Source organism: Falco rusticolus, chromosome 2 (assembly GCF_015220075.1).
Source record: "Falco rusticolus isolate bFalRus1 chromosome 2, bFalRus1.pri, whole genome shotgun sequence".
NCBI classification, from domain to species: domain Eukaryota; kingdom Metazoa; phylum Chordata; class Aves; order Falconiformes; family Falconidae; genus Falco; species Falco rusticolus.
In genome coordinates, this window is record NC_051188.1 from 42,192,662 (window position 1) to 42,481,019 (window position 288,358).

A 288,358-nucleotide genomic window follows, 5' to 3' on the forward strand; every position below is an offset into this window, starting at 1 on the left:
AAATCAAAGTTTTGCTGATAGAAGGATTTTGCACAGTGCCTCTGCCTCTAAAGTGTACCTAATCCCCATGTACTATGAAGCAGAGGTATTACGAGGGAATTTGCAATGAAATGTAAGGTTATACCAATCTGACCAGCTTTACACTGGATTTAGAATAAGGCTGAAGAATCATTATTCTGTTGAATATTTTATACATTCTCATTTAAGTTAGAACAGATACATTGCACGGAAAAACTGTTTTTCAACATGAAGTATTTCTGAAGTTACTTTTACATATTCAGATTCTCCTCTGAGGTGGTAGAGAGCCTGTAATACCTAGTATATCTGCTTGGTGCAGTAGATGCAAAAGACTCCAAGAACCTGATATTCACAGAATTTAAAGTATGTAGCTAGTTACTGACTTCTAAGATATACCTGAGCTACTGTTTTTCAATATTGAGGTTTTAAGGATTACTTTGGGATAAATAACATTTTTTCTGTTGTGGTGAATGTACAAAGTCAAGCCCCTATTTTACATGCAGCAATATGACTGCTTTCAAATAGTATTTCAATTTATGAGCCAGTAGATTGGTTGCAAAGTTATTTCCCTAAAATCAAACCACTTCTGTTGGCAATAAAATCCAGTACCCCTGGGGAATGTCTTCTTGCAAGAAACACATCTGTTTCCCTAATATTCCTTTTACATTTCTGAGATACAGTTATTCTACTGTATTATCCTTCACACGATATTTCTATTCTGGTATTTTGATAAATATTATACTAATTACACTGGATGTTCTATTTGGTAGGAAAGCTAACTTTGAATCAAACTTCTACCAAGGTTGGAAACATGCTCTCTGAGCAGGCTGGGATCCTGATTTCTGATTTGTGCATACCACACAGAAGATTCACATGTGAGTTCCAAATATTGCATTTGATACTTTATTCACTCAACTCGAGATGTCCTTTGGAATAGAAAAAATCTGGAGACAATGACACACATTCACAAACCTGAACATCTACAAGAGATCTGGATGCCAGCACTGGGATCATGATAAATATTGCATGACTAAACACACAGTTTTGTAAAGTTGGAGTAATTTGTAAATAGTTGGAAGCTCCATATTAAAAATATTTACATTTTTAGAAAGTTTACATTTTTTTTTCAATGTGTAGATATTTAAAAGACTGAAGACCTATCAAAGAAATTTTACTTTGGAAAAGAAAAATAAACCTTTTATTTTTATGACATGCACACCCACTTTGCATATAGAGTTGTAAGTAATTTGTTACTGGTATAGTGTATTATTATACTTCTTGCTTTCATCAGAAATCTGTGAGAAAATACGTCTAATGGCAGAAAGCCTCTGCAATATAAACAGAAACTGGGAGTGGGGAAGGGAGAAAGGTAGCAAAGCAGTGTTTTACAAGAGCCAATGTGCAGCTGGATTGTGAGGACATAAAACTAAACACAAGTATATGTATGGGAGATTTAATGTCAAAAAAGTGCACTAGGTCCTGTTCCAGGCTGTGGACTTTATATAAGTAAACAGTTTCATACTTGGTGTTGTGTCACCAGATTCCATACATGCACATAGTCATTGTCTAAGTTTCCCACAATATTACAGAATTATTGTAATTTATTATTGCTATTTGATAACAGTTACAGGAACTTTTTTTAAGCCTTTGCAGAATTGCCTTCTCTATTCATTCCTTGTGAAATAACTACTTCAAAGTCATATGTAACAGGGTACATTCTGTTATATCCAGTCCACTGTGAGCACAGTAATAAGGAAAGACTTCTAGAGTGTGAATTCTGTTACAGAAAATTTGTATTTTGTTCATAATCATGATGCACGTTTCTGGTGTTTGTTCAGAGACATCAAGGACTGAGCCATTAAAACTTGCATAACTTCAAATTCATTTGTGAGTTATTTTTATTGATGTAATTGAAAAGTGTTTAAGTCACTGGCAAATATATTAATGGGAATTTATTTGGACCTGCTAAACATATAAAACAATCTGAATAATATAGAGAGCCTTTTAGATACATTTTAACATGAGTGCTTTTTAAATAATGGTTAATTAATGGCAGTTCATTGTAGAAGAGAATGATATTCAAGGAAATAATTCTTTGTCTTTGCCAAAATGGTTCCCTTAAGTCAATTAATGTTAGCTTAAGAGAGTAATGTTATGAGACAGGAAACTTCCTGAAAGCATCCTTAAATTGCCTTCATAATTTGCCCAGTTTCATATGATTAGAAGTCTGTTCTATATGCAAAATGATTTTTTAACATTTACTTTTACTTTTAAACAATATTAGTATTTTCATTGCAAAAACACATGTACAAATATGTATTGAATAATTATATTTAAGGACAAAGTAACAACATTCTTACCTTCAAATGTTTTTATTGCCTTGTTTGTGGCTTTGATTTCAATGAAAAAATATCAATAACATTGGACCACAAAATGGCAATAATAAAGAGCTCTACTACATAATGACTATTAAATTACGTTTTTCTACATAGATCTTCACTAATACTGATTATATTTCTAGCATCCCTCACTGTCAATAATAAAAAATGTAAATGTAAAAAATAACTAAAAGGAAAGGCTCAAAACTACAAGGTAATCAACAGTTCCATAAACAACAGAGGATCACACGATAGTCTTTCTTTTCCAAAATGGATTTTTTAACACTACTGTATTGGTAAAAACAACTTGAAAATGGCACCCTCAGAGTAATAGAAAAATATTTACCTATTTTGCTTGATCAGTTTTTCTATTGAGTTCAATTTGAATTATTCCATATTTATAAAGCCTCAAATGTTGTCTAGAAACAACATTTAGAGATGTTAAGAGATGTGCACACACCTGCAGGCCTATGATCTTACTGTCATCACAGAGACATTGGAATGGAAGGATACAGGCTCTTTAGGAAGAACAGACAGTGGAGATGAGGAAGGGGGTGTTGCCCTGTATGTCAACAATCAGCCAGAGTGCATGGAGCTCCTGGGGACAGAGGAGGAGCTGGCCAAGAGTTTATGGGTCAGGATGAAAGGAAGGGCAGGGACAGTTGACATTATAGTGGGGGTCTGCTATAGGCCACCCAACCAGGAAGACCAAGCAGATGAGGTCCTCTATAGACAGATAGGAGCAGTCTTACATTCACAAACCCTGGTTCTCATAGGAGATTTCAACCACAGCCTGGGAAGAGTACAGAGAAATTGTCTGAGCAGCTAGGGATCAGGTTAAGAAATCTGAAACCTTGATAGAATTAAATCTGGCCAGGGACATCAAGGGCAACAAGAAAAGCTTCTACAGATACATCAGTGATAAAAGGAAGAGCAGGGAAAATGTGGGCCCTCTCCACAGGGAAACAGGAGACCTGGTTACCTGGGATATCAAGAAGGCTGAGGTACTCAACGACTTGTTTCCCTCAGTCTTTACCAGCACGTACTCCAGCCATATTGCCCAAGTCACAAAATGCAAAGGCAGGAACTGGGAGAATGAAGAACGACCCACAACTGGAGAAGATCAGGTTCAGGACCGTCTAAGGAACCTGAAGGTACACAAGACCATGGGACCTGATGAGATGCATCTGTTTGTCCTGAGGGAACTGGTGGATGAAGTTGTTAAGCCACTATCCATCATATTTGAGAAGTCATGGCAGTGCAGTGAAGTTTCTCCTCACTGCAAAAGCGGAAAATTAAGTCCCTTTTTTACAAAGGGAAAAAAGGAAGACCCAGGAAACTATAGGCCAGTCAGTCTCACCTCTGACCATGGAGCAGATCCTCCTGGAAACTATGCTAAGTCACATGGAAACTAAGGAGGAGGTTGGTGACAGTCAGCATGGCTTCCCTAAAAGCACATTGGGCCTGAAAAATTTGGTGGCCTTCTACGATGGGGTTACAGCATTGAAGGATGAGGGAATAGTGACTGATGTCATCCACCATGACAATTGACACTGTCCTGCATGATATCCTTGTCTATAAAGTAAAGAGACACAGATTTGATTGATGGACCACTGAGTGGATAAGGAATTAGCTGGATGGGTGCACTCAAAGATGTGTGGTCAACAGTTCAATATCCAAGTGGAGACCAGTGGTAAGTGGCACTCCTCAGGGGCTGGTATTGGGACTGACATTTTTAACATCTTTATTGGCAATATGGACACTGGGATTTACTGCACCCTCAGTAAGTTTGCCAACAACACCAAGCTGTGTGGTGCGATCTACATGCTGGAAGGAAAGGATGCCATCAAGTGGGACCTTGACAGGCTTGAAAGATGGGCCCATGAGAACCTCATGGAGTTCCACAAGGCCAAGTGCAAGGTCCTGAATGTGGGTCAGAGCAATCCCAAGCAATACAGGCTGGATGATAAGTGGATTGAGAGCAGCCTTGAGAGAATGACGTAGTGTTGGTGGACAAAAAGTTCAATATAGCCTGCCAATGTATGCTTGCATCCCAGAAATCGAACCATATCCTGGGCTGCATCAAAAGAATCATGAGCAGCAGGTTGAGGGAGGTGATTCTCCCCCTCTACTCCACTCTCATGAGACCCCACCTGGAGTACTCTGTTCATCTCTGGGGGCTGCCAACATAAGAAGGGCACGGATTTGTTGGAGTAATTCCAGAGGAGAGAGATGGAGATGATCAGAGGGCTGGAGCACCTCTTCTGTGAAGACAGGCTGAGAAGGTTGGGGTTGTTGAGCCTGGAGAAGAAAAGGTTCCAGGGAGACCTTATAGCAGCCTTCCAGTACCTCAAGGAAGCTAGAGAGGGACTTTATACAAGGGCAAGTAGTGACAGGAAAAGGGGGAATGGCTTTAAGCTGAAAGATGGTAGATTTAGATTAGGTATTAGAAGGAAATTCTTTACTGTGAGGGTGGTGAGGCACTGGAACAGGTTGCCCAGAGAAGCTGTGGATGCCCCATCCCTGGCAGTGTTCAAGGCCAGGATGGATGGGGCTTGGAGCAGCCTGGTCTAGTGGAAGGTGTCTAGTAGAAGGGGCTGGACCTAGGTGATCTCTAAGGTTCCTTCCAACCCACACCATTCTATGATTCTGATTTCCTTATGTCTATGCCAGTTTTTGAATACAAGTCTTCAGGCACAAGAATGACTACTTCCTGCCAGTATTGTTTTCCCTGTCTTCACATAAAAATCTGTATAGACTTGTCCATTTATAAATAAATTTTCTAGCATTATGTCCTTCACATTCCTCCTATTTCAAAACCAGAAGCAGCAAGAATGAAAGAAATAAAATCTCTAATAAAGAAATAAAATCTCTAATAAATAAATAAAAAAGAGGAGGTTTTGACCCATAGAACAGAGAAATGCAAGGCTTTGCAGTAGTCCCAGAGGACCTTAATTTGAGTTACCCCTGAGGACCTTAATTTTTATTAGTTTTACTTATGTTAGATTAATACAAAAGGTGTTCTTATATAAGATTGGGCAACAGGAAGAAAATAGGTATAAGGCCTATGTATACGCACAGGCTAGTGTGAAACAGACTTTCTAGTAAAACTAGTTAACATTCTGGAAAAAAAGCATGCTAAAATGAATAAAAGAATGGAAGAGTGAAGAGAAAATGCTAATATTTCAGAAATATTCAGGATAATAAGCTACAACATTTACAAGCAGAATTTTGAGGATTTTAATTATTGATTTCACTGAAATTAATATTTGTTGCAGATCTGATTCCACGGTGATTTTCATACTGTGAAATCAAAGGGATCATATGAAAGAAAAGGTACCATGATACATTAACAATGATGAGATAAATTTCTATAATGTAATATTGTTTAGTACAAGTCTGCCTATCAGAAGCAATTTTAAGTCTTAGACATAAAAAAGGGTTCTCAATGGATCACAGAAACCAAGACTAAGATTATATATATATTTTTTAATCCAATCCCTTGAAATAAAAGGTGAAACTATTATTTTTTTAATAACAGCAGAGTTAACAAAACAGTAAGAAAAACTTAAAATTTTATCAAAAAATTATCCCTAAATTCTGTTTAGAAGAAACTGCAGAATATATTGATGTAGGTGTGTAAAAGGAATCTGGAAGTCAGATTTGGTTTTTATTGTGGCTAGATTTTACATAATCTAAATAAAAAAATAAATAATTTTATTCTTTCAGCATAAGAGAGGTGGAATAAATGAAAAAAATCACGGGAATAATGTTTCTTTTTGGATAAATAAAGGCAATTTGAAAATGTGTAAAAGGAAATTGAGAATAAAAAAATAAATTGAGGATAAATTGAAGATAACAATGATCAAGGTACACAAACAAAATCTGCCATGGGCTGCAATTAATAGAAGTAATCCTTTCTTGAAGGTCAGTATATAGGTAGAGTAATCATATTTCTATTGTGTATGAATATAATGTAATCAAAAGGAAGTTCAGGGAATAAAGTTAAAATTAAATTCCTAAATTCATTAGGTATCTGTAGGTGAACTAAATGCTAATTTCTATATTTAATTGTAATTATAATTCTAGAATCTTCTTGGTTTAGTCTCAGAAGCTTATGATTTTGTGAAGCAAAATTTGTAGAGCTGTAACATCTTTTATTCAATAAGTTGTTATAGTTGTGTAAAAATGGACATGCTTCTCTGTGGAAGACTAATTGCAATTCATAAACCAACTCACTGGGGAAAACTAATATTGAAGATTTTGCAGCTGATTTCTAATTAGAACAGAGAAGCATTTAAAAGATTTAAACCAATACACTTAGGCTTCACAACTGAAGTTCAATTTGTGTCAGGGAACAAAGATCTCCATCCATGCTGATGCTGTTAGAAGGAAAGACAGATTGTCAAATCAAATGTCCCAAGTAGGTGGCTGTATGTATTTTTTAAACTCAAATGGTTTCAAAGGGTTTTGCTAAGAAAACTCTTTTAACTACAACCAGAATTGCTTCTCAAAATTGCTAGACAGAGGATTGTGAGGTTTCTGCTTCTGGACCATGAAATGTTTCCTTAAAGATCAGCTAGGCTTTAAGGAAGAGGTATACTTAGTAGTTCTTCTCCCAGAGCCTATGCCTCTCTGAATAGCAGAATTTCATATTCCATTAGTGGCCTTAGGATTTGAATTGATTTAGCTGAGCAGATAGAAAGCATCAGTGTCAAATCTACTGCCACGGCAAAAGCTCAAAGCATCCTTACTGCCAGAAATGGTCAACCCTAAAGGGAAGCACAGATGACACTAGTATATTTACCATATGAACTTTATTAGATCAAATGGTCTAATTTTCCTTATCCGACTTGCATTTATTTTCAATTCCCTCCTTGCAGTTATTCTCAGTCATAAGTGGAAAGTCATAAATTGGCAGCTTTAATCAGGAAAAGTTGTGTATGTACAAGCATTAGAAATAAATAAAATGTAGTGTTTTTACCCCTCCTGAAATGTTAGAAGAGGCTCTATGAACTGTTCTGGTCATGGTTCATTGGTTACATGATGCAGTGAAGGAACAGTATTAATTTTCCAGCTTTTCATGAGCTTCCAACATGCAGAAGATGCATTAAACAACGAGATCAGAACCCACATGCTTAATTTGAATATAAGATTAAGAATTAGGAAACTGTTATTTTGCCTCCCATATTTGTAACAAAGCCCTAGTGAAGCCAAAGGATTGCTTTGTGTACAATTAGGTTAAACACACAGGCTTCCCTTTCAATACGCTCCCTTACACGATATATTAACACAGGCATGGAGGTAAAATCTGAAGTTACCAAAAAAGAGTCACCTTGGAGGTTTACTTTTATTCTTTTTTTTCTTCCTACTGTAGAGCAACAGGTCAGTCATTATGAATGAAACCTGAATATCCAGACTTTGCAACCTCTTCCCTTCAGTAAGAACCAAACTGTCTGTTTAAATGAAAAGGCCATAACCCATTTGAAGACGAGACCTAAACAGATGATTTTATATTACTATCTACTTTTGTCTTTTAAAAAAACACAGTTTAAAAGTGATTAAATGTACTTTAATGTTTCTGCAGTTAAAAGTCTTGTGGACATTAAAACCATTCTTGTATTCCCTCCTGCTCCTTCTGCAGAGCTGTCCCTTGATTATCCAGTTCTCCAGAACAAATTCATGAGAACAGTACCTGAACTTACTACTCCATGTTCACATATTTATGCCTACAACAGCTTGATTTTTTTTTTCATGATCATGAACACTGATCATGAACAGGTTTTATGATTTTATAGGGCATAAATAATTAAATCTTTCTCACTTCCAAACTTCTTCAAGTTTGTGATCAACACCATATTCACTGTTTAAATCCTTGTTCTCATTAAGTTATCATTCTTATTGTCTGATAGAAAAATAATAATTTCACAGTCAGTAAAATTCTAATCAGTGCTGACAGTCATGGTTGTTTGATGACTACAACACAGGCACCAGCTCTTCCAATATTTAGGGAAGCCATCTGCAGAAAAAAAGATACAAATTAGCTAAACAGGAACAAAGCCATGCAAGAGATTGCAAAAGTGCTGTGTCAACTTTATTCTAAAATGGTCAAAACTAATGGGAGTATAAACTGCTAAAAATAAATACAACCCACAATATCCCAGTACTGTAGTTTTTAAGTTACTTACATAGGACATCTTTCATTTAAAAGTGTGAGAACAGAAAAAAGAAGTGATTTTAGAGCTGTCATCAATTTTGTGTACTGTTGACATGCGAGGGTTTTCAATAATCTGTAGGCTGTAGCTGTTACACATTTCCTAACTATCTGTCCAAATGTGGTTATTCATGGATTTTTTACATGGACTGGTGGATTTGGGAAAAGAAACCTTCCAAAAATTCCTTATTTCGTACAGAATGTCATAAAAATGTTCTCTTCTAATTTAATTAATAGTAGGTAAAAAAGATGGGTTTCTGCATTAACTTTACACCATGTATGTCTATATTTAAAGTTGACAACAGAAGCCCCCCTTCACAATCGTAAAAAGAAATAGGCATTTTTTTATTACAATACATCTGGCCTATTTTAAACATTTATTTTAGGATAAGATCATGCTTTTGAAGTATATATTTTTCTTTATTAACTTTAAAGGGAACTTAGGGGGATTAATTCAGATGTAGACATCTACACTGGTGGAACAAATTACTTTTTCAGAAAGTCTAAAAAGAGAGTTAATAACAGAAAGTGTTGAAATAATCTTTTGTTTCTTTTTAAGTCTGCTATGAATCCAAATTTTTCCAAGCACTACTGTGATGTGATAAAATACATTCTTTCTACAACCAAATCACTAATCCCCAGATTCTTGCATTATACCACTGTTTCTATTATACCTATTAATTTGTATATGGTTCAAAATTAGGAACATGCATGCACACATTTCAAAATATCCAACAAAACCAAGAAAAAGTGAATTGAAAAATGAAATGAAAACTTGGCTCTCTACAAAAACTAAACAAATTTTCATATGAGGATCCGCAGGACATACTGGTTACCAATTAAAATTTCAGATCCATTTTGACACTTTTTATGACATTTCTTCTGCATGAAGAAAAAAAAATGATATAAAAATTGATCAGAACAGGAATTTTGTCTGAAAAGTAACAAGATAATACTAATGACTGCTTATTCTGTCTTTTTCCAGTTTCTTAGAATCTAATTCTCTCTTCTTTATCTTCAGAGGAAACTCCTGACATAATATTTGATAAACTACTAAGACTAGTTTTAGAGCTATGGCAACCTCAGATACTACTTTTTTTTTTTCTTTTTTTCTTCAGAAAAGTAATGTTTTTATGTACAACTATCAAAATATGTTACAAACAAACAAACACTTTCTGATTACCTGTGTCCATTCATTAGTTTGAGGGTCATAAGCTTCCATAGTGTTCAGGTATGTTTGACCATCGTAGCCACCTACTGCATATAATTTGTCACCAAGGAGACAGACACCAACAGCATCTCGAGGCATACTCAGTGGAGCCACCATTGTCCATGTATCAGTTTTTGGGTCATACCTGAGGAAAGAGAAAGGAAACTGAATGTCCAGGGAGAAGATAAGTGTTGTTTCATGCTGATCTTCACTTTCCAGTGGGGGGTGGGGTGGGGTGGGTGGAATCCTTTAGCATCCTATTTAGCACACATTTATTGTGTTCCCAATTCAAACCTCTAAATGTTGATTATGAACTTTTGCTCAGCTAACCTTTTGGAATAAACCAGGGTATTTGTGGGATAAGGTGTCATAAAAAGCAGTTTGAGAAGGATATAAAAGCAATATCTGGATGTATGTATACTTTAATGTAAATATTTTAAATTGGATATTTCTTGTAGCACATTAAAAATGTTTTTTTCTAAAATTCTATTACACCATATTTTAATTTCTACAATTATCCTACACAATGTTCATAGCCAGAAAACCTTCCTAAGTATTCAGGGCATATGCTTAACTGCATTAGAGTTAGATTCTCGTGACATTTGCTCAAGTGAGGAGAGTAGTACAAGCAGTAACCACCACGGAATTGTTAAAACTGAGGCCAAAATTCCTTTTGTATAATGAGAGTCACTTTAAAATTAAACATTTAGCCTAAGCCATTAATTCAGATATTCATTAACAAGAAAAATCAATTAAATTCAGAAGCACTTCCATTATATCTATTTTAGACATCTGTAAAACAGAAATTAATCACCTCTTGATAGTGCCTCTCACTTTGTTACTAGGACTGTCTGGAGTAGTAGGTTAAACTAGATACCTCATTTTTAGATGACAGATATTACTAAAATAGAATACTGTTTCACATTATAAAAGAATTAATGTTATTTGTCCTTAAGCATCCCTACTATGTAGCAGAATCACTTGACAAACAGTTTAAAGACACAAATCCTTTGACTGACTTTAGACATTTGCTTAAGTGTAAGGTAGATCACATTTTGGGCATGATAATTTCTCTAAAATAATTATAAAGGAACTCTATATTGGCTAAAAATCTTTTTTATTTACAAGTCCCCTAGCTACTATATTGTTATGAGACTACAAACCACTATCTCCTACACCTTTAAGAGACAGTATTAGCTCTAGATTAATTTTTTTAGAGATAGTAAAGTTCTTTCAACATATTTACTTGTACTCTAAACCTTATTAACTAGAAGTTGATAATCCTACAGAAAGCTGTATATACATATACTTTACAAAAAAGGAAAATTTCAGGCTTTCAATACAAAGGCTGATTGTAAGGGTTCTTGTAGCTATTTCAGTCATTCATATTTTCAGTAAGGAACTAGTAGGAATAGTGTTTGAAGTCCCATGTTACACGTGAATACTGGGAAATGTTTAACTTTTTAATATAAATGTTGCAACAACATTATACTACTTTGCTTATAAATGCCTTGTTGTTCATAAATATGGCCTTCAAATTAGACAGTAAAAGAATTGTCTTTAACCCTGATGAAACTGTTCTTGACAGCCGAATAAATTTTGAAAAAAAAAAATCTGCTCATGTACTGACTACTAATCCTTCTGGCTTTATCGGAATGCCTCACGAAATAAGATGTTAAAATTTTGTGTTTGATTTTTTACATCTAAAATACCATTAAATTGATTGTGTTGTTCATTTTATTTTATTATTTTACAATTTATTTTATTTATTCACATTCTTTCATTTTTCTATTCTATCCTTCCTTAAGAATTTTTGAGTTAAATATCTAAATATTGATAAATGTATTTTAAAACTTGAGAGGAAAATACTTTAAAGCAATGCTTGAATATGTGGAAGGGAAATGTATGTGTAATAAGCCAAAAAAAGAAAAAAATAGGTTTTGAATGGATTTTTTCAAAGACTGTGTGACTTTTTCAAAGACTGTGTGACTTTTTCAAAGACTGTGTGACTTTTTCAACAACAGCATTGTCTGTTTCTAGCTGAGTTTCCCAGCCAGTGAAATGCACCAGTGTGCATTGTATCTTCACCTGCCTAAAGACTCTTTAATAGACTCTTTGATATACTACACTTGAATTATAAGGACCAAGGTGAGGAGGTGTAAAAGCAGGGAAACTAAAAACAATTTATATTTTTTTTACTTTTTTTTTTTTTTTAATTAACAGGTATAAAAGTTAAACAGAATTCTTGTAACTCAATTCTGACAACAAAATAGAACTGCACAAGAACTAGGTTTTTGTAATTGCCAGGAAAATGTCTGAGATTTTTTATATCCTTTCTTCTGCTAAAAACAACTGTACATTTCATCTTTATAATAACCAGGTAAGCCCTAGGGTGAGAAGGGTTATGGTAAAAGTTCCTGAATGTAGAAAGAAATCAATTTGAAATCAAGGTGAGATGAAGGGGAAAAACTATAGATCACTTGCTTATGTTTTTAATAGCTGTAAAGTTTTGACTAACATTTGGAAAATAAAGCTGCTTCACAAAATCTGCCAAAATATCTCCAAAATTTTGTAATTCCTAAAAAGGAACTAGATATTTTAACTTTAAATAAGAATACAGCATTGTATTTGCCCAGCTTGTGAAGAGCTGACAAGCATAACTATTATTTTCTTTTAGAATGCTTGAATCCATAGGAAAACCTTTACAATTGCATCAACCTTCAAAGAGATCAAACTAGGACTCCTAGTAACTACTGAGCAGAATTTAAGCAGTAGCATTTAAAAAACACATATCTGCTCTCACTAGATCTACGTAATCTCAAAAATAGTTTTAAAAACATTATGTCTGGTTCAACAGTTCAAGAGGAGCAAACTGGCATTTGAATAAAGCACATCTTATTAGGCTGTATCAGAATGACAAAAGGACTGAAGAGGAGGGAGTTAAAAAAGTGATATTTACAGAAAGTAAAACTTTCAGAGACATAAAATAATTTACTATAATAGACCTTACCACTTACTAGTCATTGGTTTCCTAAATTATTGAGCAGGTTTTATTTTTTGAAGATGATGCATTATTTTTTAATGTAAAAATAGACACATTAAATCACATCCTAGCTACCTTATAAACTTATCAATCACTGTGAGGGCCATGACAGTTTTTTCACGTTTTATTGGAGTTCACTGGATAATTCACATCCACTTTATGCAAGCTAATAGCCTCACAAGTTCTGATTTGTTAGTCACAACTTTGACTCTGGAAGCTAACTGCCCATAAAGTATACTATTCACATTTTTTGCTATCATTGCAAAAATACTTAAGACAAGCAACACTGTATAATGTCATTCAGATACAAGCACATAAAATAGCTTAAGTATATGTGGTTTAGTTTGTTGTCACAATATCCCCTTGAGAAAGACAAATGCGATGGGAGGTGGTTTGTCTTCAGCTCCAGAAAGGTCTTCTTTCAGAGACTGCAAAATGAAAGTAAAGCTCCCTTACAATAAGCAGAAGTAGTTGGAAAGATTTCATATGTATTAATATTGTCAGTAATAGTCTTAATATAAATTTATTTCACTGAAAATTCTTGTTATTGTTCCTTATAAATAGAGGTCCATGAAGATAGGCCCTGTAAGCACAGGCATCATGGTATTTTTCTGATGAACTCCCATCTGTTGGAGGCAAGAATTATTGTATTTGGCAGTCTGTGACCTTTGCTTATATGCAGTGGAGATGGAAAAGAGTCTAAGACTGAGCAAAAACATATGGATAACATAAGGAGTAAATTTTAACTTATAATCTTTGGATTACATATTGGGTAACTTAAATGCCAAGCCACATTCAGCAGAAGAAATAACTGACATTCAATTAAAGTTTAACCCCATCAGAAAATAAATAGATAAATCTCTCCCAGCACCTATCTTTACTTCTATGTTAAGATAAACCAGCTGCTCAAACATACTTACTTTAACCTTTGCAACCCGTACATATTTTGAGAGTGTATTTTCCTTATTTTATTTTAAAGCATACAGAAAAGGAAAAGTCAAACCATTGAAACATTTGAAGAGTACCTCGAAATTGAATGCTATAATCACTCCAATTGTGCCTTACTGCCCTACTAGATCTTCTTGAATTTGCAGAATACCCACTTGCAAAAATCAGTGTACTGTAAATAGAATGTATACAGCTTGTATCGACACATCAGAAAGTGGTGATGTTGCTAAAGGAAGCAATACTATGTACTGTAAATATCTATCACTTAAACAGTTCTATATTTCTTCTTTGCTCGGCTACATTTTAGTTACAAAATGCTTCTAACAATTTGGTGTTACAAAACTATTTCAAGGCTGAATTTTTGTCTCTGCAAAGTTTATTTTATTACTCTTCAATGTGTAGTATTGTGCCTTAAAACCCAGGATTTCTTAAATGAGAGGTGAAGAGTGGATTTTTGTGTCCATGATATTACATAATAGTACTGTGGGGAAAAAAAAGGGAAAGAAAATAACCTTCAAAAAAATTGAATTCTATAAACTTCTGTGGAATTTTCTAGTAAGTAATTATTTGACATTTCTTGGTGTAAAAACATCAGTTTAACTTTACCATCATGTACCTAAGAAAATTATGCTACTGGACATTATAATGTATTCAAACAATGCATGTGTAATTGGGTACCTTTCTACATAGTCCAGCAGTCTGGAACAGTGGTTAGAAGCAGGAGCATCATGGCCTCCAACTGCATATAGAAATCCATCACATGTAGCCACTCCTACACCTCCTCTTCTCTTACACATAGGAGCACACATATTCCATTTATTTGTGTGAGGATCGTAATATTCCATTGAACTCAAACACGAACTTCCATCCCGACCTCCAATTGAATATAACCTAAGAAAGTCCACACAAATAAAAATTTTAATAAACCAAGAGCTCAGAACTGTAGAACTAAACCCAAGGATCGTCTGTTTTGGTTTTTTGTTTTTTTATATCTGACATTAGTAAACAGGAAAAAAAAAAAAAATCTCCCAAAATCATATGAATTTCATATGGTCAGCAAACACAGATAATTTTGATATTATTACCAAATGCACATTCTACTTAGTGCTTTGCCCAACTGAATGGAAAGGAAGATATTTTCTTTCTGGTAATGGACATTTTCATTCTTCGATTATAGCATATACTGCCAAGAGTGCCACAAGTGCCATGCAGACATGTCTCTACAGATTTATAAATCATGTAAGCAGGGTTGCTGCCTAACTGCTCATCATCAGTGAGGTAGAAGTGGAAGTGCTAACTTACAATTGATAATTTAGACAAAGATATATGCAATCCATTTATTACAGTTTCTCTGTGGTTTTATTGTGCACCAAAGTTGTGGAAATTAGTCTGACAACTGCTGTCACGTATTTTAATATTTAATATGTGAATAGATTCACAAGCTTCTAGTTCTCCTTTTTTGGGAGAAAAAAAAAAAAAAAAGGACCTCATAAGCTCTGTATGCTAAAGTATAAACCATACAGAAAACTGTAGCCAGACTCTCATCTAGTATTCAACCTACTCCACATGAAAAACTATCAATGAGATGGTTGTGTCCAGACAGAATTTTACACTTATGATATGGTATAGATCAAATATGCAGTGCGTTGCAGAAAAGAATATCACCTTATGTTTTAAACATGGATTTTTAAAAAGTACTACATTGGTTTTGAGGATCTTGGTTAGATTGAAGAAAAGTTCTGACCACACTAACATTAACATGTCTACTCAGCAAGTAAGAAAATGATACCCCCAGGCACAGTATGTTGATTTCCTTCATCAGAATATATTGCAAAGATTTTGTTCTGTAGGGAAGTCATAGAAAACTGAAAATATTTTAAATTCAAAATGGCAAAAATGTAGTTTGAGAAAAAAATATGTTGTGTTCATAACCATCTGCAGGCAAGAAACTTGTTTCGTTGCCCCTTTTATAAGCGTTCCCAGGAGGAAACAGTTCTGATTATTTTTTTCCCACTATTACCATGCTGCATTCATTTCTTATATGAATCCTTTCGCAGTCTGTTGCCTTTTCTATAGTGCTTAAAGATTAACTAATAGAAACACAGGCTATTTTAAAGTCCAACCACTGAGCAATTTAGGATGCAAAAGCTGTCTGTGTGAAGCAATTATTCATTTGGAAGCTTTTACTGTCTTAAGCGCTCCATGAATTCAGAGCTATTTAAATGTGCATTTACCATTACATTGTGTTGGCATAGATGCTGATGAACAAGCAAGTACTGTACTACTGCTAAATATGTCACTGAAGCCATAGAACATTCTGGTACTGCCTGACAGACATACTTATGCTCTGTCTGACACAGCCAGGAAAATCCATACTCCTGTATGAGAGATGTTAAAGCAAATACATTCTTTTGCAACTATTTCTGTGGATCCAGCCCTAAGGCTTTTACTTTTCTATATGATTATCAGGTATCTACCGGTGGGATCCAATTCAAGATTAAGACACCTACACGTATGTGTTAATATGTGTGTCTACAATGTCTAAATTGCTGTTATGCTCAGGGTACTCAGCCGACCCTAAAGAACAATTTGATTCACCAGCCACATCCATACTTTTTTTTTCTCATCAGAGAATAAGAACTGCAGAACAGCACTAAAAAAATCAAACATGCAATCTGAATGCATTTATATTAATATGAATGTAAATACAATCATTTACATATAGGTGTCTGCAAGAATGTCATCTTTATTTTCAAAGATAAGATGTGGTTCCACTGCCCGCAGACAGTGATCAAACATTATTTGTGACATCTAGGGTACAGTGAAATCCCCTGCAGGCTGGCAGTTATGACAGACTACACAGGAGAAACCTGCATGATCGCGGGATGCCAAGGAGGCCATCCTGAGGCAACTCAAATGGCAGTAAGCAACTACATATAGAGAAGATAACTGATCTCTAAAAACGAAGACTATGGTTAACAAGCCTGAGATTTCCAAATGATTTCTAAGTAGATATTTGGACACCTAAACACTTCACACAATTGTAAAAAATGCAAAGTACCAACACTTCTGCAGAGTCCAATGTGAATAACCGTGTTTTCCCCTGGTCTAAATACCCACCACTTTGTTCTTTTATGTCATGAAAAGTTATCATCTATTCCGTTGTCTTTCAACTGAAATAAATCTATAAGCTGATATTTTCACACTGAAAGCGAAGCACACTTTTTCATTCTTCTGTTTCAGACAGCTAGTAAAATATAGCTAAAGGCATTCCAGAGTTGCTGGCAAAGAGACAGCAAATGCTGTTCATAAGTAACTAATAAAAGTTTCAGCCAGTGGTTGGGACCACTGAGTTTTTGTTAAAACCCTCCATGCTATTCAGATCAAAACAAAATTAATTTCCAAAATCAGATTTTTTAATGCTCTGGTTGCTACTGAGCATGAACACCTCAGACAGGAATTGCTTCCCCTCCTTAGCCAAGTTTCCTAATCACACAGAGGCCCAAAATGACTGCTGAACAACTCTAACCATTCAGGAAATTCAGGATACTGTAGAGCTAACTGAATGAAACTTTTGAAATACTTAAATCCAAAGTTATTTAGTAGTCTTACTTCCTTCTTAGTGCTCAGGGTCCTGTTTTATTAGATGACTTAGAAGTAATCCATTTTTGCAGCTTTGCCTTTCTTGGTAACAGTTTATAGTAAAATTTTCTATAAGGAAAGTATAATGTATTTCTATAAAAAAGCCTGAAAATGTGTCATTACTAAGATCAGATATCAGTCCTGCAATTGCAAGGGCTACTTTTATGCCTCCTAACTATATTAGATTCTATTACTTCACTTACCAGGTACCACCTCTGCTCTGGATGATTTCTTGAAAATACTTTTAAGTAGACTTTCATTATCATCTTTCAGAATTCAGAGATGAAAGATAATCCAGTGAATCTGAATTTTGTAAAATGAAGTTCCTCAAGTTTTGTTTTGTTTGTTAAATTCACGTTGTTATTTACAATATTATTGTAGTAATTTCACCTTTCCTTATACACTACTTCAATTAGAATCAAACATATAAGTATTTTTTTTCTATTTCTCCCACATTACCGGTGTCTGTAGACTTCTTGTAGATGTCATATCTCTTAATAGCTTTTTAGTACCTACAGTATTGTTAAGACTTTATTTTAAACATTACTCAATTAAAAAGAAAGCTTGAGAAATAATCACAATCAACATTATATAACAGTCACATCTTCATTCTTTTTTGAGCTGGGAATACTCTGTTGACTGAATTGCACCTTACTGTGCATCCCATCAAATCTGTTGGGATTCCCATCATAATTATCACCGTTTAGAGGGGAAGATCAACGAGAAAATGAAAGCATCCAGTACCGAGTACTTTTATCTCCACAGATCACAGTGAAGTTTTGCCTGTGGAGACGTTATAGATTTCTATTCCCCAGTGCTCTATATTTCACCTTCTTCAGACACTGCACGTAGATATGAATTGAGAACAAACTCAGTCTCCTCCGAGCTGGAAATCTGTCTTTTTAGGGTTTGGTTGCTTCTTTTTGTATTAAGATGGATAGAGATTCCTAAACATTTCTCTGTGAGTGTGTGGGTGTGGGGGGGTGTGTGTGGGGGTGTGGGTGTGTGTGGGTGTGTGGGGGTGTGTGTGGGGGTGTGTGTGTGGGTGTGTGTGGGGGTGTGGGTGTGTGTGTGGGGGTGTGTGTGGGGGTGTGGGGGTGTGTGTGTCTGTGTGTGGGTGTGTGGGTGTGGGTGTGTGGGTGTGTGTGGGTGTGTGGGTGTGGGTGTGGGTGTGGGGGTGTGTGGGTGTGTGTGGGTGTGGGTGTGTGGGTGTGGGTGTGTGGGTGTGGGTGTGTGTGGGGGTGTGTGGGGGTGTGGGGGTGTGGGTGTGTGGGTGTGGGTGTGTGTGTGCGTGCGTGCGTGCGTGCGTGTGTGTGTGTACACACACGCACACGTATAAAATGGCTAGAAAATGCAGCAGAGGTTTCCAACTCGGAGACATTAGGTGAAATCATGATTGGATGGATCAAAAGCATTTACCTCAGTTCTATCATTACCAACCTTTGATAACTAATCAGAAAAGCCATTTTAAAATTCAGTTTGACAAGCCAGCCTCAAAAGACCAGACTGCCTTTGATGTGAAGTAGCATGGTTTGTGAAAACAGTCGAATCATGCCTTTACTGCATTTCTTAATGAGGTTTTGCCTTTCAAAATTCTTTCACTGTGAATATCAAAGACCATATACAGTCTTTTGCTTAGACCCCTTTATACCCTTCTCTGTCCTTTCAGTGTGCCTGAAAGAGCAACACAGAATTACTCTGGCATGAAGGATATCTGCCCAGTAGAAGCGAGGGGAAGGTAATAATTTTCCTCAGTGCTGGACTTCCATATTGCTCAATCAGTCCATACCTGATCCAGGAATTGGACTGTAGGAGAGGAAAGATATCTATCTGTGCTGCCTTGGTTATGCTAATGAACAGCTGTTCACTGCCAAAAGTTGAAAAAAATGGTAATTTTCTGAATTGAAAGTTTTAAGGAAGTCTTATATCTGTGTGTGAATTTGGAATGGTATTTCATGTGTTTGGTGCAGCAATGCAGTAGTGGAGTAAATTAAGAATACCTACAATTTGACCAAAAAAAAAAAAAAAGTGAAGAAAAAAAAAGTAATAAAGTGCCTGCACTTAAAGAAATATTAACTACTGATAGAAAAATTTGAGAGAAAAACACCCTTTGCATAGATAATATAATTATGGCAAAGTTTAACTTCCTACATTAGAAAGTATAGCTACCTAATAGAAAGAACCTGTTTCAAGTAAATTTAATTCTAATCAAAATTATATGGGCTACATTATCTCTGCAAGACCAGTGACTGAATGCAGATTCCACCAGTTTAAAATGTTCATGCCCATATCAGGCTATAAGAAAGTTAAGGCTAAATAGTCTTTGTAAATTAATCATTTCCTATAGCATAAGCTTAAGGCCTTTTATTTGCTCTGTTATTTATTAAAGACACAGTGGATCTGTTATTGAATTCACAGAATTACTTTGTGCTGGACTGAGCTAATGTGCTTGCAATATGAATCTCCTTTGAGAGTTTAATAACTTTAGACCATACAGCTGTTACACTTTGTTCTGTCTCAGTAACCATTTACTGCATGGTTTTGATTAAAATATTTTTTTAAAATCTACACCTTTTTGTAGTTTCCACAGTTAAGGAAGAATATGTTAAAATATGTTAAAAAAACATTAGCTTGACATGAAATTTTGAAGTGCTACTTCAGCTTTAAAAATCACTATTGCAGCATATTAATACTTAATTGATTTAATATTGAACCAGTTCCCTAGTTTTTACTTAAGTATGAAAATTATCAGTGCATTGCAATTATATGGATGACTTGAAAAAAAGTCTTAGATCATTTAGTCTGTGACCTTCACAATGAACAAATCCTTCTCAATTCAATGAATTCAACCAATAATGAAAGATTCAGCTGAGGCTGGTCTATCGAGTAAAAAGACATTTCATTTTACCCCAATATTAGTTATTAATAAGTTAAGTTTCAAATTAGAAAAATAGAAATATCAGTTAACAGTGGAAATGGCACGATATTCTGCTGTGGTGACTATAGTAGATATCCGAGAGTTGCTGTAAGGGCTGTTGCCCATAAAGATATTTAGTGTAGTATCAAACTAGATATTTACTTTTCTTTAAATTCACTAAGTTTCAGATGTTTAAATAAACTCCACAGATTTCCACATATCAATAAGTTTTAGATGTTTAAATAACCTCCACAGATTTCCACACCCATGTGGAAATAAGAAAGTATGTGTATACACATGTATATACACACAAATACATCTGTGTATAGATGTGTGTGTATAATTCCAGTAAATGCCTGTGTTTGGTCAGGGGAGTATCTCTAGACTTCTCTGACTGCCGTGAACAAGGGCTTCCTTCAGGTCCCAGCACACAGGCACCAGGTACTGTTTGAGACAGACTGGGAGTCTCATAATTCATCTCCCACTAAAAATAATAATTAAAAGCCAGACTTTCAGAATATTCCAGAATGTGGGATGCTAATACCTTTTGCAGTTTTGACCATGTGAGATATGACAGTGATTGGTGAATGCCTTCTAAAAGTCTGTACTTAACTGCGGAAGCTGCATCATTAAAAGATTGGCTGTGTGTCTTCTAGGCCTTATCTATACTGCCTTATCTATACCGTCCAGATTGGTATCTATGTGACACTTTCAGCTTAAATTAGGTGGAGAGACCCTATTGCCTTTTCCTGTCACGCATCAGGACTCAGGAAGTTAATTTACCATGTCTGCTTGGTCTGAAGTACATTTACATTCCTAAATTAATGCATACCATATTACAGTATGTTACTATGTAAAATCTGTTGTTCATTACAAAATATAAAGAAAAAAAGAACTATATAATAATAGACAAAATATGAATGGCAGGCCTTTCAGCCAATAACAGTCACACAGCCGTATGCCATTCAGCAGTCAGCCAGTCCAAAAATCTTGTTTGTGTGGGTGAGGGATGAAGAGAAGTGCACGGTGGGTGTACACGCCAAAAGATGTAGATGTGTAGTAAACATGCTGTCCTGGCTTCAGCTAGGACAGAGTTAATTTTCTTCTCAGTAGCTGGTACAGCGCTGTGGTTTGGATTTGGTGTGAGAACAATGCTGATAGCACACTGACGGGTTTGGTTGTTGCTGGGTAATGTCTATACTATGTCAAAGACTTCTCAGTTTCTCAGGCCTTGCTAGTGGGAGGGTTGAAGGGGCACAGGAAATCGGGAGGGGGCACAGACCAGACAGCTGACCCCAACAGACCAAAGGGATATTCCATACCATATGACATCATGCTGAGTATATATAAGCTAAGGAAAGAAGAAGGAAGGTGGGACATCCAGCATTATGGCATTTGTCTTCCCAAGTAAACATTACGCATGATGGAGCCCTGCTTTCCTGGGGATGGCTGAACACCTGCCTGCCCATGGGAAGTGGTGAATGAATTCCTTGGTTTGCTTTGCTTGCATGCACGACTTTTGCTTTACCTATTAAACTGTCTTTATCTCAACCCATGAGTTTTCTCACTTTTACTCTTCTCATCCTCTCCCCCACCTCACTGTGGGGTGAGTGAGCGAGCCGCTGCATGACGCTTAGTCGCCCACTGGGGTAAAACAACAACACATACAAGACAGAAACGTTGCCTAAGCATCTGAGAACCTGAACATAGTCTTTCAGGAGAAAACAGGCTCATCAAGTTCCCACCCTGCAACCAAGATGTCTTTAGCATCTGCCATGTTTCCTAGCATGGTTCTGAAACGCAATACATCCTAGCTTCATATGCATCTGCTTTGGACTGTGGGAAAAATACTGGTTTTACTGTAAAGTTTCATAATTTTTCATTGTCGTCTTCTAAGAGTCACATAAACTTACCTAGCTTGTATCTGTTCCAGCCCTTTTTAAGGCTAGCCTAGCCATATAAAAAGAAGTAAGCCTGTGCAAAGGCTCCTATTTTACAAGCTAGATGTAAAATACCAAGTTAAATCTTGCTTGAAAAAGAAAGAATATGATGGATTTTGAATTGAATTGCACATTCACTGAGCTGCATGGGACCCCTACTTAGGAAATATGAATTTGTGTGCAAACGTACAAAAGACAGACCAGGATACTGAATTAGTAATAAGCTTTAATGATTCTGCTAAGAGAAAATGTCACAGATAGTTTATTATATGATACATGAAAGGTAAAGAAGCAGAACTGAAGGAGGTTGTAATCAGCCATGCAATCAAGTTTTGTAGGTGGTTATATGAATGTAATACATTACTAATTCTCTTGTGCCAAACACTGAATGGCTATTAAGGACCTTGTGGAATTATTAACTTATGCCTCTCTGAGGTCAGTACACAGCAAATATATTCCTGTGAGCGACTAACTACAAGACAATTTTGAGAACCTTTCTCGTGCACACACTGATTGGGTCTGAATTTTGCTGTTTTCTTGAGAATGAAAGTTCAGTAAGCTAAATTTTCTGATGTTCACTTTGTAATAATGCATAATAGTCATAAGGGACATATTAAACTACAGCAACTGCTGTTTACCACAGGCACATTATTGATCTAAATAACACAAATTTCATTCCAGCTTTGCCTCATTAAATGACCTGAAAACAAAACATTTGCCTGCACATATGCCAAAGCCTGTATGGGCCAGCTCTCTGTTGCCCATTCAGAATAAAAAAGAGAATAGCTGGAAAATTACTGCTAGGACAATAATCCAGTTTATGGGAATGCATTACTAAATGAATCCAACTATTGCAAAACCGGTGAAACTGAATGAATGTAACTAAATATAAATAAATAAAAAACAATTTTTAGAAACAAAGCTAAATGTTATTAAAGCAAATGAAGTTGAAAGCATAACAAATGAATTTGCATGGGTGTGAAGGGACATGACAGTAAATATTTACATATATATGCATTTAAAAAATATATTGGTAGACTCTATTTCTATGGATGCTTAAGCAGAACTACTAGAATGTTGAAGCCATTCTAAATTGTATCCACTACTGTCAAGCAACAAACAAAATCTAACATTACCAACTGATAATAAGTAATTTCATAAAGGACACAACCACAAATTCATATTTTTATGTTGGACTATCTTACAATAAAAATATGAAAAGGAAACATATTCAAATATTGGAAACTAGGCTAAACAGGAAAAAGGAAGGAAACACAGCTGATGGAGAAAGATGAGGCTGTCCAAACAACTCCAATACTAAAGTTGTTGCACTGTATTAAGAGGATCTAAGTTTAGGATTTTGTTCCCATAAAATAAAACATCTCTGGGTCAGTTTAAGCATCTTACTATTAGCATTTATATTGTATTTTCCTGCCTAAAAAAAATTAGCAGTCATAATTTTGACATCTTTCTTGAGGTTATAAATTGTGATGCATGCCCTCGAGAGTGTTTCAGCATTTGGTTACTTTCTTCGGTACCAAACTTAGGAAAAAAGAACCACAGATAGAACTTGGGTACCAACCTCCTCAAAGCTCAGCTGTTTTAAAAATGTTCAACTTAGCGTTTTTCAAAAATGCTATAAAAATGGTGAACTCTGGCCAAAGCTGGTCATTTGCCCCTGGATAGACCTGCTGGTTGGGTACTTGAAGCCCATCCACATTCTTCATTTTTCACCTTTGCCTAATTTAAATGGCTTCCTTACTGGTTTCTAATAAACTTTGCTTTTCCAAACTCCATTTAGACATTTGACAGGAAATCTGATCTCCTAACTTAATACAAAAACGTCCTGTATGTGGTAATTAATTAATAAAGTGTGCAAAAAATTAGTATTTCAATTGTATTGTCTGTAAGTTCCCACACACTGGCAGTGGGGGGCTGCAAGGGGTTCTGTGAGGAGAGGCCAGGGCTTCCCCGTGCCAGAAACAGCCAAGGTGATGGTGTCTTGGAGAAAAATGTAACAAGAAAGGGCAAAAAAAGCCACACATGCAGAGTGAAAAGGGATAAAAGGAAGTGCAAAGTCAAAGAAGGAGGAAGAGATGCTCCATGGCACTGAAGCATTTATCTGCACTGCAGCCTGTGGAGGACATCATGCTGGAGCAGCAGGACACTTCCTGAAGGACTGAAGCCTATGGGGAGCCCATGATAGAGCAAGGCAAATGCGTGAGGAGGAAGGAGCCACAGACAGAAGTAGTTATGGACTGACCACAACCCCCATTCCCCATCCCCCTGCACTGGTCAGGGATGGGGGTAGAGGAATTGGGAATGAAAGACGTAAGCGAAGCCAGGGAAAGTGGGGAAGAAAGGTGGTGTTTTAAACTCTGTCTTTGTTTCTCACTACCCAGAATCTATGTTTATCAGTGATAAACAGTACTGCAACCTCAAAATGTAATAATGCAACCTGATTATACAAAGAAACCCTGTCAACTGGACTCAGTACATCAGATAATTACTTTTATGGATTTCTGACAAATTTAGCAGGATTTTATGGCTTCAGCAAATAAGAAGGTTTTTTCAAACTGGATTATAATGCATATGTTAGCACACTGTTTTTCACATTTTTGGAAAGATTTGGATATAATATAGCACTCTCAGTTTAAATTTAAAAATGTATTTCGGTGAAGTAACATTCATTTCTGTGTACCCTGTTTTGTCAAATTCAGATACTATTGCTTTCCATTTATTTGAGAAGCAAAATAATTGATAATCTAATTGCACAGACTGTACAAGTAAGCTTCAAAAGCATAAAAAGGTTCAATAAGACCTAATATGAAGTTAGTTACAAATCAATCATCTTATACTGTAAGGAGATCAGTATCTAAAAGTTTTTCTTTTTATATTTATTTCCACAAGTTTATGGAAAAATATAATTTACATGCAATTTTATGGTAAAATGTATCATTTTTTTCCTGCTTAAAATGGCTTTAACCTGAAAACCAATGAAGCAAAGCACAGGGGTATGAAAAATCACAAATGGAATAGTTTCCAACATTAAAAGACAAAAGAAGAGACTATTTTTTTTTTTTTTTTCAAGTACTTAAGAAGCTCACAGTTGAGCTATTTAGCATACAATATCCCTTTTAAGTAAAACGCCCAAACACTCTGGGACATACACACATAGAATAGTTTCTAACTCTCTCACTTCAAAGATAGTCTAACCTTGCTGCTCTTTATTTATGTACTTATACAATTCAGTGCAGAAGAAAACAAACATAAAGAAGAACCAGGAAGAGACTCCTGAGAACTTCCATATTAAACTAGTTTCTCCCTTCTTGAATGTTAAAGCCAACATCGTGTTTCTCATTGAGACATCATTAGAATTTATTTTTAAAAAAATAATAATCCATAATGGTTTGACTATTTCAAAGCAAAAGGCTAAAATAAGGAACGCAGCATATGTCAGTTGTGTCAAACAGCAGTGCAGTAAGAATGGCACCAGCCAGTTGAAAGGTTTGGTTCTTACATGTTTTCAAGCTTCAGTTCATGGCATGTGGGGTATTTTTTAAAGGTGGTATTCAGATTAAAAAAAAAAAAAGATAAATAGCAGTAGTATATTTGCTATTTGTTTCAAAGAGACCAGTGCTTTTCAGTTTTCAGTGGTGTCATTCTGGCTTTCTGGGACACAGATAACATCTTGTTTATTTTTAAAGCGTTCTATGTAAATTCTGCAAAATTCAGTTGAGCTTTTATTAACTGAGAAGTATTGAATACATGCTCAGCTGTGCAAAAGAAACATACCTTGAATATATATACATAATCATATGCAGCTTTTCATATTTTTTTATTTATATTTGCAGGGTTATTTGTCTAGATCTTGTATCTGTTAGTTTGCTGCATGGCTCATACACTACTGAAACCACACTCCTTTAGAGTAACAGGGTGATTCAAGCAGCTTTGTCCATTTGATCTACTCTGGAACATTTAGTGCCACTGTGACTTAGTAAGGGAAAGCAATGACATTTAAGCTTCGGTGATATAAAATAGACTCCTAATGTCATAGATGAAAGGCGTATCACCTGAGCATATGATAACATGAATTAAATACAATCTTAATAATGAAAGCATCCAATAAAACCTATTTAATCCAGAGTTACTCTGCAAGTAAGACACAACTGTAATATGACAAACTCATGAAGTTAGATAACACTTTTAAAGCCTGTAGTTTTAATTAATTTGAGATTCAATTTAAACATATATATTTATATACATATTGTCATAAAGATGGTATTATGGGATGTCAGGCTTCCTACTGCTCCTGCAGAAGGGTACACAGTCTCCTATAGGTCTTGTGACAGTTGTTTGTGGGCTAAATTAAGCTCCTTGTCTGACTCGTATTTAGTGACTCTCAAAGTCAGTGGAAAGAGTCTGACAATCCCAGAAATCAATTCAGCCTACTTATCGCAAGCCTGTATCTTCGGTATGATAAGCACAACCTAATACGGAAGATTTTTGAGAGATTTTCCAACTGTATAATCAAAACTGAATGATTCGCAAGTGAAAGAAATGCACTGGGCAAAATTTAGTAGGTTGTTGAATTATGCAATAGCATAGTCTACCATGAAACCAAATAGCCTTAATAAGTCCTTTTTTCTCCTATATACTTTTTATCCTAAAATTTATTAACTATTTTTTAATGTCCCCAACATTTACTCTCTCATTCCATTCCACATCTGCAGCTGTTTCTCATCCTTTCTTCCCTACTGTTCAGTAGCAATAAAGTATGAGGAAAATAGTATCCCAGAATCTGCCATACTCCATTGTTCCCACCATACCCAAGGGATTCTTTATGGACTGCACTTTATTTATGTTCAGTTGTCTACAGTGGGATTCTTCTTCCCCACTTAAATATCAAAACCAAAAAGGTCAGATTTTAAGAGAGTCCTCGGGATTCCTATATAGTTAGTAGAGAAAAATGGGCATTTACAGAGCACAATTCATCCTGACCTGACAATAAATGCTTAAATTAAGTAAGACAAATGATATCCTAAAATATATATTTCTTCCACTGACTATAAGGTGAGCTTAGGATGATTGGCTCAGATGCAGATGTCTGTAGAAAAATACTTGAAGTCAGATGTGATTAATTCCTCCCTCACCTCTAAATTATTGTTGTTCAGACCATTTTCTTTTTATCCACATAGCTAAAAGCAAGTACTTTAAAAGTGAAAAGCAACAAGAAATACATAATATTGCGTTACTATAAAATGAGTTTTAATAAGTGTCACATTAAAATTCTGAAAAGTGAAAGTTATAAAAGAGAAACAGAATCTGAAAATTATTAGAATTACAGGTTTAATGACTGATTTGACAAAAATCAAGTTTCTGTTTACTTGCGGTGTGAATGTAGTTGCCTTCAGAGAAAGAAGGTTTTATGGTTCAATGATTGGCTGAAGCATGGTACGAAATGCATATACAATATATCTTATCACTAGGTACATTAGTATATTAGATGCATAAACTCAGCTGGTTAACTAGAACTGACATATATGAGTTAGATAAATCAACGGACAGTTTGTCCTGAACTGGTTTACACCATAGACACTGAAATTTCACATGTATTTTCTTAAGCATTTGTTTTAAATATTAAACAAAAATAATATAGAAAATATATGCAAATTAGTTATTTCAAATAAATGTAAAAGCCATGAGATGTAAGAGGGTATGTAGAATTTATTTTAAAAGACACCCTCTAATACAATATACTAAAAGTTATTTACTTCTATATGTTACAGTTACCCTTCCAGAAATGTCTTTTGACCATGTAAGAATACCCTACTCACTTGCCATTTAATGCTGCTACTCCAACAGTGCTTCTGGCAATTGACATACTTGCCACAAACGTCCACTGCTGACTCTGAGGGTCCCACCTCTCAACTGTATTCAAATAACTCCAACCATCATGTCCTCCCACTGCATAAATAGGCCCTTCAAGCACTGTAACTCCTAAAATGGAGAGAGTGAGAGAAGATATAAGTATGCTTTCTCCATCAATAGTAAAAAAAAAAAAAAAAAGTTTTCCAAAACATAGCTAAGAAATGAACTTGCATATTCAAAGTGAAAAATGGAAACACCAGTTTGAGAGTTGATTAATGAAGGATTAACAAACAGGAATAAAATTAATGCCACTCCACATGAAAAATGGGCTTTATGAAAAATAGGTCTTGTCATACCAACCTAATTTCATTCCTTGAGAAGATTCATTACTTCATAGAATAACCTGTCAATGATGTGATAGTCTTGGATATCTGTTTACTGTTTAACTCAAGACCTCATAACATTCTGATCATGAATTAGCTCTTCAGGATATCAGTAAAGCACATGATAAATAAATTACGGACTAGATGCCTGATAGATCTCAAATTATTGTCAACCTAAGGGGGATTTCACTGAATGGAATTGCTTCCACCTGGGTTCCACAGGGGACAGAAAGATTAAGTCTGATGTTTTCAGCATTTTTATCAATTACATAGAAGAAAATATACAATTTTTCATTAGCCGGAAGCTTGGTGGACTGGCACAGAATCAAAAAAAAACCCCAAACCAAACCACAAACCACCCACATTTTCAAAGGCTACAGCAAGTGATTTACAGTGAGAAACTTAAGCTGCTTCATCAATTTACATTATTGAGAAAAGAAATAACAAGAGAATGGGTACCTTCACAAGACAATAATGTTGGATATATAAGGATTCTTTTATCTAGTGAAGAAAAGTAAAACAAAATATAAAGCATGGAAGTTGAAGTGAGAAAAATTTAAAGAATTAAAAAAAACCCAACAAACAGACTATGAGGGGGTTTAACCACACATTCAAAAGAACTGAAGAATTCTCTGTCTCACAATATCTTCAGTTAAGTTTAGAAGGCTCTGGAAGATGTTACAGCTAAGCACCATTTGTCACAGTACAGTGAGCTCAGTAATTCCGTTCTATGAATCCATGATCCCAAATGAGCATTTTACGAAAAATCTCAGGCTAAATCCAATCATATTCCTAAGTCTGTGTCTTTTTTTTCCCCCACTCCATTTCACATTATGAACTCATCAAAAAGTCAGAAAACAGTAGATCATTACAGTTTCAGAGAATGGGTTTATTTTTCATTGCAGAAAAATATATTTTTTTCATTTATAACAATGTAAACTTTCCACTTCCTACGTAGAACTCTGTTTTGTTCTATTTCAGAAAAGTAATTCTTTCAATGTTTAATTTGACTTTAAAACCATATTTAACAGTAAGCTTGAACAAGTCTTGTCTCAGTGTTCACAGAAAGTGTTCCTCTGCTTTGGGTGCTGGCTTTGGTTTGTGGGTTTTTTTTAAAACTTTTAAAAAATTAAAATAAACTAAAAACCCTATTAACCCTTACTGAAATCTCCCTTGTTATAGTCTGAGCCTCGTCTTTTTCTGCAGAATCATCTTTGAACAAATTCTCCAATTTCTTCTGGTATGAAGTCTTGCTTATAAATGCTTTTTATTCAATCACATGTATCATCTATATTTTTTCAAGAATATTAAAGTAGATATTAAATTGAAGTCATGATCTCTATAGCTCAATATCTTATCTCAGAACACAACCAGCAGCAAACATGTGGGAAGATGTGTCAGTGTTCACATAGAAAATCAGGGGATAACATGCTGTAGTTGTGGGAGTTTTTTGGTCGATTTTGTTGTGGTGGTGGTTTTTTTACTTTAATATCTAATAGTTGTAAAAAACCTTAAATCCTGAAGAAACAGGTTTACATTGTCAAAAAAGTATTTGCTTTTTTTTTTTTTTATATATAACAGCACTGTACTCCAGCTTTTCATGTATATACTCTTAATGCAAAGTTGAATAATAAAATTCTTCTTGGGATAAAAAAATAATCATATGCAAAGAAAGATTAGGTGCAAGAATGTTTCTATACACACACATGCATATATAATTGGTGTCTAGATAAACACACAAACATCTCACCTTCACACATAAGCAGAGTTGTAATATGCAGTGAATTTCACAGTGAAACTATGATGCACATCAAAATATATCTTATCAGTTTTGAAATTTCCACCTTTTACTTCCTTGAATATCTTCTTTGCACTTTCATTAGAACATAGCTGTCCTCAATTTAGTCTTTTTATCTCACCCACTGTTTCAAAATTTTTGTTATGTCCTTTCATATTTTCATATTTGAATTTTATTCTCGTATTTTTTCCTTTTGTAAATGAAGCCATCCCAAATATTTCAGTCACTTTTTATAGAAAATTTGCTTTCCTCTTAACCAAAATAGTGGTTTTCTGCATTTTATAGATTTTAGCACTTTTTTTTTTTTTTTTTTTTTTTTTTTATGACAATGGAAGCTGATAAGCTCATTGCATTGTTGTAACGGATTTTCTCTCTGCATCTCTTGTTGTGCTCTTTAACCGGGCTTTGTACAGAACATAGTCTTCATTGCCTTCTCCATGAGAACTTTACTAGGTTTATACAATGCATGTGGAGTCCTGTGAGATGCATGATTCCTTCAGATTTTTTCCTCAATGCCTTTTACTTTGCATTTACCACTTGCTGTTGTGTTGTGAATTCAATGGGATTTTAAAGTTCATGGTGTTCTCTGAACTTGTCTGACCTTACTGAATATGTCCTACATACTTTACTACCATGATGTTCAATTCCATTTCCACATAAATTAATCTTACATTGACACAAGGAAATGTTGCAGTTAGAAAACTGCCAAAATAAAAATGTTGGTTTGGTGTGAGATTCATGTCATCATGCTTCTCTGACTCTCCTCATGCGTGAGATGTTCCAGTCCCTTAATCATCTTTGTGGCCCTTTGCTGCACTCACTTCAATACGACAATGTCTCTTTTGTGGTGGAGAGCCCAGAACTGGATGCAGTACTCCAGGTGTGTTTCACTAGGGCTGAGTAGCGGGGAAAGACTATCTCCCTCATCCTGCTGACAACACTCGTCCTAATGCAACACAGGATACTGTTGACCTTCTTTGCTGCAAGCAGGCATTACTGGCTCTTGTCCAACTTCTTGTCCACCAGGACCCCCAGGACCTTTTCTGCTGACTGCTTTCCTGCCAATCAGCCCCCAGCCTGCACTGGAACATGGGGTTGTTCCTCTCCAACTGCAGGACATGGCATTTGCCTTTGTTGAAACTTGTAAGACTTCTGTCAGCTCATTTTCCACCCTGTTGTCATCTCACTGATGGCAGCATAGCCAACTCTCCTCACTGTTTTTGTTACTAACTTCCTGAGAGTGTTTTTTTTCCCATCATATAGGTCTTTAATGAAGATGACGAACACGCTGGCCCCTTGGAAACATCACAATTATAGCTTCTTCCAGCTGGACTTGGTGCTGCTGGTTACTGCTCTTTGATCCTGGCAGTTATTCAGCTACTCAGGTTGGTCAGGAATTATTTATATTTTTTTTTAAGTTCATGTTGACTATTCCCAGTCAACTTCTAACCCTTACATGGACTGAAAGAGTTCCAGTATTATTTTCTCCATCACCTTCTCATGGTTCATTGTGAGGGTGACTGGTTTGTATCTTTCCACATCCTTCATCCCCTTTTTGAAGACACAAGTGGCATTTGGTTTCTTGCAGTCCTTGGGAACCTTTCCTGATAACCATGACCTTTCAAAGATAATTGAGAGTGGCCTCACAATGGCATCGGCCAGCTCCCTTAGTTCTTGTGGGTGCATGTTTTCAGGTTCCATGCATTTGGATGTGTCCAGCTTGCTTAAATGTTCCTTAATTTGATCCTCCCCAACAAAGGGTAAGTCTTCCTTGTTTCAGACTTCCCTCTCTGGTTTAAGGGACCTAGAACTCCTGAAGCCAGTCTTACAAGACTGAGGCAAAGAAAGTATTGAGTATTTCAGCCTTTTTGGTGGTCTTTCTCACCAGGTCCCCTGCCCAGTCAGCAGTGAGCTCACATTTTCCCTAGTCTTCATTTTGCCGTTGAAGGACCTGTGGAAGCCTTTCTTGTTTCTCTTCAAGTCATTCATAAGATTCAACTCAAAATGACCTTTGGCTTTCCTAACCTAATCCCTACGAGCTCAGACAGCACTTGTGTACTTCTCCTGGGTCACTTGTCCAGTTTTCACCTCTTGCATGCTTCCTTTTTTAGTTTAAATTTCATCAGGAGTTCTCCATCCATCCACTCAGGCCTCCTACTGCCTGTGCTTGATCTCCTGCACACCAAGATGGAAATTCTTTGAGCTTAAAGGAGGTGATCCTTGAAAAAACTATCAGCTTTCCTGGGCCCCTCTTGTCTCCAGAGCCGTATTCCTTGGAGCCACCATTGCAGTGCCCTCAGTAGAGTTTCTGGCCACCTTTTGTGGAACGTGCTGCAAAAACTGTTGCATTTGTTGGCTGTCCCTATTACCTGTGATTGGACGCACCTATCTATTAAACCCCACTGTCTGATTCTTGCATTATGTTTCCTAAGAAGCCAAGTTTAGAAAAGTTCTAAGCAATCAGAAATATTTATTTTCACCATTAGGCCGTGCTTGCACCATATGTTTCAAAAAATTATAATGAGTAGTAGTGATATGGTAACACACCACCACCACACCCCCACACATCTCCAACCCTAAGCAAATAAATAAATAAATACAGCCTTTACGTTACAGCAGACTGTGTCATAATGAAGAATTCCAGAGCAGATGGTGTCATATATAAGAAAAATCAATATTCAAGCATTACTGGTTCTTATGGTTTGCTCTTGGAGCTTAGATGCCAGAACTGCTATGGGATTTTCATATCACATATATGAATTAAAGGATAGCCCCAAAGGTGTTACCTTTAGCCTCCCCATCACACAGAACGGAGTGCAGTACATCTTATCTTTGTATCAAAACCTGTACTGAAGTTACTGAACAGTCCATGATAACCACAAATGGCAATACTGCAATTGAAATCATAGAATCATAGAATGGTTTGGGTTGGAAGGAGCCTTAAAGATCACCTAGTTCTGACCCCCCTGCCATAGGCAGGACCACTTTCCACTAGACCAGGTTGCTCAAAAGCCCCATCCAGCCTGGCCTTGAACACTTCCAGGGATGGGGCATCCAAAGCTTCTCTGGACAACCTGTCCCAGGGTCTCACCACCCTCATAGTGAAGAATTTCTTCCTAATATCTAATCAAAATCTACTCTCAGTTTAAAGCCATTCCTCTTGTCCTATCACTACCTGCCCCTGTAAAAAGTCCCTCTCCAGCTTTCTGGTATGCCCACTTGAGGTACTGGAAGGCTGCCATAAGGTGCCCCCAGTGGTCTTAAAGGATACATTCTACCAAGACCACAAAGCAAAATATTTTCCAGTAAAACTGATGAAACAAACTGTTTTCTGAATGTTTCAGGTCATTTGTTTTAATAGAAAAAAAAAATAAAATTAAGTAGTCTGTGTTGAAATGTCAGAATTCCAATCCTATTAGCACGCTGCAGAATTCCTCCTCCATAAAGAGCAAAGGTACTAACTCTATATAAATTTCATTTTTTCTAATTGGTACAGCCAATTTCTGCATGGTCCCTTGACATAAGATTTTTCATCTTTTTGTAGTCAAGATACTGAACAGTGTGTTAGAAGATCAGAGTTCATCTTGAATCATGAAGATTTTCATTTTCACTGTAAGTGTCCTACACTAGAGTGGCATCATAGTACATAATTGCGTTTTGTTGGTTTCTGTGTTCTATGCCCACTAGATAATAAACATCCATCTATAGTTACACTCCGAATGTAGATAATGGTTTTATTAAAACATATTATATAGACTGGGCTTTTCCTGTTCCTAAATGAGAAAAATCTAATATCCAGCTGACATTTCAAGTCTTATTGTCATTAAGCAAAATGCACACAAGAATAATATTGTTAGCTCTTTCAGGACTGTTTGTTAAGGTAAGAGAAAGGTCAGAAGTTACTCACAACTTTTCTTCCTGCACCTCAACTTCAACAATTTGACAAAACCAGTTTAAGGCACATAAAAAAGAAGAAAACCTCTTGGACTTCACAATCCACATGATAATAGTGCTCTGTTGTTGTTTGCTGAGAAAAGCAATCATATATCCAGAAAGGGAGGCTTTTATTGTAAGAGAATTACATAAAAATGAATCAAGGTTACTATTTATCTGGATAAGGAAACCGGAAATTAAGGGAATCAGATCTTATGCTTTTTTAATTTGTAGAAATCCTGACATTATGGGACTAATTTATCCTATCCATCTTTTGATTAATTACTTTCATTTTCATGACATTCTGAACAGTTTGGCTTTGCTAGTTCTCGTACAGTTGCTGGACAGCTGAGACTGGAAACCCAACTGTGAGTATTTCTTCTAGGAAAGGAAACAACTTTTTCTTCAGAGGAGATATTTTCTAGTAGTATATTGAGTAACTAGATACAGTCACTACAGTACAAAGAAATCTCAATGTTTCCTTGAAAATCATGAAAAGCTTATTAACTCAATGTTTGCTATTTATTCAGTCATACAAAAGTCAGCACCTATTGAACTGTTTCCTGTAATAAAGATGCTTTTTTGGGAATATATATAGTCTTGATTAAAAAGTGCCCTAGGTAAATTGTGTCCCAACATATTGCTTTTCATTAGTACAGTCTGAAACTGGCAGATTCCTGAACTAAAAAAAAAAAAAAATAATAATAAAAAAATTAAAACAGTAACATAAACTTTGGAGTCAAATTTACACGGACACCAAAAAAAAAAAAAACCCAGTCCAAGAAAGAAGGATAGTAAGTTGTAGTACCATGTTACTATACACTGGGAAGGCAAATTTTTTCTGTCTAGAAAACAGTTCTCCTAAGCATTTAGACTTGGGGAGTTATGACAGCCAACAGTGTTATTGTGTTATTTTTTAGCTAAATGAGAACTAAAAATGAATATTGTCCAGTGTGCAATGGCAGGCATATTCCTTTTGATTGCCTTCACAAAGCTATGCAGCAAAAATCCTATTATGTCTAATTAGGTTCTGAGATCTGTACAGTTTCAATATTATTTATGCTTGGAGATTGGAATGGGATTTTTAAGTTGCTTTACTGTGATGTTACAAAATAAGGGAACACTGCCTATCATATTTTTAACTCTGCATTTCCTTATCTGCATGATAGACCTGATTTCATACAGTGAAATTTTAAAAAGCATCAGTTTTTACAAAATAACAGGAAATATTCATACTGACACTTTTGGATACGAAATGGAAGAAAAAAAAAACCCCTGGCTGTGTTGTTAGCTTTACTGTAGTCTCTGCATTTAGGTATTTGTAGAGACACAGAATTTTAACTGGGAAGGATAAACCTGTATCCAACAACTAATTTCTTAAATAGGGAAGTTACCTTTTAAGAAGAGGGCAGATATATATGGTATCACAACACTGAATGTGAGGAGACAAATCAATCAGTGAATGGTTATCCAAGTATTAAACATGATTAAGTAACACCTAGGCTTTATTCCACCATTTTAGGTTCTGCATTTATTTAGTTTCCAGGTAGCTGTAAATTTCTACCACATTCTCACCCATATCCACAGCAGCATACTTAGACAATTCTGTATTAATTGTAACTAATACTGCTGCTTTTCCTTACTCTGTTCTATTCAAGTCTTAAACCACTTTTCTTCCATACTACTGGTGTCAACATAAAGAAAAGTAATGATGGTAAAGTCCAATTTGTTTTAAATTATACATCAATTATTTAAACCTGCTATTTAATTTTCACAACCATAATCTTCATTGGGTGTGGAATACAAGTATCATTTTCTGGATGCTGCATATAGGACTGCCGTAGGCCAAGCTGGGAATTTTGTATGTGATAATTTAGACCTGACCTACCTTCCTTAGTGAATAATCAATGACACATTGTTGAAAATATCTCTTCTAATGTTTATTCACAGACAGGTTATAAAGGCTGATTAAAAGAATTTTAAAAACATCCCTGCCCTCTTGGGCCAGAAGATAGGATACTGACATGTTAATATAATGGAAATTTACAGAAATAAAGACCTGCCTGCCACCTCTTTATTTACATTCAGTTTTGTAGATGAGACACCATATTCTCAACTCTGCCATACTATTATCCTGAGAACATGATTCAAAAATTATTATAAGTGCTTCCATTATGATTTGTAGCTCTTTAGTGAAGTGGGTCATGATCTACTACTTAATAAGGGTGCAAAGTACAATGAGAAGGTACTTAATAATTCAGAAAAAAATATCCCTGTAATGTTCCCAATGATTAGGAGAAAAATCCAAAGCAAAGATCTAATATACAAGCAAATCAATATTGCAGAGAAAATACTTTAAAAGGCTCAGGTCTTCTGTCAACAAACAGTGAAAGCAGATAGAATGACATATTTCCCCTGAGATTTCAACATTCAAAAAATAACAACAATTTAACATAGAGGTACTAGTCTATATAGCATAAAAGAAAGATTCTCAGACTAATCTCTCAACAGCTGCTTCTGAAAGAGTAAACAATATAGCTATGTCAGAGTATTCCTGTGCTCTGGTAAGCTAGTCTGTTGATGAACTATTCCACTCAATGCTTAGGTGGTTATAGGTTTGGGGTTTTTTTTTGCTTGTTTGGTTTCTTTCTTTCTTTCTTTTTTTTTTTTCTGTGCACAGAAATCACCACATAGAGAGGGAGAACGCACACCTCCAGCATAGCACTGCCTTGTGAGGTGCTGATGTACCCGGAAAGATTTACCATTGCAGAAAAGCAAGGTATTTCCAACAGGATCTTGACTCACAGAACCTTTTTGGGACATGAGTCTTTCTCCTTGACCTGTTCTCTTTCCCATTGCATTCATACTGTTAACTTAATGCTAGTGGGTAATGTTTTGTACAAGATTGTAAATGAAGAAGGGGTAGATTAAAGGTGGAAACTCCATGTTGCACAAATACCAAAGTGACGGACATTTTTCTCTGTACTCATGAAGCACATATATGATACATGAATGCATTCTTCATGACTGAGAGTATTGTTTATGACTGTCCATATGTCAAAGTCCAAAAGCATCTCAGACGTCCTGTATGAGCAGAATATACTGCAGATTTTACATGTATAGAATGCATCAAACTCAGAGCTCTGTTGATTTAAGCTTGATTTGAACAGATATCATGGCCATTTGCTCAGAGTATTTATCCAACAATGAAGCTGCATACATCTGGAAATGTGGAATGACATTGCCTAATGCAGTAGAATTTGGTCAGTATTATACATGTGCAGAAGTATGAAGGGCTATATTGTTCTGAGCTGTCAGTATACTCTAACAAGCTAGTATCTGGAAAATTTTCCTTTATCCAGTGTTCTATCTCTTGGCATTGTAGTAAACATTCTGCAAAAAAATATGCTTATATCTTTCAAGAATTCTTAAAAGTGCTTAGAGCATTTTTGGTTAAATTAATTAACCATAAATAATTACAGCTTTAGCGTACCAATAGGGTATGAGGTACTACAAGATCAGCCTGTTGGTTTCAATTCTTCTCATTTTACTTACATTTCTTTCTTCCTAGCTCTCATCTCCAGCCTCCTGTGCATGAGTACACTGCAGGTTTGTATCTGCCCTGATGTCTAAAATGGAATCTCAGATTCTCATGCATCTGTGTATGACCTCTCTACTTTTTTCTCTCCCCATAGTGGTTTCTTTTACATCCATGCAGCATACATAGAATTAGGAATTACTTTGCTGTAAAACTTTTAAAACCAACCAACCCCCCCCCCCCAAAAAAAAAAAAAAAAACAACCCCAAAAAAACAAACCCAACCCTATTGATTTTTGTTTATCTTTTAATGGAAAATGTGAATTTGCCATTTTTGCCTCCTTTGTAGCCCAGCAATACATAAAAAGATGCTATCCCGCAAGCTAGTGAAGAAAGAAAAAAAAAAAATCTCCTTTATTCTCTACATTTTCGGAGTTTGTTTTACAGTTACCATGGATGTAAATGTTAGGGCTGTATCAAATTTTTATTTATATTTCTAATCTACTTTAATGGTTTCTACTGTACCTTGAAGGCTTTTCTGATAGATTGTAACTCCATAGACAAACATGTATTTATTGGGACTTCAGCATTATCTAAAATAACATCATCGCTTAAATGCCATGGCAATTTTTTTTAAAATAGAAGTTGAAAGTTAAACTTTCACTGAAATATCCTTCAATCTGGGACTAAGGAGTGGTATCATTCATTTATCATTAGATTTTCAGTGTTGAACAAGCAATAATCTGTATTTTATAATGTTTTATGAAAAACTCAGGTAAAACTCAGCCAACCTGTACAATAACTGGTTTTGCTACATTGCTGTGTATCTGATCTACTCTGCTCATGAATCCTCTAGCTTGTGTTTTCCTGGTCAAAGCTTTTAAAAATGTTATTAACACTCAGTCTTTAAAGGCTTTGTCTCCAAACAGTTTATTTGGCATTAAATGAAGCAAGGCGATCACTCTCCATATTGTCCTCATAAACTGTATCTTTAATCTGCATAATTCTTATTGTAATGACCTGTTCATTATAAATTTGTGTTATCAGCCTATGCGTTACCTATGGTTTCTCCTTCACTTGTTTCAATATGATCAGATACTGCTTTGCTATTATGGAACTATAATGGTCTCCAGTATCTGAAACTTTTTCTGATATTTGCACTAAAGACATATTTTTAAAATCTGCTGAAATTTTAGAAATTTTTTGTTAAAAATATGACTTTTTCTTTATTTCATCACGTGAAAGCAAAGGAATTAAAAATATTTGCTTCATGACTATTTTATTTGTTGAACTTTTATTATGTAGAATAAATTTATTTTAATAGTTATTTGTGTTGGCAGGTTTTTTTTCCACCCATTTTATTATATATTAAGAAATAATTCCACCAGAAAGTACTAAACTGGTAAGTGGTCCCATTGATACTACCTATGTTACCTCTAGCTTTAAGGTATCACTTACTTCATTATTTTGTTAGTTTTATTTAAATAGTTTTCCTACAAATTTCCTATTTCATTTTGTTTTACAATTTTGTACCTTAAACAGTTTTTCAAGAATATCTCTATATTGGACATCTCTAAAATCATCCATGCACACATGCATGAATACCCAATACGACACCTTTGGGTTTCTTTTTAAAAGTTCTAGTGCAACTCATTAGTGGAATCTAAGTTAGCTTTGCTATACCAAATATTTAAAATTATTTAGTATGGCTTTTTTATTATTATTTTCAATAGAAAATTCTAGGTTAACTCACTTCTGAATTTAACAAGTCCAAAGTATAATCTAACTGATCTATCTACACTGTAAAATATTTTTATTCATGCTTAATTATAATTTTTCAAGTTTTCTTATACATGGCTAGCACAGCAAGCAACATAAAATATTCCTATAAAAAGACAACCCAGACTTTTTTTTTTTAAATGACACTTCTTTTTTTCATAGGCCAACACTGAAGCTTTTATTCTAGTCATATTTGATAGAAAACTCTTGTATTGACCTGAAGCTTAATTTTAGTATGTTGCTATTAAGAAAAATGTTATGCAGCGAGTCCAAATCCTCACTGCAGGACTAATGCAATGGCTGAATCTACCAATGAAGTATTACCCAGGGAGCGTTTTGGTCCAGGACCAAATGCAATGATTTCTCTGTGAGATTTTTGGCTATACTCTGTTATGTCAAGCACTTAAAAGCGACATAAGGCTAGGAACAGGCTGATTCTATATGTTCTCATATAAATGCAATTGCCAAATACTACCTTTATTTAGAAAAATGTTCAGTCTTGTTTCTTAGAAGTGGATTACTTTTTGGAAAGCAACATTTGTTAATTTTTGCAATATTTTTTTTTTCTTTAGGCTATACCTAAACAATTGCAACTACATAGGACTATATTGGAATAGCAGAGAATATTCTGTCACATTTGGCTAAGAAGGAGTTACTTATGAGTCTTTTCTTCTGTGTTTTAAAGGAAAATGAAAACGTTGTCAAGATTCTGCAACTACGCTTGGTGCATTTACTCTGTTCATCCACATTGTTATAGGCAAAAATCAAATCTAAAGCCAGAAGTGTAAAATGACATTTCAAAGTCAATGGCCATGATAAAAAAATTTGAGCTATAGGGAACTGTTATTGCTTTGAGTCTGTTTCTGTACAAATCCAGATTCTTAGTTTCTGTATAACTGAATAAAGTTAGCCCAATCTATTAGTTTTAATTTTTCACTGAAATGAAAAAAAGACCTGCCTATTGTCAAGTACAGCTTATAAGGTAATTCAAGCTGTGGTACTCAAATCATCTCTCAGGCTGTAGACTGAAATGCCCTTACAAAGAAAGGATTTAGAGTCTTCTGTCTCTAAAGACTAGGAAGACTGTCCAAGTATGATCTCTTATATGATGCTTTGATTCTGGGAATTTCTTGGTAGATTAAAAGATTTATATTGGTACTAACATTTGGCTTCACAAAAATTCTAAACCAAAAGATTTATAGCTTTATTTTAAGACTTTAACTTGACTTCAGTGGAATATAACCAATGTAATACAATATTTTGCTGAATGATGGTAGCCAGCCTTGCAAGTGGGCAGTCTTCTGCTGTGCAAAGGTTATCTGCATCTGAAGTGTCAATATGACTTGTGTGGGTCCTTGTTTATGCTCATTCTTTCATTTTTAACCTTTTACCCTAGGATCTATTAAATTAAGATGACATCCATCTTTGAGTCATTTATTTTTCTCTGTTACTATAAAGGGAGTTTACTAAGATGCAGATATCTATATTTGGTTAAATTAATACCACCCAAGTAGCTTTTTAAGATTTTTGAAGATGTAAATAACTTACAGATTATTTATCTTTTGTTTGTTTGTTTGCTTTTTAATTATTTTCAGGAGTCATTTTTAGATTTTTTAAAAATAAATAAATTAGAAGTTAAAGGATTAAAGTCCTGGAAAACATCCCAGTTCCAGGTTAAACTTCCTAACATTTAATTCTTCTTTAATATCAGTTGAATTCCTGCCGTTTTGTGAGTGAGCTGTGGTTCCTAGCAATAATGTTATCTAGTATTCAGTCAAAAAGTAGAGAACAAACAGCAAGAGATTCACTCTAACAACTTCATGAATAAACTGTAAATTGAAAGGAGATCTTTCAAGCAAACAGCAGCAGTGTAATCACACTCATACGGCAATCATGACAGACCATTGCTGAAATGGTTGTAAGAATGAACTGTACAGCCCAGCCAAGATGTTCTTTGTTAATTACACAAGAAGTACCTTCCAATTTGAAAGGTTTTTTATATATTAATTCAATCATACATATAAAATAGAATATAAAAAAATAAAGTTAGCTTTTTTTTTTTTCTTTCAGTAGTACAAAACTTGGTAATAGGTTGACAATCAACTTCCAATATGGATAAAATTGATGTAGGCTTTTTTATTACAAATAAAAGGCAGATTCAGTAAGCAGATTTCCAGCTTACAGTCTTCCCAATAATCTTTTTTCTACTTTGAGAGGCAGGAACTGCTCCAGGTGTTTAATCCTAAATATGATATTTTTTTTTTTTTTTAATGGGACTATGCCAGTTCAGTTGTTCTATTATTTTATATATATTCCTACCTAGGGGGATGAATCCTACCATAAATTCTTAATTCTTTAAAGCTGTAGAGTTTGTAAATATGCCTTAAGCTATCACACACTTTAAAAATATTTGATAAACAGTAATTACTTTTTGAAAATTTAAAAATTCTTTGGAAAGCATCTCATTAATTTTAAAACATGACAGCTATGAAATACTTCTTTTAAAAGTAGTTAAAAATAAACCATCATTTAATTATTTTTAAAATGTATAGGCTTAAATTGATTAATGTCTTTATATTTACATCTACGTGTATTTTCCTTCTGAGATTTGCCATGTAGTTAGAATAAAATCAAAGCCAAGACAGATTCATTATGCAGGACATAAATTTTTGTGACATTTTGCATCAATGAAAGCATAAAGCTAAATTTACATCAATCTGCACTTCAGTACTAATTTTCATTATTAATACTCAGGATCTTATGTTGACTCATCAGTATAGGGTCATGAATCATTGGTAATAAGGATCATGCATTTCTCATGATGAATAATTTCTTTAAGTAGTTTCTGATAAAGAAATTATTACACTATGTTCCCATGACATGTTGATTTAACACACTTTCTCCAGACAGCTATCGATAGTGATTAAAATAAAGATAGAAAATGTAAGAATATTCTGAACAGTTAACAAGGATTTGAATTACTATATAATAAGCATTACTTTAATGGAAATGAAAGATTCAGTAAAATTATCTAGTCCCAAGTAATATTTTTTCTTTTAACCAAAGGTTTTCATCTTAAGAACTTTAAATGACACAAATAATCAAAAGATCTTAAGAATTTTCACTATCATTCCATTGAGAGTGATTTCATGACATAACTCTATCATGTGCAAGTCTGCACATAAATCTTAAGAGTTATATCTGTGGGGTATAGAAGATCACTAGAAATAATCATCTGAGTGAAATGATGAAAACTGAGCCTAGTATTTCTAGAAATTTTTCAGAGTTAATAGAAAATTATTTTTTTTAAAATACAAGCAAGTTTCATAATTTGTCTTTGAATAGGCAGGATTTAATTATCATTATTAGATAATTCATAGCGGTTAGTTCTCTATGTTAAGACACAGCAAAATAACCTCCCTTTCCCCTAAATAAACCAACCAAAAATATCTTGCTGGGTAAGCAGTTCACTTTATTAAACTTTATGTAGCATATATTATTCTTAAAACTTGTAACACATTTAACTGCATTTCTATTCTCTGTAAATTTTCGTATGTATAGTCCTGTTAAAGAATCACAACAATAGTTTCGGAAATCTATATCTGCATGCCTCTATTGCAAATTTCCACCTTGAGTGGTGTCAGTGTTTTGGTTTATCATTTTTGTCATTAGTGTTTAATGCAAATTTACATCCATATGAAATTAATTGTGCCTCATGATTTAGGAAATATTACTGTATTCAATTTTGTACTTGACGTGCAGAGGAGAAAATTTAAATGAATAGAAGCATCAACTTTAAATGTATTATTTCAAAAACAGTCCTCTATGAGAAGTAAAATTACTAAGAAATGAAGTATTTAATAAACATTCAAACCTCCTTAATATTATCAGTTTCAGCAATGTCTTAAGTACACAGATGCATTTGGAATTCAGCTATCAGTTAAACTTCTTCACACTTGGACATTTCATACTCTATAATTGGTGACAATGCAAGGAAAGGACCTACAGCTTTTCCACAGGCACACAGATTGGGAAATAAATGCATACTTCTAATGCAGGTAAACTGATTTCATTTACTTTGTGATGAAGTGGAAGGTAGTTTATAACTTGTAAGCTGTAAAATGCTACTAGTTCTGTATTATGGACTGAAATATATATAGCACTGAAAGTGCTATGAATCACAATGTCCACAGGAAAAAAAGATGCAATAAGTTTAGACTAATCAGATACGTGTGTGTGTGTGTATATGTACATACACACAGGTGCATCATAATATATATTAATTATATGGACATGTATACATATATATACACACGTATCATGTATATTGGAATTGGTATACATATATATGTATTTAGGTACCATTATTATTTATGGATCAAAAAGAGGGTAATCATGTCCTTGATTCTGGCCAAAATAAATAGAAAGTCCTATCTTTTTTTTTTATTTGTTAGCTCTAATTTTACCTATTCCCTTTGTGAGGTAACTTACCAGCTTTTCGACCGATACTGCAGTTTCTCCACAATCTTTTCATCTGTTAACATTTCTCATTACTCTTTCATATTCCATACTGTTCTATAGCCTACTTGACAGGGATATTAGAATCACTGTTGAAATGCTAGTTTTGGATCCCACAGCCCACCCTTTCTTTTTTGCAGTTTAGCATCACTTATTCCAAGCACCACCCCTACCACAGCTTCCAGTCATCTTCCACTGACAGCGATGAGACTAACATACAACACCCTACACTGTGTACTTTCACTACAAGACCTGTCAGTTCTCATTTTCTCATTTCTCATTCCTACATACATCCACTTCTACACACACAGTTCTACTGAAGATTAAATGAAGATGGAATAAAGCGAATTGTATTGCTCCATTGTGACTTTAGTTACAATGAATTACATCTGATTTTTTTTTGCTGATGTCAACAAAAAAAAATCACTCTAAAGGATGGGTGCATATTTCTATTCTTGTATACAAAATCCAATATGAACAGCTCTAGCATTATCACTACATGAATATAACATAACACATATTTTAGAAAACAAATGAAAAAAGATTTCTTACTGCAGATTAACTTCTTATTACAAAGGGCATTTACTCAAAACAATAACTTTATGGGATTCCTGGAAAAATACTCAAATATTTATAATTTAAAAAGCAATTTAATTCTATTAACTAAACTTCTCAGGGAATAATATATCATGACACTCAGGCAAATCCAAATAAAGAAAAAGACAACATCTCTATTGCTTCCCAAACAACTGCATTTAATCATTTTCATCATCACAAATAAAATCCCAGGCTACAATTCTTTCCTCATTTTATGCATTGTTTACAAAAAGCCCCAATTTCTGCAATATAAAAATTCAGAAGTGATTCCACACAAAACCAAAAAACCCTCAAGTGGTCAAATTCTTTGTGTGTTCCCTTTTTTCTCCTATAGAAAATAAACCGTTTTTTTCTCCAGTCATAACATCAACATTCCTGAACAGCTTTACTTAAAGTATAAAGGTATTTTTAAAATCCATTGACCAAAAACATCTGTAGAATTATCAGCCCAAAATAATACATATTTTTTGAAGTGATCACAAAGGGGTTTCAAACATGGTTCCATACCTCTTATCAGTGGGAAAAATTTTCTCTCTATCAAGCATTCCCTAATGGTTTTTTAATACTTTCCTGTGTTATAGCTGAAGCTGTTGCATTTTTCCCATCCTTGGGAACACCATTGAAAGTAATAACAGATTCTGTAAAATTCTGGAACACTGGTAAAAAAAGAAATTGCATGTCTTTCTACAGCACTATAATTAAACTTCGGAAACAATTCTAAATCACAGACCTATTTAGTCTTACGATGCCATTTGACATAGATTCCCATCACTACTTTTTATTGCAGGACATGTTTAATAGCAAAAATGCATTATGCCAGCCACTGTACAAATGCATATTAGAAGTGTCAAATAGCAGGGGGGAAATAGAAAAGCATCTTCACTTTGTGAGATATTGACACAGTAGTACACTAAAGGACTTGCTGCTGATTGTAACTGAAGGGAATGGGCTTGATAACCTAGCATGTCTTTTCTGTTTTTATTTCTCACGATGTTGTAATGATTCTATCACACCAAGCAATTTTAGCAGAATAGATAATGAACAGTTCATTTTTATACACCTTATAAAAATTATATCCTGGTAGGTATGTCCTATAGATTCCAAACTCCTTTCCTTAAGCAAAAAAATCTCATCCCTCTATAATTCAAAATAAAAAAGGATATTTTTGAAATGTCAAAAACTATTTATGTAATTGAATAAATTTGAGGTTTTTTCTACGTATATATATGATACACAGAATTACTACCTTTTTGTTCAAGAAAACACTATCTCTGTCTTTTGCTTAATTTAAAAAATAATAAAAATACCCTACCAAATGTATATTTTTTTAGTAGAGAACAAGAATACAATGTGGCTTGATTAATGCTGACAGTAGTATGGATAATACTGTTAAAAAAACAATCCAAAACAAAAAAGAATTTATCTGAAAAAGGCTATGGGAAAATATGCTGTCAGTCATGACAAAACTATTGCTACAAGTACTTTTTAAAGTACATCAGCCCATCACTGACACAGTGTTTATAGCCTTCATTTTCTATCATACTGGATAAATGAAAACACATAATGCTTTGATTAAAAATAAATACCTTGATTATTTGATAAATATTTTACTTTTCAAAATCAGTGCATACGAACCTTAATTTTATCAATAACTTACATAAGTTTCAGGATTTCTTTCCCAGTTCCTCTGCCTTTCATTTGTTGGGTTTTTTTGTCCTCCAGTATTATTTTGCTAAATTATGAAAATGTACTTTAACCTTTTATATATTCTTAGTGATCTAACAAGAACAGTGTAATCAGTTATTGCTACTGTTCAGAGTGCTATGATAGCTTAAAAGTACTGTTTTCCATTACAAATTACATATCCAAAAAATGTGGTATGTTTTTAAAACATTTTTTTTTCTTACCTAAGCCATGTCTATGTGTTGACATTGGTGGTAACACAGTCCATGCCTTGGTCTTTGGATTGTAACATTCAACAGTATTTAATGTCTTTAAACCATCCCGGCCTCCAATGACAAACAGCTTGTCATCGATGACAGCAACACCAAACTGAAGCCTCCTGCCATTCATCACTCCAGCCTGTATCCATATATTCGTTCTGAGATCATACTTTTCAATAGTTGTAGCACCTGGTGAGACATAATAATAGAATAATACATACAAAATATGTACAAACATGGCATTGGCTTACTTTTATTTTTTCCTAGAAGTGTCAAAATTTTAATATTATTTTTCTGATTAGTTCCAACATCTTTACTTTTTTTTTTTTTCTTTCTGTAGATAATGTAGTCTCTGCAGTGTGTGTATGTGTGTGTACACATATACATTACTTCTTTCCATCCCCATGGAAACTCAACACACACACACCCCCCACCACCACCTAAATGGCCCCTATAAAATCAAAGTATTCCAAGTCTGAATAACAGTATGCTCTAACTTTACAATATCTTTTTACAGTTCAGTGGCACAACTAGCTAACATATATTGTTGCAGTGATTCCAATATTATATAAAGCATTAAAAAAGCCTGTGAAATATTTTCATCAAAGATTAGAAGTAGTATTTTAGTTTGAGTTCATATTTTCTTTCTTATTTTAGGTACTCGTATAGTTTTTTTCAGACATGTTTGTGCTGGAAGGACAGAATGTTGTACTTAAATCTCAGGCGAAATTTTTAAAGAACATTTCCATATACCATCAAATTAATTTTCTTCTGAGCTTAGTAATTTGAATTACTTTCACAGATGAACTTAAAAGCTAAAAAGAACATTATGTATAAAATAACTTACCAGTTAATTATGAAAAAAGTCATTAAGAAGTCTCTGCTGTTAAAAATAAGTTGGATGTATTATACAAAGATGAGATATAAAATTAAGTGTTTATTAACAAAAACAGAGGGATAAAGGAAGTATAATTAATAACTAGATTCCAGAAAGTGAGAGTAATGCATACTATTAATTGTAACATGAATGTAGGAAAAGTAAACGTACAGCAAAAGCACAAATATTTAAATGACAGATGGATTTAAGCTGATCCTTAAGAGAAAGCATTGATAATTCATTTGAAATGTAACCCATGTTTTATTTTTGCATACACACAGTGCTTCATTTCCAGAATTTAAATATTCCTACAGAAAAGATCAACGTAATTATTAAGCTTTACCAACTAACTATGTGGATTATAATAAAAGGTTAGAATTCCATGGGAAATAATTCCTTTAGGATTCATTCATTCTTTGTAACATAAAAGCAATGAACCAAGTGCAAACAAACATCATGAAAGCAATACTTCTGTTAATTGAACTAAAAAAGTTATAATTTAAATTCAATTTGTATCTAAGTGGAGCAGAGCAGCAATAATGTACAATTCAACTGGATGTGTTAAACCCCCTGCTATTTTCATGAAGGCATAAGATAGATGAAGCAATTTTTGTGTTCTTTTGAGAGAGAGATATTTATTTATTTTCTTGCCCCTAATTTAAAATTGAGAATTGTGTAAACGTATTAATCTTCAGGTTAGAAAGAAAAAAAATACAGATTATTTGATACTGTTGTTTGGTGGTGCTGCAGGGAGTATAATAATGATGCGTATTAATGAAGTTATAACTCTTGATTTTTTTACATCTGAAATCTATTAATGTTAAAATCTAGAACTGTAGCATGTGAGTTATATAATGCCGTCTACTTCAATGTTAAAAAGTACAGTTTACAAGCTTTGTCATTCCAATTTCAGAAAATCTTACTAACATAACAAATACAGTCTTTGAATTATACTCAACTATATATTTTCTAATATTGGTTAAGTCTAAGTTTGCCACAATGTTTTATTAATTTACATATTGAGCATCTAATCCAGCAGTTCCTGGAGTGCCTGAATTCTGTTTATCTGGTAAGGTGCCTTGCTAATCTATACTAATAATACCAGTAATACTAGTAATATTACTAACGATAGTAATAACAACAGCAACAATATGAATAATATTAATAATAATAATGTTTTTTTAAAAAAGTAGAAAAGGTACCAGTCCTATGAAATGGTCTTTAGTATTGAGAACATGAATATAATACATTCCAAACTGCAATGCAGGCAGAAACAGACCTCTTAAGTTACCATGGTTCTTGATGAAGAAGAGATCATGGAATAAACCAAACATTATAGATATCTTGCCAATGTGCATAAAAGCATATTTTTAGTCTTTTTTGGCTGAATTCTATTTAATTCACACCAGTCAGTTCAGTTCCCAACCGTGGAATGCCCACAGACTTTCCATGGAGCTAAGATCACATGAACAAGAACATGGAAGTGACATCTTTTTAACTTTGATAACAGTCTTCCTACAGGAAGAGCTTTAGACTTAGATTTTTTATCAGAAATCACTAGTCACTATAGGGTTTTTTTAGTACATGCCATCACTGCACTCAGGCCAGCTGCATCACATCATACCAGTCTTGTATTCTCTAGACTTTTTTCAAAAAACACTGAGCCAAGGAAAGAATGTCATTCCTTGACTTTAGTGACTCTCAGCATGGACGATAAGCCTGCAACTTTTAAAGTGAGTAAAACTTAATAGACCATCTCAACCACCAGCTAAAGCTGTACACAACAAAGCCTAAACAGAAAACAGCTGTGTAGGAAACACCTATAGTATCTCCCCTGTTCCTACAGTAAATAGTGAAGCAGCTGTGACCTCTGTTTATAGCCCCAACCACAAAATGAAGTAACGTCACCTGTTCTGTTAACACATCAGTCCTGTCATGGAGAAGTCTTAGTATACAGCTGGATATAAGCTTGTCTAAACAAACAAACAAAAAACCAATTAATTTTTTAAAAATGGTGCCATGTCCTCACCATGAAGACAGTCAAGCAAACTGAGCATTTTCAAGAGGAAAATGGATATTGTCTGATCTCATAGCTTTGAGAAGAAGGTTGGACTTGAGATCTCCTGAGGTCACTTCCAACCGAATTATCCTATGAGTCTGTGATTGCACGATTTGGGATGGAGGCTGTGGCCATCAGTTTCTTTTCCTAGGCATGAATTACTTCTAACAAGGTAAAACCTCATATATGATACAATTTTATTTAAGATTGTGAAATTAAATACTGTGTGAATAAAGGACCATTGCAATCCTCTTCACCTTCCAGTATGTCATATATTTCTTTGAATTTCTTGTTATTTATTTGCTATTTACATAAAAAACTATCAATGAAAAAAATACATAGTCATGAAATAAAAGCTTAACATTTCCTTACAGACTGTCACTCTCAACATAACTACTTAAACAGAAGTCTTCTGTTTAACTTAAAGAGAGGAAAATTTACCCCACACATCAGACATTAATACTGTTTTAAATGTGCTTTTTCAAATTGGATGGGTTATAAGAACACACACAAAACAGTTAAGCATTAAGCCATTCATAATTAAAGTCATGGAATTACATTTGGTTTAACGACATATAGATCACTGTTTCTGGTTAGGTACTTGTCATGGGAAACAAAACACCAAAGAACTGTAATTAAAAAAAAAAAAAAACCAAAACCACCAAAAACAACAACAAAAAACCACCCTGTCTTGCCCTAGTGCTGTTCTGTTCTAAACTGTTTTGATTGCAATGGCTCTGCAAGATTAATATTTAAACTGGAAAAAAAAATAATAAAAAGCTGGCAGAACCACTGAAAGTTATCAGCATAGCTTTTAGGATATCTTTAACTGGAGATTATTGAGAACAAACGCATTTCAACCATACTAAACTGAATCCTACAAAACAGGGGATCCAAACACATGACACGAGATTTCTCATCTAGCTCTAGAGCCCATGATTCCGTAAATTTACCCTAGATGGAGTCAATAAGAATTATACTAAGGTGGTTTGCATTTTAAGCCTACTTTTTTTTTTTTTTTTAGTAATGTTTAGACTATTCTTTGTACCCATACAAATGGAGTTGTACTGGGAGAATTTAGATTGAAAAAAGAGAACAATCATCCACCTTTCCTAGGAATAAAACTGGGTTATTTTTTTTGACAAAGTAATAGATTCTTTAGTTCAACTGATTTGATTTTGAATGTAAAAGGATTTTCTGGACCTAGGAGAGGAGAAGAGGCAAAACCTTGATTATGTCAAACAGAATTTCACTAGATAAACCGGTTTAGCTACTTAAAATAGTGTTGGCTCCTCTGGATCTATAAACTTAGTAACACATTGAAATATTGATTTTTCATCCATCATGTATTTTATGATTTACGTATACTTCAGAAAGAAAGTATTACATTGTCAAATGCTGACATCACAGAAATGCTATGAATTAATTAACTTGCTCTGAAAATGAATAAAAGCAGAAGCTCTAAACTATCTTGGGGTGCATCACAGTATAACCAACAGGTCACAGCAGGTGATTAACCTGCTGTATTCAGTGTTGGTGCAGCCTCACCTTCACTATTGTGTGCAGTTCTGGGACCCACAATTTAAGAAGGATGTTAAGGTACTCAAATGCATCCAGAGGAGAGCAACAAAACTGGTAAAAGGGCTGGAAGGACTGTCCTATAAGGAATGGTTAAGGACCTGGTGTTTGTCTGGTTTGGGGAAAAGAAGGGTGGAGAGCAACCTCATTGCTCTCTACAGCTTCCTGAGGAGGGGAAGTAAAGAAGGAGGTGCTGAGCTCTTCTCCCTGCTATCCAGTGATAGGACATGCGGGAATGGCTCGAAGCTGCACCAGGGGAGGTTTAGACTGGACATTAGAAAGCATTTCCATCCCTGGAAGTGTTTAAGGCCAGGCTGGGTGTGGCTTTGAACAAACTGGTCTAGTGGAAGGTTGAAGCTAGATGATCTTTAAGGTCCCTTCCAACTCAAACTATTCCACGATTCTATGACTGAACACTGCCAAGTCCACCACTAAACCATGTCCCTAAGTGCCACATCTATACATCTTTTAAATATCTGCAGGAATGGGAACTCAACCACTTCCCTGGGCAGACTATTCCAATGCTTGACCACTCTTTCACTGAAGAAATTTTTCCCAACATCCAATGTAAACTTTGCCTCATGCAACTTAAGGGCACTTCCTCTTGTCCTATCACTTGTTACTCGAGAGAAGAGACCGAGACCCACCATGCTTCAGCCTCCTGTCAGGTATTTGTAGAGGGCAATAAAGTCTCCTCTGTGCCTCTTTTTCTCAAGTCTAAACAAGTTACCTCAACTGCTCCTCCTAAGACTTGTGCTCCAGACCCTTCCCCAGCTTCGTTGCTATTCTTGGGACACACTCCAGCACCTCTACGTCCCTCCTGCAGTGAGGGGCCCAAAACTGAATGCAGTATTTGAGGTGTGGCCTCACCAGTGCCCTGTACAGAGGGATGATCGCTGCCCTAGTCCTGCTGGCCACACTGTTTCTGATACAAGCCAGGATGCTGTTGGCCTTGTTGGCCACCTGGGCACACTGCTGGCTCATGTTCAGTCAGCTGTCAACCAGCACCCCCAGGTCCTTTTCTGTCAGGCAGCTTTCCAGCCACTCTTCCGCAAGCCTATAGTATTGTATAGGTTTGTTGTGACCCAAGTGCAAGACCCAGCACTTCTCCTTGTTGACTCTCATAGAAGTGGCCTTGGCCCATCAGTCCAGCCTATCCAAACCCCTCTGCAGAGCCTTCCTACTCTCAAGCAGATCAACACTCTCACCCAACTTGGTATCATTTGCAACCTTACTGAAGGTGCACTCAATCCCCTTGTCCAGATCATCAACAAAGATATTAAAGAGAAACAGGCCAAATACCAAGCCCTGGGGAACACCACTTGTGGTGACCAGCCACCAACTGGATTTAACTCCATTCGCCAGCACTCTTTGGACTTGGACATCCAGCCACTTTTTACCCAGTGTACAGTATACCCATTCAAGCTGTGAGCAGCCAGTTTCTCCAGGAGAATGCTGTGGGAATCAGTGTCAAAGGCTTTACTAAAGTCCAGGTAGACAGCATCCACAGCCTTTCCCTCATCCACTGAGTCACCTTGTCACAGAAGGAGATCAGGTTAGTCAAGCAGGACCTGCTTTTCATAAAGCCATGCTGGCTGGGCATGATCTCCTAGTTGTCCTGTATATGCAATGTGATGGCACTCAAGCTGATCTGCTCATGGAGATGAGCCTTCCCTGGTACCAAGGTCAGAGTGACAGGCCTGTAGTTCCCTGGATACTCCTTCTGGCCCTTCTTGTAGATGGGCATCACATTTACTAAGTTCCAGACAACTGGGACCTCCTCAGTTAGCCAAGACTGCTGATGAATGAATAAGACTGGCTTGGTGAGCTCCTCCACCAGCTCCCTCAGTACTCTTGGGTGATTCCCATCCAGCCCCATAGATTTGTGTATGTCTAAGTGGTGTAGCAGGTCACTGACCATTTTTCCTTGGATTATGGGGGCTTCATTCATTCTGCTCCCCATCTCTGTCTTCCAGCTCAGGGGCCTGGTTACCTGGAGAACAACCTTTCTAACTATTATAGACTGAGGCAAAGAAGTCATTAAGGATCTCAGCCTCTTCCTTATCCTTTGTCACTATGTTTCTCCCCACATTCAATAAAGGATGGAGATTCTCCTTAGCTACCCTTTTGTTACTAATATATTAATAGAAATACTTGTTATTGTCTTCCATGGCATTAGGCAGATTAAGTTCTAGTTGGGCTCTGGCCCTTCTAATTTTCTCCCTGCAACATCCTTATAGTTCTGAGTTACTTTTCCCTTCTAAAGGTCATAAACCCTCCTTTTTTTTTCCTGCCATAGCTCTGTGTTCAGCCAGGCCAGTCTTCTTCCCTGCCAGCTCATCTTTTGGCACATGGGGACAGCCTGATCCTGCACCTTTAAGATTTCCTTCTTGAAGAATGTCCAGCCTTCCTGGGCTCCTTTGGCCTTCAGGACTTTCATTCCATATCCTCTCTTGTGGCTGTTCCTAGACTTTACAATATGGAGGACTAAGCTCCCTATAATGGAGAAACCTCTCCAAAGTTTATTTTACTTTGTGGAAAGTTATTATCTTTTAGAAACAAGGCTTGCAGAAAAGGATGAAGCTGATCAGGTGTCAAAAAATACATGCAATAGGAATTTGACAAGTAAGCGGTGCTTGACCAGCAAAACCCCAGAGAAACTGCAGTGGGAGTGAAAGGGTATGTCAGCAAACATTTTTTGATTTCACAATACCCAGCACTCTGGCAGTCTTTTGGATACTGAACTCAATTTTGTATCTTCTTCTGCATGCCAGTCTCAGCAGTTTGGACCCACACCACATGGTCCCCTGGAAGGTAGCAAATAAGAGGCATGATTTGTGTAGAGATGGCTGGAGTTTTATGCAGAGGTTGTTGTCCTTTTTTCAAAATATACATATAAAAATATTCACTGCATTTTGGTTCCTGACACAGGCGTGCCTGACTGCAGAGGATAACTTAAGATGCAAAAAGGCTCCAGGAGCTCACTGCCAGATTCACTCTCTAAGCAGGTTATACATTAGGCTGGTTCAGTGAGAAAAGCTGTGGGGCTTGCTGTAGTGCACTGTGACAGTCAGAGCTCTTCCAGAGGCTTGTACTTCAGGGACCTCTTGAAAATCCTTTTACAGAGGTTTTTGCCTCATTGCCGTAGAAGACCACACTTCTCTTTAGAATAGGTTATTCTCATTGTCATCTTGTTCTCGTATTAGCTGGCCTTTTTGTTAACAAAGATGTTAGGCAACTGCCAGGCAGCAGCATTCATTTTCTGCATAAACCTGAACTCTGTCCTGAAAATCTTCTTCCTGATGCTGATTAACCAGACTGTTTCTTTGGTCATATCCATATTGATAAATCTCTCAGCTCTCTTGATTTCCGGTCCCCTACTTGGACAGTAACTGGATAAGCACCAGGATTCTTCCTTATCTGCAATCATTTCTACAAACCTTTCTTTCTAAAGGGAATAAATCTAGGTTACAGACTGGAATAAATCCATTAGATTGTCCAGCTAAACCTCTAATACCAGCTCGATTGGACTGTGGCCACAGCACCCAACAGCTGCTGTAAAGACAGCCCTCTTGTGCCCAGCAAGCCCCTGCAGCAGTCCTGCCATACTGTCAGAAAAAGATTTCAAAGAAATGAGAACTGCTTTGTTAATTGCAGCACGCACTCCACTGTGGTAGGACACTGGACATTTGTCATGGTAGAGCCTGAGAGTAAACCAGCAATGGTGAGGTGAAATGCAATATCAAAATAGAGGTATACAATTTCAGTCCATCACTGATAGCGTCACAACATTTTCTTATCAGGTGTAGACGTGCAGGCAGGTGAGAACCTGAACTGAATGCAAGCATGAGTTCAAGTTAATATTCTACATATATACATATGTTTATATATAATGCATACATTTTATACTGAGATACATGCATATATTTTTAAATATACATGTCAATTTTGAATCTGTAAATAAAATGGGGAAAGGAGAATAGAGTATTTGTCTATCTTTAAGTCTCTATTTTTGAGATAAAGAAATTAAAATACTATAATAACAGGAGTATAAGAGTTCCTTAAAAAGTATGTAATAAGAGCAATTCCTGATCGCAATTTTTTCTTTCAATATTGACAGAGGGTGTTGGTTTCTAGCCCCTGAGACAGTGGAATGACTAGAGCTATCAAAACAAGATGAATAGACAGAGACAACTCAACAATCCAACCGACTCTCAAAACACAGCAGAAAACTGCAAAAGCTCACTGCACAAAGCTCTAGGAAACTATGCTAGTCACAAATACATCCTTAAAACATAAAATAAAATGCCAAGTTATAGCCTTTGTCATCATGCATGAAAGTGTGTAACTTGTTTCCCTAAAAAAATTGGGATAATAAGAAACTAATGGATGTTTATAAAAGACTGTTTTTTCACTTAAAAGAGTAGTGGGGCAGTAACCACAGATTGCAAGCATACTTATGTGAGTAAAAACGATGTAAAAACTTCAGACAAATATGAAATATGGCAGGTATTGCATCATTTTACTGTGAGAGATATTTTTCCAAATATATTCTCTACAAGAGACACCCGTTGACTTTAGGCAGTCAGTGGTATTATAAGTATCTTGGGGATTAAGCAGGTCAGAGTGATTATGATGGACACCTGTCTTTACAGCAAGTAATCAGTAAGTCATTAAGAGTAAATTATGAGTCACATTAAACTTAACCTTTGTATGTACTTCAATTTTTTATTGACGTTCCATCTCTCTACTTCTCAGCAGAAGTTGATGTAATTTTAGTCCATAACACATCTTTAAATATGTTGCTTTTTTTGTTTTAGCAGAAATCTTGCTTTTTTCATGCTTTTCATGAAAACATTCATTTCTGTTGTCATATCAACTTCCATACTTGTTCTCTACAAACTGTTAAAACATTTACATGACTGTAAAAAGAAGAAATATGCAAGTCCCTTATTAAACTAGTATGATATCAGAAAAAAAAACAGGAAACCGGAAACGTGATTGAAACAGAGAGACCGTATATGCTCCAACTTGTCTACAGGTTGTAAAGGGTGTATAACTGTCTAGCAAACTTTATAACAGTTTTTTTTTTCTCTGTAGGCTTTTCACAGTAACATAGATACTGACATATATATATATATATACACATATAAAACCTTATAGGAGTCTTCTCATGGTACAGCTAAATAACAGGCACGTGTAACAGTGATCTTTCTGTCGGAGACCCCGTGGTGTTAGATTAAACCTCCGTTTCACAGGTTCAAGAAGTAACGATTTTATCAGATGCCACAGAAAACTGTCAGAAGTATAGGGAAAAAATGAACAGAAAGGAGAAGAAACATAAATAAATAAATTCAACACTACATGTAAAGAAAAGAGTGATGCTAAACTGTGTTGAAGCTGTAGGAAACTGAAATCATCAATGAAAAGCTTATTGTTGAATTTACTGTTAACGTTGATGTGACTTTATTGTGTTAATAACAATGTGGTGGTGCACTTAAAACTGCAAATAGTTGTAAATTTATTACTTTTGATTTAAATAAATGAAAACAAATAAATGCAGTATTTAAACAGGCTCTATATTTCAGGGCCAGAAAAATATACATTATTAATCATGTTTAATGTGGTAGTATGTATAGAAGCACTCACAAATATGTCCTGTTGTGCTAGGCACTGCAAAAATCAATTGAAAAATCAACTCTCTCTATATATATTACAGACTGAAAACCAGACACAGGCAGAAGTAGTAAGGCATACAAAAATAAATAATATGATAGCTGGAAATATTGGTTAATTCTATGGCCATATGTTTATTTGCTAGATTTAACTAGGTAGAGGTAAATAAATGGGGGGGGGGAGGGGGAAATGAAAGGAAAAGGATAAAAGCAGATAGTAACATGAAGGTGAGATGATGTGATGTTTCCACAAACAGACAAATATTTTTGCAGTGCAGGAATGCAGGCACATACAGATAGGTAGGAGGTTAATTTAAACAGTACAAATAGAGTAGTGATACTCCACTACAGCCACAGTGCTATAATATTCTCATAACAGACACAGTTTCTTCCTTTGTTCAATTTCCTGGTTGTTTTCGATAGCTAGGATGCATTCAGTTCATCCTATCAAGAGCGGGGAAGGATACACCTTCAAACATGAAAATGTAGGTATCTGCAGTTTGGTTTGTTTGTGTTGCCAATAGATTCTGCGCAGCTGCAGAGGTCTAGCAAATGTCGGTCTTACGAGACCAACTGTACTATCTCCATCCATATTGACTATAGTGAGCATTAAGTGTATAGTTTAGCTGTACAGAACTATAGTGTAAACACTAAAATTTAGGTGAACCACATTCTAGTTCTAGTGTCTGTTGTTAGTACCTTCCTACATTAGAATGAAAGGGGAAAGACCACACAGGTTTTGATGATGCAGGCTATGGCAGTTAAAGACAAGGAAATAGACCCTTGGCAATTATTTCTATTGCATTTGTTTGTTTTTTTATGAGAATTTAGATAAAACACCACTGACATTTTAAAATAACTTCAATTAATAGATAATTTCAAAACAAAAGTTTTAGGAGGCAACAACTATTTTCAGGCTTCATTTTTCAAGCATAACCTGGTTCACATACATAACATACTTCATTAACTGTAGTCCAAATGTTTTTGTTTTTCTAGAGTTCTGGTGTGAAGAATTAAATGTTCACAAATTCTAATTATTAGATAACATTTTTATGTAGTACCACCGCTGCATGTTTCCTAAAGTAACCAAGTTAACATTTTTTTCAGCATTTGTAACTCATTATAGTTTTATTACTACTTCTTGCAGATTTTAATTTTCTTGTTCGAAACAGATACAGTGACAATAAAATGCTTTTTTGTCAAGCCCCTTAACTGCCTGCTATTGTACCCTGTTCCCTTTCCTGTGCTACTATAGTTGAGAACTTTGAAGATGTATCTTCAAAACACATAATTTTTAAGGAGGGATACTTACTCAGTTCAGAGAACTGAAATGTTCCAGGATACTTACTCAATTTAGGGAACTGAAATGTTCCAAACTACTTTGTATAGATGGATTGTAGCATTCTCTCAACATTCATTCACCAAGCTATCCAGGAGCCGAGGGGCTGTTCATTCCCAGTACTTCACTGAGCATTTGGAAGGTGCTTTATAAAGGACTCGAAGATAAAATTTCTGTCCTGAAAAGCTGTTACTCTTGAAAGAGTAACCCTGCCCTCTGAGTGGTGACTAAAATAACTCCTTAATTGTAAACCAAGTATAGAATTTGCAAAGTGTGACTCATAACATTTTAAAATAAAATTAAAACTTTGTTAATATTTCATAGTTCTTTTACTTTCAACTCATTGATGGTTCTACTCCTGCTGTTAAGTAATTATAACCTTGAATTTAATATTGGTTCAAATATTACTTAATATGATTCTCCAATAAAATTATCACGGCTTGCATATAGAGATTTTTCATAAGTTACTGACCCACAGCTGTATGGTAGTTTTTAAATTATGCAAATCCCTGTGATTTGGACAATTACTGGCCCCAAACCGACATATCCATACAGTATACATGGCTACATCACCACTTTTCCCATCTGTTTTTTTACATGCTCTGCCCTATGTATTTTGCCGTTTCATAGAAGGCTCCTTTTACAGCATCCTTTGCAATTTCCCCAAACTCCTGGGAGTGAGGGTGGGGTGGGGGGGATGGGGGAGGGACTTTGCAGATAATTATTTCTTCTCTGAAGGCCACTATCTACACCCTTTAAAATAACAGCACCACTTCACACTACTCATACATTACTTGTAATATTTTAGAATCATTTGGAGGGAAAAATAGAAGTCAGAAGAGAGAAACATGCAAAGAAATGGAGCCAAGGATGTAACTGAGGGACAAAAGATGTGGGATAACACACAGGAGATTAAGAGACAGAGGGTTGAGAGGAAAGATTGTAGGTAGTCCATGAAGAAAACATTACATTTTAAAGTGATGTCTAAGATTGACAAAATTTAAAGAGATAATAAGGAATTTTGTGCTGACATAAAACCAGGATGTTGCAGGGAATAGAGTAAGACAATCAACTGTGTTCTTAGCCTTATCCTAACTTGTCTTTCTCTTGTCTGCTCCTGAATCGGAAAGTTTGAATCCCATCATGTCTGTGAAGAGTTGACCTTACAGGACCTATTCTAGAAACTTCACTTTTATATCTTTTATTTGTTTCTTTATTATACAAAGGAATTTAAGATCTTCTGGAGCAGGAGTTTGAGGAGAATGTTTATCCTAAAGTTCCTATATGAATGCTTTTTACAATCTTTTCTGCAGAAGAGCTGTGTGTTTTCTTGTTTTCTTTTCAGTTTTAGCAGTCAGGAAAAGAAGGTGAGGGATAGGAATCATGAGCAAAATCCAGAAGTTGCATAGTGCATATGACTTAGGACACCTCTGACTTCTGCATTTCCCTTTTGATTAGCTGTAGACAACATCTTGATAGATGCACTTAAGTTCACAGTTCCCATCCACTGAGCTTACTCTCCTGTGTCTTGTAAATCAAAGCAAAGCACTTCACATAGGAATCCATTCTAGGAAGTAGCCACTTAATGATAAATTATATCCACACTTAATATTTTGGTACCTAAATCCAATATGGGGATTTTTTTTTTCTCCTCTCTGTGCTTGAGTTTCCCTATAAATAAAAAGAGATAACAATGTTTTCATACCAAAAAAGGCAAAGATGTTAAAGACTGAGTATCTTGGGAGCATTGTGATAGGTAATGTATTACTACCTTTTACAACATAAATTATTTGTTTAAAGCTGTGTACTTGACCTGTACATAAGTCCTGGACTTTGGGCTGGTAAAACTACTGCATTGTCCTTGTGTCTACATCCAGCCAGTTTTCAGTTGGGAGCAAAGAGTAACTAGATGAACAGAATGCATCTATACTGCCAAACAGCATGGCCTCCAGCTCACTCCCTGGTCCTGAAAGCTTATATTTCATTCATCTGTTCTTTACTATGTTCTGGTGGGAGCAGTGACACAAAAAAAGGAAGGAAAACCTGGGTGCAACATTCACTTCTCATTGGTAGACCGGATAAGAATGCAGCATGTTTGATTCGTTCCATCCTGCACTAACTTTGAAAAGCATCTTAGCAGTCTTTCTAAGCTCAAGAACTACACAATATTAAGCATCCAAACCCTGATATAAACCCACCATTCTAGTTGTCTGTGACACAGGCCTCACATTATTTCATTAACTCTGAACAAGTGCATGCATAAACAATAATTACATTGCAGGACCACGAGTCACTCTTTGCCACCTGATCTGGAGGGACTATAGAGTATCCCCTGGACATATGCATCTAGTAGAAAGAGGGAAGGGTCTCTCTCCCCATTCACGTTCACTGCTTCTAAGGTGAGATTCATATCTTGAGTCAAACAACATATTTTAAACCTTGCTTCAATTAGGAGTTGGCTCTAGTAATGGCAGTCAGCAAAGCCAACTCCTAACTGAAGCATTCTGCAAACTGCAGACTCAAAAAAATTAGCAATGTTGGTTAGTACTGCCTACCCCAGTCTACACAGGCTGTGACAGGATGTCTTACCAATGTTAGACATCTGTAGACAACTACTTCTTTCTGATCCCCATGGAAAAGCCAAAGTAATTCTGATTAAATGTTTCAGAAAACTGGAAAATCCAATTTCCTAAGAATAGCAGTATGGAAAGAAGCATCTGGGAAGACATTGTGGTATATTTTCTTCCAAAAATGTGAAGATATGAATAAACCAAACAAAGCAAAAAATCAATATTTATTTTTGGCTGCAGCACATGTGCTGATTATGCAGAGAGAGACGTATTTTCCTATAAAACAAAACAGATGTATAACACAGTGGTTTAATTTATAAATGTAATTTAGAAATTAAAATACTGCTACATATATAAAATTACATGAAATTACATTAAAAATGTATTCTATTATAGTTGATTTCACTTGTGTATCACTCCAGTGGTTTTTTAGTCATCTAATGGTAAAAAGGAAAAACATGACATTAGACTGCTTTTAAGATATTGGATATGAAAGATTAAAGAAAAGCAAGTACATGGAATATTGAGGCTTTTATAATAAACATACTACACACTTAATCAATTAATATACACATACACATGCACAAACACCTGTTTCTCAGAGGTATAGATCTCTAAAAAATCCTGAGGTATTTCAGTGAGTAATACTGAAGTACTGGAAAGTATGAAAAAAAAACAGAGAGGTGAAACAGAATCCATTTAATAGCTATTTGCATAATAAACAACAGTGTGTGGCAAATGTAAAACCTATACCATGACTGTGGCAGCACAAACCACTTCTGATAAGTTAAGTATTTTTCTTGATGTCCCTGATATATTTCAATCTTTTTTTTTTTTTTTTTAAGTTATATTCTACTTAAGGTCCAACTGAGTATTGGATGAGATTAGCTCTGTGTATTGTGCACACTTTCAAGGGCATTATAAGCCCTGATTAATAAAGGTTTATGAAGTAATGACAGATCTACAGAGAAAAAATGTTTTAAATGAAAGTACTGTAAATGATCAGGGTAGTTTTTCATGATGGTCCAACTGCTGCTGACAGCTCCTCTGTGTACACAGCATGGGTGTATGTGATTCTACCATTTAACGTTTCTGATGAAATAATACAAGTACTAGATCTCATTATTTTACCTTCATCTAAAAGTCAGTACAGCATCGCACAATACAAATCTCTATTTTTTTTGTTTTCATTATCATTTGTAAGCTTGTGAAATTGTGAAATTTTTTGGTGAAACCTTTTCAAGTGAAACCTTTTTAAGTGATCTTTTAATTATCTTCCTATTACACTTCCTCTTTTTCTGAAGCCAGGCATATTACATTTCCTTGATAATGACTGTAAATCAAGAATTTTTTATAAAGCCAATTGTCATTCTCATATTTTTTACATAATTGATGATTGAAGACAAATAGCAAGGTCATTGCATGAAAAAGAAGAAATTTATTGCAATATTGTTTGTAACACAATGTTTTAAGTCAAATGAAGAAATATTTAGAGCCTGTCTTTCAAAGACGTTATCAAGTATTTTTGAACAACCTGATGTAGGCTGCATGAAATCAGATAAACTTCAAGAAGACTGTCTGAGACTACGAGAGCAATGTATTCACTTCAGCTATGTATAACTGCAGAAATTTTGGTATACACAAAGTGAAAATTACTTCAGAAGCAGGTACAAATACCTAACATCTCCCCTTGCCCCAGACCCCACCTTCGATTCAAGGCAGACATTTCCACCATAAAGGTACGTTTTTTCCTCATAGCTAGAATGATTCAGTATTTAAACCCATGAAGTACGGCAGGAGTTCTAAATTTATAATCACAAAATTTCTATTTCTTTTTTCCCTGTGAGACTTTCTGCTGATTTTTCTATTACTAAAGCTGTTGCTGACGTGTACTCTGACGATTTTGTTCAAGATTTAAAGATGCTGCTGTGAGTAGGTGCAAAATTATGACCTTGATCTAGTGATCTCCAACATTACATTTTGAACTGAAAAGGCAGTTACTCAAGTGGAACAAATGTAAATAGGTTACAGACACAGATATCGAGGAGAATCTCTTGGTAAAGAAAGAAGTATACAGAAAACAGGGCAGCAGTTCACCACTCTAGTTAGACTGTAAGAAGTTCCTTTAAGCACTCCAAAAATCTGTATCTTGTACACAAAAATATCTTACATTTTTGAGTAAAAAAAATATTTAAAATTAAAATGTTATAAGGATTTGCCATAAAGTAACATGAATAAATGTCAGAACACTTTCGGGAATGTTCAGTTATTCAATATGATCAGAATTTTCTAAAACTAATACCAGCTTTTTCCACTAACGTTTATATTTTAAAGAGATCAAAAATGACAGCTTTTTGACAGTCATTTTAGGTAAAGCCTTTAGTGTTGGGTGTTTTGTTTTGTAATACAGTATTATGTTTTACAATATAAAACATTCATGGTTTATTTTATGTTTTTATCTGGTCTAAAACTTACAAAAGCCCCTTGTATTAATGACTTATATCATGCAGTATACTAGTCTACCTTTGCTCATCAGCAAAACACATGCCTCTTTTAAAAGCAGTCCTGCTCCCACTGGAACTTATGCAAATAAGGTGTTAAAAGTAAAAATAAAAGTTCTACATGTGGACAGCAGCAAATGCTGGGACAGCTGCATGTCCTGTAGGAGGGGGATGCAGCCAGTGGAGCACCCACTGCTGGGGGTGGTGGTGGTGACCTGCACCAGCTGTGAGAAAGGGAGTGCATGTATCTGTTTTTGTGCATGTGTATGTGTATACATGTGTGTACGTGTGTGTCCATGACTAGAACCTTCAGGGATTTGCTCAAGAAGGTGTTCAGACATTTGAAGAAATTAATTCGTATTTTGTAAGTGTTTCGTATTGCAGTTTATCTACTGCATGACTGATATTGATCCTTAACACATAGTTCATCTAATTGCATGTTAATTATGTATCATAAGAAATAAATAAGGTCTTTTGATCATGATTTCATTTAAATGATGTGAATTGAGCAGTGTGGCACTGCAACATCACCAATTTCCCATTACCTCCAGCCTTCTTTTATTATTTATCATTATAGCTGTACAGATGCTCATCCACACTGCTTAGCTGTTGGCTCAGTTCCTGGGAGATTCTGTTTTACTGCAATTACTTCCCTCTAAGGTAAATGTGTTGTAAATAGTGCTATCCCTGACTCACATGGATAGGAGCCAGCTAATACCCAGTACCCAATGGGCTCTATATGGTGCCTTCTGTAGTCCAAAGAGATAAATATGTTGTTCATTTGATTTTCCAGTTGAGAGTGTTGAAAATAAGATGAGAGCTGTACTGAAGCATACTTGGATGTTCTTATGCCTGAGACTACAGCCTTTTGGAGCATTTCCTAGAATTTGGCATGAAGATTTATGAGACGCAAAATAGAGCTGGGGGACTGCACAGGACAGGAGGTACCAACATTTTTGAAGTCTTATCCACACTGGCTGTTGGGGGTGGTTTCAGCAGAGAATTGCCTCCAGAACAACATCCAGGATTTGTGCTGGATGAAATGATTTGCCTTACTCCAAAGCCAATCCCAGTAGTAACAACCATTAATAAAACTTGGGTGACCAGAGAACACTGGTTAGTGTATGGGAAAAGCTACGGTTTCTCTAAATTTAGAGAAAATCAGAGGTTCTCTAAATTGCCCAAATGCCTGTATGTCTCTTCTCTAGATCATATACAAGGTTTCCTTTTTTTTTTTTTTTTTTTTTTTTCTCTGTGTACTTTACTCAGACATAAAATTTCTGCACTGGTAATGTCAGAAAATATAGCAAGCAGCAAGGAAGTAATGAGGATGGACACAGAGGTGTTCTTGGGAGAATAATCCTTCAAATATACCTATGAAGGCAGCCACCCCTTGTGCTGTCTGCTTGACCCCATAGGTTGTACCAACAGGCGTTAATAAGAACCAGAGGAACAGATGGGCAAGGTGGGGAGTTTGTGGGGTGACGACATTTTTCTTCTGCATGATAACTGGCTCTTCCCTAATATTTGAAGCTGTGGAGGCTTCAGAACAGATCACTTCAGGTTCTTTTTTTTTTTTAAACCAGAACTTAATGAGCAATTTCAGAAGTTAACTACACTGAAAAATGCCAGAAACTAAATGATGCAAGATTAGTACTGAAAAACTACCAGATGGTGTTACAATCTGGATTTTTTTCTACTTAGAAATGCACAGGTAAATCACAGTACTGTAACTGTAAATTGGCCTGTGAGTCTAAATGTTCTGAAACACACTGAATTCACAGGAGTGAAAAGAAGCAAGTAATAACGTTAACACTTGTAAGAACTGGCTGAGAAGAGAATTTTAGTGTGATTTATGCATGTAATTATCTCATTAGTCATTAGCCAGTGTATTTCATATTCCTCTGGTGAAGTAATTAGCCAAGCTCCACCTTTACTCTGCAATTACACTATCATGTTACAGAATCACAGAACAGTTGAGGTTGGGAAGGACCTCTGGAGGTCATCTGGTTCAACACCCCTGCTCAGACAGGGACACCTACAGCCACTTGCCCAGGATCTTGTCTATACAATTTTTAATATCTTCAAAGACAGAGATTCCACAGCTTCTCTGGGCATGCTCACAGGCTCAGACACCCTGACAGTACAAGAGTGTTTCTTGATGTTCATAGGGAAATCCTTGTCTTTCAGTTTGTGCCCATTGCTTCTGGGCCTGTCACTGGGCATCTCTGAGAACTTTTTTCTGTCCTCTATGCACCTTCCCTTCAAGCATTTATAAATATTGATGAGATCCCCTCCAGAGCCTTCTCTTCTCTGGGCCAAACAGTCCCAGCTCCATTAACCTCGTAGAGTTATAAGTTAACATGGTAGAGATGCTTCAGTCCCTTCATCACCTTTGTGGCTCTTTATTGGAGTCTCTGGTAGCTCCCTCTCTATCTTATACCGGGGAGCCTGGAACTGCACACAGCACTCCAGGTGTGTCTTTACCGATGCTGAACAGAGGGGAAGGATCACCTCCCTCGACCTGCTGGCAATACTCTGTAGTGAGTATTGAGGCAAACCTTTCCCAGTGCCTTCAAGAAAAACAAAAATCAAATGAAGACAGGGAAGAATAATTCCCTCACATCTCCCCCTCTGTAGGCAGCAGAAATGCATCAGGTAAGGTCTGCCATGTAGCAGACAGTGGGGCGGAGAGCATGGCTGCTCTGTACGGCTTCCTCTGTTCCTAGGCCTGTTATGAGGGATCACATCTGCATGTATAATTTTGGCATATCCATATATCTGAATAATTGTTACGCAGATCTTTGGTGCAGGAGGAAAAAGGACCCTAGGTCCTTTCCACCAAGCTGCTTTCCGGCTGGGTGCCCCTCAGCATATACTGGGGTTGTTCCTCCAGATGAAGTGCAGGACTTTATACTTCCTGGTGTTGAACTTCATGAGGTTACTTAACGTTATCTAATTAATTATGATTTTGCTCCCCAGAATGTTGTGTTGCCAGCTAAATATAACATATACATATTTCTTCAGAATGGAAACAGTTCATTTCACTTTCAGTTTATTATTGTGTGAATGAAACTAAAAATCAAACTCTCTGCAGTTTATCAAACATTTATCCAATGATGAACTCTTGGAATATATTAGAATGACTGAAAATATGAATTTCTGCAATAGATAAACTAATGCTCCTAAAATCAGTTGTCTTGTTTTCTGTTTTATAAAGTAGTGGATTTAAATATTTTTTTTTCAAACAGCTAACTTTTGCCTGTTCCATTTAAGCAATCTAAAATGAAAATTAAGTTCTGATAAACATTGCCAAAACAGATACTGAAAAATTCAGTTATTCATTCTTCACTGTGTCTTATTTTGGTATTCTAATCTCGAGAAAACCCACCATGATAACCTCATTACTAGGCTAGGTTAATGACTCTGATGAGAGATACTTCTTTTTGCTGATAATGCTGTTTATATATTCCATTATTCTTTTTCTGTTGAATCTTCTAAAAAGAATGAAAAAAGGATAACAGAGATGGTCATTGGTACACAGTGTTGACCTAACAAAGCTAATGTAGTACTACTTGTTTATCAGTGCATTTTACAATTAAGGTAAATTATGCTATAATTTTTTCCCACTGCTACCTAAAGAATGACTGGGAACACACTGGATTTCTGTTTTTTATGTTTTTACATTTATGTTCAAAGTGTTTTAAAACATGTTTTTGTGTTAAAAAACCAATCAAACAAACAACCTAAATGTGTTAATATTTTGGAAAAAAATGGACTCCCAAAAGTATAAGAATATTAACATGTATTACATGTAACTGAGTAAACATCCCATTAAAATCATCTATCCCAGTAAATCACTCATGATATTTGAAAACACTGGAATTGTGTAGCTGAGACAGAACTGCTACTTAAATAGAGCAGGCAAGATTTCAGAGGACAGCTGCAGATATCTGAATAAAAGTGGTAGGCAGACAGCTGCTTGGAATGTCAGAGGCATTGAGGTATTTTAAGGCTATGACTAAATGATTCTTTAACTTAACAAATGTCCTTATGGAAAACATACAGGTGAAAACGAACTAGCACTAAAGGCAGAAGAAACTCATACAGAGGACTGGTGGGGACAGGTATATGATATCATCAATAAAAAGAGCAGGATTACAAAAGGGACATTCCATTTCTCACTTCTCGGTTCATCTTTTGTGAACACTTAGTTATTTCACAAGTAATAACAGCATGTTTCTGTTGCTGCTTCATGCGGGCTGCTCCTGGAGTCAGACCAGAGCTCTGTATGTCCCTGGTCTGTGGTGTCAGCTACTGGAACCAGTGGGGTCTTCAACCTTCAGCTACTGCATCCTGAAAAACCAGCTACTGGGGGGGACCAGGACAAGTGAGGAGGACAGACAGGTTGTGTCGGTGTTTGAAGGATCTGCAAATGTGCATGTGTTTGTGAACCTGGAGAGTGTGGTGTGTGTGCTGCACCGGTGACCTTCTGCCTCTGCCAGCCCCAGAGGAGGAGGGGACGTGGCTGCCTGTGCCTGTGTCTGGTGTGAGACCTGAACGTGGGGGCTGCTGGGGGCAGCGCCTTGTCTGTGGCCGTCTGTGTGGATGGCTACGTCCATGTCCTGTGTGTATCTGCGTGTGTCTGTGCCTGTCTGCAACACATACTTAATTTTGCTACTGATTGAAACTGCTGATAAGAAAACAGCAGAAGCATCCCTCAGCCCAAGCAGAGACCCCGGGTCCCTGGGAACATCGTGCTGGTGCTAGAGCTCCAGCAACTGGGCAGGAGGGTCCTGAGCCAGGGCAGCTGGAGCCAGTGGCTGTTTGAACTTTCCCTAACAGTTTGTAAGCATGACACTATTTACTTGTATTCTAATACCTGAAAAGAAATAAGAAAACATACCAAGTTCTTACTAAAAAAAAAAAGAAATCTTAACAAAAATATATTATAAAGACGATGTATTATTACATGCAGGAAGCCTAGCTATGAATTAATTTGCATACTGGATTAAGAAATGGCTTAAATACAACAGATATGGTGGGGTATTTTACCATGCTGCAGCCTTAAACTTGTAAGAGAACACCGCAATAATTCATATTACTTATATATATGAGTATATATATATACACACATCTACGTATACTTAGAAAGTACGCATAATTATAAAAAAACTTTTCAAAAAGCACAACAGGGAGAAATGTTCTGTAATACACATATTGGACATTTTTTTTTCTTTTATAAAAAAAGAAAGCTATACCTTGTTTAGTAGGTTTTGCTGTTTGTGTATTACACTAATACAAGGACTACAGGCACTCACACTCTGACAATTTAACTTAGTTATTGTACATTTTGAATGGAAATTCAAGTAAAATGAAGATGTTTTCTCATGACAGTTATGTACAGCAAACAAATAGATAATAAATTCTGTCAAATGTTTTATGTATGTGAAGACAAAGTCATTTGTAGTGATTTCCACAACTTGCAAAATGCCATGAAACAGTCTTAATCGATCTTACTTTTTTCTTTTTTTAAAAAATTCCCAATAAACTGAAGATAAAGGAGGTAGGTAGACTTTCCAGTTACAAACTTCTCAGATACATATCTTTAAAAGCAAGAAGTATTACCTGAGGAAAAAGAGGATCTTTCCCTATTTTTGCCTTTATTTACAGTATTTACAATAGCTTGTCCAATATTTCTTCAACTATTTAAAAAGTATGCCTATATGAGAATGAAATACATAAAATTAAATAAGGTTTAAGTGAAGTATGCTGTGAGAAATGTCTTGGTAGAAACTAAAAAAGAAAAAAAAGCCCAGAAAAACAGGACAACTTCAAAGTTCACCAGAGCAAAAGAATAACTTCATGTAGATGATAGATGACATTCATGTGACATAATGATACATAAGTAATAAAACACATATGATAAACAGTATTTGTAAAGAAAAAAAGATTACAAATGATAAAAACCATTAAAGAAAAGGCAAAATATGCTACATGGGAGTTTAAGTGTTTTACTGGTATCACATATTGGTGTATGTCCACTTCTTGCATTCCGTTATTTATTTCCGTCTAACATTCTCCTTTATATGTGCGCTTAGCTTTTGTATACTACTAGATGATTAAATCCTGCTAATCCAAGTTACAAAAGTCAGTGTGACAATATGAATGGGTAAGCTGAATGGAACATTGTAGAGAAGCATATACCTCTAATCTATTAATACAATGCATATTATTAATGTAAACATAAAAACATAATGTAAACATATACTGTAAACATAAAAGCTGTTTTTTATAAGTGCCTTTCAAATTAAATCAATAAATAACAAAGGCATGTGGACACAGAGATTTAAATGAGACTTTGTACATTTAGGAAATTAAAATGAAAATTAAAAAATGATCTAACTTTGTTCTTTTTTATTCTATGCAGTTAGTACTATGCTCTGTTAACTTTTCATGTCAGTCATAATTCCAGTCACTGGCTGCTGGAATTTAATTATCAACTCTTTTTTATGAAAAGGAAGATAGCTATAGAACAGGTTTCAAACCAAACTTGATATAGCATGCGAGGCTACTTTTTATGTGATGGGCCACATAACCTTCAAATATTTTCATAATACTAGCACTTACTGACTATTTTATATGCTAACTAATAAACCGCTAATTTACTTAGCTCATCTAATTCTTATATGTAACTGTTTTATATTTGGTAGCAAACACCAGGAGGCATTAAAAATACATCATTGTGAATTGCAATCATCCATGTCAGCATTTCAGTGGAGAAAGTTGTCAAAAAAAAAAAAAAATTGAGGAGAGATAACACAGTATCAGCATCACCTTACAGCCCAAATATTGTAGCATGCTTTATGAACCCAGTGACTTTTCAAAACATGCAACCAGCACTCAGGCCTCCTGAACTGACATGTGGAAGCAAGACTCGCTGGGCATAAAAGCTGGTCAAGGACACAGCAGCATCACAAGAGGGATGATTGAGCAAATTCAAGTCAAGGCTGCACAGCTGCAGGTTCTGGCTTATTGGGAATACATATTACACCAGCTGTAACACAGGCTCCTACTACACAGATGCTGCTCTGACATACCAGGTACCCTCTCAAAGCAGTTTTTATCTGCTATAAATGTATGTAAGCCCTGGTACTTTTGTTTTCAGTCAGAGTCTGCATTGAGAGACGGCTTAACCTCTGTTGCCCTGTGTTCTCTCCTGCTGCTACAGAAATAAACCAATTCTGCGTAACCTGAACCTCCAAAATAGGCTGCATGTTGATGCTGCAACAGTGCTATACTCTGTGCCTTTTTCCTAAATATTTCTGTATTTTGATTTGCTATACAAACAAGGAATAGATTTGTATAGTAAGCTAGAACAAATACAGCTGCACCCAAATCAGGTTTATGGTCATTTCCACTACCTGAATACTTAAAGTGTTTGTTGTCATTTGCCCTAAGTAAGAGGAAATTTGTATTTCAGGTTTTTTATGATCCAAAAGCAATGTTCTGTGCAATAACATGCCTAACATTTAGCTACACAAACATTTACAAATGTTAAAAGGACAAAAATAATCCACAACTATAATACTAAGATATATGCATTGGTTTCTTTCCTCAACATTTTCCTATTCTCGCAATATTTCTTTTCCAGACAAGTACCAATATCATACATCTTTATCATTGGTGTAATTTTATGAGAAAAACATGCAATGTCTTTTTGCAGATGATATTGCCACAGCTATTTGGTGAAACAAGTACAATAGGTACATCCAAAAACAGAGTTGTGAAATACTGAAGTTCTAATTTTATATTTTACTTTTTTTTAAGTACAGTTTATTTTACATTAGAATTAATGTTTCTGAAGACATTCTTCGATCTAAATATGGACATGAAAATGTAAGATACTGTGGAATTTTTAGGGAATTTCAAGAAAAAATAATAAAAGCCTTTCTGAGTGTATAGGTTTATAACACAGCTACCTTTTAGTTCAAACATTTTATTTCATTCCATACAAGAAATCATTGGATTAGACTCCTTACCAGAAATAAAACCACATCATCATAATTCTTATTCCCAACAAATAACAACAATATACTTCCATAAAATTTCCAGTGCTTCCTACTTTTCTTCACAGTAGGACAGGGATAATTTCACCTTCCTTTAGCTGTTGACAAAGTGGTAATCTAGTTTAAGCTAGTTGTCTAGATTTATTTCATAGAATATTGACACATTTCTGCATTGGAAGTCCCTGAATCATCCATAATATTTCAGATAACTACTTAAGCATGGAATACTCTGCATATCAAACTGCCATTATTCATTGATTAGAAAAGGTGCATAAACATTTGACTTAATTATAAATAAAAAAAAAATTCTAGAAAGCTGAAGCTCAGGTAAATTAGCGTTACTCTGGATTTTTTTGTTAAAATTATTTCTGGAAATTGTAATAAATTTGAACAAAGGACGCACTCAAAACTGTTTATTTTCTTTAACAGTATTATACTTTTCTGTAAATATCAGTAGATTTTCATTGGACCAAAAGTCTTGGCAGCATTTCTTGACTTAGACACCCTGACCCCAATCTTGGAATATAAAGTTATTTCACTATTTTTTAATTAAAAAAATGTGATATGACTTTTATAAAGTAACAAATATCCTCTAATACCTTTGTTGTTATCCATTCCTCCAACAGCATAAAGTGTCCCAACTGTAGATTTTCTAGGTTTAGTTCTTGGACTTTGCATGAGAGTTCTTCTTTCTGGTAAAAGATGGTATTTCATGGCTTCCAGAATAAGCTTCTGGCATTCTAGGTCATCCTTAAAAAGTGCATGGTTTTCTAGGTCAGCCAATATCTGTAAATGACATGATCATGAATCAAAAATGCTGGAAATTCCTAGAAAAGCAATACCATACAATGACAGAAGATCATAAAATGGATGCTGTTAAATATATCACTTCCTTGCAGAATACAGGAGTTTGCAGGGATAGTTTTCTTGGAGGATGGACAGGAAAATAAGTATTTAGTTGATTTTTTAAAGACTCTGGGCAACTTTTAGACACTGTTTCACCATCCCTTAAGACTACAGTCTTAACTACTTTCTTACTGAAGACCTTGAAAAAAATTAAGTATTCTCTTGTAGGCTACAGCCTGACTTATTCTTAATGGTTTCCAACATAACACTGAAAAGATACAGAAGACATCTCTTTGAAAGCCTCTTGAATGAACAGTCATATAACATAACAATATTCTACAATAGTTTCTATAATACTTTACAGGAACATCCCTTATTTCCGAAACCGGACCAAACCAAAAAACCCTAACAAACAAACAAATGGACAAACAAAACACAACAAACAAACAAAAGAACTTTCTTGTACAGGTTTTGAATCTATTGTATTGCTGCATTATTGGCAACAATAAGGATTAAAAATCCAGATAATTTAGCTACCATTACAATTGGCATAAAAGCTATAATCAGTAGTCACCAAAAGAGAGGCTCAGTGCATACAGCTGAAAGAATATTCCATTCTGTTTCCAAGGAAGAAGCCTCTAGGTTGTAAATTTTAAGTGTTTGATTCACTTGCCTGTGTATATATATTTACTGGCTTTTGAGATGCTGTAAATCACCCTGTAAGTTTTCAAGATCCCACTGGACTAAGCAATCTGATCTAACCTCATAGCTGACCCAGCTTTGAGCAGGAGGTTAGACCAGAGACTTCTTGAGGTCTACTCCCACCTGAATGACTCCGTGATTCTATCATCTCACTGATGTCAGGCCAGAAGAGTGCAACACTTAGGCAGATTTTGTGCCATATCTGCCAGACCCATGTTGATATCTCAGATACCCTAAGGCATCAGAATTCAATCAACTCTCAATGTTTATGTTTAGGCAATTGAGTATTACCTCTAGATGCTGATCCCTATATTCTGCTGACTATAATATTAGAGCAGGTTTAAATTGCAAATGGCAGCATATCTTTACAATCTGGTAGATTTCTAGATCTCAGAGAACAACTATCTGAGAGACCCAATTATTTTCAGAGAAGCAGCTGAAGGCCAGGAAGCAGAGAATTTAGTTCCCAGAGTCTATGAGGAGGTACCTCCCTCACAGACATGTATATGCATATGTATGCATTCTGGCAGTTGGATTTCTTTCAAGGACTCATCTATTTCATCTGGACTTCAACGGCTGCTGAAGAATGCATGAATGTCCTTTGTTAATCTGTCAGCCTTTTGCAGATAACACATCATGCTAGGTTCTACCCAACTTCCTGGACATCTGGTACCATAAAATATCCATATATCGATATTGTGAAAGAGAACAACAGGTCGGGAATAAACAACAATGAAAAAAAAGGGGGGGAGAAGCAAAGAAAAAGTAGAAGGAGATACAGAAAGGTACAAAAAGTCCTCCCCACAAAGTAATTGAGCTAGTTTCAGGGAAAAGGAGTACGACTAAAAGTCTGAGAATTTAGCATAGGAAAGCTAGATATACACAAAAAGCCCCTAGGTTCATAGCTAAGAGCAGACTACATTAGGAAGCATTTCTTTACAGAGAGGTTAGCTAACCACTGGAACAGGTTTCCTAGAGGAGTGGTTGATGTCCCATGCCTGCCAGTGTTTAAGAAGCATTTGGACAATGCCCTTAATAATATGCTTTAACTTTCAGTCAGCCCTGAAGTGCTTAGGTAGTTGGACTATTTGATCACTGTAGGTCCCTTCCAACTGAATCCTATTCTATTCTATTCTATTCTATTCTGTTCTATTCTATTCTATTCTATTCCATTCCATTCCATTCCATTCCATTCCATTCCATTCCATTCTTGCAGAGGGAACAGGTAATATGAAGGAAAACACAGGATTTATTAGTTTGCACAATGACTGCACAAATAATAAACTTAAAATATCTTAATTGTGGTAATCCTAATATTCATATGCTCTTAGGATGTAAAAGAAAATACTATAATAAATATATGCTATATCAAAAATGTACAATTAAGAAGGCTAAACCAAATATAACTTTTTTTTTTTTTTTGTCACTAAACCTATGGACTAAACACAACACTGTTGTTTTATCACCTAAGAGACAAGAAAGTTAAAAGAATAAAAATGTGAAAGCAAAAAGACAGCTGTGTTCTTTGATTATAATATTATCAGAAAACGTCACTGAACATGGTACAGGTTACTAGTTTTATGTAAATATTCGCAAATAGATTATGCATCAACCACAAATGATCCCACAATCATGAAAGCAAAAATAAATGTATGAAAGGAAAAGACAGGTAAGACACAAAGGGGCTGAAAATTTATGTATCGATATATTTTGGGGACTTGAAATATCTTTCAGTATCTCTGAATAAATAGCTGTCAATGTGCCAAATCTGGATTAATGTAATAATAAATGAAGAGATGAGGTCTGAAGTTTCCTCCCAATCAATAATGAACAGCTCATATGCTTTCCGTCATTTAGGTAGATTAGGTTTTTGAAAATTGTCATATCAACTTTCTATGCCTGGTGGGACAAACAGTTTTTTCATCTTACATGGAAAATGAGGTATAGAAGCCTCCGCCCCATATATTTGTTTTCTAAAACTATATTTGCTATTATTTTCTAATAAAACAAAAGTACCTATCATATCCATTTTTGTAAATGTGCAGGGTTATTGTATTAGGAAACTACTAAAACATCCTTGAAAGAGCACCAGCAGAATAATAACTGACTGACTGCAAAACCAAGAAAAATACTGAGATTGGCTAATATAAATTGTCTCAGAGAAATGTTACAAAAAGGATTTGAAATTAAATCTTTTGAATTTGTTACAAACTCTCATTCTGGCACCTTTCTAGCACATATATATCTTTTAAACTAATTATTTTCTACTGATCTATATACTCCAAGGTCATATTCCTTTGACCACAGAAATTCAGTAAAGGGAAGCCAATACCATATACATAATTATCTCATATTGAAGGCTTAGTCATCAGAAACACTTGCCTGTGTCTAGATTTCAGATAATTTTAACAAGAAAAAAGCCTATTTTGGAAAAACAAGCTCACTAAACAGGCATTAATACTATGGTCAGCTTAAAACAATGTGTGCATACATCTATAACATAAACGCTTTGTGGCTGAAGGCTCAAGACACTGGGTTGTCAAGAATCTTATTAAAACAGTATATGAGGCACAGGCAGAACAGAAACAGACACATGCAAAAACCAGCAGAGGTATTTGTGTTCCTTGATGGCAGTATTTTTAAAAGGGGTCACCATACATGGTTGAGGTGAAATCATATTTGAAAATATCCTTAAACTTTGACATTAACATCTTCCTTTCAGAAAATGGCCAACTCCTGAAGTCTGCTATTTTCAGTCCAAATGGCAGCCCTTTCAAATTTTATCAGAAGGTGCATTAAAATGTATACTACTCTGACACACTTGTTGAACTGTATTATGATCTAACATATAGAACCTTCATGTCTAACCTTATGATTGTAATCAAGATTCTATTCTCTCCCCTCATGGCTGGTGAGTGTTTTCACACTTGACTGTAATGGTATTACATAAAATATAGCATTTCTGTATGTTTTTACATTTAATATTAATAAGCTAGGGTCAGTACAAGAACAGTAGAATAATTACTGGATTTTTTACTCTATTTCTAAATATAAGTTGAGCACCACCAAAACTGAATTTATGGTTAGAGTCCAATTAATTTTCAAATGTATTTACTTTACCTAGTGTGTAGAGGAAAACACAATTCTCAGGAAGTTATTTAAGCTACTATTTTCAATAACTTTCCAAAGAGTGTATTCTTATAATCTTGGCACCCATGATATCAATGGAAGGGCTCAGAAACTTAAGAGAATCAATAAATTAAAAGCAATTTGTTTCCTAGATATGATGAGAATTTTTGTGTACATGCAATTTCTGGCGTTGGTTATTATGCAATTAGTATTATTAAGTATGAATACTAAAGTGTGCTAATAAGCAGCGGTATTAAGTATATTTCATAACACTATTCGTAATACTGAGATTTTTAATATAACTTTTTTTTTTCCCTTTGAAATTATCTGCACACTACTCAATAAATTAAAAATCATCTGAAGACAAATCATGTTCACATTTTAGACAAGATGGTATCTTCTCTTGCAAAATGATTTAATGTATATTTAGAACTACTGAACCAAACAGTATATTCTGTCAACTATTAATTTAACTGAATACAGGCACAAGACAGCTGAGAAATCAAATTATCAGGTAATGTATTAAGTTACCTATACTTCCTAATGGTTAACGGAATTAACGGAATTGATGACAAGGTTTTTTATGGCAAGCTTATCATATTGGTAAGGATCAAAGTCCAACAATCATATCTGGTGACTTCCTATCAGACAGCTACTTCTTTATTTTGATGTTCCAATCTGTGCCTAAGCTTCTAAAGCAAGTATTTAACTCTATAAGATTGTTCAACTGAGATGCCAGATGTTTCAAATAAAGAAGTAATTAATCAGTGAACACTGTCCTGTCCCAAAATTCTGAGATTTTATGCACAAATTTCAACCACAAATAAAGGCTGAATCTATTGTTCTTGCCAATCAGAAATTCATCCTAGAGATGGGAAATGAACCACAAACCACAAACCAAAAACCTTGTATAAATAAAACTTTAAAAGCAGACAGAAATCTGTGTTCATTTCCCTCAAGAAAAAAATAAAAACAAAAACAAAACCAAAAAAAAACCAAACAAAAAACAACTGCAAACAAAAGATCCCCACCTCAATGGCCAAATCATAAAAAAAATTTTGTTCAAAAACCCCTAACTAAAAAGTAATGGTAAAAGGAAAAGAAAAATAATCTTACGGTGTAAAACATACTTATTCCAAGGCCTCATCCCAACTGCGAGGATATGGGAAAATACTTTTGAGAAAAATATTCATACCTCTCTCCTACCCATTCATTTTAACATATGGACTGACTTGTGATAAACACTGTATTTCTGAATGTCCTAATGGCTAAACCCCGTGAGTGAGGAAAAAGAAACAAGGTTGAAATTAAAGCTACTGTTTAGAAACTAAATGTCATATAAAGCTGGTTTATATCGTCTAAATTTTAATAATCTGCTTCAATGTCTTTCTACTCCATAGTTATCTTTCCTTATTAACTGAAAGTAATCAATATAATTTTTATTAAATCAGGATGCACTCGATCAGGAAATTCAGTTAATAGGGATGTTTCCCTGGAAACCATATTATGTTCTGCTTGCTCATCCATGGCTATGACATCATTAAAAGAGAATTGTATCTAATATTTATTGCAGATTTCTGGATTTTTTAACATGTGGAAATTCAGAGAGCTGTTGCTTCTCAGATGACCCATGTCAGTGCTACTTCAACACAGCTACCTCTAGCAATGCTAGAATTTCTTAGAATAGCAATATCCTGATAATTTTTCAGAACTTTGTGCCACAACGCTTCTCATTTTTCCCAGCTAAACTCCCCACCAAGTTCTTTCCAAGCTGTATTTCTAAATTACTTTCAACAGAATGCTGCAGACAGCATGTGTGCTCCAACTCTGAAGAGCATTCAGTTTGAGATCTGGAGTGAAAAGTACTCAAGTACTGTCAAAAGGAACGTCAAGAAGACCATAAAAGGAGGAGTTTGGTACTGGTACAGTGACTGACACTGGGTGCACCACAGGACTGTGCCCTTATTCCTGCCTGCCTTGCTGTCACCCTCAGCTCCCACCTTCCTTCCATGAGGAGCATCTCTACTTTTACAGCTCCCTGACAGATCTCCCCCAGCCCCTCTTTTATCCCAATGATTTGCAGCTATGACCCAGGTGAGAGTATTAGTGATTTGATTAGTTGATTTGAATGATATTAAGCTAAATCCCACATATTATACATAAATGATCATCTGAGCAATGGGACGGGTCCTGTTCTTCCCCATTGAATGTGTGGCATCTAGGATGATATTCCGTGACTACTGTGAAAATGGCAGGATATCACATGCCTGGAACTGAAATAATCATCCTCCCCTCTCCTGCACCCCACTCTTGGAAGACACTACAAGACAATGGAAGAGCCAGATAACTGCCTCACCAAAACTTTCATGGCACCTCCATCCTTTTGAAGAGGCACAGAACATGCCCTGGTTATTTAGGTAGAGTTTCCTACCTTGTGAAATGTGTGAAATGTGACAATATTTGCTCAGTCAGGGTGAACTAAATCTCAAATTCCACCACCTTGGTACGTGCATCAGACATAGCAACCACCCAAAAGGGAAGACGAGGAAACACCATAGGATTCCTATCACTAAAAAGAAGCAATTGGATATTTCCTTCAGGATGTGTCAGGGCTTTGAAACTGAACAAAGTGAGAAAGTGTTCCCTGCAGGCCAAAGTAAGATACCAAGAACATGCAAAATTTTTCATCCTCTTTTTTCCAAGTGATAGTTGCTTCCAAATGGGGCACAGGCTCATTCAAAATTATGCTTTATATGGTCTTTATCTGCCCATGTCTATTTACTGTGCTTTCATAGAATCACAAAATCATAGAATGGTTTGGGTTCCAAGGGACCATAAAGCTCATCTAGTTCCAGGCTCCCTGACACGGGCAGGGACACCTTCCACTAGAGCAGGTTGCTCAAAAGCCCCATCCAGCCTGGCCTTGAACACTGCCAGGGATGGGACATCCACAGCTTCTCTGGACAACTTCTCCCAGTGCCTCACCACCCTCACAGTAAAGAATTTCTTTCTAATACCTCATCTGAATCTACCCTCTTTCAGTTTAAAGCCATTCCCCCTTGTCCTATCACTACAGGACCCTGTAAAAAGTCCCTCTCCAGATTCCTTGTAGGCCCCCCTTTATGTACTGAAAGGCTGCTATAAGGTCTCCCTGTAGACTTCTCTTCCCCAGGCTGAACAACCCCGACCCTCTCAGCCTGTCTTCATAGAAGAGGTGCTCCAGCTCTCTGAGCATCTCCATGTCCCTCCTCTGGACTTGTTCCAACAGGTCCATGTCCCTCTTATGTTGAGGGGCCCCAGAGCTGAACATAGTACTCCAGGTGGAGTCGCATGAGAGCTAAGTAGAGGGGGGAGAATCACCTCCCTCGACCTGCTGGCCACGCTTCCTTTGATGCAGCTCAGAATACACTTGGCTTTCTGGCCTGCATTGCCAGACCATGTTGAGCTTCTTGTCCACCAACACCCCTAAATCTTTCTCCTCAGGACTGCTTCTCATTCCACTTATCACCCAGCCTGCATTTGTGCTTGGCATTGCCCCAGCCAATGTGCGGGACCTTGCACTTGGCCTTGTTGAACTTCATGAGGTTTGCAGGGGCCCACCTCTCAAGGCCTGTCAAGGTCGTGCATGTAGACCATACCACTGAGGGTGCACTCAATCCCAGCGTCCATGTTGCCAACAAAGATGTTAAACAGCACCGGTCCCTATACCAGCCACTGAGGAACGCTGATTTAGGATTTTGATTTAGAATCTTGAACAGTCCTTATCAACACATAATTATTTTATACCTCAAATAGTATTTAATTTCATACCCAAATACATTAATTTTATTGTAGACAGAAAGCAACTTCCAATTCTTTCATAATTACTCCAGTATCTAGATATATTCTTCCTTTAAAAAACCCTGAAGAGTTCTGTACCCTCAGAAACTTACATGCCAATGTTATGCGGAATACAGGATTAGCCTTATCTTAATAGTATTAATGATCAAAACAGAAGAACAGAAAGCTTAAAATCCTTTAAATGAACTGTGAGTAAATGTGGATTTTTACGGTACATTTTGTTTACCAAAGCCCATGAGTCTCTTTCTTGATCCAAAATATATCTGAAGTTACTTGACAACCTTGAGTCAGAAAGCACATTACCATATGAAACAAAAATCTGAAGAAGAAATGACCTAAAGTTTGCATATTGAATGGTTTTTAAGAGAGATATTTGATTAGCCATTATTATTCCTTTATGTGTCTTCTTGCATGTACAGATGTGTTACAGTTGGTTATTGAGGATCACAGTAATGCAGCTACCAGGAAAGCATAAAGGCTTATGAAATGAAAGGTCGTGATTGTTCTTTGGCCAGATTAAAATGAAAACCAAATCAAGGACTTGTATGAATTCCTGGAAAGTATAAAAAACTGTTTTAAAACTTTCTTTTAAAAAAAATGAGTCCACTTTCAAAGTCTTCTCATACTTATGCTGCTCTAGCTGTTAGGAAACGCTGTGCATTTTTGGAAAAAATGATGATTTTTTATCTGGTAGAAGAAGAAGTAATTATTCCTACATCACTGTACAGGTATAAGAATGGAAGCATTTTAGTTACCTATAACGGTAAATTGAATAAATTGTTTGACACTGTAATTTCTGTCTATAAGAGAACTGCAAAAAATGCCTGTAAATACTATCATAATTGCTGATTGTAACTTAATTCATTGTTAATCTGATTAAAACTACATATCTACACATTTTAAGAAATATCAGTTAGGATATTTATGCTCCACTGCAAACATGAAGGGAACAAAATAAAAACATGTGCTCCCCAAAGTGTTACTTCTTTTTTACAGAATGAATAGTCTGAGCTACTTCTCTTGGATGCAAACCCTCTTGTTATAAAGAGTCTGTGTATAATAATGTTTAAATTTCATTAAATTATTTTAAAACTTTTCAACCTACATGATAAAAGAAAATAATAGTGAGTTAATTGTGTTCATTTTTTGTTTCACCTTAAAAATATATTGAAATGGTCCATTTTTAAAAATAATTCTGCAGACTTCCTGGAGAGAGCTGAACATAGGTTCTGCAACTGGCAACTGATCAGCAAGTTGGGTTTTTTACATTTTATTTACATTTTTCATAGGTAAACTGATCTTGGAGACAGTATAGTTTTCAGGACATTTCTTCAGTGTTTGTAAATAGTTTCATTATTTATTTTTCCAAGAACAGCTTGATGTCAAACTTTATTGTTTTCATTTAAACTAGACCTTCTAGGTGGAAACAACAGTATGCTGAGCTAATGTTATTAACAGCATACCCAATGGATCTACTTCTGTATGTATACATTCTGTCACGCATTAATTAATTCAGGATTCTGCCTGAACAAATATATCCATGTCTTCTCTGGGATTAAAATGACGGGTGATATGAACAAGATCTTTGGTTTAGTCTACAGTTATTGAATAGACATCAGCCATTGTTAAAAACTTAAATAAAATTTATGGCATATAATTGAAATGTTAATCTCACTAAGGAGGTTTAAATCAGGAATAATAGGGTTTCACTTGTGATTTTATATTATTATAAATCTTGCTTTTCATGATCTAGGTAATAAAGGACTTCAACTTTCTATTCTAGAAGTGACAGAAGTTTAGGTTTTGTTTTTTTCATAAGGTTGAGAAATGAAACAGCATACCAAAGGTACTGCCTTTTTTCTGGAACACATGATAGGCTTTGCTCATATCAATTTGATATTCTGATGCAGAGGTGTAATTTTTAATCTAGATTAATACATTCCAGGTGACTACCAAACCTCACCACATTAAGTTTTATGCTAAATCATTTTATCTACTTAGTGTCACAAAGTACAGCAAGAAAAACATACTGAAAATTCTGGAAATTAATATAATATGGACAGAGAAAACTCAGACTTAGCAATCACTGCTGGGAAGTATGATGTTACAAGTAATTTTGAGTTTACCAATTACAAATTATCCTTCACAAACAGGCATTTCTTTAAGAGGGCATGCATGTTTTTCACATTTATGGTGATTATCTACCAGGCATTGCAAGCAGATTCAATCTAATTGAGGGCCTGACATACCCTAGAATGGAACTATGCATGCAAACACGCTTTGTGGGGCTCGAAAAGTTGCATGAGTAGGATTTCAATGACAAGAGACACAACATCACAAATTATCAAACTCTTCCTGTCTAGTTTCCCTTGTATGTCAAAACAAAACATGTTACTTGCCTTTTTCTGTGATCTCTTTCACAAAGCCACATAGCCCTGAAAACACATACATAATACTCCATATACCACAAAAAAGAAAGAGACCTTACAGTGATTTTTTTTCTTCTCCAAGACAGAAAACATTTTCCATAAATACCAGAACTTTCAAATTAAGAGGTTTTGAGTTTTGGACTGGTATCAGAATTAAAACCTTTTTACAATATGTGGGTATTTTTTCCTGCAGAAAATATGTCCCGGTTCTTTATATTTTTTTCCTACATCTCCCATTTCAGTTGAAAATTTACAGCCCATTTTCTGAACCGCCGTGCTGGTTTTGGCTGCAGTAGAGTTAATTTTCCTCCTAGCAGCTGGTATGGGGCTGTTTTGGATTTGTGCTGGAAACAGTGTTGCTAATAGAGGGATGGTTTGGTTACTGCTGAGCAGGGCTGACACAGAGCCCGGGCCTTTGCTGCTCCTCAACCCACAACACCCGCAGGGAGGCTGGGGGTGCATAAGAATCTGGGACAGCTGACCCCAACTGACCAAAGGGATATTTCATACCATATGATGTCATGGGCAGCATATAAAGCTGGGGGAAGAAGAAAGAAAGGGGGGGGAGGTACAAACTGATAGCATTTGCCTTCCTAAGTACCCATTATGTGTGCTGGAGCCCGGCTTTCCTGGGGATGGCTGAACACCCGCCTGCCCATGGAAAGTGGTGAATGAATTCCTTGGTTTTCTTTCCTTGCATGCATGGCTTTTGCTTTATTTATTAAACTGTCTTTATCTCAACCCACAGGTTTTCTCACTGTTACCCTCCCAGTTCTCTCCCCCAACCCACGGGTGGGGTGGGGTTGTGGGGCAGAATGCAGGAGCAGCTGTGTGGGGCTTAGTTGCCAGCTGGGCTTAAATCCTGACACCAGCTTCTCCAATCCTGAACATCCTTACTGCATAGTTTCTGTATGAAGGTGCTTACATGCTTGAAAAAAATAGATGAAAGCATTTCAGAATCAAGAATCCTCCAATACTATAGGTTAGTTCCAAAATAATTTTCTTTTGTCTGAGGTAAAAATGAAATATAATTATGAAATTAATTACAGAAAGGTACTGGGGAATGGAATTAAAGTATGGCTTCTTTCTTTCAATTTCACTTTAACTTTTCCTCTTGCAACATTAAGTGAATTTCTTGCTAAACATCTATAGAGGGAATTATGGCTCTCTTGACCAGGCAAGATATAAATTTAAAAGCTTGCATTAGAATTTAAATAGTTTCCACTAATAATATTATTAACCATTCTCAAGTAAAATGAGCAAGATATCTCAGTCATCAGTAATGTCCTCTAATAAGGAAGAATACACAACAATTTTTATTTTTATACATACCAAATTGTTTATTAATGAAAAAAATACTAAGACAACAGGAATGAGAACAGTAGCACATTTGCACTATTTATGTGAAGAAGTGGAGTTTTGGGGGGCTATTAAGCATGAATTATTATCATGTTTAAGAATAATATTCAGAGAAAAATAATATAGTAAAAAAACCCTTTAAAATTTAGATTAAAATTTAGACTATTGCTTAGAAAACCACATTGAAAATGGCATATAAATTTGAAAGTTGGATCAGTTGTGTACATAAACAAGTCACCCAATTTTGCATAATGAGAGGTACAACTTCGGGAAAAGTATAATTGTAAATTTGTAACAAATACATTATATCACTTCTTTTAAGTCTTACTTTTAAATTACTATGTTTTGAAAGCAAAATAAAATTGCATTGCAGTCATAAAATTACCTTCCACCATTTTTTTCACTTTGTGGATATGTTCAGGTATTAACAACTGCCATACTTTATCCTGATACTGATTTGCAAAGAGATTTTTAATGAAGCAGATTAAAATACTTAAAAATTCCCTGACTCCCTCAGGTCTTTTAAAAAATACAAAATTTGTTACCTTTTCTTGCCTCCTAAATGTAGAGATCACACGGTCAGAAACTGATCATGTATGGAGCTGAAGTTTAAACTCCATTTCTAAATCCCATTTAATCCAGCTGAACCTTAGCAATATCACTGAAAGACCTTTTTGTTTCACTAGAAATTGGATGAACTGAGCTAAATCCAATGTAACCATCAGCTTTACTCACTTGACTGTTTTGTAATTAGGGGCTTCAAACTGAATTATTTTTTTTAAAAGGCTTACACCTAAAGTTTATCTTTTTTAATTTTTACTTGTTTCTAGAATAACTGTTTCAATATATTAACTTAGAAATAAAATAATGAAATATATTTGGAATTAATAAATTCTCTAATTTAGCATGTTTATTTTGTTTTGTTTCCTACCATTTCCTTTCAGCTCACTGAACATTCTCGATGTTTGGAATTTTCTTTCTTATTCATGTTTAATTAATTATTTCAGTAAACCTGTTTGAGCTCAGAGACATTTCCAGGCATTTTTCTGTAGTAACACAAACATTCAGTACATGAAATTCATTATTTGTGTTGCTCATGAACTAAATTATTCATAATGTGTAAATTAGTCAAGCCAGCTGCTCAACCACCTAAAAAAGGAGAATATACTAAATTCCTCAGATTCCTGTATTTTCAGAGAGATGTTATTTTTTCTCAGCAATAAGATGCAGCAGACTTAAGGATCTTTAAGAAACTCTAGTTCTTTCTTGAAGCATACAGCTAATAATTTCTATTACAAATAATCTACATTAAGAATTACTGCTTAGTAAATCTTCCATTAGTCTGTGGAAAGTCTGTGACCTGTGTATGCATGGAGGTGATAACATACTGCAAAGAGAAAAGTTACATAGCGGAAATAGTGAATGGTCTTGGACCAGAATTTTGGAAAGAAATCTAATTGTGTTTTCCATCTAACAGTTGAACACTGACATCCACTAAGCTGGTATTTTTGTGATCAAAGTCATTTGCAGAGGAAATGTGTTCAGTGTTTAATTGATTTGAAATTCCAACTTTTTCACCACAAATTAAAAATAATTTAATATTGAGAAGTTTTAAACTGGTTTTCTACCCTGCAGTTATAAATCTGAGTCTTCCCTATTCTCCCCTCCCCCCCCGCCCCCCCCCATCAGGGTACAAAACCCAACCCAACCCAAAACAAATATAGCATATGTGAAGTTTGTTTTCCTTAACCTATCATTAAGTTACCAAAATTAATATGTTAGATAAACAAACAATCACACACACATTCTCTGAGGCTTTACATTTGATATAAAAATCAAGAAGTTGATTTTTCCCCCCACACTGTTCAATAAACTAAGTATTGGGATTGGAATATTCATTGGTAGCATCTGTGGTAAGTAATTAAACTGTGATGTTGAAACCACTTTCACAAAATTAACACTTCCCCAAAGCTTATGATTTAATGAGCCCATTTATTAAAATCTTCAATATTATTTTCTATAAGTGGTCTTTTTTTATCTTTTATTGCACTGCTCAACTTTAATTTTATCTTAATTTGTAAATATGTCCTCGCTTTTTTGGCATACATACTGACTTTTGTTCTAGTACTTTTGGGTCTATCTTTGAAACTGATATTAATTTGATCAATTTACTTATCATCCTGATGTGTTGCTCAGTCAAATGTTATTCAGTTTAGGAGAATAGTAATAGTTTTACTCCCCCCTAGCTTCTGCCTCTAGTGAGGTCTTTTCACAATGATTTTATTGTTCTGTGTATTTTACATCGTGGCTGAAAAAAAAGAGTGCAAAATCCAAGATGCAAGCTTTCTACAGTCTTAGTTATACTGATGCAGAGATCTACGTTTAACATCATCATACCATGCTCTCTCTCCAGCAAAAGAAGAAAAAAAATAATTTCAAGACAAATCCCTTCTTAAAGTGAATAACTATTTCATATGTTAGATATTCACTTTCCAGGTATCTAGTTAGGTGAGATTAATCTCATAGTACTTTGTAGTTTTTCTTCTCTAATCCTTGAGGAAAAAAGCAATATAATTCTGAGACTCGTGCATATTTTGCAATAGTATTAAAATACTACATAAGAAGTAAGTTCTAGAGGTCAAATTGCATTCATAATGAAGATGAACCAAAAAATCACATTAAAAAAACCAAGATAAACTAAAAAAAAAAATTAAATTACCCCAACACTAGAAGAAACAAAAAGGTTGGGCTGTGACAAAATGTTCTTGTCTGGTCTCCTTTGGTTCAAAGGAAAAAGTTTTTATTTCAAACTCTTCTGAATCATTTTTTTTTTCTTTTGAAAGTGATAAATTGAATAGAAGATTAGGTAAAAGTATGAGAAATGCCAACAAATGGAACAGAAATGTTATTCAGTCAATAACAGGAATAGTGTACTTTTGAAAATTACTGGGGGTTTTATTTTTAACTGAAGTTAACTGTGGTTAATGGTAGCCTACCAAAATTGATGTAATTTTCACAAAACTCCTATAAGAGAAAAAGTACAAAGAAATGGAATACAAAAGAAACATCTTTTCCTTAAATAAAATTCTCCCATTTCAAATATGATCTTGGGGTCTTTGAAACAGGCAAAAAAGATGGGTAAGAAAACCTCATGCAGAAGGGGAACTGTCTATCTGAACACCTTTTCCATATAGTATATTTCAAGGATAAGTGTTACAAATGTCTAATATGAAGAATTCTTCTAGTACATACATAATCTCCAAAATGTTGATGGCTCAACTAGAACTAGAGAGGAAAATGTTTCTGATTATGTGTTTTTATATTATGCAGAATCAATTTAAGGGAGAATGAATGATGCAGAAAACTGCAAAAATAAGGACTTAACATTTGGGAAGGGAAGTCCAACCCACTCTTAGACCTCTCATTACCCTTTCTCCAGGAAGACCATTCAATATACTCCATTGTACCAGTCCAAGCATCTGCAATCCCTTTGTTCTTCCCACTTTTATATTTAAAAGTGGCAGATTTCAAATGATGTCAAAAGCAATAAAGGTTTCTGCTTTTAAAACTACCTGTTGTTAATAGTTGCTGAAAGTAGTGATTAATCTTTGCCTTCACTACTTTCAGTGAGTTATGTTTGCATGGCACCTGGAGGCATGATCTATGAAACACCAACAACCAGCAGCAAAACTTGCCATATAGGATAGTTTAATCTTGATTAGGGTCAACTCTCACCCTGTTACATTCCTGATAAGCTCGTTACTCTAAACCTATCTAAGATACCTCTACTAAATTACAGAAATCATTACTGATCTGGATGATGGGGCAGGGTATACTGTCAGCAAGTTTGCTGATGACACCACACTGGGAGGAGTGGCTGACAGTGACTAGAAGAGTTGGGCTGCCATCCAGAGGAATCTCAACAGGCTGGAGAAAGGGGCTGACAGGAACCTCATGAAGTTCAACCAGGATAAGCATGAAGTCTTGCACCTAGGGAGGAACAGCTAACACCAGTACATGCTGGGGGGGCCCCAGCTGGAAAGTAGCTTGGCAGAAAAGGACCTGGGGTCCTGGTGGACGCTACACTGAACAGGTGCCAGCAGTATGCCCTTGCCACAAAGAAGGCAAAAAGGTGTCGTGGGCTGCTGTATTGCCAGCAGGTCAAAGTGGGTGATCCTTCCCCTCTACTCAGCACTGGTGGGGCCACATCTAGAGTGCTGTGTCCAGTCCTGGGCTCCCCAGTATAAGAGAAAGAGAAGTAAGGGAGACTACAGAGTCCAGAGAAGGGCTGTTTAGATTAACAGATTGGAACATTTAACACCTATGAGGAAAGGCTGAGAGAGCTGGGACAGTTCAGCATAGAGGAAAGAGTGATGTTATCAGTCTGGCTCTTCTCAGTGGTGCCCAGTGACAGGACCAGAGGCAACTGGCACAAACTGAAACAACAATGTTTCATCTGAACATCAAGGAACATTTTTTTACTGACCACAGGGGTCACTGAACACTGGCACAGGTTCAGGGATGTTGTGGAGTCTCCCTCCTTGGAGATATTCAAAAGCTGTCTGGACATGGTCCTGGGCAACCATCTCTGGGCAGCCCTGCTTAAGAGCAGGAGTTGGACCCAATGATCTCCAGAGGTCCACTCCTAGCTCAACAATTCTGATTCTGTGATTATAAGTAGAAAATAAGTACAGGTTGCATTAAACACATATAGAAGTGCTATATGTTATAACAAGGTACGCTTATCTGAGTTTGACCCAGACAGTCAGTTTCCAGGTAATTAGGTGTGCAATTTAAGCTGTGCCTTCCAGGGACTGTACAGCATGCGGTTCCCCAGATAGCTACAACATAGCTCCTGAGCACACAGGCTAAATCTACTCCATTGACAGATTTTAATGTCTTTCTGGTTTGGGGGTATTTGTGACCCACATAGAAAGTCTTGTTACCTTGTTTAGATCCCAACAGAACTGTGAAGTCTGCAGAAAGCTTGTTTTTCTCCTGTGAGAAAAACTCTCCAATTTCTGTTGCCCTCATCAACCACAATAGAGTCCATTACAAGATAAATTCCACAAAATAATTTAAAAATTCATTAGCACTGCTTTTTTGTTATTATTGCTACTCATAAGCAAAATATATTACTGGAGTGTGAAACTACAGTGTTCATTATATACAGTGCAGTTTGAATCTGATGGTATGCTCATAGATGAAACCACAGCCAGGACAGGTCTAAGGGAAAAAGATATCTGAAAAGGTATTCAAAACAAGATTTCTAATAGTGGTCAGCAACTTGCAGCTCTGTTTAGAAGCATAAACTACACTGGCAGACTTAAAAGTGTTTAGCACCTATCCATTTTCCTTAAAATTGCTATGAACAGCTGCATGTTAGGCACACTGGCAAGTCTCAGCATATCAAGTAGATGCCTAAATGACAGTGGAGCTTTGCTTAGTTATTAGTTATTAGTAAAATTAGTTATACTAATTTTCATTGCTGAGATCCATGTGAGCCATTATGATGCTGTTTATTTTTAAGATTAAATAATGCGTGTAAACCAGAGTTTGAAATAGAAAATGGCATGGGGTACACTACTGTTGCTTGACCCACTCCCATTGCCTTTATTTTAATAGTTTCATTGAACATACAGGATTTTCAGATGTCAGTTACAATATCCTGGCAACCTAAACAGTTGTAAATCTTATTGAAAGAACTTAAAAATAGTTTGCCAAAGAGGATGAGTCAACATACACACACACACACATTGTGCAATTTCTGCAACGTTCTGATATAATATACAATCTGACAGTCACTAAGACAGAAAGACAGAAAAGTGCCAAATAATGACTATAGATAATACGACCTTGTAAAAACAACACGCAAAACATCTTCTCAAAACTAAAAACTTTACTTTATGCAAATAAAATTGTATTACACGTAACTATGCAATGAAAATGGTGCTGGTCAGAAAATATATGGTCTTATATATGATCAGAGCCTATAATTGATTTGGACAGTTAATATAATCTAAATTATCAACAAATATGTGTTTTCACATGGACACACGATACAGTCTAATGGAGACATTTATGAGAATAAATGTTTCACACAGAATGAATTGCACAGAAAGAGCAACAGAAGTAGAATATTTTATTGTTCTGAACATTTGGCAATGCAGAATTAATATAGAGAGGCAAGGTTTGTATTTTCTATTCATCACTATCACTCGCCAATAGTTTTATGACCATCTACAAAAGTGATTTACCCGGTGAAGATCCACTCTTCCACTAAATAAATTTATCCCAAAATATTTAGTAGAAAACCATATGCTCAGTATAAAATAAGACACAATAAAAAGTTAGGTAAGTTGCCTGTGTGCTGGATAAAGAAATAGTATTATAGCAGTATGTTGCCACAACTTTTCATTTGAACAGCATCTCATGACAGCTTCAAAACATTTACTGATACTTTAATGACACTTACTGGTTAGAAAACTGTATTTGGAAATGAATGTCACACCTAACTGTGTTGAATGGTTATAATTTTAATATTTTACAAATGTTCACACTATCACTTATCTACGTAAGAAAAACCAGCCCTATTGACAGCACTTCTGGACAATTTTAGAATTACCTAAAAGACAAAAAAGATCCCTTTGGATCATATCTGCATTGAACTATCAATTATTACTTCAGATAAAATATCAGCTACCAAGATACCTCCAAAGCCAGAGAAGTTGCTATTAAAATAGAAAAAAAGTTACCTTGACCTATATAAGAAAGCAGAGAAATGACAGCATGTTGCAGAATCACAAAACAGACAGTGTTGGAAAGGACCTCTGGAGATCATGTATTCCAACGCCCTGTTAAAGCAGGTTCTCCTAGGTCAGGTTGCACAGATCCATGTCCAGGAGGGTTTTGAATGTCTCCAGAGCAGCAGTCTCCACAACCTCTCTGGGCAGCCTGTTCCAGTGCTCTGTCACCCTCCAAGTGAGGAAGTCTTTCCTCATATTCAGATGGTCCCCCTTCTCCTGTTGCTGGGCACTACTGGAAAGAGTCTGGCTCCATCCTCCTGACACTTGCCCTTAAGATATTTGTAGACATCGGTAAGTTCCCTTCTCAGTCTTCTCCAGGCTAAACAGGCCCAGCTCTCTCAGCCTCTCCTCATAAGGGAGATGCTCCAGTCCTCCCATCAAATCCAGAGCCCTCTGCCAGATACTCTCCAGTAGTTCCCTGTCTCTCTGGAAGTGGGGAGCCCAGAACTGAACATACTACTCCAGACATGGCCTCACCAGGGCAGAGTAGAGGCAGAGGATAACCTGTTGGCAATGCTCCTCCTAATGCACCCCAGGCCTCATGGTCAACTTGCTGTCCACTAGAACTTCCAGGTCCTTCAATCCCCAGCCTGCACTGGTGCGTGGGGTTATTCCTCCTACACTTGCCTTTGTTGAACTTCATGAGGTTCCTCTCCACCCAACTCTCCAGCCTGTCCAGGTCTCACTGAATGGCAGCACAGCCTCCTGGTGTATTGGCCACTCCTCCCAGTTTTGTTTCATCAGCAAACTGGCTGAGCGTGCGCTCTGTCCCTTCAGCCAGGACATTGATGAATGAGTCTAAGACGATGACCCGGTACTGACCCTTGGGGAACCCCGCTACCTGTAGGCCTCCAGCTAGACTCTGCACCATCAATCACAACCCTCTGAGCTCTGCCCTTCAGCCAGTTCTCAGGCCACCTCACTGTCCACTCATTTAACTCGCACGGCCTGAGCTTACCTGTGAGGGTGTTACGGGACAGCGTGTCAAAAGCCTTGCTGAGGCCAAGGTAGACAACACCCACCGCTCTCCCCTCACCTATCCAGCCAATCACTCCACCATAGAAGGCTATCAGGATGGTCAGGCACGATTTCCCCTTGATGAATCCATTTTGACTGCTCCTCATAACCTTCTTTCCCGCCACGTGCTTACAGATGACCTCCAGGATGAGCTGTTCTCTCACCTTTCCAAGAATGGAGGTGAGGCTGGTCGGCCTGTAGTTTCCTGGGCCTTCCTTCTTGCCCTTTTTGAAGACTGGAGTGACACTGGCTTTCCTCCAGTCCCCAGGCACCTCTCTTGCTCTCCATGACCTTTCAAAGATGATGGAGAGTGGTTTGGCAATAACATCTGCCAGCTCTCTCAGTACTCAGGGGTGCACCCCATCGAGACCCATGCATCTGTGGGTGTCAGGTTTGCCTAAGTGTTCTCTAATGTGATCTTCCTCAACCCAGGGAGAGTCTGCCTTTCCCCAGACATCCTCTCATGCCTCCAGAGTCTGTTTGTGTTGTTCAGTCTTCTGCTTGTACTGACAATAATCAACGAATTGCCATTTGACAGGCAAGTGAAGTTTCAGTCCCAAATTTCTCCTACATTAATAAGCTAATAGAGGAATATGTAGATCTTCTTAGAAGCATGCCTGAAACCTACTTTTTTTATGGAATGAGATGTTATTACTTCTTAATGTAACCAATTTATTTTTATTTGCTTGAGTTTAACATATAAATTACATTAAAAATATTATCAAACTTCCTCGCATTTCCAAATTTATACTATTCTGATAAAGGTCAACATTCAAATTGAGTGACTGCTTAAATCAGTTTCATAAACCCAAGCATTTAACACCAATTGAGATGCCACATGGTGCCTAAGAATCTACACAGGGCCAGTAAATATGGCATGATATTTATGAGGGAATGCTTTCAGAAAATCTGCTGGGAATCAAGCAGCAGGATAATCCATGGCACCTCTCAAATCAGCACATAGTTTTGTTCCTACGTGATGGGAACTGCATTAAATCTGCATTGGCTACAGGAATCTAGCTGATGTGAAGTCTATATGTAGAGGTGAACAAGAAACTGAATCACACCTTCAGTCCTTTCAGATGAAAATTATTATCTCCTGGCATCCAATTAATTTAGAAATGATTGAAAGAATTCACAAAACATTGTAGAGGATGACTGAGTATACACAGCATTTACACCAGATCAGTAGGTGAGAACCACTCTAAAATCCTGGAATTTTAGTCAAGTGTGAATTCACAGCAGCACTTCTTTAGTGAACTAGAGATGGCTAGAGAATTGAAAAACTTTATCAATTCGTATTAATAAAACGGCTTTGAGGGAGAAAGGTGGAGATTGACTAACACTGAGCGATATCCTCAATTTTTGCTAAGCAAAGGATCGTTCAATTATTTCATCTAGCCCAATATATATTGAAAAGTTCAGAACTCAATGAACTTCAGTCTGACAGCTGCCTGGTTAATTGTTTTTTTTAGCAGTACAGACAAATACTTCTTTGTCAAATTCTAGCTGAGCTGTGGAATTTACATGTTTGCCTCAGAACATCAATTATCCAAACCAGGATTTAAAGGTTTTCCACTTGATTATTAGATGCAAATTAATATACACTCTTAAAATCATATATGACCAGACGTAACGTGTGCATTCTGAGAGTATTTAGAGGCTTTAGCATTTCCTACAGGTTCCCTACAACATCTCTGTATAAATAAGAACAGGACCCGGGTGGATCAGTTCACTTTCTCTCCAGTGATTTACAGGGTATTTAAGTACTTCACTTTATAAGGACTGGATTGTTTCTTCCCCTGGGCAAGTAACTTAATTTAGATGCCTGTATTATTTTCACTGGATCTAAGCCACAGTGTATTTAATACTCAAAGACTATGCATTATCCTACTGATGTGCTTTGCAAGCCTCTGAAAGTGGTATTATTAAAAGTGTTGCAGACAAAAAGGCAATAATATCCATGTTTTTACCCTGTGCTATTTCCTAGATTTCATAGTTAACTAATGATCTAAAAAGAGTTGCAAAACATATCCATTAGAAACTTAGCACACTGGTGCAGTACAAGTTATATTTAACTTAATCATTTCTTCAAGTAAATATTTGTACTTTTTAAATCATAGATATCTTTGCTGAGAAACACTAAAACATAACATCCTCTTTCCTTACTCTTGCTATTCTAGGCACTCGCTATCATCCATTAACTCCTGTTGCTTGTAAATTTCTTTAGCAGCCCAATTGTCATTTGCAACTTCTCAGACTTTTAAGAAACACCATAAAAATAATGTTTTGCCCAATAGAAGCTGCACACATTCTTGGCTCATGCTGTAGCCTCAACATTAACAGATACATTACACTGTGTACAGACAATCAGCAAAACCAAGCTTTTAATCTTCAGTAAATGTGTTTACATCACTAGTAAACAAAACAGATCTAGGCAAGGGCTCAAACATGTTAATGAATTGCACTGAATGTTTCCAGGTACAGCCTGCGTCAGGGAATAGGAGATACAAGCACAGGAGAAAGAAACCACTCTGTTTTGGAAAAGGAGGAGAGAAAGATAAGGAGAATTCAGTGATACAGAAATAAACTTTTCTATACTGTTTGCCTTCAGGGCCAGAAGTTAATGTTTTAGAAACGCAGACAAGGTTAGACTTTTGTCTATATAGAATTAGTGAAGATTCAAATGAACCATTTTGCTCCTTGAGCTGTGGGGATGGTAAACACTACATCATGCATCATGAGGAATGTAGTCATTAGATATTGGGTCAGGACAGCCGTCAGGGAACTAGGTGAGAAAACCTTTAGCTATTCTAGCCAGATCTTAACGGGCATTTCTTTTCTTAACAACAGATTTTCACATCTAACTAAAAGATTCACAAGAACATTCCACTATAAAGGAATGAACTAAATGTATACGTATATGCATATGTGTATGTGTATATATCCAATGATCAATATACACTGGGGTCCACCCAGCTGGAAAACATCTTGGCAGAACAGGAGCCAGCAGTGTGCCCCTGCTGCAAAGAAGGCTAACAGTGTTCTGGGCTGCATTACACAAAGTATTGTCACTAGGTCAAGGGAGGTGATCCTTCCCCTCTACTCAGCAGTGGTGAGGCCATACCTGGAGTGCTGTGTCCAGTTCTACGTTCCTCAGTACAAGAGAGACATGGAGATATTACAGAGAATTCAATGAAGGGTCACAAAAATGCTGAAGGGACTGGAGCATCTCTCCTATGGGGAAAGGCTGAGAGAGCTGGGGCAGTCCAGCCTGGAGAAGAGAAAGCTCAGGGGGATCTTACCGATGTGCATAAATACCTGACGGGAGGGTGCTCAGAGGACGAAGCCAGGCTCTTTTCAGTGGTACCCAGTGAGAGGACCAGAGGCAGTGGGCACAAACTGAAACACAGGAGGCTCTGTCTGAACATCAGTAAATATTTTTCTACCGTGAGGGTGACTGGGCCCTGGCACAGTCTTTGGAGGTATTCAAAAGCCATTTGGATGCAGTCCTGGGCAACTGGCTCTATGTGTCCCTGCTTGAGCAGAGGTGTTGGATCAGATGACCTCCAGAGGTCCCTTTCAACCTCACCATTCTGTGATTCTGTGATTATGCGATTATGCATGCGTTTATTATATCATGTCAAAAAAGGATATATCCACAAACTGTCTTTAGTGGTTTTGCTTTGTTTTACATGTACTAATTTTGTTTCACTTTTAAAAATATTAAAAAAGGTTTTATTCACATTTCATTTTAAAATACTGCTGAAAATTGAGGGCAACTGTAGTAGCTTTTAGGCACACTTTTTAAGCTACTAAGAAAGTAGCTCAGAGTTTTTGAGTAACTGACATAATGTCAGATTAATTGTATTTGTTGTTTGTTTCTTAACTTGTTTGTTAATTACTCTCAGTGAAGAATTCCATTAAAAACCACCAGAAAAAATATTTATGATAAGCTTGTAAATGAACAATTCAAATAAATAATCTAAAATACTTCAGCATTAACAAGATTTAAGGTTCCCACCCAATCTTTACTCTCTCCTAATCCTTTAAGAGTGAAAAAGAACATAAATTAAAAGATATTTTCTGTAAACATCAATGTAAATAATTTAAAACACCTCTTGAAAGGAAGTAACTACCTTACCTATTATAACATGAAATAATTTCTTATATTGGTCACACCACCAATCTTTCTAGTCTGACTTGAATGAAGAAATACAAACTACTTTAATTTAGCAGATGGTTTCAGGCAAATCAAAGGAGCAAAATTAAACTCAGGTTCTATGGCAACATTGCATGTTTTATTATTTCATTTTCAGCTTCATTATACTCTTCTTTCAATATGTTAATACTGATTGGCTTCTCCTTAATTCCTCTATTGAATTTTGAATTATATTCTCTGATACTCTATTACTCAAGTCTGACTACATTGCCAATATAATTACTGCACCTTGACAGTGAAATGAGGTATCATAAAAACTCAGGCTATAAATTTAAGCCTTCATTTTACGCGAATCTCAGTACAATCTTTCCAATCTGTTAATAATCGTTGTCTACAACTTCATCTTTCTTAGTGAATTTAAAAGTAAGGAACCAAATTTTTTTTTTTTTTTTTTTCCTCATGGGTCCAGTGATTAGCTTTAATTTTGACCTGGCTTTCCTCCAGGGAGGTCTTCAGTTAATTTTCAGTGCAATGGCAATGATTGTTTTATTTGTTTTAGACTTAAGTATAAAACACAGTAGGAAAAATTTCACCTTTTGGTAACAAAAAGTAAATTTTCACCTTCCAGCTCACAATAATTTTATGTTATTTGTTTTCTGTTTATAGGATGCAGTACTCAATTATAAACAAACACCAGTGCATAATTTAATTTTCACATTAAATTGAACAAAAAAGGGCTGCCATTATTTTTTTATGATTCTGAACAGCTTTGCTTTTAAACATCCAGAGTATTCAGCAGTTGCAGATTATAAACCAATGACAGTTTTCACAATAACAGTGATATTATTATTATAATTATTCTTAATAGTATTACTATGATTATTAAAATAAAATAATAATAATTTTATAAAATACCTGAGGTGGAAGCAGCGGTAATCTGATATAAGCAAGTAGCATACTTAGGTCATTGCATCGCCTCTGCGTATCATACTTGACCCACATCATTAAGGCATGGAAAATGGTCTCTTCATCAGGAACATTCACATCATCACTAGCAAGGAGTTTATGGAGTTCTTCAGCCGGTAGAAGTAAGAATTCTTGATTTCTTATAACTTCCATTATATTCTCCTGAGAAAAAGAATTTCAAATTCAGTAATACTGTAAGAAAATAAAAACAGCTGTTAAAACTAATAAACCCATAGGAATAGTCAATACCTGCCATACCCAGCCCTCTACAGCTCACGAGAAAAACAAACCAAAGAATATTAGACAGCTATAGTTGCAATTCATGTATGAATATACTCAGAAATCCATATGAAGATTATGTGGTAATATTGTAACTAAAAAAATTCACTATTAGTAAGTAAAGGCTAGGGCAGATCTGCATATTGTTTGAATTTTTTATAAACTCAGTTGTAATTGAGCACATTCAGTACGCTGTAAATATTCACATGCACATGGTACATTTTCCTGTATTTTTTTCACTATGTTCTGTTTCTTAAAAAACTTGTCAGTCATATACAGTTATATTATCAATGTCCAAGTGATGGCTGTTTATACATATGATGAGACTGAGAGGAAGATCAACAGCATGAACTTAGCATTATTTCTTGAACTTGTTTAGAACAGATTGTTAACATCCAGCTAACACGTAAAATGTAAACAATTAAAGCCTCACAGTATTGACATTTATAATACATAGAGGAATAACTATAAAATAACTAAACAAAAGCTATATAAACTGTATAAAAACATATAGATATAAAATATATAAACTAAAGAAAAATGTGTCTTTTAGTTGACTAAATCCTTAGGACTGAATTAAGTGTGCTCTGAACTACCTACCCTACATTAACAGGACACAACAGAAGCACAGTTCTGCACCGTGCCTTTCTCCAAATATTATTTCTTTTTAGGGTGCTTGATCTCTATGGAGAAATTGTAAATGTGTTCTCATAATCCTGATTCACAGAAAATTACCAGAAGAAAATGAAGTAGGTATAGATTGAAGGCATAAGACCCTCTCCTGAAAAAGGATCTAATTTTTGACATACACCAAAAATGTAAGAAGTGTTGGAGGGAGAAGTAAGCTACAATATCTGATAGATAAAATATAATAATTAATTTCATAATTCTATTTTGGATAGACTTCATGAAAGTAAGATGAGAAGCAGGGAAGGAATGACAGAACTAGTAAGGACTTAAGTGTAAGAACATCAGAATTGAGGGAAGTGGATAATTGCACCGCTACGCCCACTAAATTCAGTCCTTAGCATATCAAAATTCAAATTAATGCTGTCTGTAATTGCTTGTTTGGGTCTGAGCCAGGGGAAGACTTGACTGTTCATCAGGAACTGAAATAGAATAACACAGTATTACTGAGATAATATAATTAATATGGGTGGGATAGGGGGTGGGAAATGGTGCAAGATGTAAAACATCAGAATTATACTCTTGCCTTAGTAAGTCATGTTGTCCTCCCCCCTGTCCCATGCAATAGAAGGAAATTATTATTTTAATTCTCCAACTTCATATTTTTTGAAAGTTACTGCTTGAAAGAATCTATTAAAAATTATCAGCATATTATTTTATATAAGGCATCAGAGTTTAATAACACATAGATGTGACAATATAATGACACAGATCATTGAAATGTGTAATGTAATTACACATCCAATATATATGTGTAAATATAATTAATTAGCTAAAGCTGAAAGTGATGCTTATTATTATGAATGTGAACACTTTTACATGTAAAACTCAACTTTCAATGGGTAACACATACATCCAAAACATGATGTTGACACAACAGACAATCAAAGATATATATATGGTCATTGTCTACATTAATGGTGCTGTTATGTTATCTTTAAATAACTTATAATTAGATCAAAACATGACTCAGTTCTTTTTTAAAACTGCTTGATTAAATGTCAACAGGTACATAAAACCTAGATTTTTATGGCTGAAGGTTTTAATCTATTGACTCCTGATAAAGTTTAAATTGTGTGACTAGAACATTGTACAATAACTTGGAAATGTAAGGGAACTAGTTTGCAGGCACTTAAACACAAGTTGGCTTAATTCATTTTAATTAAAAAGCCATAAAACTCAGAAAATTTCATTGCACTTATCCATAAATTGATTTATAAGCCAAAGTTTCATTAAGGCTGGTTAAACTGACATTAAATCCCATTATGAAAAAAATATAACTCTACTTCTTAATAGGAACCAACATCAAACTTTGCAATAGCATATTAATCCGAAGACCTAATAATACTGAGAAACACTGCGATGGTAGAATACAATTTATGAACTCACAGAACTTAATTAATTTTGAATAACATTTAGAGCAGGGGTTCTAAATTCAGACTAGTAATTTTAGGTTTGATTGAGATTTTTTGTAATTTTTATTTTCATTTGCATATACGCTTAAGAAGAATTTATGCCAGCCTTTGTCATGATTTACCATTGACTGAAAGTAAAATATAAGAAAGCTTTCAGACAAAACATATGAGCTCAGATCTGTTCTTCTAAACATGTGGACTTACACTAGTTTAATGTTATTATATATATCTCCTTTCATATGCTATGCTTATATTTATTTTATACATACAAAACAGCAATAAAATCCAGGTTCTTGATCTTCAGACTAAAAACTTTCTCCTTCAAATATGTAGCATTTCCTAAATTGACTATTGAATGTTTAGAACTTCCTAGATCACATTTTAATTTCTAGAGTTTCAAGTCATTTGGAGCTGCAAAGCACATTTCAATGGCTTGCTGTTTTAACATAACATAAATAATTTATTATATGCTCATTTTTTAAAAAATATATGCCTTTTTTAAAATATAACTGGTCACCATTTTTGCAATTTAGGGAACAGGATTCAAAAGATATCTGTGATCTACTGGTTATGATTTTCAGGATAAATAAAATAAATTTTAAATTCTCCTGAAATTAAGGTGCAAGATAGGAATTCAGCTACTCAGTCCTGCTCTAGTGAAATGCTTTCAGGAGTGCTTTGGTCCTTACAGGCTGAGAAATCTTAACTTTGAGAATAAAGGTACTCTGTGTTTAAGCATGTCCAGAGTTATGTGACAGAGATGTATGAGTTTTCAGAACCTGTGACTTTTGACTCTGATGCTTAAGCTTAGTAGATCTGGTCTTCACTGTCTCCTAAGTCTCATAATGTCAACTGGGCTGTGACTAATGCCTCTCCAGCATGGGTCATTCATGTAAGCCTTTCTCTTCAGCAAGAATTGTAATGTTTTAATTAAGCAGAGAAGGGAATTTTTTACTTTTAAATTAGAAAAGGTAACTTACAGTAGGAAGTATTAAAGTCTCTGAACCCACCTGGAGAAAGTTGTGTCACTTAGTTTCCCTTCCACTTTCTCTAAAATGATCATGCAATAACCACTGCTGTGCAGTCATAGTATTTCCATGGCAAAGCTGTTTCACTTTTAAATGTTATCACCAGCACACAGGGTTTGAAATACATGACCATAAAGTTTTAGCACAGTAGAGTCACATACCAAAACATATCTGCATTTAAGTGTAGATAAGCAAGCACCTGAGTATCTGAGTCTAACAGACTGGGCATCATAGGAACACAAATGCTTAAATGAAATTATATTATCACCAAATGGAATTTAAAAAAATAAATTCTACTGCATGTATCTTTATAATGGTGTTATCAATACAATTATTTTTTTTTAATCATGACCTGCAATGATCATTATTTCACATGGAATCAAATTATCATGGAAAAGCTAGTTCTCATTGATGTTTATGCCATTGATTTCACTAATCAGCGTGCATCAGTTGTAAGGAAAAACCTGAGAATAATTTCTTCAGTATTATAAAACATATGAAATTATTCCATACCCTGAAAAAGAATGTCATGTTCCAAGAGTGCTATTTAGAACCTGCTACACTGGAGTTACTGTGCTAGTAAAATGCTTAGCAGGTTTTTTAGTTTTGGATGTAAGGGTATTATTTAAGAAGTTTTACATTGTAATGATTTTGATGCTGTGGCCCTTCAAATACAAAAATGAGAAACAAAATAATGCTGAAAAAAAATGTATCTGTACGCTGGCCTTTCACTAAAATAGTACATCACTAGTCTCAACGAGTATTTTAAGCCTGCACTGCTTCTAGTTTAGAACCTGTTTTATGAGAACATTTAAATACATGAACAAATAGTGCATCTGATTTCCATATTAAATCATTACATTCTGAAGTGCTAAAGACCTGAAAGCCAATTTTGATTTTGATAAAGCTTGAAACTAATACAGTATAGAGCAACTGCTGTTGTGCTACACTGAATTCAGCTCACACAGCATACTGAGACTTCTAGATGACTACCACAATCTAAACATTTTCCTTTTTTACTGCAACTTTTAATTTTATTTTCTTTCCAAAATTCTTAGCTTTTAGGATATGCCTTTGCAGAGTTAAGACAGAATATAGTCTAATTCATCATCAATACCATGAGGCATTCTGGGATTTCACAATCTACATGTAGTTCACAACCAGCTGGAAATACACATTTCCTGAAATGCCATTTCATCACAATAAACTGGCTAAAACTTTCAAGACAGAGCACCTTAATCTTGCATGTTTCCTTTTCCTTAATTAGACAATCTCCTCTGGAGATCATGTATTCCAACGCCCTGTTAAAGCAGGTTCTCCTAGGTCAGGTTGCACAGATCCATGTCCAGGAGGGTTTTGAATGTCTCCAGAGCAGCAGTCTCCACAACCTCTCTGGGCAGCCTGTTCCAGTGCTCTGTCACCCTCCAAGTGAGGAAGTCTTTCCTCATATTCAGATGGTCCCCCTTCTCCTGTTGCTGGGCACTACTGGAAAGAGTCTGGCTCCATCCTCCTGACACTTGCCCTTAAGATATTTGTAGACATCGGTAAGTTCCCTTCTCAGTCTTCTCCAGGCTAAACAGGCCCAGCTCTCTCAGCCTCTCCTCATAAGGGAGATGCTCCAGTCCTCCCATCAAATCCAGAGCCCTCTGCCAGATACTCTCCAGTAGTTCCCTGTCTCTCTGGAAGTGGGGAGCCCAGAACTGAACATACTACTCCAGACATGGCCTCACCAGGGCAGAGTAGAGGCAGAGGATAACCTGTTGGCAATGCTCCTCCTAATGCACCCCAGGCCTCATGGTCAACTTGCTGTCCACTAGAACTTCCAGGTCCTTCAATCCCCAGCCTGCACTGGTGCGTGGGGTTATTCCTCCTACACTTGCCTTTGTTGAACTTCATGAGGTTCCTCTCCACCCAACTCTCCAGCCTGTCCAGGTCTCACTGAATGGCAGCACAGCCTCCTGGTGTATTGGCCACTCCTCCCAGTTTTGTTTCATCAGCAAACTGGCTGAGCGTGCGCTCTGTCCCTTCAGCCAGGACATTGATGAATGAGTCTAAGACGATGACCCGGTACTGACCCTTGGGGAACCCCGCTACCTGTAGGCCTCCAGCTAGACTCTGCACCATCAATCACAACCCTCTGAGCTCTGCCCTTCAGCCAGTTCTCAGGCCACCTCACTGTCCACTCATTTAACTCGCACGGCCTGAGCTTACCTGTGAGGGTGTTACGGGACAGCGTGTCAAAAGCCTTGCTGAGGCCAAGGTAGACAACACCCACCGCTCTCCCCTCACCTATCCAGCCAATCACTCCACCATAGAAGGCTATCAGGATGGTCAGGCACGATTTCCCCTTGATGAATCCATTTTGACTGCTCCTCATAACCTTCTTTCCCGCCACGTGCTTACAGATGACCTCCAGGATGAGCTGTTCTCTCACCTTTCCAAGAATGGAGGTGAGGCTGGTCGGCCTGTAGTTTCCTGGGCCTTCCTTCTTGCCCTTTTTGAAGACTGGAGTGACACTGGCTTTCCTCCAGTCCCCAGGCACCTCTCTTGCTCTCCATGACCTTTCAAAGATGATGGAGAGTGGTTTGGCAATAACATCTGCCAGCTCTCTCAGTACTCAGGGGTGCACCCCATCGAGACCCATGCATCTGTGGGTGTCAGGTTTGCCTAAGTGTTCTCTAATGTGATCTTCCTCAACCCAGGGAGAGTCTGCCTTTCTCCAGACCTTCTCTCTTACCTCCATGATCTGGGATTCCTTGAAGCTAGTCTTGGCAGCAAAGACTGAAGCAAGGAAGGCATTCAGTAACTCTGTCTTCACTGTGCCCTTCCTCACCAGGGCATCAACCTCATTCAGCTGTTTGCCCACATTTTCCCTAGTCATCCTTTTCCTAGTAATGTAGTTGAATAAGCCCTTCTTGTTGTACTTGACATCCCTCACTAGATTTAATTCCACACGGACCTTTGCCTTCCTTGTTGCCTACCTGCATATTCTGAAAATGTTCCTATATTCCTCCCAAGTCACTTGTCCCTTTTTCCTACATTCCATAAACTTCCTTCTTCTGTTTGAGGTTTGCCAGAAGCTCCTTGCTCTTTGATGCAGGTGTCCTGTCTCCTTTGCTTGATTTCTTACTCATGGGGATGCACCTATATTGAGCTTGGAAGAAATGAAGCTTGAATATTAGCTGACTCTGTTGGACTCCCCACCTTCCAGAGCCGTAACCTATGAAATTCCTCCAGGTAGGTCCTTAAAGCAGTCAAAATCAGGTCTCCTGAACTGCAAGATTGTAATCTTATTTATTGCACTGCTTTCTCCATGCAGGATCCTGAACTCTACCATCTCACAGTCATTGCAGCCAAGGCTGCCCCCGACCTTCACAACCCCAACCAGTTCTTCTTTGTTCATACAAGGTCCAGCATCATACCTCACCTCCTTGTCTTCCCCACCATGTGTGTTAAAAGTTATCATTAATGGTCTGCAGGAACTTCCCAGACTGTGTGTGCCTAGCTGTGTTGTCTTTCCAATGGATATCAGCATGGTTGATGTCTCCCATGAGAACCAGGGTCTGCAATCATGAGGCTACCTCCAATTTTCTGTAGAAGGCCTAACTGAATTCTTCTTTCTGTTCAGATCACCTGTAGTAAACACCTAAAACAGTGTCACCCATGTTGGCCTGCCTCTTAAATCTTTACCCATAAGCTCTTGACTTGTTCTACATCCACTTCTAGGCACAGCTCGATACATTTCACTTACTCTCTCACATAAGGAGTAAGTCTGTCACCTCGCCTTGCTGGCCTGTCATTCCTTAAGATACGTAGCCATCCATGATGGCATTGCAGTCATGTGAGCTATCCCACCATGTCTCTGTAACTGCAATGGGATCATGGTCTTGCAACCGCACACAGGCGTCTATCTTCCTGTTTATTTCCCATGCTGTACACATTGCTTTACCGGTATTTCAGAAAGGCAATTGAGCATGCAGGTTTCCCAGGAGACGTGCAAGAGGATCCACCATAGCCACACCCCTGTGGTGGTTGGATTTCTGGTGGGCAGCTAAAGGAACATGTATCACTGTTCTGGTTGGCCTGGCTCAATTAAAAGGCTTCCTCACCAAGTTGTCCAGCCTACTGCCAAACATTCCCTTGCCTCTTTTGGACAGGTGGATCCCATCTCTCCCTAACAAGCTATTGTCAAAAAATGTCCCATTTTCATAGAAGCCCAAACCCTCACAACAGCACCAGCCACAAAAGGGATGTCAGAATGGTTATTGTCTGTTTTCTGCACTGCTGAAGGATCTTGGATCACACATGCTGCATATATTCTTCTTCATTTCTAGAAGATCCAGGAAACCTAAACCTGTACACAAAACACACAACTTATTAAATGGATGAGGACATCTACCCATGTTTCTCTCCCTGACTGAAAGAGTCTTCCAACACTGTTCTGGAAGGTTCTGTATCCCATAAACCCTGGAATTTTTGGGTGCTAAGCCCCAGTGCATGCATAACTTGTACTTCCTAGCATGGTATCTAGAAAAATGCTAATTCCAGTAGCATTTCAAACAGTTCTCTTGTTAATCATTACTCCACCTTTCTTTCTTTCTTTCTTTCTTTTCTTTCTTTCTTTCTCTTTCTTTTCTTTTTCTTTCTTTCCTTTCTTTCTTTCTTTCTTTCTTTTCTCTTTCTTTCTTTCTTTCTTTCTTTCTTTATTTATTTATTTTTTCCTCCCTTCTTTTTTTGTCTCTTCCACCACCACCACCACCCCCCCACCACCCCCCCTCCGGGTCTTTGGGACCTAAAAAATGGGAATGTTTGTGATTCTTGACTTGAATTGCCCCAGATTGATATAATTGTCATTGCAAGGGTTCTCAATACAATTTCAAGAAATAGCAAAAGAGATCAGCACTGTGAATCATCCAGAGTTGGTATTTTGGACTAAAAAGTCTAAAAGTGGCAAAAATAGAGACTCACAGTGCAAATTCTCACATTGGTAAAGTATTGTAAAGTGTGGATACACACTTATATTGACTCTGGTAATTGTCTTGTTTTGGTTTTATTCGTAAGAGATGTACCCTTAGCACTCCCCAAATATGGAAAATATGAGCTGCCTCAATTTTCTAAATCAGGCTGTTTGCACAGCAGGAATGCAACCCTTCTCACCTAGATCATGGAACAAGAATTTTCTGGGTTTAAATTGTAACACCTCAGGAAAGTAGTCATCATGATACTCTCATTTTCTTACTCTCCTCTTTCTTCCTTATCTTGTTCCTGTAATTATGCTTTGATACAAGTTTGCTGCCCAAATCCAGAACTACCGTTCAATTTACAGTCTGGCCACACTGTAAACTGTCGGTCACAGAACCACCGAATTGTTTAGATTGCAAGGGAGCTCTTGAGATCATCTATTCTAATGATGTTGTTCAAGCAGATCGCATAGAGCAGGTTGTCCAGAACTGTGTCTAGTTGGGTTTTGGATATCTCCACAGAAGGTGACTCCACAACCTCTCTTCACAATGTATTCCTGTGTTTAATCACACTCACCGTAAAAAATGTTTCTCATGTTCTGATGGAATTTCATGTTTGTTATTTCATGTCCATTCCCTCTTGTCCTGTCACTGGGCACTACTGAGAAGAGTCTGCCTGCCTTGTCCTCAATCCTCTCCATCAAACATTTATACATATTGACAAGGTTCCGCCTCAGATTTCTCTTCTCCAGGCTAAAGCGTCCCAGTTCTCTCAGCCTCTCCTTATATGAAAAACACTCAAGTAACCATTGAAGCAATCACTGGAGATAAACCACTCCATAACTGGTATACCCACAGCCGGAGAAACAGAACCATTTCACAGGATAGGAGGACATAAGGACCATCACTTACAACATCATGCAGGGCAGGATAATACCAGGATAGAATAATAAGCTTAGGGAAAAGGGATGTCTTCCACTAAGACATCATCAACTTTTCTTCCTCATCAATACTTCCCACAGCTTCTGGCCATTGCTGGAATACTCTATGGATATATTAAAACTCACTTAGGATGGGAATATACATGCATACACATCCTGTAGCTGGTACAGCAGGTACTAGCCTATACTGATCAAATCAGGCCTGGTAGCACACCATATTGGAGCATTTATGACTTCAACCAAGAGATGGAACTGCAGTCTATGGCATCTTAAATAAGATGAGTAAAGATAAAATTAGTGTTAGAGAATCAGCAATGTTACACATTGGGTTGCTCAGCAAAGGTTACAAGTGTGTCTCAAGATTTAACATAACTTGTGCATGACTGTGGTGTATACTAGCGCCAAGACCTGTGGATTAATAAAATCAGTAATTCTTTCAGCCTCTGTACCATAGTTTACTCCACTTATGCAGAATCCAAAACTAGGAAGGATATTGGTATTCAGTTACAGAGGTCCATAAAAATCTGTGTAATCTGGCATCTGAACCACATCGTAAACCGTGTTTGGATGCAGAAAAGCACAAGTGTAACCTTTCAAAATTTGTGTCAAGGTAAGCACATATTTTCCTGTCCTAAGGAGCCCTGTCTTCTATACTCTGGCAACAGGCATAGAAAGGGAAAACAAGGAAAACAGAGGGTTACAAGACTAACAGGAACTTCACCTAAATCAAATCTGCTTAAAAGACAGTTGGTAATCAGGGGAGAAAAAAAAAAAAAAAGAAAAATATCTTGCTGTTAAAGCATCAGGCTCTAGAACAGATTTCCAGTGGGTGGGCAGGGAACAGGTCTGCTTTAATTTAGGACACAGTTTACAAGAGGTATTACGTGAGGTGGTTTTGCTGGGCAGCAGGGAACTGCCTTGGAATCCCTTTTAGTTTTGTTTTAACCCAGTTACCCTTCTGTTGAACCTAATAACATCTGATCCACTGAAGATTGCTTTGTATAAAGGTATCATCTTAAAGACATCTGGAGATGGATAATTTGCCACTTTTGCAGTAGCTTTCAGAGGTAATCATCCTCAGCATTAAAATGTGTGCCTAATTTGAACTCATCTGTCATTTACTCATACATACCAGTTCTTACTATGAATTTCTCAGTCTGATTAATGAAGCAATTAGCACCAAAACTTAAAAAGATTCCAAATAATCTCTTGGGTCTTTAATAACTCAAAGGAGTTGAGTGGTTATGGCCTTGTTTTTACAATTTATTCACAGTACTGTGTCCTGTAACACCATGTCGTAATGTTCAAGAGTGAAAACAAGATACTTAATCACTAACACTGTTTCTTGAGTAGCACCTACAAATTCACTGGTAATCTCATAATAATTCACTGACCTATTCTGACTCTACTTAGCCTGTGAAATGTGATGGAATACAGCACAAAGCAAAGGCTGAAGGCATATGCAGGGTCATGAATATTAAAAAAGCTTCCACGTTCATAAATGATTAATAAATACTGCAATTAAGATAATATACCAAAAGGCAACTGAAGCCTCAGTCAGAGGATTAGAATGAAATCTTTTCTGTATTCCTGTACTCCAAACTTGAATTAAAAATAAGTAGCCATTAAAATGAAAATGCACCTAATGAACCATGGGGAATTGCACGATCATTGAGGAGAAATGCCTTCTTATATTACTCTCCTTTCCACACTATAAAGATTTGCAACAGTGTTTTTTCTGTCTTCATTAGCTATCTCAAAGCATATCTGTTCTGTGTCACGTGTGATATATGCTTTTGCTGGAGAATGTTTTAGTTACAGTTTTGTTTGAGAAGTGAAATGTTTAAAAATGGTAGTTTATGTTATTTCAGATTCAGTAGTCATTTTAAATGAAACCAAATATTTAAAAAATTACAACAGAGACATATGAAAACTTTAGCATTTCTGATTAATTTACAGCAAATCACTGTATTGAAAAAGTATATATATCCCAAAAGCACTCTGGAAAACAAATAGCCCATCATACAGAAAATATGAAGTTCAGGAAATGCTTGAATCATGTGCCTGAATCATTTGCTCACACACTTTGTTTTTCATTGTTGGACTCTAATCTACCTTTCAACTAACATCCAGCATAATATCAAATATTCTTGAAAGTCTTAATTACTATGAAAGAAAAGAATATATTCCAAATTAGAAAAACACTGAAAGCAAAAAGCATTACGAGGAAGAACCACCTCTCTATGTAAGGGGAACTTCCAAACACTTCTACTCCATAAGCAGATTTGAAGAAAGTCAAATGGTAATTACTTTCTGACAGCATTTACAGCCTTCAAGCACATTATTAAATCCAGATTAATTCTAAAGACATAGTGTTATGGTACAAAGTTAATTAAAATAGCCACACATACCCCCAACCTAGACAACAGAATTTTTTTGTAATCCACAGTATTTCAGAAAACAGTAATTCACACAAAAGATGTCTGATCATTAACAACGGTGATTTCCATACCATTCCCAACAAAATAGAGGTCTATATTATCATGTAAAATAACCACTGTATTTAGATCTTAAATAGTTTTTCAAGATACAAGGTGGCCGAAAACTTGTCACATTAAGTTGTTGTCTTTGATAGAACATTTTAAAAAAAAACTGTTAAAATGAATGCTGAAAATATATTAACCTACTGTGTTAATCCCAAAAGACAAATTTCAGACTGAAGTGAAATGGTATAACATTTGTCACCCTGCACATAATACTGATTAAACTGACAGTAACTCTTGTTTTATTGGTACTTTGGAAATTACAGATTTGGAAGGAAGAGACATTATGATTCACTCCCTCCAAGACTGTATGCTACCATGAAATAATCTTATGCTCTCAACTAATTATAATATGCAGTAATTTCTTAGCAACAGTTCTTTATTGGGAAGAGGGAGGAGACAAAGAGAACTTTATAGCTGTGTCTTGCTGTTCGTTGCTTTGTGGGTTTTTTTCGTTAGCTTATGTTCAAGTTCTCACATAATTAATTATCATTCTATGCTTTTAAAATATCATCTGTATTTTTTAAAAGAACGATCTGAGCAAACTGCATCAAAACTCCACTTCACAAGCCATTTACTATAAAGCCAGTGGTTCCTTACATAATTAAACCTTTCCTATAATAATAATAATAATAATAAAAAATAAACCAAAACCCAAAAAACCAAAACAAAATAAATTTCTAGATTACTTAGTGCTTATCTAAATTCTTCTCTTTTTTTTTTTAATTTATCAACACTAATAAACAGATCATTTCTTCTAGAAGTAAATAGAACAATACTAGATGAGATTTACACCTGAAGTTATGCTGCCTAACATAGCTGACTTTAAAGCAGAACAGTTATAACAATCTTTAAGATAAAGAAATAAAAACAACATCGGGATGTGCTGATTTTTTAGGATTGTATCTAATGATACCCTAATGCTTCAGAAGGTACTCATTATATTAAAAATATGTTGTTTATTCAGACAAGCTTATTGATAGCTGACACAGTCTTGCACAGAATTGAGGTACCTAGATGTTACTTAGTGCTTAAGTGCTCACAGAATATAAAAAGAACTGTATGGGTTTAGAGTAGGTAAAGGTGGGTATCATAGATTTTGGAAATTTGTGACTGTATGGATTTCCTGTATGAGATGTCTAGAAAACCTTTGTGGACTTCATTTAATAACACTTTGAATCGATTTAGGTTTTGTCTCCATGGAATCCGTTTCAGTCAACTACATAACTTAAGCACATATCTGTAAAAGACAACTATTTCCCTTGCTTTGCTTTTAAATCTGTTGGTCAAATAGATTTGATGACAATCAGTTCTTGAACTGGGGGAAATAATATCCCATTCTCTGAATGCCATTTTTGTCTTATGTGTCTATTACAGCCTCCCAAGCAGCCTCATCTACCCCACCGCCAAAAAAACCCCAAGTAAAACCACCACCACCACACCTCTCTTCTTTATGGAGATAGGGGGCTTTCCCATGTTTTCAATTATTACACTATTATTCTTAGCTACAGCTAAACTGAGTGCCCTGGCAATGCCATTCCAAGATGACTTTAGCCCAGGTGATCCAAGGAGAGAAAACACTAACAAGCCTCATCTTGCACCCTTCTTGCCATGAAAAGGAAACCTAAGCTGCAGGATTTGATTTGGATGGCAGAGGATTCAGACTTCAGATCACTGTGTAGTACATACTCACAGGTTTATTTAGATGCAATCATCACTGATACTTTTTTTAGTGATTTTTAGTTTTCATATATTCTTTGAGAGATTATATAACTACAGCTACAAGCAGTATTAAAGGTGCAAACAAACCATGGCCTGGAGAAGGATTTGGCATTTCCTGTTGTGTCCTCTGTTCCTTTCCTAATACATCACAACATTCCTTTTCTTTTGCAACCACCCTAAGTGCTCAGTGAACATTCTCATAAGCAGACAACTGACCTCAATGTATAAAACTTGTTTGTATTTTTTCCCTCCCCGGTAAGAGATAACTAGTTACGATGCCACTTTATGTATACAGATTATTCCTCCATCTGCATTACTTTTACCTTATCAATATTTTATTTTATTTGGCATTATATGCTTAGCTTCACAAGATCTTTTTGCAACTTCTTAGAGACAGTTTGTGGCTTTTACTATTCTCAGTAATTTTATGCTGTCCATAAACCAATTTTATTTCATTATTTACTGGTTTTCTATACAATTTATAAAAATGTTTAATTAAGTAATTTACAACGTATTTCCCTTGTGGTTCTTATCGGTAACTTTTTACACAGTGACATCTGTACATTCATTCTGATACTTTGTTTCCTGTTGGTAACCAGATATTAATCCGCAGGAGCACCTTTTCTTTCATGCCTTTAATGCTATATGTCTTTAAGATGTATCAAATGACTTTTGGAAGTGCAAGTACATAACAGAAAAATTGCCCACAGACTCTCATCAGTTTGTGAAATATGTTTTCCCTTACCAACATTTCTTTCACGCTTTTCCATTTTTTTAAATCCATCTTTCAGCCTGTTCTTCTTTATTATGGTTTAACCAATTTATATAGAAATTAAGCTAATTGCTGTCTGGCTCTCTATGGGATTTCTATTTCTTTTTTTTCCCCCTCTTTGCTCTCTCACTGTTGTCACATTTATCATCTTCCATTTTCATTTTACCAAGGACAACTTATATGTTGTTACATATCACAGACAACATTTCCTTCAGAATACTCAGCTCAATATCAAATGGTCTTTGTGATCTGTCAGCATATAATTTTGAGATAAGTCTTCTGACTCACCTACTTTAAAAAAAAAATAAAATCAAAAACCCCAAGTAATTTATGGTCTAAGACCCTTGGTACCAAATATGAATGTAAACAACTCATTTAGATCCCTGTCTCTTGCTTTACCTGCCTTGAACATTCATATTACATCTGTTTTATCTCAGCCTTACAGATTCATTATGAAGATTCTTGGTTTTAATGCTTTTGAGAGTAATAGAATCCAAAAGCCAGACTGTTTGCTCAGGCTCCCTATGTAGTGCATGAGCAAAGTCAGTCCTTAAACAGCAAGTCAAAATCCTGTATATTAAAGAGGATGCTATTTTGAATCAGCCAAAAGGAAACATGGCATGTGATATTTTTTAAACACCACCTTCTTTCTGCAGTGAAGATACTCAGACTATGGAGTACAAATCCTCTCTAGAAGGCAAGCCACAAAATTTTGACAAAATATGTGGTACCATGTATGTCTATGGTAGTATGATGTCTATGTTTTGAACTGTTTAATAATTCAAATATCTATCTGAGAAATTTTAGGGCATAAGAAAACCCTCACTCTGAATGAATCTATTTCATCAGCTCCCAAAAAAAATTTCAAAGTCTTCATGAACAAGACATTATTTACTACACTCTCACTGAAGCTCATTTTGAACATATTTCTGTGCATCAACATTTTTGCCATCATTAGTGGACTGACTATTCAATTAAGACAAAAGATGAGATACTAAAATTTTCAAGTCTTAAATCAGTTATCTTCAGATTTGGAACCCTATATAACACTAGTTCATTGGGGTAACAGTTTCATAGGAATTCCTATTCATCACCCCAGTCTTATTAAATCAGAAACAAAAAAATCAGAAAAGTTTAACTGCTTTATTTCTGTATGGACAGAAGATAGTGGCATACACAGTGCAGAACAGAGGAGTAAGTGGACTAAACTGGGTCCACACTGAATGAAATGTGGTGTGCTCAGGCTATACAGCTTTGAGTTCTGTGCTTCCCCATCATACAACAGACTAAACCCTCCTCCAACTAACTTTGGGGCATCTGCATTTTAACTTAAATTTGTGTATTTGTCTCAGCACAGGAACACAGTATGCACATAGTGTAACCTAAGTGCACATTTTTTTCCTGTGAACACCACCAAGAAAATATCTCTGAGCCAGGATGCAAGGCTCAGGCTTGGGCAAAACATGCATTGCAATATACCGTGTTGGTTCTTTCTGTACACTCCTTCATTTACAAAAGAAATATAGTAAAAGTAAGGGTAGAAATAGGAGCAAGAATAAGATAAGAATAAAAACAAAGAAACAAATTATTGGTATTTCGTAACTGTCACTTTCTCCCAAGCACAATTATTTTTTTCTTATTACTAAGAAAAATAGTACGTAACAAATACAGCGTTATTTAAGATAAGTAAATTTTCAACTAACATAGAATTTTACTGAAAAGCTGAAGGTGATGACAAACTCTGGCTGCTCTTCTCCCTTCTCAATTTTAATTAAACATAAAACCAGACAGCAGTAGATATTCTGCATTTCTATGTCATTGTACAGGAACATCCTGTATGAAAAAGAATCACAGTAACTATATTCTCATATATTTACTTTTTCCAGCAGGTACTTTACAAAAGTATTTAAGAGGTACAAAATTAGGTAATGCATTTCCAAAATATATCCCAGATATGACTAATCACTTCTAAAATGGAAGAGGCTTTTACCAATGGTATGATGTCAGCTGCAATACATCTCAGCAGGTCCTGATGGATATAACAGATTAAGAATGTTAAAAACTAAGATTACTTCAACATATTTTATTCAAATACAATTTAACGCACACCCCCCAAAAAAAAAACACCCAAAAAGCACAAGTGTTTAAAAACATGCTTGCAAAATCCTTTTCGTGGAAGCACATTGTGATACTGGCTTTTATAAGAAAGGTAAGAAAGTCATGGCAATATTCTAAGATTCACTGCAAACAGGAAAACAACCAGGGGCACACTTCTGAACAAATCCTTAGATCACACCTTTCAAAAATTTTAATAAAATCCTAATTAATAGAAAATTTTAACCACTCTTTTTAAACACCTCTAGGAATTTCACAACTCTATCTCAGATTTTGTCTAAACCTAAGCAAAGCAGTAACAAGCATCAAAATGAACTCTGAGTAGGTTTTACAGCAGAATTAAATTAGCTTAAAGAAAAAGTTTGAATGTCTTTAAAATGCTGATCCTCAGCATGCTAGCAGAGAAGTTTAGCATTATTTTTAGTGCTTCCTCTGTGTTTCTGTACATGGCTCATGTCTTTAGAATCAAAACAATCAGTGTGTTCACTGTTTATGAAAAGCACTAGACTGATAGAAGATTGACTCCAGTAGAAAGAAACATCTGGGGTCACCTAGTCCAACCCCTCCTCAGATCAAGGCTAATTTCAAACAGGCCAGGATGCTCACAGCCTTGTGGAATCTAGCCTGGAATATTTCCAAGCACAGATTCCACAGCCTCTTTGAGAAAACTGCTACAATGAGTACTACTATCACTGTGAAGAAATGTTTTTCACTTAGAAATTGCAACTTTGGATTGTTGCTCAATGTCCTCTCATTGTGCACCTTCAGGAAGGAAATGATCTTATATTTTCTATAACCCCTGATAGGTAGCTGAAAATACTGAACCCCCCTTAGCATTCTTTTCTTCCATGTATGTCTCCTCAGCTTCCCTTCATATATTATGTGCTTCCTGCTTCAGCTTCATAGCTGGTTCAATTTGCTCTTGAATTGAAATGACACCAGCTGGAAAATGCATTCCAGTTAAGGCAACCTGCTGGCTAATGAAATATGAGTATATGGTTAATCTTCATACAGGAGGAGCACAAAATATCAGAAGAAAAATTCCGAATATTTTCAGTAGTGAGCCTCCACAGCTAAAAAGTGATAATATTGACTAGCTGCATGTCATTCAGATGGTCTGTAGACTGTGTAATGCTCTCTGTTTGGCAACATAAAATCTGTAGAATATCTTTTTGTTAAATCAAAAGTTATAGCAAAATAGTTAATGTAAGAATACATCAAGATAAACCCATAACATTCTGGTATGTTTTACCAACATGAGAAATGCAAACACTGATTAAACTTTTGAAGCCTTGCAGAAAATTCAGAGCACCATAGGTAAAGGAAGAAGAAAAAAAGAAAAAGAAAAAAAAGACACCAACCAAAAAACCAACCAACCAAAACAAAACCAACATAAAAATACCTGAGATATAATAAAAGAAAACCAGCCTTGACTCAGCTTGATTTTATTCATAGCAAACTACAGTATTACTGCATGCTGATTAATAGCCCTGCTGTGTAAATTAACTATATGGGGGAAACGATGCATCAGCACCTTCTTGACACATACTGAGAGTTTAAGCGATGTTAAAATAAAAGGATGTAATTGTCTGAACAACAGGAGACATTATACGTAACTTACATATTTATAACAATACATATGTGTGTATGCAGAAAGGAATTATTCCAAATCAAGACTAAGACATTGCAATTATTAATTTACTTAATTTATATCCATTACAATATTCTTCTGTTTTATTTTCCCTTTTATGCTATTTCAGTAATGTGAACAGTATCACTAAATCATCTTTCGGCTTTTCTGCTATCCATATGAAAACAAACATTTTTAAAACAAACCATAAAATGGCAAATTTCAGATAAAGCAGCAAAAAAATGTAAGACAAAGTTTCCTGTGATTTTCCCCAATATTTAAGTTTTTGTTCTATTTTGATTTTTTTTCCTAACATCTTCAATCTTCAGCATTCACATAAGGAGACAAACACCAAAAACTTTAAAAGAATAACCTGAACACTTTTTTTTTTTTTAAGTCAATCAAATTTTCAGTAGACATCTTTGGAGGTAAAACACCACCAAAATTATTAATACTACAAAACAGAGAACAAAGTACCTGACCTGCATGGTTGCAAAATGGATATGAGCCAAATAGGCTCATTATTCCAAGTGCAGAATAGAGAGAAATTCTCTATTTATATGTTTATTCCAAGTGGGGCAGTTCACGTTTATCTAAAGGAGAAGTTAAATCTCAATATTACCAAATACCATTTTGGAAACAAAAACAAAACCAAAAAACATTGGAAAGGACTTACAAATAAAACTTGTCTTTTCTTTCCTCCAACCTTCTCTTAAAATGAGCAAAGTTAAAGAAACAGTGCCTGGCAGGTCTCAGGTGCCAATTAACAACTTGGCCTACCCTAACCTAAAGCACACACAGGGCTGCTTAACAGATGATTTTGCCATTGAAAACACCCTTGCAATTTTCTTTCATTTTATTTTTCATTATTTTCTCATTCCTTTTAAGGATATTCTGATGTGCTAGGTAAAGACAGCTTACCCTGGTAAGTTAATATCTTTTCCAATCACTTACTACTATTTCTGGATTCCAGTAGACTTAGAATACTTTAAGAAAGGTAGTCTTGTGCAAAGATTCATATCAGCAACTAATACATGGCTCTTTTGGGAATGTTATATACATGGGAAGCAGTCCCTAAAGTTTTCTGTACAGAAAGTAATCTAATTTAAATATATATTTGTATTGCCTGAATTTTAGATTGCTGCTATTAAAAAATATTCAAAATAGTTATGTAAAAAATTGAGTGTGCCCTACTACAACAGACTATGTTGTTTTGAACTTTTAACTAAAGGTCTTAAGAACCTAATTCTGGGTAAGATATAGAAGAAGAGGATTAGGTTATACTACCTGTAGGGACATCTTTAATGAAACACAATTGAAACTATTAAATCTCTTTAACCTTTGTATTTTTGGGAAAAGCAATTTCCTTACCCATCTGGCGGTGATAGCAGCATCATAAGGCTTTTCTCTACTTGATTAACTCCACTGTAAACAGCAGCTACACTGACTACATGTAACTGCTGAAAGGGATTGAAAGGTGCGATAGTTCTGTTATTAATGTTATCAGTGCACAGCACTTCACCTTCTGAACAATTATATTGCTGTCAAGCACAAAATGCTGCTCTTACAACGACAGAAAAATCTGACAGGTCTAGATCTACTGAAGACTTTGCACTAGGATATACTAATCCACCATGACAACTGGCACAATTTGTTTTTGTGAAACTGGGGATATAAAAATATACATTCTGCTAATTTACATAACTTAAAAATTATATTTTTTCCTTTTTTTTTTTTGAAGTTAAATAACGTAAACAGAAATTACATCCCAACTCCTTAATTGCAATAGGATGTGATACATTAATAGACCAGGCATAGCATAGTTTCACAAATGGAAAAGCGCATCTGCAATTCTATTAATCTATCCAGTTCTGGAATGACTTCACAACACAGCCCTGCCTTGCTGCACCCTCTCAGAGATAGTAAAAGGAATTCCCTGACACTCTCCAAGATACAATTTTGCATATCAGTACCTAAGAACACCAGTTTTTATGCCAGAAGTTACAGTACATCTGTGAAACATCCTGCATTTAGGAAGATCAATTTAAATTATCAGAAGTTTAAAATAACATGTTAAATTAACAGGACCTCAAATTAATATAAATAAAACAGATTTTATAAATCATGCCAGATTAATTTCTGGAGTAGCTTTGTCTAGGCAACTCATTGTAAGCAGGGAAGACTACAGAACTCTACTGCCAATATGAGAAAACAAAACAGACGTTGATGAAAACGCACTTACTCAGAGAAGGTTCAGAAAGAGGAGTTGAGTTTGATGCACATTTTCATGATTAACTTTGCAAAAATATATAGACTTAGTTAAGTAAATCACTGTTGAACTGAAATAAAAATCTACATTAACATGAACAAATGCAGACTGGTTTGCATCTTGCATTCATTATTTAAATAAACCCATAAGCCTCTTTCCTAAAGCTTTTTCATCCTAGGCATCTCTGATCTCAGCATGCTAGAAAACTGATAGATAAAATTTCCATAATTATAAAGCATATACTCCACAAAGCACTGTGGAGGCCAGTGACAAATGGCACTCCCAAGGGGTCAGTACTGGGACCAGCGCTGTTCAACACCTTTGTTGGTGACATGGACAGTGGGATTTAATGCATCCTCAGCAAGTTTGCCAATGACATGAAGCTGAGGGGTGCGGTCTACATGCCGGAGGGAAGGGGTGCCATCCAGAATGACCTTGGCAAGTTTGAGAGGTGGGCCCCTGCAAACCTCATGAAGTTCAACAAGGCCAAGTGCAAGGTCCTGCACATGGGTTGGGGCAATGCCAAGCACCAATGCAGGCTGGGTGATAAGAGGAGAAAGACTTGGGGGTGTTGGTGGACAAGAAGCTCACCATGGTCCAGCAATGTGCGCTTGCAGGCCAGAAAGCCAAGTGTATTCTGGGCTACATCAAAGGAAGCATGGCCAGCAGGTCGAGGGAGGTGATTCTCCCCCTCTCCTCCACTCTCATGAGACCCCACTTGGAGTACTGCATCAAGCTCTGTGGACCCCCAACACAAGAAGGACATGGACCTGTTGGAACAAGTCCAGAGGAGGGACAGGGAGATGGTCAGAGGGCTGGAGCACCTCTCCTATGAAAACAGGCTGAGAGGGTCGGGGTTATTCAGCCTGGAGAAAAAAAGGCTCCGGGGAGACCTTATAGCAGCCTTCCAGTACCTAAAGGGGGCCTACAAGGAATCTCGAGAGAGACTTTTTACAAGGGCATGTAGTGACAGGATAAGGAGGGAATGGCTTTCAGCTGAAAGATGGTAGACTTAGATTAGGTATTAGAAAGAAATTCTTTCCTGTGAGGGTGGTGAGGCACTGGAACAGGTTGCCCAGTGAAGTTGTGGATGCCCTATTCCTTTGAAGTGTTCAAGGCCAGGTTGGATGGGGCTTTGAGCAACCTGGTCTAGTGGAAGGAAAAGAGAGTTGGAACTACATGATCTTTAAAGTCCCTTCCAACCCAAACCATTTGAAAGGGTGGTCAAGCATTGGAAAAGGCTGCCCAGGGAGGTGGTAGAATCACCATCTATGGAAGTGTTTAAAAAACGCATAGATGCAGTGCTTAGGGACATATTTTAGTGATGGATGTGGCAGTCCTGGGTTAATGGTTGGACTTGATGATCTCAAAGGTCTTTTCCAACCAAAATGATTCTATGATTCCATGATATAACATTGTCATACTGAAAAAGAAAACTTGTTAATAAGAAGAAAAGAAACATCATAAGATAGTTTTACATTTTTATGTTTATTGTATTCTAGATATTGGCTAACATTTTTGTTTATTTAGAGTATGTTGTATAGAGATATATAATGGAAAAGAAGATTTTTTTCTTCTAAGCTAAATCAATATACAGGTTTTATACACAGCTGCTGACAACTGAAATTGTATTATACATGAGTGTTTACACCTTACTTTTCTTAAATCAGTCCACAAGAGTTTTTTCTATTATAAAAGAAATGAATGATTGAAATTATAACCTGCCCTCTTACAGAACAAATAAGTGCTGAATAAATATTAAATCACAATAGGAAATAAGAAATTGCTGCTTACTCAACTAATGAAAATGGAGTAACTTTCCTTGTTTATGTACAATTACATGCACCACTAGAATTTAATGTCTTTGGTTCAAAGAATGACTTTTTCCAGTGAAATCTGAACCCCCTGAAAAGAATTCAAATAGTTTGGCAACTTCTTAAATATCTGGGTCCTGGATCACAATCCAGAGGCCTGTGTTTGGCGCTTATGATTTCTGCATGTACAAAGCAATCTAAATAGGGAAATCCAAACAGTTAATAGTGACAGAGCCAGGTTTTGGTAGTGACTAATCACCAGCCATGTTCCTTAGGGCTTAATTCTAGGGCCAGGCGTTTTCAGTATTTTTATCAATGATCTGGTTGCAGGAATTGAATGAACCATTAGCAAGAACGTTACTCTTTGAAAGGAACAACCAGGGCTCACTCTTCTCCATAAATGAGGATGTAGAAGACACTTTATATATAATCATTACAGCATTCACTGACGATCTTGGAGACTCAATGTTAATTGTGTCTTTGCATCCACATCTACCAAATTCTAGGACTGCACCCAAGCCAGCTGAAGAAAACTAACAAAACTTCAAATACACTGGATGTGGCTTGGTATTTGAAGATTTTGCCTGAATGCTTAAATTATGCAAAATAAATTACAGAACATTACATTTTTCTTAAATGCTTAAAATACCTGGATAACTAAAGGGTTTTTTCATTTAACATCTACGCTCAGTTTCTGGTATTATGGCTATATATTGCTATTATGTTCAATAATAAAAACCCCAAACCTTAAATAATCACATTCAGTGATCTGTATGGATAATGATCAATAAAGAACAACCTGTTTAATATTCTAATTTATTCCTATTGTGAAACACATTTTTCCAAGCAAAATTTACTCCAAGCAAAGCAATTACTTACAAACAAAATTAATCAGTTACCTAACTGACTTTCCTGTGGAGCAATCCATCCATGTATGATTACTCCACCAACTTTTATTTTTCTTCACACTTTCTCTTAGCTATTAAGCAGTTTTATTATCTCCACTGTATAAATCAGAAAAAGAAATACTGAGAATTTACAGGGGAAAAATAGACTACAACTTTCCAAAAAGTCCAGTTCAAAAAATTTGGGACTACATTGCTTAAAGCACTACTAACACTTCAAAAACCCCAAAATAAAGGCTCTTACATTTCCCATATAATGATTTCTCATTCAAGGTTTCAAGCAAGATAGCTATAAAGCGATAAATATTATTTTAGTGAACTTTTGTAGAAAGAGTGTCATTTAAATTATTTAATATTACACAGAAAGAAATGTGATTAAAAAGTCATGTATCTAAATAAAGGCAATATTCAGTTTCCGTAAGAACTGCATACCTACAAAAAGCTTATTACGAACAGGATGAGAGTCTTTCGCTACACAAAATTACTTCTATTTATCTTGTGTATTGAAAGAAAAAGACTTCATGGAAAATATTATTAATGATTCTGTAACTAAAGATTGCATTATAATGCATATGTTCAGGTATTCCAAATTAAGGCTGCTCACACAGTTTTGATTCTGGAGTCTGAATACTTGATTCTGTATTACAATATTTTTGAGCATATTATTTTACATTTAATTGCCTTTTAAAAAAGTTCAGCAAAATGAAATTCCTTTTATATTTTCTTAGAAATAGCTGAACTATTTTTTGTTGACATGCCAGGGTCAGGGGGTGTGGTGCAAAGCATGCATGAGAGACATACCCGGCTTGCAAGATATTATGACTGGCAGAATGCTCCAAAAAGGTTAGTATGTTGTGAAAACAGAAACAGCTAGATAAATTTAGGGTAACATTAGTTAAAACTGTGAATTGATGAGTGAGAAATTGCACTTTATTTCTTAAACGTGAAAAAAAATGTTTCATATTTGATCTCTGTGTAGCTATCGTCTTGAGACAAAACAGATGGCATTTAAATGTCCTTTGAAGAAGCTTCCATTTCTCCACTGACGACAGACGAAGCCTGGACACCAAACGTAAACTAGTCAACTAACATTAATATGACCAAGTCATGCAAGCTAACTGTCAGTCTTCATTTACAGTCTGAAATTTAAAAGGCGAATACGAAGTTTGCACTAGTGTAAGTATGAATTCATGGATGAACTAATATTTATTTTATTTGGAGAAAGCTATTCATTACTGACAAATATGGTTGCAGTGAAAACTGAAAATGACATGCAGGCTGTATGAATATTTTTAATGCTAAGTCATTTATTTAAACATATTAGAAACAGCAGTAAATTTTGCTAGTCTGATGTATATTTTTCTACAGTGGTTTTCAGCTCAAGATACACTATTCTAAAGCTGTTAATAAAAGCAGAACACAAAAAAGAATCATTATTGTTGCTATTAATATACTAACAAGCTAAATTTACCATCTGAAATCTGCAACAGGATTGAAGTTCTGTTTAAATGATACCACATACTGTACACATTTTACGTGTCTCTGTATTTGCAGACAGAAAGATAAATCCTCAAGTATACAAGTTAAAAGGAAGTTTCAGGCTTTGCTATTCTTAAAGCAAACCACCTTGTAGCACTGTCTTTTATAAATATACCTTAGAAACATTTTAGCTCTAAACAAACCTTTGAACTCTTTAGTGAAAAGGAATCTCTTCTTTATTATCACCATGGTATAATGGCAGCAGGTAAAAATATTGCATCTCCGGTAAACTAGTAACTGTCTGAATTTAAACTTGTCAGTTTTCAGTGTGCAACATCTAAGTAGTACTATTCTCCTGTATCAGAAATATTGATGCTTTATTTATTATATAAATCAATTATTTGTTCTCTGGAGAGCTAGTATCCTTACATGGACTTACATAATTCTGTACAATTTTTTTTTAGTCCTTAGGTTAAATTGTTCTTTAAACTAGTAAGATATTTAGTTTACTAAGGCTACATAAGATGTGTGTGAGTGTCATACCTTCTTGCTACTGAAAGCTTGACAAAGGCTTCAAAAGAATGGTTAGATACTAAGAAAGGTTACAGAATGGAGCATTGAGTTAAATTCCTTGCACCTTTCCCTTAGTAAACACACCAAAAATAACTATCTTCCTGTTGACTGAACTGCAACATACACATGTGCCACACCAAATTCTGCATATCTCCTGTGAGAAAGAAGTCTTTTATCTGAGTTTCAACTGACTATCTGCTTCCTACTCAGCTAAGGAATTTCCTATCTTCTCCGATATTGTGGATTCCTCCTTTAACAAAATCTCTCTAATGACAACCCTGAACTCCAAAATGTTCCCTCTGCTGAGCAACCTCTGAAGGAGAATTTGGCCTTCATGCCATACAATTCCACTTCACTCAGTTTTCAGTATTTGTGATTAACAAAAAGGCAGTCTGCTTCTCTGCTGCATCTTTTTAACAGGACATAAGCTATATCAACACTAACAAGGAAACAGATTAGCTTGTGATAGATATTCAGAATTAAAGCCAAGAAGACGGGTTAGATCATTAATCTAACTCCTTGTATATCAAATATATTCTGCACATTGAGTTCACCAATTACCCTGGGACTAAGAAAAAATTCTGCTTTTCCTAGATTTTATTGAAATGCATTCAATCTTGATATGACAATATCTAGAGATGGAGAACTCAACACTTTTCTCTGAGGCTACACTAGTCTATTCCAGTACACTATTCCATCCTTCCTCATGGAAACATGTACCTTATTTCCAGTCTGTCTAAACTGAATTGGCTCTTCCTAAGGTTTCTCAACTAGATTAAAGAGCTCTTTATTTCACAGCAGTTTCTCCCTGTGGAGATACACTATAATCAAGTAAATAATCTTCTGTTCTTTTTAATAAGATGAAATAGCCCAAGCACTCTCAGACTCTTATTGCAACTCATTTTCTTGTCCTGTAATCCTGTGTGTCTCTTGTGTTCACACCCTCCAAATGTCAAGCACTATTTAAAAATGGTGACATCAGAACTACACGATGTATTCCAAAATCCACCATCGCATCCAGACTATTCCTGTATTGATCTGCTTCAGCTACAATGTCCAGATAGTACCTGTCCTGAAATGCAAACTTATTAGCTCCATTATTTTTCTTTTTTCTCAGGAATCTCAGTCCTCTAATTATAGATAGATGTTGGATGTCTGACATGATCTCACTTTAGTAAACCCCATGTGTTTGCAGCATTACATGTATACATGTAGACACGTACGCAGGTATACACACACACACATCAATACATGTATATGTTATGTATATATTAATGTACAAAGACACAAACATCCATATCTATTACTAGCATAAACAAAAGCCCCCAGATGTGTTTTAAGAATTAATATCAAGGTAAACAATATATATAACCACTATCAAGATAAATTATAAATATATGTACAAAATGCTGACTGAAATCTTCTTAGTACTTTAAGTCATAAAATTAGGTTCTAGAGTCATAGCCTTCAGACTTTTTTTGGTTAAACAACCAAGTATGTCCATATTTTAAATAATCCACCAGAGGGAGTTCTATGAATAAAATAGAACTATTGACAACAACTATGAACCCTTGGAAAAAGAGTTTAAGTATGCAACTTACATATGGACTTGCAAGTTATCAATAGCTCACACTTTTTACTGAGCACTAGAATTTTAGTCAAGCTTATGTAAAGGAAATGAGAGTTTAGCAAGTATGGACTCAATTTGAAGTTGAAACGTCCAGTTCCAAAACACTGGTATAGGGGAGAATGAAATGCAGCATTTTGACATTGACTCTAATCTTCGGTGGCATGAGTATTTTTGAGGAATTACTGAAGTAAATAAAATTTAACCACTGTCAACAGCCAGTCATTTATCATGGGCACTTCAATGGTACAGAATATCCTCACAAGTTCTGGTTTAACACCATCAGTGCTAAGTGATACATTTCCCAAACATCATCATCCCACAGAAAAACCCAAGAAATATCCATATAATCCTCTACATCTTGCTCTTGGTAATGTTTTCCTTATGGAATACACTCATATTATACCAGTATGTTCAACACTGTAACACACTAGCTAAATAGGTTAACACTGAGTATGATGTTAATATGCCACCATTTTTAACAAATAATTCTAGGGGGCTACAAATGAAGATAAAATATATAAAGAGTTATGAAGGAATATACAATACATAAAAAAGCTGAAACAATCTTAACAGAGTGATTCCAAAAGTACACAGGTTTGTCAGCTGGCATACACCAACATAGCTCTAATGACTTCAATAAAATTATGTCAGTTTAAATTAGATGATTTTTTGCTACTCTAATTACTTTTTAGTAGTCAATGTAACAGTGGTATCAAAATCAAGTAAGGTTATTTCCTTCTAAGAAGCAACTGATCGTACTTCTTTCTGAAGCATGTTTTAATTTCTGAAGTAATTCAGAAGCACTATTCTTCAAATGCTTTTGGAAATGCAATTCCAAAATGTTAGAAATTATTTAAAGTTAACACTTAAATAAAAAGCTGGGGGTTTTAAATTGTTTTCTCCGTTATCTTTCCTTCTTTTCTTTCTTTTTTAGTTTATGAGTCACTCCTCTTATGCTATAGAAAAGTTGTTTTTTTTCTGCTAGGCTGCAAGTCCACTGGGTGTCACAAAAGTGGGGTGACATATATAGGGGATCATAAAATAGTAAGACAAGCCTGATCATGAAAAGAGACAATATGCAGGCAAAGGAGTGGGGATTAGCTATAATTATTAATTTAGAAGTGTCTTCTCTACCTGACAGAAGTTACCTATTCTCTATAAAATGTAAACCCTTGCAACAGAAAAAAATTACTGCTTTCATTCCATGTCAGCATGGGTCATATTTTCAGAAAATATGAGAAACATTTTTATGAGCATTTGAAGTTATGAAGTTAACCAGTTTCTCACATACACTTAGAAAGTAACAAATTTCTTGGTTGTACTGGTTTTGGCAGGGATAAGAGTCCAATTTCTTCCTAGCAGCTGGTATGGGGCTATGTTTTGGATTTGTGCTGGAAACAGTGTCGCTAATAGAGGGATGGTTTGGTTACTGCTGAGCAGGGCTGACACAGAGCCTGGGCCTTTGCTGCTCCTCAGCCCACCCCACCAAGTGAGTAGGCTGGGGGGCACAAGAAGCTGGGGGGAGGGATACACAGACAGGACAGCTGACCCCAACTGACCAAAGCGATATTCCATACCATATGACATCATGGTCAGCATATCGAGCTGAGGGAAGAAGAAGGAAGGGGGAGGATTTTCAGAGTTCGGCCTTTGTCTTCCCTAGCAACCGTTACGCGTGATGGAGCCCTGCTCTCCTGGGAATGGCTGAGCACCTGCCTGCCCATGGGCAGTGGTGAATGAATTCCTTGTCTGGCTTTGCTTGTGTGCACAGCTTTTGCTTTACCTATTAAGCTGTCTTCATCTCAGCTCCTGGGTTTTCTCACTGTTACCCTTCCGATCCTCTTCCCCATCCCACCAGAGGGGAGTGAGTGCGTGGCTGTGTGGGACTGAGTTGCCTACTGGGATTAAACCACAACAGGTGAACATAGTCACAGTAGAATTAGATTACTTCCGTTAAAACAGATACATATCTGTTAAAATGTGTAGGACTTCAATATAATGAAGATTTAAATGCCTTAGTATTTGATGGGATTAGGTTAAGTAATTTTAATTACTTGTATCTTGGTTTCATCTTCGTTATGCTGGAGATAAAAGTACTCATATTTAGAGGAACTCATTGAGAATTTTACTAAGTACTATTAAGGGTGTAAGGTAGTAAGAGTTCAATTATAATAGGGAGATGCAGTAACTCAACACCTGCTTATAATACAATTTATTTTTAAGTGTACAAGTTGCAAACAGTGATGAAGAACTTTCCCAGAAAATCTCCAAATTAAACAACTTTGCTATTGATACTTGGAAAATCCTACTGTTCATCCTACAATTCCCATGAAATTGATGGAGGCAATGAAAACATACCATAAAGAGCAGAAGAAAAGGAGGCAATGAATGAACAGCATACCCAAACAGCTGAAGCTCACATATATTGTCATTTCCAGTAATCCTTATTGACTTCTCTGTGTTTTCTGCCTTTCTAGCTTAATTTTTAAGGTTTCAGTTACACAGTCTCTGTGTAACACACAATTACTAGACACAATTATTAAAATGCATTACTACTTAGTAGTAGTAACCAAGAAGTACAACAAGCTGCAATGAAAGTGACCAAGAGGTGCAAGATCCACACAGGCTGTATGGAAAGACAGTAAAGAATGGAAATAAAAAAGGGGAGAAGGAGAAAAGGGGAGAAGGAGAAGGAGAAGGAGAAGGAGAAGGAAAAGGAAAAGGAAAAGGAAAAGGGAAAAAGGAAAAAGAAAAACAAATAGAAAAGGAAAAAGAAAAAGAAAAAGGAGAAAAAGAAAAAGTAAGGAAAGGAAAAAGGAAAAATGAAAAGGAAAAGGGAAAGGAAAAGAGGAAAGAAAAGGAGGCAGGCAGGAAGAAGGGAGGGCAGGAAGGCAGCAAAGCCGGAAGAGAATGGGAGGGAGAGGAAAGGGGCAGAGGGAACGTGAAAAGGAGGGAGATGGAGAGGAAGGAAAGAGGAAGGAAGGAGGAGGGAAAGGTGAAAAAAAATGGTAGTGTGAAAGACAGGGAAAGGCAAAAAAATACATTATCTAATACATTAGATATAGCTACAATTGTTAGTCTATGCTTCTCATTTATTTTACAAGTTGATCATATAAAAATTGCATGTTGAATCTTGTTGGTGCTGCATACATTCTTATTTTCTTTTTCAGAACAAGCTGTACAAAGAAAGCAGATCCAATGCAGTTCAGCTTTTTTAATAAAGATGCAATTGCAACTTTCTAATTTTTAAATAAAAGTACATGGTTCAGAGTATTTTATTTATTTTTTTTAATACTGCCCTCGTTGTGGGTATCATCTATTACAACATCTTCAATACCTTTAAGTCTAAATGAGTTACAAAAATTTAAGAGTTTTCACAGTACATATTTCCATGAAGAAATAAAAAAAGTACTTCTAGTAAGGAAGATTTCTAGTCAACATATGACAGTATGGTATTTCTTAGTGCCAAGAAAAAAGCATGATGAACAGTTGTCAAGGGGGAGGGGGCAGGCAGAAAGAGCACTAGACAGTGTGATGCTGCAAAGTACAATTTAATAACTGAACCAAAGCAGCGGATAAGCTGTGTCAAGAAAAACTTCACTCTCCCACACATACAACCCACATACAGTTCCAGTTACTGAAGCTGGCCCTAAATGCGAGTTGGCACAGCGGGGCCTGGGGAAATGCAACACGTTTTCCAGCTCAGTGTTGGATGCCTGCACAACAGTATCCCCCCTTCCCCTGTCCTTCTGGTCCCAGTCTCTACTACCAGGGTGTGTGTGGGGTGGAGTGGGGTGTCGCACAGGCTGCCAATAAAATCAGTCCATGACGATATTATTTATCTTTCTGGCACTTTCAGGTTTTGTTCTCCTTTGCTGACCCACAGCCACAGCCTGTACCAAGGCTTATCACACTCTTTGCATTGTATTGTCAGCTGTGGCTCATTCTATTTAGTTACCCAATTCCTTATTAAGGCAAGGCTGTGATGTTCCCATGAGGAAAGAAAAAAAAAACCCAAAACAACTTTCCTAAAGTTTGCAATACCACAAGAAATGTTCTAAATGTGAATAACAAAATATATTATGAACCGGCATTCACCACAACTTTTAGGCTCTGGATGGAGTAATATGCCAATGAGATGGAAAGACCCAAGTCTTGTCTATCAATAATTAGGGGTTTTTTGAAATATATATGGAGCTCTTTCTGCTCCCTTGGCTCCAGTTAGGAAGAAACACTTGCAGATTATGTTTTTTTCCCAGTATCTCTGTATTATGATTCTCTAATCTGTCACTATTGTACTGAAGGATGTGTGTTGATGGAACACTGTAAAGCTTCCGTTTCTGCTGTTTCAGGGGACAGCTGCGCTAACCTTTACTCTGAACTGTTGTCTGAACAGTACCAAAAGCATCAAAAGAGGTATCATTCTCTGAGATGTTAACTTTATTTTTGTATGATTTCAAATTCTTCCTGATTTAGTCAACAAAGAAATGAGCCTTCTGTTTTGCATTATACTGAAAGAGTTACTGTCAGACAGATGAATCTCAGGTTTTCGCTATTATTACCAAAAATTAGCCATCAGGTATGCCTTAACTGTGGAAATGAAAAGCACCATCTCTAAATCAGTAACTCAGTAAATCTTTTTCTTTTGAAAGACAAATCATAGTCTCCTCTTGACTGACAGTAAATACTCCTTTATATACCACCCAGTGCTTAAGAGATACTTGTATAAATGGAATGTGTTATATATCAAAATTTAATTAAAATAATATTAAAACTAAGTTTTAAGCTTTCAGAATATGCCATTTTGAGGATGTGACCCACTGATAATTGCAGAAAGCAGAGCAATGACTGGAGAAGAGATTCTTGGTTATGAGGTTTCCACAGAGAAAGATTTCTATTGGTCATAAACTTTTCTGTTTACTTTCTCAATCATAGCCTAATGCTTACAATTCATTTTTCTATTGTGTCCCATTCCTCTATCTTCCCTTCTTCTGTTTTCCCTACCAGAGGTCTCCATGTTAGTTTCAGTTCAATCATCCTGTACATTGTCATTCCTTGTCCCCTCCTACCAGCTAGGTATTCCAGTTAGGCTATCTCCCCTTCTCTGTTATCTGAGAAGCCCACAGAAAGGACTCGTTGGTCTTCTTTCTACACTAAAGAACCTCTATTAAAGCCTATAGTATGGGGAATAGTAGACAGAAAACCCACTTACAGTTATGTCAGGCTTTCTTGGTACCCCTGAACTGGAACTTCACTACATATTGCATTTTCAGATAATTTAGTCCTCCACTTCTAATTTTCTACTACATACACAATCTAAGTACTCTCAAGAGCTTTTTACTTAGTCACCCTTGGTTTCCCTTTAATGAAAACAAAGACTGTTTATCACCGGTACTGCAACATAGCCTTCAATCTTGCCGAAGACATGTACACATGTCAGGTATTTGATTTTACACTAGTTTGCAGATTCAAAGGCTTTGAATTTACAGTTACAAAATTCAGCTGTCTTGATTCTCATCTTCACTGTTTTCCATGAATGCCCAGAAAATCCTCTAAATTCACTGTCTTTGGAGTGCTTTTTTAGTGTGATATTTGCAGTTCCGTATGTGCTGACACAGACTCATGCTAACTGATTTTAGGTACCCACCAATGCTTTTTAGGTTCAGCCTGCTTGCCCTGAGCTACCTCTATGGACAGTAATATATTTATGTCTACAGTTCTGTAAGATGAAGCAGGATTTATAAATTGATATATTCTTCACTCGAGAGATTGAGATGTAGATCTGCTGACCTGACAGACAAACCATCACCAGACCCACTGAAGAAAGAAGAGACATATCAAAGTACCCTTAATATGAAATTGTATTTCTGCCAGCACTCTGAAGCATAATAAGTATTAGTTCAATGAGATATTAATGTTGCTGCTGAATTTTCAGGTTTCTGGAAACAGAATAAACTTGAAAAACAAATTAAAACCATAGGAACTGTTGAGTCCTGTGTATAGTGTAAAAAGATTACTGAGATGGGAGTGCTACTTTTCATCACAGCACTCTCTAGGAATAATACAGCATTCTGCCATACTAACCTTTTTAATGCGGCATTTAGGCAATAAAATTGAAGCTCCTGATGACAAAGAAGCCATCACATTGTGATTATGCACTATAGACTATTTGCTTAACTATTTTCCTGTAGATTTCACAGCATTTTACTACCAGCAGTTGTCTTCTCTGTTTCATATTAATTATCTTGTTGTCCATATGCTAGTTCTTGAAATGCTCCTACTTTTGTCTCCTCCTACTGTGTCTTGATGGAGTGGTACTGTAACAAGCCATGTCACAGCTGTACTAAGGAGAACTTGTAACAAAGCAGCACACTGTGCTAAGTGCTGATTATTACTTTCAAACAAGAATCTGAAAAATACTAAAGTGTGAAAAGTGATCTACAAAGTACAATTTCTTTTCAAAGAAGAAAAAAAGAGAAATTGGAAGCAAGAGTCATAACAATAGTCAGAATAAAAGTTTAGAGTCCTGACCAAAAAAAAAAAAAAAGAAAAGAATACTACTGTCATATTTTAAGAAAGTCATACGATCAAGATGAATAAACTAGCTTAAGCTTAGTTTTGTATGTAAAGATCAAATGTGTTTTGGTTGAAAGTAGTAAGCATTTTGGGGCTCTTGTTTGTGTCTGCACTGTTTCAGTCTTTTTTACTTTTGTGTATTGCTAGTATGGCTTTAAAGTGGTAAAATGGAGAAAATTCTAAACTCAAAATATATAATTCCAGCTCAAATGTAAGTGATCCAGTGAATTCCAAAATGTTTTTCTTTTATCTCTGCATCTCTGGTTTTATTAGTTATCTAATTTCTTCTGGTTTCTTTGGAATATTTTCAACTTAATTTTACTGGGCCAAAGGATGCAGGAGAGAAAAAGGTCTTAAAACTCAAAACAGTTGGAATGTAAAAATAACAACTTTAACAATCAGAATTTAAAAAGACAAGTGAAGTTATCTGATTTTTTTAATCATTTTTTTTAAGAGAGTCTGGTTCCAATTCTCTCTCCCCCTGAAAAACATGTTCAGTGGGTTACTATGTCCACTTTAGTCATAGGTATATGGAGTCATTTTATGTTCCAATTAAATAACACTGATCCCCCCCCAGCACGTCCCAAGATAATTTCTTGCACATACTTAATTTCTGTTAAATTTGAGTCAAAAATCTCAGAAACTTAAACAGATCTTGCAACACCAATTCACTTTTAAAAGTGCATGTAATGTGCATTAAAACCAATATTCTCATTACACTACAGTAGCTGCAACATTTCCAGTTGAGTAAATAATTGTTTTCCGAGTTAAAAAACTAAATAAATACTGCTATGAATGGAAGTGTCCTATGTTAAAAGTTTTTTCCTTAAAGTATTTTCCTCAAAACTATTCCTTTCTTTTCCCTCCAAGTGTTAAGAACATAATATATTGAAATTTTAGACAAATAAATGTTCATCTGTGTGAATAACAATGATGTCACCTTCCGGTGTGTGACACATTCTCTTCCATAGTTGCTTGAGTATTGTAATCTACCACAATATACTCTTAGGTGGCTGGACAGAGGTTTAAATAGGGCTTTTGAAGAAGCAATGATAAAACAGAAAAGAAAACAAATGAAAAAAGGTTCTATTGCTGTCTGGAGTCACTCTAGTTTTCTATGAACACTATCTGTCCTATGAAAAAAATCTTAAGAGAGCATCCATTAAGTGTAAGATGCCATAAAGTCTGAACATAGCCTGCACAAGTCTTCTTGCACATTTGTATTTGCTATTTACAGTGCAAGTAGGCATGTTGTACAATAATATATTTTGGAAATGTTTGCCTGACAGAACATAAGAAACAGAAAACTGCAGAATGCTTTAAAATTTCTGTGTGTTACTGCTAACTTGTCAACATGCTACCAATACTTTTGCTAACAAAAGTCAATTAAATGTTAGCTCCAGTAATCCCATCTGTTGCACATTGATTAAAAAATAAAATTTTTAAAAAATAGAAATAGCTGAACTTTTGCTTCATGTTTCCCTGGTTACACAGCTGATATCTAAGAGCATTGAAAATGTACAGGAGATACATTTAATAGCCTCAAAGAGTAATTTTGGTTCAGTGACCTCTGGAGGTCATCTAGCCAAACTTCCTCCTCAGTACACATCTAAGTCAAGTTACTCAGCAACACTTTCAGTAAAGTCCTGGATAACTCCATGAACAGATCCCAAAAACTGCACTGGGTTTTGCTTTTCTAGTATTCAACTACCCCATGTTGATGCACTGAGTAGAAGGATGGCCATAAGTAAAATTTCCATGACCAGAAGAACATTTATGAATAAAGTGGTTGATGGATCCAAGTCTCTCCTGTACTGAGAAACACCAAAGTAAACACAGCACTTCATATGCGGTATCATGGGTGCCAAACAGGGAAGGATCAGGATCACCTCCTTCAGTTTGCTTATTCACACTAATACCTCCCAGGATGTTGTTTGCCTTCTTGCTGCTAGGGTATATTGCTGGTTTACATTCAACTTGGTGTCTTTCAGGACCCCCAGGTCCTTTTCTGCGGAGCTGCTTCCTCGACAGTCACTCCTCAGCCTGTACTACTGCATCTAGTTATTTGTCCTCAGTTCACAGGACTGCATGTTTCCCTTTGCTGAACTTTGTGATGTTCTTGTTAGCCCATTTTTCCAGCCTGCCCTCTAAATAGCAGCCTTCTCCTCAAACACATTGATCAGCTCCCCCTGCAAGTTGGGCAATATCTGCAAACTCACTGGGAGAGAACTCCATTCTGTCATCTAGAGCATTAATAAAGTTCTTAAACTGTATTGGACCCTGAAGTGATCCCTGAGGAATGTCACTATTTATTGGTCACCAGCTGGACTTTTCACTACAGACCACCACTCTGCATCTGTCTGTCCAGTCAGCTTTCCAGCCATCTCATTTTCTATCTATCCATATGTCACCAATGTGGTGATAAGGAGGTCAAACCAAAATACGATATGAAGTTAATAAAGCTGATATCTGGTCAGTATCTATTGACCAGTATCTATTCGGTTGTTTTAAATAGAAAGCCAGCTGATGACCATGTATATAAATCATGTTAAACAGCATATGCTAAAGAACTGAAAATCACAGTACTAGATCGTTTGCTTGCTTCAGTTGTTATCTGACCTTAATTAAAGCCATATTAACACTGAAATAAACCACTGATGTCTGAATGTACAGCCACAACTCATTAATGACTGTCATCACCATCTATCAATATCTCAATAATATTTTTCTTAATTTGATATGGAATATTGTTACAATATTTTAACATGCTTCAGGATGAGCTGTTATAAATGGAACTGGATAGGAAAGTTTTAGAAGTCACTCCTTCTCCACTCCACCCCACCAAGTTTTAACTGTGAAATTCTATGACTTAGAAAATAAACATAACTAATAGCATGATTACTGAAGCTCTTCACCATAAAAGATAATTTAAAAATTTGCATAAGTCACTTCTCATAAATGAAATAGTTGCTCCATCTGCAGTATAATCAGAATTCTCAGTAAGTTAAAGGGTCTACAGAGTCAGTACATGTCACTGAGATTGCTTACGCACTTATAATTAAGTTTGAATAATGTTTTGCTGTGCTGGGACTAATGACCCTTGCAGTGTGAAGCACAGAACTGTGTCTATGAGGGACTAAACACCTTCTAGCACTTCACTCAAAGGCACTCGCAAACATTCTGCAACTCCTGGGCTTGAAACTGCAACATATGTTAGGTTCCTTTATATTGCTAACATTTTGACTGGGTTAGAGACACATCAATCACTTTATGCATAAATGTTCTTCTGGTAACGGAAATTTTACTTATGGCCATCCTCCTACTCAGTGCATCAAAGTAATTTGAAGATTTTCCAAGTTTTTGTTTAGCAACTCATCTTGGAATATGGTAAATAAAAATGTGGAACAAGCTCTATAATCTTAATACTAAAACTGTGATTTCAAGACTGCAGAATGATCACCAAGGTTTAAGTAAAGTTTCCTGAGAGGTAAAGCACTGAAATTAAATAGTTGTATCTATGAGTATTTCAGTTTTCCATTTGAAACAAATTGGGCTTCAGTTAAATGGCAGGATACTGAAATGAAGAAACTGGTAGTATAACTTGGAATGTCATATTCTGAATTACTAAACATTACCTATAAATCATAATACAAGCAGAACCATGTTCTTTACTGGGAGAGAGAAAGCAAACTACAGTTGTATTCAAAACCTTAAAAGTATGAATAAATTTTTTAGAATTTCCCATGTTTTAAAACCAAACTGCAATTATCTTTTCAAGGAAAAATGCAACATACTTTTCCTCTCTCAATGTTTACTAATGTAGAAAAGTAGTTGTTATTAGAAGGTTTAATGATATATCAAGACCACAGAGTTCTTAAACTGGCATGGTCTATTACAATCTTTCAGAAGTAAATATGTAATACTTCAAAATAAAGTATATTATAAAAAGTAACATTCTAAAAATAATTGCATCCCAGCAAGGTTGCCATCACAGTTTGGAATTAAGACTGGAATTACAAAGAAACAGGTAAGACCATACACTATGACTCTAATTTCTGGAAAGTATGACAAGCTGATACACTGCTGACTTCAGAGGTTAGCTTCCCTATATATGAAACCCTGATAACTAGAATAATAAAGGACTTCCACTAAAAATGCTTGTTAGAAGATTGCATCTGCATAATGATAAGTTCCATTTTGCTGCTTTTTTGGGGGGGAGTTTTTTAGAAGACATTACATATCCATTTCACTGTACTATCATACAACTGACAATAAATTAGGAATTTAAAGTTGTCAGACATATGGCTTTGCATATTGAAAATTTATAAGTTTACAAGCTAGTAAAAGCCCAGATTGTAATTAAGTACAGAAGTCTCAAATCAAAAGGGACAAGGGTATTTCTGCTTCCATTTAAATTAGCTGATTCATTTAAAAAAAAAAAAAAACACAACCAAAAAACATCAAAACAAAACCCAACAAACACAAACCAACGAAACAAACAACAAACCTGAAAAATCACACCATAAAACATTGCCAGGGCAATTTCATACCTCAGAAACAAGCTAACCCACATTAAATCTGATGTGCCTAAAAAAAGAAACCAAGGAAACTTTTGCTCTTATTTTTAAACTCTTGTTTCTAATATTTTAATTTAAAATGTTGCTATCCAAGTTCCATTTATAAGAAGTACTGGGAATGCAAACAGAAATCTCCAACTTTTTACAAAGTCTGCCTTCCTCTCTTTGCCCACTAACCTCATAACTTGTTATTTGGCCAGTGTATTTTCTAAAGATTTTTCAAATGTTCTTATGTTTTGCTTCACGGCTTTTCTGATGTTCATTTCCTCACTGCCTCTCATCCTCCATGCATACAATTTATTTTCTTCGCTTAGACTCTGCATTTCAAAACAACAATTTGATATTTGACACTGCAGACTAAATATCTCAGTAAATACCAGGGATATTATACCCCTGTTCATGGAAATGGGTATGTACCTCTACAGTTCATGAATTTTACTTCTATTAGAAGCTTTCTCCATGCTCAGCAATGACCCTGTGTTTTGAAAAAAAGTTGGTCACATTTGAATTAAGTCTGGACATACTTCTGTCAATTATGCAAATAAAAAATTCATATTCATGGATTCCACAGATTTCATAATTGAGGGAAATTAAAGTTATTTAATGTGACAGAAAACATGTGTTGGAAACAACATAACTCCTGAAGTCAACAGTATTCTAAAATTCATTAGTCTGCTCTTTAGCAGCTATTTCTTCTTCAATATAAGAAATATCCAAGATCAAATGCCTTGCCCTCATAACACATTATGTAGAAGCACAAAGCAAGCTGATTTGTATATATATATAGATTATTTATGTTTGATGAACAACAGTGCAATTTAGAACCTGTAAATACCAAGTCTGAAACTAGGCAAGGAAATTGCTTTTGAAAAATGAAAATTAAAACATTTATGGAAATTCAATGAAGCAAACCATTTTCATGAAAATTAAATTATTTTCATTAAAATGCTATTGTGAAAACAACTGTGAATGACTTTCTACTTAAAACTAAATGGTGGAGGAAAGCTGTAAGACATTTACCAGGTACAAGGCAGTCAGAGAGTTATCCTAATGTTCCAGCACTTCAAACAAGTACCTCAACTAAGGGGACAGAGAATGAGTACTATTTATATATTTAGCTATCTATCTATCTATTTATTTATTTATTAGGAATCAATTAATAATCAATGTAACCCATGTAATTAACTAAAAAGCAAAATTATTCCAAGATGAAATTTAACTTGAGTCATAGCTCAAGATTATTAGACATTCTATAGCATATGCCATGTCTACAAATTAATTTTTGCAAGATACTTGAAAAAATTTGTCTTGCTCCTCATTCCTGTAGAGTTACTGGGTTTTTTTTAAGTTTTTTACCTCAAAAAACTTTATGGTACAGCACTATTCTTTTGGGTCAGGCCTAGCTGTATTTCTCTATAGCATTATGGTTAGTAGAATAAGAATTATTAATTTTGGTTTTGACAATTTTTGGCTACAATATTTAAGAGACATACAGTGGAGTAAAAAAGTTTTTTTGAGCCTAATGTAGAGTAGATATTTTTTTAGATGTAAGAATAAGATGAAAGGTATACAATTTCTGTCATTACCATCACTTTTTCTTTACTTTGTATCAATTCCGTTTAGATTTGTTATTTGTACTTTATTAAAAAAAATATTATGACAATTAGCATTCTAGAACTAGTTATTCAGACAGTCAGCTATAATCCCCTGTTCACTGAACTGATATATTATTAACCTTCTCTGGCACTATAGTGCTAAATATCCAGAAAGAGACTCAATATTTCTAAGGATTTGAAAAAAACGTAGAAAAAAATGATAATATTATTTCTCTCTTCAAAAGCTGTTAGAGTTCTCTCAAACCTTTCCCTCCCCCACAAGTTTTGTCCCAGTATGTCCTTTTCATATATCAGAGGTTAATTCTTTAAAATTTCCACTGTTTATATGATTAGTAATTTAAGTAAATTTTTAAGAAAATAAGCTAAGGAAAATTCTCTTCACCTGTTTAATGTTTCACATTTTCATGGAGAAAAATTATTTTTCTCTAGAAAGCAGAAACACCCAAACTTTGAAAGCTGCATCCACTAATCCATTACTCTGCCTTCATATCAGAAACTTCTTAAGCTATTTATTTTCTATAGCTTTCAAAGAATGGTGAATTTTTAGGAGCAAACAATGACATAAAATGACAGAGTTAAGGAAGTACTATTACTACCTATGCACAACAAACAAGCTTTTGAAATGACACCTTGGAAGAGGATTCACAGAGCCAGAATCTGAAATACATCACTTCCAACTCTAAAAGAAAGCACCCTGATAGGCTTTAAAGGCAGGACCTCAAAGTTATCTTGAAAGCATGAGAACTTTTTAAAATTAAGGATTTCCCCATGCTTTTTTTACAGAGAGCTTCCCCTCAAATCTTCTGCATAGGATCGGCATGGATTGTTAAGAAACCCCCCCTTGCCCTACATTGCATTTGCTCTCATCACAGTTCATACTATTTCTCTGGAGACTGAAGATAAAAATAATGTTTTCTGTCACCTTGGAGACTATGCATCTGCTCTTTACTCTGCTCGTTGCTTTCCTACCCTTTCTTCACACGGCAACGTCTGTTTGCTGTTCCTCTAACACACTCTCCAGAGCATCTTCCCTGCACTGTAGAAGTTTTTCCCAGTTATGCACATGTGTAGAAGAAATAACCACTTTTCTTTTACATAGATTCCCTCTGAATCAGTTTTGTACTCAGACAGGCAAGACACCCTTCCCCCACTCACAACTGATCATCCACACCCTTGAACACAAAACAGTAAATGAAATAGATACGAGATTTTTCATAATGCCTATGAAAATATCATGCACTATGAAGCTTAACTTTTAGGATTATGTTTTCACTGGCTTGGAAGTCTAATCATGTACAGAAAACATATTGTAATTGCATAACTGAATAGATGTGATTATTTTTCTTTGTAGCAAAGAGAAAGTGTGACTATCATGCGTGCTTGCAAATGTAAATATAATTACATCAGAGCCTGCTTAATTACAATTGACTTCCTTTCTGATCTACCAGCCTTTGTTGGTGATTTGCCTATTACACATAATTAAGGTTTTAGACGTGACCATTAAAAACAATAGTAGATAATATAATACACCTAATATCCTAAAAATGTGAACATATCTTTGTGAACTTTGTGATACGTAAGATATGTATCAGTCATAAGTCTTCAAATGTACAATAATGAGCAATATATTCACCCAAAAAATATTTCCATAAATTGTTTTAAGAATCAGGGGATTTTTTTTTTAATCAAGGGTTTTCTTTATTAGGGTTTTTTACTTTTTTTCTTTACTCATTATATTGCTTTTCACTCATAAAGAAGTGAAAATATCAAAGTAAAACATAATTTTTTTTTTAAAAAAGGTTGAATTTTTTTAACCTAAACCTGTTCAATTCTAATGTAATCTCATTCTAAGGTAGATCATATAAATGTTGTTCTAACAGCTTATTACTCTCCACTGACAGACGAAAGTTAAAATTACTATCTTGGACCTGGAAATCTATGTTTTAGATACCTAAATACAGAGATAATTAAAACCAGCCACAGAACAAGCTCCATAAACGTAAAATGGGTATAACTACCTGAGCTGCAGTGATAAGATAAATGCAGTTAAACCTGTAAATTACAACATCGTAGTAGTCACAGAAAAGAATAAATAAAATAAAGACATAACTGCTGCAGAAGCAAAGCAGATTCATTGAATCCTGCTCTATTACTTCAATAATAATTTTAATATAGACCTTAAGGGACCATTATTTCTCAGAAATTACATATAATCTACTCTTTATGTAAGTTTAACTTCATGAGCCAGATGTTTTTAATTTTGTGAAACTATGAAGAATCAAATGGCTATTGATTATGAATTAATTTCTGAATAAGTAGTATATTTTTGCTTCATTGATTCTGAATAATTTTTAATGTTAATGCCATGTCTGTTCTGTCAGATGTAACTGAAAAATTCAAATAGTGTCCAATAAAATTATTTGTCCTCGAATTTCTGTCTTAATGTACATCACAGACGAATAAAAGGAGGGATAATTCTTGACAAAAATACACCCCAAAGCTTCCCTTGATATTGTTCCTGTGCAGAACAATGACCATTACAAAGCTGCCTTAAGGCTAAACAAAAAGGAACAATTATTTAAAAGTATTCTAAGGACTTACAAATACTTTTGCTATGCACATACTGTTCTTACTCAGCAGAGAGTGCATTCTTCATAGCAGGCCAATTCTCATAACTCCTACAGTTTCAAAAGGAACATGTACTAAATAAAGTTCCATAAAAGTACAGAATGACTTCAAGCCAAAACCTAACAAGATACTTTTACTTACAGAAGATACAAAGGATTCACAAGATCATCATTTTGATATTCTAAAACTGTCTTACCATGGTATAGTTGTGAGCCACCTTCATAAGCTCTGTGCATCCTTGGGCATCAGCAAATGCTCTTATTCCCAAACAGTTGGATGGGTGCAAAAGCTTCATTAGAAAATGGCAGCAAACCTCTACTACTTGTGGGAGCTGGAGGAGGCAGGCAGCTGCTAGAAGGTTTTCAATAGTGTCTTCTTTCAACTCTAAGCAGCCTAAAAAAAAAGGATCAATAACACATGCAAACTTATTTACTTGGTATTTACAAAACATGCAGTATCAAAAGACCTTTTACAAATAATCCTGGCTCTATAGAAATAATCTACAGAAACAGTGAAGAGGAGGATTAGGGTTTCTGACTGGACACCTCAGTGACCTGAACATTACAGTATTAGAAATATTTCTTTTTAAATTACTATTAATTCAGCCATATAATAGGGATATAAAGGGAGACTGTAAAGTGCGGAAAGGAAGAGAAGAATTAGGAATACTGCTTTTGTTTCTATAATGAGGCTAAAATCTGAGTAAGTATCTGGATATCAACCAGGCTGTGTGTTCTGAGGCTTTTTTATTGGATTTATTTTTTTTTCATTGAAAATGGTGATAAAACTTGCATTATCTTCAGTGGTACAGAGCAAAACTCACTGCCATTTACCTCCCTGAAATAACTGCCTAACGTAGTATAACTAAAACCACTAAAATATCTTCAGCATAGGGCTTAAAATCTTCAAACTTCATGTTGCTTATTTGTAATGTGACTTTGGGATTAGTTTTAGCTGAGTAATATATGTTAGGCCTCTCATAGCTTATAGTTCTTCTAAAAGACTTTATATTAGCTAAAAGAACATACATCAATGCATCAATGCATAATATTTATCTTCCATATTGCACTTCATTTTGTAATTTAACATGCCATTACCATTATCTTGCAGACTGATACACTTTTTAATGAATAAAAGGTAAACCAGAATACAATAAAACTTAAAAAAATAATTTCTTTTAGTGAGGAATAAGCATTATTCTTGTCATCATGGTGCCTGCTAACCATTATTGTTCTGTTGTGTTTTTTTTTATATTAGTATCTCTTATAAATCTCTCACATTAACAACTTCAGAAACTATAAATTAGAGATCACAAGGATGTGTTAGAGAACCAGAAAAAAAAATGGGAAATTAAAATGTATAAATATAATATAAATTGTAAGAACCTAACACTCCTGGTTTTATTTTGCTGTGCTTGGAAAAATAATTTCAAACTATAAAAGGATTAAGTGTATATTGATCTTTCAGTTCAGAGCAATATTGTTCAACAGTTAGATAAGCTCACTCTTTCCCACAAAAATTTTGTATTCATTGTTACATGAAGAGAAATCTACAAATCTTAATCATTCTGTCACATGGCACTAAGGAGTTCTAAAATCCTCAACTTCAAAACAGAATGCCATTGAAAAGAAAAGCTGCTTTATATTGTAATACCAAACCCAAAATACAATAAAAGTAACACTGAAGATCTGACCTTTTCTCCTTTCACTCTATTTGGAGCTTTTAAGGTAAGATGGAAACTGGGAAGTTATACTGTACTAGATTTGTTTATAATACATCCTTTTGCAAAGGCTAGGGCATCAGATCAGGTACACAGCATAATTTCAGTGGTTTTCCTCTGCTTATTTTTTTGCTTCTGTTAATGTCACATTAGTTTCTCATTATGTTATCGGACTTTTTCTCATCATCTCCATCCACCACACATTTATGTGATGTGGTCAGAAGGTACACGCAGCAGCTGATTCTTGGCTGACCCATGTATTTACCAATGACACTCCCACATTTGTTGCATGCTTGCAGGTCATGACTGGGCTCAACACCCTATTCATTATCTAGAATTATAGCTCCACTGTATCATGTGAAAGCTATCAAAAGATAGCTGTTTTCAGGTTAAACCTGATCATCCCAGTACCAGAAGGGAAAGAAATCAAAATGTGCAAAACAGCTGTGAAACACAGATGGACTCAGAAATGTGCTGATGGAAAGAAAATTAGAAAAATCAAGTTTTAAATGTCTGTTTCTTAGACACTATGTTTTTCAACAATGAGCTCAGAGAAGTCTCTGGCCCTAAAAAGCTGTCCCAGATAACTTTCGCAGAATGACACAAGTATTAAAAAAAACACCAGCCTTTATGAAGAAAGGTAGCAGTATCGCGGTTGGCTTTTTATCGCTAAATGTTGCCTTAGAAGTACCCAAAGGCAACAGATGAAACCACATCAATCTATTTATTTTCAAATTGAAGATATTTTCCAATAACTTTAAGGAAAATTACTACTGGTAGGGTACTGGTTGGGAACTCGTAGGATTAAAATAAGTTTAAGTCAAAAAAATTATCTGCTTTATAAATTAGACATTTTTTTATGTAACCAACATGACCATTTCCACCTTAAATATTAATTGAGGGAGTAAACATACAATGGCTTCTGGGATACCTGAGGATATAAATACATTATAGCTGAACTTATTTTTAACTAATTCAGAAACACTTATTTACTACTTAATATATCTAGGATAAGAGCTAGAAAATTACACTTAGTGTGAATTAGGCGTTTACTCTTTCAGTACTGCATTATACTGCCATACTGCCCTTTTTCTTTGTTTTTTGGGGTTTTTTTTGTTTGGTTTGGTTTGGGTTTTTTTTTTCCATGCACAAACATGATAAGAAGATGGGGCTCTCTAGGATCTTGTTTTTATAAAACATAAGCTTCAGTGAGTAAGTACCTATTCCATCTAAATGCCTTCCAAGTCTTACTTTTCTTCATTTTTAATCATCAAGACACCTTTGTAAATTTGCTCACAAGGGCTGTATTCACTTTTTCAGAACAGTGCTATGACATGCTCATGCAAATTCCTCTGAGATATCAACTGTTTAGCATGGTGAGAGTTTAGGAAAAAGCTGTTAAGAAGAGGCTCAGTGTATACAATGTCAACTCTTCAGACAGTTTCATATTGACAATTAGAAGATCTAAGCATCTATTTAAAAATCTTTAATAGGCTATTCAGGGGGGCATTAATATTACTGCTTCTTCAATTCACCTCTGCCTCACATTTTTATGCAATAAGGAGCTTGTAGAATTACTTAAATCTGAGCAAAACAAATTAACCAAAGCTTAAAAATCTCATTTTGTATTACATTAAGATTAAAAAAAAACCGAGAAAAAACAATCAAAAGAACTTTAATGGATTCTAATTATTATTCTAAATTATAGTTCTATTTGTGACAAATTTTATGTGCATTGCTTATACAGAAATTAAAATGCCTGTCTTTAGGATGCATTCTTGTAATGAATATATAAAATTTATTATTTCATTGCCAAGTGTGAAGTAGAGATTATATATAAAAATTCCTTGATATCTCTATTCTTTTGCTAAACCTTTCTCCAAGTTAAGGAACAGTTTGGGGATTTATTTATGTATTTATTTATTAAATCTTTCCTTTTGCTTTTATTTTCATTTCTACTCCTTAGGCTACACTGTTACAACTAATTTTCAGTATAGGGAATCATGGCATCTTTGACCGCCTTTGCAGGATGTTAATAAGGTCAGTGCGTGTCACAGGAATCAGCCTCCCACAGCTATTGCCCAGCAGGTATCAACATAAATATGGTGGGACCACTCAGCAGGTACGGCTCACTTGCTCTGTGCATAAGTGACATATTTTAACCCAGATACTTAACACATGGTCATATCATTTTACCTCATGTGCACAGTAAATTTTTTTCTCTCCTGTAATTACACATTTATCCATTCATAGCAAGACTTCAAAATTCCTAAGACAGCTGGGAATAAGGGTGTACCAGTGAAGTCATGGAAAGTGTCAAGGAATTAGAAACAAAGGCTAGAACTAATACCTTTTAATAAGGTATTTACCTTTTTAACCTTTCTACTGCATGTGCCTTGACCAGTTGTGCTGCAGTTTTTAAGAGTTTCTGAATGGATTTCCATAGGCTAACCTGTCATAGGAATGCACTATGAAAATCTATATTAGGTCTCCATTTTTAAAAATAAAGGCAGTAAATGGTATCAAGATAATATTTATTTAGATTTTGCATAGTAGATAATTGCTTACATTATGGTTACAAGAAGAAATTGCTGTTCTGAAACAGCATCAAGTTCCAATGAAGACCAGAAAAAATCTTATTAAAAAGGTGTTATGCTTCACATTGCTGTAATAGACTTTTTTTGGCATTGCTTATCATTAAAATTACCAAATCTTAGGTATCTGCCAGGCAGCCACTGTGGCAGTGTGCTCCTCCTCACTGCCTTCCTCTCCTGCTTAAGCCATAAGCACCAGTGGGAGCTGTGATGGCTTCAGCCAGCTTACTCTGTATATTGGGGGATGGATGGTAAGTAACATGGTGGCCAAGGGCTGTCTGGAACAGGTCATCTTGTTGGTATGCAAATATCACTGGAAGTCAATCACCTTACTCTATAAAACTGTGGACAGCCCAGGGCCTGTTGAGCTTTCCTATACACCAGGATCTCACCTCAAGTAGGGACGCCCCTCAAGGTTAGTCCTTAAGGTTGAGAGATTCCTTAATGCAATGGATTCTTGATAAGTGATTAACAGCACACTAAATTTGGAAATTTTTGCTAATACAAAGGATTGATTGTGCACATACAATCCTTTAGATGTAAACTGCTGACCAAGTCTGGGACTAGGATTGGATCCAGCCACACCTATACTTCTCTCTGAAAAGTAATTTAGAAAGCAAGGGGGTTCTGCCTGAACCTCATGACTCAACGGCAGGGTCTCCCTGACAGTTTTGTCTGGCCCTGTCCTCAGTGTGGTAAGTAATCAAGAGTACTTTGCCATTGAATCTTGTTAAACCGCTGACACATTTAGCACTGAAATTTGTTAACTCACCGTTTTGCTTATCTCTTATGAATGAAGTGCATGACTCCATCCACAACAACCACCTCAGCTAATCATCTGAGATCTCCTTTCACAGTAAATGGGGAGAAGCAGGATGCGTTACAGCAGTTTTCATCTGCCCTGTTTAAGTCATCTACTTTAGAATGAGATTCTTTCCCTAAGAGTGGCTATTTCTTGCTTTAACTATAAAAAAAAGCACCTTCATTTGACTTACTGAGACACTGTTGATATTTATATCTGCTGATACAAATTCAGTTCATCTGCTCCCAAACACACAGTACTGGAATCATCAGAATCATCAGGTATCAGGTGATGAAATGTCTGGAAATGCTCTACAACCTTTAAAAACTCTTTGGGTCCAATGCTGATCACTCTGTTACTGTCAACTCCTGGTAATGACATAATGTGTATAATCACCTTTTATGTCCATCCATGAAGAGCAGCCAATGAAGAATGCAATAAAAAGTATCTTCCCTGTAGCAGAACATCTTCTAGTCTCCAGATGATTTCTCAAGTGTATGTTAAAGTTTTGATTTTAACCTATGCCTTAAAAGATGAATTCAACATTGTATCATCTCCCACAATTTTCATAAAGGTGAAGTTGTTTTCATAAAAGAAAACATGACAGAGCATATTAATTTTGGAGAAGTTTCTCCTGATCAAACTCTGCTTTATTTTCTGTTCTTAATTGCTGCAGATCATGGTCATCAGCTGCAAGTGACAGAGACAGGCACTCTATGGTTGGTTGTGTTAATTTCCTTACGATCTGGCATTTAGCATCAGTAAAAATTCGTAAAGCTCATTTTTTTTCTGTAGATACTCAAATAAACAAATAAATACTACCCCAAAAGGGACTAGTTTCCTACACAAACAGATAGTGCAACTTAAATAGGGGAAATAACCTTAGGGTCTGCCCATTCCCTATTATCAGACTATTCATCTAGTCATTACATATTAGCAGCCAAAACCTAAACTAAATACAAATTAATCCTGAAAGTATGTATGACCCAAAGATATGTTTACTTGAGGGTGCTGAAGAATCACTTGGGTTTTTTGGCAGCTATTTTCGTATCAGCCACCATAAATGAAACACAGGTTAGACCACATGACTTTAACTAAGAAAATTACTTTTTCCTCCGTGGATATTATTTTTTTCACTAACAAAACCTTTCCTGTCCTGATGAACTTCAATCCCCCTCAACTCGAACTGAACTAAATCATCTGATTGGAACAGATTTGATTTTCTGTTCATAGAACATTTCTTTTTTAATTCCTGTGGATAAAAATTGACTTTTGAAAAGGACAACTTATTTTAACTCCTTTTCACACAGGGGACTTAACATGATTTTTTTAAAAAGTAATTTCAATTTACATTTCTATGAAATAATCTCAAAAAACCATTTGAAGTTAAAATCAGGAAAGCACTCACTTGATTCACATATATCTTTCGACTATGACTAGATTACAATTACGTTGTCAGCTATGGTGGTAGTCTTTGAACTCTTCACTACCTAACATGAGTTCAAAATAATGAGAATTTTTAATTTCCAATAACATTTTTATATGAAATTTTTATTTTTAAATTATGTATTAAAATAATGTCATAAATGTTTCTGCAGCCATAAAAATATGTAGTTTGTAAAAAATGAAAATACCTCTGTCACAGTAATATGAGAATTCTTATAAAACAAATAGCTTCACTCTTTTTAAAAAACTGTATGATTATTTACACCCTAATCATGCTACACCTTTGTTTAAGTAGACTAAACTGACCTAATCACATGGTCATTTGTGAGTACTGCCAAAGTCCACTGTATTTAAATGGCACAGAAAATTACAATATTGCAGAGTGATAAGGAAATCCTATTAACAACTTAAAATCCCCCCTGGACAGGAACCTTCTTGCAAACGTCTGGCTAAAGATCAGAAAAGTGTATTAGCCAAAATATGTGGTACCTTTTCATCTCTTGGTCTAGAAAAATACCAACAAAACATCTCTGTTGTATAACTGAAAAGTCATCCTTTTAAAGAAATTTTGTCCACTGAAATATACATATCAGCTTTTTAGAAAAAGTCGTTAAGATACTACTTTCTCCTTATGAAGCAACAGCCATTCATGTGCCTTATCTCACTTTAGATACTAGTACTTAGTCACCTGTAAGCAATACACACAAATAACAAGAATAAAACCAAATAATTTTAGCTGTGAGTCTATCTTCATATTTTATAAACTCTGATGAAAGATACATTAGTGCTTTGAAACACACTTGAAGATATGTTTTTCCATTGGCTATAGAAAAGTTTTTAGAATATGAACTTATTTACTAAAGATTACTAGTTTCTACCCAAGTAGATGATTAATATATTAATAATTACATCACCAATAATTCAGCTATTATACAGTCATTATATTTGGAAATTTTAAGCTTCATTTTATATATAAAAGAATAGAAACCTCACATTTTGGAACAAACAAAGAAAAAATACCAAAACAAAGCTTACCTCAAAAATACACAAATATAAACAGGATTTACTAACTAAATTGCCAACAGAACAAAGCTTGCACTCATGTACCAAATAAGGTGGTAGATGAATTACTCCCAAAAGTTCATTTCAGACATAAGGCCTTAGTTTCCCTTGATGCTTCTTCATCAATGGACTTGAATACTTAGATTTACTTCCAGCCTGCAGGTCCTTCTCATAATGCTGCACACATTGAAAACCACTCCAGGAATTTGCTTTTGTAAACAAAAGCAGATTTCATACCAAAGAGGGGGTGGAGGTAGGGGAGGGCGTCGTTCCAAAAGGCTTGTACTAGACACTAGGTACATTTCAGGGAGATTTTATTCTAGTGGTCACTTTTTATGGATGGCATGAAGCGGGGTATATCATTTTTGGCTTCCAGTGCATGGCCCGGGCTTCCAGAAATATCCCAAATGACCTGCCTCACACAGGTCCTTTAGCCACAATCAAAACTACACAATACACACGCTAAGTATCTATCTCTCAGTCAGACATAACCTTTCTATTACACTGAACACAATCAAGCTCTGACCTCTGTGGGGCGGGGGGTGGGGGGGGTGGGCAGGAGGAAAAGAAAAAAAAAAAGTAAAAATGTCTCAAGGACAAAGGAGCTCAGCTTACAGGTTTGAAGGAGCAGTATTCTGAAGCTGGCTCAGAAACAGAAATACCTCTGTCAGAATGAACTTATCTTCTCAGGTGACGCTTCAGCAGGTTGTGCTGTGGTAGCACCGAGCAGTTCAAATCCATGTTTAAAGAACAAAAAGTTACAGAGATGGAGGCATCAATTGCCAAGAAAAGTTTTTTTGCTTATGAGTCCACCCAACAGCCTAATGAAATCTGCTTCACTTTGGGCTGGATGGCACTGCTGGGAGAAATGAATACTGTTCTGTGGGTACATTTCAGCACAGTCGCTGTTTGATGGGCACAGAATAGAAAGGGAATGAAAGTATGTTTTACAATGTAGGGACAGCAGCAGAGAAACACCTGAAAGGTGAGGACCTCTTTCACAAACTGACATTGTGATTTTCCTGAATTTTTTGCTTCTTTTTGGAACTGTGAATATAGAGCTAGGCAGCTGAGCTCAGCAGAATAGATATAGGTACACGTCTCCACTGCAGGAATTCCAGAAATAAGCACATCAAGGAGGTAGATCATGCTACTGCAGCCTGTCTGATCACTTCACTGATGCTGTTTAGGCAACAGCATGACATTGACAATAAAGAGGGATAGCATTCCACTTTTCAGGCATGTCCTGTATGAATTTCCAGTGCTTGGTTTATTCTCTCTTTGGAGACTGAGAACTTTGAACCTAGCAAGGCACAGTTTTACAAATGCACCTTCCAGTGCACTCAGGTAACTGTTCTCCCCCTCCACACTCAGTGCTTCCCAGGGTCTGCCTGAATTCATTCTTACTGATTTCTCAGGATTACCAGGTTGCACCACAGTACAAGGAGACACAGTCACTGGCTATCTCCCCACGACAGTTTTGATCGTTCTGAATACTCAATTTATAGATATCTAGTTCAGAGCTCTTTTCCAAGCAATTTTCATATACTGCATGAAAAGACTGAAAAAACAGCTGGTTCCTAATACATAACTGCAAATTCTGTCCCTTAAGGGAGTATCCTGGGTAAAAGGAGGAACAGTAACAGTTCATATTATTGTGTAACTCCAGAAGTCAGCAAGGATGTAGTGTTTCAGTGACAGGAATGGAAAACATCTGCTCCAGCTGGACACAAGATCCTCAGAGCAGGAATTAACCACCCAAAAAAATTAAGGAGACAGTCTCTGCAGTTGGTTAAACTAAATGGGTCTATAAAATCTTTCCCACAGACCTGAGTCATGTGAAAACCCACAGGTCGTTTTAGGATCAGAAAGAGAGTCAATGTAGTGAAGTATTTGATTCCAAGCAGGCTGACATCCAGGTGGAGGAGGGTGACGGTCTAGTCCTACAGTTACAGCGGGGAACCTTGGAAGATTCTTGCACTGTACACACAGACAGTATAGCTCATAATTCAATCCAGGAATAATCCTTAGTGTTGCACTACGGTTTTGCTGATGCACAAGTAAGAACTTAATGAGGCACACTATATGAAAACTTAAATCTTGTCAGTTGCTCCAGCACTAGTAAGAAACGTAACTGGAGCGAAGGTACATATGATCTTGGAAGTGTAGTCAATGCAAAACATCTGTGGACAGATAATCTGAATGATGGCTTTGCAGATCACGAGATCACTACCACCTTCCCACTTCCTAAATTAGAGCAACCCTAACTAACAAGGCTTCTGTGGATAATTGTAACTCTCTCTTTATTGACTCCTGAATAAGTTTATGACAAGTATCTGCTCCAGGAAGAGAACTTCACAGAGGATCTTCTATATTCAGTAGTTAAGTCTATTCAAGATCTACCATCATCTGGTATGATTTATGACCATTTTTCTGTACTGTCCATTACACAATGCCTAACAGTCTTTCAGGTCAATTCAATTACCTTATCTTGTCCTTTTTATCACTCATCCAAGAGTTCCTGGAACAATTGATCTCCCATCTAAAGTGAATGGAAATTCACAAGGGCTTATTCTGTGAAAGTGCAAAGTCATCCATCAATTATATGCCAGAGCAAATGTAGTGAGAAAGCCAAGCACATAGCAGAGCAAATGTAGTGGGACAACAGCAGGTAACAGTCTCCTGAAAAAGCGCTAGAGATGGTCCATGTTCATAGGGATCTCTAACATGATACCACAGAATAAACAGCTCTTGAACTTACTCAACATGTCACAGAATTAGAGGCAAAGACCTTCACAATATGCACAGTATCAGGGGTCTCTAGTTCTCAATTTGATTGGTATCTCTAGAGGGGAGTAGCTTGAAACACTGTAAACAGGCTACCATCATCTAAGAGCCAGGGATTGTCTGGTTGATTAGATGCCTTTAATAATATACATATAGCCTTATATTTATTAAGTTAAGCTTGTCTGGGACTTCCCTCTAGTACTGAGACTAACTGGAATGAAATGTCTTCAGTTACACACTAAACCCTGTCACTTTCCAAACCACAGCAGTCACAGTCAAACCTCATGTTGAAGAACAATCCTGTGGCTGCAACAACCCCTGGACTGTAAGAACACTATAAACTGGCACAGGCCAAAACTGTGCTAAGAATCATTCTCATTGTTTATTCATATAGAAAACTGAGTTTCAGCAATTAAGGAAAAAAAAAAAAACAACCACCCAAAACAAAAAACCAAACCTCCCTAGGATATTTAAATAATAAAGCTTCTGTTTTGAATGAATCTAAGGGTCCTTGTGCTTAAAGGCAGTTTCTTTCTTGCTACATCCCTGCTGTCTGACCCCTGTGTGTTATGACACTGACAGAGAAGACACTTGACAGTACTTTAATTAAAGAATCTCCCAAATAAAATACAATTAAAAGCTATACAGTAGGGCTCTTCCACGTATGATCCACAATCCATTTTTTTACATGTACATAAAGAAATCAAGGATTTTTTTTGTTAGTTAATTGATTTTTGCTTTTTCAGTTTCATTAACGGTATGAAAGCACCAGCCTATTCTTCTGATCACTGTTGGGAATGCATACTAATTAGATAGTCTGATGCAGTATGAGGAAATCTATAGTAAATTCACAGCTCTATTGTAACTTCAAAGGAAGGCTCCCAGAGTCACCAATGGCAGCATAATACCAGAAACTCAATCTCTAGTTCCAGTCCTATCTAAAACATTTAAGTATATTTGCAAATAATGAAAACTCAAGTTTTGAGATCAAGAAAGAAGCATTACCTAAGAAAATGAGGTAAAAAAATACTCTTCTGTATTACTGCTCTTATCTTGAACTCTAAAAAGATCAAAGAATGCATATCCAGGTATCCCAGGGCATTAGGAGCTTAATCCTAGATCTTCTGCTGTCAGTCACCTTTCTGCTTCAAAAATGAAGCACTTTCTGCATAAGCCATTGCACATAAGTGTTGGCTTCAGAGTTCCTCAGCTGGCTGACATGAAATAGTCAACAGACACACAAAAGAGGAAGCTTTGTTTCCTCTTAAATTATAGTTTTGTTATATTACAGATGAAATATATTTTGTTTATTTAAATAAACCAATCAAATGCAGCAAAGTGTGGATAGATTAAAACCTGTACCTTGTATTGAAGCTGCATATTTTTTACTGGTCAAATACATCCTTCAAAAGAAAAACTGAGAAAACCTTTGTGGTTTACCCTTGACAATCTATGCAAACTACAAGAAGCACAGAATTTTGATGCAGCATTTTACTAATAAATCTACATCATATAAATATATTTTGAACTGTACAACTTGTAATTACATTATAATTTATCTTATATAATTAGAAAACTTTATGCTTGTCAGATAAAATCATATGCAGCCACTGCCTGATTAATTTATTTACAAAATTAAGTTCCTCAGTTTTAATCCTTTATATATGTGTTAAAAAAACTCTTCCAAAAGAACCCCAAAGCCTATCTAAGATATAGGTTATAGTACACATTTTAACACATCTAAATTTTTTTCAGCTTTAATCAAATTGTCTTTTATAGGTATATCTATCACATTAACTTTATGATTAGTCACATTGAATTTTCACAGAAACTTTAACTATTTTTAAATCAGCTTTTTTGGCAGACTAATTTTCTGTCTTCCTGTTACTACTCGTCGATGGACACCTGCCTTCACTCAGGAGCTACTCTTATCAAGGCTGTACAGGACCTGATGCTCTGCTAGTCACCATGTAATTCTACTTTGCCAATTATTTAGAAGCCTGTTTGCCTACACATGAGTGAACACAGTCCGGCTTCATACTGTGTCATGATTCTGGCATCTACCTCTTCAGCAGATACAGGGAGGAAAATTTACCATGGTATAAAACCTTTCATAATATCAATAAGCACTGTGACTCTTTTTATTTACCAGAGCAGTAATAGCTTTAACAAGAAATACAATAAAGAAGTCCAAAAGTACTGCTTATTTTAGAAGAAAAGAAAAAGTTTTTAAAAAGTGAAGCAAGGAAAAAAACCCAAACAACAACCACCAAAATTAACATTGTATCTTACTTGTCCAACTTTACTCATACATAGAGCCTTGAAAACATGACTGGGTTTATTTAACATGCTGATTTCTCACAGATGGCAAGTTTTTTCTGAAGCTCATTAGAGTTTAAAAATGTTCATTTTCCTTTGCAAAGTAAGTAATATCCCGACTTCACGCAACTGGCAAAGAGACAATACACACCTTTTTTGTGGTTGGTGGGGGTTTTTTTGTTTGTTTGTTTGTTTTTTCTAAATTAAATTAACTAGTGTTGCTACCCAGCTAGTTGTTCTTTGCTGTCCATTGAGATATTACTTATTTTTCTACCTGATAAGATTTTCTAAAATCTCCAATATCTATATAAGAAATGGTTCTTGATAATAAACACATCATCATAACACATAAACACATCAGCACCTTGAGGTGCTGGAGTGTGTCCAGAGAAGGGCAATGAAACTGGTGAAGTATCTAGAGACAAAGTCTTATGAGGAGCAGCTGAAAGTACTGGGGTTTTTTAGCCTGGAGAAAGAAGGCTCAGGGGGGACTTTATCGCTCTTTACATATACCTGAAAGGAGGTTGTAGCGACGTGGCTGTTGGTCTCTTCTCACAAGTAACAAGCGATAGGACAAGAGGAAATGGCTGCAAGTTACACATGGGGCGATTTAGACTGGATATTAGGGGAAAATTTTCACCAAAACGGTGGTCAAGCGTTAGAACAGGCTGCCCAGGGAGGTGGTGGAATCAACGTCCCTGGAGGTGTTTAAAAAATGCATAGATGTCATGCTTAGGGACATGGTTTAGTGATGGACTTGGCAGTCCTGGGTTAATGGTTGGACTTGATGATCTTAAAGGTCTTTACCATCCCAAATGATTCTATGGTTAAATAACAAATGATAGGGCAAGAAAAGATATAAGAAACTATGAAGCTAGATAAATCATGAGAGATGGCAGAATGAAAGGGAAGGGGATAAAAATAAGGTTTGAGGGGACAGGTTTTGATTTGGCAAAGAACATTGGAAAACTGAATGATTAACCAAGAAAAAAGACTGTGTTTAATTTCAATAAACTGAGTAAGTTTGGGACCATGTTCTAGGAATTCCCTGATCACCTGTGAGTTATCACTGGATTGCCCATAGCACTTTTCAGTGCTCTTGGCCTCTGTAAAAGGCTGGCCACGTTCATGAGGAGCCTGCTTATTGAGGCTATACCCAGCGTTTGTTAGAGATTGCTAGTTGGATTTGACTAACGCTGCCAGGATCAATATATATGATCGTTTTCCATTGCCTGCAATTGTTCCCTAGCACTAATTTAGTAGAATAACTGTAGCTAGAAAATTTAGGAGTTTTATAAAAACATCTGATGCAGAGAGAAGGGATATGGTAAGAAATAATCCTACATGAATTTCAAGAGATAAGGACACAAGCTGAGAATACATCAAGATAAAGCAGAGTAAGTCAGGACAAAGAACCTGATGGAATAGAAATGCAAGACCAAGTAATCAAAACCAGAAAGGTCCATGGTATCCAATACATGTTCTTATTTAGCACACAAAATGGACTCACATTTCTTGAATCTCATCACTCTTACCTTGTCAGCAAGTATTTGTGAAATTTCCTTTTGAAGTGTAAATGTAAGAAGACATTTTTTAAGTCTTATTTGGTCTCCAAAATGGATTAGAAATAAAAAGATCATGTTTTAGTTTTACCACTGCAAGTAACAGAAATTAGAGACCTTTGTTACCAACTTAAGTTTCCAGTTCTTCAATGTGACATTACAATAGCACATAATGTTGCCATTTTTAAGGTAGTTTGGGCTTTATGTGACAGTTTATATGAAAGAACATTACAGATGCAAATTCACATGAGGCAAATTAGAAAACACTGGAATTACACTCCTCAGGTATACACTTTTCATTCATTTGTGAAGGCCGGTCCTTATTCACCTAACACCAAGAACAAACCTCCAAGTTTTCCACCCCATATAATAAACACAGTACATTACAAGACATAGACAAATCAAGGAGCGAAAAGCAGCTGAAAATCTTTATGTTTTGCAGAAAGTGGAAAGAGTTTGTTTTTCAGGACGTTATTCAGTCTCCAAAGTTCTCAGAGATAACCAATAAAATTCTGGGAGCTTCATTCATATTGAAAACAGTTAGGTATTGTTTTGCTTCCTTCTGCATCTCTTTCTTTTCTTAATCTACACTTACATTCTGTCTTTTGTTGTCAATATTAACTGTGGTATGTGTTCGCATGTGATCTTTTAGTGAAAACTGAGGCAAAAGAACTACACCGTACCTATGTATTTCCACAGTTCTGTTCCCAGGGGAACACCACTGTCCCTCCTCTTCCTTTTATCTCCTCTTCCTTTTACTTTCCTGTTACAGAATGATTTAACATTACCAGTAAGGTCTTTCACTATTCTGCAGCAAGGTATTCTTGATTTTGCCCTGGTATTCCTGTGCCATTAATTTTACACTCATACCTAGCCAGATTGTACCCTTCTCATGCTTGATGGAAACTACTTACATGTTCTTCATTTCATGGATCCCTAGCTTGAAACCCTCTGGATGATGTACATTCATGAACGGCAAAACCACAGATGAAGGGAGAAGGCACTACCCTTTGAACATGTAGAGTACTATTTAAGTGAAGATGGTCTAACATTCCTAGAATCTGAATTTCTCAAACATGATTCTTACAAAGAGTATTTTTAAACTTGAATTATGTTTATTTACAGTTTCTGTTTCCTATTAAGACAGTAAAGTTATTATTTCATAAAATAAACAGCACATATCCTGATTAAATATGTGAAAGCAAACAGCAACTTATGATCAAATTAATATATGTATATTTAGAAAGCGTTAAAACTGCAGGGTATGGGCTATCCATTTAAAATTGAAGCTAAAATCAAATATTCAACAGAAACATCATGATATAACTTAATTTAAACGATATGAGTATATCTTTAAGGAAACGAATAGAAAACAGCATATATTTTATACTTACATGATTCATAGGCAAGGGGAGACAAATTCAGACTACAAATATTATTGGCATTTCTTCTCTTAATTACTTTGTTTTGTAACTTTAGTATTTTGTCATATTAATGCACTTGACATACATTGTACAAAACAGCTTGTTTTAGAAAGATAAAACCCAAATCTATTATGCATTAAAATGTAATAATTAGTCAAAAGGAAGTTCTGAGTTATTAACTCTGAGTTATGAGTTATTCATAAGTTTACATTACTCAACAGAGTAACAGCCTATAACAGGAAATGAAAGTGACAACACCCAACTCATAATAAAACGTTCTAAAATGTTTTATTATTTGGAATTTTAAAAGATTTATGTAACTTTTTAACTGAAATTTGACTGAGTCAGGAATATAGAGCTATTCTTCAAAAAAACACAACTGCTCCTTCAAGGAACTCATGTAATCGGAATCATATGCATATGATGCACACTTTTCTAAGTATTTGAAAACAAACAAAAAAAAATAATTTCTGGACTGTCTTCTTGTACTTACCAAGCTTGACATATTAACAGTTCAGAGACTAGAGATAACAATCTGAATTCAGCCCTAGGAGTGGTAAATAAGCATTTTGATTGACTGAGATTAAAAAGAAGAAATATTTAGAAAATAAATACAATTCATTGCCATGTAGCAAACAAAACTATTAACATATTTCTCTATAGGTTGTATAATGTATGCAGTACAATACCTGTATATGCAAACTGAACAAGATCCCACAGTGCATTGGGGTCTATGCCTTCCATTTTGATCTCTTCTTGCTTGGCTTCACAAACATCACTTGTAAACATGGCAGCAAAGTAGTCAGAGACAGAACTGAGGACAAGTCTGCAAAAAAGTTAGAAACTGGTGTTATTTACATTGTGATATGTATTAGAAATTTCATATATTAATAAAAAACACTTTTTAAAAAAACATCTTTTCTAAGTAATTAGAAATTACCAGAAGCAATATATTATTAATACATGTAGGCAGCAAAATACAGCGTGACATTTAATTCTAATTTGGTTTTTTGTCCTGCGATATGAACCAAGTGGTAGATTAGCATATGACTAGAAAACAGGCATAGAAATTAGAGCTGTTTTTCTGATAGTTTTCCAGTCATGCAGATGTCCCAACTGTTAACATGATAACCTCTTCATATAAAATACAACTTATTAGTGAAACACATTTCATACTCTAGAGGTACCCTTCATTGTTCTTAAAAGCATATTTTTTTATACACTTTATTAACAGCATGTAACTTTACACAATCCTTCAACCTTCAGTAAAACTGTTAGTAGCTTAACATGCTACTGTAGACTTTAAAAAAAAATACAATAATGGTGTAATGCAATGTTTTTGTTAAGAAACATTTCCAAAGGAAAATAATTCCAAAATACTTACAAAACATGCATGGCCTGTTTAGGGATCTCATTTAGATAAATTAAAGCCACAGCAAGTACCAGTCATTACTGGGGCCTTAAGCTAAGGCATTCTTCTAAATACCATCTACAGTAATATTATGATTTTTTTAGGAATAAATATTCACAGATGATCTTGAGCTAGAAATGTGGTACAACTATAAATAGTGTACCACAGGCTTCCATAAAAGATGGTCACATTTCTGGCTTAATTTGAAAACGTAATATATATAAACACATTGAAAAAAGGCACAAGAATCACAACTGGAGAATTTGGAAACCAAGAGGTTTCCAATATTTAGCCATTTGTATACTGTTAACTATTTTGTTCAAGAAAAGAAAAAAAAAGGTAATTGATTGCTTTTGCTCTTTTAGCTCATCCCAATAGCAAAGTAAAATACGACAGTTTGAATTGGCTTCATAACTTTACAGTGCTTTAAGCCACTATATTTTACCTGCAACTTGCACAGCTTGAGAACACATTTATGATTTTTACTCTGGCTCAAATGATGGGCAATGAATAATTAGGTGTGGTAGTTTTAGGACTTTTCATGTTCTGTTCAACTCTAGCAATCATGAATTTTAGAAGTAAAGATCCTAATTCATAATCAGTTCACATTTATACTCAAGTAATTAATAAAACCAATAGATGGCTACTGTGAAGGACTATTCAGAACTGACCATAAGTCTCAGAATGTCTTAAACATTTGCCATACTAAGAACTGAAAGGTGCAGGTACACTCTGCACAGGTGAGGCGGCACTTTTCTGTGCCCACAACCTAGCCTAGAGGTCATGCAGTCTGAGGCAAAGCACCTGTGCATTGAGAATAACGTCAATCAAAGGGGATTCTGGCAGGAGTCTGGAGACACCCCAGATCCTGATACTATCCCGTGACTCATTTCAAGAACTTCCCACAAGCCTTAATGTGCATGTGCCTTGATACTTAAACGCCAGCCTCAGTTTGGCCAGAGACCAAAGACAGAAAAATGCATCCCACATAGGCACACACAAGTGCCCACTGCCTAAGGACTACCTGCAATCCATAGACAGGATCGCAGGTCCTGCAGATGAAGACAACATGGGACCCAGGGGTGGTGAACACTTTCTCTTTTCTTCTTTCCTTCTTTCCCTCCCTATTGGCTTGTACAATAGCCCTATATCTGAATTTTGAGAGTTCAAGTTTATAGATCAGTCTGTTTTCTCGTGCTATAGATTTAAGAATTCAAGTTTACAAATACCTTTTCTTCACCACGTACCAACTGCAATAAGTAAATAAAACAGTAAAGACCGCTGTGTTACCCTAAGTCTCCAAGTAACTGTAGTTATCCCTAGTTGCCTCTCCAAGAATTAAAAACCTCTCCCTTCTGCCACCAAGCGAGACAGGACAGCTACAAAAAGATGAAATTAGAAATATACTTTGTTCCTACCACCACAGACTCCTAATTCATTATTTATTTATTTATTTATTCACCACTGAGGAACATTTACTTCTATGTTTGTTTATTTATTATCTCAACTGTGTATCACAAGCGTGTATTTAGTCAACAAAGATAACTAAAAATCTTATAGCCCTCCTTCAAATACTTTTTTCTGACCACTTAAAAATAAGTGACTTGTTTCACTGTTATTAGATGCTTGTTTAAAAAAAAAAAAAGTCACAGCAAAAAGGGAAATCCACAACTATTTTGTATGAGATTCAATGTCTCACACCTACCAGAGATGTAATTTAGGTAAGTGACTGAGAGTTCTACATTCTTTTCTGATTCTCCTTCCCACCCCTCTGGGTCAGGGGCAGTGAGCAAACTACTTCGTGGTGCTCGGTTGCTGGCTGGGGTTAAACCATTACAACCACTTATAAATTGCAAGCTTTTCCTTCAGTTTGTACCTAAAGACATTGTTCATAGACTGTTTTCCCTCCTCCTCTTGTGAATTACAGCAGCCACTTTTGATTCCATGGACTAACTGGATGATCAGAGACATCTGCAGGAATTTCCATAGTGACAACACAGTAACAATTAGGTTAAAACGGTGTCCATGTTCCTTTTTGCAGTCTCTCCAGGATTCACATTTTGTTTATCCTCCTCTCAAAACCAAAACTGTACTCAATCTCTCTGAAACAATATATTCAGAGGAGGTACGATACATTCAATAGTAGGGAGGTACCACCTCTGGTTTGGAAGACCCTAAGACGTAATTCAGCAATGGGTGTTGAAGTGTTTATGTTACTTATGCTTCAAGATGTGGAACTCAAAACCTGCTTTTGCTATAAGAATATTGGGAACTAATAAAGCATGTGCTACTCCTTTCTATTGCCTGTGAAGAATATGTGCAGTCAATCATTGCCTATTCTTCCCATTGTCTGATCTGTTCATGAACTCCTTTCCCTCTTGAAACTGAGTTTTCCTCTAGTCTCAGACTTGCTTGCCAACAAATTGTCAGTTACTTCAATTTTCTACATTGCCATTACTTGATCCTTCAAAACAGAATCCATTTACTTTTTAACAGTCAACAGGCAAAGGAAAATGTGCAATCTTAGGGCACAAAAGGAAACATTGTATATCTAATATACGCTATCCCATTGCAAGCCATGACAGTACTGAAGATTGAACCACAATTAGAAAGAAAAACTAATGAACTGTCAGTTCTAACTTTGTAGAAAAACTTTACTTGATGAATCTATGTACCTCTAGGCTTTAAGTGACTAACAGAACCCAATTAGTAGTAACAAAAACCTCAGATTATGTATCCGTCATCTGAACAGTACACAAAAGCAACTAGAGTTCAACATTACCATACATTCAACTGCCTTCTCAAAAACATGCTTTGTGTGAATCATTCCACTGTTAATTGAAAAATTCTTTCTTTCAGAATTCAGAGCTTAAAATTGAAGACTTCTTTTAAGTTCTTATATTTATGAATGCATATATATGAGTGTATAGCTATATATGTGCACTTTGACATTTGTATCTGTCAAATTGAAAAAATACATATTTTGCAGATAAAAAAGGAAATAAAAAATCTGCCAGAAGTCACATAGGAAAATTCTAAATATTTCCTTTTTTTCCCCAGGCTTCGTAAATGAAAGCTCTTCCTGTGCAGTTAACAAACAGGAGATAATCTTAATTTGGGATTCTGCATCCACTCAGAACCATTATCACAGTGCAATCATCTTGATAATAGTTCAGCAGCATCAGATTAACTCATTAACATATTAGAAATTCACACTTATTGGGTAAAGAAACAGTCAGTGAGTATATAACAGTTAAATTAATGAGAATTTTCTTATAAATTCCATCGTAACTGTTAATATTGACAGTCTGTCCTGTGTGCTTATCTCATTTTGGAGAAAAATGGAACGGAACTAGATGATAATTTTTTCCCCCTCACCATCTGAGCAGTATTTATAAACTAACCTATTTGCAAAGGCAATTTTATCTAGAACAACTACATAATAACAATAATAATAATAAATCCCCAAACAAGAAATCAAAAAAACAAACAAATGAAAATTTCTAAATTTCCCTCCCCAAATCCATAGACAGGCAGATGGAACTTTAAAAAGAATCGATTAAGCCTGAAAAATGAAAGTTTCCTTTCTGTTTTTACTCAAAACATGTTTTTCTTCCATTTTAATGTCTTATGCAACACATAGCTACAAGTATAAGTGACACCAGTAATCTACACCATCTAAACAATGTTCCCTCTTTGTCCTGAGGGCCATGACTTTGGAGTTTACATTCTCCTCTTTCTTGTTTCATGTCCTTTTAATTCTTTCCCTGTCTCCCAGGCATTTAAGTGTAAATACATTAAGTGGCTCTTTATCTCTTCTATAGTACAAACACACAATTGTACTTATTATATCTCTTAAATTGCCATGTTTTTAAGAACCTTACACAAATCGGACATCATCATTTCCACAATACGCAATGTCTACCATAGCTTTATTTTTCCAGATACCACAAATAATGCACATATCACAGCTGCCAGACTTAATAACAAAGTCCATTGTCCAAAACACTTTGCCAGTGTCAGTTTGTGTCCTTGTGACGGTTTTGAAGGTATCTGCTACAGCAGCCAATATTTTGAACTCTATGCTGTTTTGAACCAATAGAAAGATTAATTAAAAAAATATCAAAAAAAGAGAGAGGAGACAATATGGATACAAGCAACTTCTGAACATTTGGGAACAGGCAGGACAGGCAAAATGTCACAGTGATAAAGAGAACAGCTGATGAAGATCCATTGTGACACAAATACAAAGCAAAGCTCAGTATTTTTCTCCAGAAAACCCACATATTCAGACATGGCATATATATTTGAATGTAGAAAGACAACACAATGAACTGTGATCCTCTGTTTGTGGGCTTAATTACTTTATGTAGCTCCACAAGGAAAAGTGAAAAAAAAGCTGGTAGAAGGAAAAGTTCAATTTTAGCTCCTTTGAACTATCAGGAGAAATGTCAGAAACACAGAGATTAAGCTTGATGAAAGTACAGGGATAGATCTGTGAAGTCATTAGCATAAGTGACTGCCTAACTATCTAGATTTTTTTACGTTCTTTTTGTCATCCTGTTCTTTCATTCTAGAACTTATTCACAAAATTATACAATACAGCATCATTATTAATTTACCTTCACAACTCATATCTCCAAAGAGCTCAGTTTGGTCAAATCCCTGTGTGTGATCTTCAACCCCTTTTTTGATAGCAGGCTGTCAAGTCTTCCTGACCCAAGTTACTCTTTTATGGCCTTGTTTGTCATTCCATCATCTACCTGATTTTGTTTGCTTCTTGTTTCATTTTTATATTCTATTTCATTTAGCCTATACCCTCTCCCTTTTTTTTTTTTTCTCTCCTTTTTTTTTTTTTTTTAATTCAGTTTGAAAGGGGAATCAGTGCCCTAAAGATATTATGGAGTATCTGATTCATCAGTATAGGCCTGGTGCAGACCTATGAAAACCTTGCAACCTTCTGGACCAAATGACAAAAGCCAGGCAGGGTACTCCAAGGCATCTCAGGAGAGATTAGGCAGCTGAATGTTGTTTTTTCCTTTCTTCTTAAGACACCTCATCCTTCTTTCTTTCACTCTTCAATGTCCATTCCAGCTACTGCACTTACTTCCACTCCATAAAGTAACAGCATTAGTACCATAGTTTAATAGAATCATAGAAATCTCAAGTTGGAAAGGACTCAAAGGGATCATTGAGTCTGAACTTCCCCTGATACAGCTTCATTCTGTTTCCTTGTGTCCTGTCAATGGTCACCTCAATGGCCCTGCCTTGAGGAAGCTGCAGACTGAGATGAGGGCACCCCTCAGCCTTCTCTTCTCTAAGCTGAACAAGACAAGTGACCAGCAGCTGCTCCTCCTAAGTCTTGCGCTCAAGGCCTTTCACCGTCTTGGTCACCCTCCTCTGGGCACACTCTAACAGTGTGATGTCCTTACACTGAGGCACCCAAAACTACACACAGTACTTGAGGTGGGGCCTCATTAGTGCAGTGGAGGATGGGACAGTCACCTCCCTTGACCAGCTACCTGTGCTGTGCTTGATGCACTGCAGGACACTGTTGGCCCTTGTGGCTGCCAGGGCACGCTGCTGACTCATACTCAGCTTGCCATCAAACCAAACCCCTGATCTCCTTAAACAGAGCTGGTGTCCAGATGTCATTCCTGAATTTGTATATACAACTAGCATCATCCCATCCTAGGTGGAGAATCCAGCACTTGCTCTTGTTCAGTGTCATACAGCTGGTGATTGACCAGCTCTATGGTTTATCCAGAACTCTCTGTAAGGCCTCTCTACCCTTGAGGAAGTCCACAGCTCCTCTTAATTTAGTATCATCAGCAACCTTACTTAATATACATTTGACTTCTGCATCCAGATAATTTATAAAAACATTAAAGAGCGCTGTCCCTAAAACTGAGCCCTGGAGAACCCCACTGGTGACTGCCCTCCAGCCTGATGAAACCCTGTTTCCTGTAACTCTTGGAGAATATTTAATAAAAGGTAATGTTATGCAACAGTAGCTGTGAGAGAGGAATGAGAAAATGTGAGAGAAACAGCCCTGCAGACACCAAGGTAAGAGAAGAAGAGGGGAGAAGAGGTGCTCCAGGCACACTGGAGCAGAGATTCAGACCAGGCTGAAGCAGGCTGTCCCCTTGCAGCTCCTGGAACAGAGGAGGAAAGGAGACCACACTGGAGGAGATATCCACCCTGCAGCCTGTGGAGGATCCTATGCTGCAGTTGGTGGATGTGCCCTGAAAGAACCTGCAGCCAGTGTAGATCACATGCTGGAGCAGGCTCCTGAGAGGAGGTGTGGCCCATGGAGAGGAGCCCATGCAGGAGCAGGTTTTCTGCCTGGACCTGTGGCCCACAGAAGTCATGCTGAAACAGTCCATTCCTGATGGACTGCCCCCTGTGGAAAAGACCCACACTGGAGCAGTTCGTGAAGCACTACAGCTCATGGGATAAGCCCACACTGTAGAAGTTAGTGAAGGACTGTCTTCTGTGGGAAAGACCCCATGCTGGATTGGGGGAAAAGTGTGAGGAGAAGGAGTGGCAGAGACAACATGTGATGAACTGACCACAACCCCCATTCCCCTTCCCCCTGCACCACTCATGGAGAGGAGACATAAGAGTCAGAAGTGAAGCTGAACCTGAGGAGAAGGGATAGGTAGGGGGAAGGTGGTTTTGGTTTAATTTCTAATTATCCTACTCTGTATTAACTAGTATTATATTAAATTCATTTCCCCTAAGTCAAGTCTGGTTTGCACATGATGGCAACTGGTAAGCAATCTCCCTATCTTTGTCTCAACCCATGAACTTTTCCATATTTTAATTCCATCCCCTTGTTCTGATGAGGAGGCAAAGTGATAGAATGGCTTGGTGGACAACTGCCAACTAGTCAAGGTCAACACACTACAATCAGACAGAGGGGTTAAGTAACTTAAGCTACAGGTCTCCATTGATTACAATGAGATTAGACACATGGCCCTTTCCAAACCAGAACTCAACTGAATAACCAACTTCATATTCTCAGAAACGGTCTTCAAAACTCAAGGCCCATTTTTGCATGTGCAAAATCTTTAACTGGAATATACTCAACTATGTGAACTTAAGATGTTTTATGGCTTCGAAAGGTACAGATAACTCACAAAGAGTTCCTTGTGGAAATCACAGAAATTCCTGTGAAAATACTAATGACATTCTCAGTATCAGGAAATACTGTTTATCTTAAAAGCAAACAAACAAACAAAAAAATTATCAATCAAGGTTAATATTGAAAGCTTATCTAAATTGCCTTGCTGCTTTCCCTCTGATAGCAGGAGCTTGTGGTATTGTTGTTCTGACCCAGCTATACTACTTGAATAATTTGTTTTTAAACTCATGATCAGTAGGTTGTGTTTAACACCACAGTTTAGATGCAATGTTTGTCACGGGAAGTTCCTCAAACCTTAATTACAGATATCTGGGAATGAAAATAGGGCAGCTGTACTGCTTATACTGCGTGCTTTCCGCCAGCATCTGTTACAGACTAATGCAAGAAAACAAGCTGAATCTGAGGACTGTATGGTGTGCATTTTCATTCTTTCACCCCCTGTCTTTAAACTGTATTTCCTGCTCTGCCTAGTTCTTTGTCTTTTCATCTCTCCTTTCAGCTTAACATCATCCCTTCATTCTTTTCACTTAATTGATATTGGTTTTCTTCTTAAACTTCATGTCTCTACAGTAGTATTCACAATACATTGAAAGAAATGGTCCCTCTCCTTAGAGAACCACAGGAGAGAACATAAAGTTTGTTGAAAGAGTTTTCATAAATTTACTAGGATAATAATAAATAAAAGCTGCACTACTTCAGAGTTAAGCATTAAAAAAAAAAAGGCTTCAGTTGAATTCATTTCAGTATTTATGATGAAAAATTTTAATTTTGTGTGGAAAGAAATTTTTCACCCAAACACTTGTAGAAAGATTAGTGTAGCCATTTTACAGTATTTCTTTGTTTTATATGTAAGTGCTAATTGTCTAACCATTCTATGCTACCTTTTCCACCATGGTAAAAGTCCCCCCCTAACCCTTACCTTGAGTATCAGAAACACAAATGCCTATGTTTCTTTATTATTAAGAGGAAAGAGAAAATAAAGAACTCAGATTTCTCATTATAAACTCAACTATACCTGACAATATTAAAACAACAACAAAAGTAGATTTCTTGGTTTCTTTTCATTCACAGTTGGGTTCTCACCAAGCACAATGAAAGTCAGAATTGCAAGTTGAGGATGTAACTCTTGTACATTTTTTGCTTTTTCTGTTTTTACTGAATTTTCTGTTTTATTGTAATTCAGTCTCTGTTATAAGCAAACATTTTAACTGAACAGGGATAGTTAAATTCTATGCTTTTATCACTTTTCTTCTCCCCCCCCCCCCCCCCCCCCGCCCCCAGCACGGAGTTCCTGTATTGCTTTGTGCACCATTCCTAGTCAGAATCTAACATGGCTTAAACCTTAGTCTGACTTTAAAGCTGCCTATAACAATCCCAGCTGGAAATTCTAATGAACTCTCCAGTGCAAATCTTAGAGGTCTGTCTATCATCTGCATTGACTTTCGCTGTTTCCTTTACAGCATGTTTGATGTTTATTCAGCAGCTGAAGAATACCCCATTTCAAATGTAATATTTAAAAACAGTGCAATATAAGTGAGTTGCCTTCACTCAAAACAACCAAATTATTTATGGCAAATATGTATTTTTAATTTCATGCTAAAATTCATGATTATTAATTATTGCTTAAGAATTTTCTTATACCTTGGAAATAATTGGTGCTCTGATCATGTCACTATAATCCTGAATACCTTTTACATCCCAGTGTTTTTTTGTTACAGGTGACACCAGCTGCAGTCTAGTTAGATTTTTAGATACAACTGCATGTGGCTGATTGTAACCTGGATAGAAGAAGGAAGTGTCAATTACAGTGGGCTGTTTTTATTCATTTGTTTTGTAACAGCAATACCCGAGTTCCTTCTATTTCAGGCACTGCCAAGTTACCATATGTTTCTTGTCTGAAAGACTTTCTACTCTAAATAAGAGGTACAGAAAATGAGAAAAATACATACAGCATATATCTCCAGAGTGAATGGAAAAACTACAAACTGGCACGTTCATAATGCTTTAAAATTAGGTTGGACTGTTAATAGTGTAACATTTAACAGAATGAAAGGGAAATTTTTATTTTAGCATTTCCCTCTCTTTAAGGTATTTTACATTTTTATATTTTATTGTTACCTATATATGTTACAGCAAAGTAACAAAAAAAAAGAGGTTTACTTAATTTTTCAAATTTATTTAAATGTCAGCTACTTTCCCCTCTAAAATGCCTTCTACAACTGTTTTCCTACTTTCCCAGTACCATTTTTGGTTACTTGCTCATCATTACAATACTTAGTTGGCTTGTACTTCCTTTTGCTATTCCTTCATGTGAAAGACTACACCTGTAAGCTGTTTAATGGAAGATGAGATTAGACAAATGCGATGTTCAGGAGCCAACAAAAAGCATAAACACATTGTAACTTTAAAGTTGTTTGAGTCACCCAAACAGTGAAAGGCAGCTATAATAAGGCTGAGAGTTTGGCATGGCATCTCCAAATGGGGAAGCAGAGCTCAGTGATTACGTTGTATGATCTTCCTTCTAATTTGATTTTCTCCTAATTTTTTTGTGAGAATTAAAAAGGTAAAAAAAAAAGAAAACCAACTAAAAATCAAAAAAACAACAAGAACTCAAACCCAAAAAAACCAACACCAATTACCAAAATTAACTTGGCAGCATTCAGGCTATGACCAGAGCTTACCTGACATTCTTTCTATAAAAGTACCAGCTTTTAGATATCTTATGGCACAGCAGTAACTCCTCCTCCAGAGGAAGTTTTTTAAATAGATCATCAAAAGACAGAATCAAAATATGTGATTGCAGAAGAGGGGGAAAAAGAGCAAGTCCTGTCAGGAATGAAACCAGAAATGACACAGAGATAATGAACTGTGGAGGGATCTGGAGAGATGCACAAGAGCCACTGGCACTGTAACGATTTTTGGTGACTTTCACTTCATTCGATGCAGTATACTGGCATTTCTTAACTGAATTTTTACTTTTATAGAAATAGAGACATCGAGACTACATTATTACATAAAACACTTTTCTTTCATTGGTTTTGATATTGTTTTGTTTTGATTTGTTCTAAATCAGAGGAAAATGAAGAAAAATATAATTTTGTACTTTTAATTGAAACATACACAAAGTTTTGCCCTGGTTTTCTGAAAGTGATTCTTATTGTACTATATTTTAGCATATTGAATCTATTGAATTTTTTTAAAATTTTTATATTAAAAAGAAGAGAAAATATGTAAGAACCATAATTTTTAGGCAATAATTTTGAGTATTTTGTATTTATTAATTTGTAGCATATTCAATATAAGCCATGGCTTATAATATGTTTTAATTGGATTTTAAAATGTAAGTTCATTTTATCTAGGACAAGATTTTATAAACTTTGTACAGGGAATGCTCTACCAAACTTGTCATGTAGTATCGCATTTTAAAACTCCACAAATATGATCATGCAAGCCTTTGCAAGCAGGCTTTTTTTATGTTCTCAGGAATGCAAAATGAGTATTACCTAGTCTACTTTGTAATACTCTTAGAGGAGGCACTTTTCTGGATCTGCTTATTACAAATTTGGGGGAAAAAAATAAAAGGACCTGTGAAATCTGATGGCAAACTTGGTTGCAGTGACCATGAGACAATGGAATTTAAGACAACAGATCCTGAGAGAAGTTAGTAAAATGAACAGCAAATTACAACCCTGGACATCAGAAGTGACTCCTGATTAAAGTCAAATGCAAGAAGGGAGTACACAGAAGATGAAAGCAGGGATGAATGACCTGGCAGAAATACAGAGACATTGCCCCAACATGCAAAAATGGAATTAGGGAAGCCCAAAGGTCAGGTGCAGATGAAATCATCAAGGGATGTGATGGAAAAGAAAGGCTTCTGTAATTAACCTTGGCAACAAAAGAAGAACATGGGAAAATTTTGTCCACTGTTCAATAAAGCATTCTGTGCCTCAGTCTTTTTTTTTTTTTTTTTTCTTTTTTAGCATGGTCTTCTTCAGGCCTCTCAAGCCCCTGTGCCTAGTGGCAGGATCTGTGAGGTAGCACTCACAATAGAGGAAGATGTACCTAGGCTGCTCTTAACAGAATTGGACATACACAAGTCCTTGACACCAGAGCAGATACATTCAAGAAGCAATGGTTGAGGTAGCTCAACGATATCACTGAAAGGCCACTTTCCTTATCTTTACCAGATTATGATAATTGCAGGAGGTTTCTGAAGAATAAAAAAGTCAGTTTCCATGTCCATCCTCAGAAGAAAGATGTGGGTAACTATAGACTGGTTTGCCTCACTGAGAGAGTCATGGAGCAAATTTGCCAAGAAGCCACATATATGGTCACTAAAGACAGTGAGGATATCAGACTGTCTGATCATAAAGACACAGAATCAGACTTTAGGAGGTCTCTTCCAAATTAAGTTATATTCTGGGATCATAATGGCCACAGTAAAAATAAACAGCTTTGTGCTTTTCCAGCCATATCTGTCTAAAACAACATAAACACAATTTAAAAACAAACAAACAAAAAACCCCAACAAAACCAGGAAATTCAGAACACCCTTTCTTTTACCTTGTCAGACAAAATTTTAGTTTATTCTGTAGAATTTTCAATTTTACATAGTTCAACAGCTGGTTTTGCCAGTTCTTTGAGATTTATTCTTTTGACTGCAGACCACAGCAAAGTAAATAAATAAATGTAACGTTGTCTGAAAGTTTATTAGAGAATCCAAGTAAGACTTTGGCTATTATTTCAAGGTCAATTGTTGTATTAAGGTATTCTTCCAGCTCCAGAAGAATTTAGATATACTGTAGAACTGAAATGAAAAATGTGAAATTAAACTTACTACTGAAAAGTGGGCACACAAATATGAACAGCTGTCTTAAAAATAGTGGGGGAAATGAACTGAGAAAATAAAAAACCTTACAGTTTCCTCTGTCTCCTTCTCTACAAACTATGCAGTTAACTAAAATATTCAAGAGGCAAAAAATATACTGCTAGAAACTGTATATTTTATATCACTCATATTAAACAGAGCAAACGATACCAATTGTGGAATATTGCTATGTATCTAGTAAGTATTTTTTCTATCAATTTAAGAATGTACATTCAGACATTGATTTATTTTTTTTTTTATTTTTTTTTACCTCAACTGTGTTGAAAAGTGTGAAAAGCAAGAATAGGCCAAGTAACTGTCATGAAGGAGCAACAAAATTCTCATTATTTCTGAAAAAAAATGTTTTTATTTAGTTTCAGTTATGTATAGGGATGTAAAATTGGACACAAGAAGGCCTTAGATTATTATCCCTCTGGTTTTCTTTTTGATGGGAGGCACCTTTAGGCAAATCTTGCAGATCTGGAATACTGTAAATGCAGATGGATGGACAGAGGGACTGACTTTTAATATTACTCCCTCTGTACTTAGTATACTCATCTTGGCCATTTAGATAAAAATGGCATCAAAACACAACTACTAGGGGTGCATAAAGTGCCATTTAACAGAGGCAAAAAGCCTGGAACACAGAAGTTGTGTCAGTTGCCAAGTCAGTGAGTAGAAATTACTGGGGACTTAGCTGACATCTGGGAACCTGAGTATATGAAGGCAAGGGAGGAACACAAAAAATAGCAGCTCTTAGAAGACAGGAGTGTAGAAACAAAGTCTTTAGAATGAAAAATGCTGAAATAAGAGAGGAAAGATTTCTACATTTATTACAGCTACAAATCTGAAACTAAGTGGACTGCTTCACGTGTGCTGCAAACTGCCTAGATCAATGTTGCCATTTGTTAAGTGGAGATATTTTCTCATTTATTACAACTATTAGGACAACTTAAATATATCAATTAAGGTTTCTGTCTGGTTTTACTATTTGAACAATAGCGTTGGCTTTGCAGTCTTGCTTATTGCACCTTTAAACTATTATTATGGGAGTCGTAATATGGAATAGTCACATTTTCTGTGCAACAGAAAAACAATGATCTCTGAGTCCATCTTCACTTAGGGAGAAGGAACTTTCTAAGGCTCAAGTTGCCAAGATGACCTTCTAGCATTCCTCTACACCAGAAAGTTCATTTATGAGTTCAGAAATACGTTGGCTGTTTTTTTTGTTTTTCTGCTGGCGAGCCATAGTCTTGCTCTGAATTTCGTACCACAGCAGAGAAACCAGGGTACAAGTATGGAATAGGTCACCCTTAGTTTGCATTCTTATGTAGATTTCAAATGCAAAAAGACTTGCTAACCTGGAGACTCATAAGCATTCCCTGTATTTTAATCTAAACCCTAGGACTGGATTATTATTTGCATGCATCAAATCAAAGGTTATAGCTAAGACCAAAATCTTAATGAAGAGTAACTACTTTAAGCTCTAATTACAATCCAAAATCAAGCACAGTTTCATATATACTGGCTGCCTTAACACCAGATAATTGTGTAGAATTTTAGAAATTATAATGTCATTATCATTTTTATATTAATAATTACCATTAAATATAATAAAGATACTTTTCAGTTCATTCAAAGGTACAGGTCATGGGAAGCAAATGTTCAGTATTATTCTACTATAAGTATCTAAGACCCTCTGTATGACAGACTTATCAGAGTATCATGATCCTAAGCTGGCAAAATGACACTGTGTTCAGTGTAGCTGTACAGCATCTCATTTCAGAAATTTCCATTCTTCTCACATATGAACAGCACCACAGCAGGGAGGAATGTCTGGCACACTCATGAGAAGTTTGCTAGCTGAGTGCTACTTGAACTTTTGAAATCTGTGTAAAAAACCCCCCTACCTTCAAAGGCCCAACCTTCAAATACCACCTTTTGCAGCCACTCACATTTGTGGTGTTTAAAGCACGAGGAAGTAGTCATATGAGGCCACAGAAAGCACTGTCCTGAGAAGTAAGTATAGCCAAAACATTTACTTTTGTAATTTCAGTATCTTTTGCTTATGTCCTACCTATGAGCAGGTATCTTGCGATTCCCAGCAATCAGGATAACATCACAGAGCTGCTGTTGCTTCAGGTAGCTCTCCATCTTTCTGAAGGTTTGCTCTGCATGGTGAACAGCCTGATAGAACTCCTCAGAGCTACATGAATCCATGTCACAGTGGGGTGGCAAGGGGTGGCTGGCACCTGACAGTCTGTAAACCACAAGAGAAACTGTGTTGGTAAGATGTGACCAAGTGTCTTGACTTCTAGAATCTGATAAAAGTAATCAATGCATCCTTCCCGGTTCTCATCACTACAAGTGCAAGACAGAAAAATCTTACTGCACTGGGAGGGATAACTAAAGTTGTAAATCTGTTAACACTGACATTATGTGGGTTTTTTAGCACAGACACAGAAGTAATCAATTTCTTTCTTCTCTGATAAAGTTATTAAAAACATAAATATGAACAATAAACAGAAATTCAGTATATTCATGTTACTATCTTTCCGCTGATTCTAAGAGTGCCTACTATAGTTCGCTTCCTCAAATTCACATTTATTTTACAGCACATGGTAAAGAAAAATAAAATTATCTACTTAATTGACTTAATTTGTAATGAATTGGTAATATTTCCACAATGATAAACTACATACCTAGTTTTTAACCAAAAGTCTCATTAATACAAAGTTAATTTAGCTACAAAGCTAATGACATCTACAATTAAAAAAATATGAAATAAAAAAAAAGGAAATAGAACAGGAAAAAAATGCAAATATTTTTTCATTATATAGCTTTATATAGCCATATATTCTTTGTTTAAATTTACTCCATTCGGTGTTTCCAGTTCAGACTTTTACTGAAAATAAGAAAATGTGTCAGCAAGTACTAGCCCTTGAAGAAATTAATGCAAGTGTTTCCAAGTAATTGACAAGATACCCTCTTCTTTTACAAATATGTAATTAGATTGCTTCAGCTGCAAGGTTTTATATAACTTGTGGTGCTGAAAATGAAGGATTTCATAGTTGAAGCTGATTATTTTTTTACTTCAACTAGATATATACAAAAAAGCTTACCTAACCAATAGAAGAGCAACACAGGATGTATTTTACTCCAGCATATCAAACTATATTATCAACTAATTCAAACCAATCTCATTCTATATATATTCTATTGAAAGATAAGTATTAAGGAGCACAGAAGAAATTTTGATAATTTACAGTAATGGTACAGCAGTTTCATTACCTAAGGTTTGAATTCTGTAGGTACTATGTTCTAAGAATTATATTAACAGACCTATAATGCAATCTGCAATCCTGGTGCTGGAAAAAAATTAAAAGTACATAAATACGATAATTTTTAAAAATCAGCTATTAAACTGAAATACAGTTAGCTTAAAAGAAAAAAGTAGTATTTTTATTGACTCTTGGTAGACTATAACACAGTTCAGAAAAATAATATTTCCTTTTGACATATACTAGTGCTTTATTTCTGAATTAGTTTTGTCCAAAAGTGTTCCTCACACTCTCCTACAGTCATTGTGCAAGGGTCCACAGGTTTGAGGAAAGGCTGGTCCATCTTTCTGTCAAAGTAATCGCTAGGCTTCACAGCGCTCCTTTAAAGTAGCTGGAAACCTACGTAATTGAAGGTGGCCTGCAGATTCCCCCTTACAGGGAACACAGTTTACCACTGTATCTCACCCCACCATCTATTCTGTACCATATACAGGTATTGACTTAATAGAATGAATTACCTTTAACATTTCTTACTCACAGTAACTTCAGATATCTATCCTGAGATATCACCAGCTGATTTAAATTAATCAATATTGTCATTTGTATGCTGATACAGTTACAATATGTGTGAAAGGCTATCTATAGGAAGGAAACTGAACTGCCAAAACTTTATTAACCATGATTCAACAGAAACTGTTTTGGTGATTTAAAGAGGAACATTTCCTTAATTCTGCTACAGTCAATCTTGTTACATAGTCATGTACTTTAGCTAACTATGTCTTGCAAACTCCTCCTAAAGGATAAAACAAACATAGTCATTCTGTGACTGACATAATATGCTATGTGTTCCTATATAACCTGGACTGCCAACCAATGTTGATCAGAAATCCAAGTTTATTTTCATATCTTTTCATATCATACCTTTCACATAAAACTATAATGATGGAGTTAAGCTCAGTATGAGCAGTGGGTAGATATTTCAGCTTTTTTCTTTCCTTCTCCCCCCACCCCCCTCAATTTGTTTGTAGCCCTACAAAGTGTTTTATCACTGAAGAACTAGTGACAAGTAATTTACAGGAAATAAATCAGTCCCAAATAAACAAGGTTGTTAGGGTTAAAGAGACACTTTTGTTTGGGGTTTTTTTTCCTTTCCTCCTTCCTGCAGGGAATTGAAATCAAATATACAGAAATGAAAATAACAGGACTGAACAGAACTGAATGGGTTCGTGTTGTTTGTTATTTCAGAACTTAAGTCTAAGTCAGTTTATATTTGAACAGAGTACTGATCCTGCCTCTTCTTGGCTAATTAAAACGTGCTGCCCTTTTCAGGTCAGAAAAATACTGAATTTATGCCAGTCCTGAGAAATTAGATTGGGCTACAATGAGCTTAGTCTACTTCTTGAATGGCTAGACTGTTTGCCACAAATTTTGTCCTCATTTCTGATTGCCATTTATAACCAACACTTTGCACCTTCAAACTCATCAGTCTATCTGTCACTTAGCAAGTCATTAAATACTACTCAAAAGGAAGTGTCAATGGTCCAGTACATTTTAAATTATTATCCTGAAAACTAGCATGCAATAGTAGAAGACAGTAAGTTAATCTTTTATCTGGTTTCTAAGAAAGCCCAGATAAAAAGTGCTACTTCTCCTATTCAGGAGCTACCTCTTTTTCATTACAAATGCTCTGTCTGCATAATCAATGCTTTAAGTTCCTTCAGTCAGCAGGTTGTTAAATAGGAATTAGTTAAAGAGTTTCAGCCAGCAATTATCAGTTCTTTGCCAGTTCCTGACAGGCATGTATAGGCACATACGACTAATTAGCAATATGAAGATAACATTTTCTCTTTGCATTTTTTTTTGTTGTTGTTTGGGGTTTTTTTGTTTAGGTGCAGGCAATCTGAACACACAAGCAGCGAGAGGCTTCTTGATTGCATTCTGCAAGAACTCTAGCACAAATTCACTTGGAAGATTCCCTTTAGCACTTGGGTACCTTGAGATGCTGTAATCAGTGAACAGGACAGACTCCAGACAGGCTTCTTCCATAATCTTTCTCAGTTGGCAAGTGCAAAACCTGAACTTGGTATAGGAATTTCAAACATCCAAGGGTTGTTCAGACTGGAACACTTTTTTTAGCTTTAAACAACTTAGTTAATAGTACAGAAATAAGGAAACCAATGTTACAACAATAATACTGAAGGATGATACTACACGATGAGAAAACAAAAGGCTAACAAAAATTATCGACATTGCAAATGAGCAATAATCTCAAATGTTTCTTTAAGAAATGGCAAACCAGAGTATATATCACATTAAGAAGAAAGGGGGGGGGGGGGGGGGATCCACCCCAGCAAGTTTGTCCAGATGAATTTTCAGTGTTAAAAACATCATGCTGTCCTAAGGAGAGAAATGTTTTAAGAGCCCAAAAGTTTTTATGAGAAAATTCAGCCTTTGAGCCTTTACAGATCTTAAAATTGTAGAAATAAAAGCTGAGGATCTGCAACATCTCACTCCACAGTGCTCCTCTTTTCCTGGACAAAACACTTTGATTTGAACAAGGGTGCTATACTCTAATCACCTTTTATCTGCTCCTAACTTCTGTGAAAAAACAGGTAAAGCAGCAGTAAAATCCCAATAAAGTGAAGTCTACTGATTCTTCTCTCAATTTAACAACCCTTTAAGTAAGTACTTATGGTGGCTCACCGAGAGTAAGAAGGAAAAGGCACTCCCACCAAAGGTCTCCTAGGGACAACTTTAAGACCTTTATCCTTCTTGTCCAAGATTAGATTTATTCATGTATGTATTGGGTTTGTGTGGAAAGACAAACAGATTAATCCTCAGAAGATATTTCAGACAGACTAGTTAGTACCCTACAATTATGTAGATATCTAATCTGCTATCCCCTATACAGTTGTTTACTCTTATAAACAGTAAGACCATACTACTCAGATGATTTTCACTCATGACTTTACACAGAAATAAGCTATAACATAAATAATAGGGAAATGAAAACCATTAGTTTACAGTAATGCTGTCAGGTAGTTAAAGAGAAAATGCCAGGAAGAACAGGATCTCACATACAGGTTTAGCTCCCTGTCTATTTCTTCTCAGGAAATGGAAAGTAATCAGAAAAACTGCCACTCTTGAGGTGCAAAAGTTTAAAAACAGGAATAGCAAACAGCAGCAGTTAAAACCATTCCCTGAGTAAGTTTCAAAAGGAAAAATAAAGGAAGTACTTTGAAATAGAGGTGAGAGAATTCATATGACTTGAAGCAGTGCTGCATTTCTCTGAGTAAACAAAGGCTTAGATTTAGAAATGTTTCCATTCTGGAAATTATATTCATAGAGGTGCGGAAAACAGCAGATTCATATCACTGTATAAAACGTAGCACTTTAAAGAGTACTTAGGCATTTCACTTATTCAGTAGAAATATATTTCTGCATTCCACTGAAGACTCATAAAGAACTCTTCTATCAGAAAATGTTGTATCATTTCATTGTTACTGGAATAGTAAATCCTGCTTCATTTAACTTTTTTTCCACATTTCACATATGCAGGATTGATCATGCTAACTTATCAAAACCAGTCCAATGTAACTTACGTGTATATTATTGGACAGATATCTGAAGTACATAGTCAATAAACAAAAACAATGTCTAGTTCTTCAGTGAAAAAAATACTACTTTTCTGTTTATAAATTGCAAAAGCATATAGGAAGTGTTCCATATGTAAGACTGAACAAGTCTTCACACAACTGGTTCTCTAAAAATTGGTTATTGAATGCTTTAGAAATCAGTAAGCTGTGGAACTGCACTTAAAAAATTAGAGATGGACTGTCAAAAGTCGTGGCTCTCATAAATGCAAGAGAGAGTTTTATAAAGACTTAAAACCATTTTATTATAGCAACAGCAGGGTAAAAGTTCTGTTTGTGATCAAAAAGTGTGCTTTTCACTCTACTACCAGCCATTGTATCTGCAATTAAAGGCTCTGCTCAGTGTTTCAGCAGGTTGCTATAAATGTCTTTTATAAAAGACAGTTAGGTAGAAGTACCAGGTAAAAAAATAATCAGAATATCAGGACTTTTAGTTACAGCAGTTCAGCTCAGTGATCCATTACTGCTGTCTCAGAGTTCCTTTTATATGTTAAAAAAAAAAAGAGGGAAAAAAAAGATTAAAAAAAACCAAAATTAAACTAAGCCCAATGCGCATTATAAACTCATTCTCATTCCATAGATAAACCTGCATAATGTATCATTTACAATGGTGTTTCCTGCTAAAGTTAAATTTGTAGAGCAAACTACTTGTAATGTAACTCATTCTTTGGACACCATAAGGCAAAATTCAGTCACAAAGACATCTGTGTGCCTAGCACAGATTCATCTGCTGTTCCATGTATCTGTGCATCTTTAAGAACATTAGTAGCCTCAAAAAACAAAACACTAGTTACCAGTGTGTGATCTCCGGCAAATTGGTCAAGCAGCTCTTCAGAAACACAAAAAGAACAATAAGAAGGGATCACTGTGCTATACTAAATTGCTTCTATACAGAAGAAATATTTTTTCTTGTTTAGTAGCTGACAGGAAAAAAAAAAAAAAAGTAGAAGTAGGGTTAGAGAAGGAAGAGTTTGTGCACACCACGATTCTTGCATGTTACTAATAACATATAAACAGCAAGGCTTTTGTTTTGGTTCACTTCAAAATAGTCTCAACTGGAATTTTTCTTATCTATGACCCCTAATTATCTAACCTAAGCTACAAGCACACTCTCTATTGGTGAGAAACCAACATGCATAAAGATTCCATAGCCTCCTGAAATACCTGTTTTCTAGTTCTCAGCCCTTTTAAAAAAATCTTATTTTTGCTTTTTCTTCATAGAAAAAAAGGTGAAAGAGAACTCATTCAGTTAATGAACAATTAGTGAAAAATCTCATGATTTTGCAAGAAACTTCTTACTGAATTCAGTTAATGACAAATGTTTTATCTTCCCCCATTTTTTCCAGAATTTATCAGTTATGTCCTATGCCCTCAGAACCACTTAAAACTGTTCAGAAAGGGTTTTTTTGTTTTGTGTTTTTTTTAATTATTCTGTTCAACTGATCCTTTATCTCTTCTCACTTTCTCACCTCTCAGCCTCCACAGTCTTCTAAACACTTACTTCAAACTTTTCCTATTCTCCCCTTTCCCCACAGTCCAGTATCCAGTCTTAAAAATTACCTGGTTTTTCTTACCCCTCACTAGTACTTCTAGTACCTGCCTACCAATATTCTGCCCTAAATTCTCTCAATTTTACTTTCAGCTTCTCTCTCTCAAATTTTACAGCTTTCAGCAAATGAGATGCTTTTCCATGGATGAACAACTAAATGGGCTCAGCAGTGCAACACAGCTCTGATAGCCAAAAAAATGGAACTTCCAAATAAAGACTGAGATTAAGCAGCTACAAATACCAATAGACTGATAGTAAACTTTGGAAAAAATATTAAAATACCATAGAATATTATCTGCAGAAAATTTAAATAAATGTAAACTTTTTGTTTTAATTAACATTAAAAAATTACAGGTTTGTCCTACTAATGGGGGCATTTGCTTTCCAGCATATTTATTTTTAGAGGTAAAATGACAGGTAATCCAGACAGAAGTGGTGTCATTACTGACAGAATATCCATTTTATATAGCCATTCCAGTTAAAAAACTTGTTAGCAAATGTTTTACTCAAGTTATGCAGAACTCCCAAGCAAGCATGCTTTCAGTAAAAAGCAGGTTTGCAGACCTGATTTCTCTTAGTTTTGCATTTTGATAATTTATTTACTTTTGTCTTTCAAGTTTGGGTTTTTTTGTTTTTTTAATTTAGAAATGTCAGATTTCGTTTCAACAGCCCTTGAGACACCTAATGTATAAGGAGATGACTAGTTCACATATTTGTTCAGATTGTCATAACTGACATAATTTAAAAGCTACCTTTCTTCAAATCCTCTGTCAGCAAAGAACACAGCATGTTTATGCTAAGAATTGTAATTATAATTTTATATTAAGTATTTGTAAGTGACCTTGATATAAAACCCCTTTCATTAATGTCCACATATATACATAATGTCAGCTGGAAGGTTAATGATTTTGCTTCAAATGAGATGCCATTCACAAGGGAGGGGGAGGGGGAAACATGGGGAAGAGGGTGACGGGGGACACACGACACACCAAAAAAAAACCCAAAAACACCCTGAAAGAGACAGTTTAGTAATAAACCTATTGAAACATCTAGTGGGTTGACCCTGGCTGGATGCCAGATGCCCACCAAAGCCGCTCTATCGCTGCCCTCCTCAGCTGGGCAGTGGAGAGAAAATATAGCAGAAGTCTTGTGGGTCGAGAGGACAGACAGATCACTCACCAATTACCCCTCATGGGCATACCAGACTCAACTTGGGGAAATCTGTTTTATTTATTACAAATAAAATCAGAGCAGGGTAATGAGGAATAAAACCAAATCTTAAAAAACACCTTCCCTCCACCCCTCCCTTCTTTCTGGGCTTAACTTTACTTTTGCTCTACCTCCTCCCCCCACAGCTGTGTAGGGGGACAAGGAATGGGGGTTGCAGTCAGTTCATCGCATTATTTCTGCTGCTCCTTCCTCCTCACACTCCTTCCCTGCCCCAGTCTGGGGTCCCTCCCACAGGAAACAGTCCTCCATGAATTTCTCCAATGTGAGGCCTTCCCATAGCTGCAGTGCTTCACAGACTGCTCCAGCATGGGTCCCTTCCACAGGGTCACAGGTCCTGCCAGCAAACCTGCTCCAGCCTGGGCTCCTCTCTCCACAGGGCCACAGGTATTGCCAGGGGACAGCTCCAGCATGGGTTCTTCTCAGGGTCAGAGCCTCCTTCAGGCATCCACCTGCTCTGGCGTGGGGTCCTCCACAGCTGCAGGTGGGGATCTGCTCCACTATTCACCTCCATGGGCTGCAGGGCACAGCCTGCCTCACCATGGGCTTCACCACGGGCTGCAGGGGAATCTCTGCTCCGGCACCTGGATCCCCTCCTGCCTCCTTCTGCACTGACCTGGGTACCTGCAGGGCTGTGCCTCTCACATAGTCTCACTCCTCACTCTGGCTGCAATTGCCCTTGTACAGGTTTTTCCCCCCTTCTTAAATATGTTATCCCAGAGGCGCTACCACTGTCACTGATGGGCTCAGCCTCGGCCAGTAGCGGGTCCATCCTGGAGCTGGGCTGGCACTGGCTCTGGCAGACATGGGGGAAGCTCCTAGCAGCTTCTCATAGGAGCTCCCCCACTGTAGCCCCCTGCTACCAAAACCTTGCCACACAAACCCAATACAAAATAAAACAACTGTGCCATTACAATGAAAATTATTCAGATAATACCTATAAAAACTGTCAAATCACTCAAGTACAGACCAGAAAGTCCACTGGAAGACACTTGACTGGGGCAGGGTAAGAGTAAAGCAATAAAGGTCTGGTGGCCTCAGAGCCCTTGCCATGGCAAAGGGCAGAAAGAGACCAAGAAACCTGTACCACACAACAGTAAAACACTTTGTACTGTTTGTATTTCCCCTAGAATATCCAAAATCTCCAAATCATGACTAACGAATAATTGATAACAGAAAATAAACCTTCCCTCTGACAGGTGAGACACCTCTCAGAATCTAAGATACCGAGTATTTTGTCTGTTCTGCACAACCTCCGTTGATCAAAGCAAGACACTATCTTTATCTTTTTTTGTCTACTTTATTTTCATAGATTAAAATAAAGCATGCTTTTTAAGATGTCTGTGAAACATAACTAAGACCTTTTACTGTTTCTTCTCATTATGTCAAAATTTAACATTTACTGCAATGTATCACATTTTTTTGTACCTAAAATCAGTCTCCTTATCCTTTCCAAAACTCATTTCAACATATAGATGATCCTTTCATAAAGCCTATTTCAAGTTCCCATCACTTCCTAAAACCCAGAGAAAACTTTTGAAGGAGATTTGATCATCCCAGTCACACCAGGCATGTGATAGCTGTAGTACTAATTGTACTTGTACCAACCATTGTCTCAAGTTAACAGCCTTCACACTTCCTTGACAAGTTACACTTTTTTCCCACATCTTTGACCTGTTCTGTCTCTAAACAGTCTTGCTATGCAGCAACAGAGAAACGACGCTGGCTGGACTGCTCTCTCCCATCCACAAATAATACTGCATCCACTGCTTTTTCAGCTCTGTACGCCCACATAGAGGAGCAGTTTGCTCCAGCTGTTCTTGGACAGCTGATGATTAACTTAAATGAACACACAGTTCTCCTAGATACACATAGACATATTTTAATGGCTTGGAAAGTTACTGGTATACTTTCCACACTGACATTGCTAACAGAGCTTTTTGTCATACTGGATGTCTGAATTTATTTTTTGTATCTTGGAGGATACAGGAAAGAGAGCTTACAAGTACAGAGCCCTGCAAGCAGATACTAGCTGCATATAAATCTACATTATGAAACGGCCTCCTGAAAGGAGGCAAGCCATTCTTCTTGAAAACAGAAACCAGGAAAAATGTCACAGGAGACCTCAATTTTTAAATACATATGCCATTGGAGAACAACCAATAAGGAAGAAGTACAACCACCTTTCCTTGGGTTACTGTCAGTAGTTCTCTTATTTCTAGCTCAAGACTCAAGGGAGCCTCCTTCATTTAAGTAGGACCCAGCTGCCCTGCTTTCCTTCACTCCTTCCTTTTAGTATTAGAGAAGTAGACAAAATCCCTGCTGTAAGGAATCAGCTTAGCCTGAAACCAGGAATATGGTTACTGCTTCTTCAGATAGGCATTCTTTCCCCCTCCCTCCCCAGCCCCACCAAAATCATTGCCCTCATTCACTATGCATCTTTAGTTAATGAAGAATTAGACTCCAAGTACAGATAATAACTAAATAAATCTGTGCCACTGCAGAAATTCAATCCCTTATATTTGTGAGAATGCTCGTTTCCCATTATTTAAAAATAAATAAATAAAATAAATTATTGTTAAATGTTGATTTGTGATATTCCAAGCCCCTTATGGCAGATAAATACATAAAACAGGAAAGTGACCTGCATTTCTCACAGCCATCAAGTATTCATAATGCATTCACAATACACCCATACTTCAATTACCCAATTGGTAATGCAATGGTGAAACACCCTCTCCATTATGAAGACAGATTGTCACCATAAAACTTTTTCAATACTCTGGTTAAATATTTTCCAGCATATAATGATTCCACATTTCTATCAACCAAAAGTTGAATGAAAAACATTATTATGACTCAGAAATTCAAAACTTCAGTTTTAATCTAACCTCTACTTCCCTGCAAAAGTTGAAGTCCTCCCAGTTCTAAAAAGTAACACCAAAATTATATCCTTTCTGCATTGTTTGTGACATACATGCAATTTTCTGTGTTTTATTTTTATTCTTTTGTTTCATAATAATAATTTACATTCATTCCTTTAAAATAAATTCTCCACTTTCTTTGATGCTATCCATTAATGAATCCAGGCAAACAACAAAAGTACATGAGGTAGCTGTCCGTGGCAGACAGCCACCAGTGAGGTTTAAGTTGGATGAAAAAGAACTTTGTGTCTGCTGTGGCATTTGCAGTGGAAGTTATTAAATGAGAAGTTTGAGACAAAGGGTAAAGGCTGTTGTAAAGGAGACTAAAGTTAGTGGCCTGAGTAGTTAAATGTGGCAGGTTGGAGATGTATTTTCCTGTCTTTCTTGCAGATGTGAAGTGCTCATGACGACTGCTTATTCCTGTGGCTGAGAAGCAGCAATAAGCAGACAGGTGCAGGAAGGAAACTAAAAAGCAGATGCCGTAGTGGAAATGACAGAGGATGTGACTCCTTTTCCTTTCTTAATAGCTCAAGAAATTTATGACAATATGTTGTGTACCACTGTGCACTATCAGCTGAGCAGCACTAGCAGACACAGACGCTGCACTCTCACAAAGCACAGACTTTCAGTTTCCTTGATTTCTACTTGTTATGATGACTTATTCCAGATGATGATCTGCACTGAGCCTTTTTGAATTACTTAAGTGGTCAAATATAATATACCAAAATAGTTCTCCCATATCATTAAATAATTTCCTTTATCCCCCAATGCCATGTTTTACCAGGTGGCAAATGCCAAGCATGTTCATACTTTATAACTCAGCTATAAAAAATGGACTGAATTTGAGCCTGAAGATAAGTGTGAATGGATATTGTTATGCACAGTCTGTCTTAGTAACTTTTGTAAAAGGGGAAAAAACTATGAGCAGCTGGAAAGACTGTGCTTCCAGGTCTACAAAGAGACTCAGGTCATGTGCCTGACCCCAGATGTGCTTCTCACAAATAAAAACCTTCTGGCGAGGCTAGTTACAACTGAAAGTATGTGGTTTTAGGAGTTGATATTTTGATAGATGATAAAAGCTATTTCACAATGGTATTAAAATTAATAGGATGGCCTAACTCTGGTTCATTTAATAAATAAGAAATTCTGCAGAGTATTTCAGAATAATTCTTAAACCCATCTTTATTCACTGATTCTATTTTTCTATTTTATTATTCAAATTTACCTAGTCATAGATAAAATTCAGGGTTTCACTAAATGTGACTTTAAGTAAGTGAATAAAGAGAATACAAAAGACTACAAAGGTGAAAGGATAAAAACTATAAGACACTGTCTTTGATAATAGGGCCTTGACAATATTTACTGGCCATACAAACTAACATTCACTGACACTTGTATTATTTCAACTTCTAAAAATACTACAAGAAGACAAGAGGCAGTGGCCTCAAGTTGCACCAGGGATGGTTTAAATTGGACATTAGAAAAAATTTCTTTACTGAAAGGGTTGTCAAGCATTGGAACAGTCTGCCCGGGGAAGTAGTTGAGTCCCCATCCCTGGAGGTATGTAAAAGACATGTAGATGTGGTACTTAGGGACATGGTTTAGTGGTGGGCTTGGCAGTGCTAGGTTAAGGGTTGGACTCAATGATCCCAAAGGTCTTTTCCAACCAAAATGATTCTATGATTCTATAAATGCAACTGCCTTGTATTGACTACATTTTCTGATTTCTATCATAAAAAATAATAAATATTGTTTACTTCCCTAAAATCTATAGATACATGATAAAAATACGGAACAGTGGTATTATGAACTCACTTTAACAGGCAGAGCACTTAAAGTGGATGGTTTCAGACTTAAGTATAATGAGGAGCAAACATCACATAGTATTTTAATTCAGAGGTGGTTTTACCTTATTCACTTGTGATTTTATGACCACACATCATCTATGTACATACTTCCACACAAAATGAGATTTTTACAAATACAGGCACTGGACTGTACATTCAGAAACAGCTGACACAAACACCACATAGGAGACTAATATATACTGTGGTGGGAAAGCATCTTTCAGGTAGCTTTGCCTGTAAATCTGTTAGCTGCTACTACCAGTGGTGTATTTCCAACAATTGCCACTTTATAATGAACTTTAGAAAACCAGTGTCACTAACATAGTTGCCCTCTTCTACATTAGTCCCATAACTACTCTAGGAATAATGCAACTTCAGATTATACAAGAGCAGTGCTGGATTTACTAATGGGATGGCTAAGGAGGAGGGGAGAAAAAATAAGAAAATAAAAATAAAAAAAATTAAAAAAAAGATGACGTGCAGGGTACACTCCTTGTTATGCAACGGGAGAAAGGCTTTTCCACCCCAGCTCCAACCAATCCCTTTTCAGCTGCTTTTACTTCCTTCCTTACAACAGTGTTGTATTTTCGGCATGGAAGGCTTGCATTATGCTTAAGAGAAATGCTAGTGTCATGTGTAAACTATCTTGTCATAACAAATGGCCATATCTATATGGATAAACTAAGTTTAATACGGTTACTCATTAAGAGTGTGTGCACAAATATATATGAGGATGCAGAATTCTCTTTTATTAAGAGATATTTCTTAAGAGACATTTTCTTCCAGCATTTAATTTATGATACAGGCACTTTATATAAAGAGAAAACATATATGTGAATGATGGAAATAGCATACAAAACAGGACAAGCACCTATTTTATTACTATTGCATTTATTATTTCAATAAAATTTCAGTGTGTTACTGTATTGTGCTCTGACATTCCACAGCATAAGCAGCATGTCAAGAGCTTAAAACTGCCTATGACTGGCAATGGAAATCAAGTCAAAGACCACCGGAAGCAGAATTTTAAAAATCCCAGCTTAAAATGCTGATTCAGTTAAGTCCTGCACTTGGTGAGGTGGGAGATCACAACACACATGCATGCATACCCACCTCTCAAACACCTGATCAGTAAACTGTTTGAATGATGCTTCAACATACATCTTTTTCCAAGACAAGCTTTTAGGGAGCTTGCACAGCATTCAGTAGCAAGCAGTATACAGTCTCTTCCTGCTATTTGTTACAGACCTATCAAGTGTAACATATCTTTCAGTGAAGCTCACAAATTTCATGGTCCTGACATGCCTGCCTGCATCTGCAAACCCAATGTTTGAAATAAGGGAATAAATCGTGGGTCATTTTGCCACACGCTTTTGAAGTGTTAATACATTTTTTGCTAATCTTGAAAACAGTAATTAAGATTGACAGTTTGGTGAATGCTGTCTAACTTGCATTTGATATATTCAGCTCCTGTTCTACAGGATCACTATAACCCTGGGAACTTAACTTGCAAGTAATTAAGAACTTCATGTTCCACAACAGCTACCACTTGTTAACCCCGCACATACTCAAGCTATGTTCTTCATAGTGTGTTCAATATGAAAAAGGTCTAATGAACTGTTCATACACATGCACGGTAGTACAAAAACCTAGCTATTAATAGTTTTGGTCTATCACAGTATTTGTAAAATTATTATCTATACAAGCTGAAATCAGGCACTAAGAATGATATGCTAGGCTGCTGAATTAAAAAGGTAGGTACACACACATCCAAGTTAATTACTGCCCTTAATTTGCAAACTTGTAGGTTTGGAATCTCCAGCCAAAGCCACAATATTATGTATAGTTACAGAGAGCTACAGGGCAGCCTGTGGCATAAATAAGGCTTACTTTATAGAACAGAAAAAACATGATTTTTACAAGTTACTGTTTGCCATTTAAAGGTTTTTTACATATTTTATCCAAAGTGTGACACAAACTTAAAAGTGAACCCTGGAATTCAGACTTTTTTTTCTGTGTAAGGAAAGTTAATTTTTTTTGTACCCCTTTGCCTTTGGCTTAATTGTTCTTGGAAGATGAAGTAACTGTGACACTTTCATGCTCTTTCTCCTCCACAGACTAGTCTGTAGACCCCGAAGTAGGTAAGACCTTCCCCTCCACAGGCAAAGGAGAAATGCAGTCCACAGCACAAATGCTCTGACCACAAAGCTAACTGCAAAAAGCAAAGAGAAGCCAGACCTTTGCAATCAGGCCTTTTGCACAGGGCATATGCAAAGGTATTACAACAGATGTGAATGTTTAACTTCTTTAAAGAGATACAGTGATGAACACAGTTGCCTGTGTCTCCCAAGCAGATAAAGGTACTTCCAGGAATACATATGAAGAAAAGCAAGGTTTGAAGAAAGGCATTGCTTTTCCTCCACCTAGCCGACATTGTCTACTTTATGAGGACTGTCACTCAGTATGATGGCTTCTATGGATCTCCATTTTGTGGTACTTAGCCTTTTGCATTAAACATTTAAGCAACCTAGGTATCTTTTTTTAATGGTTGGTACCCAATATTTAGGCATTCCAGTACTTAACACTGCAGCAACAAAGTCTCCTTCAGAAATTGAGCTACAGGGATAATAAATGGAATTTCTAGATTTCTGAACGATGTTTGTTCAGAAAACATTCCATTTAATGCGACACTGTTGTACATGAAGTACTTGTCTTCACTACCCTAACAACACTAAGATTTCTGCTTATGCTTCTGATTTTTTCCTTAGGCTATCATATCACAGCAAATTTTTTTGAGGCCATTCTCATTCTTTTCTTTCCCATGTGTTCCTTAGATAGAAAACAGAAGAAACAAACTGCAAGTCATATATATAGAGATAAAAATTATTCACACCTTTTTCATACCTTTGATGACTGTGGACATAACATAAATTGCACAAATTCCTTTACTGTCTCAGGTCAGCTTTAAAGAATGACAGCAATGACTACCTGGCTATATTTTACATTTACTCCATATGGAATATTTCTGAACTTGTAAAAAGCTTAAAAAATCCCTACATCTGTAACAAAACTTGTAACCCCTTTATTTTTCAGGTCTACAAAACTGCAAGCATGAACTTCCAACCAGTTTCAGTGAATCCTACACCACTTCAATATTAACAATTAATGACTAGAGTAAGATTCATTTTAACCAGGCTTGTTATAAACCAGGCTAATTTATATTGTCACTGTTTGAAGACAAAAAGTGTCTGCCTACTCAAGTCTAAAGTCTACTTGATTTTTTTCTTTTTTATTAATATGCTTCCTTTGCTTTCTGAATGTATGCCTTCAAATGCCAAGCTAATTTCAGTGCATATGGACTCATTTTCTGAGCCTTCCATTCCCTCATTATCTATATCAAACTAAGTCTATACAGAACAATGTAGCTGTGAATTATATTATTATTCAAATAGTAGTTAAGACCTCTGATTTGGCAATACATTTTTCCCTACTTATATATTTCTTTAACATTGGGATAAAAATAAAATCCTAGCTCAACTTGAAAAGACAAAAATTTAAAGTTCATATCAGTCATAAAAAATGAATTAAAAAGATTACATCTTCAAAAATTCCTGCAACCTTTATAAAGCTATCAAATAGCCTCAAGATACAATTAACAAAGCCAAATTCTGAATCATTTACCAAACTACTTAGATTCTTCAGAATCAATTACATAGTTTTACCATGGTTTATTAATTCATCATAATTAATGTGATATCCATCATAATCAGTATCTGTGGTAACATACTTAAAAATGACTAGTAATTGTAGAATATCTCTTTAATTACTTCTCTAGTTATAACACTTATTAAAAGAAAAATAGCTGAAAATGTGCAATATCTTATAGAATAGTAAGTCATGAATGTTCTTCTCATCACAATACCAGATATTAAAATATATTACATTATATTCTATCATAATAATGTTATAAAAGACAACAATCCATTTGAATATTTTTTTAGTCTTTCTTGATCAACCTAATAGTCATTGGAAAGGTGGTGATTAATATAAAATAGAGAATAGAAATGTACTTCTAATAAAGCTACTTTAAAAATAACTGTAACACTGCCTACATCTGCACCACCAGATTAGAAAGAAAGATTTTCATCAATCTCTTTGCTATTCTTTGGGTAAAAATGCAAATACAATAGCAAACATCTGAGTGCATTTAAAAAGAAAGATGTATAAAGGCACCTTAAATTAACTTATGAACTAAAAAATAAATGTTACCTCAATTAAATGGAAATTGACATTTTAAATTCTATTTAGATGGAAGTAATCTTCCTTAGATAACTGAAGTTCTAGGAATATATTTGTACTATTACTTCACATGAATCAGAACATACGGAAAATGTTGCCTACAGTGAAGACCATGTCTTCTATACCTCAGACATTCTTGAGGAAGCTATTCCCAACTTCTGGGCTTAAACAGCCAAAAAATCAGGAAGAATGCAAACAAGTAGATTCATATTTAGAATTTTTTTTTGGCCTACATTACTTCAAATAGAAGTCATGCACACATACTGGCTTCCCCTGTGTCTTCTAGTACACCTTCACAATTGTCAAAGTGTTGATCAAAGAGTTGTTCTACATATACAAGATAGACAAAACTACATAAAAATTGCTTTTTCACCAAATCAAACATGTCAATCTATACAACAGTAATACTGAAGCTCAGCTAAGATTTTTCTTCAATCGCTTTAAATCTAGCCAAGCCGCAGACATAATAGTACTACAAAACTGCATTCATTACAATGTGTAAGCAATAAAACAATCATAATTTCATGCCTGGCCTCACTATGTTTCATATGGAGCCCAAATGAGTGTGTTAGCATAGGGTATCCCTGAGAAATCTTTTAATCTGCAAGGTCATTGGGACTGTTCACTTCTGGACTTAATAGATTTGGGGCAATCTGATCTCAGCAAACCTGAAATGGTGGGTTTAGCTCCTCAAGGTTTGCTGGTGTACGACAGAATTTGTGCTACTAGAGTACTCTTCCATATCAGAAGTTGGGATCACTGGGCAGGGACAGGGATGAGGAGAGGATGAAGGAAATTATAGGTAACAGGAATGGTAACAGGAATTCCTGCCATTAGTTTAAAAAAAAATAAAAGAGGAAAAAACTGAAAAGAAAAAAACACAATCCAAACTATAGGCAACTGCTCCAGTCTGAAATAGTTTAAATAACTCTATCATTGGTATTGATGCCTTTCTAGTTCTGTGCACTGCCTTGGTAGATTCAGTATTTATTTAATTCAGCAGCTAATATACATTAACTATCACAAGCATTATCTGCTGTCATATATATATATATGTATTTATTTGGTTGAGATTATTTTGTTGAAAAGCCGTTTTCAGTCATGATTGAATGTTTCCATATTTTTCGCAGCTATAAGACAAAGGCATTAATGCCATAATTACTAGCCTACCTCTAAGAATGATAAAGATGTGACAATTTTTCACTAGTGAAAATGCTGCCTGAGATCAGCAGTTTACACAGTGCATAGTTACAGAGAGCTTAATTGTGGAATTAATTTCATTTAGTTGTCATTTAAAAAAACAACATGCATAAAAAGGTGGAATACATCAAACTATCCCACACATGCTTCAGGGCAGAGTGTGACAATTAGGCAATGTTATAGCTTAGTCTCTTAGCCAAAGACGTCTTCAGGCTAAGAAAGTTTTTTTGTTAGCTTTCTTTCTACACCCAAGCAACTTACATACACAAATTTAGCAGATAAATCAATACCTATGAGCATACTTTGGGTTTGACTAGGAGTGCTGTAAAACAAACACAAAGGTTTCCACCAATCTTCTTATTCCAAAGTGAAAATAAATTGTCTATCACTTTACACCATGCTTTTTTTTTTTTTTAACCAAGAAGGCACATTAACAATAAGTACTTGATTATGCATTTCTTTCATGGATTCTAAATAAAACACTGGCACTTTCAGTGAAAATTCAGAAATGGTTACCCCACATCAGTAAATTCCAAACTAGACCTTTTTTTCCCAGTTGATAAAGATCTTTAGTTCCTCGCTAATGAAAGATTAAGGCAACACACCTGTACCAATTTTTGATTTATCTTAGTAGAGTACGTCTTTATTTCCAAATTATTTTGACAATCCTAATATAAATTATTATGACATTTTAGTAGCCAGAAACTAAAACAAGAGCTACTACTAAATAAACCAATGAACCTGTATAAATTTTCTGTGGTCTGTGTGTGACCATAATAAAGCAGTTATTAATAAATGTTTTTTAGATAATCACAATCATTACATAAGATACATCATGACATTAAGTACAGCTGTGTATGAGACTGACTCTTATTAATGAATTACAGCTGCTAATGATTTTGATTTCTGCCAACCTTTGCTATGATGAAGCATTAACATTTAAAATGTTAGTATGTGCATGCAAACTAATTTCTGGGTTTCTCAGCCACTGTAGTTGGACATCTGTCAAGTATGCATTATGCTACTGATGGGCCACAGATTTCCAAGAAAGCCTATTTCATTGAGTCTTTTCCACTGTACTTGACATAATCTTTTATCTGTCAAAAAGAGGGATTCATTCCTCCTACAATGATATGAACTCTTTAAAAAATAATTTGACAGAATTTTATTCTGTTTTCCTTCTGCTATCTTAAATACATTTTAAATATACTTAAAACATGTAAATATGTGAAAAAATATGAAGATTGCTCTTTCAAACTAGGCTTGATTTTACCAATAGTAGCAGTTTACATTATACTACCTAAATGCCTTGACCAAAGCCTAAAAGCCTACTGTGATAGTCACTTTATAAGCACTCATGACAAGATCTTTGCACCTGTAAACATCTGAAAGGCCTCAAGCTTAATGTCTAACAGAGATGTACTATATTCTTCACTGAGTCTATTCACTGAGAATTCAGAGAACCACATCACGAAATGGGTTGGGGTTGGAAGGGAACTTAGAGATCATCCAGTTCCAAATTCCCTGCCATGGGCAGGGACACCTTCCACTAGACCAGGTTGCTCAAAGCCTCATCCAACCTGGGATATATGTGCACACACAGACACATACATACAATCCACTCAGCAGAAGTTTTTGTATTTCAGATTTTTGTTTTCTAATTGTCATTGGTATTGCACATTACTCTGTTAAATTTACATTTAAGACAAAAGATGATCAGTGCAAATCAAAAGAATGAATTAAAGTATAATTTTATCAAGTACTGCTAATAGTGCTAGCAGTATTGCTGAGTTAAAGAGTCAGGAAGAATTCAATAAGGCTGGTGATCATCTGTGAAGTTTCAAGTGATTCATGGCTAAGTTCACCTATTTCACATGCATTTTGCACAATAACTATGACCACAGCTGTCAGACTAGAACATGGCTTTGTGACATTCTCTAGACCGGACAGCTTTAAGAATTCACTTTAAGCACCTGGACAGCTTTAAGAATTAGTTATTCTTAATGATTCTTTGAAAGGAAAGAAAAACTTCCAAGAATGCACATTGGGACACAACTGCATTGTGACCTGCATCATCTGCCTGTTGAAATCCTGGTACAGTTCATGATGTTATTATGGATCTCAAGGACTGTAGTTAGGCCAGCAGTTCTCAGAAGATACCGGTAATCCACTGTACATCAATTCAGCTGAGCTCACCTAATGAACTCATGGTAGCATTATCTAGATTGGATTTTGTATCAAGCTATTCTCAACCAGAGATTTTTGCTCACCTATTGCTGAATAATAATAATAAAAAAACCCATATCATTTCACATAAAGCATTTTCATTCGTGATACATTTAGGAAGGGCATAAATATGTAAGCAACTGCTTTAATTTTCTTACATTTGAAGACAAAATGGTTTAAAAGGTTAACACTAGTGTAGCACATCATGACTTTATATGACCCTTTTTAATAATTTAATTTACTCTTACCAATTTAATATCTCCATTACACTCAAATATTACCTTGATATATTTTGCACATTCAGCATCACTGCTCTTAAAAGGATACTGTCATTATTAAGTGCATTTTAGTAATGGAGAAACTGTGTCATCAACATATGAAGTATTTAAAAAAATCCCCTACCTGGCTAATAAAAGATGAAGCAATAAATGTCAGACTGAACCAGTTGGTGTTAGAAGTTTAGCACAATGCTGTCTTTTCTGTAAATAATCTAATTTAGGCAACCAAATGTAATGAATTACAATAGCTTCACCCCTAGTAGTAAACAAAACATATCAGAACCTGTCTTTGGTTAGGCTAAAATCCTCCCACCCCAAAACATGGTGATTTTCTCTATTAGGAACCACCCCCAGGCTGTGCTATTTCTTAGATTGTGCCCAGACACTGTAACAAACCTACACCATGACATATGTTTTGGTCTGTGTTGTTTACAATACAGACTTATCCAGGTGCAATTATTCCCCACTGAATCCTCAAGTTCATCACAGATCACACAGAAAGCAAAAAAAGGTATCTCCTGAATTGGCCTTTATATTTTGAAGTGATTTTCAAATAACGTTAAATTAAAGAGCCCAGAAGCAATTAACTTCTTAGCATGTGATGCTTTTGAAAAAAGATTTACACAAGATGAGTGATATTTCTTTAATGACACCCTCTTTTTCTAACCATAATTTGGTGAAAAGATTTAATAATTATAGTATTAAACTTTTTATATGTGTTAGTTGCATTTGGAACAATACATTTGTCTTGTCTTGCGAAGTCTTGTAATAGTTAAAACATTTGACTCCACGTTTCCTCATAGCTTAGGTTGACAAGCAATAGGGTTTGGGTTTCTGGCAGCAGTATGGATTGCATTTTGAAAGTTCTTTGAGGATGTTTTACTGAATGAAAAGATTTGTCTGAACTTTCATGTTGTGTATTTTTGAAAGCCATGTGTTCAAACATACTGGCAGATTATTCTGAGTTACAGACAAACTAACTTCAAAGCCTGCAAGCAAACTTTGAACAGCTTAAGTACATTAAGCTGAGGAGCTAATTTAAAGAACAATAACATAAACAATGTATGGAAAATAACACTTTAAAAAAATCAAAGTGTTCAAATCATATTAAAATACTTAGATTATTTACTCTGTTCTAAGTAAAAACAGCCTGATACTTGAGTGTTCACACTTCTTTACAGGCACACTGCCATCCTTCACCCAGGGAGCCTCTCCAGGAAGGAAAAGGAAAAAAAGAATGCTACAGTTATTAGCAAGGGGAAAGGAAAGACTCCCATCTTCTCAGACCCTGTAACATTAATCCATTTAGCAAGGTTTCCTTTTACGATTCAGTATGCACTTTTGATTGTTAGTGATTACTCATTAGGGCAGGCATATTTTACCTGTAGATTCATGGAATAATTTAAAGAGAGCAGACTTTGAATAGACTTTTGTGTAACTATAGTACAAACACACAAAAAATATTGCAATGTCTCAGAGTTGCAAAATCCAGGAGGATATAGGGTACATACAGTTACGTATTACTTTGAAGTACATTTTGCTTTTAAAATTAATTCACTTTCTATCCTTGGGAAAGGATTTGACTTAATTTTAAAAGGACGATAGAGTTACTTAAACTATTTAAAGGTTTTGACATTAATAAACAATTATATACAAAACATCTCTACTCTCAGACAAAATGAATGTGTATTCAGTTGCTGGTGGCTTTTATAATAATTTAAAAAGTCCTTGGAAATATAAGCTATTGTTTTTACAGAAAGAAATGATGAAAAAACTTGAGCAAAATTAAATCCCTGTCTTTTTCCAATTAAAAAAGCCTCCAAACCTGCCTACCACAAAAAGGTGCTTATTGTGCTAACAAAGTTTTGAATACATACACACATTAATCATACCATAGTACGCTTACATACCAAACCTTCAGCTATTTTGCTGTTGGAACCAAATGCAACAGAAAAGTACATTTATGCTATATTTTTAGACTAGCTTTGCACCTTAAGTCATTTCCAGTTTACACTGATAAATACCTAACCCCAAATTATAGTACTCTCTAGTTTAGAGCTTTAAACCCTTTAAACCTAAGAGACACAGAAACAGCCAATACAGCCTTCTCACCATGCTCTATTATGCTGTCCAAATGGATAGTATTTCACTGATGAAACATGGTAGTATGATCTTAACAGCTGTTTGTTGCCATGCCCTGGCAACTGCCAAAACAAACATAAATTTACTTTTTCTTTTTACTCCTGGATATACTGTCTCAGCAATGACTTACCTCTTATCTAAATTTTGCAGATGTGTGCAACAAGGCAGGCTGATCCACCTGTAAAACTACAAATTTAGCAGATTCTAAGAACCAAGATAGCATATATTGTAACATTTTATAAGTTCATCCCTGACTGGTTGAAGACCGTTTCAGCTAGGAAGAAAATAATGCCAGGTAAAATGTGCCTCAGGGTGAACAAAATCCAAGGAATTTAAGCCTAAATTAGAGTTCAGTACAATCATAGACATTACAGATGTCTAACAAAATGCCTGTTAATTCCAGACATGAAATTATTACAGTGCACCTAATTTTCCTATAGATGGAGTGGTAAAAGAAAAAAAAACATTTTTTTTTTTTTGTAACAGCTAATGTTCCAGAGGTTGGGACACCTAATTCAGCCAGCAGGGAATACCAATGAAAGGAATGAGATTGCATTTCCTTATACCGTATGACTGGAAAAGCCTCCCTCGTGACTGCAGACTAGCACAAACATAAAACTGAGATATGCAACGCAGACTCATTCTGGAGTTATTCACCTATTTACTTGCTTTTGGGAAGAGTAACAGCCCTTAATGGCTCAGGGTAAGAGAAATCTCTTCAGACAGCAGAACATCTGGGCCCTATACCCAGAACCCTGGGTTCTCTATGTACAGCTGTTCAGCCCAGAAAAACTTTTTACTATTTGATTACACTACTCTGATCTGGAAGCCCCCTCTGCACATCACTGGTTATGTCTTATCATGAAACCGAAATGTATCAGTTATGGCTTTAGAGAAGATCAGTTAAGAGAAAGAATTTCAGTTAGTGGCTTGATACTTTCTTAAGGTTGAAATTTAGTATTATGCATAAGTGATACCATATCTATCTGAATAAAAACACAACAGCATCTGTTCTGTGGAGTGTTCTTCTATTGCTGTCCATTCGTTCTTCTACATTATAAACGGACAAAGAGCATAAAGCCTATTTCAGTGTACTTCACATTTGCTCAGTACACATTTCCAAACTACAACCACTTGAAAAGACTGTCTGGAGTCAACATAAATTCTCCTTCCTAATCATACTGTTGAAGGTTCCTAAATTAACCTATTATTACAGTGCATCCTCACCAACTCTGCCTTCATATTTTGTCTTGGGATTTTAATGTATACAATGCCAAGCTCATAGTATGAATAACGGGTTTTTTTGATACTTCATTTCAAGACCAAGGACCTGAAACAAGGTTCCTTCCCCTTCCCCCTCCCCCGCTGCACTACTTTTAGGCTTTGTACAAATAAAGACTTAGCCATCAGTTGACTGGGTTAATTTTTCTCAAGCTTTTAATGTGTTTTGAATAGATGTTTGTTCTGCGCATTCATTTTATGTATACTGATGCGCTGTATATTCTAAAGGATTCAAGCTTGTATTCACAATTAATTTCAGAAAACTCTTTAAGCTGTTCCATACCATCTTGTCAACAGCAAACACATCTTTGATGGAAACAATTAATCCAACTGCTTTCACAAATGTTGAAAAGACACATTTATTCATATACTGCACACAAATGTATTTTAATCCCTTTAACCATAGACAATTATTTCTTTTATAATTATTTTTCTTCAAAGCTATCTGCCCTTCAGCAGATATGGCTTTAGTATTTATTTTTCAGCACAGCAGAAACATCTCTTTTTTTCTTCTTCTTTTTTTTAACTACCTCACATTACTTGCTGACTACTGCAGAATTAACTATTTCAGCATCTTAAGATTCCTTGGCACAATGCAAATAATTCAAAGTTCTCTTGTACTATATCAGTGGATACTTTAGAAACACAAAAGAGACAGTTACAGTTTGGCATAAATGTTGAATGACACGGTTTAGCAGAAGAGCTGCACCCTTCATGATGTCTTTGGATACAACCCTCAGGGTGTGTGACTTCATGCCTTCATGAAGTGCTCTTGTTCAGACTGAGCTAAACATCACTCTTTGGAGCTGTTGAGGTTTAAGCAGTGTTCCCCACTAACTGAAATGTGCCTTTCAAAATAAAAAAAAAATAGCTTTGTAAACCTGAATAAAACAAAAACAAACAAAAAAACCCCAAACAATAAAAAACCCCACAACAGATTTTTTAAACAAACGAAAACCCTTTAGCAAAGAAAACAAAAATGTAGACAAAGAAAAGGAGTTATAAACAGTCAACACTTAAAAACATCTCTCTCAATCCAAGCAGATTACTTTATTCCTCAGTATTTCCCCTCCCACTCTCCAATATCCTTACAGTCTTTTGATGGGTCTTGAATTGCTCTTATTTCTCCAGTGTAAGCAAGGAAGCAGTTTATGTTGCACCAGTTTTATTTTTCTTGCTTGCTTTTGTTTGAGGCAAACCTTAATTAGACAAATTCATACAATACACAGCCAAAAAGCATGTCAGTGTACAGCACTTAAAAGTTATGACAGAGTATCATTCAGTTATTTTTGATCACTGACTTCGGTTTCACTAATACCAGACTTTCATTCTCTGTCATATTTGAAAATTACTATACTTTTTTGTTTATATGCTATAAAGATTAATGATAAATTCAAATAACCAAAAGATGACAGAGTGCAATTTAAACTGGTAAGTTTATGGTGAGAAATTGGTTTTAGTTGCATAATGACTTAATAATCTTACTCAGTGTTGAGTATTTTATCAGAATAATTAACATTTTCACCAGTATTTCACAGAAATCGCAATGCCAACATCCTATGGATTCAAGTTCTCCCTCTCTTTCAAACAAGTTTCAACAAATCAGCTGGAGAAGAAACAAGAGCATCTACACATCAGTATTCATAGCTCTGTCCCAAGAAAATCCTCTGAAAGGAAAATAAGAACTTGTTAGTTTGCTCCTGCTTCTTAAAGAATTATCCTTTTCTAGTAGTGTTTTTTAACCTCTTTTTTTTTTTAATAATAGTACAGTTTACCAAAATGTAAAGATGTAGAATTACATTTTTTGCTGTAATTGGTACATCAAAAACTATTCTCAAAGAGCCAAATGTCACTTACTATTAGAATAATACCATCCTTGAAGCATAATACAAATAACATCAGAATATCTTTATATTATACATCATGTGGAAGCTTTGAAATTAAGTGAACTGTCCACAAAATTACACTGAATGCTTGAGGTAAAGGAAAAAACTGAACTTAAATCTCCTGTGTATTAATACAATCTTTCAATGAACCATCCTTACTTTTCATCTAAATCTTGTATTTCACAAAGCTAACTATAACCAAGAAAAAAAAAGCCTAGCTAAATCTTTTTCTAGAGTCACTGTAAAATCCTCTAAAGTACAGTGGCTTGAGACCCATACTTTTCATTGGAATTATGGTCCCCCAGTAAACAAATAACAAGAATCAGAAATAAATATAATTTGTCTTCTCTATTTTTCCTTCTCTCCCTTTCCATATTACTTTGTTTTTCTGCAGACAAGGCAGACAGATAATATTAATACACCACAGAGCTCATACCTCTACCAGTCAATATAATTACATTATTTAAGGGATACTATTCAGGAAATTTCCTGGCTTCCTCTAAAAGACTGTAGGTCAACAGTGACAGAGGGAATTCAGGGGTGAGGGGAGTAAATATCATGTAAGATTCCATGATTTCTGAATCATTTGCAGATTAGATCAAGAAATTATTTATGTATTTTCTTTAAGATCAATTATATATGCATGTTGACAGAATAAAGTCCAAAGCACCTAAAATTAATGAAATAAATGCAACATACTTCATTTTTCTGGTAAAAAAAAAATAAATTCCTTTTTAGTTAGTCTCATGAAAGGCTAATACAAAACCTTACAGGTGTCAAAATGTATTAATGTGTTATAAGATTGTACCCATCTCTTGCTTTTAACAAAGATAATGAAATTGATTGGTAAGACTTATCTTCCATGAAGATCTTTTGTTTTGTATTAATTTGTTTATAGTGATTATCATATCAACTTCTATATTATTTCCTTAGGATTAATGTGAGGCTAGTTAGCCTGTAGCATCCTTTTTAAATATTTGAAGGAACAAACTTCTCCTTACACTGCTGGATCTTCCCCAGCATTCTGATTTTTCATCAAACTAACTCAAAGATTTGTTCAGAGTTCAGTTTTAATAAATGTGTATATTGCTAACATGTCTGCTATTATTTATTTTTAATAGTTAATTATTAATATCCTCACAAATTAAAATCAGATCAGGAAATATGTCAATGAAAGAAAAAAATACAAGTGCACCATTTCAGGCATAAGATTGCTGCATTTTCAGTATGTAATACTGAGTTCTACTGTCAGTAAAATACATTTACTCCTAATTTTTAGAACATCCTTTTTTCTTAATCCTGCTCAGAATTATTCATGGGTATCTTTAACCTCCTTTATAAGCCTGCAGTTCCTGACTGCAGTCTCTGACACTAGAAGTATCTAAATTGAAGGACCCACAAGCACCTTTCAAGACCATTTCCATGGGGGAATGAGAACTGGAAAACAATGTTCTTCCATCTAATGTTTACGGAGAGTGGTGGTCAGATAAGCTTGATTTGAGTTTCCTGAGTTATTGCTGATTTTGCAGGGATGCAGGAATATAGTTCATATTTTAAAACAGTTAAAGAGGAAATTTAATTGTTTTACAAGGAAAACACTGCTCTCTATATTGTGCTCTTATCTCCAGTCCTGTTTCTGGCCTTGTCTCCTTTCACTCCTGATGCCCTGAAGGACCCTGACCCCGGTTCATTGCTTTCCACGTTGGGGATGTCAACAGTCCCAGTTGACAGCCCTGGGCTCTGCCTACTGTGCTCAGCTGCTGTACCCCGTCAATGGGGGCACTGTCCGTGCTGTGGTCACCCATGGCTCCCTGTTCACTTTCCCACACGGACCAGTTCCTGATCTCCCTTTCTCCCAAAAATATGAGAAATAACTTCACAGTAAGAACATTTGTGAAGACCTATTCTTGAAGTTAGAGTAAGATGAGAATTTTAAGATAACTCATTGGCTGTTTTCTGTTTGAGTTGAAAGTTCTATAAAAATGGTCTGTGAAGGTTATTATTACTTTCTTTTCCCATTCTCCTCCACCCTGTTCTCTGTTGGTATCTCACAGGAAACCTCATACACTTAAACTATGTTTTGACCTTGAGAAATAACTACTCTGGATGAAATGGCAAATCAAAGCTGGAGCTTGTTTTCCAGACCTTGTTCTCATTTAAGTCTAGTGAGTTTATTCTCTTTACCTTTCTATAGGAGTATTTCAGTGATGGGGGTTGGGAAGGGAATAGCTATGATCAGGGCCTTTCAGAAGATATTTTTTATGTTTCCAGTTAGGGAGAGGGATGAAAGACTTTGCAAGTAACGAGTCTGATGAGGACAAGCAGTAGCATAAATTACTTATGATTATCTGCTTTTGTTAATATATCCAAATTATAAATTTTTAATGTATTTTAAAAAAACCCCACATTTATGCTACACAAAAGTGAATTTCTACTTGAGATCTGCATTCTTAGCTGGTGAACAACATTCAGCATAGACCTAACAATAGCAGCAACAGCAAAAATACAGCATTGCTAAATTGCAATTGATTTTTTTTCAGAAAAAGATTTTAAGCTTCTGTAAAGTTCATTGCTGGCTACATACAATATATGGACTTTTTTTCTTCTGATAGATTTGGCCACAGTTAAGCTATAGTTTCAATGGCCTACTTACCAGTGGCCAAAATAAGAATAAATAGAAGGACTCTGAAGTATTCATTCATTAGCTATAGTTATGGCAGGAATCATGCTGATTCCTGAGAAAATATGCTATACTGAGAAAAAAGTTGGTCCACAGATTGATCGCTTACCTATCCAACTGTATCCTAACAAGGAGAAACCTATATACTTATTAAAGGATTGCTTCTTGCAAAGATTCTAGAGATGTGGATTAAAATAAAATAAAACAAACGGTCCTCTGATGTTTAAAAAAGCTGGAAAACATCAATAAATAAAAGGTATGTACAAAAATTTAGTATACTTTTGATAAATACATTCCATCAACACTCACTTTTTGGAATGAGAGAGCAGGTGAGCAGAAGAATAAATGTACTCTCAGAATTGCGGCAGAAGTTTTCCACTTTATGGTAAATAGCTTTGTTACATAGTCAGATGCTCTGAACTCCTAAATAAAATACCTAATTCCAGGTCTGCTTTTGTCTTCTTTATAAATAATCCACAACAGCATAGACTTCATCAAGATGTAGATAGCATTTTTTGCCAAGATGGTTTGTGCTGCATTTGCATTCAAGGCTATCTCTGCATCACACATCTGTGTCCATATACACATACACGTATGTGCAGAACTGCACATTAAATTAGGACACATAGCAGAATTTTAAGGATGATCATAGGATTGCACACACGTTGAGGAATAATGCATTTTTCCTTCTTGAGCTTCTATGTAGAAGTATCTTAGCTTGACAATAACAATACTACATATTTTTCTATCACTTTTTTCCATCCCAGCTGGTTCCAGTGCCTGGGTGCCGCTCAGTAAGGTGAGCTCTTCCTCCTTTTCTTGCAGTCAATGGCAACTGCATATAGAAACTTATTGTTACTGAGAGGAAAACTGATTAGCAGCTTGCAATCCTGAGAAGCAGACAGTAAGGCAGGGAGCAAGATGAGACTGCATGGGAGATGCTGACTTGTCAGAAGGGAAGATGGCTAATAAAAATGATAATAGCTGTGAGATTGACACCTGTGGATGAGTTCCTGTGAAACGTCTGCAGCAGCAACTAACTGAACTAACATGTAATGTGAGTGGAGGTGAGAAAAGACATGGAGCAGAGAGAGGCTGCTATTCTGATCTCAAAACAAGCCACAGCAATATACTAATTAGTTTTGTCAGTCGTGCTTCTTTATTTTTTCACACACATTTGCTGCACATATTGCTGCAGCCAATTTCTTTGTGTGATGATACTATCAGCAAACAGAACAAGTCCAAACTGACCTGAGATTAGTAAGGAGATACATACACACATTAGCTGTGTATCAGGAGGTGCTAGTTTAGAAGTACAGCACTCACAATGTCCTTGGACAGTGGGTTCTGAAGGCTAATAGAAGGTAGCATGGGTAAAGGAGTCATAGAAGGTTGCTTAGGAGATCTGGCATTAGCTTGCTGGGGGCAGCTGAGGACTTTATATCTTTTGAATAACATCGGTATGACCACAGTACTGGTACACAGATGTCATTTATAAACACATGGCAGATTATTTTAACCACACATTAAATGGTCTGACAAATTCAGAACATGTCAACGGGGGTGACGCTCCTGTTCCTGGTGTTCCTGGAGAACTCTGTGACTGTAAACTGCATGAGGATGGGAGGGAGCATTCCTCAGGGGTGAGTCAGAGGAGTTTTGGTGAACATCTAATCATTTGGATGCATTTGGACAAGCACAGGACATGACATATGCTCATTATATTAACTGTAGTGGGAAGATACATGATTATGATATAGGGGATGAGCAGCTAAACTGTAGTGTAGATAATTCTTCTATTTGCTATTGTTCCTAAAAGATTTTATAAAGATAATTAGCTTTTTTTCTTCCTGCTTCTTATTTCCCCAAATCTCCACACTAAAAACACAAAGGTATAGGCAGTTTAGCTACAACTGTATCTGTAACTCAGAAGGGAAAAACTATATGCTTATTATATGGTTGCTTGATTACTCCTTCCTATTAGATTTGAAAGATGCAAATACACAATACACAAATGTTAATAAAGCTGAAAAGCATCCTGAGCCAGAAAAGCTAAGTACAACCATTCAGTGTCATCTTACTGATAACAAAACAAAGAGTTGATCCAATTCATACTGCCATCTCCATTCAGCCTGTCCCTTAAACATTCAGAAGCTAGTTACCAAAAAGGTAAAAATACAGAAACAGATGCAGTGACAATTTCCCATGCAGTGTACAGCTTCGTGACCTGTTTACTCTCCTGAGAGACCCAAAGTGCCAAAACCATAGAAAAACTCAGAAGTTATAATCATGACTACTGTAACTGTGAGACTGGGATAACTTTCAAGATACCATCTGCACACCCACACACCCCCGCCCCATCTTTAGCAATGTTCAAATGACTTCTAGCTGAAAACTGAACTGGAAGACTGGCTTATTCTAGGGGATTTTAGGTTTCCATGAGGAGAAACCAAAAGAAAGTAATTTTAACTGATCCGATTGCATTCCATACCAAAGGCGTACAAAATTAAAGAGTTAAGCACTTAAAAGCAGAAAATGCTACAAATGATTAAATGTTTAATCTGAACCTATTGTGAAAGTGTTGTAAAACAGTTTTCTCTTTGTGCTCATTTCAGCTGGGATAGAGTCCATTTTCTTCTCAGTAGCTGGTACAATGCTGTGTTTGGGATTTATGATGAGAATAATGTTGGTAACACATTGATGTTTCAATTGTTACCAAGTAGTGCTTACTCTAAATCAAGGACTTTTCAAGTTTCCCATGCTTTGCCAGTGAGGAGGTGCACAAGCTGGGAGGGAGCAGAGCCAGGAAGCTGACCCAAAACTTGCCAGAGGGATATTCCATATTATTGAATGCCATGCTCAGTATATAAACTGGGGGGAGTTGACCAGGAGCTGCCAATCACTGCTTGGGAACTGTCTGGGCTTTGGTCAGCAGGTGGTGAGCAACTGTATTGTGCATCACTTGTGGTATTTTTTTCCCCTTGGGTTTTATTCTTGTCTCTCCTTTCCATTATTATTGCTAGTATTGTTGGCTGGTTTTGTTTGGTTTGTTGTTTTTTTGGTTGGGTTTGTTTTAATTTTATTTCAGTTACTAAACTATTCTTATCTCAGTCCACGGGTTTTATCTTTTTCCAGTTCCCCTCCCCATCCCACCAGGCTAGTGGGGCAGGGGAGCTGGTGAGCTACAGTTGCCAGCCTCGGTCAAACCATGTGAGTCTTAAACCAGGTTCAATTTATGTCTGCAAAAAATCTGACTTGACAACTGACAGGAACTTGACAACACAACTGCATGGTAAGGGTTTCAAATATAATCCTGAGGATGTAGAACTAAAAAAATAACCTGCTAAAAATAATTTACAATAAAGCCCATGATTAGATATACATGTGATATACATGGAAACAGGTATAGTCACTGGACTATATTTAGTATTGTCTCTGAAGGTACCTGTGGGCTGCTGAATGCACACTGAAGTTTATAGAATGAACACTGATAAACAGTTTCTACAGTGTGAATTTAACTGTTTTGTTCCAGAAGGATCTATGCATCAGCAGCATGTGCAAGCCTGTGCTGATGATATACTTTATGGGAGAGCGCAGAGAGTACGGAGTCACGCCCAGTGTCACCACCAGAAGGCAGGCGGCACAAACTGAAACACTCCTGAACATCAGGAAACACCTTTTTTACTGTGAAGGTGACTGAGCACTGGCACAGATCACCAAGGGAGGTTGTAAAGTATCCGTCCCTGGAGATAATCACAAGCCATCTGGACATAGTCCTGGGCAGCTGGCTCTAGGTGTCCCTGCTTGAGCAGGGGCTTGGCACCTCCAGAGGGCCCTTCCAACCTGAATCATTTTGTGATTCTTTGAAGCCAGTCTACATCCATTGTTCCAGAAACAAAGACTGCTCTGTGGGGAAAAGCCCAAGATGTAGGTGATGACCCACATGGAGCAACAAAGAAAAATTTCTGAATAGTATGGGAGAGACTCCAGCTTTCTAGGTCTTTTTGTGCTACATTTTCCCCTGGAATTTCTCAAGAGAAATTCAAGAGAATTGAAAGAACTAACCAGAGAACGATGTAAATATTAACATTTAATAAATACTGAAAAACTATTTAGCCATCTGCCTAGACAGAACTAAATGCACCTAGACAATTACTGAAAGATGTCTGCCTAATTCTAAAAACTCAAACCTTTTCAGTGAATGAGATTCACAGATATTTATGATAATATTTTTCAGTGTTTAATTATGTCTCTAGCTAAATGTGTTCCCAAAAGGCAGTGCACATCAACTGGTCAAAATTTTTATTCTTAGCCACAGATACTACAAATCTGAAATAGCTTATCCTTTGTTGCAAGAGGACTAGGTTAATTCAAATTACCTTCCATTTGCTGTGGGATATACACATCTGTGATTGTTAAAGCTGTACCCGTTAGTAATTTGCTTGTGTGTCTGAACCTTGTGTTCCAACATCTGGATTTCAATTTCACTTTCTCCTTTTTGCTCCCAAATGGTCCAAGATCAATGTGAGCTCAGACTTAGGTTTGCAAACATTTTTCAAACACTTTTGTCTTTCACCTGCAGGTTGTATGTGTATGTTTTTTATTATATTATTCAAGCAATTAAAATACTGAATGAAACTGGCTTCAGGACATAACTGTATTAAATGTCCTTCCAGCTTAACAACAACCCTTGAATACCTATTCCATGAGTGATTTTTAAGCAGCTGAGCACTCACCAGAGGCTGATTATACCTCTATCATATGTCATTAGTTCAGTTACAAGAGCACTGAAGTACCAAAATCTTTCCTAGGTTTTAATTCATTGGGACAGTCAATCCAACAAAAATGGTTTAGACATGATTTATTTTTCACCTACTGGTGATAGGACGATAAGTTTTATTTTGTGACCCCAATCTTATAAAATTGGTGTTTATTTATTGAGCATAGAGGCACATCAGTGAGATTGTGTATGTGCTCTATGTGACTGAAGTCAATGTAATGGTCCGTTCTAGACATATTTTTTATAAATCCATCACTTACTCACAGCTCTCAAACTCCTGATGTAAAAGACAGCACTCCTTTCAAGCAACAAGTTCAATGAAAACCCCATTAAATAAAACTCTGTAGTCCACTGTCTCCTGCAAGTGAAAGGATCCCACCAAAATGGTTTCTTAGCATTGCATCTTAAGTGAATATATAGTATGAATAACATACAACATAGTCTCCCTCAAATAACTGAAAGTAAATTCTTTCATTCAGGTTGGAATGACCAATTTAGGATGAAGAACTTAGAATATTTAAAGAAATGTGTAGCAAAAATTAATTAATTTCTTTGCTCTCTAGCCACAAATGTTTCTAAAAAAATTCACAATATAGGCAAGAACATAAGAAATAGAAATAGATCTGAAATTTGAAACTCAAATATTTTTAGGAATGTTTTTTGTTTTCTTCTCACCATCACCAATAACAACTTTAAATTCTCTGTTGAAACACTGTACCTAATTCTAGTGTTTAGCATGGATTTTTTTTACTATAGTTGTGTTATGTGGGCATAAATCAGAATATAACATGATCCATAACAATTCTTTCCTTGAAAGTAATTACAATAGTCAAAAACAAACTACAGTACAGTCCATCTTCTCTTTGATATCTTGTTTTTTGGTTTGTTTTTTTAATCAGCAACAGAGGCTGCAGTATGTGTGTATTAACTAAGGAATGAAGATTTGTATCACAGACAATTATGTTACCCTATTATCACACTGTTTTAAAATAAAGAAATTAGTAAAACATGTGATGTTAAACTCAGGATTATGAAAGAATCTTTTCTACAGTACACTTGCTCACTAAGTAAACACAAGATACTTTTGTACATTTAAAATTAGCACTCACTGACAGAAGTTTTTATGCCTTGAACATAAAGGTGTCACTTTATGACATTCTTTATGTTATAAGATATGAGTTCAGCTGCCCACATACTCTCAGGTATCTTGTCTGGTCTTCTGATGGCAATACATAAAGCAAGGTATCCTTTAGATCTAGTGTAGTATCTGTTAACGGCATCGACGTATCTTAGACATCTTAGGGCATGTCAAATGACACTAGGTATCTATGCATGGTGAACTGAACTAAGCTATTACTGGAGCCTAAAAAACCATTCATCTGGACATTTACAGGAATTTATTGTAGCAATGAGATGACTAGCTCTCTGGATGCCTTAACTACTTTTTCTTTTAACAACATGTGAATATCTTCTAACAACATTTGAATATGTACATTACAGGCACTGAAGTCAACCAAAATGAATCCCAGTTTAAAGTCTGCTCCTGAAAAGCCTGTAGAAAGATTTAAAAATACATAAAGAAGGAATCTGAGTAGGTATTTTTTTGACTATTAAATATAAAATAAACATTTGTTTGGTTGTAATTCCTTGAGTTTAATAATTACATTGCTACAGCTTCCTCTTAATTATTATTTAACAAAATTAACAACAAGAATAGCATTGAAGAGGATCAGTACATGTGTCCAGCTATGCAATAAGAATTATAAATAATGAAATACAAGCTCAGAGCCTTGCATTTGTGCAAAGCCTGCAAAAATGAATTCCACATTTTATCAACTAAGGCAACTGCTGAATTTAAGGTTTATAGTAGCCACATACAGAGTAATCAGTAGATAAATACTCTCTTAACTGCTCACATCTCATAAATGTTCTTTAAGACAAATCTCTACTGAAGCTGAAAGGGTCCCACCAAAGCTGCTAAGTGGGAGTAACACAACTGTCATCCTCAACAGTTATTTGCATATAGTCGGTAGACAGTGGCACGCAAACCATCAGCTGTCTCATATAACAAGCACATGGCAATATTATGATTTCCCATGCATCACTTCGTGAAAGTGATACATTAATGAATATTTTTAAAGTATAAACTCTTGTATCAGAATCACAAAGCTGAATCTCCTCCTTAAGAAGTAACATGAAATAAAAGAGTAGCAATAAAGGTTTAAATGTTTTACTCTGCTGAATGAAATATTAGTGGGCTATTTTTAAAACGTCTTAGTAGAGATGTTTGAAGAGACTTTGATATATCAATGCCTACCTGCCAAATCATGTTGACGTGTAGCTGGCTAAGTACAGCAGCGTGCAACTCAATGCTGAAGGATAAGGAGTTTAGTTACCAATTTTATTGTAAAGAGGTATCTGCAGTACTTCTTCATTGATTGAACAACAAACCTTAAGGCAAACAAAACAGTGGAAGGGAAGGAAGAGTTCATTTGCCTCAACCCATGAACAGCAATTTTTAAGAAATGAATGGATAGCCCGTGTTCAAGGACTTCCACTATGTAGCAGTTTAGATTTACTTAGTTTTATTTATTAATTCAGTAATATTTAAGTCTACATAAACCTGTTCTCTGGTTTAAAAATACTTTGGTTTTTGCCAGTTTGTGTTTATACAAGAAATAACCATTGAAACATTTCAGTATATTTCCAAAGAGCGCCTTTTTAATGTGGTGTCTTTGGAACACTTTTTGTACACTCATATGTATGGACATCAGTTTGGTTTTATATACTTTTTCCTTTGACATTAGGCACACTGACTCAGTTTATTCTAGTATTATGCTAAGAATAAACATCATAATGGATGACAGCTTTGCAGCACTGAACCCATATGCATGCAGACCACTCTCAGTTAAATATGGCTAACACAACAAATTTGTTCAGTTGGATTAGTAGAAAAATACAGTATTGTTTCTGAATTTCTAAAATCTCATGCATTTTTCAAAAAGGTATTTGAAATATTAAGAATAAAAGTCTCACTGAAGGTTAGCAGATTTATGCCTTTAAATTAGAAGGTAAAAATCTATACCTATTTATATTTTTGTCCATAATAAAAATAAAGCTATTTCCAAATGCTGTTTAGTCTGCCTGACATTGAATTCTACTTGCACCTTCCTTTAATGTTCACGTTGTAAATTATTCTGGAGGTACAGCAGAAGGAAGATGAGAAGAGACACCTACAAGATTTTTAATACCACAGCAGACCTAATTTTCTGGAATAATCTTGGACTCATGGAAGTATGCAGGTATGCTTCCTTTAACCAGGATTCCACACGGTGTCCCACCCCGTGGCCTAATAATGACCTGAGAGTAATGGCTTAGAGTGGAACAGACTTGGAAGTGTGTCTGCTGGGACCGATTTCTCAGTCTTTGCAGAACTACATAAATAGAGCTTGTATACATTTTACAACACTACCATATGTTCCCCTATTTTCTCTTACCTCCCTTTGAAGGAGTCAGAATGCTGAAGGTGATAATGAGGAAAGGCTCAACTTACCACGCTGAATTAGCTGCGTAATGGACCTAAAACGAGCTAGATTTATTTTCCTTCTACCGTTACAAGAAGTCCTCGTGTTCCTCATCCTCATGCCTCAAATAGACACCTAAAGCTAGGTATGCTTAGTCAAGGCCAAGAGCCACATATGGGCTCCTCTGTGAACACAGTGGGGAGGCACATGGGAAGGAAACAGCTTTTGCCCTCACTTCCCTATTTAGCAGAACGAGAAACACTCCTTTTGGCCCCCAAACTCACACATACATTGTCTTACCTACTGACATACTTACTAGTAACATTTAACAGCTCCTAGACCTTTTCAGGATAAGGACTTCAAGCTGTGTATTCATGAGCTTTCTCTGGTAAAGCCTTATTGTGGTTTTGTTTAAAGAGCACTCTGAACATTACTATTTGTTTAAAAAGGTAAGCAATTGATTGTTCAGTTTTTAACACAACTGTTCTGTAGAGCTTTCATGAAGTAAGGACTGCCTTCTTCCATTCCATCTGATTCAGTGGCCAGAAGTTGCAAGTAAAATTTTGCTTGCTACTTTTATGGCAAAACAAATTTATTACTGCTAAGAATATTGTTTAGAAAAAATAATAGATAGCTGTTGGTTTTTTTCCTGTTTATTGGTGAAAACCAACTGAAATTAAGATATTATTAATGTAAACTCTTATGAATGAAAGCAAATACAATTTCTAAATTGGGGGGACTTATTAAGTTTTCAGGAAGGTATTTCCTGAATGAAGCCTCAGACTTCAGAAAGGGGGCAAACAGAGCACTTTCCTGTTATCTGTTTTCTGATTTATTTTCAGTGACAGATTTGAAAGGTTTATGGAGTTAATATTCATACCAAGCAAATATTCTTTGGGAGAGAGGAGAAAAGTGGGCTTTACTTATTGGAATTCACAGCTTATGTGCCTGTCCAAAACACAAGAACATCTATAGACTACAGAAAATTATTACAATTACTTGGATTTTTAAAACAATTTGAAGAAACAAAATCAGGTTATATCCACTTTAGCAATCCAAAGTATGTTTGCTTACGCAGTGCAGAACACAGTGTGGTGCAGACTTAACCAAGCTAATATTGTTCAAGTTGCTATCAAAAATTCATATGCTTTTAAACCAAGAAACAGTGGTTAGACTGAGAAATCACTGAATATTCAGGTAGGAATAAATATATCCTTGAAACTGGATATTTACATCAGTCAAACCAGTTTCCCACAGATACACGGTCACTGCTCTCCTGTGTGCATGTGCATGTCTACATTCTCCCATTTTTTTCTTAAAAATTGCAGTAGATTTCTTCAATGTAATTAAAATAAAAATTACATAAAATAATTAAAAATTAGAACTATAGTAGAGATAATGTTTATCAGATCGAAATCAAACTGGTTCTTCCAATAGCATTGCTTGTCTGGCATAAATTAATAAAATACTACCTTTCTGAGAGTCAAAAAACCTGGCATGTTATTTCCAAACATTCTGATTTATTATTTAATTTAAACTAGAATTTTAAAAAATTCTATTCATAAATGGTGTATGATGAATGATATAAATAATTTAAGTATTTTCATATGTTCAGTAAAACATGCTGATCTCAAGCACTGCACAAAAAAAAAATGTCACACCAATATTTTACGTGTATATCTCACTCTTAAAACACAAATGCTTTAACACATGGAATCAATTTATAGTAACTGCATATGCTCTACTTTGCAATAAGTAAGGCTACAAAGAGATGAACTCTCAATTCAAAACTTTGCAAGGTTTATGGGACTTTTTGCATTGAATGCAATATTATCAATTATAGAAAGAGTTTACAGTATTACTACTTTGCATAGCTTTCAAATTTAGTTTTGACTATAATAGATTCATTTTTTCAAGTTACAGGTTATAGGATGTATTTGAACTTTCAGGGATTCTTCACAAGACCAGATGGGGCTATTCAATCTCCTCTTCCATCAGCCTTCCAGTTCTCTATTCCCTTTCAGTGGAGGGAGGATCACTAGTGGACAGAAGTGAACATTTGCTGTTGCAGCAGCCAACCCTATATCCCATCCAGAGTTCCATACATAGAGTGAAAAAGTATGATCTGACAATATATACACATACAGATTTAAATATATACATACATATATGTATCAAGCTAACCTAGAAAAAATATTTTTGTTAATGAGATTGTCTGTGCCTAAATGTTTGCTTCATGTAAAATGTCTGCTGTAAATTAGTCTGATTTTTTCCTAGTAGGTGCAGGAAATTAGGTGTGATTATATAATTGCCTAATTATGCTTTTAATCTGGTCTATTATATTTATGAAGACCTTTACAATCCCTTACTCAGCACAAATAATATTTTAAAAATCCTATAAAAATAAACACAAGCTTGTACAAGTAATTCAGACATTCCTTCAGAATTTCCTAAAATAAGAAATTAAATTAAATTAAAATGTAGGGGCTTGCCTGTTATTTAAGTTGGGGGTGTTTTAAATTCAATTTGGCTAAAATTAAGACAGAAAAATCTTGGTCACAGAATTCATTAGTGGCTTAACTTGCCATCATATTACAAGCTCTTATAATTCTGCCATTGTTTATCAGTTACTGTATTACACAAACAGAGACATTGAAATAATAATAATCAAAACAGTTGAACTTACCTTTTCAAAAGGGAAAATCTCTTTCTCATACTATTTTCCTGCATTTGTAAGAAAAATTAGAAACTTCCAGCAGATTCAAGAGCCAATATTAACTAGTAGTATCTATCAGAATTCTGGCAGCAACGCAGTTTTCTTTCTTTTAACTAACTTAAAAGTCAAATAAATAAAAAACAAACAAACAAAAATCCATCACACCAAGGAGTTTAGACACCCAACCTAATCAGTAACAGGTATGTTCGGATTTTATGTCCTGGGCTTGGACTGCCTCCTGAACTTTGGTATTTAACACAAGAGACAGTATACTTCAGTAGACCTTTCATGCGGAGAATACCCAAATGCTGAGAACATTTAAATGGCATTTAAATTAGTCCTGGTTTCCTCCCTTCTGCTCTTCCTTTCCAAAAGATGCTTTGTTATGTATGAGTAATGCAAAATCATGAGGAATCTGATCCTTTCCTTTTGTCAGTAAACAGTAAAATTTCATTAGCTCAAATAAGCTTTACTGAGCATCAAATGATCTATGTGTGAGATGTCACAGTATCTCCTTGTACTAACGAAGGCAAAAGGCTAGCTGCTGAGATTTTAAGTCATTACTATACACCTGATAACAGAAATTAAATAAAATTAATTTAATAATTACACATTTCTACAAAAAATTAATCTTTGGTTTTACTCAGAAGTCAAGTCTTTATTATGTCTCCCACTTTGCCTTGCATACTGACCATGACAGATTATTTTTTTTAAAAAAGTCTTCCTTCCAATTCTTTTTTCTTATTTTGAACTGTATTTTTTGATGCATTTAAAAAAGCTTGTCAGAATGAAGGTAGGAACTGAACAACCTTTCAGTTCTATGCACTTGGATGCCTGTTACTCTTTTTTTTTTTTTTTGAGTCTCATTTGAAATAAAGACAGTAGCTTTAGCAAAGAACAAGAAATTGATAGCAGAAATAATGTAATGCCAGACACTGAAAAGATTAATCACACCTGAAAAGAAACTGCATAAAAATATGCATTTATCATGGCTTCACTCAGTTTGGGGGGGTTTGTGAATTTGGGGTGTGTGTGTGTGCTTGGTTTGGGGTTTTTTTTTGTGTTTATTTCTTGTGGGTTTTTAATCTTTCCTAATCATTTACTATTTATACCAGAGTTCAGTCACAGGGGAACATATGTAGGGTCTCTGACCAGGTGTCTTTTTTTTACTGGACACAAAATCTGACAAGTAGTCACAAAATGAAATTGCTAAAAGAAAACATTCTGGAGTAAGTTTATGAAATAGAAAATAATAAATTGTCTGGATAATTTGTTATTCACCCACTAATTTTCTATGAAATACATAGCAAACTGATAAACTCTTAGTTTTGCAGTATATGCCATTACTTAAATCAGCTTTGGCATTAGAATAATAGGAGCTATTGCTGTGACACCAACTTTAAAAAGAGGTCCAGACATTGTCTGAATTCTATTACAGGGGAACTGATATAAAACTAAAATTAGGCACATCCTTCACATACACTTGAATACATAAAATACATTTGGACATCTCAAATTGGCTTCCATAGAAGAAGTCCTGCCCTTGCAAGTTTTAGTTCAGTGATGTGAAGGAATCAGCGAGAATGTGAATATGATATGAGGAAGCCATACTCTGTTTTGCAACAGAACTTTTTTTGACTTCTCCCATCAAGGCCTCTGAAAGAACCTATCATGTTTTAGAGTAAAAGGAAGAATGTTAATGAATTAATAACTAGGTAAAAGACAGAAAAAGGTTTGTAATAAATGGTCATTTTTCATAATGAAAAGGCCTCTGTGGAGACATCCCTGAATAATCTGTGTTGCTGGGTTTGTTGTTGATTATTTACCCAAGAAAAATGACTATGTAAAATCTTTTCTAACTTGATCATAGAGCTTGAAGATAGAGCTCATGTTTCTGAGTGGCTGAGTAATATATTTGAGTGTTAACAAAAGTAGATTAAATTCAGTGTTGGTAACTGCAGAGTCAAGACTTGAAAAGAATCACACACATGAAAAGCAACAGAATCTAAAGTGGCTATTACCGCTTAGAAGAAAACTCTGGATTCATTGTGGATAATACTTTTTTTCTTAAGAAATCCAGTAAAGCATTTGATAGTTTTTCCTTATATTAATATATGTTAGCAGCTACTTCCTAAGTCAGATGCTAGGATCTTTGATCTGGCAGCAGGTGTTTGTCTTTAACTTCTCAAAAAAGGTGATGTGATAGTGATTTAATTTTAATCCTATTTGGTTTAGCATTCACATTTTACTTTTTTAATAAAGATAATTCTTTTCCTAAAATTTTAACAATACAAGCACAATTTCTTTCTGAGAGTTTTCCAGTATCTTTATTCTGTGAAAATGGAAAAAAAAATATATCTTTGTGTATGTGTCTATGTGTGCTTTATAATGCATACCACCACACTGATTGTATTTAAAATAAATGTTTCTTATGATCATCTCTTGAATCACATGCCATAGATTTAAGACGATGCGGAGCAGACTACTTGGCAAGCACCTTATCCCTTGTTCTCTCTTTCCTGCATTGTGTTTTCCTTTAGTAAGTCTGTTACTAGCAATATCTTCCAACTCTACTCCTTCCATATGTAAAATGAAGAGCAAATTTTATATAATTTTATTTTAACGCAACCTTCTGAAAGTCCCCATGAAAATTTGTACAGAATGACATTAGAACCAGACCTTTATAACAGAAAAACTAGTACACAGAAGCTGTGCAGGGTTCCAGCAATGTGTAGGGTTCCGGCAAGCTGGAACTTTTGCCTCCACAGAAAACTCATAGTAGACACTATGAATAGAGGAAGACAGTTCGCGGCTGTCTTGATTTACTTGTGGGGAAAACTGGTAGTACAGTTCCTACAGAGGCTATAGTCTTTTATTTTACAGTACAGCACAGTACATACTAGAGCCATTACGCAGACTTAATAGGAAAGACTGACTTAAGTCATTTGTCATGACCAGCAATTTTATTATGTTCGCAGTACATAAAATAATATTTTCATGAGGCAACAACAGCAATACAGCTCAATGCTGTGGAATGAGAAGAAAAAGGAGAGAAAGGGAGACAGAAGGGAGACAGAAAGGAAGAAAGAAGGAAAGATTATTCGGGAAGCTGTTTCCTTTATTCTGAACACAACTTCTTCACATTAATGCTTGCCACAACTTGTGTGAACAGTGGAAAGGTGACCTGTATTTCACACTGCTGTGAACTACAGAGCAACTGGAGCATGGAGAGGAAATAGAGAAATGACAGATCAACATAAAATGTCCCTCATTTCAGTCCCTGAAGGTATTTCTAAGTCAAGGATTGGACACAAAAACATTGGAGAGACATGGATCATATTAGTTGGCAAGATTATATTAATATAGGACCACAAAACATAGCTTTAAGCAGCCTACTTGTGGCTGGCAGAACTTGGTGGAATGAGGCTATCCCATCCAACTGAGACCAAATACTCTTGGTCTCAGAGATGATTCTTTAGGTGGACTTCCTTAGAACTTTGTTGTTGTCATTCATTATTTTGGTTTCTAATTTTAGTGGGACTACTGCAGCCAGGTAAAATGGTATAGTCAGTTGGAATTAACTGAAAGCTAGTTCAACTGATATGATTTAACTCCCATTCAAAGACTTCCATCTGAAATATATATTAATAATTTCATCCTTATTTGTTTTCCTTTAAAATAAAAATTCTGGAAGGGGTAGTTTTTACCAATGTTTATTTCAAAATGCACTTATCCCTCAGCGATCATATTTTTAATTGACATCAGAGACATGCATATTAAGATCACAAAGGCTTGCAAACATTTAATATGGCTCTGTTTGGTATTACTGAAGTAACCTTTTCCAAAGGTCATAACTAACCTTTCGATGGTCTTTTTGTCAAAAAACTGAAGGCTGATATTGAAGCTGGTTCTTGTAACATGAAATATTCACAGATTACTTCAGTGCTTTCCTCTTTATGCTAAAGAATCCCTTTCAAAACATTCTTATTCAGCAACTATCTTCTGCTGATGTATTAAACTTTTATACCAGAGTTAAAGTTTTATAAGGTTTAAGGTTATAAAATATTAAGACAAGAGTTGAGTTTGTGATATGTTTAAAAGACAGCAAGTATATCTACCAAAAAGGATAGAAATGTACATTTTATTGCAATGCTGTTTCACAGAGATGCTTTTCTGAGTCTTTTTTTTTTCTCCTCATGCTAAATTTATTTTTGGAAAATGCATAACAGAAAAAAAAAAAAAAAAAAGGAAAATAACCTTGGAGTTTCAATAAAATTATACTGTTACACACTTTCTTTCAGAACTTCCAATTACTTTGTCTTGACCCACCCCCAGACTGGATCAGGCACTGCTGGACACTAAAGGTCAAATACATTTTAGTCAAAATTAGTAGCGTAATTGTCAATAGCTATGGCACTCTGTAAGATTGGGCCTCAATTTGAACACGTTTGAATTCAGAAATGTTCATCTAGTATCTCCAAGCAGTATCTCTATATGAAATTCTTACATGCAGCTCTTAAGCAAGTTTTAAAATAACTCAAATAGGTGAATGGAGAAGTTTTGGCCATGTTAAAAAGTGACAAAAAAAATATATTTTTTTTCTACTTCCCCATAAGTAAATAAATATGTGCATTGGACTGCAAATGTTACCTTGAATTACAAGAGTAGCTTTAAAGATTTTAACCTTCTGAAATTTTTATTTTGTATAGCAATTTTGGTAGTTTACAGGATTTTCATTATAAAGAACTGTACTGTGCAATTCTTGTTTTCTATCTTTTACTTACAGCTTTCTGCAAATGCATTTATATTTTTATCCTAATGTCTTCCTTTTTCTAGTAGTAGTTGTAATTTCAAGTAACTATGCCTACATATGAAAGACAGCAGTTAAAAATTATTCTTTACTTGTACTGTTAAAAGCATATTTATTCTCTTTTTATTCATTCTTTCCATCACTTTAGGTTAAACTGATGAGGCTTGGGCTGCCTTCCCAGTAATGGAAGCACATTAGAAGGGTAAAATTCAGATACTGTCTTGCCCCAGTCTATTCTACATTATTCTATACATAGAGAACCATTATGGAGACACAGGATGGGCACAATACATATCTAAGGACTTCTGAAGCATGATTCATTCCGTATTACTGTAGACATCTGATAAATGTCATCTGAAACATGGCTTAAAGTACGTATTTCTCTCTGTTGGCTAGAGAGCATTGAACGACACACCAAAATAAGTAATCTAAATGTAAATGGATAAAATCAATTGAGATACTATATCTCAATGAAAATCTTCTCACTCGAGACTTGTGATCCTGCTTCCCTTGTAATATGAGAACCTAAAAATGCCTCTTCCTACCACACTGAAGATTTCAGTTTCTCTTATCAAAATGAAAATTCTGCTTCAGACCTGAGACTCTTCTAAGCAACTCTGCAGACAATCCTGGTTTAATTCTAGATCACTAATGTAGAGCCCTTCACAAGTTTTGGAGCAAAGTGAATTATCTCTCACATCCAAGCCCAACTCCTTTCACATCACTTTGCAGGTCCGTGGATACTAACCTAGAAGTAAATCAAGAGTACTGGATAATACGACAGCTAACATCATTCATTCCTCTATTTTACTGAATAAAGTGAAACTCTGAATATTTAGAACTTTCAGTCTTAGGATACAGGCAGATGGTAGCAAGTGAACAAGCTGACCTATCTTAAGATATTACCGTTTCTCAGCTGACACACAATAACTGTCCCTGCAAATGCTCCTAAACTGATGTAGCTGTAAAGTAAAATTAATTAAACTGCCATGGTGACAGTAGCAGTTCAAGTTCTCCTTACAACTGTTTCTTCAGTTGTTTTGTTTTGCACCTTCTCAGTACTACTTTTTTTCAGTTAAAATATCATTACAGTGATTTAGAGCCAATTACAAATTAGAAGAGTAGAGTCCTAACAATCACCAGTGAGAGGTTCGTTTTTAACCAAGACTTGGCTGTTAACATTTTAACTTGAAGTTAAAACTCTTCTACATACAGAAAAAAATCACACTGTAGTAAAATTAAACATACAATTCTGTGAGCACCAGAACTAGTGAGGCTTGTTTACTTATGCATTTTTGTTCTTTGGGTTGGTTTAGAACAAGATTTTCTGTTAACTTTTCAGAGATATATGCTATCCTGTCACAAAGTACATTGGTGACAGTATGTCACAAAACTTGTAGGAACAAAATTATTTTAGGTACTTATCCAAATATATATAAACTTTTTTTTTCTGATACAATAATCAGAAAAAAATGGGATGCAAGAAGTACAACACAAAACCATACTGACATGGTATAAAATCTGATCTGCAGGCATTCAGACACAAATGTTCAGTGATTCAAGTATTATGTTCACATACTGTTATTTCATAAACTTACCTTGACATCTTTAATTGTGTGGTACATCTACAGCAGATTAACAGTAGTACTGTTTGAATACTAGCAACCAAGTTTCATCCAAATAGTTGAGTGTCAGACATTTTAGCACTTGCATAACCATTTCAAGCTATCTTTATTCCTCACTGAAAGGGTGGTCAAACATTGGAACTATGCGGTGCTCAGGGTCATGTTTTAGTGATGGACTTGGCGGTTCCAGGTTCATGGTTATACTTGATGATCTCAAAGGTCTTTTCCAACCTAAATGATTCTATGATTCTGTGATTTGGACCATATAAAAACCATTTCAGTTGGACTGTTTCACTTGTTCAACTAATGCATGTAGTACTTTCATCACACTGACAGAGGACTCATCTTGTGCAGCACATGCCACATCTTTGTTTAGATAAGCTACATTCAGCTGTTGAGTCCATTAGGTTGGCTAGTTGACTACTGGACTAGATGTCTTTTAATTGAATAAAATTAAATCATACTCCCGTTAGTAAACTAATACATCACTGTAAAAACAAGGCTAAAACAACCTTCATCAATGTTGACCGCCTGCAGTTTTACCAAAGAAAATTTGGCAATGTTGTTAAATTATTTTGGACCTGGTAATCCCATACAGAAAAATACTACTAGGAAAAGTTATGGTAGTCTGAAGAGGGTTACTAAAAACCTAATACTCCTTCCCTTGCTTGCATGCCATTTCTTCTAAATTTTCTAATACCTAAGAGTTGTTCTCTTATTCTCAGAAATTAATTTCTAATGCAATGTAGAGATTTAAAATGAAAAGCCATTTTAAAAGGTCATACAGCAGGGACAATACACAGCATGTGACAAAAGGCTTAGCAGAAGAATAATACTGCTTTTTTTGCCCCTATTAAGCTTTTAACCAAAGTAGTATTTCTGATATAAAATTGCTATGGCTCATTCCCCTTTGATAGTACATTTTACTGAGTACTTAGCAGTAACGGAAACGAAGGTTGAAATATGAAGTTGATTGATAGTAAACGATAAACCTTAATATAAGATTAATTTTGTGTATTTGTTAAAAAGGCAAGGAATACTGTAAAGTTTATCCATCTAAAACTGATTATTTTTATTGAAATCCTTGCCTTTTTTCAATCATCTGTCAAGTCTGTGTAAATCTAGGAGACTAAAAACTAAAAGATTACTGAAGTGAGATAACTATAAACAGGGAAAAACTTGTATCATCAAAAAAGTACACATTTTAAAAACAGTTATATGGGAGAAAATTCCCCAAAACACAACCTGTGATCTCAGAATTAATAACAAAATGTATTTTCTTTTTTCCACTAACCTTGTAACAATCTCTTCAACCACCTGATGGGATTTTGAGATGAATAATTTTCCAAGGTTCTGACAATGCAGTCCTAATCAGCTCAATTCAACAAATTCGAATCATATAGTATTAGCTTCTGTAACAGTTTACTGAGGCTTTTTTAACTATCTAATTATGATCTTCAAATTAAAAATATATTTTAAAAGGAGACTGTAGGCTTTTTGTTCAAATGCCATAAAGGACACTTCAGTAATTTTGAAAATCTTCTTAATTATTAATTTTAAATCAATAAATCATGCAGTCAAATCATTCCTTCCCACTATTTTTTAAAAAGTATTTTATTTTGTTACAAAACAGTTTTCATGGAAAATTCATGTTCATCTCTGCTTCTGTGTACAGGAAAGAAACACCAAACATTTCTGGCTGACCCTTCTTCCACAGTGAACTGACTTAGAATAGAATGATCACATTGTAAACACAGGGACTATTTTTCCCCCCTTCTAACACATTTTCATTTCCAATAATTTTCATATAAGCCTAAAGGAACCTGGTATAAGAAGGACTGATTTAAAAAACATGCTTATAAATCAGACATTATTATAAAAATTAGCATGAGAAGTAAATTGAAAGATAAAGCAAATCAGGGACTAAAAAAAAATAAAAGAAATAATCTTGTAAGTTTTTTATTTTCTGTTATCATTTATTACAACATGAGCCGTAAGTTTTAAATTTTGGCAGGAGATATGCTTTTAAACTTAATAACATATGGTTGGCCACAATAAAAAAAATAAAATATTTAAAACAGTTGTCCAGTACACACTGGAAGCTGTCAAACATTTATTTCTGAAGCTCTTGCTTCAGATTTCTGTTATGCTGTTTTTCAGTTTTCCAATTACAGCCATGTTTCCAATTCCTAATAATGTTCTGAAAATTCCACAGTGCAGTGTGGAAATTTTCCAGACTTCAACTCTGTCCAGAAGTTTATAAAAAGAAGACTAATATTACAGAGGAATAAAAAGTACAGAAAAACTCACAAAAATGCAGCTAACCTTACAAGATTTTCTGAAAATCCAAACAGCAAAGGCAAAGCACACAATATATAATTTACAGAAACAGTCATGAGGGATACCTGGTTTTGAGAGATCATTTCTCTTTACATTAGACCAGCTTTAGATTGAGTTCTCATATTCTGAAACTTGTCTATTGTACATGACATGAGGTTTCTGTTTGGTTGGTTCATTTTTTAACTTATGTTTTTAGACAGTGTTCTGTTCCTGAAGAGAAAAAGACCTACAAAACTGGAAAAGAAGTTGTTACAGCTATTGCTTACTCTGAAAGGATGCTAGAATTCAATCTCTAACAGAGAGATTGCCTGGTAATGGTAATGGTAATGAATCTTGGATAAATTAAGTTTCAGCTGCATGCAAAGGGGAAATATATTTTTCTGAGATCCACCAGAGTCTCCTCCAAGGTAGTGTTTTTATGAAAAGACAAAAAGGCAATATCATTATTGGTATTTTTTTTTTGCCAGGGAAAATTGGAATAAGTAATGAAGAAATATAAACAATAAAAATAAATACAAATCAGCAAGTAAACTGGGACCCATTTACTTGGCATTTCTATAAGCTCAAACATGCAGAGGTGCAAGTTTTATTAAGTGTTTTAGCCCTGACAGCAAAGTTTGGGACATATAATCAAAACATGACATTTATATAGAGGCAGCAGTACTTTGGGTATTAGTATGTTCCTCATTTCCCAGCTTGTCAATCTATGTTTAGGTACACAGAAACATACAACTACGCATATGTTGAAATATGCAGATTCTTCACCTTTTAACATAAGAACAATACATATTGACATTTTTTCTGCCTAATTTAGGTAATTATCATACTTCCTTCAAGCTTTTAGCAGACAATGTTATCTGCATAGTACTAGTCAGAGCACCTATCATCTACTTGTAACAATGCTCAAACTATCTGTTGGGTGGTTGTTTTTTTAAAACTGTTGTTTTATATGCTTACATAAAAATCAAATAAAAATAAAAATCCTCAAGTGTATTTGAGCTTTTCCTCCTGCACAGTAATCATGGGCAGCTCTGTCTAGACTACTACACAAACAGGCAAGAGAGAAAAAACAAGCCCCTGAACAGTGAGTTATTCAACTTTACCTCGCAAAGTAACCTATGCCTAGATACACCACTGTTGTACTATAACAATTAGTCTGCAGACAAAAAGGAGGGGGGAGTTCTTTATTTTTTCAGTTTCCTATATCGTGAACTTTTTCATTGGTCTTTTCAAGATACTCTTGTGTCATGCACAAGGGAATTAATTTCAATTCCAGCAAACGATTTAAGAAACATCTGTATCAGTTCTTCATCACTGAAATTTTGACAGAACCTAACTTTCCAACAAATTTCTCCTTCAGAAGGAAGTCTCATAGAAGAGGGTTCATAGGACAAGGCAAATTCTTTCCCTTCTTAATTATTCTCTGCCGGTTTTTTGCTACATAATTCCCAACCACCACTACAAAAGAAACAAGCCACTTCAGACAAAAATCTCCTGGATTAGACAGCCATGTTTGATTCTGTGAGTTACACTCTTAATGCTGTGTACCCTCTTATTATGACAGGATTAGGAGCCTAGCACATAAAAATATCTTTAAACTCTGAGCTTTATTAATGCTTGAAGCCTGTCACGAAAACAGTGTCACCTGAAAAGAAATCAACCTAACAACTTAGATGGTGGTGAAACAGATGGTACTAGAGCATATTTAGTGGTATTAGGAAACTATAAAAAACTACTTTTAAGTCTTAGTCTTTATTTTGTATCTAATTCACTATTTGTTTCTGGAAGCAAAAACCAGTATTTTGCACAATCTTCTTAAGATGATATAATGAGAAATATACCACTGAATGGGCTCATTGGTTTGATATCAATGAAGATGGTACAAAAAAAGGAGCAAACTAAATTTCACATTATAAAAATTCTACAGTTTGAGGAACCAAATTCACAAGTTTTGATTATATACTTCATTTTTATGAGTACTGTGGATGAATTTATTTTACTATGACATTTATTTGAAGAAGATATAGGGTCTTGCCTTTAAAGACTGAGAAACAGCTAGTTTCAGTTTATAAATTTCCCTATGTAACTCAGTTATTTTTGTTTCAGTATTCTGTCTTTAAAAAACAGACGTAGTACTGGAATTTACTTCCAGTTTGTATAACTTCATTAAACTCTAAGCTTTTTAAGATATGAGTATGTGTGTATGTTAAATGCCTAACATTAGGGACCAATTTTGGTTATGCGTAGTCATGAGATTGGGCACACCACAGTACTCCACTGGAAGAGCAAATCAAATGAGGAAGCCATAAAACGTCAAGAGATGTACTCAAATTATAAAAGATATATTCAAAGAATGTTATGGTGGTGGATTTGCATGGCAAGGTTTTTTTGGGGGGGCTGCAGGGGTGGCTTCTGGGGGGATTGCCAGGGGCTTCCCCCACGTCCAGTGGATCCGGCGCTGGCTGGCTCCAGGATGGGCGTGCTGCTGGCCAAGACCAGGCCGATCGGTAGCGGTGGTGATGGTAAGTTAAGAAGGAGGAAAAAAAATTAAAATCTGCACCAGCAAGAGAGAGGAGTGAGACTATGTGAGACCAACAACTCGGTAGAGATGTTGGTCTCAGCCTGTGGTGAAGCCCATGGTGAGGCAGGCTGTGCCCCTGCAGCCCACAGAGGTTAATGGTGGAGCCAATACCCACCTTCAGCTGTGGAGGACCCCAAGCCAGAGCAGGTGGATGCCCGAAGGAGGCTGTGACCCAACGGAACCCTGTCCTGGAGCAGGTTTGCTGGCAGGACTCATGGCTCCACAGGGGACCCAAGATGGGGCACTCCACCCCTGGAGGGCTGCGCCCCATGGGGGACACACACACTGGAGCAGTGTGTGAAGAACTGCAGCCTGTGGGAAAGACTCACGCTGGAGAAGTTCATGGAAAACTGTCTCATGTGGGAGGGAGCCCAGGCTGGACAGAGGAAGTGTGTGAGGAGGAAGGAGCAGCAGAAACAACTGTGTTATCAACTCACCACAGCCCCCATTCCCCACATCCCCCTGCACCACCGGGAGGGAGGAGACAGAGAAATGGGTAATTAAGTTCAACCTGGGAAGAAGGGAGGGGTGGGGAGAAGGTGGTTTTTTTATTTGAATGGTAATAGATTAAATTAATTTTCCCCAAGACAAGTCTGTTTTGCCCAGGACAGTAATTGCTGAGTGATCTCCCTGTCCTTCTCTCAATGCCTGAGCCTTTCATTATATTTTATCTCCCCTGCCCAGCTGAGAAGGGCAGTGACAGAATGACTTTGGTGGGCACCTGGCATCCAGCCAGGGTCAACCCACCACAGTTGTAAAAACAGGATGACAAAAACCCCATACAAAAGGTTAAGAGTTTTTTTCAACTCTATGTCAGTAACTGTAGCCAACATTTTCATAGAAAGCTGCTGATTGATAGTTCGTAAGACATTATTTAATGCACTTCCTTCCTCAAGGCAAAAGGGCCGTCATGCTTAAATATGTCATGATTGACAGACATTTGTCTAACCTGTTTTTCTAATCCCAGGTATCAAGTAGTCCACACCACTCCCAGGAAATCTGTTCCTGTGCATCAGTATCTGTAGAATCACTTTCTTACTGATCATCCCATGTGTGACTTAAATCCTTTAAGTCCTTTCCAACATTCCCTGGTAACAATGAATAATGTTAGCAATTTTTAAAAAATAAATTAAAAAATTAAAAATTCTTTCCTACGGTAATCTTTTTTTGGTACATGCTTCCTAAAATTCTGGTGACTTTTTGCCTGGAATTTCTCCAACAATCCCTACATTTCTTGCCTGTCCTGTACAACAGAGTATTGCTGAGGCTCTACGAAAACTGGTCAGAGAAGAGGAACCGAGTTGTTTTGCAGTCTGTCTATCTGTTTATAGATTCCTATTATTACATTTTAGCAGCAGCGTGACATTGTTGACTCATTTTACTTGCTGTTTACTAACTGCAAAACTTCTGTAAAACTGCTATCTAGACATTTGATCCCACTGGGTATCTCTGCTGCCAATTCTTGTGACAGGATAGCAAGTTGAACTATTCCATATTCATTTTTTCAGAGGATATCTCTGGTTTTTCAAGACTATTTTGCATTCTAATTCTCTGTTGTAACACACTGCTGAATCCTCTAATACTCTTTTCATCCTTTTTTATAAGAAGCATATGCTTTACTTCATTATATAGTCATTAGTGACTACAATGAAAGCACTGGGGCCAAAAGAAACACACGAATTCCAACCGATACAACTACAGTTCCTAATTTTGCATGTGAACATGGCTTTCCTCTTGCACCCCTTTTATAATAGTTTCCATAAATTCCATTTCCACCTCAGATGAACAGTGTACAGAAGCATTCACTTTCATCTAAATTTCAATCCTCTCAAAGACTACTACATTTTCTAACAAAAGTCATTAATCTTCTAAATAACAAAAGTCAAGATATGCAAAACTCAATTCAGGAGGATTAATTAGAATCAAATTTGTTGGTGAAGACATTGTTGATTAACAAAAAATTATTTACTGAAGATTATTGTATCTATAAAAGTCTTCCAAAATGTGGCACTAATTTGAAGTCCTTGTGGCTGTCAAAAGAAGACTAAAAAGATTTTACAAAATTGTTCCCACTAACTGAAAAATATTAAGAATTGTTTATTCCACTCTTTACTGCTCTCTCCCTTCTTACTCCTACCTCCTTCCTTGTTTTGAGTCTTAGATATTTTGAAGTTCAGCTTACTATTGCTACGTTAGGGTAGATTTTTAATTTATTTTGGAGCATTTTTGACAAAAGTATAATTTGTCAAATTATATTTGAACTTCAGATAAATGATATAAAAAGTAGTTTGTCATTGTGGATAACTTAATAATAAAAATTATGACAAAAGAACTGACCAAAAATATCAACTTACATAAATAGAGCCATCAGACATTACAGAGAGGGTGTATATTTAGCATGATGATTAGTACTACAAAATTATGTGGAAAATAATTTTATAAAAATAGTATTTCAGACATTGATAAATTATCATAAGTCAACTGCATGCATAAAAACATAACAGTGCATGTATAGATTAATAATGAATGGATGTATACTAATATTATTCCATATTCCAATTTATAGGTAAAGAAATAACAAGAAATTTGAGGAAAAAGTGGTGAACCAGGTCAGCCTGAAGGCCTGGATTAGTTATGTACCTATCTCCTGTCTAAAACATAAGAAGAACTTACGTCTCCATAGGCAGCCAGAAGTCTAAGGACAGAAAGTAGAGTGTCCATCTAAAGTGCCACATTCTTGCAAACACAAATACACTGTTCTTTTTGCAGGTTTTCTCCATATTTACAACATTTGCCCAAGAAACGTAAGACAACTTCTATGCCCTGAAAGAACTTCTTCACTGCTAAGCTAAGCTATTGTGGGAGGAGATAGTTTCAACAAAACCGCACAGCACAGGAAAACTATGTATTAGGTATGCATCCTGTATTTATTCTCTTTATTCCTACACTCTATTTATAGGTATGAATCACACAGTTTAAGAATCACTAGAAAGAATTAGGAGTCTAAATAGGATTCAGTCCTAGAATTACATTCAGCAAAGAGGGTGTAAATGTGTGATTATACCCGTTCAGATGGAAGGATCTTTTGTGGTCTTTCATTTCATTTGGGTTTGGGTTCCTCTTTGAGCTTCGCACAAAGCAACACTAAAATAGCAGCAAAAAAGTACCATAAGGTCAAAATAATGTTGGGTTTTCCATATGTTTAGAGTGGGAGGAAGGATAAAAACAGATGACAGGCAAATCCAACTGTTATAAAAGGTTGAACATTTTAATGTTGATAGGACACAGTAAACCAGAAAATTTGCCTAATACAGTTCAAAAAAGATTGAATGGCAAGTAATGTGTTCCACAGAGTGAGCCCAGCCATGTACTAGACAAGAAGAAAGTAAGTGCCTTAAATTCAATCAATTTAGTGTGGTAAAGATTCTTGGTTTAGAGTCAAGAATTATTTTTTTTATTTTTGAAACAGACATTTCCATCCTTCAAACTCATTTTGAGATAATGGCAAATGTTGAAACAATGCCAAAGGCTGAAAGATCAAATCTCCTAGATCTAATTTTACATATTTCATTTCTAACATTCAATTTTAATACAAGTTAAAGCAAATAATTCCAAACTGTGGAATACACACCATGCTGAACTAAGCCTTCATCCTCTGTGCACAATTACGTTGGTTTGTTTCTGAGTATTAAATATTTGTGCTCATCCTTTTCCTTTTTTTTTTTTTCATTAATTAAAGTCAGTATTTTTCATGTGAAAAATATCACTATCATGAACTCCTGTAAATTGATGTCTTTGGTCTGAAGTAAAAGCAGTTTCTGTACAGACACTAGGCTAGGATGACTGTCTTGTGATTTCTGTGAGTTACTCCTAGGGCATGCATAAATCTTTAACTTTAAAGCCTCCAGACACATCAACCCAGCTCAGTCAAGTAGGACAGATCAAACTCCACATGAAGTAGTGAAAATGGAAATCTAGAAATGACATGTGCCTAGGTAAGTGAAAGGATGGATTCTGGATCCTTACTGCTATAAAAGGTGTAAGTGACACCGCCAAAATGTGGCAGGGAGATACACAGTAAAGGACTGAAGAAATAGGAGGTATGATTAGAAATGTGGTTTGGAAAAGCAGACCACATGTGATAATGATCTGTGATGCTCTGAATATGTATCTTTATGACTACTGGTCTAAACTTACAGTAATCCTCAGCATTGCCAGTACCAACACTCAAGATTTACGTTGGAAATAGAAGACATGGAATTAGAGTCATATACATTGCAGATAATACAGTATTTCTTGTAGTTGACAAAAGAAACGAAAGCTACAGGAAAGAACAATCTGACATAAATTGAAAGCATGTATTGAAATTTCCAGATAAACCTTAACAGTAACTTTGAATAAACTTACATTTCTTTGTTTATTCTGCAGCTAAGTAATTTCATTTCAATTTTGTAATACATGAAAGAGTATTTTAAAATTGTAAATTATGACATTTTAATCTGTTAGTACAGTTAAAATTAACATTTTCTTTTTAAATAAAAGATTGAAAAGATTAACGGGAAAACTTCTTTAAAAATTATAATCTTTAGTAAAACTATTACAAAATTGATAATATTTTAATATTTTGGATTTTTGTTTGGCTTATATTATTGGTAAGGTATGACTTTTTGAAATAAAAATCAGAAATTTTAGGCACTGCTGAATTTTTATTTTTGGTAAAGTTTAGGTTTGGGGGCTGGGGCTGGGGGGGGGGCGGAGCAGGAGCTGCTGGTGGTTGTGTCAGTATTACTAGGCATGACCACACAGTTACTTATCTATCCATGGAAGCTACAGCAGTTCTCAACTTTTTACAGAACAGATTTGCTTTCTGATGCTTTTAATAGCACACATGTAGGAATTTCCCTAGTGCAAATAGTTTATTTGAGGTCATGAATCCTGTATTCTAAAAACACCAGGAAATTTGTATACTAGGAAATTCTGCCAAAGCATCATAGCATAATATTTAAGGAGCAGTTTTCACCTAAAACGCAAGTTTGATAAATAAAAGGAAAGAGCAATCTCTTAAGCAACCTGCAACAGGATATAAAAAAATGTGTCACAAGGATAAGAAGTAGCTATTAGAAAGCAATGGTCACGTGTTAAGAATATGCTAACCTATATGTAGCAGCACAACCCTTACAAATTTAGCACAGCTTCCAATATGCTCTGATTTTTTTCCATGTACACTATTTACGTGAACTTCACCGCTCACAAAAATAGCATAAGTGAATCAACTACAAGTTAGTAACTGTGTATGAATATAAAGATTAAAAATATGTGTATATGCATAAATATTAAAAATAATTATAAATATATGCACTTTATATATATGTATGTATTAGGATGTTTATATAAAGAAACACAAGTGATACAGATCTAGATGTCTGTGTGCACACACAGACCTATATATGTCCATATTACTACTCTTCTCTGTATGTTCTTTCCCTTTTACTATGGAAAGGCTGAACAGCATTTCCTTTTTCTAATGTTGTTTGATGTTACCCTTAAGACAACCGTAGTTTCAGAGGTATTTTTCTGACTTAGCCACTCTGTGCAGCTGATATTTTCACTGCCAAATCTTTTCTTCATGTTGCATCTTTTGGAAATATTCTGGCAAAACAGTGCAAGCATTTCTAAAAATAAGCCCAGAGGGGAAAAAAAATATTGGTTTAGCCAATATTTAATGTGCATGGATAATGATAACCACAACAAAAATAACTGTCAAGTCTTGCTTTCTGGTGGGTTTAGTGGGCCCATGTTTCAGAGCAGCACCTTTACATTTATTGGGATGAAAGACACTCTCCTTACTAACGCTATGAAAAGCTACCAAGATTTACTTGGTTATATCCTTTCAGAACAGTTTGCATTTGCAATGCAGACTTCAAATGATGTTAATTTCCTCAAATTTAATTGAACATTAAACATTTAAATAGCACATTTAAATCTGAACAAGCCACTTTAGATGACTGTTACACTCAATGAAGAGAAATAGGCATGTCTGGAAGACAATTCACCTTATTCTAAAATGTGCATCTCAGAAAGAGATAAGAAAAATCCCCATCACTGACAAAATGGATTACTCAAACTTAGGTGTCTTACTGACCCATAAACGTAGCAAATGGTACCATCAACTTGGCAGCAGTTAAGGAAACAGGTCAGAGAAACACAAGAAAAAGTGGGAGCTGGGGAGGAAACATAGGAATCGGAATTCTATCAGGATTCCATTAAAACTGACAAAGCAGCTGGAGGAAAGAGTAAAGGATACTGAAATTCAAAGATTAGGAAACAGTGACAGAGAAACAGAAGAATGAGAGGTCTGACAACCTGTTAAGGAACTAGGGAACAACTGAACTTGTCTTGTTGAAGTATTCAGGACAAGATACAGAATGAATGGACAGTTCTGCATTAAAGTAACCTGGCAAGTAAGGCAAAGAGGTTGATCATAAGAGAAGACAGTGAAATCAACTAACGCTGTCTGGGTAAGGAACCTAGGATTTCAGTAAAGCAGTCAAGAATAGTTTGAGACTGTGAAAAGGAGGGGAAAAAAAGAAGTTAGAATAAGATCCAGAAGAAGAACACATAATTAAGACAAAAAGAGTTTAAAGAGGGTGGAACAAAAGGAATCTAGGATCTCAAATGCAGCAGAAGACTGACTTGATATCCCTTCAGCTGTCATATTCCCCAATCTTTCTGCAGAGTGTATGCAATCACCATTGTAACTATCCACACAAAAAGTATGAACTTCCTTGTGCTAGCAGTTATTCTACCAGTTCCAAGTGGCAGTGGGATATATAGTGAATCCTCAAGTTTCACTCCTGCATCCAAGTGGTGGACAAAAGAAATGACAGCACGTGAACTGACATGTTATTCTGTTTCCTTTGTTTAAAAAAACCCACCTGCTAAACAACCCACATTAGAAATACTGTTCTAGAAGCAACACAGCCAGAGACTCACAGTTAGGAAATTCTGGATCTAGATTTTCCTTTAATATAATTCCATCAGCACAGTCTTTAGCTGTATAATCATGCACTATTTTTATCACCAGATTATTTTGCAGCCCATACACAGAAGATATACCCCTCTGAGAATTAATCAGAACTTTGGAGGAGAAAGGTCTGTGGTCTGCGTTGTGTACGAACTCTGCCTCTTTTGCTGTGAAAGTCAAAAGTGTAAGTATAACAGCATAAAACTTATACAACCATTTTTTCAAAGTTTAATAATTGAGTTGAAAAGCCAGTTCATGGTAAAGACAAACAAATTACTCTCTTCTGATTCCATAACCTAGAAATGAAGAGTTGTGTGATCCATATTCCACCCCTAGCATTCAATTACATTGCTAACAGAGCAGCCTACATGAGATAACCAAGTCAATGGAAAAGCTGCTAATCTATAGTATCTAATTTTAGGATCTGGCTATCTCATCAGTATCTACAGTTCATATTTTGATATCTAAATAATACCAAGGGGATAGAACCTCAGAAAGGCCATAGCCATGTTCAGTTGATAAATACTTAAAGGTACGAGAGCTCACAGGACAGACAGACACAGGAAGGTGTCTTGATTCCCCTCTTTTTGTAAACTCAGGTACTGAGGTCAAAGCTGTAAATGGGAAACTACATTTACTTAGAAACCAGAACCCAGAATCCTCTCTTGAGATTAGATATATATACAACAGTACATCAAGTACTTAAGCTGTAAATTTTGATGACAATTTTATCTACATTTTCTAAAATGATCAAAATATTTTCTTATTAAATTAGAACGCTGCACTGAAATACTTGCTCATCCTGACAAGTTTCAAACTCTTAACTTTCTTTATCAGCATGCTAACCACAAGTTGGTATGTCGCTAAGAGAAAAGGAGGAAGACTTGAAAGTAGGAGAGACCAATGGGCAAAAGCATCAAAAAGCCAGATTTGTGGGATGAGAACAGAAAAATAGGAAAGAAATGCATACCCAACAGCTTTGATCCAATAGTTTAAAAATACACATTTTTATGTTCCTGATTCTACCCTAATCATTATCATTGTTCCTTATAAAATAATGATTTAATTTAAATAAATAGTTTTGAGCACAGAGACTTGTAAACAAAATTTCTCAGTTAATGTTTGAATTACAAAATTATGCTCTCACTTTTTAACCATTTGGATTCCAGTTAATACTGATTTTTTTACTTCCCAGAGACAGGTTCAACAGAAACAGTGGAAAACGCTCTTTCCTCATTACTTTTTCTAGCAAACCAAGATAAGAGTGTGCAACTCTGCCGTGTGAGGAGGGCACAGTACTCAGTACTTTCACTTCTGGCTTTACAGAACACTACTATACAGTATCTAATGGTCGGAGGACTTGCCATCTTTCAGAAGCTGTATCTTCAAATACTTCTCTGTATCTTCAAATACTTCTAAGTTTTAAAAGAGACTTCTGCACTGTCAGTGCTTGCTTTCTGTGCATTAGGCATATCTAGCATCCCCTTCTCGGAGCTGTCTCTTCCACAAAGTGTTAATTGAATCCTGTCTTCCTCATTCTTCTTGCACACAGCCAGAGTCTCAGACTGGTTTGCAAAAGGGATCATCATTTATGGGTGCAACTGAGAACACCGGAAATAGCAGATGAAAAATGCTATGTGCTCTGAAACCAGCAATTCAACTCTTCACTTTTGTCTCACCTTCTGTTTTACCCCTCCATTGTGAAATAGGGCTGTTGTAAAGACAAACCCATGACTAGCTTGTGAGGCATGTACCAACTGTAGCGGTGAACAGCACTGAGGGCTTACGACCAATTATGTCTTTATAAGATTTGGACAGTGTAAACCAAGTAAAGCATGCCACCATTACGTGAAGAAAATGGAAAGAAAGTACTGACTCTTTGCTTATTATTTGAATACCATTTATGTTGAGAATTGATAAACATGTCACATGAAAAAAGCTATCATGATCATGCACAATTCCCACTATAAACTCATAGAAACTGATGACTATATAGAAAATCTTAGCACTGGTATTTTCCAAGTGATTTATAACTGATTTATAGATCTTAATTGTAAATTCATTATTTAGATATTATTATAAAATTAAGATCAACATAGGACCTACATTTAAATATCTACTGCAGTTATTGCCAAATTTTTCATGCAAGCTCTAAAACAATCTGGTGCAAGTTTTCAAGCAATTTCAAGCGATCAAATAGCATTTTAACACTAACTGTTAACTGTAAAAAATTTTTTGTTTGTTTTTTACAATACAACATGCAATGTAGAACAATTATGTCAGTATTATATATCAAGCATGAAGTCTAACCCTTTAGTCTTCTTAATGCCAATGGGACTATCCACATAACCTTACTTATGCGTATAAGTACCTGTACAATTAACATGACAGGTTGTTCTTTAGAAGCTTACAAAAATCAATAAAGTAGAATGTACTTGTTATTACCCAACCATGCTCTCTTATTAAATACATTTCATAGTATCTAACAGAATACTCAATGAAAAATTAAGAATTCAAGATCATTCAGCTAAGCATTTAACTTATATGTGAAAACAGAGTAACTGCAAATCCACCACCAGCCAAAACCAGGAACTCTGCACATGAGACGGGCTGCAAAAGACTTCCAGTACAGAATTCATGTATGAAGCAGAGGGGAGCAACCACGAAAACAAAGTAAACCAAACCAAACCAAAACTCTTTTGGGGATACAAGGGTCCTAAGTAGAAGACAAAAGAAAGAGGGGGGAAAAAAGTGCAATCTTCACTACTTGCACATACAAATGAAGAGTAAAAATAACAACAAATTTATTAATCTCAAGCATAAAACCAAAGCCACCTTGTCAATCTGCTCCTCACATTATGTCCTGCCATTGGGTTCCTAGCTAATATTCAGAGACCTCCTGTTCACAATATCAGAAATACTGCGGTTATGGTCTATATTGGAACATATCCAAATGTTGAATTCTCACTGCTTTCACAAAACTAAACTAGTGCTTTCCGAACAGTCATAAATTATTAAAGTAGTTGCTAAATATGTATAGGACAAACTACTAAGCCGAGCCAGGAGTTAACAATTTTATACTCATTGTACCAAACATCCAGGTGTATGCTTAAAGGCTTGGTGGAAGTTCCACATAGTTGTCTTTTTTATGTATTTGGTAGTATTTATTGTTCAGGACTGAACAGCAGTTTACATATCCTGTACTCCTAATGAAGTAATGAAGTTGGCACCATTTATAAAAGCTTAATTTCTACAGAAGGAGAGAAACATAACTTGTCAGAGGATTAGAATTCTGTTGGGTCACAGAATTTTCAAGCGCAGGACTACCATTTTTGCAACACTTGACCACTTCTTGCCATAGCATTCAAAATTCACATAGGTAAATGAAAGGTTCTTACACGGAAAAAGAGAAAGTCTCAGACTCTAAAACCATCTTAAACATTTTCATAGCTCAAAAGGTGGCATTTTCATTAACAATAAAATGGTATCTCCCTGCCAAAGTTATTTTAAATCTGAACAAATTTTAGCATATTCCTTCAACAAGACTAAGCAGCTACTGATGACTAGATGTATTGTTTCAGGAGCAGTGAATGAAGAACCCAAGTGCAGTAAGAATAGAACAGATATATATTATCACTGAGTACATATGTGACAAGGAAGTTAATTCTAGCAAGTCAACTTTTATGGACAAATCAAGCTTCTTTCAGTATGCTGATCTCTGAAGTTTCTCAGATCTGTGACGCACCTAATATAAAATACCTAATATAGAATGAGGTGGTATTTCTACCAGTTTTTAACCTCTTCAGTTCAGAAAACTTGAAGGGATAATTTTATTTTACTTGTCTTTATAGTGCATCTCAACATTTTGTATTGAATCCTAAAATATGCATCTTCCTGTTGTTCCGATTCACTTCCAGTGTTCGTGAAAACTTCAGCATCACTTTTTCTTAAAAAATGTGCCCACGTCATTCATTAGCTATTCCACATTTGTTTAAACAATGTAGCTCCTACGAAATGAACTATGCTAACTGACAAAAGTTTCAAGTAGAAAATATATGTTTTAGGTCTCTCTGAAAAACCTTAACACACTCAGTGTTTATCTGCAGCCATATTAATCCAAACATATGTACAGTGCTGTCTCTTTATCTAATTAAATATTTAATAACACATGCTTTACTTTTAATATGAAGAACACAAATCATTCTTTTAATGTTTTGAAAGAGAACTATACATTTCTTTCCATAGAAGAAGTAATAAATTCCTTGTAGGAAATGAAAATTACATGTGGACGTGGGGGCAAAGAGAGTTAAACCAATGAAGGGGTTTATACTCAAGATTTATCTGTATCACCGTAGCTTTATGTTAGCTACATTTCCTTCTTCTAGTGACTGCAACCTGTTTGTGCTGGGGGGACGGGGACTGAGAGGGAAAAGCAATTCAACATTAACAGAAGTTTCACACAAAACACAAGCTTGTTCTCACAACTCGGGTATCATGACTCCTAAAACAAATTCCTGTTTTTCTCTGAGGTAGGCTGTGACACGATTTAGTCGCCGAGTTCCAACAAAGCGGATGTTTCTACTTTTGAGCTTCCACCTGGCATCCCAGCACTCGGAACAACATCACCTCCCGCCAGCATTTTAATCAACTTCTGAGAAAGTTGGGTGTGACGATCCGCAGCGCGGAGCACCGGCGTTTGAGGGGAGCTTGTGCCCGGGCCAGCCCCGCGGGCAGGGCAGGGGCAGGGGCAGCACTCTCTGCCCGCAGCACCCCGAGGCTGGCCCGTCTCGCCCGGAACCCTCGGGCAGCCGCCGCCGCCCTTCCCGCGCAGCGGGCGCCCCTCCGCCCCCAAACCTGCCATTTCCAACGAGGAGCCCTCCCGCCCCCAGGCCCCACCTTTCCTCCGCAAGGACGCCCGCGCACTCGCCCACCTGCGTGCCCACCTGCGTCCCCACCCCCGTCACTCCCGGCAGCCCGCCCCCACAGCCTGGAGGCGATGGCGCCCCGCGCCCCCCCGGCCCTCGCCGCGCTTCCCTACCTGTGCCCGCTGCCGTCACCTGTTGCCCGGCTGCCTCCATCCGCGCAGCCCCCCGGAGCCTCCTCCTGCTCCGGCGGCGCCAAGGGCTTTTCGGGCTCCCGGGCCACCTCCATCCCGCCGGGCACCGCCTCCGCCTCCTCCTCCTCCTCCAGGGACTCCACGTAGAAGACGGTGCGGGGCGGCGGCGGCCCCGGCCCGTGCCCGTGCCCCAGCCCGTGCCCCCCGGCCGGCCGGCCGCCGGCAGGCAGCAGCGTCCCGTTGGGCGGGCTGGCCGTGGTGGCCGCCGAGGAGGCGGCGGAGGAGGCGGATTTCTTCCAGAAGGCGCTGTTGCCTCTCTCCTGGCTCTTCAGCAGGCGGCTCTGGCTGGGGCCCCAGTGCTCGAAGCTGCTGTCGGGCGGCAGGCAGCCGCCCCCCGCCGGGCCGCCCGCCGGCGAGGGGTGGCTGAACAGTTTCCAGCGGAGGCGCAGGATGTGCTTCACGTCGAAGTCTTTCCTGCCGGAGCCGGACATGGTGCCGCGGCGGGCGGGGGACGGGCGCGGGCTGAGGCGGGACTCACGGCGGCCAGGCAGGGCCGGGTGGCGGCGGCGGCAGCGCGGGGCGGCCCCGCTCCCGGCAGCGGCGGCGGCGGTTCCTCCGGACAGCGCCGCGCCTGTAGGGCGAGGGGTGGTCGCCGCCAGGAGGAGAGAGATGCGCGCACACACCAGTGCAGAGGGAGAGAGAGAGGATGGATGGAGTGATGCAGAGAGCTGAGAGGAGGTAAAGACACCCGGCAGGGAAGGGAGAAGGAGAGAGCGAGAGATGCCCAGACCTGACGAGAATTGCACGGTGATCAGAGGAAAGGGGAGGAGAGAGAGGCAGAAATGAGAGACACCTCTCAGGGGAGACTGGCACTTGAGAGGCAAGAGCGGGTGAGGCAGGCTGCGAAGACGTGCTAATCTGATTAACGGGGGAGCGAGCGGAGCCACAGCCAGGAGAGAACCGGCGGCGGCAGCAGCCACGGCGGGAGCCAAGCGGCTCTTCCTCCGTCTCCTACAGCTCCGTGACCGAGTGCAGCCAGAGAGGAAGAAGTCACCTGGAAGCCCCTCTCCGCTTTTCCCCTTCCCAGCCCATTTCTCAGGGGAGTCCCATGCCTACAGTTATCTGGGATGGCAAAGCCCAAGAGCTGGCACAGAGAGAAAGCGAGGCTCTTTTATATACACTGCCCGGGGCGGGGGGGGGGCGGGGGGGGGGGGGGGGTGGATCACGGCTGTGAGGCTGTCAAGGTCCTCGGTCTACAATTTTCTATCTATCTCAGCGCCTTTCAGCGACCCCACCCCCACCACCCCCCTGCCTGTGACGCAGCTGTGCGCTGGGGCCGTGAGGGCGAAGAGACGAGGGAAAAAGAGATGCCTCAGTCAGCCTCCTGCAAGTAAGTTGGCAGGTCACTAACTGCCTCTCATGGCCTCCTCCTTCCCTCGCTCCCGTGCGGGTCTTCTCACCTTGGTATTTTGGTTCTGAGACCGTTGTGCAGCCCTGACAGCAAAATAAAGCAAAACAAGTGTGGCAGCAGTAAACACAAGAGCGTGAATCAGTACAGGAATACAGGCTTAGACTGTGCGCAGCCTGGGTGAGGTTACAGGTTAACAATTAATTCTGCAGGCTCCGTTCATTAGCCTGTTGGCTCAGTGTTGCTGCACCAGTAGAAGACATTGGGTAGAGGGACAGTGTGTCAAACAGAAATCGCACTACGCATCTGCTTCTTACCTTTTATATCTGCTCTTAATGCAGTCTGACAGTGCTAAACCCAAGGGAGTCTCCTTCACAACAGAGAGATCTGCTTAGGAACATCTGCCCACTTGGGAGGGGTGTCACGAAGTACACTGCATCTGGGACATAATTACAGAATTAAAAGCTTTATGGTGACAGGTAGAGGGATATGGGGGCAAAACTGCATATCATCACCTGCTAGCTCATAAATCCCTATGCATGAAAAGTTGCCAGCAATAAGATGATACACAGAATGCCTGCAATCCACCTGTACCTTATAAAGTAGTATCTTAGAAAAAGATTTTTTTCCCCTAGGTAGATGATGAAAAAGATCATATTTTCCTCCAGTTACTCTTTGCATTGGCCAGCTTTACCCATACACTCATAAGCTATGAAAAGTCTGTTACACTAACTCTTTGTGAAATCAAGAAATAAAGAAATTCTTTCCCTCAAGCTGGAATGCTTTAACTGCTCATTCATAAAACACTATAGCTTGAAAATTCCTCCAGAGAAACACAAAGTCAAACATTATTTAACAATTGTATTACTGTTTTATTTACTTTATCACAGAAATATATTACTGTTCTATTTAGTTTATCACTGAAGTAGTGCTTCTGGATACAAACGATGTTAGGGTTTGTGTTCAACACTGATGAAGTTCTGAATTTTACAACAAGAGATTCAGGACACAAAGTCCTACTTTCAAAGGAAGAAAAATTGCCACTGTGCATTTTAAATATTGATTCATGCCATAACAGCTGGACTGCAAACTCTCTAGTGCCTCAATTTTGCTGTCAGTGTTCAGTGATTAAAAAAGACAAAAAACATTCTAAAGCAAACAGAAGAGACAGTTCATTTTTATCCAGGAACTGATCTGAGTGAATATGTGCTGCTTGGGAGAGCAGCAGGGAGAAAAGCCTGAAAAATCTTCATCTAGAATAGACAGGTAAAACTTTAATCATTTCAGAGACTTTAGAAATGCATCTCTTATGACAATAGATATGAAACCATCTATAGCGAATCCCAGTTATTTAATGTCTAGTTACAATCTCTAAAAGATGTAAATAGTTTTCATCAATGAATGCATTGATAGACAGTATGCTATCTGTTCTGTATTTAACACCTCTTAAGTGATTAGGACAATTCAGAAGTATTCTGATCTGAGGAGAATTACATAATTTCCTTGCCATATTACAAATCTTAGATATTTTACAGTCTGCATTAATATTTTAGTTATCATTTGATACGAACATTTGACAGGTTAGATTCTCTAGCTTTACTTCTTTTACAGAGATAAGTATTAATGACAATATATTCCACAAAATTGTTTTTCTGAATATATTTTGGAGTTCACTCAATTAATATATTACAGTATCACTAAAGAAAGTGATTCAGGTTTTTTTATTACCTTTCCAGTACAAACTAGCAAGCAATTATAAGGGAAAAAAGTAGAAAACATTTCAGGTTATTTGTTATTGATACTTTATTATTTCAGTTATGTCAATAGCTGAAATAAATAGTCTTGAATATTTTTTAAATAATTGAAATCTCAACTGTTCATTATTTCATGTATAAGCCTTGATATGCTTTTTAACATTACTTGATGCTTTCATATATTAGTAAATAATTTTTGCAAGAGATGTGTTCATTTTTGTATGTATACCTGATTTTTCATGTATGGAAATGTATGAACACCTCTCTCTCATAAAATGAAATCTGGAAAACTATCTTGATTTTCTTAGTTCATATCACATTCACAATTCTTTTGTCGACATCCAGTAAACAAGAGCTACTACCCCCAAAAAAGCTACACTGAAGAAGCAGCCATTGTCACTATGTAGAGTTAATTAATAAATTGTTTTCTGAGCTTTAAGTGAAGGAATGAAACAATTCAGTTTACTTAGGTTTTCATAGTTCCTTATCTTCGTGTTTCCTTGCAAACACTTTTGACATATGTCAGTGAGGCAAAGAACATATTCTAGGTCATTATAGGAAAAGATGAACACAAAATGTCTTTTGAGTTTCAGTTGAAACTTCTGGTACATAAGAAGATTAATTTGACCTTAGAGGTTGTCTAGATTCACTTCTCCATCCAGGAGAAGTAAATATGGTTCTCTACTGGAGTTCTAGGGACTTTGCTTATAGGAATTACAATAAAATAATTAGTTTACTAGCCAAATATGTCTTAGTCTATTCATACAGGGTTGACATAAACATATAAACAGAATTGTGAAAATACATGTATCTCTTAAGTTGTTGAAGGGAAATGTCCTGATGCCTAACAGCCATCTGTACCTTACCCATTCAATGAAGTGTAGCCAAAATAATAATAAATGCGGGTAACCTGGCCTGTATCTGTTGGTTGCATGCTGTAACATAGTGTATGGCATTGTATTTTGGTTTATTAAACAGCACGTTTCTGAACTTCCTCACCTGTTGTAGTTTCCCCAGATTGTTCAGAACTACTCAAATCTTGAATAATTTTACAGACCTTGCTTGAAAGTGGTTATGGCTCTTTTTCCTTTATTAGGTAAACAGATGAAAGTGGTTATTCCTTATGTCCCTGTTATGAGTCAGATTCCTGACACTTTCTCTGTGTGTTTTTGTCTTTCTAATGTTCTCCAAATGAATTAGATTCACATAGTCTTGTCCCTAAGGAAGTTTCATGCTCATGTTTTGTAGGAAAATTGGCCTAGGGCTATGTATCCATTTAATAAATCATCCAAGTAGTAAAAAGCACTTCCAAAAGAGAAGAAACTGTAAGTCATCATCCAGACTAGTCAGACTTTATTAACCCTCTTTTTACCCTCTTTTTTCCCTCTTTCCATTGCAAAGCTTTGGAGTATCGTTTACTTTTAGGTTTCAGATGTTTTACATGAAGCTGTTTACATGTTATACCATGCACACCACAGAGAACTGATAGATCAGGAATAGAGTTAAGTTGTATTTGCAGTTAAGAATTGCTAAAACAAGCAACAGAAAACCATCATGCAAAGTAATCTGCTAACAGTATCCTTAGGGTTATGAAGTCTTAGTCTATGTGAGTCTCCACATTACATTTACATGAATTCAAAGGATAAGCAGGAAGTGAGTCTGAAGGTGATTCAGCACGTTAACTGTGGAATGATAGTTATCAATGAGAGAATGGATATACCTCTCAGCAAATTCAAGGGTAAGGGGTAGTTTTGTTACTGAGTTTTAACCTGACATGTATTTTTAATCCAGAAGACACTAAATTTTGATTAAAAGAAGCAGAAAAAACCTAAGAGACATCACTCTGTTTTGGACAAGGACGATGCTAGAAGGAACGGTTTTAAAACAATTCTCACTTCAGTGTGGGAATTCTCACATGCATGAATGAACATGTACTTCAGCTATAAAGATGCTGATTTGGTGGGTGGTTAATTATACATTCGAAGCAAGAATTTGAGGGTGTTAAAAAGGTTACTGTTAAACAGATCTATGGAATACTCAAGCTAAAGAAACTAGAGAAATTGATGGGACTGGACACCAAATGAGAGATCAAAACAATGAAGAAAGTGGCAGTGTGCTAAATGATAAACAAATAATGTCTTAGACTTATTCTTTACATTTTTGTTGTATACAAATAATTTGAACAAGCTTTATGAAATCTAGATTTATTGTGAATCAGTTTAGATAAGTAAACTGTGAAACACTGAGAAAAGATGGCAGTAGTGGGAAACTAAACCATTAGGTTGTTTATAATGCATGTATGTAGTGCCATGGCATTGCTGTGAGTTAGGAAGGAGAGTTTCAGATTGTTGAGCTGATTTTCCTCCCATAATAGTATATGCAGACATATTTAAAATACTATATGTATACATTTATTAAATACGATTGTTTTCTAATGGTAAAAAAGAAATAACAAAAACAAATAGTAAACCAGAACTGTTTCATTTGTCAGCTCTTGTGTCTGAGTTTTTATAGTGAGATTTTTTCAACTAAGATTGAACTTTTGAGAATGAGTTTGCATTTGATAAGTTAAAAGGTTAAATGATGTTGTTTTTCAAAATTAACAATGAGCTAGCACAGCACAGGATAGATTTCTGTAAGTCTGATGACATGAACGTTTATTTCAGGTAGTGGCAAAAATTGCTTCTCCATAGTTGCTGTTTACTGCCTCGTTAGTAATACTGGATAAAATAATGATATGTGAATGTCTCCCAGTGATGTTTTTAACAGATACATTTTATTCTGCATTGCAGGAGTCTGGAAGAACGCAGTCAGTGATCTTACATTATCTTGAGGGACAGTTGCTTCTTTAACCATTTCATTATGGTCACAAGCAGTTGTATAAACACACCCTAAAGCAGTTTTTAAATGGTCAGAGAATTTCACTTAAGAAGAGTAAATGTTACGTGATTTGTCATGTACATTCACACGTAAACTAAAGCAAGAGAACATAAAATTATGACACCCGAGAACTAATTATTAAATTTTGAGAAGTAGGCAAATCAAAGACCATTGAGGTTCTTCAGTTCTAAAATCAGCTCCTGCAGTTTCTGTGTTTGCAATGGTTACCAATTGTCTTGAGAAACACATATTTTTTACCTGCAGTTTGAAAGCTGGCTATTGATTACCCTTATTTGAAAAAAGTGTCATGCCTTTTTTCCCAAGTTATGGTCAAGAGAAACAGCTGTACTCCATCTAGTACATGTTTGGCAGAGCACGTACTGTGCCATAGTCTACATAATATCCTTAGACCTTACAATTTGAAAGCCGCTTATCTGTCCTACTTGCTGATTCCCCTGGAAGCTGTTACTATCTATTTTAGGTGATAGAATTTCTTATTAAACTCCCTATGTTGTTTTGATTTAAATCTAACACTTTTAGCAGTGCTTCTATGAATGATATCTTATCAATCTCTCTTTTCTGCAGAAATTCTGGTGATGCAAAGAAAATAGGATGTTTTTTCATAGCTAGATTCAATAGTAGTTGCTGTCATTTTTTCTGTGCCTCAGAACCTTCTTAGAACTAGCTTGCTTTCATTTTCTGATCAAAAAATATGCAGATCCCTGCTGATCTTTTATTTAATGTTTATTTTTCAAACTGAAATAAAAACTTTTTTTCAAATATTATATATTAGCAAATCACAGCAATGGAGACACCCATAGGTTGCCAAATAGCCTATATAAAAAATAATCTAGGCTCTTACCACTACAAAAGTACTAGTTAATTAAATACACTTAATTAAACAGTGCCAATGTCACTGGCATAAGATGGTCAATACTGAAAAGGCATTATTACAATCACTAAAACAGTTTTCAGCTGTACAAACCAGCATCTCTCAAACTAGTTCAGGAGCTAGTATAAGTCAGGAAATATACTCAATAGGCACTTCAGATATAGCCAGTGTTTTAGAGGGGAAAAAACATTTAGCCATGTGAAGGTAAAATTATGCCATGCCATTTGGCCTGAGTCCCAGAGCTTGAACAGACCAGAGAACAGGCACTGAGAGATTTTGTTTATTGTTCTAGACATGACCTTATGATGCTTATATTTCAGCTAATAGGTTCTTTTGAAGTTAAAGAAATATGACTTTAAGGGGATTTCACCCTTGAAAACCTTTTAATATTTCACAGAAAACAAAAGACTTCTAGACTTCTTTTAAGAGCAAAGGTAAGTTGGGATAACAGCAGATTTGTAATGTCACACCATTGGAGAAGTTATCTTTTGAGTGACTTTCTTTCCAACCTGGTATGTTTTTCTCCAGCATCTGAATAATCAGCAGTCTTAATGTCAGAAGACACTGGGATCTAGTAAAATGAATACAGACGAGTCATTGGGTATAAAGGAAAGAAGTTACCTAATTAAGATGAACAATAAACGTGGTTTTGTTATTTACTGCCAACTGATAGGAAGTATTTTGTAATGTCTCTCTGTGAATAGGTTTTAAAAAAAGTTACCTTTTTATAAATCTGACTTGGAATTTTATTTATTGCTTGATTTTATGGGAAAACTTACTATCCCTATAGAATTTAGCTTTTAAAATCAAAATGCTTTATCTAAGTAACAGGATATTGAATTTTTTTAAAGAATCTTGTCTGATTATATAATTTTCTTTCCAAATTACAATCATTGTAATCCAGGTAGAAAAATAGATAACTAGAAAGTAGAAAATATCAATTGTACTACATTATATATAGACAGTTTTATTTTGAGGAATACATACCTGAATGGCATGCAATTGCTCATATTAACATTTGTAGTAGCAACTGTAATAATCTTAGAATTTTACATTAAAGTTTTGCTATTGCAGAAATAAAATAACAAAATGCTCCCATCTACAGGGTTATTCTTTATGCATTTCATGTTGTATGCACTTCCCAGCTCTGCTAGGAAGAAAAGAATAGGGCTTGTCATTGGTGACCACACTGAGCAGAACAGAGAGCCCAATATGCTGTCTGGACCCAACCCGTATGGAAGCCTCCTGCCTCCCTCAGGCCTGGTTAAGGGATGTAACTATAAATCTCCCTTGTCTGGTACAGCCCTCTGGTTGCTGCCCATCACTGGTCTTCCAGGTGAGCAGTGATGAACTCCAAATGACAAGTCTGAGGGCAATCTAAAGACACCTCAGGGCCTAGGGGTGACTGGTTGGTAGATCAGGATCACAAGTAGTGTTTTCTTCTATCCCGCCAGTTGCAGAGAATGGTAGGGCATGTAATCGGAAGGTCACACAGATCAATACCTGGCTCCAGGCCTGGTGTCAGCAGCTAAATTTCATGGGATTTTGATCATGGGTCAGTTTACATGGCAACAGACCTGCTGGAAACAGATGGGGTTAACTTGTCTCAAAGGGGGAAAGGCATCCTAGGTCAGGGGTAAGCAGGGCTACAGTTAGCTAGAGTAGAGTTAGAGAGCTTTAAACAAGCTCTGAAGGGTGAAGGGAATAAAACCAAGCTTGTTAGAGATGAGCCTGGTGCTGGCATGCCAGGGTTGGAGGCAAGATCAGTAGCACAGCTGAAGTGCATCTATGCCAGTGCCCAAAACACAGACAGCAAACAGGAGGAGCTGGAAGCCGTTTTGCAGTGGGAAGACCATGACATACCGGCCATTGGAGAAACATGGTGGGATAACTTGCATGACTGGAGTGCTGCAATGCATGGCTACAAACTCTTCAGAAAGGATAGGCAAGAAAGGAGAGGTGGTAGCATAACTCTGTGTCAAGGAGTGTTTTGACTGCCTAGAGCTGAATGATGGAGACAGTAGGGTTGTGTGTTTATGGGCAAGAATCAGGGGGAAGGCCAACAAGGCAGATGTCCTGGTGGGAGACTGTTACAGACCACCCAGCCAGGATGAAGAGGCAGATGAAACATTTTACAAGCAGCTGGGAGAAGTCTCAAGATCACTAGCCTTGTGGGGAACTTCAACATACTAGATGTCCACTGTAAAGACAAAACAGCAGAAAGGAAACAGTCTAGGAGGGGAACCTCCTGGAGTGTGTGGAAGACATCTATTGACAGAGCTGGTCAGTGAGCCAGCCAGGGAAGATGCGCCACTGGCCTTGCTGTTTACAAGCAAGGAAGGGCTGGTGGGTGATGGTTGGATGGCATCTTGGGCATAGCACAAGATGATAGAGTTTTTGATTCTCAGAGGAGTAAGGAGGAGGGTCAGCAGAACTGCTACCTTGGACTTCCAGAGAGCAGACTTTGGCCTGTTTAAGAGTCTGGTTGACACAGTCCCTTGGGAGATCATTCTGAAAGGTCAAAGGGTCCAGGAAGGCTTGACATTCTTCAGGAAGGCAGTCTTAAATGCAGAGGTGCAGGCCATCCCCACATGCTGAAAGATAAGCCAGTGGAGGAGAAGTCTGGTCTGGCTGAACAGAGAGCTTTGGGTGGAACTCGGAGGGAAAAGGAGAGCTTACCACCTTGGAAGAAGAGGCGGGCAACTCAGGAGCATTACAAGGATGTCATGAGGTGATGCAGGGAGAAGAGTGGAGAGGTGAAAGCCCAGCTAGAAATCAGGCTGGCCACTGCCATAAAAGGTAACAGAAAATGTTTACATATATATACATAAGAAACAAAAGCAGGGCCAAGGATAATCTTCATCCTTTTCTGGATGTGGCAGGAAACATTCCCACAAAGGATGAACAAAAGGCTGAGGTACTTTAACGCTTTCTTTGCTTCAGTATTCAATAGCAAGTCTAATTACCCTCAGGGGTACTCAGCCCCCTGAGCTGGAAGACAGGGATAAGAAGCAGAATGAAGTCCCCACAGTCCAGGAGGAAATGGTTAGTGACCTACTGCTCCACTTGGACATGAACAAGTCTATGGGGCAGATGGGATCCATGTAAGGGTACCGAGAGATCTGGCAGAGCAGCTTGCCAAGGCACTTTCCGTCATTTATCAACAGTCCCGGCTAACCAGGGAGATCCCAGCTGACTGGAGGTTAGCTAATATGATGGCCCTCTACAAGAACGGCAGGAAGGAGGATCAGGGGAACTACAGGTCTGTCAGCCTGACCTCGCTGCCGGGGAAGATTATGGAGCAGATCGTCTTGAGTACCATCATGTGGCACGTGAAGGACAACCACGGGATCAGTCCCAACTGGCATGGGATTATGAAAGGCAAGTCCTGCTTGACTAACTTGATCTCCTTCTACAACAAGATGAACCACCTAGTCAAAGAGAGGAAGTCTGTGGATGTGGTCTACCTGGACCTTGGTAAAGTCTTTGACACCATCTTCCACAGCATCCTTCTGCAGAAACTGGCTGCTCATGGATTGGATGGCTGTACTTTATGCTGGGTAAAAAGCTGGCTGTGTGGCTGAAACCAAAGAATGGTAGTAAGTGGAGTTACATCCAGCTGGCAGATGGTCACAAGTGGTGTTCCCCAGGGCTCGGTATTGGGGCCAGTCCTCTTTAGTATCTTTATCAATGGTCTGGACAAGGAGATCAAGTGCACCGTCAGCAAGGTTGCAGGTGACACCAAGTTGGGGGGGAAATGTTGATCTGCTTGAAGGTAGGAAGGCTCTACAGAGGGGTCTGGACAGGCTGGACTGATGTGCTGAAGCCAGTTGTATGAGAGTCAGCAAGGAAAAGTGACAGGTACTTCACTTGGGTCACAACAGCCCCATGCAATGCTACAGGCTTGGGGAAGACTGGCTGGAAAGCTGCCTGACAGAAAAGGACGTGAGAGTGCTGGTTGGCAGTTGGCTGAATGTGAGCCAGCAGTGTGCCCAGGCAGCCAAGAAGGCCAACAGCATCCTGGCTTGTATCCAAAACAGTGTGACCAGCAGGACCAGGGAAGTGATCGTCTGCCTACACTCAGCAGTGCTGAGGCTCACCTCAAATACTGCATTCAGTTTTGGGCCTCTCACTTCAGGAGGGACGTAGAGGTGCTGGAGTGTGTCCCAAGAATAGCAGCGAAGCTGGTGAAGGGTCTGGAGCACAAGTCTTAGGAGGAGCAGCTGAGGGAACCAAGGCTGTTTAGCTTGGAGGAAAGGAGGCTCAGGGGAGACCTTACTGGTCTCTGCACCTACCTGGTAAGGAGGTTTTGGACAGGTGGGAGTTGGGCTCTTCTTTTACATAACTAGCAATAGGACAAGAGGAAATAGCCTCAAGTTAAGCTAGGGGAAGCTCAGATTGTATATTAGGAAAAATTTCTTTGCTAAAACGGTTGTCAAGCACTGGAACAGGCTGCCCATGGAAGTGGTTGAGTCACCACCCCTGGAGGTATTTAAAAGGCATGTATATGTGGGGCTTAGTGACATGGATTAGTGATGGACTTGGCGGTCCTGGGTTAACAGTTGGACTTGATGATCTCAAAGGTCTTCTCCAACCTAAATGATTCTGTAATTCTGTGATTTCTAAATAAATATTTTCATTTTACAGCTTACAATTAAAAGTAAAATATTTTGATGTACAAAATTGCAATTAACTTCTATTAGTTTTAAAAATGAACTTGTAGGTTTTTTGTTTGCCATTGAAAAGTATAAGCAGAAGTTCTGTAATTGAGTAGATAAAATTAAATAATCTAGAAATGTCTATCTCATTCACGTAGAATTACTTAAGCAGCAAACTTGTTGCTTTTTAAATGCCTGTTACTGAGACTGAGTATGAAATTGAGTAACATATGATGATCACAAAGTTTCCTCACTTTTTTCTCCAGATCAAAGTTTCATTGCCCTTTGGGTATAGCTTCCTCTCCATACTGCTTTAAATTATAAATACATGCACTTACAGGGGAAGCATTTCCCTATTTTCAGGTGTGTCTCATGGCAGCTGGAACTCCGGTCCTCACAGAGGTGTGTGTATTCTGTTGCTTGAGTTGTTATTTAGCATCAAACTCCTACTGCCTTATATTTCCCGTATTTTCTGGTCTGAGCAGACAGATTCCTAGACTCTAAAAAATTGTATACTTCCAGTTTAGGAAGTTACTGCAGGACGCCGCCCCCCCTCCCCGAGTTAAACTTTCTAGTTGCAAATGACTACAATTGCAATTCTAATTGCTTGTACCAAGTGCCTTATCATCATGGTAGTGAGATAAACTGAAAATTTTACATTGCAGAGACATTGCTTCTGTTGTTCTCAGGAAATGGTGGGTGTTTGGGCAGCTTCTAACTTCTTGGTTAAATAGAGGAATCTTCCTTTCTGGGAAACCTAACAAGAAAGTAGTACACATTAGTAATGCTGGTTGGGATCTCTGAATGCCATTTTAATTTTAAAGTAATGGTTAATGACACTGAAATCTTTATTTACCACGCATATTATTGTTTTGTGTCTTGTATCACTATCTAATAACTCATTCAAAGCTTCAGCAAGAAATTCCAGTATTTCTTGCAGAAATATGTTATTTCTTCAAAAGATTTAAACATTTAGTATAAGGCAATAAAATAAACTCTTGTGTGCTTCTCTTGACCTTCCTTTTGAAAAGGAAAGATGGGACTTTATTTATGATAATGTGTACAAATTCGTTTACATTCACTGTCTGACCAAATTAAAAAATCAGATAATTGAGAATGTGGTGGTTTGTGGTTTTTTTTTTAATCTGCTTAATTCACATTTGCAGTTGAACTGAGTATCCCAAAGAGTACACTGGGATTTTTTGCCTCTTGAAAAATGTTTTGTGATTCAGATGAGATTACTGTAATTGACTGAACAATTTGAGAGTAATTTTCCCTCCAAATGCCATGACACCTACAGTAGTAAGTGTTACAATTACAATTCAAGATCACAGATTGCTTGAAATTTCTTCTTTTTAACTGCACAGTACAAAAGCAGAAAGATTTGATTCTGTGATTATGGACACTTTTTTTTAATGTTTTATTGTATTCTATAGTTGACATTTCACATACATTTAGTTGTTCTCATATGCAGAATTGTTTTCCTGCTGTGTTTTCTCTGATTTTACCTAATGAACTAAACTATCTTTTTAAGGCCTTGGCCACATATTTTTTATACTCATAGAATGTCATAGATCTCAGTGTCATGAGACCATGACATCTGACATGGCAAGTGTGTTCTAACTGCATGTTTCAACATAGTCACTTTGTCAAGAAAAGTCTAGGCATGAAATACACCGTAGAATTAGAGATAAAACCTAAAAAATAGAGATGGAACCTAAAAAAAAAAATTGAAATCTAAGACTTTCCCCTCAAATCTGAGCGAACTATAACTGACAGATATTTTCCTGGTTTTTAAAACATGCTTATGATAGAAAGTCTACATATTTTCCCAATTTACTAGCAGTTATATAAGGCTGCATATAAATTATATGTAAAATTGATATGTAATATGTTGTTTCTAGCTGCAAGTGTATGAAATAAGGACTAACTAATTGCCTTTGGTATCGCTTGAATTTGGCAGTTGGATTGCTACAGCATATAACTAATAAGGAGACATAATTAACAAAGAAGCTCAGTAATTAGGCTGCTATGAAGACCAGAACATTTGTTCCCTGTCCGGTATGAGTTATGTCAGCCATGCAAAGTAGTATCTTTAGATATGCTTGAGCTTTAGTAAGAAGAAACCTACAAAAAAGAAAACATTATTTCTGATGATCTAAAGATTCTTCACCATTATTTTCTAGGTAATTTAAGAAAATAGTACCAGGCACTATCTGAAATACCTATTTCTAACATACTAATGAGATGAGGTAGGCTGTTGAATAGGGTTTTTTTTTTGTCATGGCATGATTTATTGGCTGACTATAAAAGTTTTTTTATTTTCCATACCTTTGTACTAACATATTCTTCATCAGCTTGAGCTAGGTAACTGTGACCTTTTTCCTCCTTTTAAAAAAAAATATTGATGTTTGCCTTTTTCTAATCTTCTGGATAATAATTTATTCTCTCCGTATTCTCAAAGAAAATGCTAATTTTCCTAAGTACTCTGCAGAAAATTTTATCAACCTGTTGAAATTTCATCTGACTTATCAAAGTAACTTTTTTCCTTATTCTGTCTTGGTGTGATGACCATTCATTCATAACCTCCTTAATGAAAACTGAAGCAGGAAAAGTGTAAACACTTCATGCTTCCCAGCATCAACAGTGTTTGGTGCCCCTTAAGGACTCAGCTCTTTCTTGTCTATCCTTTGCTTCTGATAAACTGACAGTATGTTTCTCCTTCCTAGAGTTCTCCTGTGTCTTGGCTATCCTGGCTACTGTTAATTTACTGAAGGCAGGGGAATAAGTAGCCCAGTGGTCAAATGAAAAAAGACTCCTTAAACTTAGCCACTTTAATGGCAGATCAGTCTTGAAGAGAACTAATGACATACGTGCAAAACGGAGCCAGTAGTAAATTAGCAGTTAAGCACTGCAGACAATCAGGAGTAAGGATCTTTCCCTTGTTCTCTTTTATCCATGAGTGTAACTGAGCCCTCTGACTTTTCCCCAAGGTACTTCTGTACAATTGTTCAGCTATGCAATCCAGGTTACAATATTTTCTGATCATGTCTGAACTTTTCACTATGAGTTTTCTTCATAATCAGTGGGAAGAAGATAGCATCTCCAAAGGGCGATTTGTCATAGCTATCTCAAAAATCTGGGGTGATATGAACCAGTCTCTGGAAGTTATCACTGTTAACTGTAACAGTAGACAAAACTGAGGAGCTGTTATTTAACCATCTACAATGCAGATGTCGGAGTTAAAGAAAATTAATTGTATCAAAAGTTTCAATTTTGTGATTTTTTTATTCATTTTTAATTTCATGTAATTGAAAGCTATTGCTTTTGTTCAGCTGTACACAGAAGGTAGTTAGGGAGAAGAAATAACATGCAGTTCTAATCCATTTTACTTGATCTTAAAAGTCTGTAAATGGACATATAATTGTCATTAGTTAAACATTACTGCCAACTTTAATAGAACCAATCATGTTTTATTTGAGGGTTTGGGGTTTTCTTTGTTTGTTTGTTTTGCAAACATTTCAGACCAACACATAATTTTTAACTGAATAATGGTATTGGTTTTTTAGAGATGCAGTTCTTAACTCTGGTCAAGACTTTTCTGGAAAAGGAAATTTTTTAATTTACATTGCTCTACTTTTTTGCTAAATATGAAAGCCAATTTTTTAAATTTTTTTTATTGTTCTCATTTAGTTTTAATGCTAAAAATGAGTCTCTGGTAATGTTCAAAAGAAATACTATTTTAGTTAACATTCTGAGTTTTAGGTTTGTAGTGTACAAAATCTGAACAAGATTATAAATTTGGAGAAAAAGCATTTGAAGTCATACTGTGGTAGCTCATGACTCATTTATTTATTCTGGAAGTCTGGGTGCTCTTTTCATCTATTTCTCAACATCATTTTTGCCACTGCTTTCCCCTTAAAGAAAGATATGTCTACAACCACAGTTTTATGAATGACAGACAAAAAAGGATAAATTTGGCTGGCAAAGAAGTTGCTACTTTATCTGTTCAGAGAGACTTTTCTTTTTAACCAGTTCAGCATATGAATTTACATGAAGAAGTGGGAAATGGTAAGGAGGTTACTGTGCAGACTTTGCCTAAGCTATTAGTATGTATTTTTGCAAATATATGAATGTCAACACATAAATGCTGGCATACATGAATGTAAAAGGGGAAAGTGAAAGAAAACTAATCACATTCAGATATCCCTATTTTAACACTAGTGTGGCTGACATCAAATATACTGTAGATGTTCTGAGCAATTTAAAGGAATAAAAAAAAATATTTGACCTTCACAAGTATGAAAGCTGCAGCAAGATACATAATATTCTTTCAAAAATGTTATTGATGGTATTAAATATTTTTTTCTGTCTTTTCTTCATAATGTAGTAGCAATTGAGTTTATGAAACGTCGTTTAGTGAGGTATAAAACTATAGTTCAAACAAAATCAATTGTACTAGTATCATGTAATTTTCCTATTATTTAGGATACATCTGAACAAACTGCAGACCTAAAACAAAATAGAAGCCTCCTCAAAATAATTCCAAATTAAAATCTGTTACCATGACACTAACCTATATTCAAGAACATAAAACTCTTTTCAGTTCTAAATCACATTGTTGTAATGCCTCAAGCAAATTGTTTTCTATAATTGAAATTTTCTTAAATTGCAATTATTGAAATGTTAGTTATGTTAATAAATTTTGTAAGTAGAAAATCTTAACTAGTTTTTATCCTTGTTTGTAGATTTATTTCAGTTTTCCTTAGCATAATGATTGTGAAGGCTGGGTTGGCCTTACTGTACCAAGGGTAACCCTGTTCTGGTCATTTTATTCGGCCTTCTTTTATCACAAAGGAAGAGGCTGACAGTAAGATGTGAACAACTTAGGAGTGAAAAGCAATTTTTTGTTGGCTAATGCATATAGTAGATAGCTGCAACTGACAAGCTACCATGCAAAGCATTAATATGCTTGCTATCCCTAATACTGATCCCTGATGAGTCTCAGCTAACTGGGCAGTTAGTAGTCAGATGGGGAAGAGCCTCCTTGTTCTGTGAACAGGCTGGTTCTTTTTGCTGAATTTTTTTCAGGATTTAATACCTTTTTGTGTCAGCATTTTTCATGCTGAATCTCTGACCTTCTGATTATCACTGTCTCAAAACCTACAGTTCTTTCTCTGCCCCACCAACTTTTTTTTTAATCTTCCATGACTTTAGACCATTTCATTTCTCACACTTAAAGTGATTTTCTTAGCATAATGCTGCCAAAGCCATACATCTGTGCTGCAGGAAACTAAGCCTTGCATCACAAACAGCTAAACCTAATTGGTCAAAAGTTACACTAGTGCATTGTAATTTGTTGTGTGTACATTTGCATAGCAAGTATCAGGTTTATTTATTAAATTTTTAATAATTGTCAAGTAAAGTAATTAAAACATTTGGAGAGAACACATATTCAAGTCTAATAAAATGTGGGTTTCAGGTTCGGTATTTATCTTAAATTTGTCTTCACAACTTTCTGAAAGCTTGATTTCTTAACATTGGTATCATTTCTAATTTTAAAAGAAATAACTCATTTCCACAAAATTTTAAATAAAAAATAACAAAAAATTGAAATAATTTCTTCAGTGTTAAATATTATTTTTGGGGGATTTTGAATACTTATGTTAGTACCTTTAAAGATAGCTGCCTGCTAACATTACCACCAGGGAATTTAGGAACTACAGGTGCTCTGACTCACTAAGCACCTAACACTTAATCATAAAATGGGTCTTTTTGTTAAATAGGCTGTATTTCACTCTTGAATGAACTGGCTCATAAACCTTTTAATATTTATTTAGTCAAATGCATATCAAAATCAATTTTGGATTTCAGGTATAATTTAAACTTTGTGGAATACCACTTATCTCTTGGCAATAGAAAAATATATTCCTGTTAATTGGGATTTATGTGAAATATTGTCTTGATGGAATATAAATTAGTATTCATTAACATTTGGCAGTGAAAATTTGTTGGAAAACACCCCAATATAGCATTCATTTTTATTCACATAAATAGCATGGAAAGTAATAGTATGTTGTATTTGCCTCATGTTTCCCATTTCGAAACATTTCATAAACAAGGCAGTGAAGACCCAGAAAAAAAATATTACAAGTCTTAGTACTGTACCTATGTCAGGTATCCAGGTTCAGTTTTTAAGTTTTAAGGTTAAATTAGCATCTTAGTTACATTTATAGTATATATGAGCATACCACATGGTTGAAAAGGACTCCCACCCAATGAAGATTCCTGATGGCCAGAAAACCTAAAGACAATAGAAATACAAAATAACTAAGAAGAAAAGGATTTAACTGAAAATGTCATCTACAGCAGTTGAGGTATGTCAAGATAGACATGAGTTAGGCATGTTTATGAAAGAATTCTAGAGCTGATAGCCCCCACATAAGGTTTTGACTGAATTACAATGGAGTTTACAGTAAAAACTTTTTTATTTTTTTTTACCTGTACATAAATTATCTAGGATATTTCTGTTGGTAAAAACAGAAATGCAAAACTCAACTTTTGATGGAATATGTTGAAAAACGTAAAAGGCCATTACCTCCAAGTAAGTTCAGGGTTTTTTTAATTGATTTCTGGGGTTTCCCACATAATTCTTTGGGGTTGTTTTGTGGGTTTTTTTTCCTTTTTCTCTTTTCTTTGGACAAATGTAAGCTAGGGTGTTGAACAAGGCACTGCTGCAAAACAACAAATCAATTTGTGAAGCACTGCCTACTTAGGAGTTCCAAAGTCACTGCCACCATTCATATACTCATCTATGTCTCCAGCAGTGGACTGTAGAGTGTCATTGAGGCTGTAACTCTCATGGCATCTTGACAAGAGAGGACACCATTTCAAAGATACCTTTGAAAATGATCCCTCAGTGTCAGAGTTGCTGAAATGAGACAATTTTAATGAATATGACTCATGCCTACTCAGAAAAAGAAACCAGTAATGGATAGCTAAGCAAGTGCTTTGCGTATACATTTAAAACTGTTATTCATTGTATTAAAATTATACCAGATTATACAAATCTTTTTTTATTTTTTTTTAATTGGGGGGGAGTTTATATGTCTTAAACAATTTATTTTTTTAAGTCTGTCTGCATTTATACCTTCCTTCTTCCTCTCTTAAATTATTTAAATATTGTCCTATAATTTCATCATGTAGCACCCTTTTTTTCTCTGTCCTGTGCTAATATGAAATTTGAAATATTCCATGTTCCATTTTTTGATAGATTTATTTTTTTATTGAATACACTAAAATGCTGCAGAACCAAATTCTTTATTGAAGTTCATAATATTACGAATGGAGTATAAATCTATAGAAGCTGCAACATGAACTTTCATTTTCCTAAATTCATGTTTAATGGTTTCTAATCAAGAAAATAAATTGTCATTAATGGGGTAGACTTCCATTGCTTCCTTCTGAAAATTTATGTTCTTCCTTCTCTGCGTTCCTCATATGTGGCTCCCTAATTTTAATGTCTTCTGAGGAGCTAGATGTAGAATTCTAAGGTAAATGAGGTGAAAATATTTTAGATTAATAAAAAAATACGACACAGGCATTTTGTACAGAAAATATGTGATTTAGGGAAGGAGGGATGGAAGATGTGCAGAATATTTTTAGGCTCTGATGAAGTTTACTTGGTAATAAAGATGAATGTAATAAATATTTAATCTTCTTGAAGCAATAGATTCTACAACATGAGTAGCACTTGATTCTCAGCTCAATAAATTGCATTTTTTGCAGTTTATTCTGTTTTTTTTTTTCAAAGTAGGCATTGAATATTGAAAGTTCTTCATGTAGATCATAAGGACTCCATGAAAAAAAACCATCGTAAAACCACCAAAGAAACCAAAACCCAACAGATTAAGGAATTTAATGAATACTTTTCAACAAGATTTTCTATCTTCTTACTACAGTGTATTTTATGTATTTGTTTAACAGATTTGCGTTCCAGCAATGTTGTGTGTGTTTATGAATGCATTACCAAATATTAAGATGACTAAGTGCCATTTAAGCACAATAAATTCAAGGTACTAATTCAAGTTCCTCCTAAGGTGCTGGTAATGAAGTGTCCCAGATCTCAAGAAAACTTTTTCTAGTAGTTTGATCTATCCCATGTGCATGCAGTCTTTGTTGTTAGCCTTTTTTCCTGTTTCACATCTCCATCTGCTTGGAAGTCAAAGAAAGAAGTATTCTGGTACTATCACAAGTACAAATTGTTAATTGTGCTTGGAGAAATCCTAAATCATGAATAGTAGTAACTTTTTACAATAATTTAAGAAAAGTCTTGCTTTGACCTCTCCAAATCAATAAACAGTGGTATCACTTTTCCAGTGAGTGCATTTTTCTTATTTAGTATTACCTCAGCAGCTAAGAAACTGAAATGTGAGTTGCATGAATTGCATGGTAAGGCTTATGTAATACTTGTTAGGAATGATGGGCAGATGTGGACGCTGTCAGAAACAAGACCTGACCTGGAGATACTGTTGATTTGCCTGTCCAGGGGTGCTCCTGTTAGCCAGGGAGAGAACCCAGCCAAGCCATCCTGCCTGCAGGATTGACTCCAGTGTTGCACTCAGAGCGACAGGGTTCATGTACAGTCCTGATTTAGGCCACAGTGACCAAGTACAGGGCGGTCCAGCAGGTACATCCAGACAGCACCAGTTTCAGCATTAATATACCTTATTACCGCTTTTCCTTTATCTTGACTGTCCCATTTGCCACCCTTGTACTTCCCTTTCTATGCCCCAATCTCCTCCCAGCTGCCCTCAATTACTTTTTTCGTATTGATCCCAGTTTTGCTACATCCTTATCCAAATCTGTTATTTCTATTACCATTACTTAGGTAACCTCTGATATAGTTACCCTAGTGCTGCTGGCCTGTGAGATACTACCAGCCCAAAGGTCTCCAGTGCTCCCTCACATTACCTGTGAAGTTCAGTCATTTCCCAGGTAACTCTCTTAACCACCTGCCATGCTTCATGGTGCTCTCTAATTTATGTCAGCTTCTCACAGTGTTACCTGTCATATCCAGCAGTTTCCCATGTGATGTCATGTCCTACTCAGTTAATTTAATCTCAGGGCAGGGTCTAGCCAGAAGTCTAGTCATGGTCTTGCAGGCCTAGCAAGATTCCATCTTTTATGTAACTTCATACCTATTGAAAACCATCATCAGACCTATTGAAATTTAAGTAAAGACTTTTTATTATGCTTTTAACACAAGTAACTAGGAAGACCAAAATGCCAATGATAAAAAGTAGATTATAGCAGAAATAGTGGTTAGTGCCCATCACTTTTGTGCCCCTCTTCCTAACATACCTGTATTCAGCTAACTTTTCCAGTAACACCACTAATAGTATTTGACATTGAGAGACCTCAAATAAGTATTATAGCCTGGTTTTGATTCCTTTTCTCAAATACTCTAGCCCTAAATAGAAATTTACTTCTATGTTGTTGTCATATCTAGTTCATTATCATTATAATCTGTCATATTGTTGCTTGATTCTTTATGAATTTTGACATCATCTCATTCAAATTTATCCATACTATAAAAGCATACTTTACAATATACCTACTAGAAAAAGTTAAATTCTGTTTTCAGATTTTGTTAGAATTTTACATTTCATTTATGTGATCCTTAAAAAGTTTAAGAAAAAAAATGTTAGTTACAAAGCCATGTCTGACAGTTTTGCAGTCCATTGTATTTGTTTTCAGTGTGAAGACTTGCCATCAAATAGGGAAATGAAAGGTTTTAGCTAAATTTTAAAAAAGTATGTTTGTGAACACTACAAAGAGAATAAAAGATTTCTTTATGTTAAAATGTTATTAGAAGCAAACTGTGATTTAAAAAGCTATGTAAAAAGTGCACTTGAAGTCAATTCCAGTTTCAGAGATAGAGGCTAATCCTTATGTGCTCTCCATTTTAACTATACAGAAAATTGCCACCAACTGCTGGAGTCTTACTTTGAGAACTTAAAATTAATATCTCTATTTTAGCTATATATTACATTTTAACATTTATTTCTGAAAGAAAACATAGCTGAAAAAGACTTTGTAATTTAATTATTATAGATTTTTACATTAAACTCCAAAAGATATTTGTAGGTTTTAAAAGTGTGGAAGTAGCACATTGGTGGATCTGATCTTTTGTACACATATTGTCTAGAACTTGATCCTCCTCTGAATGTGCCTGACAGTTAATGTCTTTGGGCTTCCTGCTCATGTACAGAGCAAACACACAGACTATGCTTTCTAGTTCCTCTGTACTGTCTTCAGGTCCCTTTTCAAATGTATTTAGGTATTAAGGCAGATTTTTAAGGGTAGTTCTGTGGCCAGAAGAATGAATGTAGTAAGAACATAGGATAAAGTAGGCGTAGTGCTGCACAAGGTGGGATTTAGCTCCAAACTGCACACACTAAAATTTGTGTGTGCTTAGATACTACATGTGGTTTTGAAAGATAAATACTGTAGTTTACATTATAGTCAATGGTAAGATTTGGCACCATCCAGTTGCCTTGACATTCCAAGAAATGTGACAGATATGATAGACATAACACAGTCCCTATGCCTGTCTCAAGTGACAGCTGCATAAGATACCAAAAGACGTCTGTCTTCTACTGGTAACTATTTTTTTGACGTTTGACATATTTCATTAGCTATTGCCTATTTGTTAGGAATTTTTTAATGTATTGGTTTAGATTATTCTTGCTATAGTGTATTTGAGTCCTGCAGAAGTATTTGATTTGCCTGTGCATTCTTTGTATGTTTATACAAGATAAATCCTTAAATGTTGTGTTAGCTCTCATAACTGAAGTGTGTTATATGAACAGATGGAAATGTGATGTCCGAGTCACTTACATGCTTGAAAGTTCAGTGGCACCTCAGTCACTAAGTTCCCTTGTCAATACTTCTTTGCTTGTAATTTACTAACCTATATGTCTAGATTTATATGGATGCTAGAGAGAATATGTGGTTAAACAAGTCAGATATACTTACTTTAAAATTCAGTTGTTAGTGTGCAACATAAATTATTGAAGCACAGACTGACATCATTAGACTGCCATGTCATATCATTCCTCCTCAACAGAAATGTAGCTGGATGGATAGAAATCTGACTTGGTAATGTGTCCTGCAGAGCATTGTGTATAAAATAGTTTTGGCTAAGTGAAACTGAGAAGTAAAAATCCTATAAATTTGAAAGCCAGTGATGCTACCAATAAGGTAAGATAAACGATGAGATGGAGACTGGTTAAGGTGAATCAAAAACAAACAAACAAGTTAACAACAATACAACCCAATACTTGATTTGGCATTTAGCAATGGTTTTGTTCCTTCTGTTGTTCTAAAAGTGCTTTTTGATTTTCATACATTTTTAGGAATTGTACCCTGGCAATACAGTGGGAGAAACTGGAGGAAAACAAGGTGTCTGAAGACATGAGAGAGAAGAAACCTTTTCACAAAATACCTGTCTTTCATTAGAGTTCAGCATGAGTTCACTGATGAAGATTTATAGAATGCTGTTCCTTCCTTCTAATTTAATTTAGACTGTGGTTTAACCTACCAAAATAATTTAGCCAGAAGGTTTCAGAAGTATTTTTCTGTTGGTATTTTGGTTTTTTTGTTTGTTTTTGTTGTTTGGAATTTTTTGTTTTGTTTTGGTTTGGTCTTTTTCATTAAGAACAGAATGTAATGGTTTGCCATATCTTTAGCCTGGCATTTAATAAGATGACACAGAGTCATAAAAGTGCACCCAATTCTATATCTTTTTTTAAACTGTTGTTTCAGCTGCCTGAAGATTTATTCTGCCTGCATACAAATTTAAATTAATAATATAGCATGTAATGTAATCGATATTCTGTCATACAAATATTTCTCATTATGACCATCAAATATAATTCATCCACAGTTGTATAGCCCAAAGAAGAACTCAGGACTGTGTTCTGAGTTCTCAAAGAACTCAAATTCCTTTTCATGCTCTCATCCAGATAAGTCATAATTGTTAGGTCTCTCTTCTTTTACCAGACTGCCTGGGTAGATTAGGAATTATTTTTGCTTGATTATTTTTTGTTTGCTTGCTTACTTTTACAGAAGTAATTAAGACTGTGTACTCCAAAACACATCAATCCAATTTCATGGCATAAATTAGTTCAATTACATTAAAAGCAAAATCTCTTCTATTGCAGTTTCTAAATTTGTTATTTGACATAATTACTTTAGATACACTCTGTTTATGAATAGCTCATTTTGAGACAATAAAAAAATACTATTCACAAACTGTTGCTATTATAAACATGTTTCCAGTATGATTAACATACTCCATTAATAGATAGAAACAAACAGTGTAAGTGTTGTTTGAAATTAATATGAGATTAGGTCTGGAAAGGAATTTAGGCACTGCAGCATATAGTTGCAGTACCTTATTTTTAAGTCTAGTTTTCAGATGTGTTCATTGTTGACTGAAATCTCAAGCATTTTTGTTAGACTTATAGTTTCCTAAACAAAGTTATATATTTGAGACTGACTAGAAGACTGGAGGGCTGAATGATGAGCCAATAGTTAGCTAATAGTGAGAAGCATCTGTTCGGTGCCATTACTCTTCAGACAATAGCGATCTCCAGGGAAGCCGTTTTCTCCACTTACGATTAAGAGTCCTTCTTCTTAAGATGCATAGCACTGCAAGAAGAAGGTGGTTTTTTTCCCTTTTCACATAGCAGTTTATTAGGATAGAGTAGATGTAGATTCAGATTCCTTCCTCTCCTTGCAGATTTAAACCTACTTTTTCCTGGTGTTTTTGCATATGCCCTGTCCTCCAGGCTATATATTAGATTGTTGTGGAATGAAGCTGCAGTTTGAAGAGCAAGATTTAAAATATTTATTGGTCTTGATAGAAAAAGTGGGAATAAGCTACTGAACTATCTTATTTGTCCACATATCTATTAATTCTGTCCTTTGCAGTGTCTTGTTTAGTATGAGAGTTATAAAGATGTAGTTCTCTGACTACCCATGAAAACTTCTTTAAAAATTAGCTATGTTTACTCCTCCCCAACACAGGTATCAATGCAGTTTTAGACAAAAGATCACATGTGTTTGATATGAATTAATCTGATTAATTTTGGTGAGGTGATTTGTCTGTGCCACAGCTTCTCCTACAATCCCTTCAATTTTGGGCAAATCCTTTCCAGAGCCCATTCCAGAAAGGATTCTGCTGTGAGGAATGATCTCATGTGTCAGTTGAATAAATTTGAGTATATAAAATTAAGTAATTTGAAAATACTTAGCATTTAATAGGCAGATCAGAGATTGTAACTTTTGAATGGAGAGGCTTATAAAATGGAATTTTGGCATGTACCAATATACTAAGGGAGAACAGGAAGAACATATAGTACTGTCCTCTAACCTTAAAATTCTGCTTGGCTTCCACCTGGGTGTAGTATGTTCAGTATTTCACCTGTTGTTACTCTTTTGTTTGTCCACAACTTCTCCCAGGAATTACTAGAAATTGTTCTTGCAACTGTTACAAGTTTTCTCATTAAACCAATCAACACATTTTAGGTAAAATTAGGAGCTTTTTACTGAGTGAAGTAATTGGGGTATCTACTTGACCTTTTGTTGACTTTTAAAATCAGAGGAGACTGACAATTTCTTTAGTTGTGCTTAAATAGTAAGAACAAAGGCATTCCAAGGCAAAATGTCTTTCATCTAGTGCACATTGATACAAGATGAGCACTGTCAAGATGTGTACGTGACCCTGACAGATTTAAGGCTTTTTAATTTTGTTATTGGTGAGAAGAAATCAATAATATAGAAATTAAATATTATTTTAATCATTATTTATCCAAATAGTGGTTAGCACTGCAACATGAAGTTTATTTAAGATATAGCTCTGTCTGTTGGATTATATTTCCATGCTTTATTTAGGTAATGAAAATAATTAGAGGTATCTTTTTAAAATGTGTAAGTTTTTAGTTCCTTGTTCAGTGGTATTTTAATTCTTACAAACTTACTTGTTTCTCAGTTACTGAAAAGATTTTCTTTTTTTTTTGTAAATTTTGGATGCTACTGATATCTGTTACTAGGGTAGTTTTTATGTTCATTCCAATTTATCAAACAGAATGATATCGATTTCCTGTGTTAGATGAAAGTTATTAACTTGTGAAATCATTCACCTCTGACATGAATGGAAGGTAAGTGTGAGTGCTTTATTTCTAAGGGCACTGTAAGTTCACTTGTTGAACTTAATAGCTCATTACCTAAGGAATATTGGGCTAGTTATTCTTGCCAAGAACTGTATATAAATAGATACAATATGAAACATGACAAAATTAATACCTAGCATAAATCATTGCTATATTGGAATAATACTGGAGAATAACTCAACCCGCTATCCCTACAATAACTCACATTCAGTGAAACAATGTAGTATTCATAAATAATAGGACTTCTAAGTTACAAGGGATTCAAAGAAAACAGGAGCTTAGATAATGATGTTGGCTGACTGTCTTGCTCATATAATTACAATGCAGCAATAGTTTATCATAAGATTAATAAAATATGACAACAGCTATGTTTTGTTTGGTGGCACTGCTGGTTCTGCAAATGCCATGTGTTCGTTGGATTTTATACTGTGTTGTGCTTAACAGTGTACTTGTAACTATAAAAAGCATTTGGATATTGTAATTAATCCTTGATAAATGAATGTCCACATCAGATTATACTTAGATCATTTTAATTAAGTAGATATATTTTCTCTGCATTACAATGGCAGAGGTAAGACTCTTGTTATGTTCTCATACATTCACATATTGCAATACTGAATACAATTTCATTACATTTCTCAAAATCTATCATGGGAGTTAGCTACGGTGAGCACTCTCAGATGTCTTGCTGGCATACAGATTTGACTATTCCAAGCTGATACACAGGGCCATGTATCAAGGCTGGAAAGCACTGCTGCTTTACAGAGGCCTTTTCAAAATAATAGTAACTGCATGAGAAACTGGTAGACCCCACCTGAAGCAAACACTACCACTGAAATGTGATTATAGGCAAGACTCAACAGAAAACTTTGGAGTCTCAATTTGGGTTTGGAAAATTTGGCTTTTCTCAAGCCCAAAATTTGGATTTGGCATGTAATGCCAAAATATATATAAAGTTCATCCCTTTTTGACTTTAAAATCACTAGTATCACTGTGCTTTGTTTATGTGCATGCTTGTAAGGAAGTCTCATTTGGATCCGTTTGCATAACAGACTTCTTGAATGTAATGCTGCATATTGAATCCAGTGACTCTGCTGATGTCTTCTGAACAGCTGTATAGAAATCTCAAACCATAATGAAAAAATTTGTTCACCATATTTGTCTCTCATAAATCACTCTCCCTGGAAAATATTAGCAGTAGAGTATTAAAGTAATCCACACTAATAATGCAGTAGTTGACATGCTGAGAGAAATTGAAAATTTAGTATTAATTTATCCCTTCTATTTCAGAGGCACCGAATTCATATCAGCTCTCAGAAGATATAGGAGTTATTTTCAGGCTTGTAGTATCACTCTTGTTTATCTTACTGCATAACATCACTGCTTCAAGAGGAGGAACCAAGAGAATTTTTCTGCTCCAACCCAACATCTGTTAGTGTAATGTCTAAGGCTTTAACCTGGGAAGTCCAGGATGTTTATTTTACCCTGTTGGTGTAAAATGTAGATTAAATGGAGGTCTTTGACAGCCTGAACTAGTCCTCTGACTGTAAGGAAATAATGTAAAAAGGAAACAAAACACCAGTTTGTCTCCCAACAGTTGTTTGTTTTGGGTTTTTTTTTGTTTTTTTTTTTTTTAATTAAAAAAGTCACAGTTGCCAATGGCTTGTAAATAACACTGCAACCATACTTTTTTTTAAGGCCTGTGGAATGTACATGCTGGTCTACAAGTAGATTCCCAAGGAGCTCACACCAAAGTACTTCTAGGGAAATTCAGATTGGTAATGTTTATAACAAGTCAACCAGCAAGGGGCTGGAGGGACACAAAGCACTGGGAGGGGACACAGCCAGGACAGGTGACCTGAACTAGCCAAAGGGACATTCCATACCATGGAGCATCATGCTGAGTATATATAAGCTGGGGGGAGAAGAAGAGAGGGACATTTGGCATTATGGCATTCGTGTTCCCAAGTAACTGTTATGCACAATGGAGCCCTGCTTTCCTGGGGATGGCTGAACACCTGCCTGCCCATGGGCAGTGGTGAATGAATTCCTTGTTCTGCTTTGCTTGTGTGTGCAGCTTTTGTTTTACCTATTAAACTGTGTTTATCTCAGTCCATGAGTTTTCTCACTTTTGCTCTTCCAATCCTCTCCTCCATCCCACTGTGAGGGGAGTGAGCAAGCAGCTGCATGGGGCTTAGTTGCCAGCTGGGGTTAAACTGTGACAGTTCTTTATATCTTTTCCAAGACATTATTCACTAAAATACTCACAGAAGCTTGTTGGCAAAGTGGTTGCCAAAGTGGTTTCTTTCTTTAAGATCTCTATCTGGCAGAACCATAAAGAAAAATCTGACACAAGCAGCAAAAGGCACAATGTTGTCAAAGAAATATCCACATAATATACATTTAGTGTGGGCCATCCAAATATTGCACAGTTTGGGGCCCTATTTGCAAATTAAATTATCTGGAAATTCTATAAAGGAACTGCTTTTATACTCATTTTTCCAACAATAGAAAGAAATAGAAGTCTTAGAAGCTAAAATTCACAGATTCCAATGATTCTGTTCTTGGGTATACATATATATCTACATTCTTAGAAATATCGAAACGATAATGATTTACATCCAAATTCATCAGCTGCAGATCAAGAGCACTATAGAAATGGATCACTTTCTGTTTGGCTAATGTATTCTGCAAGATCCATTTAGTTAGGCTGATTTCTAAGGATTTCTCAAGTACTCTGCTTTTCTTTAACAGAAGCCCTTCAATGCTTAATGAATTGTCATATCCTTCTTGACATTTTTTAGAAGCAAATATCTGAGTTTAGGAATAAAGTTTTATATAATGGCAAGTGTTGGTTTTGATCATTGAGAGTAAATACGTTATTACTGAAAATAATAATATAGAGTTTTCTTGATAGAATATTCCTGTTTCACTTTATTAATATTAATGATGTTAATAATGTATTAATAATAGAAAACCAAAATCTATTGCAATGCAAATTGCCAGTTTCCTAAATTTTGTAGGACTCTATCCAGTAAAGCTGTCTAAAAAGTGATGCAGTTTCTAACTGAATCTTGCTTTTTAAGTGTAAAGTTAGTATTTATGTTAACTAAAAATGCATGGGTTTGTTTTCTTTCCATTTTGTTATAATTTCTTTAACCTTGTTGCTCCAATACATTACTTTTAAAAATTATTAGTGACAAAGAAAGGAATGTATCTCTGCATCTGTCAAAAATGGATGAGCTTCTCCTTGGTGAAAGTATCTAGTTTTCTGTCATTCCAAGGACTGCAAAGTTTCCTGAAGATTTCATGTGTCTCTTACATTTTCTGTCATGATAATAAATGTAATAAGTAATTTTTTCCCTTTGATGTTATTTACCCTTTCAGACTATTCTAAGTTACATTTAAAACTAGTCTTCTCCATTATTGAGATAGATTCACACACTGCTGCTCAGATTTTAAAAGGTGCGGTCCCCATTGACTTTAGATTTGTGAAATTGAGACCATTTCTTTTGCTAGAATTTTTCAAGGAATTTATGTTTGAAAATGTAAGAATGTGTAATTATTTTAAGATGTCATATGTTGTATTTTTATTTGCAGTAAAAGATGGAAGGGAATTGGGAAAGCTTTACTTTGATATGCCTGAACGTACTTTTTGTTATTCTGTCTGGTGTTCTTGCTAAACTTATTTGTCTTGATGATCTTAAAGGTCTTTTCCAACATAAACAGTTCTATGATGCTATGCAACACCAGGTTGAGTGGTTGTTGATCTGCTTGAGGGTAGGAAGGCTCTACAGAGGAACCTGGACAGGTTTAATTGGTGGGCTGAGGCCAATTGTATGAGGTTCAACAAGGAAGAGTGACAGGTGCTTCACTTGGGTCACAACAGCCCCGTGCAACACTAGAGGCTTGGGGAAGAGTGGCTGGAAAGTTGCTCAGTGGAAAAGGACCTGGGGGTACTGGTCAACAGCCAGCTGAACATGAGCCAGCAGTGTGCACAGATCATCTAGAAGGCCAAAAGCATCCTGGTTTGTATCCAAAACAGTGTGGCCAGCAGAACTTGGGAAGTGATTGTCCCCCTGGACTCAGCACTGATGGGGCTGCATCTTGAATACTGTGTTCAGTTTTGGTCTTCTCACTTCAAGAAAGACCTTGAGGTGCTGGAGTGTCTCCAGGAGAAGGGTAATGAAGCTAGTGAAGGGTGTAGAGACCAAGTCTTATTGAGGAGTGGATGAGAGAACCGGTGTTTAATCTTGAGAAAAGGAGGCTCAGGGGAGATTTTAATTGCCCTCTATATCCACCGAAAGGGGAAGTTGTAGCAAGGTGGGTGTCAGTCTCTTCTCCTGAATAACAAGCGATAGGACAAGAGGAAATGGCTTCAAGTTGTGCCAGGGGAGGTTTAGACTGGATGTTAGTAAAAATTTCTTCATGGAAAGGGTTGTCAAGCACTAGAACAGGCTGCCCAGGGAAGTGGTTGACTTCCCATGCCTAGAGGTATTTACAAGACACGTAGATGTGGCACTTTGGGACATGGCTTAGTGGTAGACTTGGCAGTGCTCGGTTAATGGTTGGACTCAATGATCTTAAAGGTCTTTTCCAACCTAAACAATTCTATGATTCTATGTTTCTATGATTGTGTATGAATCAATATCATATGTGTATATTATATGTATACACACACATTTGTGTATGTTATATAATATATATAATATAATAAAATTGCATGTTATTGCTGCTGATTTTTTTAACTAGTTAGTTTTCAGTCTTAATATTTAACTGAAAATACTTATTACTAAATATTTTTAAGTGAGACTTTTGTATTAGCAGTAGAATTCATGTAACAGGGACTGAAAAGCATAGATACTCAAATCTCTGCTTATTTCCAGGCATTGTCTTCAAGTAGTAAAAGGACATGTGATAAGAATGACAGTTCTATAGGGCTTGTCAAAGCTGGGGCCCTTATTCAAGAAATTTTGGAAGGCGGAGCTTAAAGTATGTGACAGCTGTCTGTATGGCTTCAGGGTGCAGTCATTCACAATTTAGATAGATATAAATTTTGCAGTAAATGATCTTCCATACTCATACAATAGAAACAGTCTTTGTAATCAAATTGAATGTCACAAATTGGCTACAGAAATATGGTTGAGTTTTAGCACTTAAATGGTACTTGAAAAATTAACCATACAATCTCAGAATATTTTTTTACATTGTTTCAGTAAAATGCCGTACCATGTGTAAGTTAGCAAAATAAATTATAAAATAAAAATCAAGGAGGAAACATCTTGTAGCACTGTGTTTCTCTGATACATCCTGGAAGTTGTCTATCTTGCTTGTCAGAAAACACTAAAATATGGCTGAAATTAATTTAAATTATTTATTATGTTTAGTAAAATGGGGGAAGGGGGCAGAAGTTATCCTCTTTTATGCATAAGAGATTTACATGTCTATTTTCCATTATCAGTGATCAAGAAACGAATCAAAACAATTATTTCAGTGTAATGATTTCCTCCAAATTTCAGAGCTGCTCTCATTTAAAATCAGTAATAATGTTTCCAGGTTAACACTGTACTCATTTAATAAACGGAGGCCCTAGGGGTAGGGGACATTTACATGGCAGCTCTTAAGTGATTTCACTTGGTAATTCTGCCAGTAAAATCAGATGATCTCCCAAATGGGGAGAACTAATTAAAAATTAGATGTCTTCCTGACTTTTTCACTCAGAGTAAAACCTCAGAACTAGAATGTCACAGTCATTCTGTAGGGAGAATTTGTCAAACCTCTTTTCTTCAGGGTTGATGAGCTTCTAGATATGTAAAGCTAACATCTTCAATCCACAGCTTAAATCCTCATGATATAAATCAGAGTTTTATACTAAGATGAAGGAAAGTCCGTGTCTTAGGCCTCTCTAGGAAACTTGGGCAAGTCAGAAAGACAGGAAACAGAGAGACAACCACCGCAAAACTACTTCACTAGGGCAATCCAGGTTTTTTTTTAATAGATGGACTCAGATATCTTTATACGATATGTGTGACACTGCATCTAATAGTTTCTTAACAGTTTCTTAAACTTTATGACAGGTATAGAACATTTGTTGACCATTTAATTGGCTTTATTCATAACCTCTGTGGAAGAAGGCCTCCAATGTTAAGAAAACACTCTTATGTTTTATGGGTTTATTCCCTATCATGGCCTTGAGCTAATTTATAGAGAAAATCCCAATTGGAACTTAAATAGATGTAAAAAGAACCTGTCAGCCATTTACAGCTTCTACAAGCTGAATATCACAAAGAAAAGAAAAAGAGATGCCAAGACAGAAACAGAACAAAAACAAGAAGGAGCAAGAAAGGACACTTTCAAGAAATGCATATACTCTCCTGCTTGCTTTGTTTTCATTTTCTTTGGTTTTCATAAAATTATATGCAAGAAATGCATCAATATGGTGCTTATTTACATCAACATAGACACTTTATACCAAAAATCTATCTAGTAAGTATGTCATGCTCCAATCAAATCCTAACAAGACTTCCCCCCTTATTTTAAATACATCTTATACATAAACTATATATAAAAGAGCCATCTGATATGCCTAAGAAAATAAAAAAAACCTTAATTTGGCATTGCATATGTCTGAGTAAATCTTAATACTGAAAAAAAGCCAAGACCTCCCACCCAGTATCTGCAAAATAGTTAATGATACTAAAAACTGGAAATACTTGCCAGTACACAACCTCCTGTCCTGGCTTTAGCTCTGGCTGCTAATACTTTGCTCTAAAGTACTTCTTTAGACCTCCTCAGAAAGTGAAAATTTGGTGCTTTAAGGCAAGTTATGTGCTTAGAAGGAAAAAAAACCCAACATAAAAAACAATCCCTTCCCTTTCAATATCAGGAAGTAACTAGTTTACAAGTCAATATAAACAGTAGACCTGCCTACTGGGAGTAAAAAATATATATTCCATATATAGTAGAAACAATGAAAAAGATTGTCCATTAAGAAAGTCTTGAATCTTATCAACAAAGTATAAGAGCAAGCTCTGAAAAAGTGAGGAGGGAAGGGAAAAAAAAGGATGATTTCATGCTAAATGTCCATGTATTGAACCTAAATGGCAGGTTTGGGTAGCTGGGAGCTGCAGGGTGCTCTGGATGGAGGTGGCTGAGGGTTCAGTTGGCTCTGACACCACTGTAGATGTCCAGTTGCACCCCAAACTGCAGCCAGGCAAGGGAGCCCTACATGAGTTTAGGAAGGAGGGGCAGCTGTAAGGTACAAGAGACACATCAGGAAGAGGCACCTGGGGACACCTGGGGGAAGAGGTACATGGGGAAACACGCTGAGGAGAGACACCTGGGGAGAAACATGGGTATAAACTTGGGGAGACACGAGGGGATGGGCACTTAAGGACATGTGTGCAGATGCTGTGCAAGGTGCTGTTGGAGACATGCAGAAAGGCAGACTGGTGACAGGAGAGAGACTCCAGGCGTGCACGAGAGAGGACCCAAGACAGAATGATGGGACTGCAGAAGAAGGCACCAGAGTGACACCCAGGGGACCCCACAGCCCAGCCCCCTCATAGTGCACCACACAGCTGCAACCACTGTGCTAACCCATCTGACCTTCCTCCTGGACTGCACCGTTTACCCCACAAGACAGCAAGGTCATGTAATTTGTGAAATTGCACATGTACATGTGGTTAAAGTGTTTTGTATCTGCCAATGTCATCTTAAACAGCGATGTCCAGAAATTTGATTCCATGGCTCTATTGGTGTTATGGCTCTTTATTGCCAGACAGTATGTAGTTATCAATACCTTTGTGTTTCACAGACACTATCGCAGAGAACAGTATTAACCTCCAAAATAAAGAGAAGGAAAAAAAGCACCAAAACAAACCTGGATAGGGATACAGATTCAATAATTCTGTCATTATTTAAAAAGGTATTTTCTGAAGCAAATGTATATTCAGCATACAACTCTGTCCCTTTATCTTCAGAAATCAAAGAATGTTCTATCTTGAAAGTAGCCTAGTAAAACAAAGTCTGATAAACAGTAACAAGCTATAGACTTTAACTCCAAGATGCATATTGAACAAACTACATCTTGAAGATGCATTCACAATTACTCTTAGAATAACAAAATACAAAATAATTAACATATCCCATCCAACCAAAGTATTTTAATACAACACATTACAGGGGAATTGATTTATATTTCTTTTGACATTAGTCTGTAGCTAAAGGCATGTGAGTGTAACCCATGTAAAAGGAACAGTTACATGTCTTCTTTAATTTAATGGTGTTCCTAAATATCTTAAATGCTTGATTTTATGGGCCCTTTTTGTTACATAACCTTATACAGAACCTTCATTTTACTTCTGTGGTAATAGAATAGGACCTAAAACCAGGGCACTTTATCTAATTTCTTTCTTAGAAAATAAATTATTATTAAATGTATTAAAATTGATAACTACATTCTTTCTGAATAGTAACAAAATCAGTTAATCATATATTATAGAAGAACCAGTCCTTCAGTTCTATGCTATAAAATTGGAAAAAATGTAAATCCCTTTGTTAACTCTTTTGTTCAAATTCGGTAGAAAGCATTTACCAACTTGCATTTCACAAAACATATTTTGTTAAAGAGAATTCATATTAATTTTGAGCTCATGAATATTTGGTGAAAGGTTAATGAAGATTTACATAACTGAAATTTAAAAACTTCATGTCTCATTTTATTTCTGTGAAAAGTCCTCTTCTAGGGCATTCATAACATTTTCCATGAATTTTTGCAAATGTTACGGATGTGGCTTTACCACACTAATAAAATGCTTTTGAAAATTAGCAAGAAACATGATCAGAAGTAGCAAGTGGATGCCCACTCAGCCATTTTTCAAACTTTAATAAGTGGACTTTTCCTAAGTACTTTTTTAACACAGGCCCTAGGACTGAGTAACAGTGCATGAGGATGCTTCTTGTTTACCGGCTGCGTACTATATATATATATATAAAACAGTCTGCTTGCATCACGGAGTTTATTCACCAGCTCTTGGCTATTCCATATCCCACCCTCTGTCATGGAGAGCTGCTTTGTCCCATATGCTTTGCCCCATAAGGAGTGGAAGTGAGGTGGATGTCAAGGTAACAATCAAGATACTGTGTACTTTAAACACATTGCAGCCTGTTTATCCTCGCAGGGTTATTCCTTTAAGAGACTCTCTGCTCGATCTCGTATTTATGAAATCCATTAGGAGGGATTACACAGAATCTATCCCGTGGAGACTCCTAAGTCTGCATTTATAAGTACTGAGATTATTTCAAATGTGAATTTTCAACTCGTGCTCTGTAGCTAATCACTTTAAAAGTAATGGAGGAAGGGGCTAAGGATCATCTTTCTGTATCCTCAGACAGAGCACTGAAATGAGTGGAAGCCATATGCTTCTTAGTAATGCTGTATAGCAGATGCAACACTGGGAGAGAGTGTTAAAAATAGATTAAGGATACATCAAGGAAAGATACTGTTTCTAATAACATCAGACTTTTTATTCTATACAGTAAACATTATTAGTTCTCCATTGTTTGTCACGAGATATCAGTCAATGCCTCTGTATTTTCTGGATTCCCTCTATTTCTTATTTCTAGTTTTTCTGGTGTAAAGTAATATTGAATTTCAAATCCTCTACCTTTGTGTCTGTTTTATTCAATATATTGCCCAGGCTACTTGCTTTAGCAAACTAACATATCTAGGATTTACACTTCCATAAAAAGTCCTTCTTTTTTATTTTTGCCAAAGTGGTGTATATGTACCCGTGGGTGCAACAGAGAAATACATACCAGAAGATATCTGGTTGAAATGAGAGCTATGTGCTGAGGGGTAGCATGCAAAAGTCTCCCAAGATTATCAGGCCTGTGGAATCCACAAGAACAGGAAAATTCAGGTCACCATGCATCTGCCATGTCTATTCAAGGCCAGCATTACATGCTGATATCAACAGCAGACTGAACAACTCAGACCACATCCAAGAGGACAGTGACTATGCAGGCAAAGCCAACAGAATTATATAGAATCATAGTATGGTCTGGATTGGAAAGGACATTAAAAATCACTTAATTCCAACCTCTTTGCCATGGGCAGGGACACCTTCCACTAGACCAGGTTGCTCAAAGCCCCATCCAGCCTGGCCTTGAGCATTTCCAGGGATGGAGCATCCACAGCTTCTCTGGGCAACCTGTTCCAGTGCCTCACCACTGTCACAGTGAAGGATTTCTTCCTAACAGCTAATCTAAATCTACGCTCTTTCAGTTTAAAGCCATTCCCCCCTTGTCCTATGTATTTACATGCTTTTGTAAAAAGTCCCTCTCCAGCTTTCTTGTAGGCCCACCTTAGGTACTGAAAGGCTGCTATAAGGTGTCCCTAGAGGCTTCTTTTCTCCAGGCTGAACAACCACAACGCTCTCAGCCTGTCTTCATAAGAGAGGTGCTCCAGCCCTCCGACCATCTTTGTGGCCCTCCTCTGGACTTGATTCAGCAGATCCATGTCCCTCTTACATTGGGGGCTCCAGAGCTGAACACAGTATTCCACATGGGGTCTCACAAGGGCAGAGTAGAGGGGGAGAATCACCTCCCTCGACCTGCTGGTCACCCTTTTGATGCAGCCCCAGATACAGTTGGCTTTCTGGGCTGCAAGTATACATTGCCAGGTAATGTTGAACTTCTTGTTCGCCACTACCCCAAAGTCTTTCTCCTCAGAGCTGCTCTGACCAGCCTATATATGTGCTTGGGATTGCTCTGACCCACACTGAAGACCTTGCACTTAGCTTTGCTGAACTCCATAAGGTTCTCACAGGCCTACCTTTCAAGCCTGTCAGGGTCCTTCTGGATGGCATCCCTTTCTTCCAGCATGTTGACTGCACCACACAGCTTAGTGTCATCAGCAAACTTGCTGAGGGTGCAGTAAATCCCAGTGTCCATATTGCCAATAATAATGTTAAACAGCACTGGTCCCAATACCAACCCCTGAGGAGCACCACTTGTCAATGGTCTCCACTTGGACATCAAACCATTGACCACAACCCTTTGAATGCGACCATCCAGCCAATTCCTATCCACTCAGTGGCCCATCAATCAAATCTGTGTCTCACCAGTTTATAGACAAGGATATCATGCAGGACAGTGTCAAATGCTTTGCAGAAGTCCCAGTAGATGATGTCAGTTGCTGCTTCCTCATCCACCAGTGCTGTAAACCTGTCATAGAAGGCTACCAAATTTGTCAGGCATGATTTGGCCTTAATGAAGCCATTCCGGCTGTCAACAACCACCTCCTTAGTTTCCATGCACGTTAGGATAGTTTCCAGGAGTATCTGCTCCATGATCTTGGCAGGCACAGCAGTGAGACTGTTTGGCCTGTAGTTCCCTGCGTCTTCTTTTTTTCCCTTTTAAAAAAATGGGAGTTCTATTTCCCTTTTCCCAATTAGTGGAAACTTCACAGGACTGCCACAACTTCTCAAATATGATGGATCATGGCTTAGCCACTTCATCTGCCAGTTCCCTCAGGACCCATAGATGCATGTCATCAGGTCCCATCGACTTGTGCACCTTCAGGTTCCTTAGATGGTCCTGAACCTGATCTTCTCCAGTTGTGGGTGGTTCTTCTTTCTCCCAGTCTGTGCCTTTGCCTTCTGTGACTTGGGTGGTGTGGCTGGAGCACATGCCAGTGAAGACTGACGCAGAAAAGTTGTTAGATATCTTAGCCTTCCCAATGTCCCAGGTAACCAGGTCTCCTGTTTCCTTCTGGAGAGGGCCCACATTTTCCCTAGTCTTCCTTTTATCACTGACTTACTTATATTTATATACTGCTGATGAAATAAGGAAACCTTTGAGGATCTTTCTGAACAGCTACCTAGAAGCCATTGGAGCATCAGTATGAGTTTCCACTCCTGCGCTGAGGCTGGCCTCCCAGCTGTTGCTTCAACTAGTAGCTATCTGCTATGAATAACAGCTTGAGTCTATTAACAGCAACAGCTTAATTAATAATGGATATTCTAATAAATGTTGGCTGTGATCAGTTTCTGATCCCCTAATGGAAATGGGAATCTACAACACTAGATGCTTCCTACTGACCACATACAATTAGGTGCAGTATTTCTCTTAGCTGCATTGTCTATATGCAAGTTTATCTCATTAATATTAACAGTTTAATTTGTTGTTATCTAGCCCATTGTCTTTTGTGTTTTGTTTTTTTTATCAGCACCTGCTGGACATCCTTATTCTCCTGATATTCTTCCATGCAACACATGGAAACTATAGAAATCTATTCACTTTCTCCTTTTTATTTCATATGTTTAAAATAAATGTATCTTACTTTTAGCCTCTACCACAAAAGGTTCTTTACTTCAAGTGCTTCAGAAGACTCCCACTACTAGGAATAGGTAGGGGTTTTTTTCTGTATATACCTCCCTAAACAATTACCTGTTCTTCACTTGGGTAGCATTAAAAAAAAAAAAATCCACTAAAGGTCATAGGATCACAGAATCCTAGGTGGGAAGGGACCTCAGGAGGCCTCTAATCCAGGGGTCCTCAAACTTTTTAAACAGGGGGCCGGCGTGTGGATGAAGTGGCAGGCAGTCATCTGCGGCTGCTTGGTTTCCCCCCCAACCCCCGGCGGGGGAGGGAGGGGTGGGGGGTTCTGTAAATACCAGGGGCCAGATTGAGAACCCTGGGGGGCCGTATCCAGCCCGCGGGCCATAGTTTGAGGACCCATGTAATCTAACCTCCTGTTCCAAGCAGGGTCAGCTATGAGATTGCTCAGGAATTTATCCATTCACATTCTTGAAAATCTCAGAGGATGGACACTACAGAACCTCTTAAAGCAGCTTGGTCCAGTGCTTGACCCTCCTCATGGTAAAAAAAGTTCTTAGACAAACTAATGCTTTACCAGTGAAAAGTGAACTTCTTGTATTCCAACGGATGTCCATGATCCCTTGTGTTACTGTGAAGAGTTTGGCTACATCTTCTTTGTGGCCTCTGAGTGACTTAGCATGCTCTGTCTGAATTCTAGGAACAATGGAAAATTCAGTCCTCTGTGAGTGTTATTTTTGGACATAAGCACTTGCATATCTAGTGAAAGGTGTCCCTGTCCATGGCAGGGAGGTTGGAACTAGATGATCTTTAAAGTCCCTTCCAATGCAAAACATACTATGATTCTATGATACTGGATATGGAAAACCAGGATGTGCTGCACGTTTGCAGCAGTTTTGCTACCAGTTAACAAAATTGATCATGCCAAGCTAACCTCAAATTATAAATGTACTTTTTAGTGGATCTAGTCTACTTAAACTTCCATTGAAAATTAAAGAAAAATATTAGTTGATCTGGGGCTAATTACAAGTTATAAGGTAAATAAAGAACTTGATAAAAAGACAATAAAATTCAAGGAGTAAAAGGCATCTAAAGGAAGTTCTTGTTAGATTTTCTTAAGATTCACTCTTGAGAACAGATTGTTTAATATTTTTATGACTGATTCTAATATAAAAATAGGAATATTGTAAGATAATTTTCTCATGACACAAAGTTGGGAGACATCATTAATACACAGCCAGACCTGAATATCATAAGGAAATAATGAGGTGGTCTTCCGAAGAGGGTCCCCCGTGGAGAGTTGGCCAAGTCATGACAATCACACCAATATGGCTACATGCCGTGCTCACTTTATTAAACAAACAGGTCATATTTATAACTTAAACCAACTCCTCACACGACTCTACACACAGGTGATTGGATAAAAGTTTCTGGTCACGCGGGCGTCTGTGTTGCTGATGGGTGAGCATGCTACAGGCGCCTGATCAGAGTGTGCTGATGAGAGTGTGTTGATTTCACGGTTCCCAGGACTTTCTCTGCACCTGGCTTCTTGTTTGTGTATACCTTGTTTTCTTTCTCACACTGCTTTTTTCAAGGACAATTTAAAGTTGCTCTGCAGTTTCATCTAACATGCCTGGGTTGTCCAATTCGGACAATGGTAACATATGTCCTCGGTCTGTTAAAAATTCCTCTACAGTCTTCCAGGATAAATATAAATGGGACAAAATTCAGTGGGTGTGTAGGGACTTCAGAATGATTTTCTAATAGATTAACTAAAAGCTTGTCAGTAGAGTGTTACTCCTGTGACCATGACCATACACAGATTAATACAGAAATGGAAAAAGTGAAGGCAAAGTCTAAAAAGTGCCATGCAGAATATTCCTAGTAGTGGTACAAAGGTATTAAAATCATTATACAAAGGAATAGGATAGGATAGAATAATTGCAGTTGGAAGGGACCTACAGTGATCTTCAAGTCCAACTGACTGATCCATTCAAGACTGAACAAAAGTTAAAGCATGTTGTTAAGGGCATTGACCAAACGCCTCTTGGAGCACCAACCATCTCACTAGAAACCCTGTTCCAGCGTTTGACCATGCTCTCAGTAAAGAAATGTTTCCTAATGTCCAGTCTAAACCTCCCCTGGCACAGCTTTGAGCCATTCCCACATGTCTTATCACTGGATACCAAGGAGAAGAGCTCAGCACCTCCCTCTCTACTTCCCCTTCTCAGGAAGATGTAGAAAGCAATGAGGTTGCCCGTCAGCCTCCTTTTCTCTAAACTAGGCAAGCATAAAGTCCTCAGTTGTTCCTTATAGGACATTCCTTCCAACCCTGTTAGCAGTTTTGTTGCCCTCCTCTGGATGCATCGAATACCTTAACATCCCTCTTAAACTGTGGGTCCTAGAACTGCACACAGTACTCAAGGTGGGGCCACACCACTGCTGAATGCAGTGGGGTAATCATCTCTACTGACTGGTGGTTTATGCTGTGTGTCATGCACCCCAGGATGCATTTGCCCCCTTGGTTGCCAGGGCACACTGCTGACTCACATTAAGCCTGCTGTTGATCAGCACCCCCAGATCTTTTCCTGCATGGCTGCTCTCCAGCCACTCCTCTCCCAGTTTATACTTGTGCCCAGAATTACTCTGTCCTGAATGCAGAATCCAGCATTTGGACTTGTTAAAATTCATCCCATTGATCATAGCCCAATGCTGCAATCTATCCAGATCCCTCTGCAAGGTCTCTTATCCCTTGAGAGAGTCAACAGCACCTCCCAATTTATAAGTCATAGTCTAGAATAATACTGATAATTCTGTTATTCCATGTAAGAACGTAAATAGATTTGTAAGACACTCAGAGAAAGGTGACTTGGTGATTAGGAGACTATAAAACTTATGTTAGGAAGAGCAGCTACAGGATCTAGCAGTGTTAAAGCAGATAAATTAAAGCTTGAAAAGGCAGTAGTAAAATGTAGAGTATAAAAATGTGAGTGATTAAAGCTAAAGGATAAATGTTGGTGCAAGAACAAATGGGCATAAAGTGACTGTGAATAATTCTAACGTCTAAGCATCTAAACTTGAACTTTCTTTTGGCAGCAGAACTGGTGAGGCAAAAAATGGCCTGTTTTATGTTGGCACTTGCTTCTGCGTAAAAAGATGGGATGTGGGGGATAGACAGCTTCCTCTGTTTGCCAGAACACGGGCTGAGGGGGCAAGCACTTGCTGTCATGGGACATGAACTATTTAACTATTTTGATATTGTTACTTTCTCATAGGTTGTCTGTTTTTTAATTACCTCTGAATAGTTTCCTTTTCCTTCATGGGGAAACTACCCCATAATCAAAGGGGAAATGTTTAACAACCTGCTACACCACTTAGACACAACCAAGTCTATGGGGCCGGATGGAATGCAACCAAGGGTACTGTGGGAGCTGGTGGAAGTGCTTGCCAAGTCTCTCATAATCATTTTTCAGCAGTCCTGGATAACTGGGGAGGAACCAATTCACTGGAGCTTAGAAAATGTGATGCCCACATACAAGAAGGGCCGGAAGGAGGATCCAGGAAACTACAGGCCTGTCAGTCTGACCTCAGTGCTTGGGAAGGTTATGGAGCAGAACATCCTGAGTGCCATCACATGACAGGTGCAGGACAACTGGAGGATCAGGCCCAACCAGCAAATTTTATGATTCTAAGTACAGGCACGTACTTAGACACCTAAAGCCAACTGCAATTAACTATTTGTTTTTGATAAAAGCTCTGTTTTGTTTCTCTTGACAGAAAAAATACCAAACAAAAGTATCCACAAACCAAAACCCAAACTCCAAAAACCATAAACTACAAAAAAACCCAAACCAGGCAGGATGCATTTTGGCTTTGTATTTTGCTTATAATTACATCTCAATGATGACCTAAGATTGCTAATAATAGAGACATAAGTATGAAATCTCTTATGGACAGACCATACCATATTGGCAAAAGATAAAGGAAGATAGGGTGACATCATAAGAAACACAGAGTTTGTGTTAGTTGAATGTATTCTTGTATTTTTGAATCTATGGATTAAAAAGAAGTAAAAAAAGAAATGATGGAGTTGGGAGGCAATATACATTCTAGTCTTTGATACTTGCATGCAATTTCAGTGAATAAATTTGGGAGGAAATTTGCTTGTGCTACGCGATTACTATTCCATTTTTGACTTCCATGTGGTCTCTATTTGCACAACTTTATAAAAGGCTTAGTAATACAGCATGCCAGTAACCTTACATAATTTAGACATTATTGAAATCTTACCCTAAAATATTGAATGTAACATACTCTATGTGCTGTACTTATTTCAGAATATGAATTATGAATATCATTAATTATATTACCAGAAATTTATGTTTCGGAAGTTGAAATAAATTTTTTTGGTGTGCCATATATACATAAATAGGATCCTTAATTTGTTAACTTAAAGATACACAGAATTTAGACTAATTTTTTTTTTATTATTCTAAGATAAATGTCTAGTATAAAATGCAAGAAAAAACTAAAAGCTTAACAGAAATACATATAACTTAATTCTCATAAAGGATGGAAAAATATGGAAAAAAATCACTGAATATTAAGTATCTGATATAAAAAAATAATCAGGAAATACAAAAATAAGGAAATAAGTATGACTATTAACAACAAATAAACCTAAACTCAAGAAAAAAACAAAAATACCTTAAGCTACTCAGAAAACATTTTTATGACTAGAAGCAGATCTGATAAACTATATATACCTTAAACAAAAGACAGGTTCCTTCTTCTAGTTATCATCCTACTGATTGCATGTCAGGCTTTCTCCAGAAGGTTTTCCTTAATACTCACTGCTGTTTCTGATAAAACACTTAATCAGAGACCACTTTTTTCAGCAGTGATTAAGTGTTCCACAGTCAGTCATAGATAACTGGGGGGGGGTGGGGGGGTGTGTGGAGAGGGGAGAGAAAAAAAGAGAAAAAAAAAATAATGAAAAGAGATGTAGAAAGAAAACTATAAGAAAAAAAGGGAAAAGAAAAAAAAGACTAATTATTGGGATCTTTGCATAGATTAACACTCACATAGGGAATCAAATATCTCAGACAGGATGGTTAGTCACTGTTCAGATTATGATGGGTGCCTGTAATAGTGTTTTCAGCTAAGACTCCCCAAACTGTTGTTCTGATAAAATTTTATAATCCAGGTGGCCTGTGTTCCTAGTTGTCAGGGTCCTGAGTGTACCCATGTGCATTGATTGCTCCAACAGCCTCACCTGCACCCTCCAGCGATGCACCCACCACCCCACCACTCCTGCTTTGCTTGCCTAGCTCGGGTGCTCTGGGGCTGTACCCTGTCGATGAGGGCATTGCCTAAGGCCTGTACTGGGGTCACCCTTGGCTCCCTGCTCATCTTGCCTCAGGGAGCAGCCCTGCACTTACTGCTCCCTGACATACATGACCACTCCAGCATGTGTACAGTGCATCACTGGTGATCATCTTAAGCTGCATGCAAAACATCTGCTGGTTATCCTCAGTACATGCAAGAGATTATCATACATAACCATTTCTGTATCTGCATGAGCACTTTATATTGATTATTTTCCAGAGTCTTATCTACCTAAAGGCTGGTCAGTTTGTTGCAGATGGAGCACTTCACTCAGAGAGAAGCAGCACTATGTTTATTGATATAAAACAGCAATTAACACAGTTTAATAGTAAGTGTGACAGTGATTTAACAAGATTTGATGGCAAGGTACACTTGATTGTGTAATGTATAGAGGACAGGGCCAGACAAAACTGTCAGGGAGACCCTGCTGTTGAGTCACAAGGTTCAGAAGGGAGCACCTTGTGCTCTGAACTCCTTCTCAGAGGGGAGCTTAGGTGTGGCTGGATCCAGACTTAATTCCAGACTTGGTTAAACAGTTTAAAGTATTGTATGTGCACAATCAATCCTTTATAGCACTTAGCTAAGATTTCAAAGTTCAGCATGCGATTAATCACCATGAATTTGTTGTGTCAAGGAATTTCTCAACCTTGAGGAGTAACCTGGTGAGGTGCCCCTGTTCAAGGAGAGATCCTGGCATGCAGCCCGCTGCCATACAGGAGAGTTCAACAGGCCCGAGGCTGTCCGCTATTTATGGAGTAACATTATTGATTTATAGTCGTATTTGCATAACAACTGCATTTTGGTTGGCGCATGCTCAAGCAGCCCTCAACTGTTGAGCAAGATTTATGGCCCTTTGCTATTGTTCTGTTATCTGTCTCCCCAAAGTCCAACTTAAGCCAGATGCAGTCATCACGATCACCACTAGTGGCTATTGCTTAAGCAGAAAAGGTGGGACAAGGGGGTGGAAGGGGAACCACCACACAGTTCTGCACAGGAACCATCTGAGGAGTTTCTGAAAAGGCTAGGTTTTCCACCCAGGGTGTCAAGCAACATGTTGAACATACAGAGTGGTCTGGACACAATATTTCACCTGGGAAAATCTTAGGGAGAGTTTGAAATGCTGACCTGGAGATTTCCTCTGCAAATTAGTCAAATGCTTCATTGTGAAGATGACTAGGATTTCAGTAAATAAACTTGTCTCAAGCCGTTCCATTATCCCAGCTATGCAGATAACTTCGCAGAGAATCTCTGGACCACCCTGAGAACTGACAACTTATGTGCACTGGGTATGCATGAAGGCTCAGAACTCATACCAGCTATATAGCAGCTATAGCTAAAGGACAATTTTTAATCTAACTTGCAAATTATATTCCATACCTTTTGCCATACAAGAAACAACTAACTCCAATGTCTTCTGCTGATTCTGTGGACATAAGAATAGCAGAATAACAGCTTAACTGGAATAAAATGCTCTGTTAATATATCATAGTGAATACATCTCCTCACTGAAGCTGAAAGACTGGACGTACTGAAGAAAAAGACAGAAGAAACACCTACCTGCCTAGAAGTTTCCAGGTCTGCAAGGAGAAGGCTTGCACTGACCAAAAGCTGAAGACTTTTTAATGAGAACAGACCCCCTCAAATAAGTCCCAGGACATTTTTGGTCATCCTCATTAATATAAAACTGTGCATAATGTACAAATATAATTTGTGGTGGTCCATCTTAAAAAAAACAACTCAGCCGTGCAATCCGTTGAGTTACCACCACATTTGGAATGGCAATGTGCACAATAATGATTTTGCTTTAAAAAGAAATAATGTGAAGTACAATATTCAACATCATGAATTTAATCATATAAATAATTGAAGATGGGCATTTATTATAAGTTAATGACTATAGCATAATTAAGGAGGCTTTGTTTAATCACATATTTAGATGCTAGAAAATATCTTGCTTCCCAACTACACTCGTGAAAGGTATACACACAATTTTAATTTTAGTCTTGGAAGCACCTCTCCCAATAGATTAGTCTTAAATGTCAGTGTTCCAGACTCTAGCCAAATGCAGCAAATGAAAATGTGATAATAAGAGATGTGATGGCTGTACAGCATCTATAATGCTTTAATTGACATTGCCTTCTAACATTTCTTACACACAATATCTAGTTAGGACTCAGAGGCTCTGTAGTTCCTCTGTCGGTTGCTCATTGTTAAATTTCTCCATTTTTCCCTCCATTATTATTTTCCTTGAAGACTCAATAGCAGATCAACCATAGCATATTTTTGTGAACCTATAAAGTATTCTCATACTATTGGTAGGAAATTTGAGAGAGGGACTGCAGGGTGATCCTTTGGCTCACAATGACCACTAACTGTACTTCCACAATTCTTTCTGTTGGGATGTGACTCAGATACCTAAAAATAGAGATCTAAATTTTATTTGGTGCGTCTTCCTATCATGGTTTAACCCCAGCCAGCAACCAATTACCTCGCAGCTGCTTGCTCACTCCCCCGCATCCGGAGGGGTGGGGAGGAGAATCAGAAAGGAACGTAAAACTCAAGGGTTGAGATAAGAACAGTTTAATAGGTAAAGCAAAAGCCATGCATGTAAGCAAAGCAAAGCAAAGAATTAATTCACTACTTCCATGGGCAGGCAGGTGTTCAGCCATCCCCAGGAAAACGGGACTCCATCACATGTAATGTTTACTCAAGAAGGCAAAGGCCATAATACCAAATGTCCCCCCCCTTCCTTCTTCCCCCAGTTTATATACTCAGGATGACATCATACGGTATGGAATACCTCTTTGGCTAGCTTGGGTCAGTCCTGGCCATGGGCAATTTCCCATGCCCCCCCAGCTCTCTGGCTGGCAGGGCCCAAGGAACTGAAAAGTCCTTCATTTAGTGTAAACATGACCCAGCAACAACTAAAACCATTAGTGTCCTATTAACATCGTTCTCACACCAAATCCAAAACACAGCACTGCACCAGCTACTAAAAAGAAAAACTCTATCCCAGCTGAAACCAGGACACTTCCAAACTGCATTCAATCACGAAATATCTGCCTAAAGGCAGACATTCCATTCCCCTATTTACACAATAGAAGATATTATGGATAGGCAGCCTTCAGCTGGAGTGATTCAGGTGACTCAGCTTTATCAAGATGACAATACAGCAACATAAAGGAAAAGTGCTGCAGTGCATCACACTAAAACCCTCTTCTCCCACTCTTTTCCTCTATACTTCACCTCAGTCTTGCTCCTTCTTCAAATCTGTCATTGCTCTGTTTTGCAAAAAACAAACCTTGGAGGTTTATTTTCCCTTCTCTGCTACAAGACCTCTTCCCCCTTACCCCAGATGAACTATCCAGAAAATAGGAGCCCTTTTCATGGTCAAAAAGACATAGCCTCTGTAAGACAGCGCTGAAAAGTCAGAGCTTCTAGCCTTACAGAAGCACCAAGCTTGAAAAAGCTCGCACACCTGGAAACCTCGGTTTCCATCTGTCACAGCCAAATCCAAAGCAGATAGATCATGCAGATACCATATTTCTTCAGCCAATAAACATTACAGTTGCTGCCTACAATGTGGCATTGTTGATGATTTACATGCTTAGTTTCTTGCTATAAGGATATATAGGTGCTGGCAGCTGAAGACTGCTCTGTCACTGAGTGGCATATAGGATGGTAGTGTATTCCCACTTTGCCCTGTATCATGTTAAAATGAAGGTGTTCCACAAACCCTTTGTACTTGACCATCTTCTCCATTTCCCAAGAAAGCCGAGACCCTTGTGTCTAGCCAGCCTGTCCACACTGTATCAGAAGGTGATTCGACCAACCGATTCAGGGACCCCCGCTGACAGTGTCACTGAGTGAAATCCCTTATTACAACTACTCAAATCTGCAGACACTTATACAAAATGAACTTCAGCTGAAGATTTTTATTATACAAAACGCAACTTTGTGGCAGAATAAGGTTCAAAGATTGACCATGATAATACACTGACTGCAAAACAAGCTTAAAATGACACACTTAATAACAGCTACCATGAGTTAGTAATAGAATAAAGTTCTTACCCAGTAGGGATCCCTATGGAGGAGAAGACAGGATGACTGATCCCAGAAGTTACAATGGAGTCCTCCCTAACCTCTCCTCTGCTTACTTTTTATACTTCATAGTATGTGGCATATGAAGGCACGGACCCCATGTGAGGTCCTTCATTACACACACAAGTGCTGGTTATATACAATTGCTTATCCGCCCACATTCTGCCCCAGAATGTGCCTATATGCAGCAAAGCACCTTTGCATCCAGCTCAAGCTCCACCAAGCTGTTTACTCCCTCCTTGCTCACCTGAGAGGGTCTCTTCTTCCCAGATCAGGATTTAAGCTGTGGGAGGCTTTGGGCAGCCCCTCACTGCAGACAGGTGTGCACAGAACTGATGTGCAGGTGAGCTCCGAGAGCCACGTTTAGCGCTGGCTGCTTCCTCACTGCATTTTAAGACACAATCACTCTGCAGCCTGGCACCCAGGCAGTGAACAAAGCCTTTTCTTTATCTCCACATTGAGGGTTCAGAAGCAAGCAGGAAAAGCCTGCACAGATTTTAGAAAGAGCCCTTACAATAGTACATTGCATATTCATTATCATACACAGGAGTGGTTACAAATTTCCTGCTTTAATGCGAATTAGTACACATCCTCAGATAGTGTTACTGAAGTTTGTCACTAACTACGTATGCTTCCATGCAGGGTTTTGCTGTCTTTCAGGGGAGCTATTTGAGTTGGAGGTCATGGTCTCCCATTGCCACAATTACCCTTGTCCTACTTTCAACTAATTTTCTGTGGACTGTGACACCTTATCAGCTTGTCTCCTCTTGTGGCCAGAACTTTCTCATTTGGAGGCTTCTTTCTGTATAATTTAGATAACAGTGTTCTTTTTCCGCATCCGTTGTTTCCCAAGGCTGATTTGCTGCTTAGAAATCCTTTCATTCATCAGTTTTCCAGCTTTAGAGGATGCATCAGCTTGACCTAAACTTTATGCACAGATTTGTTTAACATTAAATCAGACAACAATTACGCCTTTCGGACTTATTTTAATCTAGGACTAGTCCATTTCCATCACATTTAAGTGGAGCTTGAGTGACTTTAGTCACATATTTTTGTTACTGGTTTTTTGTTTGTTTGGTGGGGGGTTTTGTAACTGTTTTGTTAGTTTTGTTTGGTATTGCATGCCCAGTGAGGTGTAGTAGTACCTTGGAGGCAGGTAACTGTGGGGTGGAGGTGTGCATTGGTATTACAATGAGATTCTGCCATCTGAGGAAACTAATTTTGCTACAGTTGTTGGCTGAGAAGCAGCAATCTTCTTGTCTATTCTTCATTTGACAACTGTTACACAGCTTACCAGCTGTGTGGTACCATCAAGTTCCCATTCCTGCAGGGAGCACAGCAGAGCCTGGGCCTGGTGTCTCCACTCCACTCCACCCTCTGTTACTCCTATCAGCATGTGCTGAGCTGGCAGGGTGTGCTGCTTAGGGAGATGTAGTGAAGTAGACTCCATGCATGCAACCATCCTGAAAATGATAGCTGTATTTTACCCTAGAAAGCTGTCTGTAATACTACGCTTCTGTTAGGTCCCAGTTTTCTATAATTGCCCCCAAAAGTAATTTTCCCACACCATGTGAGGTGGAAGAACCCCTATGATATAAGACAACACAGACTGGAGGAGGAGGGGCTAACTAGGGGCAGGTGGGAGTGTCTAGGAAGGACATACAAACGATGTTCTGAGTGTGCCTGGGAAGATACATAGACACAGTTTTGTACTTTCCTCATTGTCTTCACACTCTATACAAGATCGAGATACAGGAGCCAGGAGTACTGCTTGCAATAAGTGCCTTCACGCAAAACGCTTATTCCAAGAAGTCAATACTAACAGATTTCTAAAGTGACACAATCCTTTCATGGATCTGACAACAATGCCTGACCTTTCTTGTAGTAGTGCCAACATCTTTCCGATGGGGTAAACTGCTCAAGTTCTGTGGCTAACCAGAAATATGGAACAAGCTCCCAGGGGGCACATCAATGTGGATGGCTGCCCACGAGCCACAGAAGCCAGTGCCGAATCATCTATCCCAAGCATGAAGTGTTTGCTTCAGGTGGTCAGCAGGATGAACCCTTCGTCATGAGGCTAAGTTTACATGAGTTCACTTTTTCTTACGGCAGAATCAGTCAGAATTTATAGCAACACAAGGTCTGTCTATTTATCAAGATAGAGAAGTCAGAGAGACAGACACAAATTTTAGAAATAAAAGTGGCACTGAAGTAAATCCTAATTTATGCCTGTTCTTTCCGTAGCTATTAGTAATTGAATCTATATCCCTCTGACATGTGGAATACCTACAAAATAAAGAGAAAAAATGGGTTTGTGAAAGGCTTAATACTTCTATGTCTTTTCTCCTCCCCCTCATAATCCTTTCCATATCTTTCATCTAAATTTTTGCCGTGTGATAGTTGAAGAGTATAGTGGCATGTTCAGATCATTCTCTTCAGTTGCCAGATTCAATCGTGTACAATACAGAAAGGGGGAGGAGAATTCAAATTACTTTTCCTCACAGTGTTAATAAGAGCACTGTCCACAGGAGCCACATACAGAGAGGGTAGAGTTTGAAGCTGGATGGAAGCTCTCTGTGCCTTAGAACTGTTCATTCAAATGATCTATTCCCATACCTGTGCAAACTGTACTTAAAAGCATTACGGCTCTACTTGAATGCATAAGGAACTACACGTGGCCTTTAGCAAAGGGCAGTCAAAGAAAGGTATTGTTTTTTCTTTGGAAGCAGTTGATAATCATATGCTGTCTTGGGTATGGTACTTCTCTTGGTGCTGTTGCTAGACTCCAGATGTAAATAGACATCACCATAAAAAGATAATTTTGATAATATACTAGGACACAATGCAGGTTCTATATCTAGATACATATGCTGCAGAAAAATATGCGAGATTTTCCACAAAACTCAGTCTTTGATATAACTATTCAAATTGAAACAAGTTAAAAATGTCTTAGATTTCAAGACTATGGTATGTACATTAGTCTAGGCTGTAGAGCAGTTCCTATGGCTGATGTTTCCAGAACTCCACAACTTTTAATTTATGGAAATTGTACCAATGTGAAAAAGCTGGACAGTATTACAAATGGGCCTATTTATGGGCCTATTATTAACTCTAAGAAATTTTCTTTTTGAAAAGCATGCAGTAAGAACTAGATGGCGCTTAAGGAAGTTTCAGGGAAGAGTGTATGGATTTTTGCATGTAGATCTTCAGTCTACAGCTGTCATGACAGGAGTTCCTTTCCTCTTCTTTTTTGGATTTTATTTTGTGTTTTTGTTGTTGTTGTTTGTGGTTTTTTAAAAAATCTGTTCATTCCTGACATCATCTTAGGGTGCACAGGTGCACAAACTGCAATATCTTTACTCTTTTACTAATAATCAGTGCACCAATGAACATGCATGCACAAATTCATTAAAATATATTTCATAAGTGGATCCCTTCGTAGAAAGATTTTTCTTTCAGGTACCTCAATCTTTTCTTGATTATCTGTTTTCCCTTTGTAGATCCTTTTGCCAAACTGTACGCTGGGATTGATACCAGAGAAAGGTTGCTAGGCAACAAAAAATGGAAATCATGTAGTAGACTAGCAGGCATTTCTAATGTAGGCTTATGGAACAATACCTCAGTGATGCCAAAACGGCACAGAGTAACTGCTCAGAGACGAATTTTGTTTTTAAGCAGCAAAGGTATTTATTTTGTGCAACGTTGGGGAGCTAGCCGATTCGCACCAGGCAAACTAGCTCCAAAGCTTTCAGTGAAAAGTTAGGTATTTCGTACAGTTTTTCCGTGAAAGGTTACAACATCTTTACATACATATTCGTTTGATTTTGACACCCAATCATTCCATTCATGATAGGTGGGATCTAGGTGAAATAGACCTTTCAGTTTTCTTTGTTCAATGATTTCCTGACTTGATGGTCTCCTTATCTCCTTCAGGTGCCCACCTTATCTTTTCTAATTATTCAGAGTACATTCCTTTCTCAACACAGAGCATCACCCAGAGCATTGTACCAAACTCATCCTGACTAATCTTTTTTTTTAAGACCTTGTTCAGTTTCATTAGTCTTCACACCTTAAAAGTAAATCTGGGATTATGGACTGCTGTAACAGATAGGCAGTGGTCTCCAGTTAGTATACCCTGATGTACAGAGAAGTAGCGTGCTGCAATGCAAGCTATTAATGAATGCAGGTTACATGTTTAATATTCAAGGGCACAGGACTCAGAAATGACCAGTTAGAGAGGCTTATTGAAAGAATAGTTACACAATACTATGTAACCTAAATCACCTAGCTGCCTAAACTTGAAGTAAACTGTTAAAAAGTAAATGGAATGATTAGCAATTTCAATAGCATAGCCTTTGGTTACATCTCTATTAGTAAATAAAAAAGTTTCTGCAAATGCTCCTGGACATTGTACTGCACATTCTGTCAGACTGCAAGAATGGTGCCTGAAAAGCCTTTGGCTTGTGCCAGTAACAATCACCAGAGCATTTCTTGAGACAGTCTGGGAGTTAATGCTGACTATGAATGAGCCCCAGAAGGCACTGTGGATGTATTCACGATGTTCTGGAGCATAGGGTTGTTTAATGGTTTAACAGTATGAATGCAGGTCGTTCCACAGTTGTAGTTAATGCACTAGCATAGGCTTAGCTTCAGCTGTGTGTTTTCAGTCTTGACAAATTTCTTGATCCCTAGATCCTGGTACTCTACCAAATGTTCTGATTTGCATTTTTGTACTTTCTTATATGGCATTCGGAAACTTTTGATCACAATTAGAATCTGTGGTTTTCTAAAATTGTTTTCTGAGTACAAGTGATACATGCATGCAGTTTACCAGTTTGTCTGTATCTGCTGCTTTATAATGTAAAAATGGTTATTTGAATAATTGACCACATGAATTTCAATTATTTAGAAGTTCTTATTACTAAGTTCTGTTATTCTGTATATTTCCTTTTATTTGCAATGTTGCTTTGGCAATTGTGAGCGTACACAATGGCTATTGTGTTCCCATGGTGAGACAGCAAATGTGCAAGCTCTTATAATTTTGTCACTAATTAAATAATACATAAATCCAGTAAGAAACTGACAGGATGTCTGTCATTGTCACTGCTTCTGTTAAGTTTCATTACTCTTTAATTTTCTCCCTGCCTTCCTGCTCACACTCTGAGTATCTCTTTTCCAATTTTCTGTGCTGAGTTCTCTACCTCTGCACCATCTTTCTCTAGTTTCAACTATTTTTAATTTAGCCATGCTAAGTTAAATATTTGTAACAGGAAGGAGTGAGAAATTCCAAAATGTAGCATAAATTGGTTTGTTATTCATTGAAGAGATGAAAGATGTGTCTTTAAATCTTCCTATGTAAACAGTATCTTGTGAATATCTTGAAGCATATCTGTGTGCAGGTATCTTGCAACCTCAGAAAATGCTATAGTCATTGCTTTGGAAAATTTTACAGAAGTGCTGCATTTTGAGTTTTACAGTTTATAGGGAGGGTTTTCTGGATGTTGAGAATTGGCTTCATCTCCCTAACTTTGGACATCTGAAAGTCATCAAGTTTCCTACTGCAAAGAACAGCAGGTGGGATTCATCTTACCATGTGTCTTTAGTGTAGGTACCCACATGTGAAGTGGATTATAGTCAGAGTTCTGTTCAGTACAATCAGTGAAGTTCAGCAAGTTGATGTCATTCTATAGTATACATCCACAGAGGCTGAAGAGCTCTCCACGCTCCACTGCTTACTTGTCATCTCAACATAATTATTTCAATCCTTGAGTTGAATCCTAGCAGAAAAAAAGTTTTGTCAAGGTGAACTGTACCCAAGAATCAATGTTAGGTGGAAAAAAATGGTTACTTTTCTGTAAATTTAATATAAATGGACTGTAAAGAATAAATACATTAATTTAGGTGGAAGGAATCATAGTCTTTATAGATGACATGAAGTGCACAATATTGAATACAGGAGGAAGTAAAAAAGCATGCAAATGAATATGTAGTGCAGTCAGCAGGACTTAAAGACAATCACTGAAAAAATACTTGCTTTATATGTAAGAGGATTCTGTGAAGTGTATATATGTACAGAGTGTTTAATTATGTTTTTCATTCACATTTAAATTTAAAATATCAAAGTGGATGAGAAATATAAAGAATTAATGGCATGTAGTGTTACAGGATTTCTTTAGAGGCAGGTAACCTGTGGATATGTGTCTAGTCATCTATTAACTTCCCATTGGCAATTTTTGCATTTTTAATTGCCTTTAAAATCTATAATTTAATGTTTTCTGGATAGAGTTGGTTTTTGTTTGTTTGGGGGTTTTTTGTTAATATTTGCAAAAGCTTTTTTTGACACTGGCACAAATTTCCAGAAATGGTCCAATTGCCTGCTTTAATCATTTGTAGAACATTAGAGATCATTTGTGGTGTTGTGTATAGAAGGCAAAACGATGAAATAAAAAAGTAAGTATTCTATTATGCTTAGACTGTTTCTCCAGCCATTAAGGAGCATTTTGAATTATTTCCAGATCCCAGAACACACTCACTTTTTATCAAGGCAGAGCTTCTCATCCAGACTTTTCAGACCAACATACTAATACAATTATTTCCACCATCTTGCTGAAAGGACAGTACCCACACATATTAGAACCAGACCCTGAAAAAATAAGTGTATCAGTTCATCTACTGTCTACTTTTTTTTCCTGGTGCATTCATTTGTAATGCTCTGACACTGTTACAGATTTTGGTTTCCATTAATCTTCAGAAAAGCCAAGGTATTTGCAAAATATAATTTGCAAAAATTTGCCACATTTCCAAAGCAATGTAAAGATTTCTACTGTAAATAAATGTTTGGTCCAAGTATCTAGAAACAAAAGGATCCATCTATTACTTGATGACACCTGAAAATGGTAAGAAATTTAATTTCAGTGAGTTTTTCTCTAGTGATCTAGACAATAGTGTTCTACTAAAGCCAAGTATTCTGAGGCACCATTCTCCTTAATAGAATTCCCTCCAAATCAGGAATCCTTAGAACTATGGAAACAAAAATGCCCAGCTAAGTAATTTGTACCCATATTCCAAGGTTGAGACATGTCTTTCTGTGAAATAGGTTATTTTTGAAAATCTGACATTAAAAATGTGTTTCCAGATAGTTCTTTCATGTTACATAGTAACCAGTAACTTCTATGACAACTGTTCTAAATTTCATGTACTTTCCAAACCAAATCTTAAGTATCTTCTGATAGGGTTATTTAATATTATAAATAATAAATACTTGTTATGTTAAAAAAAAAGACAAACAAAACCCCCCAAAAAACCAAAACAAAAAAAAACCCAAACCCAAAACCAATCAACCAACCAAACAAAAAGAAATATTTTATGTGGTTGCAACTTTTTTGCTCATCTTCCACAATGTAAGGATTGCTCTTAGCAGTTTAAGGAGAATAAAGTATTAAAGTCTGTTTGAAACTATATTGTTTCTAAAAGTATTTTGGTCTTAATATTTTTACCAATATTTTCTGTACTAGGTAAGTGGTAGTGCTTGCTTCTATGAGTTGTAATTGAAAATATTTACTTATTAGTAATATTCTTGTGGTTTAAATGAAATTAGATTGTGTAACATGGCTTGATTACAGGAATAAAACTTATATATGCATGTATGTGTATATGTGTGCGTCTGTGAGTATACACTTTTACAAATCAGAACCAATTTGGAACTTAGAATCAAAGGTATACAAGTGTAAGTATTTGTAGTTTCTTATGAAAAATTTTAAAATAGAACAGCCTTAAAAATCTCTGGTTGCAACTTTCAGTTGCTGCATTTAGGCTGAATAAAAAGGCAACATGGTGCTGTAACTTTAAAATAAAAGTCTTAGTAAACAT

At 36.3% G+C, this 288,358-nt stretch overlaps 1 protein-coding gene across 2 annotated transcripts; it reads right to left on the reverse strand.

Annotated features, from left to right (window-relative positions):
- Positions 1-4,878: 4,878 nt before the first annotated feature.
- On the reverse strand, positions 4,879-233,333 carry KLHL1 (kelch like family member 1). Of its 2 annotated transcripts, XM_037377835.1 has the most exons (11): positions 232,809-233,333; positions 169,975-170,157; positions 155,159-155,295; positions 138,950-139,146; positions 96,543-96,755; positions 71,937-72,123; positions 46,634-46,858; positions 28,148-28,310; positions 14,490-14,702; positions 9,794-9,965; positions 4,879-8,415 (listed from the first exon to the last, which is right to left on the reverse strand). In XM_037377835.1, the coding sequence occupies exons 1-11, from the start codon at positions 233,315-233,317 to the stop codon at positions 8,356-8,358; spliced, it is 2,259 nt and encodes a 752-aa protein (XP_037233732.1). In that variant the 5' UTR covers positions 233,318-233,333; the 3' UTR covers positions 4,879-8,355. The 2 variants fall into 2 exon arrangements, with proteins under 2 accessions (XP_037233732.1, XP_037233733.1); XM_037377836.1 differs by lacking the exons at positions 4,879-8,415; positions 9,794-9,965 and adding an exon at positions 12,647-13,291.
- Positions 233,334-288,358: the final 55,025 nt, after the last annotated feature.

Coding starts and splice junctions, on each gene's coding strand:
- KLHL1 (XM_037377835.1), bottom strand. CDS start 233,317: ATGTCCGGCTCCGGCAGGAAAGACTTCGACGTGAAGCACATCCTGCGC. Junction 46,859..71,936: donor AGGAATGGATAACAACAAAG/GTATTAGAGGAT, acceptor ATGTCTCACCAG/GTGCTACAACTATTGAAAAG. Junction 28,311..46,633: donor AACACATAGACATGGCTTAG/GTAAGAAAAAAA, acceptor TCTCCATTTTAG/GAGTTACAGTGCTTGAAGGG.